Source organism: Tasmannia lanceolata, unplaced genomic scaffold (genome assembly GCF_043159265.1).
Source record: "Tasmannia lanceolata isolate RefF3 unplaced genomic scaffold, GAP_Taslan_0.1 ptg000020l, whole genome shotgun sequence".
In the NCBI taxonomy this organism is placed as follows: Eukaryota; Viridiplantae; Streptophyta; class Magnoliopsida; order Canellales; family Winteraceae; genus Tasmannia; species Tasmannia lanceolata.
Window position 1 is genome coordinate 15,889,799 of NW_027518697.1, and position 288,358 is coordinate 16,178,156.

A 288,358-nucleotide genomic window follows, 5' to 3' on the forward strand; every position below is an offset into this window, starting at 1 on the left:
CACTTCCAAGGAAAAGAAAAAGGAAGGTTGCAGAGAAATCAACATCAGCAGCAAAGGGAGGCTCTTCATTTATTTTGGGAGAACTGGCAGAGAGAGAGTGCTTTGAGTAGAAAGGAAAAATTGAGGGAGGCAGACCGCCATCAACTCCATCTTCTCCCACCCATCATCCCATCATTTCTCTCTACCCCGCTCTCCGGCCATGTATCTGGCAAACCTGATCCTATCTCTACTAAATGTTCTTCACTCAGGTAGCTCATTTGACATTTTCATCTTCTCTTTGTGATTGATGATTTTCTCCTTTTAAAATTTGAGTTCCCTATTCTTTTATTAGATTGGTTTATGGGCTTCTATATCTACTAGTGTTGCTTTAACAGCCTTGCGGATTTCTAATTCGAATGGTACTTTTATTGGGAAAATTTCAGTAGCTAATATTTCACTCAATTATCACTAGGCTGGAATTATAAGTGCTGAGCGAGGTTGAAGCTCATATGAATTTAGTTTTAATGATGTGTAGAGTGAAATCTGTGTGTCATGATATTGGTGTGGATGATGGACTAAAATAACAACCTTGTGCACTTCATTTGTAAATATCTGTACTGCCTTGCTTTAATGTTCTAAAAGCTGAACCTGTTTCTATTATTTTAGCTGAGCATTTGCGGTTGTTAGGAAGCCTATAGAACCATTTATTCAGGTAACTTAAGAAAGCCTTGTTCAAGGTTGAGTTGGGGCAGTTTTGGGAGAACTGTAGCATTAACAGTTTCTTGGATGAATCTAACCTGTGATATCAAACCAATTATATCTAGCTAATCGCGCAGCCCTGCCTTGTCTCCTTCCTTTCATTGGGCTTGTTGATCTTGGAAATTGCAATAATCTTTGGAAGCGGTCGTATGAGCACTAAAAGCCAAGGTGGGTTAGTGCAAGTATCTGAGCATCGTGGTGTTAATATCATTTCCCTCATAAATTCGACTATGTCTTGATGGTTGCGCGCCCCCAACTGGTCTCTCTCCCTAAGTTGTGCCTCAACTCGTACCCCCTTACTAGTTGGAGACCAACTTGGTCTGTTAGTTGCCTCGCTCCTAGTTATTCATTGTCCGGGCGATGAAGACGCTAGCCCAAGCCCATCCTTAGGGGACTTGCTCAGTCCAAGTAACATACCCCTCCTTTGTATATAGGAGACTTGCCCAGTCTCATCAGAACCTTTGTTTATGTCATTTGTGTCTCAGAGACAAGCCTTGTCTCATATAGAGAGTTTCCCCTTTAGGAGGCTTACCTAGCCTCATGTTAGAGTGGCCTCCTCTTTTAGAGCGAGTCTTAGACTTGGTAGTGTTATTAGAGAGTCTCTGACTCATTTGTACTCCTTCCTTAGTGTTATTAGTTTGGAGTTTTTCCATTAGAGACTAACTCAGTCATATAGAGCCTTCCCTGCTTGGGATCTTAGATTGTTTTCTCTGTTCTTGGGACACTATCTTTCTTGTTGTGGTCCGTCTCGTTGAGACGCTAATTGCTTGTTGTTTGTTCGGGGTTTCCTTTTTAGATTTAGGGCTTTGCCCTAGTTTGTGGTGTTGCTTGCGTGTTCCCTTTAAGAGTGAAAATATTTTAAGGTTCAAAAGTATTGGAATACTTCAAAAACATCAAAAACATTGAAATATCTTAAAAATAAATAAAACATTTGAAAACTAGAAAAATTCAAAACCATATAAAGTGTTGAGTGTTTCTTTTAGAAGAGTAGTTTAGGAAAGTTCGTTTCGAACTACGTTGGCTTGATCCTCTTCCACGAGGTACGTAGTGCAGCTTGGGATACATATCCCAAGTCCAGCCAAACTTTGTAAATAAATATCTTTTACCCCTTTCTCTTTAAAACCGTGTTTTCAAAAAGCTCTTCCTCTAGTGTTAGGAGTTTCTCCTAGATAGAGAGTTTTAGAGTTAGGAGTTTCTTTGATAGGTTGTTATGTGCTTGTTTTAGAGTTAGGGGTCTGTCCTAGAGTTATAGGAGCGCCTCCGTCTGGTCAGTTGGCGATTCACATCGCCGATTGATGACTAGGTCTAAAATGCGTTAGTGGTCCCATGGTTTTCCTTAGGACACACAGCCTAGTTACACATAGGTTGTAGGAACCACCTGCATTAGCTTAGGGCTAAACCTGCATTTAGTTAGGGTATATAGGGTGTCCTAAAATCTACAATTCACTGGATTTTAAATAATAATTCAAGAAGCTTTAATAATTAGTCCGGTCTTTTAGATCGAGTCTAAGATAGAGGTCTAGGTGTCTTAGGCATCATAGTTTAGAATAGGTGCGAAGAACTACGTTGCCTTGATTCTCGTGGAGGCGGGGATACGTAGGCTTCTTTGGATGAACATCAGACCATCCGAGGACTCGGGCTAAATCGTTTAGAGTCTTAGGATTTGTTGTGTTGTTATATTGTATATTTTGTTGTGTTTTCTTACTTTCTTGTGCAGACCCTATACCTGTAGCTGTAGCATGCATGTGTTTGTCCACCAGAACTTAGACACCAGTTAGGTATGTCACTCATAACCTAGCTATGATTAGGTGACACACTTCTTTCATTTATGTTGTGTATACTTATTATTTCATCCCCGAGTCATGCATGGTTAGTTAGACGTCCACTCGGGGATATTTGTTCCCATTTCACATGATTTTCGCCCAAAACTCTTCGAGGTTAATAATAAATGGCATAAGAGACCAAGTGTTCGCACTCGGGCGAATTGGTGGTGCTCTTCAGACCTTCTCCATTCGTCATCAGGCACGGACCTTTTGTATCTCTGGTTATCCATTGCAAACAGAGCATTTGTTTTGGTTCCATGGTGCGTCCATGGATGACGACTCTGAGTTATTTTTAGATATATCTTGGTTTCGAGCCCTGGCTCCGGATCAGGATGTATCTCTTTCTTTTTATATCGCCACTCATGCTATGCCGTGAGGGTGGCAGCAGTTTCGAGAGTTCCTTGGTAGAGCTCTCCTTCACGTTGTGGAGATCTTAGAGGGTGTTAGGGACTCGTTCCCTCACTCGTCCTCCGGTTCGGGGTCCACAGGGACCTATGATCCTTGCTAAAACTATCAGCAACTTGCAAGTAGTTTAATAATCATCCAATGTAAATTACCTCTAGTACTATAGGTATTCATACTATTCAATTCAGATGTTAATTAATATCTCCCAGGAGGGAAGAACAAGCATGGAAACATTAAAACATTCTCCTTCTTAATGAGAAGGAAGGTCTGGAATCTGCATCTATGGAAATGGGAACTCATGGTTTTGGTTTTGATATGTGGGCGTCTGGTCTCCGGTTGGGGAATTCGGCTCATCGTCTTCTTTATTGAGCGGAATTTCCTCTTACGGAAGAGTGTCTTGTATTTTATATACGGTTTGCGTAAGGCTGTTCAGAATTGCTTGTGGTTAGGCCTGGTTTTGATTTCCTGGCATTACATTTTGGACGAAAAGGTTGAAGAGCAGACAAAAAGCAAGACATTGCCTTATGTGAACAAAGTTCTGGTATGTCTCCTGGTAGGGACATTTATATGGCTTGTGAAGACGCTTCTCGTAAAGGTCTTGGCCTCATCTTTCCATGTCAGTACATATTTCGATCAGATTCAAGATGATTTGTTTAACCAGTATGTGATTGAGACACTTTCTGGCCCTCCCTTGATTGAAATTCAACACACCAAGGAAGAGGAAGATAAGGTAATGGCCGAGGTGCAAAAACTTCAGAATGCTGGTGCTAAAATTCCTCCCGATCTGAGAGCCACCGCACTTGCAAGCAAGAGTGTGAGGATAGGTGGGAATAGAGGATTCCTAAGGACCCCTGGGGTAGGAAAGAGCTTCAGGTTCTCTGGGCAGTTGTCTAGGCAGCTGGACAATGGAATATGGATCGACGATCTTCATAAGCTCAACCAGAAAAACATCTCAGCTTGGAACATGAAACGGCTGATGAATATGGCCAGGCACACTACCCTTTCTACTATGGACGAACAAGTAATGGATGCAACTCAGGGGGACGAGTCAGCGATGCAGATTCGGATTGAGGTTGAGGCAAAAGCCGCCGCCAGGAATATCTTCAGGAAAGTAGCTATGCCTGGATCTAGGTAAGTTGTTGTGCTTCTTCCTTTTGATTGATTATCTTGTCTGGAGCTGATTCATTTGTTCTGTGATCCATTGAAGAACTTTTCTCCACATTCGAGTGGTTGGATATAAGTGTGCTGCTTAGTGGATTGCTTGCAATTTGATTTCCTACTTCCATAGAGCTTCTTTAGATGAGTGGAAAGATAATGTGATTCAAAAAACATAAAATATACATGATTCGACGGTCAAAATTCAATTATATCAGGTATAAATAATAAAGAAGCAAACACACAAACATAAAATAAACATTATTTGACAACAATGCCTATGTCTACGGAGAAACTGATCTTTTACTATGAGAAAGAAATAATACAAGATTATATAACGGGTTTATATAACGGGATTAACCCAAAACCTACACATCGCAATCCTATGTGATGTAGATTGTAGAACCCATAAGTGGCATATGCGCCCATTAGGACTTTTACAGATTTATTTTCTTGTTATTTAGTTTTTAGGACATTTAATCCCATGTTATTTAGAGTTGGGGATTTTGTTTTCATGGAATTTTTTTTCCATTGCTTGTATATAGGCCCCATGTATTAGTGATTAGGAACTTTTGATGAATTAACGAGGAATACATAACCATTAAAAAAAAACAAGGAATACAGATTTATCCCCTCTTTCTCCCTCCCTTCCTATTTCTCCTTTCTTCCTTCCCTCTTTCTCCCTCCCTTCCTATTTCTCTTCTTCCTTCCCTCTTTCTCATTTCTTCCGCTATTTCTCCTCTACTCTTCTCCTTCTCTTTCTCTATTATTCTTCTCTTCCTCTTCTACCTCTCTTTTCCCCTCTTTCTTCTACTTCTCTCTCAACCAAGACCTCATACTTCTCTTCACAAGAGAAATAACAAAGAGAAAGCCCCTTCTTCTCACCACAAGAAAAACTAAAGAGATCAATTGGGATAAACAAGGGAACGGCCCACGCCCTACTCTCTTGGTTTCATAAAACAAGGAAACCTACAAGAGACTCCCACTCCTAGTGAAACTATAAGGGCCCACTCAAGTTGTGGAAAACGAGATACAATTCTAGCAATATCCACCTTTGCGCGTGTCACGGGTCTATTTTTTTCACTTTCCAAATGCCCAGTGATGGCACCAAGTCTTCACAACTTCGTCTCAGCCAATGTACTCAAGGCTCCCACAAGGGATAAAGAGACAAAGCAAACAGACATAGGAACACAAGGATTTAATGTGGTTCGGCCTTAACGCAATGTCTACATCCACGGATACAATATTATTGCTTCTTACTAGGATCTCCCACAATCCCACGCAGTACAATAACAAAGGAACTCTCACCCCAAAGGCCCAACTGCCTTAACTATTCGGGGCTAATGCCTATCTATAGGCCTATTTTAAAACTGCCTAAGGGGCATCTATAGGCCTATTTTAAAGGCCCATTGGGGAAGAGTAGAGGAGAAATAGGGGAAGAAATGAGAAAGAGGGATGGAAGAAGAGAAATAGGAAGGGAGGGAGAAAGAGGGAAGGAAGAAAGGAGAAATAGGAAGGGAGGGAGAAAGAGGGGATAAATCTGTATTCCTTGTTTTTTTTTAATGGTTATGTATTCCTCGTTAATTCATCAAAAGTTCCAAATCACTAATACATGGGGCCTATATACAAGCAATGGAAATAAAATTCCATGAAAAAATATCCCCAACTCTAAATAACATTTTCTCATAGTAGAAGATCAATTTCTCCGTAGATATAGCCATTGTTGTCAAATAATGTTTATTTTATGTTTGTGTGTTTGCTTCTTTATTTGCAGCTGATATAATTGAATTTTGCCCGTCGAATCATGTATATTTTATGTTTTTTGAAGCACATTATCTTTCCACTCAACTAAAGAAGCTCTATGGAAGTAGGAAATTAAATTGCAAGCTATCCACTAAGCAACACACTTATATACCAACCACTCGAATGTGGAGAAAAGTTCTTCAATGGATCACAGAACAAATGAATCAGCTCCACACAAGATAATCAATCAAAAGGAAGAAGTACAACAACTTACCTAGATCCAAGCATAGCTACCTTCCTGAAGATATTCCTGGCGGCGGCTTTTGCCTCAACCTCAATCCGAATCTGCATCGCTGACTCGTCCCCCTGAGTTGCATCCATTACTTGTTTGTCCAGAGTAGAAAGGGTAGTGCGCCTGACCATATTCATCAGCCGTTTCATGTTCCAAGTTGAGATGTTTTTCTGGTTGAGCTTTTGAAGATCGTCCATCCCATCGTCCAGCTGCTTAGACAATGGCCCAGAGAACCTGAAGCTCATTCCTACCCCAGAGCTCCTCAGGAATCCTCTATTCCCACCTATCCTTACACTCTTGCTTGCAAGTGTGGTGGCTCTCAGGTCGGCAGGAATTTTAGCACCAGCATTCTGAAGTTTTTGCACCTCGGCCATTACATTCTCTTCCTCTTCCTTGGTGTGTTGAATTTCAATCAATGGAGGGCCAGAGAGTGTCTCAATCACATACTGGTTAAACAAAGCATCCTGAATCCGATCGAAATATGTACTGACATGGAAAGAAGAGGCCAAGACCTTTACGAGAAGCGTCTTCACAAGCCATATAAATGTCCCTACCAGGAGACATACCAGAACTTTGTTCACATAAGGCAATGTCTTGATTTTTGTTTGCTCTTCAACCTTTTCGTCCAAAATATAGTGCCAGGAAATCAAAACCAGGCCTAACCACAAGCAATTCTGAAGAGCCTTACGTAAACCGTGTACAAAATACAAGACCTCCTTCCGTAAGAGGAAATTCCGCTCAATAAAGAAGACGATGAGCCGAATTCCCCAAACGGAGACCAGACGCCCACATATCAAAACCAAAACCATGAGTTCCCATTTCCGTAGATGCAGATTCCAGACCTTCATTCTCATTAAGAAGGGGAATGTTATATTGTTTCCATGCTTGTTCTTCCCTCCTGGGAGATATTAATAAACATCAGAATTGAATAGTATGAATACCTTTAGTACTAGAGGTAATCTACATTGGATGATTATGAAACTAGTTGCAAGTTGTTGATAGTTTTAGCAAGGATCATATGTCCCTTTAATAGAGAACCAACAATCATGAGGCTAATCACCAGTTGCAACATCTTTATTTTTATGTTTTTTTTTCCACGGAATTGCTAAATGCAGTGTTGGAGAAGAGAACCATGATCTCTGTTAGTTGACATGCTAAAGCTTTTCCATTTATTCATCAGCTACTTCCAAGAGGTCAGAGCTGGTTTAACTCATGAGGCAGAGTGAACCTTTTACTTTGTGGTTCTCTCCTTTATTGTGGAACCCCCGAGGACTTCATTTTACCCTGGCTGTGTTCTTGTCTGAGTACGTGATTTTCCCTACAAACTCAATCAAAACTTCTTTGACTTTCCCAAATAATGATCACATCAGCCGAGTACTCAGCTGTGTCAACCTAGTACTCGATTATATCATGCCGAGTTGACTAGGATTTGTGTTGGCCGTGTTTTGACCCGCATCCTTGTTTTGAAATAGTGGTTCTACTTGGATATAGTCATGTGGAAAATGTGGTAAAGTGGGGCACAATATTGGTTGTTGGAGCGGAAGAGAGAGGGTTCAAACTCATGGTTGCAGTAAAAGGGAAATCCTTCTTCACTCTAGTTTATGCAGTTATCCCAGTTGGTCCTGCAAGTTTTATTTCCATAGAAACTAAGTTGCGAAACTGAAGAGGACATGAAATAAGTTATATGTTATTAAATATGTCAAGTGTTTTGATGTTGGGTTAGTCACACTTTCACACAGACTGTTAAACAGTTGGTATTATTGGCTTAGGAGATTGAAGTAGAAACACCCAAGTTTTTTCATGAAAGAGAAATTTACAAAGTCTTTCCCTCTTGCCCTACCATTGCTTTTATTGAGGGATCTGATTACTTTCCTACCCTGTTTGGTTGCCAAATACTCGGCATTCATTGGAGTTTCAAAATGCCAATGAACTTCTAGACATCTTCCGATTCATGTTTGGTTGTCAAATTTCCATTGAAACTCCATTCGACTTCCAGACATGTTTGGGACATCATCGGTTCTTTTTTTCCTACGTGGCGCCTATGTGGTGCCAATGTTCCTTCACCCTCATCCTCGAACCAAATTCTACTAAAATGGAGAAATTTGGTTGGAAGAAGAGTGGAAAATGTCTCGTCTTATTCTCTTTGTCTCTCTTCCCTATCTTTGTCTACCAAACTCTATATTGGTAATGACCCCGCTACATTTTCCACTACTCTTCTAGAGGATTGCCGCACGACCAAACTCTACTCACCACCCTTCCACTACTCTTCTGGACATCTTTCATTCTTCTCTACTCCCTTTGGACTTCTTATTCCACTACTCTCCCAGCCACCTTTGAGCAACCAAACAAGGCCTATGGCATTGGACCAAATATTTTGGGAGGACATCAAGTTTGCCTTAATGAAGATCTTAAATGAATTTCATGAAAGAGGTCGATTGGGAAAAGAAACACCAGCACCACCTTTAATACCTTAATCCCTAAGAAGGAAGAAGCAATTGAGTTGAAAGATTTTAGACCAATTAACTTGGTGCATAGTGCTTGCGTTATTTTAGCTAAGGTTTTAGCTCGAAGGTTAAAAAAAAGTCATGCATGAAGTTATCTCTCCATAACAAAGAGCTTTCATAAATGGTAAACAAATTCTAGATGGTTTCCTCATTCACATGTTAAGCATCTTGGGGGCGGGGTCATGACAGAAAATCCCGCTCCTCAAATGGTTCTAAGTTCTAACCTATGCTACGTGATTCATTAGTTCACTCGGTTCGAGGTTTGCAGTTCTCAACTTTTATACGAACCTTTTTTTTTTACGGACCTGTTCGCTATGGGTTCACTTCGATTCGCTAGTTTGCACCATCTATGTTCGCCATGTCAATTATCATTTCATGTATTGTTGACTACTTATAGTTTTGTTTAATGTGGAAGAGCGAAGTTTCATTCATTCCTTCATGTAATAAAGTTATATGGGAATGAGTTGTGTTCTATAGAAGGGAGCTGACATTTCCATTCCTTCATTTGCTACGGTAGAAAGAGTGGTGTTGATAACAAAACATAGGGAGCTGCAAATATCAGCTCTCCTGTCTGCAAATAAGGGAAATGAATCAATTAAGGCCACGTTTGGATACCTTATGTTTTTGTATTTATATTTGGATTTGAGTTTTGGATACAAAATACATCAATCATCCTCATGCTCATGATGTACGAGGGAGGGAGGGAGGGGGCTCGCTGCAAATGAGGTCTCACTGGAGCCCTCTTTTGAGAAGTCTAACTGTGTACAACATATGTAGGACCTACAAGGACACTCCGATGGACGGTCCGATTTATAATGGATCGTTACCGTGACATGGGAAGTATGATCCGAAGAACACTCCGAATCCGATCCGACCAATAAGGGTTTTGAATGGATTGTGACTGAGACATAGGTGGATTAAATCCGAAGTGGATCCGTTGACCTCCCTAATGGAAGGTCTCAGTATGGTTAGTGCGAGGTAGAGTGCTATGGTAGCTTTGTCATTCATCTTCTGTATGGATGGAAAGGAATGAGAGAATCTTCAAAAGGAAGTCTTCTGGTTCAAATTCCTCTTTATTGGCATGATAGCCCCGATCGGGTTTTACATTTTTGTTGTTCTGTTTTGCGTTTGGAATTTAGTTGCATTTCAAAAACAAAATGTTATTAGAAGGAGAACATTTTATTTTGTTTTTTTCCATAAAATAATGATATTAGAAGGAGAACAAATGTTTTGTTTTGTTTTGCTTTTGAATGTTGTTTAATATATGAGTGAAGCGTTAAAAATCACAACAAGAGCACCAATTGTTTTCAAGATTTTTGATGAATAAATTTTACCTATCAATTGTATCATTTTGGCAAAATTAAGTCTCCCAATAAAAAAAATCAAGAAAATTCTTGCTCTCAATGTATCTGTAATAATGTATGGTAGTTAGTTTCCTTTTTCATTAGTTGTTTCAGGTTGTCATGGTTAGTATGCCAACCTTTGTTTTGTAGCCAAATGAATTAATACAAATGCCTTAGCCAAACTCAGTTACTGTTTATGCTATTCTGCCCTCCCAAAATGATGGTCTTTCAGGGACTTGCATATCATTCAATGTATCATCAAATCATTTTCATTTTCTTTCTTTGTGATTGGTAACTCACAAATTGCTCAAAAGATTATAATTTATTTCTTCAAAGCTTTGAGAATAAGAATCTAGATTCAGTTATTTGAAATGAATCCATGGATTTTTCAAATACAAATTGTGTAGATAACTCATACAGGGTGTTAGGAGCCCATAAATCATACAAATAGTGCAGTAGAAACCCATAAAGCATACAAAGGCGGGAAAATAAAATGAAAGCAAGAAAAAGAAGATAGAATAGAAGAAAGAAAAGAAATAATAAAATTAAAATTAATAAAAATCCCTTCAATTACCTCACATTCTTCCATTCATATTCTGAATTCCCATCATGCTAAACCAGTTTATAAATTCGGATTTGTTCACTCACAATACCAATTTAAAAATTCCTAAATGTTAGTCACTTTTTTTTATAAGAGTAATCCCAAGCCTATTCAGATTCTTGGGTCCTTTTTGTTTTGGATTTCGAGAAGCAATTGTGAGTCTGAAACTGATTGAAACACCTAAAATATGAAGTATCATGCATAGCTCAAACTCAAAATTGTCTGATCTATTAATTCTAGGAATCTATCAATGATTTTCAGCATTCCCGGTCGATGCTAAGTCTATTGTTGACTATGACAATCTCATTTAAGTCTTATCAATTGCAAAGCACCGTGTTCTTGTGCACATCATAACCGAAAATCAATTTCTTCATATTCACAATAGTAGGAAAAAGGAAAGCAAAAGCTGATTTTGAGAATTACCTCTTTATTCTTTCTTTTATGGTGGCAACCTTTTGTACTGGAGTTGAAACATGGATACAGAAATCAATTGCATCTCCCATATCTGGACTTGGATAGAAATTGCTGATTGGCTGGGTAGATAGCACACTATTTGGATATATGATCTTTAGGTTGTCATACCTCAGAAAGACTGTTGTTAGGATGTTCATCTCCTCAACTACCATATGAAGTTGCAGATGTAGAGATCAGGATCCCATTAGATTATGAAAAATATGTTTAATGTATGACAATTTAAGTTTCATTCATACCTGAACTCCATCCACTTTGCAACGATCACCCACATCATAAGGGTGCAACACAAATAAGAAGATAATTGCTTCAAAGATCAACTTGCAGGTATTTCCAAAGATGAAAACCACAAGCAAGAGCTGGGAACTAAGGAACACGAGAAGATGGGTGGTTGCAATGCCAAGAATAAGGAGCCAGATAACCACGACTATGATACACACAAAAATGTTCAGCATGTGGTGGAGCTTGTTTACTGCTGTTTTAGTATCGTTCAGTGTCAAGGAGAGGGCTCTCCTTTCTATGAATGCATTGACCTACAAATTCACAGGTTCAAGATTACTAGATGTAGAAGAATTCTTAGATAAATCATATGCCAAATCTTGCACATTTAGGCGTTCATCTGATATAATTCATAAAAACAAGAAATAAACAGAAATATTAAGAAGAAAGAAAAATAAAATATTACCACCCAGTTTTTTAGAGCAGTTTTGCTGACTTTTTTGTTTTCATTTTCTCCTTCAAAGATAGTCATTGTCTTCCGAGTTTCATCTTCTACCATGAAGCGCATCAGATCAACCAGGTAGATATGCTTGTGAATTTCATGAGTATTGTGTCACCTTTGTTACTGAAAAGATTATCATTCCAACATAACATGATGAATTACAATTTCAGCTACAGGATAAACAAAAGCGATTAACTTGCAAACAATGATCTCATAAAAATAAGGATTTTTAAAACTATTAGCATTGTATTCATAGAGACATTAAAACTTCTAGCAATGCATTCATCGAGTAAGTTATGCTTATATGTATCTGAGTTTCATAATCAACCTTTAATATGCCTATATCGTCTAATGTCAATTAAAACAAAACCAACTTCTTCCTGGGATTGTTTTTGTAGTACTATATAGTACATATCAAGATCTTGAATAGCTGATGCGTTGTGGTGATCCTATTTGCATTGCATTTGCACATTTCTTCACCTTGAAAACAGTGGGACAAAATATCTTTAAAAAAGAAATCAGTCAGCAATGTCCAGACTCTCCTAACCAAGAAGCAAATCGAATTTTCAAATGGCTCACTCAAATAGCAGCTGCTTCTATCTAATTGGATAGTGACAGGTATCAAAGAAACGTGGTTTTCTATCTAAGGAGAATATTGACTCCCCAAAAGCACTAAGTAACAGGTGATTTGGCACCTATGATTATAAAAATTCAGCTACTGAGATGTCCACTAAAGGAATGATGGGATTGTGTCCCATTTCCCATAACTTGGGTGGACCTAATCTAGTTTGACTAGGAGTGGAATCCTCTTGTAGGTTTTGCTGTTTTAGGAAACGAAGAGAGTAGGATGTGGCCTTTTTTCGCTTGTGCATCCTACTGAGAGAGAGAGAGAGAGAGAGAGAGTTTACTCTTATGATGCGGATTGGTTTTCTCATTTTTATTTCTCTTGTGAGGAGAAGTGTAACGTCTTGGTTGAGAGACAAGAGAAAGGGTTACAATTTATGGGCTCTGGGCTAATCCTATTGTAATCTTATATTATTTATTTCTCAAAGTCAAAGATCGAAAATTTTGTCCTGTAGACGTAGTGATTGTTGCCGAAGCGTGTATATCTTATGTTTGTGAGTGTTTGCATCTTTATTACGTTTCCATTACTTCCCACCTGATTAAATCAGACTATGCCCGTCAAAATTTTCTACGAAGTGATATTAGAGCTGTTGGATCGATCTAATTGAAAAAAGAAGAACACAAGGTAGAAAGTTTGTCCAGGAAATTCTCGTTAGAGGTGGAGTTCCACGATGAGATGTTTTTCTTCTAAATGTTTTTCTATAATTTTGCAAAGTTTTGAATCGATTGAAGGTTGTTGATATTGATTGATGTGTGGAAAGAGGATTTCCTACTCGTCTTTCGTGGGTTTTCTGCTTTGTGTGAGATGACCAAATTTATCGAGTATTATGTAGGCATGTGAGGTGAATTAAAATATTGGCAAAGGACTCAACCTCAAAATTTGTGATTGAGGAATTTGATGAAAGTGCAAGCTTCATTCTTTGACAAAGAAGTAGTCGGAGATGTAGGATGCTGGGTGGGAGGACATTGAATAGAGGAAGAATTAACGCTAAAATTACAGGAGAAGCTAGAGAAGCTTTAGATGTTGAAAATCTCGGCGAACCTATTGTATTTGAAGTGACATTTGTATGAACTAAAGAAACATGAAGGCGAAATGTTCTGAAACACACGGATGTGTTCAATGGGCTCGTGGATTAGCTCCACAAGGTAGCTCCATATAAGATTACAATTGGATTAGCCCAGAGCCCATAAATTGTAACCCTTTCTCTTGTCTCTCAACCAAGACGTTACACTTCTCCTCACAAGAGAAATAAAAATGAGCAAACCCGTCCTCATCATAAGAGTAAACTCTCTCTCTCTCTCTCTCTCTCTCTCTCAGTAGGATGCACAAGCGAAAAAAGGCCACATCCTACTCTCTTCGTTTCCTAAAACAGGAAAACCTATAAGAGGATTCCACTCCTAGTCAAACTAGATTAGGTCCACCCAAGTTATGGGAAATGGGACACAATCCCAGCATTCTTTTAGTGGACATCTCAGTAGCTGAATTTTTATAATCTTAGGTGCCAAATCACCTGTTACTTAGTGCTTTTGGGGAGTCAATATTCTCCTTAGATAGAAAACCACATTTCTTGGATACCTGCCACTATCCAATTAGATAGAAGCAGCTGCTATTTGAGTGAGCCATTTGAAAATTCGATTTACTTCTTGGTTAGGAGAGTCTGGAAATTGATGACTGATTTCTTTTTTAAAGATATTTTGTCCCAATGTTTTCAAGGTGAAGAAATGTGCAAATGCAATGCAAATAGGATCACCGCAACGCATCAGCTATTCAAGATCTTGATATATACTATATAGTACTACAAAACCAATCCCAGGAAGAAGTAGGTTTTGTTTTAATTGACATTAGATGATATAGGCATATTAAAGGTTGAGTATGAAACTCAGATACATATAAGCATAACTTACTTGATGAATGCATTGCTAGAAGTTTTAATGTCTCTATGAATGCAATGCTAGTAGTTTTAAAAATCCTTATTTTTATGAGATAATTATTTGCAAGTTAATCGCTTATGTTTATCCTGTAGCTGAAATTGTAATTCACCATGTTATGTTGGAATGATAATCTTTTCTGTAACAAAGGTGACACAATACTCATGAAATTCACAGGCATATCTACCTGGTTGATCTGATGCGCTTCATGATAGAAGATGAAGCTCGGAAGACAATGGCTCTCTTTGAAGGAGAAAATGAAAACAAAAAAGTCAGCAAAACTGCTCTCAAGAACTGGGTGGTAATATTTTATTTTTCTTTCTTCTTAATATTTCTGTTTCTTTATTGGTTTTATGAATTATATCAGATGAACGCCTAAATGTGCAAGATTTGACATGATTTATCTAAGAATACTTCTACATCTACTAATCTTACACCTGTGAATTTGTGGGTCAATGTATTCATAGAAAGTAGAGCCCTCTCCTTGACACTGAACGAAACTAAAACAGCAGTAAACAAGCTCCACCACATGCTGAACATTGTTGTGTGTATCATAGTAGTGGTTATCTGGCTCCTTATTCTTGGCATTGCAACCACCCATCTTCTCGTGTTCATTAGTTCCCAGCTCTTGCTTGTGGAATTTATCTTTGGAAATACCTGCAAGTTGATCTTTGAAGCAATTATATTCTTATTTGTGATGCACCCTTATGATGTGGGTGATCGTTGCGAAGTGGATGGAATTCAGGTATGAATGAAACTTAAATTGTCATACATTAAACATGTTTTTCATAATCTAATGGGACCCTGATCTCTACATCTGCAACTTCAGATGGTAGTTGAGGAGATGAACATCCTAACAACAGTCTTTCTGACGGATGACAACCCAAAGATCATATATCCAAATAGTGTGCTATCTACCCTGCCAATCGGCAATTTCTGTCGAAGTCCAAATATGGGATATGCAATTGATTTCTGTATCCATGTTTCAACTCCAGTATGTTTCAACTCCAGTAGAAAAGGTTGCCACCATAAAAGAAAGAATAAAGAGGTAATTCTCAAAATCAGCTTTTGCTTTCCTTTTTCCAAAAATAGTATTCCTCGGTGCCTTGATAGTAATTGGAAACAGAGTGACATGCACGCATAGGGCCCCTTTCACCATTAGTACACGTGGGTTTTCAATATGCAGGTGATTATGATGTGATCGTTTTTGCGGGTGGGAAGGATGGGTCGAGGTCCCTCTCCAAAGTTGACTAGGCAAGTTCACTCGGGGTGCTACACATGTGCATTGACTGTGTTGATCATGTTAGGTGGTGTCAAAACCAGGATGATTCGATGGTGTATAGTTGGCATTTCTTAAGGCAATTGTGGTTTGTGGCAAAATCGAACCAATGAAGAGCGAACAAAAAATCTTCAGGTGGCTAGGAAACACATTGTTAGCCCCTTAATTGGACGGTATAAAATATTGGCTTGTGGTGGCACCTTACACCCTTGACAATGTTAGGAGAAGGCATCAAGGTGGGAAAAGCTCATTGGCCTAAGGCCATGGCACGGAGAAGCATAGGTGTGGCTATGCGAAAACATGCTTACAAAGGCTTGCAGGCACAGCTGGAACCAACATCAAAGTGTGGGAAGAGGGCATTGGCGGGTAGCCACGGATTGGCACGTTCTGGCGGGAACCAACAACACAATGCATGCTGACATGTGGGAGGTAGGCACTGTACACCCTGGGGGCTGTTGGCTTGTGGCATGCACATGGGGGTAGCGGTTTGCATGTAGTAGGCATACACATGAACGCTCAGGCTTGCAGATATTGGCATATGGTTCATATTGGCAGACGGTTGTAAGTAGTTATGCCACATGTTCGCTTGTAGTTTGTAAAAACCATATGTACATGTAAAAGAAGCCCCTCAGGCAGTTTTAAAATAGGCCTATAGATAGGCATTAGCCCCGAATAGTTAAGGCAGTTGGGCCTTTGGGGTGAGAGTTCCTTTGTTATTTTACTGCTGTGGGATTGTGGGAGATCCTAGTAAGAAGCAATAATATTGTATCCGTGGATGTAGACATTGCGTTAAGGCCGAACCACATTAAATCCTTGTGTTCCTTTGTCTGTTTGCTTTGTCTCTTTATCCCTTGTGGGAGCCTTGAGTACATTGGCTGAGACTAAGTTGTGAAGACTTGGTGCCATCACTGGGGGGCATCTGGAAAGTGAAAAAAATAGACCCGTGACATGCGCTAAGGTGGATATTGCTAGAATTGTATCTCGTTTTCCACAACTTGAGTGGGCCCTTATAGTTTCACTAGGAGTGGGAGTCTCTTGTAGGTTTCCTTGTTTTAGGAAACCAAGAGAGTAGGGGTGGGCCTTTCTCTTGTTTATCCCAATTGATCTCTTTAGTTTTTCTTGTGGTGAGAAGAAGGGGCTTTCTCTTTGTTATTTCTCTTGTGAAGAGAAGTATGAGGTCTTGGTTGAGAGAGAAGTAGAAGAAAGAGGGGAAAAGAGAGGTAGAAGAGGAAGAGAAGAATAATAGAGAAAGAGAAGGAGAAGAGTAGAGGAGAGAAAGAGAAGGAGAAGAAATGAGAAAGAGGGAACAAAGAAGAGAAATAGGAAGGGAGGGAGAAAGAAGGGAGGAAGAAAGGAGAAATAGGAAGGGAGGGAGAAAGAGGGGATAAATCTGTATTCCTTGTTTTTTTAAAATGGTAATATGTATTCCTCGTTAATTCATCAAAAGTTCTAAATCTCTGATACATGGGGCCTATATACAAGCAATGGAAATAAAATTCCATGAAAACAAAATCCCCAACTCTAAATAACATGGGATTAAATGTCCTAAAAACTAAATAACAAGAAAATAAATCCGTAAAAGTCCTAATGGGCGCATATGCCACTTATGGGTTTTACAATCTACATCACACAGGATTGCGATGTGTAGGTTTTGGGTTAATCCCGTTATATAATCCTGTTATATAATCTTGTATTATTTCTTTCTCATAGTAAAAGATCAGTTTCTCCGTAGACATAGGCATTGTTGTCAAATAATGTTTATTTTATGTTGTGTGTTTGCTTCTTTATTATTTGCACCTGATATAATTGAATTTTGCCCGTCGAATCATGTATATTTCATGTTTTTTGAGTCACATTTTCTTTCCACTCATCTAAAGAAGCTCTATGGAAGTAGGAAATCAAATTGCAAGCAATCCACCAAGGGCTCCCTTGTAGCTATCATTCCTCTATTTTATGTTACCTACCAAAAAATAACATTTTATTTTAAGTGAACCTAAAATCTTTTTAATATAAGACAAACAAAAGAGGCAGTTAATCTACTTAATTTACAAATGGGAAATGATTCATAAGGTACTTTATAGTTAAGGAAACTATGGAGTTGTTATAAAGAAATTTACGTCTGTAAGGTATTAAATAGCTATAGAGAACTTTACATGTATACGAATTTTTCTAAGGAAAATCCAAATTTATAAGGTTCTTTTTTTTTGCTAACTTATAAGGTTCTTGAGGGTCACAAAAGTTTCCTCATGACATATAAGGTAATTAATAGTTAAATGAGACTTTTTATTTATAAGGTTTTAAATAATGGTCACCCAATTTTTCCTATTATATATATATAGTATAGTATAGAAATATGGGTGTCACTCATGCTATTTAAAACGTTAGATAAGCATTTATATACTTATACTAAAATTAAGAGGGGGGCTTCGCTATCATAATATTATTATTTGCTATTTAATATCTCAAACTATCTATACTATATTTTTTATCTTCCTATCTATACTTCGATACCTTATCTATCTATATATACAAATAGAGAAAAGTGCTGGTGCGCTTAAGTGGTTATAATGCCTCCCATTCGTTTAAATGTTTGGGTCCAACTTAAGCGAACGAATGGGAGGTGTTATAAGCACTTAAGCGCGCCAAAAAAATGGTGGGCCAACATATTCCTCATACAAATATATAATAATGGGAAAAATTGGGTGGTCTCTTTAACTATTAAATACCTTATATATGTAAATTTATTTATAGTTATTAAATATGTTATACATGTAAGAAAAAGGCCTGAATGGTGTTCCATTGGATCCATGCCACTCATTAATTGCAGGGATAAATTTTAAATATAGATGAGTGATACGGATACAATGGGGGCACCATTGCAGCTTGTTTTTTTTTCCCAAAAGTATCATTACATGCAGAAATATTTTTCTTTGATGAAAAATGATAAAAATATCTTTCTCTATTAAAAAATAGCCAAAATATGCTTCTTTAATGGTATTTTTATCAGATAAGGGTACCTGGGTTATTTTCTCGCGATATGGATATTTTAATATTTTCACTTTTTTTAAATCTTTTCCATTTTTTATGGTTCTCTAGGGCCACCCAAGTTTCTCATTGCATATGGTATAAATAGATAAAGAAATTGACATCTATAAGATATGATGATGACAAAATCCGTCCCTGTGATCTAGCGGTTGGTAGAGCGCTCTGTCGTCTATGGACCTGCGCTCACAGTGAAAGCATTAGGGGTCCTGGAATTTTGGCTCCGGATAGCCACTCCGACGCTCAAGTCAAAAATTTGCACCACAGGATAAAACCAGCAAAGATAAGATGACTAAAGCAAAGCTGTGTGAAATGTGTGTGCAGCTGTGTGAAGTGAGAAGAAGAATAAACATCACCCCATTTTTCCTCAGCACAACTCTTACGTCTTAAGTGGAATGACAGTGTTAACCAAGATCATAAAGAAGCAAGACGAGGGTAGGACATTAGCATCGCTTATTTTTATTCTAAACACCCTTCTCTTTGTCTTTAGCACCTTCCCCACCGCCTGCGCCCTCGAGATGCTCCACGTGGCATCCCTCATCCATGACGATCTCCCTTGCATGGATGATGACCAGAGCCGCCGCGGAAAACCCTCTAACCATGCTGTTTATGGTGTGGATATGGCAATTCTTGCAGGGGATGCACTATTCCCACTTGGGTTCAGGCAAGTAGATTAGAAGAGGTAACCTAGGGTTTATTTGGTTTCAAGTATTTAGCTAGTAGATTTGCTGTGTAAGTAGTCAACAGGGAGGAGACAAGCATTGGATTTACTTGGAACTTAACCTTGTGGAATAGTGGTAAGTAGTGTTTGGTCGTCGGCCTCTTAGAGTAGTGGCAGGGGGTGTCATTACCAATATAGAAAGAGAAGAGAGGTAAGAGAGAAGGAAAAAAAAGCATCATTTTCAAGAAATCCAAGCAAAATTCCACCTTTTTTGTGAATTTTAGCTTTGGGTTTTATAAGGGGGAGACAGGGGTGACACATCAACAGGACTATTCCCTACCACGCCCATCGAATAAGCCAGGGGAGAATTGAACTCACGTCAATGGGGAGCATACCCATGACTTATTGGTAACCAAACAAAGAGAGAGTGATTAGGAAAATAGGTTAAATTAGAAAGAATATTTTATCTTTGAGGAATGCTAAGGGATGCCCTTGCAAAATTGAGCTGAAAGGATGCCCCCCGTTGGCTAAGTGACCATTGTGCATTTATAATGGCTTAAAGTCAAGAGACTATTTATCTTTCAAAAAAAAAAAAAAATGGTGACTTGCAGCCAATGGGGGCACCCTTTCTGCCCAATTTTTTCTAGGGCACCCTTGAGTTTCTGACCTCTCTGTCTTTATTTTATTCCACAAATTGTCCTTATCTTTCTTATGTTTATCTCTCTTGAGGTTGTTTTATATAAACACTCATTAGGCTTTTTGTAATTCAATTAAGATTATTGATAATCTCCTAAATTCACCAGCCATATCGTCACCGAGACACCGTCGAATCTCGTGCCGGCGAACCGCATCCTCCAGGTTGTTGCCGAGATGGCCCGCGCTGTCGGATCGACCGGAATGGCCGCCGGACAGTTCATCGAGTTGAATGCCGGTAGCGGCAAGGAGATGGTAGAGTTAGTAGAGGAGAAGAAATTTGGGGAGATGGCGGAATGCTCAGCGGTTTGTGGAGGGATTTTGGGGGGAGCTAAGGAGGAGGAGGTGGAGAGGTTGAGAAGGTATGGGAGGGCAGTTGGGGTTTTGTATCAGGTGGTGGATGAGATATTGGAAGAGAAGGAGAAAGGGATGGGAAGAATTGAAGGAGAAGAAAACAGAAAGGGAAGGAATAGAGTGAGTTATGTTGGGGCTTTTGGATTGGAGAGGGCTATGGAAGTGGCAGAGGAGCTGAAAAAGAAGGCAAAGAGAGAGTTGGAGGGTTTTGAGATATACCAAGAAAGGGTTGCTCCTCTTTATAGTTTTGTGGATTATGCAGTGGAGAGAGGATTTGAGGTGGGTGTTGCTGGAAATGGTGGATTTGGTGATGTAAGGATAGAGGCTGCAAGTAATGGGGTGTGTTTGTAGGTCCTCCCATTTTCTGTCATGGATCTTTATGTTGCAATAAATTGAATAAGGCACTGTTTCTTACTTATTTGGCAGTTAGTGTTTGATGTAAAATTGTATGTGTATTACTGTTAGAAACTTACCGACTTCTCCAAAAGCTTAAGTTGTTGGAGAAGGGCATAATTTAATCTTTTATACTTTAACATTCCCCCTCTTGTGTGGCTCAACTTGGCAAACACGTGGCACATTTGGTCCCACCTTGGGCCGACCATAGCATGTGGATTTTTATTTGTTTTTGGACATCGGGGAGGTTTGAACTCGAGACCTTTGCCTCTGATACAATGTTAGAAACTTAACAACTTCTCCAAAAGCTTAAGCTGTTGGGGAAGGGGGGCAGTATATAATCTTTGAGTAATGCTAGGGAGACTGATGGTAGGACCTAAAAGGGGACCGAACAAATTGATTATTGCTACAACATGCCAAGTGACGTGAGAAATCCCTTAGATTTAGGAAAATCAAGAAAATTACTTTAATTTTTTTTGTACACATGGCATTTTCCCATTGTAGGTACCATGCTCGGAGTCCCATGCTCGGTGGTGCTCTTGGTCTCAATATCAATTTCCTTAATCTTTTATACCTTAACAATTACTGTTATATTTTGTTCTATGATCTAAATTCTAAACTTGAATTGTTGATCTATTTTTTGCAGAATATATTGTGCCCAAATTTACTAAATTTGGGTTTTTACATCGGATTATTTGTTTAAATTTGGTTTGATGAGAGACATTTGTTTTAGTTTTGTATCTGTTTAGGGTTCTTGACATGGGATTCTCTTTTTAATTGTTGACATGTTTTTAGCTCTGGTACCATGTGAAACAATCAATTACTCCAAAAGCTTAAGCTGTTAGAGTTGGTGTTATTTAATCATTTATACTTCAACACCCCTCGTGTCACCCGTCTTTTTTTTGTGGGGTTTGCCCTACACGTGGCTCATGTGGCCCTTCTTTTGAGTTGGCCGTGTAGGTGGATTTTTAACATCAAGTAGTTGTCGGGTTTGAAACCCAAAACTGCCGTGAGGCAATAGCTCTGATACCATGTGAAACAACCACATACTCCAAAAACTTAAGCTGTTAGAGTTGTTGGTGTTGTTTAATCATTTACACTTGAACACAGGTCTATTGCGCTCAATTATGGGAGGTCTGGGTTGTTCGAGGAAATGAGGAGGGTGGTTCGGCGGATGGAGGATTCGGGGATTGGTTTGGATACAGTGATCATGAATATTGTTCTTTCTTGTTATGGGGAGTATGGGGAGATGCCGGAAATGGTTTCATGGGTTCGGAAGATGAGGGATTTAGACATTGCATTCTCAGTTCGAACCTACAATTCGGTCTTGAATTCGTGCCCCACAATGATTTCCATAGTTGGGGAGCCTGATAAATTTCCACTTTCAATTGTAGGACTAGTTGAGAAGTTGGAGAAGGCTTCGTCGTCACCTAATGAGGTTTTGTTGATTAAGGAACTGGTTAGCTCGGTGGTTTTGGAAGAGACATTGCAATGGTCATCTTCAGAAGGGAAATTGGATTTGCATGGAATGCACACTTGTTCATCGTATTTAATTCTCTTGCAGTGGCTAGAAGAGTTGAGATTGAGGTTTAGTGAAGGAACTGTTCTTCCTTTGGAAATTTCGGTTGTTTGTGGGTCGGGTAAATATAGTAGCATTAGAGGGGAATCTCCAGTGAAGGCATTGGTTTCAGAAATGATGTTTCGGATGAGTAGTCCTCTAAAAATTGATAGGAAGAACACTGGTAGATTTGTTGCCCGAGGGAAAGCTGTGAAAGACTGGTTATGTTGATGAACACTACGTTGCTTTGGTTTTCTAGCTCGACAACTTGAGTTGTTTTAACCAAGCAGGTACTTGTCTTGCCCCATGACTTCTTAAGTTCACATGCATGCTTTGAATTTGGTTTCATGTTTATGTACAGAGACCCTTATAAATGATTTTGGGAGTGTAAACCCTTTGAAATTATTAAATGAATAATATTAACTATTGATGTTTCTATTCTATGATATTTGAAAGGTTGTGACAAACTAGAAATGAGTTAAACCACTCTGCCTCATGAGTTAAACGAGCTCTCTGATGAATAAATGGAAAAGCTTTAGCAAGTCAACTAACAGAGATGATGGTTCTCTTCTGCAACACTGCATTTAGCAATTCCGTGAAAGAAAAACATAAAAACAAAGATGCTGCAACTGGTGATTGGCCTCACGATTGTTGGTTCTCTATTAAAGGGACATATGATCCTTGCTAAAACTATCAACACCTTGCAAGTAGTTTCATAATCGTCCAATGTAGATTACCTCTAGTACTATAGGTATTCATACTATTCAATTCTGATGTTTATTAGTATCTCCCAGGAGGGAAGAACAAGCATGGAAACATTAAAACATTCCCGTTCTTAATGAGAAGGAAGGTCTGGAATCTGCATCTATGGAAATGAGAACTCATGGTTTTGGTTTGATATGTGGGAGTCTGGTCTCCGATTGGGGAATTCGGCTCATCGTCTTCTTTATTGAGCGGAATTTCCTCTTACGGAAGAGGGTCTTGTATTTTGTATACGGTTTACGTAAGGCTCTTCAGAATTGCTTGTGGTTAGGCCTGGTTTTGATTTTCTGGCATTACATTTTGGACGAAAAGGTTGAAGAGCAGACAAAAAGTAAGACATTGCCTTATGTGAACAAAGTTCTGGTATGTCTTTTGGTAGGGACATTTATATGGCATGTGAAGACGCTTCTCGTAATGGTTTTGGCCTTCTCTTTCCATGTCAGTACATATTTCGATTGGATTCAAGATGCTTTGTTTAACCAGTGTGTGATTGAGGACCTCTATGGCCCTCCATTGATTGAAATTCAACACACCAAGGAAGATGAAGATAAGGTAATGGCCGAGGTGCAAAAACTTCAGAATGCTGGTGCTAAAATTCCTCCCGATCTGAGAGCCACCGCTCTTTCAAGCAAGAGTGTGAGGATAGGTGGGAATAGAGGATTCCTGAGGAGCCCTGGGGTAAGAAAGAGCTTCAGGTTCTCTGGGCCATTTCTAGGCAGCTGGACGATGGAATATGGATCAACGATCTTCATAAGCTCAACCAGAAAAACATCTCAGCTTGGAACATGAAACGGCTGATGAATATGGCCAGGCACACTACCCTTTCTACTCTGGACGAACAAGTAATGGATGCAACTCAGGGGAACGAGTCAGCGATGCAGATTCGGATTGAGGTCGAGGCAAAAGCCGCCGCTAGGAATATCTTCAGGAAGGTAGCTATGCCTGGATCTAAGTAAGTTGTTGTGCTTCTTCCTTTTGATTGATTATCTTGTGTAGAGCTGATTCATTTGTTCTGTGATCCATTGAAGAACTTTTCTCCACATTCGAGTGGTTGGTATATAAGTGTGCTGCTTAGTGGATTGCTTGCAATTTGATTTCATACTTCCATAGAGCTTCTTTAGTTGAGTGGAAAGATAATGTGATTCAAAAAACGTAAAATATACATGATTCGACGGGCAAAATTCAATTATATCAGGTGCAAATAATAAAGAAGCAAACACCCAAACATAAAATAAACATTATTTGACAACAATGCCTATGTCTACGGAGAAACTGATCTTTTACTATGAGAAAGAAATAATACAAGATTATATAACAGGATTATATAACGGGATTAACCCAAAACCTACACATCGCAATCCTATGTGATGTAGATTGTAGAACCCATAAGTGGCATATGTGCCCATTAAGACTTTTACGGATTTATTTTCTTGTTATTTAGTTTTTAGGACATTTAATTCCATGTTATTTAGAGTTGGGGATTTTGTTTTCATGGAATTTTATTTCCATTGCTTGTATATAGGCCCTATGTATTAGTGATTTAGAACTTTTGATGAATTAACGAGGAATACATAACCATTAAAAAAAAACAAGGAATACAGATTTATCCCCTCTTTCTCCCTCCCTTCCTATTTCTCCTTTATCCCCGCTTCCTATTTCTCTTCTTCCTTCCCTCTTTCTCATTTCTTCCCCTATTTCTCCTCTACTCTTATCCTTCTCTTTCTCTATTATTCTTCTCTTCCTCTTCTACCTCTCTTTTCCCCTTTTTCTTCTACTTCTCTCTGAACCAAGACCTCATACTTCTCTTCACAAGAGAAATAACAAAGAGAAAGCCCCTTCTTCTCACCACAAGAAAAACTAAAGAGATCAATTGGGATAAACAAGGGAACGGCCCACGCCCTACTCTCTTGGTTTCATAAAATAGGGAAACCTACAAGAGACTCCCACTCCTAGTGAAACTATAAGGGCTCACTCAAGTTGTGGAAAACGAGATACAATTCTAGCAATATGCACCTTGGTGCGTGTCACGGGTCTATTTTTTTTCACTTTCCAAATGCCCAGTGATGGCACCAAGTCTTCACAACTTCGTCTCAGCCAATGTACTCAAGGCTCCCACAAGGGATAAAGAGACAAAGCAAACAGACAAAGGAACACAAGGATTTAATGTGGTTCGGCCTTAACGCAATGTCTACATCCACGGATACAATATTATTGCTTCTTACTAGGATCTCCCACAATCCCACTGCAGTACAATAACAAAGGAACTCTCACCTCAAAGGCCCAACTGCCTTAACTATTCAGGGCTAATGCCTATCTGTAGGCCTATTTTAAAACTGCCTAAGGGGCATCTATAGGCCTATTTTAAAGGCCCATTGGGGAAGAGTAGAGGGGAAATAGGGGAAGAAATGAGAAAGAGGGACGGAAGAAGAGAAATAGGAAGGGAGGGAGAAAGAGGGAAGGAAGAAAGGAGAAATAGGAAGGGAGGGAGAAAGAGAGGATAAATCTGTATTCCTTGTTTTTTTTAATGGTAATATGTATTCCTCGTTAATTCATCATAAGTTCTAAATCACTAATACATGGAGCCTATATCCAAGCAATGAAAATAAAATTCCATGAAAACAAAATCCCCAACTCTAAATAACATGGGATTAAATGTCCTTAAAACTAAATAACATGAAAATAAATTCGTAAAAGTCCTAATGGGCGCATATGCCACTTATGGGTTCTGCAATCTACATTGCATAGGATTGCGATGTGTAGGTTTTGGGTTAATCCCGTTTATAATCCTGTTATATAATCTTGTATTATTTCTTACTTATAGTAGTAGATCAATTTCTCCGTAGATATAGCCATTGTTGTCAAATAATGTTTATTTTATGTTTGTGTGTTTGCTTCTTTATTTGCTGCTGATATAATTGAATTTTGCCCGTCGAATCATGTATATTTTATGTTTTTTGAAGCACATTATCTTTCCACTCAACTAAAGAAGCTGTATGGAAGTAGGAAATTAAATTGCAAGCTATCCACTAAGCAGCACACTTATATACCAACCACTCGAATGTGGAGAAAAGTTCTTCAATGGATCGCAGAACAAATGAATCAGCTCCACACAAGATAATCAATCAAAAGGAAGAAGTACAACAACTTACCTAGATGCAGGCATAGCTACCTTCCTGAAGATATTCCTGGCGGCGGCTTTTGCCTCAACCTCAATCCGAATCTCCATCGCTGACTCGTCCCCCTGAGTTTCATCCATTACTTGTTCGTCCAGAGTAGAAAGGGTAGTGTGCCTGACCATATTCATCAGCCGTTTCATGTTCCAAGCTGAGATGTTTTTTTGGTTGAGCTTATGAAGATTGTCGATACCATCGTCCAGCTGCCTAGATAATGGCCCAGAGAAATTGAAGCTCTTTCCTACCCCAAGGCTCCTCAGGAATCCTCTATTCTCACCTATCCTCACACTCTTGCTTGCAAGTGGGGTGGCTCTCAGGTCGGCAGGAATTTTAGCACCAGCATTTTGAAGTTTTTGCACCTCGGCTATTACCTTCGCTTCCTCTTCCTTGGTGTGTTGAATTTCAACCAATGGAGGGCCAGAGAGTGTCTCAATCACATACTGGTTAAACAAAGCATCCTGAATCCGATCGAAATATGTACTGACATGGAAAGAGGAGGCCAAGACTTTTACGAGAAGCGTCTTCACAAGCCATATAAATGTCCCTACCAGGAGACATACCAGAACTTTGTTCACCTAACGCAATGTCTTGCTTTTTGTCTGCTCTTCAACCTTTTCGTCCAAAATATAGTGCGAGGAAATCAAAACCAGGCCTAATCACAAGCAATTCTGAAGAGCCTTACGTAAACCGTATATAAAATACAAGACCCCCTTCCGTAAGAGGAAATTCCGCTCAATAAAGAAGACGATGAGCCGAATTCCCCAAACGGAGACCAGACGCCCACATATCAAAACCAAAACCATGAGTTCCCATTTCCATAGATGCAGATTCCAGACCTTCCTTCTCATTAAGAAGGGGAATGTTATATTGTTTCCATGCTTGTTCTTCCCTCCTGGTAGATATTAATAAACATTAGAATTGAATACCTTTGGTACTAGATGTAATCTACATTGGATGATTATGAAACTAGTTGCAAGTTGTTGATAGTTTTAGCAAGTATCATTGGTCCCTGTAATAGAGAACCAACAATCATGAGGCTAATCACCAGTTGCAACATCTTTATTTTTATGTTTTTTTTTCCACGGAATTGCTAAATGCAGTGTTGGAGAAGAGAACCATGATCTCTGTTAGTTGACATGCTAAAGCTTTTCCATTTATTCATTAGCTACTTCCGAGAGGTCAGAGCTGGTTTAACTCATGAGGGAGAGTGAACCTTTTACTTTGTGGTTCTCTACTTTATTGTGGAACCCTCGAGGACTCCATTTTACCTTGGCTGTGTTCTTGTCTGAGTACGTGATTTGCCCTACAAACTCAATCAAAACTTCTTTGACTTTCCCAAATAATGTCCGCATCAGCCGAGTACTCAGCTGTGTCAACCTAGTACTCTATTATATCATGCCGAGTTGACTAGGATTTGCGTTGGCCGTGTTCTGACCCGCATCCCTGTTTTGAAATATTGGTTCTACTTGGATATAGTCATGTGGAAAATGTGGTAAAGTGGGGCACAATATTGGTTGTTGGAGTGGAAGAGAGAGGGTTCAAACTCATGGTTGCAGTAAAAGGGAAATCCTTCTTCACTCTAGTTTATGCAGTTATCCCAGTTGGTCCTGCAAGTTTTATTTCCATAGAAACTAAGTTGCGAAGCTGAAGAGGACTTGAAATAAGTTATATGTTATTAAATATGTCAAGTGTTTTGATGTTGGGTTAGTCACACTTTCACACAGACTGTTAAACAGTTGGTATTATTGGCTGATGAGATTGAAGTAGAAACACCCAAGTTTTATCATGAAAGAGAAATTTACAAAGTCTTTCCCTCTTGCCCTGCAATTGCTTTTATTGACGGATCTGATTACTTTCCTGCCCTGTTTGGTTGCCAAATACTCGGCATTCATTGGAGTTTCAAAATGCCAATGAACTTCTAGACATCTTTCGATTCATGTTTGGTTGTCAAATTTCCATTGAAACTCCATTCGACTTCCAGACATGTTTGGGACTTCATCGTTGCTTTTTTTCCTACGTGGCGCCTATGTGGTGCCAATGTTCCTTCCCCCTCATCATCGAACCAAATTCTACTAAAATGGAGAAATTTGGGTGGAAGAATAGTGGAAAATGGCTCGTCTTATTCTCTTTGTCTCTCTTCCCTATCTTTGTCTAGCAAACTCTATATTGGTAATGACCCTGCTACATTTTCCACTACTCTTCTAGACATCTTCCATTCTTCTCTACTCCCTTTGGACTTCTTATTCCACTACTCTCCCAGTCACCTTTGAGCAACCAAACAACGCCTATGGCATTGGACCAAATATTTTGGGAGGACATCAAGTTTGCCTTAATGAAGATCTGAAATGAATTTCATGAAAGAGGTCGATTGGGAAAAGAAACACCAGCACCACCTTTAATACCTTAATCCCTAAGAAGGAAGAAGCAATTGAGTTGAAAGATTTTAGACCAATTAACTTGGTGCATAGTGCTTGAGTTATTTTAGTTAAGGTTTTAGCTCGAAGGTTAAAAACAAGTCATGCATGAAGTTATCTCGGCATAACAAAGAGCTTTCATAAACGGTAAACAAATTCTAGATGGTATTCTCATTCACATGTTAAGCATCTTGGGGGCGGTGTCATGACAGAAAATCCCGCTCCTCAAATGGTTCCAAGTTCTAACCTATGCTACGTGATTCATTAGTTCAATCGGTTCGAGGTTTGCAGGTCTCAACTTTTATACAAACCTTTTTTTTTTTACGGACCTGTTCGCTATGGGTTCACTTCTATTCGCTAGTTTGATACACTCTTGCACCATCTATGTTCGCCTTGTCAATTATCATTTCATGTATTGTTGACTACTTATAGTTTTGTTTAATGTGGAAGAGCGAAGTTTCATTCATACCTTCATGTAATAGAGTTATATGGGAATGATTTGTGTTCTATAGAAGGGAGCTGACATTTCCATTCCTTCATTTGCTACGGTAGAAAGAGTGGTGTTGATAACAAAACATAGGGAGCTGCAAATATCAGCTCTCCTGTCTGCTAATAAGGGAAATGAATCAATTAAGGTCACGTTTGGATACCTTAAGTTTTTGTATTTATATTTGGATTTGAGTTTTGGATACAAAATACATCAATCATCCTCATGCTCATGTTATACGAAGGAGGGAGGGAGGGGGCTCGCTGCAAATGAGGTCTCACTGGAGCCCTCTTTTGAGAATTCTAACTGTGTACAACATAAGTAGGACCTACAAGGACACTCCGATGGACGGTCCGATTTATAATGGATCGTTACCGTGACATGGGAACTAGGATCCGAAGAACACTCTGAATCCGATCTCACCGATAAGGGTTTTGAATGGATTGTGACTGAGACATAGGTGGATTAAATCCGAAGTGGATCCGTTGACCCCCCTAATGGAAGGTCTCAGTATGGTTAGTGCGAGGTAGATTGCTATGGTAGCTTTGTCATTCATCTTCTGTATGGATGGAAAGGAATGAGAGAATCTTCAAAAGGAAGTCTTCTGGTTCAAATTCCTCTTTATTGGCATGATAGGCCCGATCGGGTTTTACATTTTTGTTGTTCTGTTTTGCGTTTGGAATTTAGTTGCATTTCAAAAACAAAATGCTATTAGTAGGAGAACATTTTATTTTGTTTTTTTCCATAAAATAATGATATTAGAAGGAGAACAATTGTTTTGTTTTGCTTTTGAATGTTGTTTAATATATCAGTGAAGCATTAAAAATCACAACAAGAGCACCAATTGTTTTCAAGGTTTTCGATGAATAAATTTTACCTATCAATTGTATCATTTTGGCAAAATAAAGTTTCCCAATAAAAAAAATCAAGAAAATTCTTGCTCTCAATGTATCTGTAATAATGTATGGTAGTTAGTTTCCTTTTTCATTACTTGTTTCAGGTTGTCATGGTTAGTATGCCAACCTTTGTTTTGTTGCCAAATGAATTATTATAAATGCCTTAGCCAAACTCAGTTACTGTTATGCTATTCTGCCCTCCCAAAATGATGGTCTTTCAGGGACTTGCATATCATTCAATGTGTCATCAAATCATTTTCATTTTCTTTCTTTGTGATTGGTAACTCACAAATTGCTCAAAAGATTATAATTTATTTCTTCAAAGCTTAGAGAATAAGAATCTAGATTCAGTTATTTGAAATGAATCCATGGATTTTTCAAATACAAATTGTGTAGATAACTCATACAGGGTGTTAGGAGCCCATAAATCATACAAATAGTGCAGTAGAAACCCATAAAGCATACAAAGGCGGGAAAATAAAATGAAAAGCAAGAAAAAGAAGATAGAATAGAAGAAAGAAAAGAAATAATAAAATTAAAATTAATAAAAATCCCTTCAATTACCTCACATTCTTCCATTCATATTCTGAATTCACATCATGCTAAACCAGTTTAGAAATTCCGATTTGTTCACTCACAATACCAATTTAAAAATTCCTAAATGTTAACTCACTTTTTTTTATAAGAGTAATCCCATGCCTATTCAGATTCTTGGGTCCTTTTTGTTTTGGATTTCGAGAAGCGATTGTGAGTCTGAAACTGATTGAAACACATAAAATATGAAGTATCATGCATAGCTCCAACTCAAAATTGTCTGTTCTATTAATTCTAGGAATCTATCAATGATTTTCAGCATTCCCGGTCGATGCTAAGCCTATTGTTGACTATGACAATCTCATTTAAGTCCTTATCAACTGCAAAGCACCGTGTTCTGGTGCACATCATAACCAAAAATCAATTTCTTCATATTCACAATAGTAGGAAAAAGGAAAGCAAAAGCTGATTTTGAGAATTACCTCTTTATTCTTTCTTTTATGGTGGCAACCTTTTCTACTGGAGTTGAAACATGGATACAGAAATCAATTGCGTATCCCATATCTGGACTTCGATAGAAATTGCCGATTGGCAGGGTAGATAGCACACTATTTGGATATATGATCTTTTGGTTGTCATCCGTCAGAAAGATTGTTGTTAGGATGTTCATCTCCTCAACTACCATCTGAAGTTGTAGATGTAGAGATCAGGGTCCTATTAGATTATGAGAAACATGTTTAATGTATGACAATTTAAGTTTCATTCATACCTGAATTCCATCCACTTCGTAACGATCACCCACATCATAAGGGTGCATCACAAATAAGAATATAATTGCATCAAAGATCAACTTGCAGGTATTTCCAAAGATGAATTCCCCAAGCAAGAGCTGGGAACTATGAACACGAGAAGATGGGTGGTTGCAATGCCAAGAATAAGGAGCCAGATAACCACTACTATGATACACACAACAATGTTCAGCATGTGGTGGAGCTTGTTTACTGCTGTTTTAGTATCGTTCAGTGTCAAGGAGAGGGCTCTCCTTTCTATGAATGCATTGACCCACAAATTAACAGGTGCAAGATTAGTAGATGTAGAAGTATTCTTAGATAAATCATGTCAAATCTTGCACATTTAGGCGTTCATCTGATATAATTCATAAAACCAATAAAGAAACAAAAATATTAAGAAGAAAGAAAAATAAAATATTACCACCCAGTTCTTGGGAGCAGTTTTGCTGACTTTTTTGTTTTCATTTTCTCCTTGAAAGAGAGCCATTGTCTCCCGAGCTTCATCTTCTACCATGAAGCCCATCAGATCAACCAGGTAGATATGCCTGTGAATTTCTTGAGTATTGTGTTACCTTTGTTACGGAAAAGATTATCATTCCAACATAACATGGTGAATTACAATTTCCGCTACAGGATAAACATAAGCGATTAACTTGCAAACAATGATCTCACAAAAATAAGGATTTTTAAAACTACTAGCATTGCATTCATAGAGACATTAAAACTTCTAGCAATGCATTCATCAAGTAAGTGATGCTTATATGTATCTGAGTTTCATAATCAATCTTTAATATGCCTATATCATCTAATGTCAATTAAAACAAAACCAACTTCTTCCTGGGATTGTTTTGTGTAGTACTATATAGTATATATCAAGATCTTGAATAGCTGATGCGTTGTGGTGATCCTATTTGCACTGCATTTGCACATTTCTTCACCTTGAAAACAATGGGACAAAATCTCTTTAAAAAAGAAATCAGTCATCAATGTCCAGACTCTCCTAACCAAGAAGCAAATCAAATTTTCAAATGGCTCACTCAAATAGCAGCTGCTTCTATCTAATTGGATAGTGGCAGGTATCCAAGAAACGTGGTTTTCTATCTAAGGAGAATATTGACTCCCCAAAAGCACTAAGTAACAGGTGATTTGGCACATATGATTATAAAAATTCAGCTACTGAGATGTCCACTAAAGGAATGCTGGGATTGTGTCCCATTTCCCATAACTTGGGTGGACCTAATCTAGTTTGACTAGGAGTGGAATCCTCTTGTAGGTTTTCGTGTTTTAGGAAACGAAGAGAGTAGGATGTGGCCTTTTTCGCTTGTGCATCCTATTGAGAGAGAGAGAGAGAGAGAGAGAGAGAGAGAGAGAGAGAGAGAGAGAGAGAGAGAGAGTTTACTCTTATGATGCGGACGGGTTTTCTCATTTTTATTTCTCTTGTGAGGAGAAGTGTAACGTCTTGGTTGAGAGACAAGAGAAAGGGTTACAATTTATGGGCTCTGGGCTAATCCTATTGCAATCTTATATTATTTATTTCTCAAAGTCAAAGATCATAAATTTTGTCCTGTAGACGTAGTGATTGTTGCCGAAGCATGTATATCTTATTTTTGTGAGTGTTTGCATCTTTATTATCTTTCCATTACTTCCCACCTGATTAAATCAGACTATGCCCGTCAAAATTTTCTACGAGGTGATATTAGAGCTGTTGGATCGATCTAATTGAAAAATGAAGAACACAAGGTAGAAAGTTTGTCCAGGAAATTCTCGTTAGAGGTGGAGTTCCACGATGAGATGTTTTTCTTCTAAATGTTTTTCTATAATTTGGCAAAGTTTTGAATCGATTGAAGGTTGTTGATATTGATTGATGTGTGGAAAGAGGATTTCCTACTCGTCTTTCCTGGGTTTTCTGCTTTGTGTGAGATGACCAAATTTATCGAGTATTATCTAGGCATGTGAGGTGAATTAAAATATTGGCAAAGGACTCAACCTCAAAATTTGAGATTGAGGAATTTGATGAAAATGCAAGCTTCATTCTTTGACAAAGAAGTAGTCGGAGATGTAGGATGCTGGGTGGGAGGACATTGAATAGAGGAAGAATTAACGCTAAAATTACAGGAGAAGCTAGAGAAGCTTTACATGTTGAGAATCTCGGCGAACCTATTGTATTTGAAGTGACATTTGTACGAACTGAAGAAACATGAAGGCGAAATGTTCTGAAACACATGGATCTGTTCAATGGGTTCGTGGATTAGCTCCACAAGGTTGGAAAATGAGGAAGAAGAAAAGGTCGTATTTCTTCTTCAATTCCAAATTTGCACTAAAATTTGGTGACTAAGCTACTATTAATTCATTAAGGATATAGTGAAGATTAAAATGTCACGACGGTGCTCTTGTCAAATAAGATTAGGAGGAAGCCTAATCCTCATGATGATCGAGGGAATGGATGGATTATTTGTGGAAAGAATCAAAGAGGAAAGTGGTCTGACAGTCTGACTAGGGATCAGGGAAAGGTATGTAGAGATTCAAGGTTAGAAGGGAAAGACGTGCAGTGTTATCATTACAAGGGTTATTGTCAATTAGGCAAGATTTTTGAAGCAAGTTGACTGCTAGACAATAATGTTGAAGATACGGTGCTAACAGTAACAGATGAACGGGTGAAGCGGCTGGAGATTTTCTCACAATCTCTATAGGTAAAATCACTTCGCATGATGAATGGATTCTATATTCAGGGTGTTTTGTTTATGTTTGCTCGAGTGGAAATATTTTGATATGTTTGATGAGAGAAGGGCAAGAATTGTATTCTTGGGTGATAGGTCTACTTTTGATGTCCCCAAAATTGAGATGGTAACGATCAAGATGTTCGACGGACTTGTTTGTACTTCAGCTAGTGGGATACATGTCCCAAAGATGCAGAAGAATATATGTTTCTAAACGGCCTGGACTCCATGGGTTGAAGGTATTCAACTGTAGGTGAAGCTATGAAAATCAAATGTTGCTCCATGGTTTTGATGACGGGAGAGAAGTGTGCAGTATTGTATCGTGTAGTGGGAAATACAATGACAAATAGTATTCCTCGGTACCTTGATAGTAATTGGAAACAGAGTGACATGTGCACGCATAGGGCCCCTTTCTACCATTAGTACACGTGGGTTTTCAATATGCAGTGATAGTTTTTGCGGGTGGGAAGGATGGGTCGAGGTCCCCCTCCAAAGTTGACTAGGCAAGTTCACTCGGGGTGCTACACATGTGCATGGACTGTGTTGATCATGTTAGGTGGTGTCAAAACCAGGATGATTCGATGGTGTATAGTTGGCATTTCATAAGGCAATTGTGGTTTGTGGCAAAATCGAACCAATGAAGAGCGAATAGAAAATCTTCAGGTGGCTAGGAAACACATTGTTAGCCCCTTAACTGGACGGTATAAAATATTGGCCTGTGGTGGCACCTTACACCCTTGACAATGTTAAGAGAAGGCATCAAGATGGGAAAAGCCCATTGGCCTAAGGCCATGGCACGGAGAAGCATAGGTGTGGCTATGCTAAAACATGCTTACAAAGGCTTGCAGGCACAGCTGGAACCAACATCAAAGTGTGGGAGGAGGGCATTGGCGGGTAGCCACGGATTGGCACATTCTGGCGGGAACCAACAGCACAATGCACGCTGACATGTGGTTGGTAGGCACTGTACACCCTGGTGGCAGTTGGCTTGTGGCATGCACATGGTGGTAGCGGTTTGCATGTAGCACACAGCAGCATGACATATGCTGCTGTGAAGTTTGGCATGGTTATGCACAATTGGCAGCAAGGCATTTGGCCAAGAAGGCATACACATGAACGCCCAGGCTTGCAGAAATTGGCATATAGTTCATATGGGCAGACGGTTGTAAGTAGTTATGCCACATGTTCGCTTGTAGTTTGTAAAAACTATATGTACATGTAAAAGATGCCCCTCAGGCAGTTTTAAAATAGGCCTATAGATAGGCATTAGCCCCGAATAGTTGAGGCAGTTGGGCCTTTGGGGTGAGAGTTCCTTTGTTATTGTACTGCTGTGGGATTGTGGGAGATCCTAGTAAGAAGCAATAATATTGTATCCGTGGATGTAGACATTGCGTTAAGGCCGAACCACATTAAATCCTTGTGTTCCTTTGTCTGTTTGCTTTGTCTCTTTATCCCTTGTGGGAGCCTTGAGTACATTGGCTGAGACCAAGTTGTGAAGACTTGGGGCCATCACTGGGGGGCATCTGGAAAGTGAAAAAAATAGACCCGTGACATGCGCCAAGGTGGATATTGCTAGAATTGTATCTCGTTTTCCACAACTTGAGTGGGCCCTTATAGTTTCACTAGGAGTGGGAGTCTCTTGTAGGTTTCCTTGTTTTAGGAAACCAAGAGAGTAGGGCGTGGGCCTTTCTCTTGTTTATCCCAATTGATCTCTTTAGTTTTTCTTGTAGTGAGAAGAAGGGGCTTTCTCTTTGTTATTTCTCTTGTGAAGAGAAGTATGAGGTCTTGGTTGAGAGAGAAGTAGAAGAAAGAGGGGCCCACAATGATTTCCATAGTTGGGGAGCCTGATAAATTTCCACTTTCAATTGTAGGACTAGTTGAGAAGTTGGAGAAGGCTTCGTCGTCACCTAATGAGGTTTTGTTGATTAAGGAACTGGTTAGCTCGGTGGTTTTGGAGGAGACATTGGAATGGTCATCTTCAGAAGATTTGCATGGAATGCACACTTGTTCCTCGTATTTAATTCTCTTGCAGTGGCTAGAAGAGTTGAGATTGAGGTTTAGTGAAGGAACTGTTCTTCCTTTGGAAATTTCGGTTGTTTGTGGGTGGGGTAAAAATAGTAGCATTAGAGGGGAATCTCAATTGAAGGCATTGGTTTCAGAAATGATGTTTCGGATGAGTAGTCCTCTAAAAATTGATAGGAAGAACACTGGTAGATTTGTTGCCCGAGGGAAAGCTGTGAAAGACTGGTTATGTTGATGAACACTGTCGCAAGTTTGAAGCACTACGTTGCTTTGGTTTTCTAGCTCGACAACTTGAGTTGTTTTAACCAAGCAGGTACTTGTCTTGCCCCATGACTTCTTAAGTTCACATGCATGCTTTGAATTTAGTTTCATGTTTATGTACAAAGACCCTTATAAATGATTTTGGGAATGTAAACCCTTCGGAATTATTAAATGAATAATATTAACCATTGATGTTTCTATTGTATGATATTTGAAGGGTTGTGACAAACTAGAGAATGTTTTAATGTTTCCATTCTTGTTCTTCCCTCCAGGGAGATATTAATAAACATCAGAATTGAATAGTATGAATACCTATAGTACTAGAGGTAATCTACATTGGATGATTATGAAACTACTTGCAAGTTGTTGATAGTTTTAGCAAGGATCATAGGTCCCTTTAATAGAGAACCAACAATCATGAGGCTAATCACCAGTTGCAGCATCTTTATTTTTATGTTTTTTTTTCATGGAATTGCTAAATGCAGTGTTGGAGACGAGAACCATCATCTGTGTTGGTTGACTTGCTAAAGCTTTTCCATTTATTCATCAGCTAATTCCAAGAGGTCAGAGCTGGTTTAACTCATGAGGCAGAGTGAACCTTTTACTTTGTGGTTCTCTACTTTTTTGTGGAACCCCCGAGGACTCCATTTTACCTTGGCTGTGTTCTTGTCTGAGTACGTGATTTGCCCTACAAACTCAATCAAAACTTCTTTGACTTTCCCAAATAATGACTGGATCAGCCGAGTACTCAGCTGTGTCAACCGAGTACTCGATTATATTATGCCGAGTTGACTAGGATTTGTGTTGGTCGTGTTTTGACCCGCATCCCTGTTTTGAAATAGTGGTTCTACTTGGATATAGTCATGTGGAAAATGTGGTAAAGTGGGGCACAATATTGGTTGTTGGAGTGGAAGAGAGAGGGGTCAAACTCATGGTTGCAGTAAAAGGGAAATCCTTCTTCACTCTAGTTTATGCAGTTATCCCAGTTGGTCCTGCAAGTTTTAATTCCATAGAAACTAAGTTGAGAAACTGATGAGGACATGGAATAAGTTATATGTTATTAAATATGTCAAGTGTTTTGATGTTGGGCTAGTAACACTTTCACACAGACTGTTAAACAGTTGGTATTATTGGCTTAGGAGATTGAAGTAGAAACACCCAAGTTTTATCATGAAAAGAAATTTACAAAGTCTTTCCCTCTTGCCCTGCAATTGCTTTTATTGAGGAATCTGATTACTTTCCTGCCCTGTTTCGTTGCCAAATACTCTGCATTCATTGGAGTTTCAAAATGCCAATGAACTTCTAGATATCTTCCGATTCATGTTTGGTTGTCAAATTTCCATTGAAACTTCATTCGACTTCCAGACATGTTTGGGACATCATCATTGCTTTTTTTAATTTTTTCCTACATGGTGCCTATGTGGTGCCAATGTTCCTTCCCCTCATCGTCGAATCAAATTCTACTAAAATGGAGAAATTTGGGTGGAAGAAGAGCGGAAAATGTTTCGTCTTATTCTCTGTCTCTCTTCCCTATCTTAGTCTGCCAAACTCTATATTGGTAATGACCCCGCTACATTTTCCACTACTCTTCTAGAGGATTGCCGCGCGACCAAATACTACTTACCACTCTTCCACTACTCTTCTAGACATTTTCCATTCTTCTCTACTCCCTTTGGACTTCTTATTCCACTACACTCCCAGCCACCTTTGAGCAACCAAACAGGGCCTATGGCATTGGACCAAATATTTTGGGAGGACATCAAGTTTGCCTTAATGAAGATCTTAAATGAATTTCATGCAAGAGGTCGATTGGGAGAAGAAACACCAGCACCACCACCTTTAATACCTTACTCCCCAAGAAGGAAGAAGCAATTGAGTTGAAAGATTTTAGACCAATTAACTTGGTGCATAGTGCTTGAGTTATTTTAGCTAAGGTTTTAGCTCGAAGGTTAAAAAAAAGTCAGGCATGAAGTTATCTCTCCATAACAAAGAGCTTTCATAAACGGTAAACAAATTCTAGATGGTATTCTAATTCACATGTTAAGCATCTTGGGGGCTGGGCCATGACAGAAAATCCCGCTCCTCAAATGGTTCTAAGTTCTAACCTATGCTACGTGATTCATTAGTTCACTCGGTTCAAGGTTTGCAGTTCTCAACTTTTATACGAACCTTTGTTTTTTACGAACCTGTTCGCTATTGGTTCACTTCTATTCGCTAGTTTGATACACTCTTGCACCATCTATGTTCGCCATGTCAATTATCATTTCATGTATTGTTGACTACTTATAGTTTTGTTTAATGTGGAGGAGCGAAGTTTCATTCATACCTTCATGTAATAAAGTTATATGGGAATGATTTGTGTTCTATGGAAGGGAGCTGACATTTACATTCCTTCATTTGCTACTGTAGAAAGAGTGGTGTTGATAACAAAACGTAGGGAGCTGCAAATATCAGCTCTCCTGTCCGCAAATAAGGAAATGAATCAATTAACGCCACGTTTGGATACCTTGTGTTTTTGTATTTATATTTGGATTTGAGTTTTGGATACAAAATACATCAATCATACTCATGCTCATGTTGTACGAGGGAGGGCGGGAGGGAGGGGTCTCGCTGCAAATGAGGTCTCACTGGAGCCCTCTTTTGAGAAGTCTAACTGTGTACAGCATAAGTAGGACCTACAAGGACACTCCGATGGACGGTCCGATTTGTAATGGATCGTTACCGTGACATGGGAAGTAGTATCCGAAGAACATTCCGAATCCTATCCGACCGATGAGGGTTTTGAATGGATTGTGACTGAGACATAGGCGGATTCAATCCGAAGTGGATCCGTTGACCCCCCTAATGGAAGGTCTCAGTATGGTTAGTGCGAGGTAGATTGCTATGGTAGCTTTGTCATTCCGCTTCTTTATGGATGGAAAGGAATGATAGAATCTTCAAAAGGAAGTCTTCTGGTTCAAATTCCTCTTTATTGGCATGATAGCCCCGATCGGGTTTTACATTTTTGTTGTTCTGTTTTGCGTTTGGAATTTAGTTGCATTTCAACAAAAAAAAAATGCTATTAGAAGGTGAACATTTTATTTTGTTTTTTTACATAAAATAATGATATTAGAAGGAGAACAATTGTTTTGTTTTGCTTTTGAATGTTGTTTAATATATCAGTGAAGCATTAAAAATCACAACAAGAGCACCAATTAAACGGTTGATATTGCTCAATTGGTGAAATTATTAGCACTCCAAATTGGATTCCAACAATTCACAGTGGGCACACTAGACAAGAGTCATTCCGACCACAGGAGGCAAGGTAGAGAGGGCTCTGTCTCCATCACAGCTTACCCATATGAAACTGATAGAAAATCCAGACATTCCAACATATAACATACATTAAACAGCCAAAAAAAAGTGCAAAATATTGTTCTCCATATGCATTCCAATCCCTTTTGTTGATATTATAATCTTAAATCACTAACAAAAAAAAAATCAGCAGGCCCAAATCAATCTGTACATAACAATTGCCATTGTTTGGAGTATCAAATCTTACAAAAAACTTGTCCACAAAAGAATAAAAATTTCTTTCTAGCAGCAAAAAATCACTCTTCTAATCATCCTCATAGTTACATGCTCTCCTGAATTTCTTTATCTGTTTATCTTATCAGTCTCAGGCAAAAAATTCACTCATCTTTAGAATTATAACTATGAGTTTGTACATTCAAGTCAAGCATTTCCAAGTTGATGGAAGCCGGGTGGAAGACAATGCCGGCATGTTTCGAAAATTGACGTCAACGGGCAACATTCTGTACTCAACGTCCAGTTCTCTGAAGACTTTGATGATCTCTTCCACGACGTGCTCTCTCCTCAACCATCCCTCCCCCATGTTCTGATGATTCATTCGGTGTTGTAACCAAACTGACATTTTCAATTGGTTCATATCTTCTACATCCCTGACCACAACGGAAGGATTCGGGTACCAGTGTTCCTTCTTGCTGTCAATGTATCTGTAATAATGTATGGTAGTTAGTTTCCTTTTTCATTACTTGTTTCAGGCTGTCATGGTTAGTATGCCAACCTTTGTTTTGTAGCCAAATCAATTAATATAAATGCCTTAGCCAAACTCAGTTACTGTTAATGCTATTCTGCATTCCCAAAATGATGGTCTTTCAGGGACTTGCATATCATTCAATGTATCATCAAATCATTTTCATTTTCTTTCTTTGTGATTGGTAACTCACAAATTGCTCAAAAGATTATAATTTATTTCTTCAAAGCTTAGAGAATAAGAATCTAGATTCAGTCATTTGAAATGAATCCATGGATTTTTCAAATACAAACTGTGTAGATAACTCATACAGGGTGGTAGGGGCCCATAAATCATACAAATAGTGCAGTAGAAACCCATAAAGCATACAAAGGCGGGAAAATAAAATGAAAAGCAAGAAAAAGAAGATAGAATAGAAGAAAGAAAAGAAATAATAAAATTAAAATTAATAAAAATCCCTTCAATTACCTCACATTCTTCCATTCATATTCTGAATTAACATCATGCTAAACCAGTTTAGAAATTCCAATTTGTTCACTCACCAATACCAATTTAAAAATTCCTAAATGTTAACTCACATTTTTTTATAAGAGTAATCCCAAGCCTATTCAGATTCTTGGGTCCTTTTTGTTTTGGATTTCAAGAAGCGATTGTAGTCTGAAACTGATCGAGACACCTAAAATATGAATTATCATGCATAGCTCAAACTCAAAATTGTATGATCTATTAATTCTAGGAATCTATCAATGATTTTCAGCATTCCGGGTCGATGCTAAGTCTATTGTTGACTATGACAATCTCATTTAAGTCTTATCAATTGCAAAGCACCGTGTTCTTGTGCACATCATAACCGAAAATCAATTTCTTCATATTCACAATAGTAGGAAAAATCAATTTGTTTATGTTTTGTATATGTTTTGTGTTCTTGACATGGGATTCTTTTTTTTAATTTTGGTTAGATAAGAAAAAGTTCTTGATATGAGAATCTCTTTTTAAATTTTGTTTTGATAAGAAACATTTGTTTTGGTTTTGTATCTAGATTGTTTAACATGGTCTAGTTTAGACATTGCTCTGAATCAATTTGTTTATGTTTTGTATATGTTTTGTGTTCTTGACATGGGATTCTTTTTTTTAATTTTGGTTAGATAAGAAAAAGTTCTTGATATGAGAATCTCTTTTTAAATTTTGTTTTGATAAGAAAGATTTGTTTTGGTTTTGTATCTAGATTGTTTAACATGGTCTAGTTTAGACATTGCTCTGTTTTTGTCCATTTTTAAAATTTTTGAATGGTGATAAATTTTATTAAGAAAAGAGGAAGCAGGAAACACCACTGAGGTGGTAAGTACAATTGAAAGTAGAAAAGGAATGGATAAACAAAGCATAAGACAAAACAAGATCAAGGGAGACGGGAGTAAAAAAATAAAATAAAAAAATCTAGCCTATCTTTGTCCACCCCCATATTGGCTAAATGGTGCAAGCAAACCTAGTGCCCCTGCAAGCAAACCTAGTGCCCCTCCAAACGATCCTAGATCTCCTCATTAAAGTCCGTAGATCTCCACAAGGTTCCCCTTCTTGTCACTTGATGATATTGAGGAAGTCCCTCTTATATGCTATTCATCCTCACTAGATTTTCGAAATTGAAAACTACATTTTCCATTATACAATTTTTTATTATTTTGGCTTCTACTTCTTCCCCTGACGATTCTAGCCATGGAGGCCAATTGTTTGATGATGTGCCTCACCTAGGTACTTGCTTATTTCCCATGTGCAATCTTCTTTGTTTTGTTTTCTACTCCTTCCCCTTACCAATCTCTAGCTACGTGGGCTACTTATTTGATGTTATGCCTTACCTAGCTTTTTCTTTTTTTTGAAAATTGACATATTTCATTAATATTAAGATAGCAATCGGGACCAGTAGTCCCATCTTACTTTACAAAATATTAAGGTGGGCGGGACCGACATGCCGGCACCAGTCCAAGAAATAAACAAAGCAGCACCCAAACATCTATTCAATATTCAACCACCATCCAGGTCTTCCCACCATTCACTTCTTTTACCTAAGAAATCAAAACTAAAGCTCCCCAAGAAGGCCTCACCTAGCTTCTTGCTTGAGACTTTAGCTGATAGCAACATAGTTGAGTGTATTGGTGGTTTTCATATAATAAGCTTTGCTCGTCTTCAAATATATGTTGAACCCACAAATGTTGAGAACTCTGTGACGTGCCAACGCCCTCATGGCCTAGGAATTTGTCAAGCATGGGCTCCAGAAGCCAAACCCAAAGAAAGAAAAGTGATTTGTGGAGGAACTGAAGAGCAATTTTGGTAACAAAACCCATAAAATGTAAGACCCAAATGCAAGATGATTTTCCTCCAAAATCGATCCTAATTTGTAAATCAAATTATTTTCATTTAATTTATATGCAAATATGATATTGAGGCCATGTTTGGTAATACAATCCCACCCTTTCTGAAAAAGGCAATGCTTGGTGACCATGAAAGTTTTTATATAAAATAATAGCTTATCAAGTGGTGAGACAAGCGTAGGGAGAGTGGGAAAATGGGAGAGGGGACGATGGAGGAGATGGAACGAAGTAGCTAAAAAAATAAGGAAAATAAAATAATGATTTTTTTGTACGTAAAAACATTTGTCTTAGCTTTTCTCATATTAAAAAGAGATTTGCTAAGCCAGATCACCTAAATAATGGTTTAGTAGGAAGCCCGAACGAGATTTGATAATGGTAGGTTTGGCTTTGCATTTCTGCAATTTCACCGACTTTGACCGGTTAATTTCATATTCTTTTGGACATGCACGACTAGGGCTGCAACTTGAGCCGGGTTTTACCCGACCCGCATCGACCCGACCAGAAAATAGCCTGGGTCGGGTTCAGGTTTCATGGGTTTCGGGTCGAGCCGGGTTCATCATTCAAAAGCCCGCATGAATCTCGGGTCGAGCCGGGTTTGAAGGGGCCCGACCCGACCCAACCCGAGTTACATAAGTTATAGTATGTACATTTTTATCTATTGTTAGTTAAAAGTTAAAGGGATAATTACATTTACACCCCCTCTAGTTTCTGACACATCCACTTCCACCCCTATAGTTTAAAACGTGACAAATACACCCTTGTAGTTTCAATTTGTTTAAGGTAGTCCCCCTCAGCTGAAGGTTCGTCCATAGATTGAAGGGTTAGGATGATCCGATAAAGCTGATTTTTTGGGCACACCATATCTATGTCAGGACCCATCAAATGAACGCTTTGGATCATCCAAATAATGTGGGCCCCTACCCGAATCCAAACACTACCAAAAAATCATCCAAATAAAGTGGGCCCACATTGTTTGGATGATCCAAAGCGTTCATTTGATGGGTCCTGACATAGATAGGGTGTGCCCAAAAAATCAGCTCCATCGGATCATCCTAACCCTTCAATCTATGGACGGACCTTCAGCTGAGGGGGCAAACCTTAAACAAATTGAAACTACAAGGGTATATTTGTCACGTTTTAAACTATAGGGGTGGAAGTGGATGTGTCAGAAACTAGAGGGGGTGTAAATGTAATTATCCCAAAGTTAAAAGTGAAAACCCACGCACCTATGTGAGTGTAATTTCTGCTTCTATGAGTTGAGTTGATTCAAGTGTTTGATTCAGCGTTGTTTGACTGTAATTACAACATTGTTTGATTACAGCATTGTTTGATTGAAGTGTGATGTGAGTGTAATTACATCATTGTTTGATTCAAGTGTAATGTGAGTGTAATTTCTGTTTCTATGAGTTGAGTTGCCTTGCCAAACAAGAATTTTCCTTAAAAATTTGCGTCAACGTGAAAAAACCCGACCCGACCCGAACCGACCTGAGATTTATCATGGGTAGGGCCGGGTTTGGGAACCGTGGGTTTTCCGAAAAAAAACCCGACCCGAGATATTTCTCGGGTAGGGTTGGGTTCTCCAAAACCCGACCCGCCCGACCCGAGTTGCAGCCCTATGCACGACATGTCATTAGATATTTCATCTTTTTTTTTAATGGGTGGATATTTGATCTTATTAAACCATTAGACACATGGGTAGTTGATTTAAGATATTTGGGAGTCGATTTATCACTGCCCTTTGAATAATTGTCTTTGTTATGTGATATTTTGTGTGCTTTGTATCATTATTCTAGTATTTTCTAAAGTCTAATATTTAAGTTTTCATCTTTTACATGTATTTTAATAAATTATTATGATTTATAAGAGTTTTATCAAATGAATTTGCTAGGGTCCATCGCAAAAGGCTTTTCGCAGCTGGTCTGTCGCACGTTAGACCAGAGCCACCTCATGAATGGAGACAAAAGCCATTGTCTTCATTCACGAGGCAGCTGGTCTGATGTGCAACAGACCCAGCTGCGAAAAGCCTTTTGCGATGGACGCTAGCAATTCCCTTTATCAACATATTATGACGAAAAGTGGCATGTTCCAGCAAGCCGAAACGCCTTTATGTGATGGTCCCTAGCAAATCCCTTATTTCTAACAGCAATTGACATGATCACCAAGTATACCAAAACTGACATTTCAAACCTTAGTTCAAACCCATTTTAATTACATCAGATCCATGGGATCATTCATGTTTGTTGACATTTTTTAGGGTCCACATCCAACGGTGGTTTGTTGAAATTTTCAGGATTCACATTCATCAGTATATGGTCATGATTGTTCGTTGAGAAAAAAAAGCTTGTTGTCATTTGTCAAATGCTCCAACCCATCGGATGATCATCATGGAGAGGACATACCTTATGATCATCGACTTTGATCATGCCGCATGCCATCCTACATATGGGCCCTAATTAGAGTAGCCCCACGTCACAAATACCTCCATGTTATGGACCTAGATCGGTTTGCAACGGTTTTGATCTTCTCAGAGGGAAGATCAACCTCTTGACCCACTTCGAGGGAACGATCGTCCTCCTTTGTGCTCCAGAAAACACAATTTCTCAAATTAAATTCTTCATTCTCTATAAGTCCACGTACATGGTATTTATAGAAAATCTCTAATCTAACTAATCCTTATTAATAACACTCCTACTTATCCTAAACAACTAGAAAGCAAATCCTAAAAGCACCTAAATCTAAACAAACTTATTTCATCCAAGTGGGCATGTAACACTCCCCCATCAAATGGCTCTAATTTCTACATGAAACTCACCTTCGCATATCGAATGTAAGTATGGAAAATTTGAGAATTTTAGATGGATGGTGAAGATTGCCATCATGGTGGGTCCCACAATTTGGACTCAAGAAAGACTACTTCCCATTCCCAACCCCCAGAAACATGAGCCGTTTATTAAACCATGGCCGCTGTTCTGTTGCTCTCATCGCCGGCGGCATCAAAACCACCGGAACTCCGGTGCGCCCTCAGCAAGCAAGGCCAGCGCCTCCTCTCTTCCCTTTCCGACGGTGGGCCCCAGCCCTCCTCCACCCATCTCACTCTAATCCGCAAATTCGTATCTTCCTCTTCAAAGACCCTTACTCTCAAAACCCTCTCCCATCTCTTCCTTTCTCATAATCTCTCCTCATTCGCTCTCCCCGTAAGTGAAAAATAAAATTCAACATATCTACATACTTTTTTTTACATTCCAATCAAAACCCTAATGTTTTTTATTTTTTTTATCTATATTCTATTTTGCATTTGTAGATGTATAGAAGAATCAGTGAAACTCAATGGTTCAAATGGAACCCAAAACTCGCCGCCCAAATGGCAGCATTGCTCGAGAAGCACGGTCGCTTCGTAGAATCAGAGACCCTAATCTTAGAATCTGTTCAGAAATTAGGGTTTCGAGAGCTTTCTATATTTTATTGCCTTCTCATTGAATCATACTCCAAGCATGGATTGAAGCAACGGGCTCTCGATTCTTATGCCCACCTGAGGGAAATTCCGTTACCTTCTGTGATTCGTCGAGGTTACGAATCGATGATCAATGGGTTTTGTTTGTTGGGTCTGCCGTGTGATGCTGAGGAAATGGTGGAAGAGATGGGAATTGCTGGTTTTAGGCCTTCTACATTTGAGTTCAGGTTGTGAAATAAACTAATTTCTCCAAAAGATTAAGTTTTTAGAGTTGATGTATTATCATTTATACATAACACTCCCTGTCAAATGTGGCCTCCTCTTTTAGGTTGGCCATACACGTGGATTTTTAATATCAAGGAGTTGTTGGGTTTGAACCCAGGAGTTACACGGCAATAGCTCTGGTACCATGTGAAACAATCAATTACTCCAAAAGCTTAAGCTGTTAGAGTTGGTGTTATTTAATCATTTATACTTCAACACTCCTCGTGTCACCCCTCTTTTTTTTGTGGGGTTTGCTCTACACGTGGCTCATGTGGCCCTTCTTTTGAGTTGGCCGTGTAGGTGGATTTTTAATATCAAGTAGTTGTTGGGTTTTAAACCCAGAACTGCCGTGAGGCAATAGCTCTGATGCCATGTGAAACAACCACATACTCCAAAAACTTAAGCTGTTAGAGTTGTTGGTGTTGTTTAATCATTTACACTTGAACACAGGTCTATTGCGCTCAGTTATGGGAGGTCTGGGTTGTTCGAGGAAATGAGGAGGGTGGTTCGGCGGATGGAGGATTCGGGGATTGGTTTGGATACAGTGATCATGAATATTGTTCTTTCTTGTTATGGGGAGTATGGGGAGATGCTGGAAATGGTTTCATGGGTTCGGAAGATGAGGGATTTAGACATTGCATTCTCAGTTCGAACCTACAATTCGGTCTTGAATTCGTGCCCCACAATGATTTCCATAGTTGGGGAGCCTGATAAATTTCCACTTTCAATTGTAGGACTAGTTGAGAAGTTGGAGAAGGCTTCGTCGTCACCTAATGAGGTTTTGTTGATTAAGGAACTGGTTAGCTCGGTGGTTTTGGAGGAGACATTGGAATGGTCATCTTCAGAAGGGAAATTGGATTTGCATGGAATGCACACTTGTTCATCGTATTTAATTCTCTTGCAGTGGCTAGAAGAGTTGAGATTGAGGTTTAGTGAAGGAACTGTTCTTCCTTTGGAAATTTCGGTTGTTTGTGGGTCGGGTAAAAATAGTAGCATTAGAGGGGAATCTCCAGTGAAGGCATTGGTTTCAGAAATGATGTTTCGGATGAGTAGTCCTCTAAAAGTTGATAGGAAGAACACTGGTAGATTTGTTGCCCGAGGGAAAGCTGTGAAAGACTGGTTATGTTGATGAACACTGTCACAAGTTTGAAGGACTACGTTGCTTTGGTTTTCTAGCTCGACAACTTGAGTTGTTTTAACCAAGCAGGTACTTGTCTTGCCCCATGACTTCTTAAGTTCACATGCATGCTTTGAATTTAGTTTCATGTTTATGTACAGAGACCCTTATAAATGATTTTGGGAGTGTAAACCCTTTGAAATTATTAAATGAATAATATTAACTATTGATGTTTCTATTCTATGATATTTGAAGGGTTGTGACAAACTAGAAATGACTTAAACCACTCTACCTCATGAGTTAAACCAGCTCTCTGATGAATAAATGGAAAAGCTTTAGCAAGTCAACTAACAGAGATGATGGTTCTTTTCTCCAACACTGCATTTAGCAATTCCGTGAAAGAAAAACATAAAAATAAAGATGCTGCAACTGATTAGCCTCATGATTGTTGGTTCTCTATTAAAGAGACCTATGATCCTTGCTAAAACTATCAACACCTTGCAAGTAGTTTCATAATCATCCAATGTAGATTACCTCTAGTACTATAGGTATTCATACTATTCAATTCTGATGTTTATTAGTATCTCCCAGGAAGGAAGAACAAGCATGGAAACATTAAAACATTCCCCTTCTTAATGAGAAGGAAGGTCTGGAATCTGCATCTATGAAAATGGGAACTCATGGTTTTGGTTTGATATGTGGGCGCCTGGTCTCCAGTTGGGGAATTCGGCTCATCGTCTTCTTTATTGAGCGGAATTTCCTCTTACGGAAGAGGGTCTTGTATTTTGTATACGGTTTGCGTAAGGCTGTTCAGAATTGCTTGTGGTTAGGCTTGGTTTTGATTTCCTGGCATTACATTTTGGACGAAAAGGTTGAAGAGCAGACAAAAAGCAAGACATTGCCTTATGTGAATAAAGTTCTGGTATGTCTCCTGGTAGGGACATTTATATGGCTTGTGAAGACGCTTCTCGTAAAGGTCTTGGCCTCCTCTTTCCATGTTAGTACATATTTCGATTGGATTCAGGATGCTTCGTTTAACCAGTATGTGATTGAAACACTCTTTGGCCCTCCATTGATTGAAATTCAACACACCAAGGAAGAGGAAGAGAAGGTAATGGCCGAGGTGCAAAAACTTCAGAATGCTGGTGCTAAAATTCCTACAGACCGGAGAGCCTCCACACTTGCAAGCAAGAGTGTAAGGATAGGTGGGAATAGAGGATTCCTGAGGAGCCCTGGGGTAGGAAAGAGCTTCAGGTTCTCTGGGCCATTGTCTAGGCAGCTGGACGATGGGATTGACGATCTTCATAAGCTGAACCAGAAAAACATCTCAGCTTGGAACATGAAACGGCTGATGAATATGGTCAGGCACACTACCCTTTCTACTCTGGACGAACAAGTAATGGATGCAACTCAGGGGGACGAGTCAGCGGTGCAGATACGGATTGAGGTTGAGGCAAAAGCCGCCGCCAGGAATATCTTCAGGAAGGTAGCTATGCCTGGATCTAGGTAAGTTGTTGTACTTCTTCCTTTTGTGTGGAGCTGAATCATTTGTTCTGTGATCCATTGAAGAACTTTTCTCCACATTCGAGTGGTTGGTATATAAGTGTGCTGCTTAGTGGATAGCTTGCAATTTGATTTCCTACTTCCATAGAGCTTCTTTAGTTGAGTGGAAAGATAATGTGATTCAAAAAACATAAAATATACATGATTTGACGGGCAAAATTCAATTATATCAGGTGCAAATAATAAAGAAGCAAACACACAAACATAAAATAAACATTATTTGACAACAATGCCTATGTCTACGGAGAAACTGATCTTCTACTATGAGAAAGAAATAATACAAGATTATATAACAGGATTATATAACGGAATTAACCCAAAACCTACACATCGCAATCCTATGCGATGTAGATTGTAGAACCCATAAGTGGCATATGCGCCCATTAGGACTTTTACGGATTTATTTTCTTGTTATTTAGTTTTTAGGACATTTAATTCCATGTTATTTAGAGTTGGGGATTTTGTTTTCATGGAATTTTATTTCCATTGCTTGTATATAGGCCCCGTGTATTAGTGATTTAGAACTTTTGATGAATTAACGAGGAATACATATTACCATTAAAAAAAACAAGGAATACAGATTTATCCCCTCTTTCTCCCTCCCTTCCTATTTCACCTTTTTTCCTTCCCTCTTTCTCCCTCCCTTCCTATTTATCTTCTTCCTTCCCTCATTTCTCATTTCTTCCCCAATTTCTCCTCTACAATCTACATCACATAGGATTGCGATGTGTAGGTTTTGGGTTAATCTCATTATATAATCCTGTTATATAATCTTGTATTATTTCTTTCTCATAGTAGAAGATTAGTTTCTTCGTAGACATAGGCATTGTTGTCAAATAATGTTTATTTTATGTTTGTGTGTTTGCTTCTTTATTATTTGCACCTGATATAATTGAATTTTGCCCGTCGAATCATGTATATTTTATGTTTTTTGAATCACATTATCTTTCCACTCAACTAAAGAAGCCCTATGGAAGTAGGAAATCAAATTGCAAGCTATCCACTAAGCAGCACACTTATATACCAACCACTCGAATGTGGAGAAAAGTTCTTCAATGGATCACAGAACAAATGAATCAGCTCCACACAAGATAATCAATCAAAAGGAAGAAGTACAACAACTTACTTAGATCCAGGCATAGCTACCTTCCTGAAGATATTCCTGGCGGAGGCTTTTGCCTCAACCTCAATCCAAATCTGCATCGCTGACTCGTCCCCCTGAGTTGCATCCATTACTTGTTCGTCCAGAGTAGAAAGGGTAGTGTGCCTGGCCATATTCATCAGCCGTTTCATGTTCCAAGCTGAGATGTTTTTCTGGTTGAGCTTATGAAGATCGTCGATCCCATCACTAGCTGCCTAGACAATGGCCCAGAGAACTTGAAGCTCTATCCTACCCCAGAGCTCCTCAGGAATCCTCTATTCCCACCTATCCTTACACTCTTGCTTGCAAGTGTGGTGGCTCTCAGGTCGGCAGGAATTTTAGCACCAGCATTCTGAAGTTTTTGCACCTCGGCCATTACCTTCTCTTCCTCTTCCTTGGTGTGTTGAATTTCAATCAATGGAGGGGCAGAGAGTGTCTTAATCACATACTGGTTAAACAAAGCATCCTGAATCTGATTGAAATATGTACTGACATGGAAAGAGGAGGCCAAGATCTTTACGAGAAACGTCTTCACAAGCCATATAAATGTTCCTACCAGGAGACATACCAGAACTTTGTTCACATAAGACAATGTCTTGCTTTTTGTCTGCTCTTCAACCTTTTCGTCCAAAATGTAATGCCAGGAAATCAAAACCAGACCTAACCACAAGCAATTCTACACAGCCTTAAGCAAACCGTATACAAAATACAAGACCCTCTTCCGTAAGAGGAAATTCCGCTCAATAAAGAAGACGATGAGCCGAATTCCCCAACCGGAGACCAGACGCCCACATATCAAAACCAAAACCATGAGTTCCCATTTCCATAGATGCAGATTCCAAACCTTCCTTCTCATTCAGAAGGGGAATGTTTTAATGTTTCCATACTTGTTCTTCCCTCCAGGGAGATATTAATAAACATTAGAATTGAATAGTATGAATACCTATAGTACTAGAGGTAATCTACATTGGATGATTATGAAACTACTTGCAAGTTGTTGATAGTTTTAGCAAGGATCATAGGTCCCTTTAATAGAGAACCAATAATCATGAGGCTAATCACCAGTTGCAGCATCTTTATTTTTATGTTTTTTTTTCCATGGAATTGCTAAATGCAGTGTTGAAGAAGAGAACCATCATCTCTGTTAGTTGACTTGCTAAAGCTTTTCCATTTATTCATCAGCTGGTCAGAGCTGGTTTAACTCATGAGGCAGAGTGAACCTTTTACTTTGTGGTTCTCTGCTTTATTGTGGAACCCCCGAGGACTCCATTTTACCTTGGCTGTGTTCTTGTCTGAGTACGCGATTTGCCCTACAAACTCAATCAAAACTTCTTTGACTTTCCCAAATAATGACCGCATCAGCCGAGTACTCAGCTGTGTCAACCGAGTACTCGATTATATCATGCCGGGTTGACTAGGATTTGTGTTGGCCATGTTTTGACCCGCATCCCTGTTTTGAAATAGTGGTTCTACTTGGATATAGTCATGTGGAAAATGTGGTAAAGTGGGGCACACTGTTGGTTGTTGGAGTGGAAGTGAGAGGGTTCAAACTCATGGTTGCAGTAAAAGGGAAATCCTTCTTCACTCTAGTTTATGCAGTTATTCCAGTTGGTCCTGCAAGTTTTATTTCGATAGAAACTAAGTTGAGAAATTGAAGAGGACATGAAATAAGTTAGATGTTATTAAATATGTCAAGTGTTTTGATGTTGGGGTAGTCACACTTTCACACAGACTGTTAAACAGTTGGTATAATTGGCTTAGGAGATTGAAGTAGAAACACCCAAGTTTTATCATGAAAGAGAAATTTACAAAGTCTTTCCCTCTTGCCCTGCAATTGCTTTTATTGAGGGATCTGATTACTTTCCTACCCTGTTTGGTTGCCAAATACTCGGCATTCATTGGAGTTTCAAAATGCCAATGAACTTCTAGACATCTTCCGATTCATGTTTGGTTGTCAAATTTCCATTGAAACTCCATTCGACTTCCAGACATGTTTGGGACATCATTGTTGCTTTTTTTCTTACGTGGCGTAGGTGCCAATGTTTCTTCCCCCTCATCCTCGAACCAAATTCTACTAAAATGGAGAAATTTGGGTGGAAGAAGAGTGGAAAATGTCTCGTCTTATTCTCTTTGTCTCTCTTCCCTATCTTTGTCTACCAAACTCTATATTGGTAATGACCCCGCTACATTTTCCACTACTCTTCTAGAGGATTGCCGCGCGACCAAACACTGCTTACCACTCTTCCACTACTCTTCTAGACATCTTCCATTCTTCTCTACTCCGTTTGGACTTCTTATTCCACTACTCTCCCAGCCACCTTTGAGCAACCAAACAAGTCCTATGGCATTGGACCAAATATTTTGGGAGGACATCAAGTTTGCCTTAATGAAGATCTTAAATGAATTTCATGAAAGAGGTCGATTGGGAAAAAAAACACCAGCACCACCACCTTTAATACCTTAATCCCTAAGAAGGAAGAAGCAATTGAGTTGAAAGATTTTAGACCAATTAACTTGGTGCATAGTGCTCGAGTTATTTTAGCTAAGGTTTTAGCTCGAAGGTTAAAAAAAAGGCTTGCATGAAGTTATCTCTCCGTAACAAAGAGCTTTCATAAACGGTAAACAAATTCTAGATGGTAATCTCATTCACATGTTAAGCATCTTGGGGGCGGGGCGATGACCGAAAATCCGGCTCCTCAAATGGTTCTTAGTTCTAACCTATGCTGCGTGATTCATTAGTTCACTAGGTTCAAGGTTTGCAGTTCTCAACTTTTATATGAACCTTTTTTTTTTACGGACCTGTTCGCTATGGGTTCACTTCTATTCGCTAGTTTGATACACTGTTGCACCATCTATGTTCGCCATGTCAATTATCATTTCATGTATTGTTGACGACTTATAGTTTTGTTTAATGTGGAAGAGCGAAGTTTCATTCTTACATTCATGTAATAAAGTTATATGGGAATGATTTGTGTTCTATAGAAGGGAGCTGACATTTCCATTCCTTCATTTGTTACTGTAGAAAGAATGGTGTTGATAACAAAACATAGGGAGCTGCAAATATCAGCTCTCCTGTCTGCAAATAAGGGAAATGAATCAATTAAGGCCACGTTTGGATACCTTATGTTTTTGTATTTATATTTGGATTTGAGTTTTGTATACAAAATACATCAATCATCCTCATGCTCATGTTATACGAGGGAGGGAGGGAGGGGGCTCGCTGCAAATGGGGTCTCACTGGAGCCCTCTTTTGAGAATTGTAACTGTGTACAACATAAGTAGGACCTACAAGGACACTCCGGTGGACGGTCCGATTTATAATGGATCGTTACAGTGACATGGGAAGTAGGATCCGAAGAACACTCCGAATCCGATCCGACCGATAAGGGTTTTGAATGGATTGTGACTGAGACATAGGTGGATTCAATCCGAAGTGGATCCGTAGACCCCCCTAATGGAAGGTCTCAGTATCGTTAGTGCGAGATAGATTGCTATGGTAGCTTTGTCATTCCGCTTCTGTGTGGATGGAATGGAATGAGAGAATCTTCAAAAGGAAGTCTTCTGGTTCAAATTCCTCTTTATTAGCATGATAGCCCCGATCGGGTTTTACATTTTTGTTGTTCTGTTTTGCGTTTGGAATTTAGTTGCATTTAAAAAACAAAATGCTATTAGAAGGAGAACATTTTATTTTGTTTTTTTCCATAAAATAATGATATTAGAAGGAGAACAATTGTTTTGTTTTGCTTTTGAATGTTGTTTAATATATCAGTGAAGCATTAAAAATCACAACAAGAGCACCAATTGTTTTCAAGGTTTGTGAAGAATAAATTTTACCTATCAATTGTATCATTTTTGCACAATAAAGTTTCCCAATAAAAAAAATCAAGAAAATTCTTGCAATGTTGCCAATTGTCCAATGAAGTGCATGCAAAAATGTCAGGTAACAAAAAAAACTAGGGGACATCCACATTCAATGTGCAAAAACTGTGGAAGTCCACCAATTAAACGGTTGATATTGCTCAATTGGTGAAATTATTAGCACTCCAAATAGGATTCCAACATTTCACAGTGGGCCCACTAGACAAGAGTCATTCCGACCACAGGAGGCAAGGTAGAGAGGGCTCTGTCTCTAACCCATATGAAACTGATAGAAAATTCAGACATTCCAATATATAACATACATTAAACAGCCAAAAAAAGTGCAAAATATTGTTCTCCATAGGCATTCCAATCCCTTTTGTTGATATTATAATCTTAAATCACTAACAAAAAAAATAAAAATCAGCAGGCCCAAATCAATCTGTACCCAACAATTCGCCGTTGTTTGGAGTATAAAATCTTACAAAAAATTTGTCCACAAAAGAATAAAAATTATTTTCTAGCAGCAAAAAATCACTCTTCTAATCATCCTCATGGTTACATGCTCTCCTGAATCTCTTTATCTGTTTATCTTATCAGTCTCAGGCAAAAAATTCACCCATCTTGAGAATTACAACGACGAGTATGTACAATCAAGTCTAGCATTTTCAAGTTGATGGAAGCCGGGTGGAAGACAATGCCGGTATGTTTCGAAAATTGACGTCAACGGGCAACATTCTGTACTCAACGTCCAGTTCTCTGAAGACTTTGATCATCTCTTCCACGACGTGCTCTCTCCTCAACCATCTCTCCCCCATGTTCTGATGATTCATTCGGTGTTGTAACCAAAGTTACATTTTCAATTTGTTCATATCTTCTACATCCCTGACCACGACGGAAGGATTCGGGTACCAGTGTTCCTTCTTGCTCTCAATGTATCTGTAATAATGTATGGTAGTTAGTTTCCTTTTTCATTACTTGTTTCAGGGTGTCATGGTTAGTATGCCAACCTTTGTTTTGTAGCCAAATGAATGAATATAAATGCCTTAGCCAAACTCAGTTACTGTTTATGCTATTCTGCCCTCCCAAAATGATGGTCTTTCAGGGACTTGCATATCATTCAATGTATCATCAAATCATTTTCATTTTCTTTCTTTGTGATTCGTAACTCACAAATTGCTCAAAGATTATAATTTATTTCTTCAAAGCTTTGAGAATAAGAATCTAGATTCAGTTATTTGAATGAATCCATGGATTTTTCAAATACAAATTGTGTAGATAACTCATACAGGGTGTTAGGAGCCCATAAATCATACAAATAGTTCAGTAGAAACCCATAAAGCATACAAAGGCGGGAAAATAAAATGAAAGGCAAGAAAAAGAAGATAGAATAGAAGAAAGAAAAGAAATAATAAAATTAAAATTAATAAAAATCCCTTCAATTACCTCACATTCTTCCATTCATATTCTGAATTCACATCATGCTAAACCAGTTTAGAAATTCCGATTTGTTCACTCACAATACCAATTTAAAAATTCCTAAATGTTAACTCACTTTTTTTTATAAGAGTTAATCCCAAGCCTATTCAGATTCTTGGGTCCTTTTTGTTTTGGATTTCGAGAAGCGATTGTGAGTCTGAAACTGATTGAAACACCTAAAATATGTAGTATCATGCATAACTCAAACTCAAAATTGTCTGATCTATTAATTCTAGGAATCTATCAATGATTTTCAGCATTCCCGGTCGATGCTATGTCTATTGTTGACTATGCCATCTCATTTAAGTCTTATCGATTGCAAAGCACCGTGTTCTTGTGCACATCATAACCAAAAATCAATTTCTTCATATTCACAATAGTAGGAAAAAGGAAAGCAAAAGCTGATTTTGAGAATTACCTCTTTTTTTTTTAGAATTACCTCTTTATTCTTTCTTTTATGGTGGCAAAAGCTGATACAGAAATCAATTGCATATCCCATATCTGGACTTCGATAGAAATTGCCGATTGGCAGGATAGATAGCACACTATTTGGATATATGATCTTTTGGTTGTCATCCGTCAGAAAGACTGTTGTTAGGATGTTCATCTCCTCAACTACCATCTGAAGTTGCAGATGTAGAGATCAGGGTCCCATTAGATTATGAAAAACATGTTTAATATATGACAATTTATGTTTCATTCATACCTGAATTCCATCCACTTTGCAACGATCACCCACATCATGAGGGTGCATCACAAATAAGAAGATAATTGCTTCAAATATCAACTTGCAGGTATTTCCAAAGATGAATTCCACAAGCAAGAGCTGGGAACTAATGAACACGAGAAGATGGGTGGTTGCAATGCCAAGAATAAGGAGCCAGATAACCACTACTATGATACACACAACAATGTTCAGCATGTGGTGGAGCTTGTTTACTGCTGTTTTAGTATCGTTCAGTGTCAAGGAGAGGGCTCTCCTTTCTATGAATGCATTGACCTACAAATTCACAGGTGCAAGATTACTAGATGTAGAAGAATTCTTAGATAAATCATATGTCAAATCTTGCACATTTAGGCGTTCATCTGATATAATTCATAAAACCAATAAAGAAATAGAAATATTAAGAAGAAAGAAAAATAAAATATTACCACCCAGTTCTTGAGAGCAGTTTTGCTGACTTTCTTGTTTTCATTTTCTCCTTCAAAGAGAGCCATTGTCTTCCGAGCTTTATCTTCTACCATGAAGCGCATCAGATCAACCAGGTAGATATGCTTGTGAATTTCATGAGTATTTTGTCACCTTTGTTACGGAAAAGATTATCATTCCAACATAACATGGTGAATTACAATTTCAGCAACAGGATAAACATAAGCGATTAACTTGCAAACAATGATCTCATAAAAATAAGGATTTTTAAAACTACTAGCATTGCATTCATAGAGACATTAAAACTTCTAGCAATGCATTCATCGAGTAAGTTATGCTTATTTATATCTGATTTTCATAATCAACCTTTAATATGCCTATATCATCTAATGTCAATTAAAACAAAACCAACTTCTTCCTGGGATTGTTTTCTGTAGTACTATATAGTATATATCAAGATCTTGAATAGCTGATGCGTTGTGGTGATCCTATTTGCATTGCATTTGCACATTTCTTCACCTTGAAAATAATGGGACAAAATATCTTTAAAAAAGAAATCAGTCATCAATGTCCAGACTCTCCTAATCAAGAAGCAAATCGAATTTTCATATGGCTCACTCAAATAGCAGCTGCTTCTATCTAATTGGATAGTGGCCAAGAAACATGGTTTTCTATCTAAGGAGAATATTGACTCCCCAAAAGCACTAAGAGATGATTCGGCACATATGATTATAAAAATTCAGCTACTGAGATGTCCACTAAAGGAATGCTGGGATTGTGTCCCATTTTCCATGACTTGGGTGGACCTAATCTAGTTTGACTAGGAGTGGAATCCTCTTGTAGGTTTTCCTGTTTTAGGAAACGAAGAGAGTAGGATGTGGCCTTTTTCGCTTGTGCATCCTACTGAGAGAGAGAGAGAGAGAGAGAGAGAGAGAGAGAGAGAGAGAGAGAGAGAGAGAGAGTTTACTCTTATGATGAGGATGGGTTTTCTCATTTTTATTTCTCTTGTGAGGAGAAGTGTAACGTCTTGGTTGAGAGACAAGAGAAAGGGTTACAATTTATGGGCTTTGGGCTAATCCTATTGTAATCTCATATTATTTATTTCTCGTAGTCAAAGATCGAAAATTTTGTCATGTAGACGTAGTGATTGTTGCTGAACCATGTATATCTTATGTTTGTGAGTGTTTGCATCTTTATTATCTTTCCATTACTTCCCACCTGATTAAATCAGACTATGCCCGTCAAAATTTTCTACAAAGTGATATTAGAGCTGTTGGATCGATCTAATTGAAAAAAGAAGAACAGAAGGTAGAAAGTTTGTCCAGGAAATTCTCGTTAGAGGTGGAGTTCCACGATGAGATGTTTTTCTTCTAAATGTTTTTCTATAATTTTGCAAAGTTCTGAATCGATTGAAGGTTGTTGATATTGATTGATGTGTGGAAAGAGAGTTTCCTACTCATCTTTCCTGGGTTTTCTGCTTTGCGTGAGACGACCAAATTTATCGAGTATTATTTAGGCATGTGAGGTGAATTAAAATATTGGCAAAGGACTCAACCTCAAAATTTGAGATTGAGGAATTTGATGAAAATGCGAGCTTCATTCTTTGACAAAGAAGTAGTCGGAGATGTAGGATGCTGGGTGGGAGGACATTGAATAGAGGAAGAATTAACGCTAAAATTACAGGAGAAGCTAGAGAAGCTTTACATGTTGAAAATCTCGGCGAACCTATTGTATTTGAAGTGACATTTGTACGAACTGAAGAAACATGAAGGCGAAATGTTCTGAAACACATGGATGTGTTCAATGGGCTCGTGGATTAGCTCCACAAGGTTGGAATATGAGGAAGAAGAAAAGGTCCTATTTCTTCTTTAATTCCTAATTTGCACTAAAATTTGGTGACTAAGCTACTATTAATTCATGAAGGATATAGTGAAGATTAAAATGTCACTACGGTGCTCTTGTCAAATAAGATTAGGAGGAAGCCTAATCCTCATGATGATCGAGGGAATGGATGGATTATTTGTGGAAAGAATCAAAGAGGAAAGTGGTCTGACAGTCTGACTAGGGATCAGGGAAAGGTATGTAGAGATTCAAGGTTAGAAGGGAAAGATGTGCAGTACTATCATTACAAGGGTTATTGTCTATTAGGCAAGATTTTTGAAGCAAGTTGACTGCTAGACAACAGTGTTGAAGATACAGTAACAGATGAACGGGTGAAGCGGCTGGAGATTTTCTCACAATCTCTATAGGTAAAATCACTTCGCATGATGAATGGATTCTATATTCAGGGTGTTTTGTTTATGTTTGCTCGAGTGGAAATATTTTGATATGTTTAATGAGAGAAGGGCAAGAATTGTATTCTTGGGTGATAGGTCTACTTTTGATGTCCCCAAAATTGAGATGGTAACGATCAAGATGTTCGACGGACTTGTTTGTACTTCAGCTAGTGGGATACATGTCCCAAAGTTGCAGAAGAATATAATGTTTCTAAACCGCTTGGACTCCATGGGTTGAAGGTATTCAACTGTAGGTGAAGCTATAAAAATCAAATGTAGCTCCATGGTTTTGATGACGGGAGAGAAGTGTGAAGTATTGTATCGTGTGGTGGGAAATACAATGACAGATAGTATTCCTCGGTACCTTGATAGTAATTGGAAACATAGTGACATGTGCATGCATAGGGCCCCTTTCACCATTAGTACACGTGGGTTTTCAATATGCAGGTGATTATGATGTGATAGTTTTTGCGGGTGGGAAGGATGGGTCGAGGTCCGTCTCCAAAGTTGACTAGGCAAGTTCACTCGGGGCGCTACACATGTGCATTGACTGTGTTGATCATGTTAGGTGGTGTCAAAACCAGGATGATTTGATGGTGTATAGTTGGCGTTTCATAAGGCAATTGTGGTTTGTGGCAAAATCGAACCAATGAAGAGCGAACAGAAAATCTTCAGGTGGCTAGGAAACACATTGTTAGCCCCTTAACTGGACGGTATAAAATATTGGCTTGTGGTGGCACCTTACACCCTTGACAATGTTAAGAGAAGGCATCAAGGTGGGAAAAGCCCATTGGCCTAAGGCCATGGCACGGAGAAGCATAGGTGTGGCTATGCTAAAACATGCTTACAAAGGCTTGCAGGCACAGCTGGAACCAACATCAAAGTGTGGGAGGAGGGCATTGGCAGGTAGCCACGGATTGGCACATTCTGGCGGGAACCAACAGCACAATGCACGGTGACATGTGGGTGGTAGGCACTGTACACCCTGGTGGCAGTTGGCTTGTGGCATGCACATGGTGGTAGCGGTTTGCATGTAGCACACAGCAGCATGACATATGCTGCTGTGAAGTTTGGCATGGTTATGCACAATTGGAAGCAAGGCATTTGGCCAAAAAGGCACACATGAACGCCCAGGCTTGCAGAAATTGGCATATGGTTCATATGGGCAGACGGTTGTAAGTAGTTGTGCCACATGTTCGCTTGTAGTTTGTAAAAACCATATGTACATGTAAAAGATGCCCCTCAGGCAGTTTTAAAATAGGCCTATAGATAGGCATTAGCCCCGAATAGTTAAGGCAGTTGGGCCTTTGGGGTGAGAGTTCCTTTGTTATTGTACTGCTCTGGGATTGTGGGAGATCCTAGTAGAAGCAATAATATTGTATCCGTGGATGTAGACATTGCGTTAAGGCCGAACCACATTAAATCCTTGTGTTCCTTTGTCTGTTTGCTTTGCCTCTTTATCCCTTGTGGGAGCCTTGAGTACATTGGCTGAGACTAAGTTGTGAAGACTTGGTGCCATCACTGGGCATTTGGAAAGTGAAAAAAATAGACCCGTGATACGCGCCAAGGTGGATATTGCTAAAATTGTATCTCGTTTTCCACAACTTGAGTGGGCCCTTATAGTTTCACTAGGAGTGGGAGTCTCTTGTAGGTTTCCTTGTTTTAGGAAACCAAGAGAGTAGGGCGTGGGCCTTTCTCTTGTTTATCCCAATTGATCTCTTTAGTTTTTCTTGTGGTGAGAAGAAGGGGCTTTCTCTTTGTTATTTCTCTTGTGAAGAGAAGTATGAGGTCTTGGTTGAGAGAGAAGTAGAAGAAAGAGGGGAAAAGAGAGGTAGAAGAGGAAGAGAAGAATAATAGAGAAAGAGAAGGAGAAGAGTAGAAGAGAGAAATAGGGGAAGAAATGAGAAAGAGGGAAGGAAGAAGAGAAATAGGAAGGGAGGGAGAAACAGGGAAGGAAGAAAGGAGAAATAGGAAGCGAGGGAGAAAGAGGGGATAAATCTGTATTCCTTGTTGTTTTTAATGGTAGTATGTATTCCTCTTTAATTCATCAAAAGTTCTAAATCACTAATACATGGGGCCTATATACAAGCAATGGAAATAAAATTCCATGGAAACAAAATCCCCAACTCTAAATAACATGGAATTAAATGTCCTAAAAACTAAATAACATGAAAATAAATCCGTAAAAGTCCTAATGGGCGCATATGCCACTTATGGGTTCTACAATCTACATCACATAGGATTGCGATGTTTAGGTTTTGGGTTAATCCCGTTATATAATCCTGTTATATAATCTTGTTATATAATCTTGTATTATTTCTTTCTCCTAGTAGAAGATCAGTTTCTCCGTAGACATAGGCATTGTTGTCAAATAATGTTTATTTTATGTTTGTGTGTTTGCTTCTTTATTATTTGCACCTGATATAATTGAATTTTGTCGGTCAAATCATGTATATTTTATGTTTTTTGAATCACATTATCTTTCCACTCAACTAAAGAAGCTCTATGAAAGTAGGAAATCAGATTGCAAGCTATCCACTAAGCAGCACACTTATATACCAACTACTCGAATGTGGAGAAAAGTTCTTCAATGGATCACAGAACAAATGAATCAGCTGCACAAAAAAGGAAGAAGTACAACAACTTACCTAGATCCAGGCATAGCTACCTTCCTGAAGATATTCCTAGCGGCGGCTTTTGCCTCAACCTCAATCCGTATCTGCATCGCTGACTCGTCCCCCTGAGTTGCATCCATTACTTGTTCGTCCAGAGTAGAAAGGGTAGTGTGCCTGACCATATTCATCAGCCGTTTCATGTTCCAAGCTGAGATGTTTTTCTGGTTGAGCTTATGAAGATCGTCGATCCATATTCCATCGTCCAGCTGCCTAGACAATGACCCAGAGAACGTGAAGCTCTTTCCTACCTCAGGGCTCCTCAGGAATCCTCTATTCCCACCTATCCTTACACTCTTGCTTGCAAGTGTGGTGGCTCTCAGGTCGGCAGGAATTTTAGCACCAGCATTCTGAAGTTTTTGCACCTCGGCCATTACCTTCTCTTTCTCTTCCTTGGTGTGTTGAATTTCAATCAATGGAGGGCCAGAGAGTGTCTCAATCACATGGTTAAACAAAGCATCCTGAATCCGATCGAAATATGTACTGACATGGAAAGAAGAGGCCAAGACCTTTACGAGAAGCGTCTTCACAAGCCATATAAATGTCCCTACCAGGAGACATACCAGAACTTTGTTCACATAAGGCAATGTCTTGCTTTTTGTCTGCTCTTCAACCTTTTCGTCCAAAATGTAATGCCAGGAAATCAAAACCAGGCCTAACCACAAGCAATTCTGAACAGCCTTACGCAAACCGTATACAAAATACAAGACCCTCTTCCGTAAGAGGAAATTTTGCTCAATAAAGAAGACGATGAGCCGAATTCCCCAACCGGAGACCAGACGCCCACATATCAAAACCAAAACCATGAGTTCCCATATCAAAGTTCGGTTCGTTAATTTGGTGGAGTTCCACTCGGAACCGACCGATGAACTTCCATAATGTTTCGTCCTTTCCTTGCCGTAAAGCCAGAAGAGCGTCGGCCGGTTTCTTTCGGGGCCGACTGTTAATGAAGTAAGCGACAAACTCCTTTCCCAGTTTGTGAAGTGACTCGATGGAGTTGGGCCTTAATCGGCTATACCAATTGCTAGCGTTTGTCTTTAGGTAGGCGGAAAAGGCTTTGCACATCGTGGCGTCTGAAGCATTCCTGATTACCATCGCACGGCGGTAGGTTCGGAGAAACTTAAGAGGGTCGATGACCCGTCATAGAGGTCCAACCGAGGCATATCCGAATTCGTAGCGACGATGGCATTGACGATTTTTGGGGTGAACGGGGAAGCGATCTCGCTATCCCATTCCGCCAGGAGGTCCGGATCACATGGTGCCTTCATTTGCTGTTGAGGTTCTCTTATCTGACGCTGAAGATCAGTCACGATGGTGGGGTTTTCTTCTGCTTGGATGTTTTTCGTCGGGCTTCTTATTTGCGGAAGTATCTGATTCTCGTTTCGATGGGCTAGATTCGCTGGTTCCATCATCGAGTTGTCACCCCTTTGATGCTGATCATCACGGTGATGGTCGGGTGGCGGGCTGGTGATTGAGGCAGACCCTTGTTGACGTTGGCGGGGTCTTTGACTCCGAGGATTTCGTCCTTCTGAGGATCCATGTTCCTCTGAAATCTCGACGGGATGAATTCCTTTGCCCAACAGGTTTACAGGCGGAGGTGGCGCTGCCGGTTGGGGAGGGATCCTTTGGAGTACTTGTTGGAGGGAGGCCGCGACGCTTCCTAGTTGCTGTGTGAGTTGGTTGAAGACGGTCATTGTTACCGGAGTGTCGCCGGAAGTAACCATCCCTCCCGTCTCTTCCGGTGGCTCTTGGTCTCGTTGACTTTCTTGGCTTCTCGTAACCATTCCACCGTTAGGTTGGGAGGTAGCTTTCGACTTTGGCGTAGTCGGTCCCACGGATGACGCCTAAAATCTGACTGCACGAACTAGCTTCGCAGAACCTATAATCCTTCGCTCACAGAGAAAGCGTCAGTGGGCCCGGAGTTGTGGCTCCGGACGACCACTTCGACACTCAAGTCAGAGATGGGCAATCACAGATGATGGACGGGGAATGGGAATGGGAATGGGAGAGAGTTTATGTCAAGTTACCAGACCAAAAAAGAGAGGGAGAATTGAATGCCTTTGCTTGAGTGCGTAGCCCCCTTTTTATAGGGGAGGAGATCCACGATCTCGGAGATATCAATCGTACCTTTGATTTAGCCCACGTGGAGCATGATGGCTGGAGAATAAGATCGTGGAGATATCAATCATACCTTTGATTTAGCCCATGTGGAGCGTGATGGTTGGAGAATAAAATCGTGGAGATATGACTTCCGATGATTCTCGGCGGAGATCGTGGATGGTGACTTAAGCGGGATGTTTTGAATTCAAAAACCACGCCTTACGTGTAACGGCCGTCCGGATTAGTCGTTTGGGGGCGAGATCCCCGCGATTGTGTTTGATTTCCCTGGTAGCTCGGTACCGGTCAAGGGAGAAGTGTCAAGGAGGCCCAATCAATGTTCATTACTAAGTGTTGCTGCGGGGATTGTATTGATTCAGTTGAGTAATGGAGAAGCGGTTTCAGGGTCGGTACCGTGAATGCCGATTTTTACCCCCAACAGTTAGAAAATTTGAGAAATTTGCCTTGATTTTCTCAAAATTTCGGATGAAATATTAAAAATGAAAATTCCTCCAAAAATTCGAAATTTCGGTCGAAATCCGGTACCATTTCAGGTATTGGCTATTTCGGTTTTGGTGCCGACCAAAATCCAAAATTTCGGAATTTCGGGTCGAAATTTAAAAACTTACAGATGGATGGTGACGATTGCCATCATGGTGGGTCCCACAATTTGGACTCTAGAAAGACTACTTCCCATTCCCAATCCCGAAAAAATGAGCCATTTATTAAACCATGGCCGCTGTTCTGTTGCTCTCATCGCCGGCGGCATCCAAACCACCGGAACTCCGGTGCGCCCTCAGCAAGCAAGGCCAGCGCCTCCTCTCTTCCCTTTCCGACGGTGGGCCCCACCCCTCCTCCACCCATCTCACTCTAATCCGCAAATTCGTATCTTCCTCTTCAAAGACCCTTACTCTCAAAACCCTCTCTCATCTCTTCCTCTCTCATCATCTCTCCTCATTCGCTCTCCCCGTAAGTCAAAAATAAAACTCAAAATATCTACATACTTTTTTTTACATTCCAATCAAAACCCTAATGTTTTTTTTTTATTTTTATCTCTCTTCTATTCTACATCTGTAGATGTCTAGAAGAATAAGTGAAACTCAATGGTTCAAATGGAACCCAAAACTCGCCGCCCAAATGGTAGCATTGCTCGAGAAGCACGGTCGCTTCGTAGAATAAGAAACCCTAATCTCAGAATCTGTTCAGAAATTAGGGTTTCAGGAGCTTTCTATATTTTACTGCCTTCTCATTGAATCATACTCCAAGCATGGATTGAAACAAAAGGCTCTCGATTCTTATGCCCGCCTGAGGGAAATTCCGTTACCTTATGTGATTCGTCGAGGTTACGAATCGATGATCAATGGGTTTTGTTTGTTGGGTCTGCCGTGTGATGCTGAGGAAATGGTGGAAGAGATGGGTATTGCGGGTTTTAGGCCTTCTGCGTTTGAGTTCAGGTTGTGAAATAACCAATTACTCCAAAAGCTTAAGTTTTTAGAGTTGTGTTATTTAATCATTTATGCTTTTACACTCCCCGTCAAATGTGGCCCTTCTTTTGAGTTAGCTACACACATGGGTTTTTAGTATCAAGGAGTTGTTTGGTTTTGAACCCAGGACCTGCCTTGAGGCAATACACGGCAATAGCTATGATACCATGTGAAACAATCAATTACTCCAAAAGCTTAAGCTGTTAGAGTTGGTGTTATCTAATCATTTATACTTCAACACTCCTCGTGTCACCCCTCTTTTTTTTGGTGGGGTTTGCCCTACATGTGGCTCATGTGGCCCTTCTTTTGAGTTGGCCGTGTAGGTGGATTTTTAATATCAAGTAGTTGTTGGGTTTTAAACCCAGAACTGCCGTGAGGCAATAGCTCTGATACCATGTGAAACAACCACATACTCCAAAAACTTAAGCTGTTAGAGTTGTTGGTGTTGTTTAATCATTTACACTTTAACACAGGTCTATTGCGCTCAGTTATGGGAGGTCTGGGTTGTTCGAGGAAATGAGGAGGGTGGTTCGGCGGATGGAGGATTCGGGAATTGGTTTGGATACAGTGATCATGAATATTGTTCTTTCTTGTTATGGGGAGTATGGAGAGATGCCGGAAATGGTTTCATGGGTTCGGAAGATGAGGGATTTAGACATTGCATTCTCAGTTCGAACCTACAATTCGGTCTTGAATTCGTGCCCCACAATGATTTCCATAGTTGGGGAGCCTGATAAATTTCCACTTTCAATTGTAGGACTAGTTGAGAAGTTGGAGAAGGCTTCGTCATCACCTAATTGTAGAACTGGTTAGCTCGGTGGTTTTGGAGGAGACATTGGAATGGTCATCTTTAGAAGGGAAATTGGATTTGCATGGAGTGCACACTTGTTCCTTGTATTTAATTCTCTTGCAGTGGCTAGAAGAGTTGAGATTGAGGTTAGTGAAGGAACTATTCTTCCTTTGGAAATTTCGATTGTTTGTGGGTCGGGTAAAAATAGTAGGATTAGAGGGGAATCTCCAGTGAAGGCATTGGTTTCAGAAATGATGTTTCGGATGAGTAGTCCTCTAAAAATTGATAGGAAGAACAGTGGTAGATTTGTTGCCCGAGGGAAAGCTGTGAAAGACTGGTTATGTTGATGAACACTGTCTCAAGTTTGAAGCACTACGTTGCTTTGGTTTTCTAGCTCGACAACTTGAGTTGTTTTAACCAAGCAGGTACTTGTCTTGCCCCATGACTTCTTAAGTTCACATGCATGCTTTGAATTTAGTTTCATGTTTATGTACACAGACCCTTATAAATGATTTTGGGAGTGTAAACCTTCGGAATTATTAAATGAATAATATTAACCATTGATGTTTCTATTGTATGATATTTGAAGGGTTGTGACAAACTAGAGAATGTTTTAATGTTTCCATGCTTGTTCTTCCCTCCAGGGAGATATTAATAAACATCATAATTGAATAGTATGAATACCTATAGTACTAGAGGTAATCTACATTGGATGATTATGAAACTACTTGCAAGTTGTTGATAGTTTTAGCAAGGATCATAGGCCCCTTTAATAGAGAACCAACAATCATGAGGCTAATCACCAGTTGCAGCATCTTTATTTTTATGTTTTTTTTTCATGGAATTGCTAAATGCAGTGTTGGAGAAGAGAACCATCATCTCTGTTAGTTGACTTGCTAAAGCTTTTCTATTTATTCATCAGCTACTTCCAAGAGGTCAGAGCTGGTTTAACTCATGAGGCAGAGTGAACCTTTTACTTTGTGGTTCTCTGCTTTATTGTGGAACCCCCGAGGACTCCATTTTACCTTGGCTGTGTTCTTGTCTGAGTACGTGATTTGCCCTACAAACTCAATCAAAACTTCTTTGACTTTCCCAAATAATGGCCGTATCAGCCGAGTACTCAGCTGTGTCAACCGAGTACTTGATTATATCATGCCGAGTTGACTAGGATTTGTGTTGGCCTTGTTTTGACCCGCATCCCTGTTTTGAAATAGTGGTTCTACTTGGATATAGTCATGTGGAAAATGTGGTAAAGTGGGGCACAATATTGGTTGTTGGAGTGGAAGAGAGAGGGTTCAAACTCATGGTTGCAGTAAAAGGGAAATCCTTCTTCTTGCAAGTTTTATTTCCATAGAAACTAAGTTGAGAAACTGAAGAGGACATGAAATAAGTTATATGTTATTAAATATGTCAAGTGTTTTGATGTTGGGCTAGTCACACTTTCTCACACTGTTAAACAGTTGGTATTATTGGCTTAGGAGATTGAAATAGAAACACCCAAGTTTTATCATGAAAGAGAAATTTACAAAGTCTTTCCCTCTTGCCCTGCAATTGCTTTTATTGGGGAATCTGATTACTTTCCTACCCTATTTGGTTGCCAAAATACTCGGCATTCATTGGAGTTTCAAAATGCCAATGAACTTCTAGACATCTTCTGATTCATGTTTGGTTGTCAAATTTCCATTGAAACTCCATTCGACTTCCAGACATGTTTGGGACATCATTGTTGCTTTTTTTCCCTATGTGGCGCCTATGTGGTGCCAATGTTCCTTCCCCTCATCCTTGAACCAAATTCTACTAAAATAGAGAAATTTGGGTGGAAGAAGAGTGAAAAATGTCTCGTCTTATTCTCTGTCTCTCTTCCCTATCTTTGTCTACCAAACTCTATATTGGTAATGATCCCGCTACATTTTCCACTACTTTTCTAGAGGATTGCCGTGCGACCAAATACTACTTACCACTCTTCCACTACTCTTCTAGACATCTTCAATTCTTCTCTACTCCCTTTGGACTTCTTATTACACTACTCTCCCAGCCACCTTTGAGCAACCAAACAGGGCCTATGGCATTGGACCAAATATTTTGGGAGGACATCAAGTTTGCCTTAATGAAGATCTTAAATGAATTTCATGAAAGAGGTCGATTGGGAAAAGAAACACCAGCACCACCACCTTTAATACCTTAATCCCTAAGAAGGAAGAAGCAATTGAGTTGAAAGATTTTAGACCAATTAACTTGGTGCATAGTGCTTGAGATATTTTAGCTCGAAGGTTAAAAAAGAAGTCATGCATGAAGTTATCTCTCCATAACAAAGAGCTTTCATAAACGGTAAACAAATTCTAGCTGGTATTCTGATTCACATGTTAAGTATCTTGGGGGCTGGGCCATGACAGAAAATCCCGCTCCTCAAATGGTTCTAAGTTCTAACCTATGCTACGTGATTCATTAGTTCACTCGGTTCGAGGTTTGCAATTCTCAACTTTTATACGAACCTTTTTTTTTTACGAACCTGTTCGCTATGGGTTCACTTCTATTCGCTAGTTTGATACACTCTTGCACCATCTATGTTCGCCATGTCAATTATCATTTCATGTATTGTTGACTACTTATAGTTTTGTTTAATGTGGAAGAGCGAAGTTTCATTCATACCTTCATGTAATAAAGTTATATGGGAATGATTTGTGTTCTATAGAAGGGAGCTGACATTTCCATTCCTTCATTTGCTACTGTAGAAAGAGTGGTGTTGATAACAAAACGTAGGGAGCTTCAAATATCAGCTCTCCTGTACGCAAATAAGGGAAATGAATCAATTAAGGCCACGTTTGGATACCTTATGTTTTTGTATTTATATTTGGATTTGAGTTTTGGATACAAAATACATCAATCATCCTCATGCTCATGTTGTACGAGGGAAGGAGGGAGGGAGGGGTCTCGCTGCAAATGAGGTCACTGGAGCCCTCTTTTGGGAATTCTAACTGTGTACAGCATAAGTAGGACCTACAAGGACACTCCGATGGACTGTCCGATTTATAATGGATCGTTACCGTGACATGGGAAGTAGGATCCGAAGAACACTCTGAATCCGATCTGACCGATAAGGGTTTTGAATAGATTGTGACTGAGACATAGGTGGATTCAATCCGAAGTGGATCCGTTGACCCCCCTAATGGAAGGTCTCAGTATGGTTAGTGCGAGGTAGATTGCTATGGTAGCTTTGTCATTCCGCTTCTGTATGGATGGAAAGGAATGAGAGAATCTTCAAAAGGAAGTCTTCTGGTTCAAATTCCTCTTTATTGGCATGATAGCCCCGATCGGGTTTTACATTTTTGTTGTTCTGTATTGCGTTTGGAATTTAGTTGCATTTCAACAAAAAAAAAATGCTATTAGAAGGTGAACATTTTATTTTGTTTTTTTACATAAAATAATGATATTAGAAGGAGAACAATTGTTTTGTTTTGCTTTTGAATGTTGTTTAATATATCAGTGAAGCATTAAAAATCACAACAAATAGGATTCCAACAATTCACAGTGGGCCCACTAGACAAGAATCATTCCGACCACAGGAGGCAAGGTAGAGAGGGCTCTGTTTCCATCACAGCTAACCCATATGAAACTGATAGAAAATCCAGACATCCAACATATAACATACATTAAACAGCCAACAAAAAGTGCAAAATATTGTTCTCCATATGAATTCCAATCCCTTTTGTTGATATTATAATCTTAAATCAGTAACAAAAAAAAATAAATCAGCAGGCCCAAATCTCCAGTGAAGGCATTGGTTTCAGAAATGATGTTTCGGATGAGTAGTCCTCTAAAAATTGATAGGAAGAACAGTGGTAGATTTGTTGCCCGAGGGAAAGCTGTGAAAGACTGGTTATGTTGATGAACACTGTCTCAAGTTTGAAGCACTACGTTGCTTTGGTTTTCTAGCTCGACAACTTGAGTTGTTTTAACCAAGCAGGTACTTGTCTTGCCCCATGACTTCTTAAGTTCACATGCATGCTTTGAATTTAGTTTCATGTTTATGTACACAGACCCTTATAAATGATTTTGGGAGTGTAAACCTTCGGAATTATTAAATGAATAATACTAACCATTGATGTTTCTATTGTATGATATTTGAAGGGTTGTGACAAACTAGAGAATGTTTTAATGTTTCCATGCTTGTTCTTCCCTCCAGGGAGATATTAATAAACATCATAATTGAATAGTATGAATACCTATAGTACTAGAGGTAATCTACATTGGATGATTATGAAACTACTTGCAAGTTGTTGATAGTTTTAGCAAGGATCATAGGCCCCTTTAATAGAGAACCAACAATCATGAGGCTAATCACCAGTTGCAGCATCTTTATTTTTATGTTTTTTTTTCATGGAATTGCTAAATGCAGTGTTGGAGAAGAGAACCATCATCTCTGTTAGTTGACTTGCTAAAGCTTTTCTATTTATTCATCAGCTACTTCCAAGAGGTCAGAGCTGGTTTAACTCATGAGGCAGAGTGAACCTTTTACTTTGTGGTTCTCTGCTTTATTGTGGAACCCCCGAGGACTCCATTTTACCTTGGCTGTGTTCTTGTCTGAGTACGTGATTTGCCCTACAAACTCAATCAAAACTTCTTTGACTTTCCCAAATAATGACCGTATCAGCCGAGTACTCAGCTGTGTCAACCGAGTACTTGATTATATCATGCCGAGTTGACTAGGATTTGTGTTGGCCTTGTTTTGACCCGCATCCCTGTTTTGAAATAGTGGTTCTACTTGGATATAGTCATGTGGAAAATGTGGTAAAGTGGGGCACAATATTGGTTGTTGGAGTGGAAGAGAGAGGGTTCAAACTCATGGTTGCAGTAAAAGGGAAATCCTTCTTCTTGCAAGTTTTATTTCCATAGAAACTAAGTTGAGAAACTGAAGAGGACATGAAATAAGTTATATGTTATTAAATATGTCAAGTGTTTTGATGTTGGGCTAGTCACACTTTCTCACACTGTTAAACAGTTGGTATTATTGGCTTAGGAGATTGAAATAGAAACACCCAAGTTTTATCATGAAAGAGAAATTTACAAAGTCTTTCCCTCTTGCCCTGCAATTGCTTTTATTGGGGAATCTGATTACTTTCCTACCCTATTTGGTTGCCAAAATACTCGGCATTCATTGGAGTTTCAAAATGCCAATGAACTTCTAGACATCTTCTGATTCATGTTTGGTTGTCAAATTTCCATTGAAACTCCATTCGACTTCCAGACATGTTTGGGACATCATTGTTGCTTTTTTTCCCTATGTGGCGCCTATGTGGTGCCAATGTTCCTTCCCCTCATCCTTGAACCAAATTCTACTAAAATAGAGAAATTTGGGTGGAAGAAGAGTGAAAAATGTCTCGTCTTATTCTCTGTCTCTCTTCCCTATCTTTGTCTACCAAACTCTATATTGGTAATGATCCCGCTACATTTTCCACTACTTTTCTAGAGGATTGCCGTGCGACCAAATACTACTTACCACTCTTCCACTACTCTTCTAGACATCTTCAATTCTTCTCTACTCCCTTTGGACTTCTTATTACACTACTCTCCCAGCCACCTTTGAGCAACCAAACAGGGCCTATGGCATTGGACCAAATATTTTGGGAGGACATCAAGTTTGCCTTAATGAAGATCTTAAATGAATTTCATGAAAGAGGTCGATTGGGAAAAGAAACACCAGCACCACCACCTTTAATACCTTAATCCCTAAGAAGGAAGAAGCAATTGAGTTGAAAGATTTTAGACCAATTAACTTGGTGCATAGTGCTTGAGATATTTTAGCTCGAAGGTTAAAAAAGAAGTCATGCATGAAGTTATCTCTCCATAACAAAGAGCTTTCATAAACGGTAAACAAATTCTAGCTGGTATTCTGATTCACATGTTAAGTATCTTGGGGGCTGGGCCATGACAGAAAATCCCGCTCCTCAAATGGTTCTAAGTTCTAACCTATGCTACGTGATTCATTAGTTCACTCGGTTCGAGGTTTGCAATTCTCAACTTTTATACGAACCTTTTTTTTTTACGAACCTGTTCGCTATGGGTTCACTTCTATTCGCTAGTTTGATACACTCTTGCACCATCTATGTTCGCCATGTCAATTATCATTTCATGTATTGTTGACTACTTATAGTTTTGTTTAATGTGGAAGAGCGAAGTTTCATTCATACCTTCATGTAATAAAGTTATATGGGAATGATTTGTGTTCTATAGAAGGGAGCTGACATTTCCATTCCTTCATTTGCTACTGTAGAAAGAGTGGTGTTGATAACAAAACGTAGGGAGCTTCAAATATCAGCTCTCCTGTACGCAAATAAGGGAAATGAATCAATTAAGGCCACGTTTGGATACCTTATGTTTTTGTATTTATATTTGGATTTGAGTTTTGGATACAAAATACATCAATCATCCTCATGCTCATGTTGTACGAGGGAAGGAGGGAGGGAGGGGTCTCGCTGCAAATGAGGTCACTGGAGCCCTCTTTTGGGAATTCTAACTGTGTACAGCATAAGTAGGACCTACAAGGACACTCCGATGGACTGTCCGATTTATAATGGATCGTTACCGTGACATGGGAAGTAGGATCCGAAGAACACTCTGAATCCGATCTGACCGATAAGGGTTTTGAATAGATTGTGACTGAGACATAGGTGGATTCAATCCGAAGTGGATCCGTTGACCCCCCTAATGGAAGGTCTCAGTATGGTTAGTGCGAGGTAGATTGCTATGGTAGCTTTGTCATTCCGCTTCTGTATGGATGGAAAGGAATGAGAGAATCTTCAAAAGGAAGTCTTCTGGTTCAAATTCCTCTTTATTGGCATGATAGCCCCGATCGGGTTTTACATTTTTGTTGTTCTGTCTTGCGTTTGGAATTTAGTTGCATTTCAACAAAAAAAAAATGCTATTAGAAGGTGAACATTTTATTTTGTTTTTTTACATAAAATAATGATATTAGAAGGAGAACAATTGTTTTGTTTTGCTTTTGAATGTTGTTTAATATATCAGTGAAGCATTAAAAATCACAACAAATAGGATTCCAACAATTCACAGTGGGCCCACTAGACAAGAGTCATTCCGACCACAGGAGGCAAGGTAGAGAGGGCTCTGTTTCCATCACAGCTAACCCATATGAAACTGATAGAAAATCCAGACATCCAACATATAACATACATTAAACAGCCAACAAAAAGTGCAAAATATTGTTCTCCATATGAATTCCAATCCCTTTTGTTGATATTATAATCTTAAATCACTAACAAAAAAAAATAAATCAGCAGGCCCAAATCAATCTGTACCCAACAATTCGCCATTGTTTGGAGTATAAAATCTTACAAAAAATTTGTCCACAAAAGAATAAAAATTACTTTCTAGCAGCAAAAAGTCACTCTTCGAATCATCCTCATGGTTACATGCTCTCCTGAATCTCTTTATCTGTTTATCTTATCAGTCTCAGGCTAAAAATTCACTCATCTTGAGAATTATAACTATGAGTTTGTACAATCAAGTCAAGCATTTCCAAGTTGATGGAAGCCGGGTGGAAGACAATGCCGGCATGTTTCGAAAATTGACGTCAACGGGCAACATTCTGTACTCAACGTCCAGTTCTCTGAAGACTTTGATCATCTCTTCCACGACGTGCTCTCTCCTCAACCATCTCTCCCCCATGTTCTGATGATTCATTCGGTGTTGTAACCAAACTGACATTTTCACTTTGTTCATATCTTCTACATCCCTGACCACGACGGAAGGATTCGGGTACCAGTGTTCCTTCTTGCTGTCAATGTATCTGCAATAATGTATGGTAGTTAATTTCCTTTTTCATTACTTGTTTCAGGCTGTCATGGTTAGTATGCCAACCTTTGTTTTGTAGCCAAATCAATCAATATAAATGCCTTAGCCAAACTTAGTTACTGTTAATGCTATTCTGCATTCCCAAAATGATGGTCTTTCAGGGACTTGCATATCATTCAATGTATCATCAAGTCATTTTCATTTTCTTTCTTTTTGATTGGTAACTCACAAATTGCTCAAAAGATTATAATTTATTTCTTCAAAGCTTAGAGAATAAGAATCTAGATTCAGTTATTTGAAATGAATCCATGGATTTTTCAAATACAAATTGTGTAGATAACTCATACAGGGTGTTAGGAGCCCATAAATCATACAAATAGTGCAGTTGAAACCCATAAAGCATACAAAGGCGGGAAAATAAAATGAAAGCAAGAAAAAGAAGATAGAATAGTAGAAAGAAAAGAAATATTAAAATTAAAATTAATAGAAATCCCTTCAATTACCTCACATTCTTCCATTCAGATTCTGAATTCACATCATGCTAAACCAGTTTAGAAATTCCAATTTGTTCACTCGCCAATACCAATTTAAAAATTCCTAAATGTTAACTCACTTTTTTTATAAGAGTAATCCCAAGCCTATTCAGATTCTGGGGTCCTTTTTGTTCTGGATTTCGAGAAGCGATTGTGAGTCTGAAACTGATCGAGACACCTAAAATATGAATTATCATGCATAGCTCAAACTCAAAATTGTCTGATCTATTAATTCTAGGAATCTATCAATGATTTTCCGCATTCCCGGTCAATGCTAAGTCTATTGTTGACTATGACAATCTCATTTAAGTCTTATCAATTGCAAAGCACCGTGTTCTTGTGCACATCATAACCGAAAATCAATTTCTTCATATTCACAATAGTAAGGAAAAAGGAAAGCAAAAGCTGATTTTGAGAATTACCTCTTTATTCTTTCTTTTATGGTGGCAACCTTTTGTATTGGAGTTGAAACATGGATACAGAAATCAATTGCATCTCCCATATCTGGACTTCGATAGAAATTGCTGATTGGCTGGGTAGATAGCACACTATTTGGATATATCATTTTTAGGTTGTCATACCTCAGAAAGACTGTTGTTAGGATGTTCATCTCCTCAACTACCATCTGAAGTTGCAAATGTAGAGATCAGGATCCCATTAGATTATGAAAAACATGTTTAATGTATGACAATTTAAGTTTCATTCATACCTGAACTCCATCCACTTCGCAACGATCACCCACATCATAAGGGTGCATCACAAATAAGAAGATAATTGCTTCAAAGATCAACTTGCAGGTATTTCCAAAGATGAAAACCACAAGCAAGAGCTGGGAACTAAGGAACACGAGAAGATGGGTGGTTGCAATGCCAAGAATAAGGAGCCAGATAACCACTACTATGATACACACAAAAATGTTCAGCATGTGGTGGAGCTTGTTTACTGCTGTTTTAGTATCGTTCAGTGTCAAGGAGAGGGCTCTCCTTTCTATGAATGCATTGACCTACAAATTCACATGTTCAAGATTACTAGATGTAGAAGAATTCTTAGATAAATCATATGCCAAATCTTGCACATTTAGGCGTTCATCTGATATAATTCATAAAAACAAGAAAGAAACAGAAATATTAAGAAGAAAGAAAAATAAAATATTACCACCCAGTTCTTGAGAGCAGTTTTGCTGACTTTTTGGTTTTCATTTTCTCCTTCAAAGATAGTCATTGTCTTCCGAGCTTCATCTTCTACCATGAAGCGCATCAGATCAACCAGGTAGATATGCCTGTGAATTTCATGAGTATGGTGTCACCTTTGTTACGGAAAAGATTATCATTCCAATATAACATGGTGAATTACAATTTCAACTACAGGATAAACATAAGCGATTAACTTGCAAACAATGATCTCATAAAAATAAGGATTTTTAAAACTACTAGCATTGCATTCATAGAGACATTAAAACTTCTAGCAATGCATTCATCAAGTAAGTTATGCCTATATGTATCTGAGTTTCATAATCAACCTTTAATATGCCTAATCATCTAATGTCAATTAAAACAAAACCAACTTCTTCCTGGGATTGTTTTGTGTAGTACTATATAGTATATATCAAGATCTTGAATAGCTGATGCGTTGTGGTGATCCTATTTGCATTGCATTTGCACATTTCTTCACCTTGAAAACATTGGGACAAAATATCTTTAAAAAAGAAATCAGTCAGTTAATGTCCAGACTCTCCTAACCAAGAAGCAAATCGAATTTTCAAATGGCTCACTCAAATAACAGCTGCTTCTATCTAATTGGATAGTGGCCGGTATCCAAGAAACATGGTTTTTTATCTAAGGAGAATATTGACTCCCCAAAAGCACTAAGTAAGAGAGGATTCGGCACATATGATTATAAAAATTCAGCTACAGAGATGTCCACTAAAGGAATGCTGGGATTGTGTCCCATTTCCCATCACTTGGGTGGACCTAATCTAGTTTGACTAGGAGTGGAATCCTCTTGTAGGTTTTCGTGTTTTAGGAAACGAAGAGAGTAGGATGTGGCCTTTTTTGCTTGTGCACCCTACAGAGAGAGAGAGAGAGAGAGAGAGAGAGAGAGGGTGATGTGTGCATAGGGCACCTTTCACCATTAGTACACGTGGGTTTTCAATATGCAGGTGATTATGATGTGATAGTTTTTGCGGGTGGGAAGGATAGGTCTAGGTCCCTCTCCAAAGTTGACTAGGCAAGTTCACTCGGGGCGCTACACATGTGCATTGACTGTGTTGATCATGTTAGGTGGTGTCAAAACCAGGATGATTCGATGGTGTATAGTTGGCGTTTCATAAGGCAATTGTGGTTTGTGGCAAAATCGAACCAATGAAGAGCGAACAGAAAATCTTCAGGTGGTAGGAAACATATTGTTAGCCCCTTAACCGGACGGTATAAAATATTGGCTTGTGGTGGCACCTTACACCCTTGACAATGTTAAGAGAAGGCATCAAGGTGGGAAAAGCCCATTGGCCTAAGGCCATGGCACGGAGGAGCATAGGTGTGGCTATGCTAAAACATGCTTTCAAAGGCTTGCAGGCACAGCTGGAACCAACATCAAAGTGTAGGAGGAGGGCATTGGCGGGTAGCCACGGATTGGCACATTCTGGCGGGAACCAACAGCACAATGCACGCTGACATGTGGGTGGTTGGCACTGTACATCCTGGTGGCAGTTGGCTTGTGGCATGCACATGGTGGTAGCGGTTGGCATGTAGCACGCAGCAGCATGACATATGCTGCTGTGAAGTTTGGCACGGTTATGTACAATTGGCAGCAAGGCATTTGGCCAAGAAGGCATACACACGAACGCCCAGGTTTGCAGAAATTGGCATATGGTTCATATGGGCAGACGGTTGTAAGTAGTTATGCCACATGTTCGCTTGTAGTTTGTAAAAACCATATGTACATGTAAAAGATGCCCCTCAGGCAGTTTTAAAATAGGACTATAGATAGGCATTAGCCCCGAATAGTTAAGGCAGTTGGGCCTTTGGGGTGAGAGTTCCTTTGTTATTGTACTGCTGTGGCATTGTGGGAGATCCTAGTAAGAAGCAATAATATTGTATCCGTGGATGTAGACATTGCGTTAAGGCCGAACCACATTAAATCCTTGTGTTCCTTTGTCTGTTTGCTTTGTCTCTTTATCCCTTGTGGGAGCCTTGAGTACATTGGCTGAGGCTAAGTTGTGAAGACTTGGTGCCATCATTGGGCATTTGGAAAGTGAAAAAATAGACCCGTGACACGTGCCAAGGTGGATATTGCTAGAATTTTTCTTGGAAAGATTTGCTTTTACAAAAGGATGTAGAAGTGTAGTTGAAAAGATAGTCCCGTACCGGATGAGAGAAAAGAAAGAGAAGGGCTTATAAAGCACTACACTTTTTTATTACTTGTTTGATTGCACATTGGGTTGGACCCGCGGGACGGTGCAACACACCGTTCGCACAAGCGCGCGCGCGGCGTGGGCAATGGGCTATAGGGCGCATAGTGGCACTTTTTTAGGCGCACTTTGCACGTCGTGAGGAGCGATTGGAGCCTTTAATTTTTCCAGATTTGATCTGCACCGTTGGATCAAGATGAAGGTGGACCGGTCGGATGGATGGGTTGAATGGTTCGTAGGCCCATCAAGCCGAATGGTTCGGTTGGGTTGGGCTTCAGTTCGGGCCTAATGGTCGGCCCAACGGGCCCATAACTCCAACGGTCAAAGAATGTCATCAAATGGGTTGTGTCCCTTCCCCCAACGGTCAAGTGCCAAGGGGGTGCGATCCACACCATAGATGGTTGATCTAACGATGACTGGGTTGGAGAGAGGTTTTACTCAAACCAACAGTCACCTCTAGGATCGATCAGGACCGTTCAATATCAATGGGTGCGATCTAACCGTCAGATTTCAAACATTCTGGAAAGGTGCCCTGTAGAGGTGTTTTTCACACTGAAAAGACACCAGGTGGTCTACAAAATGTGCAGAATTCGGTCATTTCAGATATGAAAACGAATCGGCAATTCTAACAGACTTTACACTCTTCTACACTCCTACAAAATCCCCAAGTATTTCTACATACTGTTTTTCTTTTGTTTACTGTTCTAGATACTGTTTTTCTGCAGAAACATTATCTAGAAATTTCTCTAAGGCTTGAAATTTCGGAAGGGCATTTCGGGTTTGATTCCGCTAGTGCTACGCGTCATCAAACATTAGTAGGGCTTCCCTACTAGGCTTCATTGTATCTTGGAGGCAATTCGCGGATCCCCTTTGCACACTACTAGTGGGGGCGAATCTTGTCTTAAGGAAAGTGATATCACGCCTTGAAGCAACAAGTTTCTGTTTTCTATCAACAACAGTACCCTCAACATTTTATCCAACAATTGTATCTCGTTTTCCACAACTTGAGTGGGCCCTTATAGTTTCACTAGGAGTGGGAGTCTCTTTTAGGTTTCCTTGTTTTAGGAAACCAAGAGAGTAGGACGTGCGCCTTTCTCTTGTTTATCCCAATTGATCTCTTTAGTTTTTCTTGTGGTGAGAAGAAGGGGCTTTCCCTTTGTTATTTCTCTTGTGAAGAGAAGTATAAGGTCTTGGTTGAGAGAGAAGTAGAAGAAAGAGGGGAAAAGGGAGGAAGTAGAGGAAGAGAAGAGGAATAGAGAAAGAGAAGGAGAAGAGTAGAGTAGAAATAGGGGAAGAAATGAGAAACAGGGAAGGAAGAAGAGAAATAGGAAGGGAGGGAGAAAGAGGGAAGGAAGAAAGGAGAAATGGAAGGAGAAGAGAAATAGGGGTTAAATTTGTATTCCTTGTTTTTTTAATGGTAATATGTATTCCTCGTTAGTTCATCAAAAGTTCTAAATCACTAATACATGGGGCCTATATACAAGCAATGGAAATAAAATTCCATGAAAACAACGTCCCCAACTCTAAATAACATGGAATTAAATGTCCTAAAAACTAAATAACATGAATAAATCCGTAAAAGTCCTAATGGACGCATATTGCACTTATGGGTTTTACAATCTGCATCACAAAGGATTGCGATGTGTAGGTTTTGGGTTAATCCCGTTATATAATCCTGTTATATAGTCTTGTATTATTTCTTTCTCATAGTAGAAGATCAGTTTCTCCGTAGACATAGGCATTGTTGTCAAATAATGTTTATTTTATGTTTGTGTGTTTGCTTCTTTATTATTTACACCTGATATAATTGAATTTTGCCCGTCAAATCATGAATATTTTATGTTTGTTGAATCACATTATCTTTCCACTCAACTAAAGAAGCTCTATGGAAGTAGGAAATCAAATTGCAAGCTATCCACTAAGCAGCCCAATTATATACCAACCACTCGAATGTGGAGAAAAAGTTCTTTAACGGATCACAGAACAAATGAATCAGCTCCACACAAGATAATCAATCAAAAGGAAGAAGTACAACAACTTACCTAGATCCAGGCTTAGCTACCTTCCTGAAGATATTCCTGGCGGCGGCTTTTGCCTCAACCTCACTCCGAATCTGCAACGCTGACTCGTCCCCCTGCGTTGCGTCCATTACTTGTTCGTCCAGAGTAGAAAGGGTAGTGTGCCTGACCATATTCATCAGCCGTTTCATGTTCCAAGCTGAGATATTTTTCTGGTTGAGCTTATGAAGATCGTCGATCCATATTCCATCGTCCAACTGCCTAGACAATGGCCCAGAGAACCTGAAGCTCTTTCCTACCCCAGGGCTCCTCAGGAATCCTCTATTCCCACCTATCCTCACACTCTTGCTTGCAAGTGCGGTGGCTCTCAGGTCGGCAGGAATTTTAGCACCAGCATTCTGAAGTTTTTGCACCTCGGCCATTACCTTATCTTCCTCTTCCTTGGTGTGTTGAATTTCAATCAATGGAGGGCCAGAGAGTGTCTCAATCACATACTGGTTAAACAAAGCATCCTGAATCCGATCGAAATATGTACTGACATGGAAAGAGGAGGCCAAGACCTTTACGAGAAGCGTCTTCACAAGCCATATAAATGTCCCTACCAGGAGACATACCAGAACTTTGTTCACATAAGGCAATGTCTTGCTTTTTGTCTGCTCTTCAACCTTTTCGTCCAAAATGTAATGCCAGGAAATCAAAACCAGGCCTAACCACAAGCAATTCTGAACAGCCTTACGCAAACCGTATACAAAATACAAGACCCTTTTCCGTAAGAGGAAATTCCGCTCAATAAGGAAGACGATGAGCCGAATTCCCCAACCGGAGACCAGACGCCCACATATCAAAACCAAAACCATGAGTTCCCATTTCCATAGATGCAGATTCCAGACATTCTGTCTCCTTAAGAAGGGGATTGTAAGGCTGCATATAAAGATGACCAAGATAACAATGAGGCTAACCCATTGAAGAATTGTTAACGCGCTGAGCACCCCTTTCTTGAAATCATCCGGAAGATCCTCATCGAAGAATGGGTCATCCTCATCATCTTCATGTGTCTTCCCTAACGCCCCCGATTTCAATTGCCCAGATTTCATTTTCCCCGACCTCCGATCATCTTCTACCGGAGTCGGATCCATCAGCCTCGACCTTGTCCTGGTTCTCAAAAGGCTTGAATTTCGACGGAACGACGAATTCGAAGTGCATCTCAGGATCTGCTCTGAATTTGGGGGCACCCCATTTTGCTTACCACTATACTTATTATTCTCTTCCTCGTCCGACGAGCCCTTATAATGTCTCTTCATGGGCTGCGGTGGCTTATCCGCACTGTGGATTGGACTTTCCTGGAATGACACTCTGAGATCCTTAGAGGAGGTTGTCTGATGTTGTTCATGCTTCGGAATTGGATCGTCCCGGACAATCGGAAAACGTTGATTATGATGCATTTCTTCCATATCCAAATCCATGTCCAATGCTATTTCCCCAGCTTCCGTCTGCTGTTTCAAGAAATTCCCAATTAGCTTCGACGGGGGGTCATCATTTCCTCTCCCAATTTCTTCCTCATCTTTCCAGAAATCGTAGCTCGATTCCCTCCACATGTTTTTGATGGGTTCTTTCCCAAGCTCTATATCTTTGCTTCCTCCATCAACCTTCACAATGACCTCTTTGCGATCAACGGATTTCGTAGCGCCCCCTTCGTGATCGAAGAGGATGGGAAGCTCTTCCTGCCAATCTTCTTCGCTACCACCCGACTTGCTAGCCTTGCAAGAGCCGTGAGATTTGAATGATTTTCTCAGAGAATCCATGGTTTAAGACCTCCGTTTATGAATAAGAGATTGCTCAAAATCAAAGAATAAGAAATACCCATTTGGGGTTCTGTTGAATAGACATTGGTTTCTCTTTTCTTTAGTTGTTCTTCTAGATTCTAACATCATACATGTCCTTCTACTGCCATTAAAAGAGCTTCAAACCTTCAAAACAGGGGAACAGTTCAAGAAAACGATTCTCCGCGTGGCGCGGTTTTAAACTTGAATGGGAAAGAAGTTCAATGCCCTTTATTTGTTCCTTAATTACGTTTGGGCCATTGATGGGTCTCTTCTACGATTTAAACTTGGCTGCAATTCTTACACATCTCCCTACAGTTTTGGAATGATGAGTGGCGTTTCTGTAATTTGATGTTGTTTTTACAAAGTCTGGGTATTTTAGGTATAAGAGATTTTGTATTGGCGCGGGAGACTCGGTCTCCAGGAGAAAAGAAAGGCTTTCTTTTTTGAATTTTGTTATTGACCCTTATTTTCGATACTGACACCCCTGTATTGTTGCGGATACCTGCAGTGGGCCTTAATACACAAGGCGATTAATTAGGGGTGTTAATGGACCCAGGCAGTCCTATGGACCATCCGAGTACGAAATTTAACGAATCGGATCCAGACACATTACCTGATCCACGGACACATTCTGAGATCTTTTATATGATCCGAAATTATTACTGATCGGATCCATACAACTAGGGGTAGCAACGGTTCGGTTTCGGTTCGGTTTGACCTCCAAACCGAACCAAACCAAAATTTGAATTGATTTGTTTCTACCGAACCGAAACCAAACCGAAATTTGAATTTTCGGTTCGGTTGCAGTTCGGTTCGGCCAATTTCGCCACCCCTTACTCATAATCATTGGAAATCTGGGGCAACGGTTCAGTTTCGGTTCGGTTTAAAATTTGAATCGGTTTGGTTTTACCAAACCGATACCGAATTTTCGGTTCGGTTTCGGTTGGATTGCCACCCCTACATACATCTAACAAAAGCCCGTCGAAGAGTCTTAAATCCAATATTATTATACTATTCTACGAAAATACCCTATCATTTTTTATAACTTTAGGTCTTATTTCAATTCTTTTTTTGTAAAAAAAGTCATGCATTTTCTTAATGATTCCTATTTTTATAGGGAGATGATATTTTCAACCCCCTCTTCAGAACTTACGGTTTCCATCCCGATCAAAGAATCCAATCACCTAAACAAGGCCCCTCGATGGATGAGATCAGCAGTGTATGGAGTTCCATGACATCCCCACCGTACACATGCCACAGATAATGTGATCAGGGCCATTGATCTGGTGGGTCCCCATGTAGATGTGCCACAGCAAAAGTAGAGAATATATTTTTGACTGTCGTGGCCCACCAGATGAAGTGATCCGATCAACACACAGTGCTCTGGTGGTTGCGAAAGGGAGAGCAATGCATTGCTCTGCAACCATGGAAGCTGAGCACTGTTGCTGCTAATTGTACTTTTATCTTCAGTATGCTGCAGTAGTTGCTGGTGGGTAATGAACACTTCCAAATCAAATTTCAGTTAAACCACAAACAATCAACAGAATAAGCTGTTTCAAGCTAAAATTCTCCACAGGATATTCAGATTATAGATGAATGCCAGAAGTTTGGTCCAAGCACTCCCCTGTTCGTTTCAGATTGTGACAACCGATGGTGAGGCACCCAACCGATTATTGGCTCAAAATAAAACATGATTTTGGGCCAATAATCGGTTGGGACCCTCACCATCGTTGTCACAATTTGAAACGAACAGGACCTTAGAATAGGTACATCGAGCCGTGGTACATTGACAAACCTCAGTACATTGACAGCCCATTGAATTCAAATATCAGAATTACGTAGCCCAGATGCTTTCGAACCTGTTTTTTCTTGGATTTTACTCAATAAAATTCACTAAAAATAAAAGAATAAAAAATTATCGGAGAGAGCACCCAAATATATAGATAGAAGTCAGATCAATCTGGTAGTTGAAAAGGTGGTTTGGGATAAAAAAAAAGTGCAAGTTGAGTTGCACTGGGCCAAGCATTGGTAAAAAGGAAAAAGGATTCGACGTGAACCAGAAGCTTGGTTGCAAGGTAAGCTCCAATAAAAACCTGCAAACCAAACTTAAAACACATACAGAAGTAAGATCACTCCAGTCATTGACAAAGAATGTAGTTTGGGATAGGAAAGTACAAGTTGGGTTACCACGTAAGCTCAACCCAAAACCTGAAAACCCGAGCAACTTGTTACGGTACTGAGTGGGGGTCTAGCTAAAGAAAAATTCATCTACCATCAACAGTCTTGAACCTAATTCTGAATCGACTAGTGATAAGGAATTGCACTTACCCCTCCTTGATCTCCCCATGTTCAGTAAAGTACTAGAAAAGGAAAGACGTACCCGGTGGTGCCTCTGGGAGGAGGAAAGAAAAACTGTTATCAGAAACCTGGAGAACAATCGATCCAACTGAATCATGACGTAGCTGGTGCCTTGGCCAACTCAGGACGGATTGAAGATCTGCGAGCTGAGGGGACCCAAACTTCTGAGGACCCTAAAGGTAAGGCAAAGCAGGTTGATGATAGCTCAGAAGATTCAAAGAGTAGGGGATCGTTCTCGGAAGAATTCAAAGATTTGTTGGCGATGAAGGGTGTATTTGGGATTACATATAAGGAAGATTTGGGGGCAACCAAAAATATGTTTCTCGCAATGAAGGCAAGAGATAAGGAAGAAACGAAGGCAAGGGAAAAAGAGATTGAAGAGTAGATTGGAGAAGATACCTAAACAATTTAGCTTCAGAGATGAGTATTGATTTTCCCCTCAGTAAAGTGTCTGAGGGGGTAATGCAGTTTTGTTCTAGACTGGTGGCTCTGGTTGAAACTATAAGATTTGGATTGTAGGATGGTAGTGAGTAAGTTCTCTCCAGAATCCTTCAAGATATATATATATATATATATATTGTTTAATAGCAATGTGATTGCTGGTCGTTATCCAGAAGTTTTCGATTTCCAACAGCCATAGCCTGACAGATTCGTTCTTTCGCTTAGGTTTTCTAGTCTGGATTCTCTAGCTCTGCTATTTTTCTTGGAAGTCTATTAGATTTAGAGTCTTAGAAGCTCAGGGTGCAAGTCTGGTAGTTTTAGAAGCTTGAAGCATTGGTAGACCTCAGAAATTTTGGTTTATCTATAATCTCAAGTAGTACTTATTTAGGAAAATTAGAATTATGTACAATTCAAAAAGATACAGGTGAAAGGTTGGAGGAAAGGAATATATACGAAGGAATAGAGGAAAGGATTATGTGCAGATTAGAATTATGTGTAGTTCAAGAACTATGTGCAGTATAATAGAGGAAAGGAATAGTTGGTTTGTAATTTATTCTGGCTACTTTTAAATTGGCTTCGAGTATGCCCGTGCCAATTCATCTTAATATTTTGTATTGTAGGATGGGACTCCTGGTCCCGAATGCTTTTTGAATATTAATGAATTTTGTCATCTTTCAAAAAAAAAAAAAAAAACGTAACACAACTGCACCTCGAAAAGAAGTATCAAGAAATAAAAGAGAATGGTATGAGTGCAAATGGGTAGAAATACAGAGGAAGCTTGTGAAGAGAGGTTCTAATTTAAGGATTATGAACTAATTAGGCCCTGTTCATTTGAGATCGTGACAACCGATTGTGACCCCTAAACCAATTATTGGTCTCAAAATTAATGACATTTTGAGTCGAACAATCGGCCTGGGGGCGATAATCGGTTGTCATAATCTCAAACGAACATGGATTTACTGTTGAGTGGGCAACAATCATAGTGGGCAATCAAAATCTACAACAAATCAGCTGCTGATATTTTTACTAAACTTCTTAACAATGCAGAATACAAATTTCACCCCGTAATTATTACCAAGTTCATCCCAAAATTTCAAGGAACACCACATTGAGCTAAAATGATTAGCTAACTTTTTTAAAAAAATTCATCAGCACTTTTAGCACCAAATTCACTATGTTACATTACTTGTCCACCACATACACCAAAGCATTGGTGGATAGACAAGGTCAAAGAAAAGAAGAAAAAACAATTAAACCTAAAAAGAAAAAAAATAATAATCAAGACTAGCTTATCAGAACCAGACACTGTACAGTGCAAATAAAAAGTATACCTATGACGGGAAAATGGCCCATGATGAGAGTAAGGTAAATACATTATGAAAAGAATCCTTCACATTTCAGTGGTTGCGTCTGAGGACTGAAAGGAACCCGCCCGATGACTTTTCCTTTCGCTTGTCATCTCCCTCCTCCGCAACCTGTTAGATGAAAATATCAGAAAATGAATACCCAGTTTATAGAGACAATGAGGAGGCAAATTATAGTGTCCACATGCCATACCTCCTTGGTGATAAGCTTCAGGATCTCTATAATTTCCGAGAAGTCAGGTCTTAGAGTTGGATCCTGTTGCCAGCATTTTTCAAGCAGTTCTGCAAGTTTTGGATGAGTATGCTTGGGAATTGTAGGCCTTAGACCCTGAAAAACACAAGAAGTAATTTGCTAAGCCAAAATGCGTGGAATTATCTTGACATTTAACATGAATCAATAGAAAAAGGCGGGAAGATGAAAGAACTCAAATCATGCATGACCTAAGCTTTGCTTGCAGAAATAGGCAGGAAGAGAAACTCATTCATATCGATGAGCAAATGCATCAAATCAATAATTGTTTGATGCATTTGCGCCATAATTGAAAAAAAAGCAAAAAAAACACTTACCAAGTAAAAATGTGAAAAATCCAAGCTTCTACACACTTGGAACAATATATAGGCAAGTCGACCTAAGTTTTGTAATTTACATACTAGAGTGATAGAATTCCGGTCGACATGACCGAAAAGTTACCAAATTCGAAGGATTTTGTTTCAATAGGGATGAAACAGAAACATGTTAGCTGTTTCGTGTTGGTGTCAGTCGACATTTAGAACCATGTATTCGGGTCCATTGGGAAAGAGTATCATTGGATACTAGATTCATGTCCGTTGGGCAAGAGTATCCTTGGAGACTAGCAGATGCAATTAAGAAGTCAATTGATTTGGCTGCAAATGTTAAAGTCATTCTCAGCATGTGGGTAGAGATGCCAACACGGATGTAGGTTTGTTTTCAAAGGGGGTGCAAGCAGAAAAGGAATCCTAATCAGTACTAGAATTTTGCTACTGATATTGCCATATAGGAAATGTTAATCACATTTATCATTTGAGGCTTCATATATATATATATATATATATATATATATATATATATATATATATATATATATATATATATATATATATATATATATATATATATATATATATATATATATATATATATATATTTTGTAGTCCTTGGCTGCTTTCCCTTGTGATCATCTTGATCTTCTACTAGTATTTTTTTTTCTTGTTTCTCATTTTTAATAAGGTTTTCCTCTTACTGTTCCATAAGAAGGAAAACGCCTCCAAATAGAGAGAATATCAAGCGGCATCCACAGGAACATAAGGGTGAAAGGGTAGAGGTAGTTTCCGCTCCACAATAATTTTCATAAAATACAACAATAATATGCTAGAATGCTTTGGAAGACAGATTAGAAGATGGAGAATAAGGAAGCTCATAAGTCTTCATTTTATCTTTTCTACTTTGATTTGGATGCCATCACTCCATGGTTGAATAAGAGTTTCATCCAAGGAAGCAGGATTCTTCCCTAGGAGCCTTCGATTCCCGCTTTCGATTCCCGCTCTGGGAACCTTCGGTAGGATTCTTAGTAGGATTCTTCCCTGGGAGCCTTCGATTCCCGCTTTCGATTCCCGTTTCGATTCCCTCTTTCGATTCCCGCTCTGGCAACCTTGGTTTCATCCATTTATCCCTAGGTTAATTGCGTTAGTAACCTGACTTGGACATTTTCTACCGCTTCCAACGATATTTTTCATATCACGTAGGTAAGAAAAAAGGGCGGCCCAGTGCACGAGGCTCCCGCCATTTCGGGGTCTGGGAAGATGTAATGGATCCGAAGGTAATGATCCAAATTTTTGCTCAAGGATAATGCTCTAGTAAAAGCAGAATTGTGGTGCTGGATTTATATACTTGGAAGTCATTATCGATGCATTTCATATAAAGCCGAAAATTTATCGATATATTTCATATAAATCCAAAACAAAAACCCCAAACTCACTGATTATCAACAGAGGCAGTTCGAACAATGTAGAAAACAATTAGGAAATTGATGCATACCTTCTGAACCACACCTACAGCCGCTTGTAATGGGGTCAAGTACTCATAAGGAAGCTGAGAAAGTAACAAACAAATCATAACAGAAATCTGGTCAGACTTAAACAAAAATTATGCCATCGCAATCTAAAAAAAATGAAAAGTGACTGTCAAGCACCACAAAAAGCTTAAGTTCCAAGTCAATGGTAGAAGTTGTCACCTTCCCTGTGAGCAGCTCCCATAACATGATTCCAAAACTGAAAACATCTGCCTTATGATCATAGGGCTTGTGTTCGATAACCTTCAGTGATAAACATTATTATAAGATAAAAAGCAAAACCTCAGAACATAGTTCACAACAGTTACCAGGAAAATTGTGCACATATGTCCAGCCATTCAATTGAAACTGTAAAATATGCATGGTCAAATGAAATTATGATGAAAAATTATAAATATATAAAATGGCTTCAGAGCCCACAAGGTATCAAGCATTCAGTTTCTATACAAACCGAAGTGCAAAGCAAACACAGTCTAAGTCATGCTTAGCTATTTCATGAAATACTTAATGAGACTGATTTTAGAATAGATTCTTATGGATAAGAACTATTCTAGAATACAAGTTACAATTGTGTGTTGGATGCCATACAAGAAAATGTTCATCCCCCGAAAACATTTTCTTTATTTCCATGTTATTTAGTTTTAGGGATTTTATTTTCTATGTTATTTTATCGCGCGCGCGCACACATATATTTATGAGGGCCTCATGTATTAAACAGATAGCTTTGGAATAATATGGGATAACAGATCCTCCCCTCCCCCCCCCTCTTCTAATTTTCTTTCTTCTTCTTTCCCTCTCTCCCCTGCTTCCTGTTCTTCGTCTCTTTCTCCCTCTCTTCTTCTTCTTCTTCTTCTTCTTCTTCTTCTCCTCTTTCTTCTCTAAGCCTGCATCACAAGGCCATCTGAGGAAGGTCCATAGAACAGGTATGGTTCTACAACCTGGTTTTGAGGATAATTTGTGCAGTTGATGGAATGTGGCAGTTTCATATCGCTAGAGGCTAGAGAGTAATGCGAGGGCATTCTTTAGAGCACTTTTCAGTTGAAGGGACCCTTCAATATGCTTGTTTCAACGGTGTTTTGCTCCTCGTAAACATCATGATAGGTGGTCCCTCCATGCGATTTGTTCAGGCTCAGTCTGAAGGCACAAGTAACAAAGTATTGGTCCAAGGCACCTTTCATGTCCGGGCTTGGGGTATAGTGGCTAACAAAGAGGGAACAATCATCCCTACATATGCCATCCTAGGCTTAAGCTTTTAGGGCATGCCATTGAGGCAAAGGTGCCAACCTTATGGCAATGAATCAAGGCTCTTTACTAAGGTTTCTCCCTTGAAGATCTGTACTGGAGAACCCCTCCCAGCTTCTTCTCTCAATTTTAGAACATTCATCAGTTACAACCCTGCAGTCAAGTTGGATCACCCATATTCACATGGAAACTCCTTGACTGATAGACTGGGAATCATACAAGCCCGTGCCTAATATATAACTTGGCCTTTTGAAGTGGACTTCTCTGTACCATTTCTGCTTCTAAAAAGATTTACTTGTAAAAAGGAAGAAAAGAATCATAATTTTGATCAACCACAGTTGGCTTCAAAGTCACACAGTTGTGGAAAATTTATGGTGTACTTGATGTGTAAATGTGAACATACGTATATATGGGATTTGTTGTTAATTATGTCGATAAATAGTCCAATTGGGCCCAACTGATGATCAAGCTTAGCATTCATTAAATTGTTTCACAACTGTATTTGGTAAATAACAAGGATCTAATCTAGGTCTTTGTGAGATTGCAGGGTTGTTACTGTATTTGGTACAATTACTGGTTTGATTTCCTGATTATCATGTAACAATTTTACTTTATGTTTTGAGATTGCAGGTTTGTAACTCTATTTGGTACAATTACAGGGTCTGATTTCCTGATTACAATGTAACTGACCTTGCAGTGGGAGTCTGAAAAAAATCCAAATCATGGAACAACTTGCGGGAATTCTTCTAAGTCATCTAACACCAACAATTGATAAATAACCCTAGATGTAGAGAGATTAGAGTATATTATTTACGAAATCAACGACATGGCTTTAATCAATAATTCTACATTGCTGAAATATAGCCCATCATTGGTGCTAAGCATTTCTATGTGTGATGGTGCATTAGGCCATGGGATCCACAGCATTGGATTGTGCACCATTCACAGGTCATAAGTCCACTTCACATAAGGATGGTTTTATCATACATGATCCTGAATATGATGATTTTCTCATGTAATTGTGGGGGACAACTTCTATTGGGAGATTCATATGGATATTTTCTAAAGTTCCAAAGATTGAAATTACAGGACTTTCTTTGGTTTAGACCCTTCGGTCATCATTTTGTCATTCTAAATCAGCCTCAGTTTCTGGAAAAATATCCTTTGGCAACTTTATCCCTATCTTGTTGCTGATATTGCAAGTTATCCTATTGCTCGTCTCATCTACAAATTAAAATCTCCCCAATCCATTGCAGTTAAAGCTCAATATGATACTATCCACCATCATAAACATCGTATTGAACACATAAGACATTACAGAAAATTTAGGGGAGTGATAAATCGACCCTCATATATCTAAAATCGTCCCTTTTAGCGTAAAATGTAGGGCGTGTGAGTTGTCCACCTGTACGGCGTTTAACGGCACGTGGCAACTTTATTCAACGCCCTAACGTTTTACGTTAAGAAGGGGTCGATTTAAGATATATGGGGTCGATTTATCACTCCCCAAAATTTATTGCACTCTTTATTATCCTCTTAATCAATTTCTAATCCACATACACATTTAATCAGACAGCCTCCGCATTAAAATATTTTTCTCAACTGCTGAACTGTTGCGGATCCTACTCCACCCCTATTATTTCCTCCCTGCATTATTGGGAAATGTTGTTTCCTCTCCACAATGTGCACCTCCATAGTCCATGATCCATTATCCTTTGCTAAATATCTGTTAATTTTTGCATTTTAAACCCTCCTTTTACAAACTAAGAACCTGTTGCATTTGTGACATTGCTAATCCCACAAAGGGGCAACAATAGAGAGTGAGAAATTTTGGTGACATCAAGTGAAGAGAGTCAGCTTTGAAGATTTGGGGAGTTAATCATCTCCATGTGGAAGTAGATTTAGAATGATAAAAAGATCATTAGTGAAACTGTGATTATCGAACATGCATATTTTGCGAATTAAAAAATTATTACAATCATAAAGAAAACACTTGATCGAAAAGGAGAGAAGAAAAAGAGATGCCACTTCAAATAAACAAGGCTAGGGTGAGAAAAGACTAGAATTGAGAATAGTGAAATAAAACAGTACTCCAAACAAGAAACACGTATATGAATACTATGTTAATAATGGACAAGAGGAACACATAGCCTTCTAAAGAACCATAAAGAAAACGTCATTGAGACAAAATATGTATATGTGCTGATAACAGCAAATGGAAAGATATTTAAAGTATTGAACAATCATATTTGCATAAGCATGTGGGAACATTGGAACAAATTTAAATGTTTTACAAGTAAACTTTCAAGTTCAGTAATGCAATGCACATGTCAAAAGAAAAAAAAAAGAAAGAAAAAAAAGAATGCGACAGAAGTTCCACCTCAGGAGCCATCCAACGATATGTTCCAGTTTCGGCAGTCATAACTCCAGATTGAGCTTGCACCCTGGCAACTCCAAAATCGGCAACCTTGACAACCTGCAGTCAGTGCTAAGAGTATTTCAACCAAATAAAACAAGAAGCATGATAAAATGTTACAAATTAATACAACAGAACTTGATATATTTTACGAAAGCAATAGAAAAACATAAGAGGAAAGGAGACATAAAACAAGTAGGCAAGTACATTGAGGGATACTGATGAATTCTGAAAAAGAGGAAAAAAAGGGACAAGGAGGTTGGGTCAGCCACATCCAAATCATGAAACCAGTTTGAACCTACGCATTACGTTTTCATAGCTAGTTTCAGGCATTTGTAGTTAGCAGTGAACCGTGTCAAAATTGCCAAGTTAAAACCGATCATGTTGTAATCTGTGTTGCATGGATTTGGATTCCCATGTCAGGATCTGAAAAGGATTCAAGGTGTCGGATTCGGCAAATCCAAAAAAGTAGGATTCGTGGATTCGGTAATTTTTATCAAATAAAATAAATATAAAAATTAAAAAAAATAAAAAAAAATAAAAATAAAATAAAATATATATATATATGAGGAAAGTGAAGCTACACTGCCGGTGTAGCTAACTTAGCTACACCGCCGGCTTAAAATACAATGGGCCCACATTGTTTTGGTGATCCAAAGAATTCATTTGATTGACCCTCACATAGATAGGGTGTCCACCAAAAATCAGCTCCATAGGATCATCCCAACCCTATGATTTGTGGAGGCAAAAATGAACGTGTAAAAACCTTTACAAATTTGTCCATTTTTGCCTCCACAGTTTGAAGGGTTGGGATGATCCTATGGAGCTGATTTTTGTGGACACCCTATCTATGTGAGGGCCAATCAAATGAATTCTTTGGATCACCAAAACAATGTGGGCCCATTGTATTTTAAGCCGGCGGTGTAGCTAAGTTAGCTACACCGGCGGCTTCACTTTCCTCTATATATATATATATATATATATATATATATATATATATATATATATATATATATATATATATATATATATATATATATGAGAAAACTGTTGGTGAGCTTAAGCGCACCAAACCTATGGTGCGCTTAAGCTCCCCAATCGCATGGGGGCCCACTTTGTTAGGTGATCCAAAGCATTCATTTTAAAGGCCTTATGATAGATAGGGGGTGTACCAAAAATCAGCTCCATAGGATCATCCTAACCCCTTCATTTGTGGAGGACAAAAATGGGCAGATTTGTGTCTGTCCATTTTTGTCCTCCACAAATGGAGGGGTTAGGATGATCCTATGGAGCTGATTTTTGGTACACCCCCTATCCATGTTAGGGACTTTAAAATGAATGCTGTGGATCACCTAACAAAGTGGGCCCCCATGTGATTGGGGCGCTTAAGCTCACCAAAAGTTTGGTGAGCTTAAGCGCACCAACAGTTTCCTCTATATATATATATATATATATATATATATATATATATATATATATATATACGTGTGTGTGTGTGTGCATGGATTTGCTAGGGACCATCGTAGAAGGCATTTCGCGGAGTGTATGTTGCATGTGAGAGCAGCCACATGGGCTCAGATTTTGTCTTATTCATATGAGGTGGCTGCTCCCTCATCCAACAGACGCTCCGCGAAATGCCTTCTGAGATGGTCCCTAGCAAATCCCATATATATATATATATATATATATATATATATATATATATATATATATATTTACTATTTTTAATTTTAAAATTTTATTTTATTTATAAACTACCGAATCCGAATCCTACTTTTTGGGGTTTGTCGAATCCAACACCTCGAATTTGTGTCGGATCCCGACACATGAATCCAAATCCATGTAACACAGGTTACCACACTTCCCAACGTACATGTGCAACATGGACACTAAACTGCTGGGTAACCGTTGGGGTATACAGTTGGGCTTGGTCCCAAATAAAACCCTGTCAGCTCAATCAACACATTCAAAAAATCAATTTTTTTATTCTAATTCAAAAGTTGTAAAATCATGCAAGTTAGAATAAGGCCTTATGATGGGGACATCAACAATGGGCGTGAATTCAAGATTTACAAGCGTAGACGTGGACGAGACTGATGGTGGAGACTCTAGCATGGGCCATGGACATGGGCGTCTTTTTTTTTATCTTCTATTTTCGTCATTTTATTTGTAGCCTGCTTTTTAGGGATCAAATCTCATCCATTTTGTGTGTTTTTGGTATTATTAGAAAGGTTTTTCAATTACCATCTAATGAGCCCAAAATCACATGGTTTGGATGTGACTTGAGCAAGTTATGAGTGTTTTTATGAAGTGGTATAGGTCTACCATGGGATTACTATTTTAGGTAAGTTTTTAACTTTATTTAGTTTACTTTGGATTAGATGAATGGTTGAGATTAATTGATTAGGTTTTAAGTTATCTTCTAGGGCTTTTTTTCTTATAAATACATCTTATGAAAGCAATGTAAATGACTTTTGAATATTGAATAAAATTGATATTTTTTGTGAGCCATTGAAGCTTGGAACTTCATCTCTTCTCTCTCCTTGGTGGCTTGGAGCCTTTCTTCCCAATCCCCTCTCATTTTCTCTCTTCTATTCTCCTCTCAAATCAGCCATAAACAAGTAAGTCATTAATTCTTCAATTTTTTGTTTTTATGTGTTCTTGAACCCTAAAATACAAAAACCCAAAATCCAAATATCTCCTACATCGTTTACGATCTCATCTTGAAACTTTAAAGGACTTTATTTGGGACTAAACCTCAGCTAAAGCATCCAAGATCCATATCTTTAAACTCCTTTTGCAGCCAATTGAAGATTCACACCCTTTTCAACCCTAGAACGCGTTTTCTTAGAAATTGATGGTGCAACGGCCATCAAAACTGAACCCTAGGACTGAAATTGGTTTTCTTTTCATCTTTTAGATCATACCCTACGAACCACCAGCCCTAAATCCCGAAATTACAGATCTTTCCAAATTACCAAAATACCCGTTTGGCCTAAATTGGACTGATTTGACCCTGTTTTGTTGCTGCATAAATTTATTAGTGTTTTTCATTGGATTATTTCTGATTTCCCATCAAAATAAGGTTTAATTCATAGGTTTTTGGAACTGTTCTAATTATTTTACTTGGTCCCACGCTTAAAAACCCCATTTTAGCCTAATTTAACCCTTAACTAGTTACCCGAAAGGTCTTCTAACTGCTGAGTACTTTGTGCAAGGTTTATTTCATTGCTAATTGTTATTTTTCCATCTCTTATTGCTGTTTTAAGCCTTGATATTGCTGCTGTCCGCAATATGAATTCGCAATAAATCAGCCTTAGTGGTTCTCGTTGGTGCCTCTAGCCTTTAGATTCAGCCTAAGAGTTCCTATAGTCTTTATTCCAATTAGGAGTGTAGGACTTTTTCCCCTTATTTAGGTATTGTCCTGCATAACCCAAGAGATAAATCATCATCATCTTGCTACATCTAAGGTAGTCCTTGCTACAGAGCAGTCATAAATAATTGAATCGCAATTTTTCGAGGAATTGTGTAACTTGGTATATTAGATTTTTTAGTTTCGAGTTTATTTAGGGAAAGAATTCGAAAATAAGATATTTAAGAGATATAAAATTATAAAATTTAAGAAAAAATAGAAAATAGCGAATTGTGAGTTTATTAAAACATTTTTGTGATAATTTTGTAAAAAAAATAAGATATGAAAATATAATGATATTTTCGAAAGGGAAATGATAAATGCGCTCTTTTCATCACTAGGGCCACCTAGCAGCAGTGTATCAATGACTGCAGAGGGGTTGATGTACATCAGGTCAGAAGGATTCAACGGATCTTATTGCCACGCACACTTCAGTTGGGTGTCTCAAGTGATGAAAGGGGCGCATTTATCATTTCCCTTTTCAAAATCATGGGATAATTATGGGGTTTTTGACTTTTTATCAAAAATTGCAATATTTAAAAAAAATCAAGGATTGTGACAATGAACTAGAGGACCACTATGACCCCATATAACATATCTTAAGATGCAAATACTAAATTTAAGAGAATCCTCAAGTGTCTAGCATAGCTAACTTTTAAAATTCAGGACCCGTGGACACTTCCATATAGTAACGGTAACGGATAAATCAATTAGTAATATAAATTCTAAAAGAATAATCATTTAAAAAAAATTCAAAAAGAATATCAATCATGGTCCGTTAAAAAACTAAACTAAGAAATAATCATTTCATTTTATTGTGATTATTCAAAAAAAATTCTAAAAGAATATCAATCATGGTCCATTAAAAAAACTAAACTAAGAAATAATCATTTCATTTTATTGTGTTGACACATATTTTTCTAACATGTATGTTACCGAGATACTTCACATATTCATGTCTAAGAGAGCCAATATCGATATAAATGATCTTTCCATTGTGTTTGGCTATAGCTAAGCTCCGGAACCTAGAGCCGCTTGGCATCCAACCCAGTTCCAACCATTATTTTGAAAATCTTACGATTTACGATTCAAATAAAATCTTATGGATTAGGATTTGAATCCCATGATTGAATATTAATTGTATAAATCTTAAGGTTTTCAATTAAATCTTATGATTTTCGATCATAAATCGTACGCTTCATACGATTTATGCGATTAATCCTAATTAAGTATTGCACAAAAGAAAATTAGTTTTTCTTTCAAAGGACCTCCTTTTCCAGATAAAAAAGCCTTTGAAAACCCTCTCGCAAGAAGGAAGAACCGAAGAAGACAAAGGTGGAGAAGACCTTCGAACGAATTGAACCAGTTTGAACAAGTAAAGAAAATGCATGTGCTTAAGGACATTACATGAATCGAGAGGGGAGATGACTATAATAAGGACAACATTGATGACATACTAGTTTTTTATATTTGATATTTTTCATTTGATGTTTGAGACTGAGAATTTTTATGATCTTGTGCCTTTTATTGTTTTTAAGATTATTATCCAATATTGCATTGGTTTGGATGGGAAATAGACGATTAGTATGTGACAAGTTTGTTAGCAAATAATTCGTATTATCATATTGAATAACTAATAATGATAGTTTCTATTTAAATTAATAAATTTGAATTAAAAATGAATAACTGGCTTTTTTATTTTTTTTATTCTTTGATTTTTTTTAACTTTTGGATACACACACATACGAATGAATCTTATGATTTACGATAATTTACGATCCGATACGATTCAACTCCAATTACATGATTAGATTCCGATTTTCAAAAATTTGGTTCCTACAATACACTTCTCGGATCGAGGAAGAGAAACAGCTTGACGTCATAGTCACAAAAAATTGTTTTGGGAATTTCTTGAGAAGGGTGTATCTTGGGATATTTTAAATTTTTTATTAGTTTTAGGTGTATATCACGAAAAAAAAAAACTGGAAAAAATTTGAAATATTAAATTTAAGAACCAAATTAGGAAAGCAAATCATAATGTGAAATTAGCATAATATCCTTAAAAATTTAATATGAATATATCTCGATGACTTTTCAGAATATCAGCAAATTCAGGATTCTTGTCATTTTATCCAGAAATCACAAAATATCATGATATTTTGGAAAATATTGGAGATATTTGTGACCATAATTGATGCTGGATATTTGAAATAATGCTCGATTCGTATTATGTTTGATAAAAAGAATGAGGGAAGCTCCAATAGAAAAATATAGAAAACAAAAATTGATTCGAAGATGAATCTGTTCCCATGCAATAGTCAGGAATTCTTCGTATTACGTTCGATAAAAGAATGAGGAAAGCTGCAAGAGAAAAATATTGGAAAGGAAAATTGCTTCGAAGATGAATCTGTTCCCATGCAATAGTCAGGAATTCTGGTTCAGACACCAAGCAGTTATCTATCTAAACGCACCGTTGCTCCATACATTCTCCTTCCAAGATCACTCATAGTCTTCATTGTATATTCTTTTCATACATAAGAATACCCCCACCATATCCATATGGAGATCTTAGTTCAAACGCTTCGTTGGTCAATACAAGATGCTCCCTTTTTTGCATTTATTGAGATTCTTTCTCTACGAGACTCTAATCCAAGGTTGCCAGGGCGGGATTCGAAAATGGGATTCGATTCGGGATTCGAAAGCGGGATTCGAAGGTTCCAGGGATGGTTGGGAGCGGGATTCGATTTTTCGCCGGGGAGTCGCCGGAGATTCGCCGGGGAGTCGTCGGGGATTCGATGGGGATTCGTCAGGGAGTCGTTGGAGAGCGATAAAAAATTAATAAAAGATAAAATTTAAGGAAAAATACCTGAAAATCAAAATCTAAGCATTCAGTTGGTAACATAAATGAAGATAAATACAATTACATTATGAAAATTCACAATATGAGAAGCAATTACATACCTGGGGTGACTCGTTTACCACCGCCTGGTGCTGGAATATTGAGATATGCAGGGTCATAATATTTTGGAGTGAGTACATGAGCCAAGGCATGCATTCGAATATTCATCTTCCCCCATCGTCCCACCACAATACCATCAATATGCTTGTACATGTCAGGCACATCTTTCAAGTTATCTTTTATTTGTCCTAACATATTGTCCATGCCTTCGTACACTTCTGATATCAGACAACCTTCCTGGTCAGTGAACTTAATCATTTTATAGAAGGGCTTCGTAATTAATAATGCTAATTTTATGTTCGTCCAAAATTCATCAGAGACTACACAAGTAGTTGTCATCTCGCCCCTCTCTATCATCACTTTGTCGGTGCAAGCATTCAACCAATCTTTCCAAGAATCTGTTAATACTGTCATCTGCAACGCCTCCCTTACATCGAGAAGTCTCTTAAGTGTAGTATAATGAGTTGCAAATCTAGTCTTCGCAACTTTCAGCAACTCAAACTTCGAATTGCTTCTAAATATAGCAAGAGCCTGCGAATGATTGGTAATATATTTGACGACATCCTTGTAGGAACGGTAAGTCTCTCCAATCCAACCTAGGTGGTTATGCTTGGTCAAGTCTTTGAATATCAAATTTAATGTGTGTACCACACAAGGAGACCAAAATATGTGGGGAAAAACTTTATTAACTTCTGTCCCAGCAAGCTTGCAATTGGTTGCATTATCTGTCAGCACTTGCACAACATTAAACATCGAACCAAACATATTTGATGCCAGTACATTAAGCAGGGCTTTGTTCTTCACGTTTGTCCATCCATCAGAGACAATAGAAAGCCCATGTTCAGGCCATTTTTCACTCAGAACACCTAGATCTCTTGTTACATTCTCTTTCTCATGGTCCAATAAAGTTGTTCTTGCTTTCTCATAAGAAGGCAACTTGTATCCAGGCACAAAATTGGCGGCAGTTATCATCTCTTGAAAATATGGAGATCGGAGGACGTTAAAGGGAATCCCATTGGCGGCAAAAAATCGCAGCACTTTATGATCAACATCGTCTCTATCCTTTGCTCTAAAAGACTTGCCAATTGGTGAAACCTTACTTGAAGAAGTCGCAGCAGAGCTGGAAGACTTGGCAAGCATGTCTAACCGTGATTTCTTCAGTGGCAGTCTCCCAGGTAAATTCTCTGCTCTTTGGACTTGGCTTCTGATGTGCTCTTGTAATTGTCTGTCTTTTGCAACTGCACTGCAATATGCTATTCCTTGACCTTGACCTCTTGGTGCTTTCATAAGGTGTGCGTGCACCCTTGTATAAGTCCCAGTGTAAACCTTCTTACAGTGCTTACATTTCCACTTTTTGGTTCCTCCATGTCCTTCGCCAGCTTTCTTTCCTTTGACTACGTGTGACCATAAAACTGTCGCTGACCTTGCGTTCGGACCCAACACTATGTCCTCGTCATAATCTTCTTCCATATATTCTTCATCATAGTTGTATTCTAGGTCCCCTTCAAAAACTATGTCATCATCATCTACACCTTGGCCTTGAAATTCTTGGTCGACAGTCTCGTCCATCTTTCCTCCATTGCCTCTAACAAAATGAAATTGTAAAATATTTGAATACTATGATAGATATTTTCTACTATGAGTGTCTTACATGCATGCATGCAAGGGTATGCAGCGGTAGGCTCAGGGTTGGGTTTCCATAGGAATTCCCGAGGGTATTCACTATTTTGCAGGGGTAGGGTCAGGGTTGGGTTTCCCGTGGCGCAGTGTCGAATCCATTGGATTTATATCCAACAGACCGTCTTACGTGGGAATTCCCGAGGGTATTCACTATTTTGCAGGGGTAGGGTCAGGGTTGGGTTCCCCGTGGCGCAGTGTCGAATCTATTGGATTTATATCCAACAGACCATCTTACGTGAGAATTCCCGAGGGTATTCACTATTTTCAAGGGGTAGGGTCAGGGTTGGGTTTCCCATGGCGCAGTGTCGAATCCATTGGATTTATATCCAACAGACCGTCTTACGTGGGAATTCCCGAGGGTATTCACTATTTTGCAAGGGTAGGGTCAGGGTTGGGTTTCCCGTGGCGCAGTGTCGAATCCATTGGATTTATATCCAACAGACCGTCTTACATGGGAATTCTCGAGGGTATTCACTATTTTGCAGGGGTAGGGTCAGGGTTGGGTTTCCCGTGACACAGTGTCGAATCCATTGGATTTATATCCAATAAAGTTAACTACCATTACATAAGCCCTATTTGAGAATACAAAATAGTAATAAACTAATTAACTATTACATAGATATGTTACCCGTTCAGCAAAATACAAATAAATCACCCTCTTGCACCTCTCCTAGAAGCAGCATTTGACTCAGGATCACCACTTGCCTCACCACTTGCCTCACCAGTCCCATACCATTCCCAAAAATAGTTGTTCACCTCTCCAGAGGTGGGGTTGTTCTGAACGACAACGATGGTTCGCCAATTCTAGTCTCTATCAATCGCATTCACTGTCCTCATCTTCAAGGATTGAGGGCGAATGGAGTCCGGTACCGAAACATCTATCATCGCTATGTGATGTTGGGCTCCAAAGTACTGTCGGAGGATCCGCAGAGGCAAGTAAAAGGAAGTGCTCTGGAACCCCATTATCCGAACGCACTTCTGACCAGAAGTCTCGAGGACTGCAGAGGAAATGGGAGCCAATGGGAGAGTCCACTCAATGTCCTTACTTTCGCGACCCTCAAGCCATATAGCCCAACTGTCGCGATCATCGAATGAAACCAACACCTCCTGAGTATTAAAACTCCTCGTCCAGGCTCGTCTTGGCAAAGGTGGTGGAGCCAAAATTCGTAATCTCTCCACTAGCCAAACCTAAATAAAAAAAAGTTAGAAATAATAATTATCCATAACTAAGTACATCATTCAAGCATTTTTAATAAATCATCCAATACTTATATAAAGAATGACGGAACTTCCCGAGAAGTCAGACTCAGATCCAGTAGATCGGCGAGCACTATCTAGGCTATCAAAAAGTTCCGCTAAGACAGTAGGAGCTAGATTTGCACCTTGGCGAACTTGATCAACCAAGTCTACAAAATATAATGGAATCAATTCTAATGACTCTAATCGGCCCGGAAAGAGAAACATTGGATAAGCACATAATGCTAATGCATTTTCACGGCAACGACGATACTCCATATCCAGTTCTCTACCCGGTGAAAAGACTTGTACTAGCTTATGCACGAAGATACTACTTGCCTGACGGTAGTGACCTAGGGACTTCTGTGGCACGCCAATCAGACGGCTCAATGCCTTATCAACATGGGACCATCAGGAGAAATGCGGAGCATCATGCAAATATCTTCATGAGTCGGACAAAGCTCTTGCATTCCAAAATGAAACACATGCAAATCTAGATCCCAACAACTGATTGCGGCACGAATCAAACCCCAATCAACACAGATAGTGGCAATATTGCGTAAGCTGCATAGGCCCACCGTGCTAAGATTAACTCCTTCCACTTGATGCAACCCATGGATCCATGCCAGTAAACCATTGTTGGAGACTTCGGCCATTCCGCTCGCCATCACTCGTAAAGGCCCCACGTAGGCTCGTATGTAGTCTCGTACAGTCGTACTATTATCAAATGACAAATGATAAACAATATATCTTATTAGCTCAAAAGATAAGCTAATAAGATAGGCCCACCGTAAGTCAGAGACAAATTGAGTTTGTACTTTGTACAACTACAATGCTACAATCAGCAATTCAGCACATTCAATTTGAGTCGGAGACAAAAAATCAGCAATTCAGCACATTCAATCATAAACAATATTTGATAAAAATATTTTTGCACAATGCTACAATCAGCTCATTCAATCTAAATAATATTCAATTTTGAACTCAAACTCAATTCTCAAATTCTAAAATTCCTAAATGTAATTTTGAATCAGTAAACACTTTTGGAATCAAAATTCACATCTCATCTAAGGAATATCAATTTGCAACACCTTTAGTGCCACTAACAAGATCATCCATCAGCCCCCTATTTAGCCAAGTATAGTTTTTTTCAAAAAGGACAGTGGGGCAACTTCTTAGGATGAGCCAAGTATAGTTCCAAAGTCCAAAGTCCAAACCAAATGAATGGTTTGGATCATCCTATCAAGTGGGCTCCACTGTACTTTTGAAAAATCACTCAGTCAGTCAGTTGTGCAATATTAAAACATGGTAGTGCTAGTAGCCAAAAGCCACTGCCAAACCCAAATGTATTTTGATGGGCCACGGCCAAAAGGACTACTGTATTTTGATGGGCCACGGCCAAAACCCAAACATGGTAGCCAACCCAAAAGCACTACTGTATTTTGATGCGTGCACTCCTCACTTTATTAAAAATTTAAAAGTATGGTATGGCCTGCACTAGAGGATGATCCAAACCGTCCATTAGATGGGCCACGGCCTAAATAGGTTGGGCCCCAAAAATCATTTCCATAAAATTGATCCTAACCCTCCGATCTGAATGTTTGAGGGTTGATCCTAACCCTCTATAGATCGGAGGGTTAGGATCAACCTATGGAAATGATTTTTGGGGCAAAAACCTTTTTAGGCCGTGGCCCATCGAACGGTTTGGATCTATAGAGGGTTGATCCTAACCCTCTATAGATCGGACGGTTTAGATTATCCTATGGTGCGGGCCATGCCATACTTTTTAATAAAGTGAGGAGTGCCATTAAAAAAAACCGACAATTTCACAGAAACTGTGTGAGAATGGTTTCTCACAGAAAACATTTCCCACACAGAAATGAGAAAACCCATCCCGTTTTTAGTGTTTTCAAAAAAATTAGAAAAAAATATCAAATACATACCTTTTCGGCTTTTCTTCTTCTTCTTCTTCTTTCTTCTTCTTCTTCTTCTTTGCCGGCGGGAATCACGGGGCGGCAGTGAGAGAGGAGAAGGGGAGTGAGAGAGGGGCGGCAGTGAGGAGAAGAGAAGAAGAAAAGTTGGTTTTTTCCTTTTTTTTAGGGTTTTGACTTTTATTAGCTTTTAAAATGAAATTACAAAAAAAACCCCACTCAAAATACCCCCCTTACTGTAAAAAAATGGCCATAAATGTAATTTCCCGTCAAAAGTTGGGATTCGCGTTTCCCATTACTAAAAAAACGGATTTAATGTAATGGGAATCGCGGTTTTAACTTATGTGATTCCCGAATCCATACGAATAAAAACTGCGGATTTTATTTTCATAAAACGCGGATTTACAATTCCAGAATCGCGATTCCGGTGGAAACAGAATCGCGATTCCCAATTTAGGATTCGCGAGTCCGATGGAATCGATTCGGGATTCCTCAGAATCGGGCAATCGAATCGAACCACGATTCGGATTCGCGATTCGGGGAATCGCGAATCCCCACCTTCAGGTGTGAATTCTGCTTCCTTGCTCTAATCTAAGAGGAAATGTCCCAACAGGCTACTGGCTACCTTTTCCCTTAGATTAGAGCAAGCCCAACCGATGAGGAGCAAGTGGAAACAATCTACTGTCTATTAGGTTAATTATGTCTGTTGAAGTATAAATGATTAAATAACACCAACTCTAACACCTTAAGCTTTTGGAGTAACTGGTTGTCTCTCAATGTCTTTCTTTGGTTATGAGTATACTCTTTCATAAAACAAATTGTGCATTCCTTATTTGGAAGGTATTGACTGGAGAACTGGACCAGGTAGCCAGGACCGAAAAAACCAGTTGTTGTGGATGAAGAAGTGTGTGCTTAGCAAAGGCAAGGCAAGAAAACCAAGTCCCTGGATTGCAAGCCTCAACGGAGAGCCATGAGGCTTCACCAATTGAGAACACAGGCCTCGTTGCTTGACTTGCTCAAAAATCTTTTGGCAAGTGAGTGTAGTATTTGATGATTGGACAAGCTTTGTCCATGTTGAAATTGTTCCCGTTTTATCATTTTCTTTTAATAATGTTTTGTTAATTATAAAAAAAAGGGAAGAGTGTAGGCAAACTAATATGAAAAGGTTGTTCATGAATATTTGATCAAATCACTTCAGAACAAAAGTATAGAGATATATCTTGTGATGATGATTTTCTTTGCTTATGACTACTTCTTTCTTCGTGGGGCCAAATTTTAATCTCCATTAGAAGCAGATTATCCAATTGTGATTCACATTGGTACTGATCCAACTTCCTCCTTTCTATCATTGCAATTTTTATTGGTCTTGATACAGTTTTTCCCAAAAGAATCAAGCATGTCAAGGTTGAATACATTTTTCATGGGACAACTCAATTGACAGAGAGTGGTGGGGCAGGGCTGCTAACATGCACAGCACCCCTATTACTACCATCACCACCACCATGCGCCCCGCCCCCCCCCCCCCCCCCCCCCCCCCCCGCCTACGCCTGAAAGAGATGATGGGGATGCCAAGACCGGCCTATCTCTCATTGTGGTCTGTTCTAATTGGGGAACTTTTATCCCAATTGTGGTCTGTTCTAATTGCCAATGTTCTCTCATAAATAGCTTTCAGGAGGGGTTGGGGTCAGTCGCTTTCTCCCCCTCTCTAAGGTTCTGTCTTTTCACTACGTATTTTATCACTATCTTACCACGGCTCTCAGTTCTATGTGCATCAGTCACCTAGGGTATTTCATAATAGGATACATGTAAAAATAATGCTTTCACTAGACAAACAAAGTTAAAAGTGTAGTAATGCAGCTTTATCAAATACATTTCATGTTATCACAAAAGAAAGTGATTAGATATCAAAGAAGATTAATAGCCTAACAGAATAGGGATTAATAATCTAACAGTATACTTGATATTCCTTACCTCATTTTCATCCATTAGAAGATTGGCAGCCTTCAGGTCCCTGTGAATTATATTATTTTGGTGCAAGTAGTTCATTCCCTTGGAAACATCAATTGCTACTTTGAGTAGGGATGGGGGTTTAAAGACACCTTTCTGTTTACGCAGGAAATCATACACACTTCCACCAGACATGTATTCTGAAGAGGAAAAAGAACATAATAAGGGGAAATAACCACCACCAAAAAGATCATCCACGTTAAAAACATGAACTCACATTTAAATAAATTGATAAAGCTTCTGATGAAAATTGAACCACGGGCAAAAAGGTCATTCTGTAATATACCTGTTACAATGCACAAGCTTGGAGGCATGGTGCATGCACCAATGAATTGCACGACATTCTTGTGCCGAACTTTCCTGTAACAGCAAAATAGGGAGTTGAAATAGGTAAAGAAGAAATTCCTTGAAGGAAGCAAGTTAAGGAGAATCATTTAATATATATAGAAGATTTTTGTTTAAATTTAGAGGGAAGTCCTATTGGAACTTCTAATAAGGGCTAGTTTACATGTATTAATTTAGTTCTTTTTGTCCATTTTAGTTTAATTTTGCAGATGTTTGTCAAAGATTAGAACTACAAGAACGAGCACATTATCATATTGGAACTTCTAATAGGGGCTACTCCTAATCAAACCAAGTCGTACTGGGACTTCTAATATGAGCTATTCTTATTGGAATGTGTGCATAATATACCATTTCGCTCTTCAAGTAATAACAAGAAAGTAATGTGAGGTTTCTTCCATCAAACAGGTACTTGTAAGTGGTAACCAGACCAAGTTAAATTCCATAATGCTGGCTTCCCTTCACATGCAAAATAAATTGAGTTGTTTTCAGTTTATTACCTACTCCACAAGCTTGAAGCAACAAAAACTTCAGTAACCATCATCCATCATTCCTAAGAAAATATGTGAAGTTTTTGGTTTTTAGCGCTTAAGCCACGAAAATAGATGTACAGAATATCTAAAAGTCCCAGGAATCTTATTCCAAAGGTGACTGTTGTCAAATGAAGAGAAAGTAATAGTTTCATGAGCAGAAAAAACATCTTAACAAGGCGTAACAATTGCATCCAGGGGTACCAACTTCATCTTTTCCTAGCATGCCTACAGCTAGGGGTGTAAATGGATATTCGAAAATTCGATTACCGTCCGCATCCGAATCCGTTTAAAGTGAATATTATCCAAATCCGTTTCAAGCGGATATTATCCGAATCCGTTTATGAGATATCCGGCTCTTAGCGGATGCAAATCAGGTAAATGGTATATCCGATCCGTTTAACATCCGAATCCGAGAAATACATCCTTTTTATTTATTATTAATAATATTAATAATATTTATTTTTAGTAATGACACACTATCTTTTGTTTCTAAACGAAAAGCGAATTTTCTTTGCAGGTAGAGGTTTGGTTTTAGGGTTTGGAAAATTCATTCGAGTAAGAAGGAGAAGAAAGATAAAGTGTTGCAATAAAATGTTCAAATTTGCCGAATAAACGGATACGGATAATATCCGAATTCGAACAATATCCGCTGGAATCGAATTCGGTAATAGATATTAAATATCCGCCAAATTCTAATCCGAATTCCGATAGATAGTCGAATTCAGATATAGCCATATCGGCTTCGAATCCGATCCGTTTACACCCCTACCTATAGCCCAGTGTTTAAAAACTCGTCGACTCGACTCAGAACTCACCCAAATCGACTCCCTCTACCTTGGCCACATTCTGCATTGCATCGAATCTGCATTCTGTGTTTTGCCCTCCAGAGCCTATGAAAACTCCTTTGACCCTCCCAAGTTATGACCATGTTCGCGTTGAGTCGACAAGAATTTTTCTTGGCCGTGTTCCATGTCACATCAACGTTTTTAAACACTGCAACAGCCCCCCCCTCCACACACACACACACACAAAGCATTGTGCTTGGCATACCAGGCACATGACAACACACCTATATATGGATGCATCATTTCTACTTTATAGTTTATATTCGTAAGAACTAGTTTTTCCTGTAATAATATATCTTATAAATTATGATCCCAGACATAGTCACAAATAAATGCTTTTTGGAATTTCTCCAGAAGTGTATCGGGGGATTTTAAATATTTTTGTTACTTTCGGGTTTATATCGGCAAAATGTTGGAAAACAACACACTTATATATGGATGCATCATTTCTACTTTATAGTTTATATTCGTAAGAACTAGTTTTTCCTGTAATAATATATCTTATAAATTATGATCCCAGACATAGTCACAAATAAATGCTTTTTGGAATTTCTCTAGAAGTGTATCGGGGGATTTTAAATTTTTTTGTTACTTCCGGGTTTATATCGGCAAAATGTTGGAAAACAACACACTTATATATGGATGCATTATTTATACTTTATAGTTTATATTCATAAGAAATAGTTTTTCCTGGAATAATATATCTTCTAAATTATGTCCCAGACATAGACACAAATATAAGCTTTTGGAATTTCTCGGGAAGTGTATCGGGAGATTTTAAATTTTTTTGTTACTTTCGGGTTTATACCGGGAAAATATTTTAAAATATTTTAAAAATACAATATAAGAAGGGTAAATCAACCCCCTATGTGTCCATCTCTCTCCTCTTTCTCTCTTTAACCCAGAGGAGAGAGAAAGACACATGGGTTGATTTAAGATATTTGGGGGTCGATTTATCACTGTCCTATAAGAAATAAAACATTAAATAGAAGATATTGTAAAAATATTGTAATATTATTGCAACATTTTTCATGGTAAATGATAAAAATTACATCCTCATATTTTTTAAACTCTTAGGATTATTTCGGGGCTTTGTCATTTTATCAAAATTTCGCGATAAAATCACGATATTTTGAAAAAGTTGGAGATATTTGGGACCATGATCCCAGATACTTACTTAGGCCCAAGATGTTGTGTCTGAAGTAATATGATATTGATCTTGGTAGTGGATACTACATGCATACTTATGCATGTAAAATTAACTATCATGCTTCTTATTTGTTAGTGTTGTGTATTTGTAATTGAAATTAGTACATATTTTATAGGGGATTTGCTCGAGACCATTGCAGAAGGCATTTCACTAATGGGCTGTTGCTTGTGAGAGCAGCCACGTTAGATGAATCAAATGAATAAGACAAAATCTAAGCCTGTATGGCTGCCCTCACATGCAACAGCCCATCCGTGAAATGCGTTCTGCGATGGTCCCTAGCAAGTCCCATTTTATAGATGTATGATTAATGTACTATTAAATCTTTTTTCTAAGTGAAATCTCATTAAGTTTCCGAATTTTCCACTTATATATGGGTCACCAATTGCACGGGATTCTCTATAAATTCAGTGTCCTAGTTTTAAAATAATTGTCAATTTGTATCTCTTCTACTAGTATCCATCTCCATATTTAGGCATCGTAGCTTATGAAATTATCAATTAATATAGTATGTTCCAAGTTTGTCACCATCATTGTGTTTGCCACCTATCTCCATGCAGACGTGTATGTGACTATGATACATGGAAGAAAACTATAGCTGCTTTTGGATTGATCAGTCAAACAATATTAAAAGAAAATTTGAGCAATAGAAGACAAAAAAGGAACCTGGTATCATTGACAAAATAATATTCATACGATTCAACAAACCTCATAATATAGACTTCCTGGGCAAACTCTCGCTGCATATCCACATTGACACGCTCAGGCTTGAGGACTTTAATTGCTACATCCTGACTACGATAACTCCCTCTGTATCTGAATCAGTGAAAAGAACGAGTAAGCAAGAGCCCATAATATTACTCTCAGAAAATGAAAGTGCAGATATATACGAAAAACATACAGATCACCATAGGAACCAGATGCCACTTTATTTTCGAATTTCAACAGCCTGACGTCTATTTCCCAGACATCAGTCCCGTCAGTTGGTATTTTTACGTGTCCGGAAACAGATTCCATGCCTGTTTGCACCTGCTCAGTGATAGAAGACAGTGAACGAGGCTTCGACCATGCTTGTTTCTGCAGGGCATTTCAAAAACTTCTTCACTTGTGTGCCAAGGTTTAAAATTTCGGTTTCGGTTTCGGTTCCAGACATAGCCGAAACCGAAATCTCAGCCGAAATACCGAAATTTGGTAAAAAAAACAAATTTCATTATTGTGCGAAATTTCGGATTTATGTACTTTCGGTGTCGGTCCCAACCGAAATATGAAATTTCAGTATTTCAGCCAAAATTTAAAACCATGTTGTGTGCTCATGCTTGACTAAAAGAATCAGAGCCACAAGACCAAAGACTAAAATAACATCCAAAAGACCAAGGGTCCTTGCACTCTATTGGACCGGGGGGGAGGAAGCTAGTCCAAGAGAGTAGGATTTGTTAAGCCAGTTGGAACATAGGTTCACTAATAGGTAAGTTGAGGGAATTATCTGATACGCTGAGTAGAAGGAGAGTTAATATAGCTTGTCTTCAGGAGACTAAATGGGTAGGAGAGAAAGCTAGAGAAATAGAAAATACGGGTTTCAAGTTATGGTATACAGGAAAGGAGAGGAATAGAAATGGTGTAGGGATCATAATAGATAAGAGCCTAAGAAATGAGGTTGTCGATGTTAAAAGGAAGGGTGATAGAATTATTATAATTAAATTAGTATTAGGTGAAGAGACAATTAACATTATTAGTACGTATGCCCCTCAAATAGGATTAAACGATTCTGTCAGGAGGCAATTTTGGGACGATATGGATGAAGTAGTTCAAGGAATACCACATGGAGAAAAGTTATTTAGAGGAGGAGATTTAAATGGACATGTGGGAAGAACTAGTGGAGGTTTTGAGGGGGTTAATGGAGGATTGGGTTTTGGAAATAGGAATGAGGGAGTAGAAGATATTTTAGGGTTTGCAATGGCATATGATTTGATGTTAACAAATACTTTTAAAAAAAAGAGAGATTCACACTTGATAACCTTTAGCAGTGGCACCAACTGTAGCCAGATAGATTTTTTTCCCTCACTAGGAGAGAGGACAGAGTTGTGTGTAAAGATTATAAAGTCATACCGGGGAGTGTTTAGTCACACAACATAGGCTGGTGGTGTTGGATATATGCATCAAATGTTGTAAGAGAAAAGATAGAGATGTTAGACATCCGAGGACTAGGTTGTGGGATCTCAAAGGGGAAAAACTAAAGATGTTTAAGGATAGACTACTTAAGGAAGGACCTTGGAGTCTTGACGAGGGGACTAATATTATGTGGAATGGGATGTCTAGTTATATCAGGAAAGTGGCTAGAGAGGTACTTGGAGAATCTAGTGGAAGTGGGCTACCGTCTAAAGACACATACGTGGTGGTGGAATGATGAGGTCCAAAAGGCGATTAGGTCTAAAAGATAATGTTATTGATGCAGTGCCAACATGGCAGTCACGTCATGCTTAGGTGGCTTTGGTGGAGTTCCAAGGTGCATTCCCGCATTAAAGCTTCTGATCGATTTTCAACCAAGCTTTTGGGCTATTAAATGGCAGAATCATGGAAAATGGTAAACTACAAAGTTGTAGGTCTCTTTGAGATCTTTCGAACAAGTACTAGTGCTCAAAAATTGGCCCAGTAGTTAGAATGTTATGGCAGTTTTAGTGGACTGTGTCTGTGGGTTCCCAAAACAGTCAAAGTTAGTGAGTTCCAATGCAATTAATGTTATGTAAGTCCCTAAGTTAGCTAGTGGAGAAGGTTGAACGAATTTTCTTTGGTTTTCTTTTATTTAAAGGGTTAGAAACGATCTTTTGAGGGGATTTTTGAGGTTGATAAACTTATGTAATTGATGGAATATCAATTGGGTTGAGCATTGTTCCCATTTTGGTTCTTCTCTCCTTTTCAAGGTTTTAAATCTCGGTTTCGGTTTCGGTTTCGGTTTCGGAACAAAATTTCGGACGAAATCTTGTAAAAATTTCACCGAAATTTCGGTGAAATTTTGGAAATTTCCGAAACGTTTCACCGAAATTTCCGAAATTTCACCGAAATTTTGTACTTCACCAAAACGTTTCACCAAAATTTCCGAAACTTCGCTGAAATTTTCGAAATTTCACCGAAATTTTCGAAATTTCACCGAAATTTTACCGAAACGAAACGTTTCGGCCGAAATTTCCGAAACGTTTCGGCGAAGTTTGGTACTTTTCCGACTCACAGTGAATTTCGTTTCGGTTTCCACCGAAACCGAAATATTTCGGCCGAAACGAAATATTTCGGCCGAAACGAAACGTTTCGGCCGAAATTTAAAACCATGCTCCTTTTGCTCTTGATTTCTAATTTCTCTTCTTCTCTCTTAAGCACCCGCATTAGTTATAAATGTTTGCATAAGTATAGAAATGAGGAGAACATTGAGAAGTATAAATTGGCTAGAAAAGAAGCTAAGAAGGCAATAAGGGAAGCTAGAGGTAAGGCATATGAGGATTTGTACCACAAGTTAGGGACGAAAGAGAGCGAAAAAGGTGTCTACAAGCTTGCTAAGATAAGAGAAAGGAAGAGCAGGGACTTGAATCATATAAAATGCATCAAAGATGAGAATCAAAGATTGTTAGTAAAAGAAAACGAAGTTAAAGAGAGGTGGAGAAGTTATTTTGATAAATTGTTTAATGGAGAACCTGTAGCAAATTTGGGAGAACTTGATAACGCTTTTGATGATACAAACCGGAGGTTTGTTCGTAGAATCCGAACATCAGAGATAAGAGTAGCTATGAAAAATATGAAATTAGGTAAGGCTAGGGGGCTTGGCGATATTCTTATTGAGACTTGGAGATGCTTGGGTGATGTGGGTTTGGTTTGGTTAACTAGATTATTTATCAATATTTTGAAGACTAAGAAGATGCCTGATGAGTGGAGGAAGAGTACATTAGTACCTATTTATAAGAATAAAGGGGATATTCAGAGTTGCACCAATTATTGGGGAATTAAGCTAATGAGTCATACCGTGAAGCTTTGGGAGAGGGTAATTGAGCATAGACTAAGGAAAGAGACTAAGGTGTCTGAGAATCAGTTTGGCTTCATGCCCGGACGATCGACTATGGAAGCTATCTTCTTGATTAGGCGGTTAATGGAGAGATTCAGAGAAAATAAAAAAGACCCTCATATGGTTTTCATTGATTTGGAAAAGCGCATGATTGGGTTCCCAGGAGTGTTATGTGGTGGGTCCTTGAAAGGGAAAAAGTGCCTACTAAATATGTTAATGTGATTAAGGATATGTATGATGGAGCAGTAACTAGTGTCAGAATCATGGATGGCACGTCTAGTGAGTTTCCAATTACAATAGGACTGCACCAAGGATCAGCTCTAAGCCCTTATCTTTTTACGCTAGTTATGGATGAGCTTACGGAGGGTATCCAGGATGAGGTACCGTGGTGTATGTTATTTGCAGATGGCATAGTATTAATCGACGAAACCAAAGCAGGAGTAAATGCTAAGTTATAGTTATGGAGAGCTACTTTGGATTCCAAAGGTTTTAGACTGAGTAGGACTAAGACAGAGTATATGGAGTGCAACTTTAGTAATATAAGGAGGCGGGACGAGATTTTAGTAAATATGACTGGACAGGAGGTACCTAAGAGGGATATCTTTCGCTACCTTAGTTCAATTCTACATAAGGAAGGAGAGATTGAAGAGGATGTTAACCATAGAATAAGAGCAGGTTGATTGAAGTGGAAGCTTGCCTCAGGAGTTCTGTGCGACCGTAAAATCCCTACCAAGTTGAAGGGAAAGTTTTGTAAGACAGCTGTGAGGCCAACCATGATGTACGGCTCAGAATGTTGGACCACCAAGAAGCAGCATGTGCATAAGATGAGTGTAGCGGAGATGCGAATACTAAGATGGATGTGTGGCCTCACAAGGTTAGATAGAATTAAAAATAAAGACATCCGTAAAAAGGTGGGGGTGGCACCAATTGAGGAGAAGATGAGAGAGCACCGCTTAAGATGGTTTGGACATATCCCACGTAGGCCTTTGGATGCTCCGGTGAGAAGAGGCGACTCGTGCCAAATTGATGAGGTAGGGGCAGACTGAAAACAACTTGGGTAGAAACAGTGAGGAAAGACTTGATAGCTAGGAACATAACAAAGAACATGACCTTGGATAGGATAGAATGGAAGAAAATGATCCAAGTAGAAGAACCCAACTAGAGCCGGGTACATTCCTTTCACCTTCTTCATGAAATTTTTCTAAAGGATTCATTTTAGCTGACCCCAACTAGTTTGGGACAAAGGCTTTGTTGAGTTGAGTTGAGTTGAGTTGACTACAGCAAATAAAAAATGTGTGAAAATAAATGGCACTGTGAAGCAGATCCTGCACGATGTCTCAAAATGATGATTGAATTCTTCTCTAATATATCGGCATACTAGCACATAGAGTAGAGAATAATTCTAAGAAATAGAAAATATATACGAAAAGGTCTTGCATGAAACTACTCAAACATGCTGTCAGGATATCATGATTATGCTTTAGAATATTAGTGTCAATTGTTGAAAGATGGAAAAATGCCAAACAGAGCTTCAATTTTACTTACTCTACTCTCTCCTTAACTACATTCATCTCTCCTTAACTACATTCACCACTGCTTCCTCTTCCCCTGATCCCGTCTTGCTACTCAAGCTACAGAAATCTTTAGCATATTGGTATTTTCAGTTAGGATAATTATAACAATGATAGAGAGTAACACTGATAATATCCAAGAACAATGAGTAGAACTGATATTGTTTTTTCTCACCCACAAAAGCTCATTCTCTGCACATCCCAGCCTACCAGATAAAATGCATATAAAAGATTTCAACCCCATATCAAACAAAAATATCTCAATGAAAAAAAAATCAAGATTTTACCCAAAAGTGTGTATTTGACTTCACTGTCTTGACGATTTCCATCTCAACTTCAATCAATATTGCTTCGTCAAAGAAGGGAACATGGGGCCAATGACGCTAAAGTCAGTTTAAACATGGGTTAATACATAACTAGGATCAAGAAGTTGTATTTGTTTGTTTTAAGACAAAATAAGTCATAGGGTTCAATTATATCTACACAACAAAAGACCAATGTGATGCCGATGGTCTTAAGTTTTAGATGCTACTGCACAAGGCCATAACTCTTCTATACAATTTCAATATATTCCACTAATTTTCACAGTGAAAGTTTCAAGTTCAGAGTCCAAACAAGATGGGATTATGATGAGAATTAGCATACCTGCATCCATTGTCTTCCTTATATACCTAATTTCGATCATTTTCTACCAAGAGCTTAAGTAGAGCTGAAAGGAGTCAATGGTAAACTAAAAGTAGAAACTAAGGCTCTAACCCTGATAGACCAAGATGAATTCCCTTCCATCTTTTTTTTTTGGAAGACAACGAATTTTATTTCATAGAAGAAAAAGAGGGACAAGCTGTCCCCAGTATATAGAATCAAACAACTCATAAGCTTCGCAGTAAGAAAGCAAAAGTTCCTACTGTGTTCCCAAAATATCAGAGCAAATTACATTCGTCAACGTTAGGGAAACATCTTCTCTTGCTAACCCGTCCGCCATGGAATTAACAGACCTTCGCCTATGTACGATTTGTGGATGTAAGTAGCGCGCCAATTCACGGATTTCATGGAGAATGTGGTAAAGTCTCCACAGCCCACCGCACTAGTTAGCTGCCCATGGGATAACGTTAGATGAACCCCCCTCCACAATCAAGGTCCAACATTGTGCGCTTCAAACCACTTTAGCCCAAAGAGTAACCCCCTCGCCTCAGCTTCATTGGCATCACAGATACAGGCGGGGCCCGAATAAGACATGATTGTGCGGCCAGTGGAATTGCGAATCACACCTCCAAAACCTGCCCTGCCAGGGTTACAAAACAAGCTAGCATCGAAATTTAGTTTGAATCAGCCCTCATTGGGAGCAATCCACTGCAGTGTGATGTGATCCCATGCTCTCCTCTCCGACACCACAGTCCTCCAATTCCTAAGGGTAGTCCCAGTAGAGTACGGTAGCATTCCCTTTGCTCTAGCCCAAGCGATCAAAGATAGTTTTATATCCAGGACGACATGATTCCAGTGCTGTTCCTTATTAGAGAATGATCTGTTGTTTCGCTCTGTCCAGACACGCCAAATGATGGCGTATGGTAAGGTCATCCGTAATGATTGCCCCAAACAGCCTTGGTAGGCGCTCCACCAATTTAGAATAACTTTGGTGATCTTCCTTTGAGTAACCCATAGCATACCAAGGAAATGGGACATAGACATCCAGATTCTATGAGAGTAAATGCAGAGTAGGAATATGTGGTCCAAGGTCTCCTTCGTCTCGCGGCATAGGACACACCAACTAGCAAGTCTGAAACAGCACTTCTTAAAACGTTCACAGGTATTAATGCAGCGATGCATGACAGTCCATGCAAAGGCCAATATGCGCAGCGGTCTGGGTTAGCGCCATATGTGGCAACGGCGTGACGAGGTCCTATCATCGTTATTCAGTTTGAGAAAGAAGGATCGCACAGAGAAGCCTCCTTGTGGCTCCGGAATCCACGGGCAGCGATCGACCTCATGAACCAACAGTTATAACGATACGAGGGATTGAAGTAAGTCCGCAAAGTTCTTGATTTTCTCATCCTTGAGATTGCGCCGCATCCTGATATCCCACACCATACACCCAACATCCTCACCCCGAACCAGGTTATCAGCCACACATGCATCCGGGTTGGATGCCAAACGGAATAGGTACGGAAATTTCTCACATAGAGGATGATCCCCCAACTATAAATCCATCTAGAAACGTATGTTGTCCCCCCGACCAACCCTGAATCTGACCAACGACAAAATATGGGCACGCACAGAACTTATGGACTTCCATGCCCCCGAGCCCTTGTCGCATGGCGGGTCCCGACACATCCAATCTCCCCATCCACTACCATACTTTCCACCGATGATGTTATGCCATAGTGCATCCTTCTCAAATCCGAATCTCCAAAGCCACTTGCCCAGGTGGGATTTGTTACGTAGTCTTAGTGTCCCGATACCGAGCCCACCATGTTTTTTGGATTTGCACACCTTGCTCCACTTTAACAGCTGTTTGAGTTTTTTGCCTTCCTCCAAGTCTTCCCATAGAAAGTCCCTTTGCAACCGCTCAATACGCTTCGCAACGGTTACCAGAACTTTGTAAAGTGACATAAAAATAAAATAGATGGGCATTTTAAACAGTGCTCCCTTAATCAAAGTGATTCTTCCCCCAAAAGGATAAGTATTTCTTCTTCCCTGATGCCAACTTCCTTTCTACACGTTGAATTCCCTTTCATTTAGATCTTCCCTTAGAGCCAATGTTTAACACTCCCTGGGTTAATTCATTTTCTCACGAGTTATCTCGTCTCGGACAACTCAAATAAAAAACTCCTTCAACTTACCCAAGTCCACCCAGTTTTGCCTTGGAGCAAATAAATTGGCATGCTTAGAGCAAAGAATTTTTGGCAGTACAGACACTTTGGTGTTCCATAAGACATCAAAACATTCTGTGCCAATAATGGCATAAAATGGTTGCCAAAAGTATCACTCCAACAATGAAAAACAAAGATCGTCAAATGATTAATCTACATGTCTAGAAGGAATAACAAGAAAAAACAACTTTCAACAAGACATTCAAGGATATTTTGAAATACTATTCCAGTAAAAGTGCTGTTCAAAGAAGGGACACACAATTCCAACACATATATAACCAGTTCAAAAGGTCCCCAATCAACCTTCTTACATGTTTTTAGTGAAAGTTATTTTAGCATGTAATGCTTCAATCCAATAGGGCAATATGACAATAATAAATGAAAGTTTATACCAAACAGTATATTAATAGAATAACGCATAATACTGAATCATACTTAATGCATGAACAGCTAATTTGACAAATACTTCAATTTACACAAACATGAGACTTAACCAATAACTTACCTCAATCTTAAAAATTTCCTTCTCCAGTGCATGTCTAAGCTGCTCGGTCTCCTAAAAATTCAAAAAGGATGTTCCTTGAGCAATATGAATCAAAATGGGAGTATAGACAAAGGTCCACAATGTCAATTAAACTGATTTCTTTGATGATATTAACATTTGCAAAATTCACAAGAAATTTACCACATTGTTGAACTTTTTCAAAACAAAAACACTGATATTTTAATAAGATTAATTTTGAGTATTATATTCACCCTATAACATTGCATTGTCAGTTTCAACTATCACTGTTCTCCATGCACCAAGCAGTAGGAGAAACTGCAAAATGAATTTTAAAAAGAAAAATGTGAACATATATAGACGAGGAATGCTAAAAAGGGCCATGTGGCTATCATTAGCATCATGTGCGCCGCGTGCTTGAGGTCTTCAGCAACAGTAAAAGGCATTCCGATGCATAGAAAGGATTTTTTTTATTTGAAAGGATGAAATGCCAATTTCCTTAAGATCAAGAGGGTAAAAAATCAATCATTTTTGTTGAAATGTGAATCCAGGGTGATAATAAACCAACAACAGGAATGATGACCATAATCATCATGAGAAATACATAACAAACTCACTGAATAACCTTATACCCTATATCCTGAATGCAGATAGAATTTTCCCAACATGCTGAAACACATTTGCCATATCAAGACCTACGTATATCAAATATTATCATCCACTTCTCATCAGAGTTTGAATCACAGTTGTAAATTTCGTTTCGTTTCGTCCAAAATGGACGAAACATTTCGGTTTCGGCCGAAAACCGGAACGAAATGACGAAAATTTTGTTTCGTTCCGGATTTCGGCCGAAATTGATTGAAATCGACCGAAATTGAAAGGAATTGACCAGAATTGACTGAAATTTACAGAAATTTGACGAAATTTACCGAAAAGTTTCGAACGAAATTGTCCGAAATTTTCCGAAATTTCGTTTCGGTGGCCAAAACGAAATGGCCACCGAAACGAAATTTACAACTATGGTTTGAATAGACTCAAAAGGGCTACCTTGCATACTGGAAAGAAGCTCGATTCTACCTCTGACAGATGGCAGCTAGCCAAAGAATGATGCCAAAGAAAGAATTCCAGGGTTGAACAACCAATAGATGACATGTAAAAAGGCTGGTCACTAAAATCAGCCACCTCATTTAAAGATGAAGGAGAATATTTACCTATACAACTCTCACTAGCCTTTCCTTTGACTTATTTCTTCTTTTAAAGCATCATTGGCTCAAAATATGGAAATATTATCCATGGCCCTAGATTCGACCTTAGTAAACAGAATCCCCAAGAAGCAAAGTGTAGGAGCATTAGCAGGAGACCAATAAAAAACATATCTACTTAACATCCAGAGAACCTACGAATCACATGATAGCGAAGAATGCTACCCGCTTTAAGTAGAAGATCATAATAAACTAAGCAGAAAATATTGATTAAGTCCCTAGAGTGATGGACAAAGGGAAAAAGTGAGATGAAAGAGAAGAAGCGAAAGGTGAAGAGAGAAATTGTGGGAAGTGAGATTGGACATGTCTATCGAACACACTCTCTCCATTATATTAATGGCATGCAATATTTGCAATAATGCCACTAATAAGTGAGAAAAAAGGGAGAAATACAATTTACCCTTTAGACATGAATAAATCTTGTAAGCCCTATATCTCAACACTCCCCCTTAGCTTGGTGCAAAGATATCATCCATAACTAACTTGCCACTGATCTTAGATAGTATATCTATAGTAACGGCTTCTGTAAGGAAATATGCTAACTGTCCTTGATTAAGAATATGCAGGACACAAATCAATCAATGCTTAAGCTCACTTGGATGAAGTTATGATTAACTACAAAATCTTTCGTTCGATCGTGTTGAACCGAATTGTGTGCTATACTGATGGAAACTTTGTTATCACAATACAAGTTAATAGGACCAAATGTAGAGAGTCCAAAGTTAGATAGCAATCTCTGAAGCCACATTAGTTCACAAACACCATGAGCCATGGATCTTAATTCTGCTTTTGCACTGGATTTGGAAACCACTTATTGTTTCTTACTACAACAGGTAACAAGGTTATCTTCCACAAATGAATAGTAACCCAATGTCAACCGTTTATCACTAACAGATCCAGACTAGTAGGAATCCTTTTATGCCTCAACTTTCAAATGGCCATGCTTTCCAAATAAAATTTCCTTTTCTGGTGAGAATTTTAGATATCTCAAAATGCAATAAACAACATCAAAGTGTGAGGCCCTTGGGCCATGAATGAACTGACTGATGACACAACATATGCAATGCCAGGTCGAGTAAGAGATATGCAAATCAATCTTCCCACTAATCATTGGAAACAAGTAGAGCATCGATCAACCTTTCACCTTCCACATCACTCAAATTGTGATTTTGTAACGACCCGATTTCCGTGACCGGATTGCTACGAGCAAGAACCTGTTCTTATTCCAATCTCAATAGAGTTTCCTTACAAGAACTTCCACTTAAAAACAATTATTCAGCCATTCAAAGTCTCAACCGGACAATCTAAACTAAATGAAAGTGACGACCAAGTTGTGTCGTCTCCCTCATTTAATTGCTCCCATCCCCTACGCTTCTAAATGTCTTCGTGCGCAAACGCACTCTCGTTAACAGTCTCTAGTCCTGTGGGGGAGAAAACAACGTCAGAGCAGATTGATAGTAACCAGGCAGGTATAAAAGTTCAATTTAACAGCAATTCAAGATCCGTATACTGCTAATAAAACGGTTGAATTCCAAAATAAAGATTTACGGGAAATTTCTAAACCATGAATAGAGAAACCAATTTAAAACAATGAATTGTACTGATAACTGGAATGAGCAGAGTCAATTACAATAGAAATACATATAAATCCATTTCATACTTATTTGACATTTTTTTTAAACCCAGGGCACTCCAGCTCCCATTAGCCTGTTGCCCTTGCCGACACGGCCGATTCCGCGTGGACTTATTACGGTAGATTATACCGCCTAAGGACTCTTGGCCTCCGTAGGATTCCGACATCAACTAGGGGTTTCGCGGTTCTCCCAAGTTGTATACCTTTAATTACGGGGATAACTCAATGGTTTCCCATCACCCTACCCCATTTCCTTTTTCTTGGAGAATTTATAATATTCAATACGCCTTCCAAATTATTTCAGGTAAATGGGAAACTACGGTTAAATTAATAGTTCTCCAATGGAAAAGCATATATAATGCCAAACATGTGATATAAGAACTGCATTTCACAAAATAAATTTAGAAACAATAGAATTTTAGAATACTTCACCCTCCTTGTTGTATAAAAAATCCATACAAGCAGAGTTAGCTATCACCTGCCTTTCAGATTTTCTAACGTAAAAGAATACACTGGTCTCTACTAGGGAGTAGAGGGGAGTAACCCTGAGGTCAAATAATAAAGGGTAACAGTGTGAGTTTAATTGAATCTAATTTTTCATACACCCACACTCCTACACTACTATCTGATGCCCTGTTTTGGGGCGCCAATACACAGAACACCAGGAGTTATTTCTCAAATTTTTTGGATACGAAATCACCCCCATTTTAACACTATATTGCTGCCCGTGTTTGGGCACCAATACACTCGTATTATACACTACTGCTGCTGCCCGGTTTTGGGCAGGAAAAATGCACACACACAAAAACAATATTGCTGCCCTGTTTTTGGGCAGGAAAATACACTCAAAAGCACTAGTGCTGCCATGTTTTTGGGCAGGAAAAATACCCGAAACAGCCTCCATACAGCTGTCCCGTTTTTGAGACGCAGTCCCTCATAAAACTATAGGGTACCACTGTCCCGTTTTGGTGTGAAAACATACAAAAAAATCTATTGGGAAACTCACACCTAATGAACTGTTGAACCATGAAACATATGTAGTACTTTGTTCCTTGATTAGTAAGAAAACAAATCACCTTTATTTAATTTACTTAATCAAGTATACTTTAGTAACAAAATATATATATATATATATATATATATATATATATATCACTAATGGAGTACGAAATACACCAAAAACCTTTTATTGGCTTATATATATATATGAGGAAAGTGAAGCTACACCGCCGGCTTAAAATACAATGGGCCCACATTGTTTTGGTGATCCAAACCATTCATTTGATTGGCCCTCACATAGATAGGGTGTCCACCAAAAATCAGCTCCATAGGATCATCCCAACCCTTCAAACTGTGGAGGCAAAAATGGACAAATTTGTGAAGGTTTTTATACGTTCATTTTTGCCTCCACAAATCGTAGGGTTGGGATGATCCTATGGAGCTGATTTTTGGTGGACACCTTATCTATGTGAGGGCCAATCAAATGAATGGTTTGGATCACCAAAACAATGTGGGCCCATTGTATTTTAAGCCGGCGGTGTAGCTAACTTAGCTACACCGGCGGTGTAGCTTCACTTTCCTCTATATATATATATATATATATCACTAATGGAGTACGAAATACACCAAAAACCTTTTAGTGGCTTATATATATATATATATATATATATCACTGGTGGAATAAAAAACCATTGGCTTAACCCTATGTGCATGTTTCATATTGAGGTAAAAATAAAGTTATTTACAAAAAGTGTTGATGTAATCTTAGAGGGCATACAACTGAAAAAATATAAAATACATTACAATTCATTTCTTAACCTTATGCACTGATTAAATCGAAAGCTATATAATAATTTCATTCATTCTTTTATAAATCCTAATACGCAACTACTGTTGGAAATAGAATTACTCCTAAAAATTTTATTTGCAAGCCTGCATACATTCAACTGTTAGAATTCAATATATGTATAAAGGTTTTATGGATAAAAATATGCTCACTCAACTATTTGAAAGCAACCATATAAAAATTTCATTTGAATATAAATTATTGAACTTAGGACTCTACATGCCATCCTAAATTTTATGCGATGAATACACTAACAATTGAATCTAATATCTCTTGAAAGATTAGTACTACATAATATTTCATTGTTTTAAAACCCCAATAATTGGATAAAAATCAACTGTTGGTTTAGAGTGTTTAAAACTCCGATGAAATCCAAAAGTTTCATTAAGAAATTAAATTTATAAAATATAAGTAAACTAAAAAAATTTCTGAACCGTTAAAAATTGCGATGACAATCAATTTCATTATGGTTTTATTATGTAAACTTAATCAAGGGAATTAACACCCAACTTGTATACAACACAAACAGGTATGTCATACTTACTTGAGGTGTATTTTTGAGACAGGAGATTAAGGGTCCAATTTTATCTTCGCTTTTTCCCTTCTTTCTTCCTACTGTGAATATGTGCAAGGGAACTAAGGAGAAGACAAGTATAGGCAAAATATATAAGAAACAGAGTGGGGCGTGGGTTTTTAGGGGGCATGGGTTGGGCGTTGTAGACACCCCATTTTGACCGGACCGTTTTGCCCAAAATCAAATAAATCCCTGAAATCAAAAAAAAATTCTCGAATGAAATTCCGAAGCCGAATCCCAGAATTCCTGAAGGAGGTGGGCCCTAAGTACAGAGAAAACTCAAAATGGTACCCACCCACTGCAGTGCAAAATCCCTAAGAGGCTGCTAATATCCCTAGGAGTGCATTTATCAAAGCGTGCGTGTGTTAAATCACTTTCCCATGTTAAGCAGGAGGGGAGTGAATTAGCCAGTTTGGGATTGCTTGGAGAAGAGAGAGGGAATAATATACCATTCCCTTTAAGAGAAGAAAAGCCAAATAGGGTATAGTGGCAAGAGGGTAAAATTGCCTTCTCCTTGGGGTATTTAGTAAAATGGGCATTTCTTCCTTTGCAAGCAACAGGCATGGGCCATTAGATTAAGGAGATGAGGTGTAGGGCTTAGATCAACTAGACACTCTAGGTTTCTAGGGTTTATAGGATAGAATTAGGGCAAGAGGGATAAGGAATCAAAAGCCATAGGATCAAGAAAGGAAGAAAATGGATGGCTGAGATTAGAGGAGGGTGGCAACCCTAACTATAAAAATGGCAAATCTCGTAGGAACAGGGAGGGGGATTTTTCTAAAAAAAGAGAGAAAAGGGGTAGCAGAGGGGATTTGGAGGAGAGCCGCAAGAAACAAGCAGAGAGAGGAAGGAGAAGGAGAAGGAGACCGGATCCGCCGGCCAATCTCCACCGTCATCCTCAACTCCAAACCACCCAATCACCACCACCCTCCACCATACCCATCTCCGGCACAAGCCCATCTCCAACCATCTCTGTCACCGCCACCGACCACCATCCTCCACCATTTTCCTACCCCAAATCCCATCAAACCCTTCTTCCAACCTCGTCCACCGGAATCCAGCCACCGGATTCCGGTACCAACCCTCAACAGACCCCTTTTTTTTTTTTTTTTTTACCTCCTAACCCACCTCTGCGAATCTCTACCTCCGACCGGATCCGTCAGCCAATCTCCACCATCAAAACCCACCTCACCTTCAAACCCATTTGTTTTATTTTTTTCCATTTGCAGCAACCACCATCCCCATTGATTCCGGCGAGCTTGCCGGAATCCCACCACCCAAACCTCCGTTGGAATCTCCTCCACCTCACCTCCAACTTCTTCTCCTTCATCTATTTTTTAAAAAGAAAAAAAAAACAGAGCAACAGAGAGAGTAGGAGAGAGCAGAAGGAGAAGGAGAAAGAGATCCCCATCGATTTCAGCCATCTCCTCATCCACCACCCCTTAAAACCCACATCAAAGTTCAATCTCGACCTCCATTGATTCCGGCGATTTTTGCCGGAATCCGACCATCCTCTACCTTCACCCTTGATATCCAAACCCATTGTGTCACCCTTAATCTCAGCCATTCACTTCCCTCACCTCCATCTCCATCGAATTCCCCTTTATCACCATTCTTCATCTTCCCAAGCCACCACCACCACCATCCTCGCCACCACCGACCACCATCCTCCATCATCACCATCACTCCCTCCATCTCCTTTACTGCCCTAGCCCTCCTCCACCGAGCCACCATCTCCACAGAGCCCATTTTCTTTTCTATCACCATCATCACCACCACCATATACCATCAGACCTTGTTGCTTCAACCAAAACCCACTTCATTTCGACCATTGGATCCTCTGTAGAAACCCACTTTACTTTCTTTTGAAGGGAGCTTTTGATGAATCTTCTTTGAAACTTAGGGTTTTACCCCTTTCTTCTGTTGAGGTCGACTGAGCAAGAGAGGTATCAAGCTTGGGATTCAAGCTTTCTTCCTTGTTGCATATTCTCCCTTGTAGCTTGCAAGGTATATATTTTTTAGATCTGTTCTTATGGTTGGAGGTGCACTCGTCCAACACCATAGACTATTCAAGAGTAAAGCTGCAGAAAATTAGAATTTCTGGGCACAGGAGGATTATTGTGAAGCAGGCATAGCAGGATTTTGGAAGGGCATTATTCCAACTCTTATCATGGGTCTTACATCCAAGCACCAAAGATCTGATTATAACGAGAAGAGCTTTAAGCACCAATCTCTTGACAACTCAGGTAACCTTCTCTCTCTCTTTATGCCATTCATGTTTTAAATGAGAATTCTGTTTATCATGATAGTGCTAGGCCTGCAATTCATTTTAATATTCTCAATTTGGGTTTCTACATGTAAAACCGGAGGTTTAGATTTGCTCTATGTTTGCTGTCCTTAAACTCTAGTTTCGGTTTTGTGTTTGCTTTTGAGAGTGATTTTCAGGTTGTGTGGGTATACATGGATAAAGGTTTCATAATGTTTTAGAAGGGCAAACTCTATCTTCTACCTCTTGTTCTTTATTCAGCGTACTTCTTAGTAATGTTAGGTATATGAGTTTCTTCTTGGTCTATTCAACCTATGCTCTGTGATTTATCTTCATTCTAATAATATAGCGAGTCTCTTGCCTTGGTTACATTGATTTCGCTTCGCATGGGGACAAGTTGGTTAGGACGATTGTATTTCTTCGGTTGACCTTGCTTCGTTCCTTAAGGAATGGGTCACTTGAGATATCTGATTCATTACTGTGACAGATTGACTTTGTTTCTTGCGAAACAAGTTGATCGAAATGTTTGACCCATCTTAGTCAGGTCGACTTTGGTTCATATGCAGCAAGTCAGTCTAGCCGACAACCCCCTTTGCCCTTAGCATCTTCTTGCCTTCCTTGGGATTCTTACAGGGCGTAAAGGTGTCCTTTCTGAGGTCGTCATCTTTCACAGGGTTAGGGGTTCCCTTTTCTTCGAGATTACTACTTCTTGTAGGATTTAGGAGTTCTTTCCTTTTTGGGATTATTCTTTGCACGTTCCGTGGGATACTCTTTGCATTTCGGGATCCCATCGATTTTGGGAACATCTTGTCGGGTTTTAGGCGATGACGGACGGCAACCTCTTGAGCCAAAATCCCCTTTCGATCAAAAGGGATAAAAACAACAAAAACAACAAAAATTCAAAAGCAACAAAAGCGTATTTCGAAAAGCTGTTTCGAACTAAGTTGGCTTGATCCCTTTTCACAGGGTACGTAGGCAGCTTGGGATTTTCGTCCCAAGTTCAGTCAAACTTTTCAATAAAATCATTTAAACCCTTCAAAAAATCTTTCAAACCTTTCACAACAAAAATCAAAATGGGCAAGGATGATGATTATCAGGTCACTCGGAGCCTTCCTTTCATTTCATTTCCGATTTTGATCGTGGTTTTCCGGTTTTATCGGTTTTCCGACGTTTTATCATGTTTTGGGACGGGCGACGACATAGCGTGGCCCCTTCACAAGGATTGTCCTCGTTGAGCCCAAGGATAGGCTATGACGATCGTGAGACTTATTCGATCTTTAGCGGATCAGGATCGCTGAGCTTGATTCATTAGAATCGCTCCCTGAGCCTATCGTACGCTCCCTTTTCTTTTCCCTGGCATTCTTGGTCCTCATGTACCGTTGATTTTCCGATTCATTTCTTTCCCTGTATCTTTTAGCTCATTGTGTGTTTATCTTTGACTTCTAATGTGCTACTGTTAGCTTGCTTACTTTCTTAGCATGAGATTGATTATTATTTTCTTAGCATTATCTCTTACATAGGCTCGCATGATAGTGTGTTTATTCTATTGCTTTGGTAGTTTACTGTTGTGCTTATCTGTCATCTCACCTGCTTAGTTGTAGCATTTATTCATCTTATCTTGATTGTCTGCTTAGCTGTAGCTGTGCGTGTGTATGTTACTGCTTTTCTAGATGTGATGAGTTAGGATTAGATGCGGTGAGTTAGGATTTGGATGTTTATTTTCTTTTGCCCATCCCCGGGTCATGCATGCTTAGATAGACATTTTCTCGGGAATGCTCGTTCCCATTTCACATGATTTTAGCCCAAAACTCTTCAAAATTAATTAAAAATGGCATAAGAGACCAGGTGCTTGCACTTGGGCGAATTGAGGGCGCTTAACACCTTCCCCATTCGTCATCAGGCACGGACTTTTGTATCTTTGGTTATCCGTTGCAACAGAGTATTTCATGGGATCCAAGGCCTACTTCCTTGGATGGCGACTCTTCTTTGTTATAGGTACACCTTGGTTCCGGGCTAGTCCTTGAATCGAGAGGTATCTCATTTATATCGCCACCCATGCTTTGAGTGGCACAATTTCGAGAGTTCCTTGGTAGAGCTCTCCTTCACATTGTGGAGATCTTAGAGGACAGACAGGGGATCTCGCGTCCCTCGCTCCGCCGTCCTCGGGATCGGGGTCCACAGGCGTCTTACTATTGTTGGGCGTGAAAGGGGGAATCACATATATTCCCTTCCTTTTTGTTAAGATTCCTCTCCTTATGTGTAGCAATTAGGGTGAGTCATAGGATATGGTGAGTTGTCTAATCTACAAGATCTTATCTTCTATTTTTAAGGGTTTTTAAAATTTGAAAAAAGTAAAGGAAATAACAATCAAAAGAGGGAAGGATGTGCACAATGAGAATCGTGCATAGCCCATAAAATTTGGAATTTCTTTCTATTTTATCTCACGTCCATCCCTTTTTCATTAGTTACTAGTTATTCTTAATAATATCTCACTATTCATATATTTCTAGATAATAATCCAAAAAAGATTTAAGGGATATAGTTTGCTTTTAATATTAAACAAATTAGGAGGTGGGCACACTTCTTATTAAAGAGTAGGCACGTTTTCCCATGCATGGGAAACGTAGCTTTTTCCCAAAAGTTTTAAAATCTCAAATTTTCAAATTTTAAGTGAAATATTCCATGGAATAAAATTTTGAGGAAGCTTTCTAACTACACTAATAAGCTTTGATTCAAAGATCAAGAATCTAAATTAGTTTAATACTAACATATGGTAAACTCCCTTTAATTGAGGGTTAATCTAGATGATCCCAACCCTCGATCAAATGATCAGATGATCTAATGGTCCAAAATGAATTTATTTATGTATATATATATATATATATATATATATATATATATATATTCCTTATAATTAACACTTAAAAATGTCGGGTGTTACATTCTACCCCCCTTAATTGAATTTCGTCCCCGAAATTCCTATGCCCATAACCTATGTGTTATAGTAAGCAACATTCATAAAAATACAATGACGTATACCTACCTCTCAGTTACTATCACTGTCGTAGTCGTCGTCCTCGTATACATCAAGTACATTACCGAAAACCGATAATCTACGACGCTTGCGGTAGTGTACTTCATGTATACGAGGACGACGACTACAGTGACAGTAACTGAGAGGTAGGTATACGTCATTGTATTTTTATGAATGTTACTATAATACATAGGTTATGGGCATAGAAATTTCGGGGACGAAATTCAATTAAGAGGGGTAGAATGTAACACCCGACATTTTTAAGTGTTAATTATAAAGAATATATATATACACACATAAATAAATTCATTTTGGACCATTGGATCATCTGATCATTTGATCGGGGGTTGAGATCATCTAGATTAACCCTCAATTAAAGGGAGTTTACCATATGTTAGTATTAAACTAATTTAGATTCTTGATCTTTGAATCAAGGGTTATTAGTGTAGTTAGAAAGCTTCCTCGAAATTTTATTCCACCTTTCATGCCCAACAATAGTAGGACGCCCAACCCATGCCCCCTAAAAACCCACGCCCCACTCTGTTTCTTATATATTTTGCCTATACTTGTCTTCTCCTTAGTTCCCTTGCACATATTCATAGTAGGAAGAAAGAAGAAGGGAAAAAGTCAAGATAAAATTGGAGCCTTAATCTCCTGTCTCAAAAATACACCTCAAGTAAGTATGATATACCTGTTTGTGTTGTATACAAGTTGGGTGTTAATTCACTTGATTAAGTTTGCATAATAAAACCAGAAAGAAATTGATTGTCATCGCAATTTTTAACGGTTCAGAAAAATTTTTGGTTTACCTATATTTTATAAATTTAATTAGTTAATGAAACTTTTGGATTTCATAGGAGTTATAAATACTCTAAACCAACAGTTCGTTTTTATCCAATTATTGAGGTTTTAAAACAATGAAATATTATGTAGAACTAATCATTCAAGAGATATTAGATTCAACTGTTAGTGTATTCATCGCATCAAATTTAGGATGGCATGTAGAGTCTTAAGTTCAATAATTTATATTCAAATGAAATTTTTATATGGTTGCTTTCAAATAATTGAGTGAGCATATTTTTATCCATAAAACCTTTATACATATATTGAATTCTAACAGTTGAATGTACGCAAGATTGCAAATAAAATTTTTAGGAGTAATTCTATTTTCAACAGTAGTTGCGGATTAGGATTTATAAAAGAATGAATGAAATTTTTATATAGCTTTCGATTTCATCAGTGCATAAGGTTAAGAAATGAATTGTAATTTATTTTATATTTTTCCAGTTGTATGCCTGTAAGATTACATCAACACTTTTTGTTAATAACTTTATTTTTACCTCAGTAAGAAACATGCACATAGGGTTAAGCCAATGGTTTTTTATTCCACCAGTGATATAGACATAAGCCAATAAACGGTTTTTGGTATATTTCGTACTCCATCAGTAATATATATATATATATATATATATATATATATATATATAAATACACACATGTATATCAGTGTGTATACATATATGTATAAAAAAAAATTTGTTACTAAAGTATACTTGATTAAGTGAATTAAATAAAGGTGATTTGTTTTCTTACTAATCAAGGAACAAAGTACTACATATGTTTCATGGTTCAACAGTTCATTAGGTGTGAGTTTCCCAATAGATATTTTTGTATGTTTTCACACCAAAACGGGACAGTGGTACCCTATGTTTTTATGAGGGACTGCGTCTCAAAAACGAGACAGCAGTATGGAGGTTGTTTCGGGAATTTAAACTGCCCAAAAACAGGGCAGCAATAGTGTTTTTGAGTGTGTATTTTCCTGCCCAAAAACAGGGCAGCAATAGAATTTTTGTGTGTGTGCATTTTCTGCCCAAAACCGGGTAGCAGCAGTAGTGTATAATACGAGTGTATTGGTGCCCAAACACGGGCAGCAATATAGTATTAAAATGGGGGTGATTTCGTATCTAAAAAGTTTTGAAAAATAGCTCCTAGTGTTCTGTGTACTGGCGCCCCAAAACAGGGCATCAGATAGTAGTGTAGGAGTGTGGGTGTATGAAAAATTAGATTCAATTAAACACACATTGTTACCCTTTATTATTTGAGCTCAGGGTTACTCGCCTCTACTCCCTAGCGGAGACTAGTGTATTCTTTCACGTTCGAAAATCTGAAAGGCAGGTGATAGCTAACTCTGCTTGTATGGATTGTAAATTTATACAACAAGGAGGGTGAAGTATTCTAAAATTCTATTGTTTCTAAATTTATTTTATGAAATTCAGTTCTTATATCGCATGTTTGGCATTATATCTACTTTTCCATTGGAGAACTATTAATTTAACCGTAGTTTCCCATTTACCTGAAATAATTTGGAAGGCGTATTGAACTATATAAATTATCGAAGAAAAAGGAAATGGGGAAGGGTGATGGGAAACCATTGAGTTATCTCTGTAATTAAAGGTATACAACTTGGGAGAACCACGCAACCCCTAGTTGATGTCGGAATCCTACGGAAGCCAAGAGTCCCTAGGCGGTATGATCTACCGTAATAAGTCCACGCGGATCGGCCGTGTCGGCAAGGGCAACAGGCTGAGGGGAGCTGGAGTTCCCTAGGTTTAAAAAAAAATGTCATAATAAGTATGAAATGGATTTATATGTATTTCTATTGTAATTGACTCTGCTCATTCCAGTTATCAGTATAATTCATTGTTTTAAATTGGTTTCTCTATTCTGTCGTAGAAATTTCTCATAAATCTTTATTTTGGAATTCAACCGTTTTATTAGCATTATACAGATCTTGAATTGCTATTAAATTGAACTTTTATACCTGCCTGGTTACTATCAATCTGCTCTGACGTTATTTTCTCCACCACAGGACTAGAGACCGTTAACGAGAATGTGTTTGCTCACGAAGGCATTTAGAAGCGTAGGGGATGGGAGCAATTAAATAAGGGAGACGACACAGCTTAGTCGTCACTTTCATTTAGTTTAGATTGTCCGGTTGAGACTTTGAATGGCTGAATAATTGTTTTTAAGTGGAAGTTCTTGTAAGGAAACTCTATTGAGATTGGAATAAGAACTATGAATGTTTAGTGTTCATGTATGGTTTTAAAAAAAAAAAAAAAAAAATTTAAGTGGTTTTGACAGGTTCTTGCTCGTAGCAATCCGGTCACGAAAATCGGGTCCTTACAGTTGTGGTATCAAAGCCGTACCTCCTCTTGTACGATGTGCCAACGAGGACATTGGGCCCTTTAAGAGGGTGGATTGTAATAGTCCCACATTAGAAGTGGAGAGATTCCTGGGTTATATGTTGTAGACCCCCATTCCCTGTGTAGACGCGTTTTCGGCGGGAAAAACAAAACCGGGGAGGGCTGTGGCCTAGAACCGGACAATATCTACACGGTCGTGTTGGGGCGTTACAGATTTTGCTCGATGAGTGTCGTTGTTAGCTTCACTCCTGGGTTGTTTGTTTCCTTTAAAAGATCTAGAATGTATTTTCCTAATCTCAAATTCAGATCATAGTCGATTGTTTAACCTATGAATCTCCTCACATTCAACACCAGTAACCACAATATCATCAACATACACAATTCGTGCAACTGTACCTCGATTTGTTCATTTAGCAAACTATCACTATTAACCTTGCATTGTGAATATCTAGCCTTTTTTACCACATTACTAAACCTCTCACACTATGCCTGGGGGAATTGTTTGAGACAATAATGTTCTTTCTTTAACCTGCATAACTTTCATTGTGCACCTGGAAACTGAAAACCTGGAGGAGAAGACATATAGACCTTTTCCTCTAGATCCCCGCGAAGAAAGAACAATCAAGGTTGATGAATAGAACAATCAAGTTTTGCTGCTATAGAAAATAATACTAGGATAAAATTCATTTTTGTAGATTCATTTTTGTAGCTGGTGCAAATGTCTCCTAGTAATCAATGTCATGGGTCGTGTGTATACTTTGGTAACAAGACAAGCCTTGAAACTGTCGACCAATCGATCCTACTTATATTTTACAGTATACACCCAATCATATCCCATTGGTTTCTACCTTCTATCCTCTAAGAAGGTCCACTAATTCCAAAGTGTCATTTTTCTAGAGTTCCCATCTCCTTGTACATAGCATCCCTCCATTTAGGATGAGATAAAGCATCTACAACTCTAGAAGGCACATATACAGAAGACAATACAACTAGAAAGGAGTGATAAGGAGACAATGACTGACATAAAACAAAATTAGATATAGGATACGAACATTCTTTTTGACCAATACTTAAGAATCATCCATCTCCAATCTTCAGAACATGGGAGAACCTTCTTTTTTACCCCAAATAAAATTGGTTCGACACGGCCAATGGATTTAAGGGGCTCCTAATTCTTAGGGAAGACTTGCACAATAGTATAAACATGAAAATACTTCGCAACACACCATGAGCTAAATTAGTTTAGTTCACTTCCAAATTCTCAAAATGAAATAGAATTTTCATAATATCAGTGATAGTATTCAACCACCTCAATGATGCATATAGTTCCTGTGAAACAACCACTCCAATAGCTTAAGCTGTTGGAGAATCTTTTATACTTTGACACTCCCCCTCACGTGTGGCCCCTCTTTTTTAGGGTTGGCCTACATGTGGCCCCTCTTTTGGGTTTGGTCATTGCATGTGGATTTTACTATCAAGGAGGTTTGAACTTAGGACATTTGGCTCTGATACCATGTGAAACAACCAGTTACTCCAACAGCTTAAGCTATTGGAGAATCTTGGAAATTGATATTTCCGCTCCCCTTTTAGACCAATCCACTCCAACTTGGAGTGGATTGGTCTAAAATCCACTCCAACTTGGAGTGGATTGGTCTAAAAGGGGAGCGGAAATATCAACTCCCCTATGCTTTGGATATTTCCACTCCACTTTTAGACCAATCCACTCCAAGTTGGAGTGGATTAGTCTAAAAGTGGAGCGGAAATATCAGCTCCCATCTTTTATACTTTAACAGTTCCTAATTCTTTACCACGAGGAAAAGTAAACTTTTTTTTCGCAAACAAAATATATTTGACACATCCAGTAGATTAAGGGTCTGCTATTCTTAGGGAAGACTTGCATAATAGTGTACATATGAAAGCACTCTGCACCACACATTAGTTCAGTTGGTTTCCAAATTCTCAAAATGAAATTGCAGCTTCATAATGTGTGATATTCTTCAACCACCTCAATGATGAGTATGGTTCCCCCAAGACTGCTCTTCCTTAGTGATAATCAATAGTAAGAAATAGTACAACATCTAGGTTTGTCATGAAGTCATAGCAATAATTCTCCCAAGACTATTAGGCCCATAAAATTAGAAAAAATTCAATGATAAGCATGTAAAAGATACCTCATATGGCCAACCATCGACAACGAAGACATCTAATGAGTAGCCATCCACCGTAGAAAAAGCATGTGCCTCTTGAATGTTTAGACCAATCTCAGAGAGCAAGGAAGTCAACTACAATTATATTAAAGATGAAACCCACGAATTAATTCAAAGAAAGGGATAATGGGATATGAGGGGAAATACAATCTTATTGTAGCTTAGATGCATAAGAAAAGAGAAATGACTTACTAGAATAAAAACAGTCAATTACCTGACTAAGAAGCTTAGGCTTGTCCTCTGTTGAAAATGTGATTTCATGCATGGGCCTATATGATTATCAGAATACAAAAACATGAATCCAGTTCAAAAATCCTGCCCATGTCAAGAAGTTACATATTTGCTTAACAAAGTGAACCTTCGAAGGAAACATAAAAAGAATAACTATGACTGACATTATTGAAGTCAATTAGTGGTGAATCTACAATAGCATAATGAAACTAATTTCAAATCCCAGTATCTAGAGGAAATATTTTATGAAATCAATGCAGTAAAGCATCATATAAGCACATGCTTAATAATGCTTACTTAAACTAATACAAAAGTGGATATCCACTCTCATTCATTACAAATCCATAAGGAAAAGAGAACAGAATAGAACAAAGAGATGATAAATGATATATAGTATATGAAAACCATTAACAATACCAGCATCATGGTGCCACAAGTGTAGTACAACACTACGGTCAAGGGATCAAATTTCACACAAATTTATAAAAACAAAAAAAAAATATAGGTCACAAGAAATCAGAAGACAGCTGTGAAATAAGAGAGGAGTAAAACAATCAGTTGAGAATATATAATTAATAAAAACATTAGCATCCCATGTCATGGATTAAAACAATATTGGCATAGGTATTCTTTTTCAGTTTACGGAAAAGCAGGCTATCTCAATCACTAGTTCATTGTTTGGAAAGGTTATTTTTGCATCTATAACACTCACATCAAGTGCCGTAGGCCATTACCGGTTACTCAAGATTATTGGTCAATCCAACACTAGGAAATCCTTTCCACCACTCTTGATCAGATGTCACCTACTCAGGTACTCTCTGGCATTGAACCTGATTATTCCTTTATAAGATTGAGGGGCTATATGCATTATGTACATGGCCATCTTCCACTCAAAAGAAACTCACCCCAATACTGTTAGTTGTACTTTTGTGGGATATAGTGATAATAACAGAGGTTGTCGCTGCTATTCATTTTCAACTAGCAAAATTTTAATCTCACTCCATGTAACATCCGATGAGTTCCAATTTTATGACCCACCAACTATCCGTCATGAGATTAAGGGGGAAATATCTTGTGAAGTGCTATCTATGGATGAGCCTATCCCTTCAGAGACAGTCGTTCCAACATTATCTGCTCCCACGGATGCCCCCACCAATGTTTTCAAAATCGGAATCAAATCATAAATCATAATAGGGATCGAATCGCATCAGATCGTGAATATTGTAAATCGTAAGATTCATTCATAAATATATATATATATATATATATATATATATATATATATATATATGTATAATAAACAAATTAAAGAATAAAAAATAGCCAATTATTCATTTTTCATCAAATGTCATTAATTCAAAGAGAAACTACCATGATTAGCCATTCAATATCATAATTTGCCATACAAAAAAAAATATCGTAATACGAATTGTTTGCCAACAAACTTGACGCATACTAATCATCTATTTCTCATCTAAACCCATGCATATTGGATAATTATCTTAAATAAAAAAAGACACAAGATCATATCAATTCTCAAAGTCACAAACATCAAATGACAAATATCAATCATAAAAGACCCGAATCGTTTGTGTTGTTCTCATTATAGTCGCCTCCCACCTCGATGTAAGTAATGTCCTGAGGCATATGCACTGTGCTTAACCCATCGGGATGGTGAAGGGAGGGCCCCAATTGGTAGAAAAAAAATCCACAACCCCTTGGGGAGTACCTTCACGAATGAATGTGGAACAGTGCTTCGTAATGATTTTCAGAAGACCCTATGGTTGTTCAAGGATCCTTTCATGCATCATGTCAAATATCAAGGAAAAGCGATTCTAGCTTCAAAACAGACTCATTTTCTGATGAAGAAATGGAAATATCACCTTGTCAATTTATGCCAATGTCATTTTTATGACTGGTTCGATTCGTTCGAACTTTTACTCCTCTGTTTTCTTCCTTCTAATGAGAGGAATTTTGAAGGCTTCTTGTAATGTAGAAAGGAAATGAGGTCTTTCGAAAGAAAATCCTTTTTTTTTTTATACAAAGGGAAATGATTTCGGCGCTACCATGTTTTGATAATGACGCGCAAAGCATCTTAACTTTTAGTATTTAAAGTGTTGTCAGAAGAATATTTCAGTTATCAAAAAGCTCTTACAAGCCTTTAAATACTAAACGACAAGATGCTTCGTGCATCTTTATCAAAACATGGTAGCGCTGAAATCATTTCCCGATACAAAACTTAATGTGGATAAATCGTATGAATCGAAAGATTCAATCAAAAATCATAAGATTCATACAAATTAAGATTCAATCATGGGATTCAAATCGTTATGCATAAGATTTGATTTGAATTGTAAATCGTAAGATTTTCAAAACAACGGCCCCCACTATTGCTACTCACTCTGTAACACCATATAAGAAATAATATATTCTTGAGAAGCATAGGGAAGTTCAGAAAACCTTAATTGCTCTGAATATAGCAGCAACAACAAAGCCCGGGACGTTTAGTGAAGCAGTAAACAATGACAGGTGTTGAGAAGCAATGGTAGAGGGAATAAGATTTAAACCCTGTTCAGAATATAGGAACAACAGCAAATCCTAGGCATTGTATCATAACAACGCATGGGACATTGTTTATAGACTATGATTTATCCGACACTTCGAATTTATTGCTGACACGTGTCCTACCGAACAACAGCAAATCTTGGGCATTGTGTCATAACGACACATGGGACATTGTTTATAGACTAGGATTTAGCCGACACTTCGAATTTATTGCTGACAAACGTGTCCTGCGCTTGTAGACCCGTGTCGGCACTCCTTTGGACACTTTTAAATGTAATGTTGTAAGTGTTAGAATTAATGTGGGTGTGTGGACACGTTTTTGTGCCGTGTCAAGTGTGACATTCTGTTTTATTATTGCATATTGTGTTTACCTCTTTTATTATTAACTATTCTTTTATTATAAACTCTTTTTAGCTCTTTTTAACTAATATTTGTTGTTGTATCATATATACATTCTATTTTAGTTGTGTCCCAGTTTATAAATTTTGGAGGTTTGCCGTGTCCGCGTCGACATGCGACACTTGTGTCCGTGTCCACAAATCATAGTTTATAGACCAGCATGCAAGAATGTGGTAGGCTACAAGTGGGTATTCATGGTGAAACAAAAGGTTGATGGGATCATAGATAGGTACAGATCAAGGCTAACCTAAGAAAATGACCTGACTATGATGAGATGTTCAACTCGATAGTAAAGAATACAACAACAAGGCTTGATATTAGTCAAGACATTTGGGTGGGCTGTTAGATAGATGGCCATGAAGAATGCTTTTAGTCATGTGTTGCTAAAAGAAGAGGTATATATAGAGCATCCAAAAGGCTTTGAAGATGCAGACAAAGCTGGTTTGTCTTTAGACTCAAGAAGGCAATTTATAGGCAAGGTTTTAAATTTCGATTTCGATACCGATCAGCATGGAAAGGGAAACATTTCAGTTTTGGTTGAAAATTTCGGTGGAAATCTTGCAAAATTATAAAAACATATGCAAATGACGGAAATTTCTGATTAAATTTCAGGAAGTTCTAGAATAAGCATAAATACATACTAAAAATCATCACAAAAGCAAAAAACCACCTATAATGGTTTAACAACATAAAAAACATTAGCTGTCGTGCATGTTTGATAATTCAGTGCATGCCATATTTTACATGGGAGTTGCTAGCCACTTTCGCGAAAAGCCATTTCGCGCCCGAGTTTTGCATGTGATGACAGCCACACATGTTGACTTTTGCATATTCAATGAAAGGTTGAATCACGATGATTCTCTATAGGAATATACCTGACTAGGTAAGGTCTCTGTGTAACAATTTTTACCCTAGGGTTTACATATACACATAATTGTTGTTATAATTGCATAATTGAAATTGAAAAGGATTCATTATTGAAAAGAATTGGTAATTGATACTGATTAGTATTAGTCGTGTATCAATTTTATTTTCTTATGCCATTACATTATGGAAACAAGATTGGAGATCCAAACCAAAGAACCGTTCATGAATTCAAAATAGTTAATTGTCCAATTGGCCCTGAATTTTTGATTTCGTGACTGGAAATCTATTTTTTCTCTTTCATTTCAATAAAAAAGAGAAGGGAAATTTTTAGGTGCTGTGTGCTTTGTATCAATGGAATGTCATCATCCAGATACAACGAATTGGTATGGTATATTCATACCATAACATATGAAGAGTAAGAACTAGAATTCTTATCAATACTAGAGCTCATAAGGAAGAAAATGGATTTATGGATGGAATCGAATATGCAGTCTTTACAGGAAAAAGTATTCGGTTATTGGGGAACAATCAATATACTTCTAATGTCAAATCAGGATCTTTTGTCTCATGGTAGCCTGCTCCAGTCCCCTTATGAAACTTTCGTGATTGGTTTAGATGGATGTGCGGCCACACAAGGTTCAATAAGCTTCGCAAGGCAGTGAAGGGAAAGTTTTATAAGACAGTCATAAGATGAGTGTAGCGGAGATGCGAATGCTTAGATGGATGTGCGGCCACACAAGGTTAGAAAGAATTAAAAATGAAGACATTTGTAAAAAGGTGGGGGTGGCACCAATTGAGGAGAAGATGAGAGAGCACTGCTTAAGATGGTTTGGACATATCCAACATAGGCCTTTGGATGCTCTCGTGAGAAGAGGCGACTCGTGCCAAATTGATGGAGTAAAAAGAGGTAGGGACAAACCAAAAACAACTTGGGTAGAAACAGTGAGGAAAGACTTGATAGCTAGGACCATAACAGAGAACATGACCTTGGATAGGATAGACTGGAAGAAAATGATCCACGTAGAAGAACCCAACAAGAGCCAGGATTAGAGCCGGATAGATTCCTTTCACATTCTTCATGAAATTTTTCTAAAGGATTCATTTAGCTGACCCCAACTAGTTTGGGACAAAGGCTTTGTTGAGTTGAGTTGAGTTGAGATTCCTCTTATTCTTATGACATCTGTAGAGTACAAAAACTTCGAAATCTGATAAGAAACGAGAGAGATATGAATTTTACAAACTGACTGCACATAATAGGAAAAACTAGTTTCTATGCAGACCAGGCGACCGGACCCCCCAACAGACTGGACCTGACTGACTGGCCATTACGTTCTATTTCGAAAATACACTGAGAAGTGATTTAGGGCAGCCGACTGGACCCCCACCAGTCTACTGGACCCCTTTTAAACTGTTTTTAAAAATAAAACAAAATTGCCTTCGGGAAGTCGACTGGACCCGATTGAAAAATATACCGTTGGGGCTATAACGGCTAGTTTCCAAATGACCCAGTATTTACCAAAATGCCCTTCAACGGCTAGTTTGAGTTGGATCTCTGTATATATGCATCATATTGACTTCAAATTTGAGACTAATGATTTTCCAACTCTAATAAACCCTTGTATAAACTTGTTTATCCAATTTAGGTCAAATATCTCTCTCCAATCCTCACTTGTGCCTTGATCTTGAATAAACCCAATTGAGATTGGATTAGGCTATACTTGTAATCTTCTTTGAGTGAATCTTTGTATGAGCTACAACTTGTAATCAAGCCTATCAAGAGGCTAAAACTTATCTTTCTTCTTGTGAGCTTCATTGTAACGGTGAATAGGGCGCCATTCTTAAATCCTTTGGACGTTTATAAGGGCTCAAATCTTGGCCACTAAGGAGGGATTGTTGGCGAATGCCCGGAGACGTGGAGCCTTCTTTGTGGGCAAGTGTGGAGAACGCGGAGCCATCCTCATTGTACCAATCTTCATATAGTGGAATACCTCAGGGAGCCAAACTTGGTAACAGTGGAATAGATCTTATGTTAAAGACCGAACCACTTAAAAACCCTTGTGTGTTCTCTTCTCTCTTGGTGTATATCTCTCTTTCTCTGTCTTTTGAGTGGTTTCATGATCATATCATCATTATCTTAATTACTTAGCGTTGGTTCGAGACATGGAAACAGCCTCTCTTCAAAGCAGGGGTAAGGCTGCGTACATCTAGCCCTCCCCAGGCTCCGCAATGGAGGGAGTTCGTGCACTCGGCCGCCTTTTTTTTGTTTCACTTGGATATTTATACCTTGCTAATTGGGCCAATTACCTCCTAATCAAGCTTGTAAATCTAATAGGTTGTTGAGCATATACCTTGCTATTAGTTTTAATCAAAATCAACTAATCAAACTTGATTAAGAAAGGATAAAACTAGGGTGAAATTGGAAAAGTCTCGAAAAAGGCAAAATCTTTATAAAGACAACCAATTCACCCCCCCACCCCAGTTGCCAAACCGGGAATTCAAATTACAAGCCAGTCAGTACACCTACAATATACAACAAGAAAATTAGTGGAAGAATGATGCAGATATTATGATTTATTTCCATATTGATTAGTTTCTAGGATTTATATTTCCATGTTTTAGTTTTAGGATTTTATTTTCCATGGAATTTTATTTCAATTGCCTATAAATAGGCCTCATTGTATTAGGAATTTGAACTTTTGGATGATTAATTGAATTGAGAGCTTCTCCCCTCTACAGGTTTCTTCTTCTCCTCTCCTATTCTTCTTCTCCCCCCTTATTCTTCTCTTCTTTTCTTCCCCTATTCTTCGTCTATTCTTCTCTTTCTCTTCTACTTCTCCCTAAATTCGTCTCTTCTACATCTAAACTTCTCTTCTTCTACTCCTCTTTCTTCTATTTCCCTTCCTTATCCTACATCAAATTGGTACAGAGCTTTTCTTTGTGAGATCCTGCATTTTTAGGCAATTAATCCCCCCTCTTTTATCTTTAGGCACCCCTCTCCCCAAAAAAAAATCAGAACCATTTTAAAAAAAAAAACAGACATAACCTTTTTAGAGCCGCCATCAATCCCTAGCCTAACTTCACCATCCACCTTTATGCCTTTATGCCTCTTAACATATAAGATAAGTTACTCTCTTATACCACGCCCTTGTTTTCCATTTTGGCCACCCTCTTATACTAATATATAACAGATTTCGACCCCCTATTCTTTCCCTCATTTCACATCCCCCTCACATTAAGTGAGTTACTTTATTTTACTCCCCCTCCCCCTAATTTTCCGTTGGACAGCCCCATTATTTATTTTCACCTAATATCACCCCACCGCTTATTCCCCTTGGACACCCCCCTTTATTCATTGAATCTAGCCTTCCTTGTTGTCAAAAAAAAAAGGCACAAAAAAAAACACAGAAATTGAATTTTCATTTTCTTTTTCTCACTTTCTCTCACTATTTTCTCTCTCCTCACCCGAGCCATTTTCGCTCACAATTGGGTTTCGCCATAAACACGAAAGTTGTTCGTAGCAACTTTTCGAGTATATCCAGCCTACTTTCAGCAGTCAGCAGTTAGTGCAAGCACTACAACGATCAACTTTGGCCGTCCAACCGTTTTGGTCCGACCATTGATCCGAGCTATCCAAGAGTCCGATCTGAGATCCGCGAAAGTAGTGTCTTCCTTTCGACATGACAGACAGATCAGACAGTTGATTTCAGTTTTCGACACCGATCCTTATGGCTCCACCATTTGTTCCATATTTTGATGGGTACGACGATAGTTATTTGAAAGGCCAGACTCACTATAGCTATTATGAGGACGCATGTCTACAGTGGATCTATGCTTTAGATGCTTATTATGTGTACTACCACTATGATGACCGCGCACCCATCTACGGACTCAGGAAAACTATAAGAGGACAAGCTCAGTCATTTTGGACACACATGGTAACACAGAGCCGTAACTTAGGCGAACCTCCATACAGTCAATGGGTGGATGTCCGTCATAATTTTCTGAGAGCTTATGCGTCAGTGCCTCTTTATCACTACGAGGTGAGGTTGGTACGTGAGGAGGCAGCCCGTCGTGCACGAGAGACCACAATTGAAGCAGAAAACAGATATTTGGAGCGTCGCGTGCGTGAGTCAGATTTGCAGAGCCACTTCACTACTTCCCCCGCACCACTTGTTGATGGTATTATTGAAGAACCGGATGCTAGTGTTGATGAGATCATTATAGTTGAGTCCTTGATTATGTCAGATATTGAGTCTATGATGGCAGATACTGAGTCAGAGATGTCAAATATAGAACAGGAGAGTCCAATGATTGTTGAGGCTAACGTCGACGAGCATGACGATTCAGAGATTTCCCCAGCATCAGTTGCCAAGCATTTAGAGAGACAGCTTGTCACTTCCACAGTCGAGACAGCTATTGTGGCAGAGCCATGTGAAGCTGATTCTTTGACATAGTTGACCGAGCACCGCCATGAGTCAGAGGCGAGTGCCTTGCTTGATGAGTCATTACTTGAGGCGGATGTTCGAGAGCATACTGTTGAGGATTGCACTATCTTTGAGCCGATTAAGCATATTGTCGAGCTTTGTGCTGACACAGAGGAGCTTGTTACGCAAATTGATCTGGATGTTTGCCCGCCTCATATCACTATGCCAGATACGATTCTAGCAGATGACTTTCTTGTTGATTCTGTTGAGCCAGATTTGATACCAGCATGTGATATCGTTATTGAGGCCAGTCATGGATTGGTACTACCCATAGTTGTTTTGCCGATCCCACCGATCCAGGAGGAGTACGTTGCCATTTTCCCAGCTTTATTGATTCTCAGGAAAGGTTCGCGTATTTATGATTTTACATGGGCGATTTCTTCCATATTGCTCCGCCAGCATATCAGGCTACTCTCACGATTATCGCAAGTTCTTCCCACGGATTAGGACTACTACTACTTGAGTGGGTCGTCTACGTATTTGATCCAAGCGGATCAGAACTCGAGGGCGAGTTCTTTTCAAGCAGGGGAGAATGATGCAGATATTAGGATTTTTTTCCGTATTATTTAGTTTCTAAGATTTATATTTCCATGTTTTAGTTTTAGGATTTTATTTTCAAAGGAATTTTATTTCAATTGCCTATAAATAGGCCTCATTATATTAGGAGTTTGAACTTTTGGATGATTAATTGAATTGAGAGCTTCTCCCCTCTACAGGTTTCTTCTTCTCCTCTCCTATTCTTCTTCTCTCCCCTTATTCTTCTATTCTTTTCTTCCCCTATTCTTCGTCTATTCTTCTCTTTCTCTTCTACTTCTCCTTAAATTCGTCTCTTCTACATCTAACCTTCTCTTCTTCTACTTATTTCTCCTCTTTCTTCTATTTCCCTTCCCTATCCTACATCAAAGAGGACAAAAGGTTCAGGATTCTCGCACCTATAGGTGAAAGGGACCATCCTTCACAAAAAAAAAGGGGGGGGGGGTTAAAGCTGATGGTAGGGCCCATTAGGAGTGCATTAGGTTTTTTTGTTGGGGTATACTTATCATATTGGAGTTTTTAACTTTAATGTAATTAAGATGGGCTAGTAGTTTGTTTTAGTTAGGGCTTACTATTCACGTCACTATTCACACACATGTTAATTTTTGTTATTAGCATAGTTCCCAGAGTGGTAAGCGATGCGAGAAGCGGAAGCAGGAAGTGAACGGGTTTAGAAAAGAGAGAATGTGGAAGTGAGAAGCTCAAAGAGAGTAAAGAGAAAATGTGTGAAGCGTCATTGTGCAAAATTCAACATGAAGCACGTAAGGAGCTTCATTGGAAGTGAACAAGAAGTACATATAAAGAGTAGGATTGTAGTAGGTCAGGGAGGAATGGTTAACATAGGTAAGGATTACAGGTAGAAAAGATGATTCCGTGACAAATTAGAATTACAAGTTTTATGATTTTACAGCTTCACAAGTTTTATTGATGTATGTTTAGTGTTATGTTTTTGGAAAAAGATCCGCATAATTTTCATTTGAAACTTAAGATCAGTTTTCAAGTTGTAAATATAATTTTTTAATACGATTCTTCAGCATTATCAAAAGGAAAAAATATCATTTAGGAACAAATAATCACCTAAATAGGAAGTGTACTCTTAATTAAGAGGCATGTGGGAAGCGCGCTTCCCCTAAATTTGAGAAGCAAGAAGAACTTAGCTTCTGAAGGGAGTTTCCAGGGGAAGCTCTCAAGACAAACTTCCTACTGGGAAGTTTTTGGTAACTATGGTTATTAGTTTTTATTTTCGTGAGTTTTAAGTGAGAAGTCACTAGAAATTATGGTTTTACACTTTTACTTGTTTAAGTTAAAGAGGGCCTACATGTTAGGATTTTATGTAGTTTATGAGTCTTCAAGAAGTTGTGGGCACACATTGTAAGCCTTATGGCTATCCCAGACACATGATTTGCATTTTGAAGACCAAAAAAAAATCTTGAGAGTTTGCAGCCCTCCTCCAATGTACCTAGGGCAAGAACTACATGTGGCAAATGTAAATCTTATACACTTGCAATAAGTTACGATGTAGGTCTTTCTTCTAGATTAAATGCTTTTGCATAAAGTTCTCTACGATGTGACATGCAGGCATAATATTGAAGGATGCTATCATGATGTTAATATGTGTGTATATACATATTGATGTTAATGTGTGCGTGTGTGTACACATATAAACATATATAATTATGTATATACATATAGGTATAAATATATGCACTATGTATATAATTATATGAGAAAAGTGTTTCTAGTCGGCCGACTAGAAAAGTTATCTAGTCCGTCGGCCATAAAAACAGTGGGGGCCCACATTGTTTGGGTGTTCCTAAGAAGTCATTTGATAGGCCCTGACATGGATAGGGTGCGCCCAAAAAATCAGCTCCATAGGATCATCCCAACCCTACAATTTGTAGAGGTTAATATGGACAGGTATAAAATTCTACAATCTGTCCATTTTTTAGCTCCACAAATCAAAGGGTTAGGATGATCCAATACAGCTGATTTTTTGGGCACACCCTATCTATGTTAGGGCCTATCAAATGAGTGCTTTGGATCATCCAAACAATGTGGGCCCACTGTGTTTTTGGGCGGCGGACTAGACAAGGTTCTCAATATATATATATATATATATTGAATGATAGCCAATTTTATTACTGAAACAGACCGAGATGGTCAAGATATGAGAGAATAAAACCTAAGGAAAACAACTAAAAGAACATACATATATTTGTATAAAGACAAATAAGAAGAAAAAACTGTAATTGCATAAAGCATGTGGTAGAGTAGATCAATAACATTTGATCAAGGATCTGCATGTTCCACTCGATCTCCTACATTACAAAAGCATTTGACCTAAACAATCATTCCATGGAAAACATTTGCAACCATCAGGTCAATTTCTAGACAGAAATTACCTAGCAAAGAATGTATTTCCATTTACACGACTATCTCCATCCTGAACATGTGTTTTGTTGGCTTCCAGAGCAAGGGCTTCCAAATTAGTTGATGAACCGAAGGCAGGAGGAGGATGAATGCTGAAGAACAAATGAGGACATATATGGAACAGCATAATTAATGATGTTTAGGGGAAAGCTAAAGCAAGATCACAAGTCAGAGAAAGGGTAGTTGTCAATAAACTGCATTGACAAAGGCCATTATAAAAATAGAAGTCAAATAAAACTAGCTACCTCTTTTTGCTAAGGTAACTTGAAGAACCTTGACCATCTTCATTTCTTGGGGAGTCTGGTGGAGAAGAATCAACTGCATTTCCAATACTGACTGGAAAAACCTGCATAAAAGAATTTGCCAGTTCCTTTCCATTAGCAAAAAAACAAAGAAAATAATTTGGCAGAATGAATAGGCTATTCATCTAAATTACTAGCCTACAATACTCCACAGTATAAAGAAAGTGTGAAAATGATATTATCTAAACGGTAATATTTACAAAGGAAAACACAGAATAAAAAAATGACGAAATAAAATTTTAATATATTCTCAAAGAACAGGTTCGGGCTCAAATATGTATCCAAATTTAGTCTCAGTGGATTTTATAATGCTGAAGCAAATACATCTCGCCACAACATTTTGAAGTGTACGAAATAGAATGTTCAGGAAGGAACATTTGCCAAATGAATTTCTGGAGCAATCCACACAATGATTTGTAGAATTGAACAGGATGCATATTTTATTGATTTAGAATTAAATCCCTACATACATCCGCAATTTCATTAATATATTCTTGCTGGACCCATACTTAGCAAGATAATCAGCCACATCTTCAGCCTCCCAAAGAATGTGAACAAAAGAATCTTTAAATCCCGATACATCCACAATTTCATAAATAATAAATATGCTAACGTACAAGGCCCCATGTTTTCGCTCGCGCGTGCGGGCGCACACACACACACACACACACACACACACACACACACACAAATCTTCTAAAACACAACTGAATGCTGGTGAGAGGAGCCCTCTCCTCGGCTTCATTTGAGTCGTTCATATCAATGGGTCAAGAGTAAGCTAACATGACCCCTCCAGACAGTCTCTTAAAAACCCTCCCACTCCACTCGGTCCTGGATTCCCCAAAGAACAACCATCAAAGTTTAACTCGATAGTGTACGAATGAAGGGGGAACCCACCAAGCCATTCTCTTTTTCTTGACCTTCTTCCCTCCCAATTTGACCACTTCCAAATGGCCAGTATGATAGTAAAGCAACTTGAACTGTGTTCAGTGAATCCTTTGGGGAACTCGTGACTGCGATTTAAACATAACTTTCCAAAATAAAGAGTAAGAAATCTATTTCACCGCATGCACAGCAAAAGTCATACAATCACAAATCACCAAGCTTGCACTGACCAATAAACAAAAAGCCCATTAATAATACGGCAGCTCAGATACACTACATTATCCAAAATAAATCAAGATAAGCAAAACAAAAACACAGTTCCTCAGTAACAGCAAACCAATGAAACCTTAAATCATCAAAGGTCGCAATAATTCATTACAAAATCCACACAAATTTGCCATCCATAAATCACCTGAACTACACGAACAAAAAATGCCGGTCTATTTGCAGGGTCATGTGCCAGCTGCACTAATCTCTTGTGCGTGAGAACATCTTCAGCACTCTCCACATTCACATCCAATGCATACCTACAGACACCACCAACCCAAGACTTCAACTAACCACTAAATAAATGAATAACTAAAGAGGATCTTTCCACACAAACAGAAGCTCCACTAAATAAGACTAAATTAAACAAGCAGAGACTCAAATGGAAGATTTTTGCCTAAGTACAAGAACACATTAAATAGCATCCAAAAGCAAAATTCTCAACAATTTATCCATTCTACCATCTACTTTCAGTCTAGAAACTAAATAGAGAGAGAAAGAGAGAGAGAATTTTTTAATAAAAAGAAAACAAAGTAGAATTGAAATACTCCAAATGCCCTAGGTCTTTTTTATTTGTAAGTATTATACAAGGATATTTTTGTCATTTAACTTTAAGTTAAATTTTATAAACCAGAGCCTTCTTGTTTCTTCGATAGAAACAAAGAAAGAGGGTTTGATGGAGAAAGCAAAAGGGAAAAGGAAATTTTTACCGGAGAAGGGTGCCCCGGACATCGGATTTTTGCGTTGGAGGTAAGTTGGGTTGAAATCTTTGGTTATTAACATCTAGAATAGGATTTCTTGTTTCCTAGGGTTGTGAAAATGAGAATTTTGTCTATCTTCGCCACCGAGTCTTTTCCGGCAGATTCCTGGTGGCTTGGTTGGACCCGTTGGAATAGTGTAAGCTCAATGGTTCCCACCCTTGGAATCTCATTCTTGTTTTGATGACTCCAATCTCAAGTGATTTTGTATTTCTAATGAGTTTGATTGTCTAAGTTGTAGATCTCATTAGTGTGCAATCAAGGAAGCTTGGATCAAGGCATTGAAGCTAAATTTGAATGCATTTGGAGTGCCAAAGCTAGGATGATCCAAGAAGCATGGTGGACTTGAAGCCTTGAAGATAAAGAGAAGATTGTAGTGCTTTTCAAGTCAAATAGAGTTTGTACTCCTCTCCTTGTTTTTAGAGATGTCAAAGGCACTAAACATAGGTTAAAATGTATTTGAAAATAGATTTGAAAATCTAGGAATAAATTCCAGAGACCATGGCCCAAAAGTCCCTAAAGTTTTTTAAGTAAAAAAGAAATTTCATACAGGGCCGGTCGACCAGGGTAGTCCCGGACTAGGGCTGCACAAAAAACCGTTCAAACCGATAAACCGAACCGAACCGGACCTTTCGGTTCGGTTTGGTTCGGTTTTTTTGCCCCTCGGTTCGGTTACGTTTTCTAAAATCAGAAAACCGATCCCATCGGTTCGGTTTACGGTTCAAAGAAATTTTATCCGAAAAATCCGAACCGAACCGGCAATTGTTAGAAACGTATAAAAAAGTAAAAAACCATGAAAGATTACAGATTACAGAAGGGAGTTGATATTTTCACCCCCCATGAAGTACGCATCCGCCCCCTTTAATCCTTTATAACGTGAACAGAAGTACAGAACATTGGGCAAAAAAACCATGCTGGGCAAACCTTTACAAGAATTTGCTAGCCACCTTCGCCGATTCCACTTGCTCGGCTTGTGGCCCGTCCGGATGCAAAGATTGGAAGAAGTAAATGGGTGCAAACGTTACTAGCAAACGTAGAAAAAAAATAGTAATCATTACGGTTTATTAGATTTGTGATAGAAATGGTAAGTTTTAAATGAAAAATTACCAAAAAAGGGTAACAAAGTATGACAATTACAAACAAAATACAAAATAGGTGTACTGACATATGACAATTACAAAAAAAAGGGGAAAGAAAAATAAGAAAAGTAAAGTTGAAAGTTGAAACCCTAGCTCTCTCTCTTTCAAATTTTATTTTTCAATGCAAATCTCCCTTCTCTGTTTGTCTCCGCCAACAGCCGACCCTTCAGACTTCAGTCCTTCACCACTTACCACTTAGCACAATAGTGATCTCGTCATTCTCTCTTCTCTTGTCTCCTTAAAAAAAACCCAATCTTGAAAAGGAGAAAAGACTGAGGTGGGTTTTGAAAAAGGTAAGAAACCCTAGCTCTCTCTCTCTTTCAAATTTTATTTTTCAATGCAAATCTCCCTTCTCTGTTTGTCTCCGCTGACAGCCGACCCTTCAGTCCTTCACCACTTAGCACAATAGTGATCTCGTCATTCTCTCTTGTCTCTTTAAAAAAAAACCCAATCTTGAAAAGGAGAAAAGACTGAGGTGGGTTTTGAAAAAGGTAAAGACTCACCCCATTTCCATCTTTGGGCCGACCCTTCACCCTAGCTCTCTGCCTCTCTTTGTTTCCATTTCCATTTTTATAAGATGATTTGCAAATTAATTCCCACAACATTCATGTTAGTTTTGAAGATTAGTAGGAGAGGACCTGACTATTGAATTTTAATTGTTGTATCCCTTGGTGATTTTTTCACCGCTCAAATACAGATAAACCATGAACCGAACCAAACCGGACCGGTCAATAACGGTTCGGTTCGGTTCGGTTAGACTGCCTATCGGTTCGGTTACGGTTTGGGAAAAAACCAAACCGATGGGATCGGTTCGGTTCAAGAAACACCCTTAAATCGAACCGGACCGAACCATGTGCAGCCCTATCCCGGACGACCGCGGATAGGTTTCTGTTTCGACAGAAACAAATCCAGCATGATGTGGGCGGACGACCGCCAAGGGTCGGTCGACCGCGTAAAGGTTTAAAGCCGAATTTTTTGAGCGAACAGGTAGTCCTCGCCAGACGACCCCCATTGGGTCGGTCGACCGTGACGGCAGAGATTTTGAAAATAAAAAAGGCGCCCGATAAAGGGCGGGCGACCGTTGTAGCCCGGTCGACCGCCGCGGCCTGACAAAAGAGCCATTGGGGCTTTTTCTCGTTGACTTTTTCAACTCCGTTTTTTACAGTTTTACCCCCAAACGGTCATATTTTCAAATGGGCTATATATACACTATCTAAACCTTTCTTAAACATCTTTTTGCATTATCTTGAACATCTAAAAGATCAAACCAAAGTGTTTTTAATGTCTCTCTCATCTCTAACCAAGGAAGTGGATTAGGCTTATATTTGTACATCTTCATCCATCCTTTGTAACCCTTGTAAAGGGATTTTTAGTTTACTTTCTTTGAAGAACATTGTATTTTGGCGAGTGCGAAGAGACGCGTAGCCATCTCAAGAGCGAGTGTTGGAGACGCGGAGCTTTCTCCGGTTCGTAGCGAGTCTTGCGAGGCGGAGCCGAACCTTTGTAATTGGGTTGATTCCCCGCCATTAAGGGAATCCGTATTGAAATCACCAAGAGGTCTTGGTGGAGTGGAGTAGATCCTTGAGTGACAGAACCACTATAAATCTCGGGTGCACTCTCTCTATTTCTCTCTCTCTTTATTTTGTGATTGGGCATTTGTGGTTTATTTTCATTTGTGTTTAAAGTTTTAATTTGCCATTTAGTTTTTCATTTCTGCAATATTTTTGGCAAAGTTTTTAAAACCCAATTCACCCCCCCTCTTGGGTTGCCATCTACCCTGGGATTTCACTTGGTATCAGAGCCCAAGGTTCTTATATAGATTTTTGAAAATTTTCAAAAATAGAAGAGAAAAAGATAATGGCAACCCCATCAGGATATGTTGAAGGACAATCCGTTTCTAGACCCCCATACTTTAATGGTTCAAATTATGGGTATTGGAAAACCCGGATGGATTTCTTTTTACAATCCTTAGACTTTGAAATGTGGGAGTTAATTGAAGATGGATACATTCCTCCCACAAGTGATAGAAGTGAGTGGTTGGCCGTTCAAAAGAAGAGAGCCGCATTGAATGCTAAAGGAGTTAACACAATCTTTTGTGCTCTATCTCCCAACGAATTCAATCTGGTGTAGACTTGTAAAACGGCTAAGGATATATGGACAATCCTTGAAACCACTCATGAGGGGGCTTCACAAGTCAAAAAGTCTAAAGTTAGTCTTCTTGTTAGTGATCTAGAAGCTTTTAAAATGAACGAAAATGAATCCATTTCCGAAATGTGTTCTCGTTTTACTAATATTGTTAATGAGCTTGAAGGTTTAGGTAAAACCTATGCAAATTTGAATTGGTGACGAGGCTTCTCCGGTGTCTTCCATTTAGTTGGGACCCCAAGGTCACAGCGATCGAAGAATCTAAAGATCTTGACAATGTGAAGTTAGATGAGTTAGTTGGATCCCTCATTACACATGAAATGAAGATGAAGAGAAGGGAAAACCAACAAGCCGAGGCTTTAAAACTCAAAGAGAAAGACAAAGGAAAATCCATTGCCTTCACCGCCAAATCATCATCTTCTTCCTCAAGTTCCGATAGCGATGAATTGGAAGCCTTTAAGAAGTTTAAGAAAATGTGGAAGAAGAAAGGAATAAAAGATAAGAAGAAAAATGAATAAAAGAAAAATGAAGAAAAGAAAAAGGAGGACCCAATAAGATGCTATGAATGTGGCAAACCCAAACACTTAAAGCCGGAATGCCCTCTCCCCAAGAACAAGAAGAAGAAATATGGGAAGAAGAAGTTTAAAGCACACGTGGCAAATTGGGATGGGCTTAGTGATAGCACTAGTTCATCTTCAAGTAAGAGCTCCAAGGAAGAAAAATCAAACTTCTGTATCTCGGCCCATGTTGAACCTACCATATGTCTTATGGCCAACATCGAAGATGATAGAAATGAGGTATGCTCCCATCCATCTTCTAGTTCAAGTTCTAATGATAATGAAATGTCTTATAATGAAGTTTGTGAAACCTTGGATTTGCAAATGTCAAAAAATAAAGCTTTAAAGAAAAACATTTCTCATATTCAAAAAGAACTTGAATCTTTAAATCAAAACTTTTCTTCTAAATTTCAAGCCCAAGCCAAAATGGAAAAAGATTTAAAGCTTGAAAATGAGACCCTTAAGGGTCGCTTGAGTAAACTTGAGACTCATGTATTGAGCTTTCAAAACATGGCAAGTTCATCCAAGTCTTTTGAAGATAAAAGATTTGAGTTTTCAAACCATTTAAATCATCTTCAAAATGAAAATGAGAGGCTAATGATGTGTCTCTATGGCTTTATGAATGGAGATAAGATCATAGATATAATCCTTAAAAAGGCTAGTGTAAGATCTAGAAGTGCATATCATAATTTAACTAGCCTAGCTAACCCCTCAATTCGATGCCATTATTGCGGCCTTCATGGGCATTATTAATTCCAATGTGCATCAAAATTGAGTAGGGATAGCATTGGGACCAAGAGATCTTCGGTTCCCAAAGCCCCAACTTGATTTCATTTTGAAATTGGTTTAGTTTAGGGGCTTGTGCTTAAATCTTGAATATCCATTGCATTTGATGAATTAAAGCCCAAGGTTCAAATGTATTCTTGGCTACTTGCTTTCCTTGGCATGTTTTGTCTTTAAAATAATTTTAAAAAAAAATCCCTCTTGTTTTGAGTTTTTACCTTTGATAGGGGGAATTATTTTTATAAAAGGGGAGAGCTTTAACTTATATTGTATATTTTTTTTATATTCCTCATCTATCATATTTGTCAATAAAATAGGGGAGTTATATGTGTGCATGTATTTCTTGATTTAGGGGGAGTTTATATATTGCATATTCTTTCCCTTGATTCTTGTCTCTTGCCCCATCTTTTTATTGATGCCATAGGGGGAGAGAAATGTATATGCTTATTGGCAAATCCCTTGGGGTTGTCATCATAAAAAAGGGGGAGAATGTAAGCCCAATGGTTCCCACCCTTGGCATCTCATTCTTGTTTTGATGATGCCAATCTCAAGTGATTTTGTATTTCTAATGAGTTTGATTGTCTAAGTTGTAGATCTCATTAGTGTGTAATCAAGGAAGCTTGGATTAAGGCATTGAAGCTAAATTGGTATGCATTTGGAGTGCCAAAGCTAGGATGATCCAAGAAGCATGGTGGACTTGAAGCCTTGAAGATAAAGCGAAGATTGTAGTGCTTTTCAAGTCAAATAGAGTGTGTACTCCTCTCCTTATTTTTAGAGATGTCAAAGGCACTATACATAGGTTAAAATGTATTTGAAAATAGACTTGAAAATGTAGAATAAATCCCAAAGATCATGGCCCAAAAGTCCCTAAAGTTTTTAAAGTAAAAAAGGAATTTCGTACAAGGCCGGTCGACCGGGCTATGCCGAGCGACCGCGAGATGGAACCTGGAATTCCAGGCATCTCAAAATTTATCGGGCTGGTTGACCAGGGCAGTCCTGGACGACCGCGGATAGGTTTCTGTTTCGACAGAAACAAATCCAGCATGGTGTGGGCGAACGACCGCGTAAAGGTTTTAAGCCAAATTTTTTGAGCGAATAGGTAGTCCTCGCTGGACGACCGCCATTGGGTCGGTCGACCGCGACGGCAGAGTTCGAAAATAAAAAAAGGCGTCATTAAGGGAATCCGTAGTGAAATCACCAAGAGGTCTTGGTGGAGTGGAGTAGGTCCTTGAGTGACCGAACCACTATAAATCTCGGGTGCACTCTCTTTATTTCTCTCACTCTATTTATTTTGTGATTGTGCATTTGTGGTTTATTTTCATTTGTGTTTAAAGTTTTAATTTGCCATTTAGTTTTTCATTTCCGCAATATTTTTCACAAAGTTTTTAAAACCCAATTCACCCCCCCCCCCTCTCGGGTTGCCATCTACCCTGGGATTTCAAATAGTCTCCTCACGAGATTTCCAACGAGTCCGGCCTTGGGCAATTCCATCGGACGGTTGGAAAATTATATTCTTTGAGGGTTTTTAAGGAGAAATTGTAAATTAGGTTTTGTTTTGTGAAATTTGCCCTAGGATACGATTTGCATTCATTTTCTTCATCTAAGCATGTTTCTAAGTTTTGGGCAAACCTGTTTGTAGGTGAATAAGTTTCGTTCTTCTGAGAAATTGGGAAAGTGTATCAATGTAAGTAATTTAGACTAACTTTAGTGGCCTTTGCATGAAAATTTTGAAATGATATTGTTCATTTGAAAAATATGACTCAACATGTATTTGAAATAAGATTTTGCAACTCTGGGTATATCTTGAAATTTCATGAGGTCGGCGTTTTGGTAATGTCCCTCGTGCCTGGCTCCTGATGGTTGGTGTGTCCCGTGCTCCCGCCAATGGGAAGTGGTTCGTTGGCCCTCTTATGTCAAAGGAGGCAAAATAATTAAACCCTATCGACTTGTGTCTGATATCTACTGGAAGCAAAAGTAGTCTTGTTACCCCCGCCTAAAACATGGGCATTATTTCGTTATCCTGCATTTTCTGATACGCACGAGTAGTGCCCTTATACGTTTTGATTCTGATTTTATATTGCAACTCTGTTAAAAATTCTGAATTTTCCTAATATGATTTTCTGTTCTACATGTGTTTTCAACATACCTAGACTTAGGTTTAGTTGAGTTATATTACTTGCTGGATTTCGAGTTTATTGTGGTTTCATATTTATTTCTTAGATCCCGGGTTTGATTTCGTGTAAAATCAGAGAGAGAGAGAGAGAGAGAGATTAGCACGTCGAGGAATTTTAGCTGTAAGCTTTTGTCATTTATGATGTTAGTATGTTGTAGAAAAAAATTAATATGGTATGAAGAGTTTCGAGGGTTGTAAATAAGAATTTATCCATTCTACCATCTACTTTCACTCTAGAAACTACATAGAGATAAAGAGAGAGTAAGAGAATTTTTCTTATAAAAAAAAAAAAAAAGAGTAGAATACTATACGTTCAACAATTTATACATTCTAGTATTCTACCATCTACTTCCAATTGAGAGAGAGAGAGAGAGAGAGAGAGAGAGAGAGAGAGAAAGAGAGATTTATAAACAGAAAAAAAAAAAAGTAGAATAAATCGAGTTCAATAGATTACTAATCATTCAGCCTAAAATTAAATAATATTGATCGAGAGACAAAACAAATGATCTAAAGAACAAAAAGAGTAGAAACAGAATGCGAAAAATTAGAAGTAAAGAAAGAGAAAAAGGAGAGGATTTGGAAACCTAGTAGGGAGGCGATTGAAATGTATCCAAAGCTCTTCATCAAATCCAGGAAGATTAGCCTCTTCGTTATCAGATTCTTTAAGGCGACTAAGAACCTCATTATAAACCTCAAGCTTCTGCCTCTGCTTTCGAGAATTCTTCAAAGACGAATCCACTGCCCTACTACTACAGCTCTCGTTGTCCTCTAACGCCATTAACACTAAAAAAGCCACAAAAATGAAAAACCAGAAGGACAAAAAAAAAAAAAAGTTATCTTTCTCGATCTTTTAAGATCCGAATCTTAAAAGACAAGAAGAAAGGATAGAGATCACTCGTGAAAAGAAAGATTTGGAAAAGACGGAGAAAAAGGAGATTCAGGTTCGGGATTTCTCTTTCTTCTTCTTTCGATTTCTATTTTTGCTTGGTTTGTTTTGCATGAGAAATGGGAGGAAAAAGGTTAATAAAAATAGAAATATAAACCAGGGGTGTCGTTATCATAATCGATAGAGGTGGTTAAAGTACTGTGTGTTGTTTTTGGATTAACATGTCGACGTGGATTCTTTCAGAGTATGATTGTTTCTGTTTAATAGTCTTTTGGAATCCGGGATGCAATTTCCGAACCTCGCTTCTCCTCCAATCAGAGTCCTTCAGTCTCTCCAATCATACACAATTCTAACGTGTATGTCCCCTACTATAAGTAGTGGGCCCCACTTTGTAAGACTTTCCGTCTTGCGGGATCGGGTTTCACGCTCTGCTGGAGACCACCTAACTTCATTAAAATTTCAAAGGATAACTCATTTGGATTTTATTTTAATTAGCTCATAAAAAACTATATTTTATATCTTTCTGTTGCTCTTTGCTATATTAGTTTGTATGTTATGCTTTATTTTCTTATCACACAATACTACAAACTTAATCTAAGAAAATCTGAAGGCATCATAGATTACAAGAACCTATTGCACACACTTGCATCCAAACACATGCATCTCAGTTATACACACATCCTATTTAGGAACCCGGAGTGTTATCTAACATGGTTGACTGGGATTTCATCACTCTAATGAGAAATGGAAGTGTTAGATCTTAGTGGGCCCCACTTGCCATCACCGTCCGATTAGATCTAATATGTTATGTACTATACAGGGTCCCTTGCTTCACCTTGTAGGAAGAAGGGAAGCGATATATTCGCTCATTTTTTTCTTTTTCTTTTTGCCGTGGCAACCGCTCTAGTGTATCTAAGACTACTCTTTTTGCACTACAAGAGAATGTGTCTGGGAAGAAAAGGGGATGAATATATCACTTCCCTATGGAAAATGTGGAACCTGAGGGGGTTCCGCTAATTGTTCGATTTGATCTTATTTATGTAAGTGGGACTTGCTTTAAGGTCTGAAAAATCAAGTGGGTCCCACTTATTGTCAAGATAATTAGGGGAAGTGATATGCTCGCCCTCTTTTCTTCCTGGGCAACCCCATCCAAATTATTTATGACTGCTCTTTTTAGTTTTACACTACATGTGGGTGGTGCAGAGAAGAAAAGGGGGCGAATACATCATTTCATGGTAATTAATGGGCCCCATTTGCATCAACCTTTTAGGGAGGAGGTCGGCTCAAGTGGGTCTCACTTGTTATTGTTCGTTTGATCGATATTAGATGCTAATATTGGCGATGACAAATGTAGGGCAGCGATCAATAAATATAAGGTGCCGGCGAAGATAATGTACGGCGGGGATGATGTTTTCAGTTTTGAATGATCTATAACTGATATTTCTATCCCTCTTTTGAGCGGAAATGGAGATGTTAGTTACTTCTCATGATATAAACACAGAGAGGGGTGGTGGTTGGGGCACGTTGAGTTCATGAGAAAAATGTGTGTTTTGTGGGTCTTATGATGGAGACTCCTTTAACCTTTTCTCCTTCCCGTGGATTATTGTTATTGATGCAACCCCTTGTGGTTGATAATAGATGGAAACAAAGTGATAAAAAACAAGAGAATATTTGTCCAATAGCAAAAATGTGTTTTTCTTGTCTTATGATTAGTCTTTTTTTTCTTTTTTTTTTCCATTTTCACCGTATATCCAAACGCCCAGGAAAAAAAAAAGGTTAAGGGAAATTTTTTTAGGACAAGTAGGTCTGTAAATTTGCATGAAAATAGGGAAAATTTTCAATTTTGGAAAAAAAATCAATGGAAATGAGTTAATCTAGTAAGTTTATTTTCCATTTCCAATAAAAAAAATTTCTACATCCAAATAGATTACATATTTGTCGTTGATTTTGCTTTTTCTTTCATGGGTAAGGGTCTGAATTTTTGGGAAATAGGAGGAAAATAAAAGTATCATTTTCCCGCTAATTTTCATATGTATAAAAAATGGCTACTTAGGAGTAGGTCTACAACTTGCGTCGGGTTTTATCCGACCCGCATCGACCCGACCTGAAAATAACATGGGTCAAGTTTAGAAACCGTGGGTCTTGGGTAGGGTCGGGTTTTCAATTGGAAAACCTGACTTAACCTTAGGTAGGGCCAGGTTTAAAGATTAAAAAAAAAACCCGAAATACGAAACCCAGCTCATATGGGTGTGCCGGGACTTTCTTAGACATCAATAACATAGCAAATTATTTTCCAATATATTGATACAATTGTTTTCATTGAGGTTCTCGTGTCAGTTATGTGAAAATTTATATAATGTCTTTCTTAAATTTATACACTTGATGTAGAGATTTTTGGTGTGAAGATTTGTTTTTTGTTTTTTTCCTACAAAGGGCTTTGCTAGCGTCCATCCCATAAGGCATTTCGCGGATGGACTGTTGCATGTGAGAGGAGCCACACAGGCTCACTTTTCAGCGGATTTTGTCTTCATTCACGAGGTGACTGCTCTCACATGCAACAGCCCATCTGCGAAATGCCTTATGAGATGGATGCTAGCAAATCTCATTTTTGTAATGTTCTTAATTTTTTTTTAGTGACAACTGTTCAACCTCGGTTCAACATGGTTGGATACTGATTTGGACCGAACCAAGACATTTTCCGGTGACCCGAACCGGTTTTTACAACATTGATTGAAATTGAAGAAAGGAGTGCCAATATCAAAATAAAAAGGATGCAAGTTTCATTAATCAAAAGGGCCTGTGGAATGTGGATAAGCTTTTTTACTTAGATTTTTCAAATGTTGTTTGTGAGGCGATTATTCCTATTCCAGAGGCGACTGTTCGCCACTTACAGCACTCCCTAGCTGGCAATCGCATCTCTCGATGACAACCCTACCTCTTCGACCTCTCCAAAAGCCGTTTTTTCCACGTGGACTCCTCGAAACACGTGTCAATCAAAACAATCTCCACATCAGCATTTGCCTTAAATGAAAACATCTAGATTAGTTCAAGGATTAACACAAACTGGGATATATCTGATTACAATCCGAAGCTCGGAACTCATTGCCTTACTCATAACTAGAGGTGCAACTAGGGTCGGCTTGGGTCGGGGGTCTGATTGTTTTCATGAAAACCTGACCCTTCATAGGGATTTGCTAGGGCCCATCGCAAAAGGCATTTCGCAACTGATCTGTCGCATTTAAGGCCACCCACCTCGTGAGTGGAGACAAAAGCTTGTCTTCATTCAAGAGGTGGGTGGACTGACTGCGAAATGCCTTTTGCGATGGACGCTAGCAATTCCCTTTTATTTATACATATATAGAGAGAGACATTAGGATAAACATAGCAGGTGAGAATGATAGAAATCTTGTTCTAATATAACTAGAATATTGAGCTGAGTTGCCTAATCTATTACCTAGATGATACAACGCTGCGAAAACTTACACTAAGAAACCGAATTCAGAAACTAAGTTTAGTATATAAATAACCTGTCCTTTGCACCGAACCGACTGGCTCGTCTAACTAAGCAACTAGGTGGTTCATCGACCAACTTGATCAAAGCAAGATCGAAAAATCGCATGTTCCTATCGAACAGGGACGAATCAAATGGTTAGAATGGTTAATCATATGTTTAACAAGTTGGTTTCAAGTTTAAACTATAGACTAGTCTTATTATTAGTTGACTCGATGCACGGATCAAAACTGGCCGTCCTAAAGGCAAATATCACCCCACAGTCGACGAATTGACTGTGCAGATAGATGTGTTCTCCAAGTATATGCCTTCAAGATGCAACGACTCCCCTCCAAGGATTGTCTACCCAAACACCTCAACAGCCTCACGAACACGACTCATGTTACCTTGTCTGATAAGATGGAAATTTGGATGAATATGAGCATTTGTACGAATATTTATAGGAATTGAAGAGGAATATTGAAGAGATACTTCTCTTGAATCGTAACTTTAAAAATATTTGCGACTTTTCACACAAAATAAATAAACAAAATTTGAATTTCTAAATGACTTATTATTATTATTATTATTATTATTTTGAAATGATAGATATTTATTAAAATGAAATGGCCATGACCAGCTAGGATTACATTACAAGGAAAGAAAGTAAAATAACAAGACAAAAATCTCCTCAAGAGGGAAGAAAGTCGAAAAACTCTAACTCTGCTCTAGCCACTCCTGCACGAGCAAGATGATCTGCCTCTCTGTTTGCCGACCACCTAACATGTTGAAAAGCGCACCAAACGACCCGCAACCCGATCCAAAATCTCATCAATGAACTCTGAAGATCTCCAAGGGCATGTTGATCGGCCATCCAAGCATCGGATGACATTTAGGGAGTCCCCTTCTACGATTAAGCTATCCATACTTCTCTCCAATATCGATCTTATTCCTTGGAGAATTGCCCTTTCTTCTGATTGAATGACTTATTATTAAGTTACGGAAAAAAATCACCGATTATTCATCTCAAAAATATCATTGCCAAAGATTGTAAACCTTTCAGTTGAGTTGTTTTAAAGAAATTTAGTCTCAAAAACATCATTGTCAATGACATTGTCCATGCACTTAGGTTAAGACGCCTGTAGACATGGCCTATGTAGCTACCATTCCCCTTGTCAGCCACTGTTTAAATACTCTAAAACGCGATTTACCAACTCAACCTAGTCTTTCAAGACTTGATGAGAACTTGGGTCCATTTTTCTATTGAAATAAGTAAAGGGAAATGATTTCAGCACAAACATGTTTTTATACATGCGCTCATGTATCTTGTCCTTTAGTATTTAAAGAGCTGTAAAAGGGTTGTTACAGTTCCCAAAAACCACTTATGAGACCATTAAATACTAGAAGACAAGATACATGAGCGCATGTATCAAAATCTGGTTGTGCTGAAATCATTTCCCTAAGAAAATTTCAGGCCTATTTGATGTTTCTTTCGTATTTTCATTAGAAAATTATACAGTGAATCGGGGTCAACGAGTTGATAGTTATTTCTTGGAATTGAGTTGGCTTAGCCAAGTTTCAAGTTGACTTGTCAGATTTTAATATTATGGTTAAAATGTGAACAACTTGTAAACAATTAATCAAACAAGATTAGGTGCCAATATCAACCTAAGAGGAGTATGCTAAAAACTAAAACAATGCACGTTTTTAAGAGAAATCATATGATGCGCAACTGTCAAGTCATGTGATGGTAGTACTTAAAAAGTGGGTAGCTGTTGAATCAAATATCAAGGGGGGTACCATTTTGACGGTAGTTGACGGTCGGCCACCATATAAAAACTCCGTTTTTAATATCTCCGGCTGAATTAAACACGTTCTCATTTCGGACAGCGACGTATAAAGTCAGCTTCTGTTGGATCAAATATCAATGGCCGCTCCCTGATTATGTGCAGCTAGGATTGGGAACCAGATAAAAACTTGGAGAGATGTTTGTTATTTAATGGTGTCTATTTTTTTTATTTCTTTTTGTGGGTAAGCTGGGGTTTGGCGGACCCCTACCAGAGCATTGAGTAAGGAAATTTTTACAAGAGAAAACGGTTCCTACACACATGTGTAGATAAGTTATCTACACACTAGCTTAAAATACAGTGGGGGCCACATTATTTGGGTGATCCAAACCATTCATTTTTAAGGCCCTCACATAGATAGGGTGTCCACAAAAAATCAGATCCATAGGATCATCCTAACCATTCGAACTGTGGAGGCAAAAATTGGACTAATTTGTGAAGGTTTAAAGACATCCATTTTACCTCCACAAATCGTAGGGTTGGGATGATCCTATGGATCTGATTTTTTGTAAACACCCTATCTATGTGATGGCCTTTAAAATGGATGGCTTGGATCACCCAAACAATGTGGGCCCCCACTGTATTTTAAGCTAGTGTGTAGAGAACTCTCTACACATATGTGTAGGAACCGTTTTCTCATTTTACAAACGTTGATACATTGTATTTGAAGCATCTTTGCTAACAATATCCAAACGTGATTTAATGTCTTACGAGGGAGGGTTGTCATGGTGGCTAACTTTCTCTATAGTTATAAAAAAGACATGATATGGTGACTTTGGCCAAGAATAATGACTCATGGTGCTATCCACAATACATTGAACATTAGTTATCCAGCAGTTTGAAGGTGCTTTATGGAGAGGTGGAGGTTCACTACCAGCCCACCGATATTTTAGGAAGAAGAAGGAGAAAGGATATTTTGGTATTTTTATTGTACTACACCACTCTTCTGTGCAAATAATATACACGACCTGCCCACCGGTATTTTAGAAATACCATACATTTTCTTCGTAAATTTCAATGTAATATGAAAAACCGGAAGTGATGTATCATTAATTCATTACCCAAGGAAGTGATATATTCACCCCCTTTTTTTTTTGCTTGGGACAGCCTCCTCTGGTGTATTTGTGACCATGGTTTTAAATTTCGACCGAAATCCAAAATTTCGGTCCAAAATTTTGGATTTTGGTCGAGACCAAAATTGAAATCAAATATACACCAAACATTTGCGCTGAAATTTTAGTAATTTCGCCTGAAATGAGCGAAATTTCAGATTTTTTAACCCAAAAAATCTAATTTTTTAATAATTTGATAATTTCAGCCGAAATTTCATAATAAATAAAATATTTTTTTTTAATGTTGTACTGGATTTTGTCCGAAATTTTAATAAATTCAGCCGAAACAAATACCAAAACCGAAATTTGTGACTACCACTTATATTGGGGACTGTCCCCAGTAATAAAAGGGCGCAAATATATCATTTCCCGAAGCTTTTTTATAAACATAGGATGCCGCTCCACTGTTTTGGGGATACTTCTTTTTATCTGAAATATCAGAGGGGACACTGCTCGTATCTGACTGTAATCCCGCATAAGACTAAACTTCTGATCGGGCCTACAAAAACATGGTGGTGACAACCCTTTAGCTTTCAATAATGTTTGAGGGAAACGACGAAATTGTCACGGGTGTCTTTGATGAATTTTGAACTATAGGGATAGAGCCTACTTCGTGGACGGTGAAAAGTCTGGAGGTGTTATTGATGACTTTGAAAAGTCAGGGTTATTGTTGAAAATGTTAGAAAGTTAAGGGGTGTATCTGTTATTTTTTCCTAAATTTTTTTATTCTTGATTAAAAAAGGGCGAATATTTCATTTCCTGATTTTTATAGGTATCTTTTAAGAATGATATTCACACTTTCTTGTGTTAATAGTAGCACTCCTTATAGTATTACATTTTTTCCCGTATTTAACTTTTTTTTTTCTTTTTTTTTAATCTCTGTTTCCTTGGACGTAATACTGGCATAGAACAAATTTTATTCGTAATCTTAAGTGTAAAACTGGGTGTAAATTTTACGCCCATTTTATGCCGAAGGAAATGGAATGCATGACTCCACTTTGCTTTCCTTCTCAACAACTTCCAGTTAAAGAGGGTTCTTATATGTTGGATGCACATGCTTCCTAAGTGGGCAAAAGCATGGTTTCAAATTTCGACCCAAATCTGAAATTTCGGTCAACCCCGAAACCGAAATGACTAATACCTGAAATGTTACATTTTTTCGGCCGAAATTTCGTTTTTCCGAAATTTAATCAGCCCAAAAATGTTGATTTTTTAATTAAATAATATTTTCCCAAAATTTCAGCCTAAATTAATTTTGGCCAAAATGTTGTATTGAATAAAATATTACTTTTTTAGGCTTTGTCAGGTTTTGTCAGATTTCGGCTGAAATTTCGGTTTTGGTGAGGGCCGAAACGCATACCGAAACCGAAATTTAAAACCATGGGCAAAAGTACCAATATGGGCAGTTGTTCAATGATCCAAACCTGATAAGGAGGGGCATAGAACAAAATTCACCTCAATTATTCTAACTCTCAAGAGTACCAGGAAGAGTGAGGATGAAAAATATGAAAACTCCTTTAATATCTCAACAAAGGTTTCCACAGAAGATTGAAGGAAGAAGGTATCATGGGCGGACAAGCATCATCTAGTCAATTTGAACCCAGTTGAGGTTCCAAAACTGACGTAATCAAATGAATCATGGCAGATGATCCCAAAGAAAAATGGCCTACGACGATCCCAAAAATCCCAACATACTCCCATAAAGTTAGCTGATCATGTAACTTCGAACTCTTAGGTTCAGTATTCGTCTATCCCGAGTTTTAGATCTCCCTCCCTCAGATATTCCAAGTTAGGGATGGCCTATTGTGCCCCATGAATGTAACGTCTTTCTTCTAGTTAGTCATAGAAGTGTGGCTTTTTCATCACCCTTGAATATAGGCTAAAATGTAGCAGGCTTGTTTATCACTACATGACTAAATGTACATAGAAGCATCAACGTTAATGTTTAATAGTACAAGCATACACATAGTTAATAGCTATGAATATATATACAAACCCAACAATTCCCTGATGATAGAAATCACTCTACCCTTCTTCTTCCTCACTCTCACCACCCTCATACTCTCCTTCAAGCAGCCACTGTTCAAGTTCATCTATTTCTTCATGTTCACGCCAACAAAAATCGTCCGACAAATCCCAATATCCAGTCCAAAGCTCCTCACCACCACAAGCCACGTGCAAGAACGGCCTGTTCCTTGCCAAAGCATCAACTAAATCTCTGTTTAGACATCCCGTCACTCCCAACCATCTCAATCTCGGGAAGTAAGGCTTCTTAAACCATCTGAATGAAAGCTTTGTAATTCCACCACTGTCGTAAAGATCCAACACCCGCAAACTACTCCCACACCACGGACCCTCCACCTGCATCGAGGCTAAAGCCATGACTGAAGTGTCCCCAATGTGGGGACACTCTCTCATACGGAGTTCAACGATCTGTACCCCACTTTTTGCTAATAATAGAATTCCATTGTCAGTGAGATTAGGAAGATTGGAGAGGTCTAGAACTTGCAAGCTCCGCCCGAAGGTTCCACCAAATATAGATGAAATGCACCTGTCAGTAAGTCTCTTGCAGTTTCTAATAGATAAAGAGATTAATGAATATAGGTTGTGACCCAAGTATGAGAATCCCAAATCACTGATATCAGAGCTATCCAACAGTAAAATCTTCAGCTTAGAAAGACCAACAATGACTCTCAGGACCTCATCTCCTAAATTTCGGCAATTCCTCAAGTCCAAAACCCTAAGATCCTTGTTAGATGTCAGCCGCATAATGGCGACGTTGGTCAGGAGATGACACCATCTGAGACTGGCATGTGTTAGGGAAAGAGAGGTGGCGGAGATGTCATGAAAGACCAAATCCGTTAGCTGGGTTCCGTGAGACACGCTAAGCTTATGTAGGTTAGAGCAGGAATGTAAGATTGCCCTGAAACCTGCATCTGTAAGACGGGAAAAACCTCCAAGACGGATACTTTCCAGGTTTGAGCATGTAGTTGCCATATAGAGGACACCCAGATCATTAACTTGTCTGAAATAGCACCGTGTATATTCTTGGCTTCGGACGAGGGAAAGGTGTTTCAGTTTCCCCTGTGGATTGATTTGTTGAAGGCCAGAGTTGGTGAGGTCATCTGTCAAAGCTGGTTCTATAAGTGGGGCATCTTGGAGATCTAAATGGGTCAAGGATATGAGACCCCTAGATATTGCACAAACTAAAGAGTCTGTGATATGATCTAGAGAGAGAGAGAGTTTCTGGAGAGTTGATAATGTAGATGGTTGCATGTGATAAGGTGGCTGGTGTGACGCGACTTTTACACTGAGCAGTTCAGTCATCATTGCTGAAAGGATGTAACCAATTTCGAGAGCTCTGAGATTTCTCGAAGCCCTGGCCCAGATGTGAGCAAAACTATGATGACTTAACATTGAGACATCGAACAAGAGGTTCAGCGACTACATAAAATACAACGTGTATCAGTTCAAATATTGAATATCATTCAGGAATGGCATAGACAAAGTACTAGAGCAAACTATATTGTGATTAACAAATATAGTCGATATGCAGCTATAAAAGCTTTAAGAGAGGTAAACAAAAAGCGGATAGCAACGGACGCTAACAAGGACCAAAACAGTGTTTAACAATCACAAAAATATCTCCAAATCCCCGACCAACCAAGAAAGAAATCAAACATCGATCAAACATTTAAGTTTTACGTAATACAAAAGTTTCTAACAACCACCCTGGGCGTAACAGCTTAATATAAGAAATGAAAGTTAGCTATAAAATAGATGAACTTGTAGATCCACCAAGAAGTTTTCTCATTGAAAAATAGACAGAAAAGTAAAGCCGGCTGCACACACCTTGATATCACTTAGATTAAAATGATGATGAGCATAACAATAAATAATTTCAATGCTGATATATGGAGGTGGTGCCACAGAGGCCAGGAGCATCCTTGTTTCTAAGGGGCCATTTGGAAACGCGGAGTTTAGAATCTGGGATTTCCTCAAAATCCTGGATGGGAGACAAGGGAAGAAGGAGACCGTCCGTTTCACTTCTCTTTAGAATCTTGGATTTTTAATAAAGAAATCCAGGTTTTAGAAATCTCTCCCCCATCAAGAGATTTCTAAAACCTGGAAACATGGGATGATCTCCTACTCTCTTGCTGACAGAAAGATGGGTGAGAAATCAGAAAACGACGGCTAGTTTCCTTCTTCTTTCGTCTCCCATCTACGATTATGAGGAAATCCAAGATTCTAAAATCCTCGTATCCAAACGGCCCCTAAGAGCCTCTATCACATATGGAATTCCAGAGTGCAGACACCTAACAACCAAGTAGTTTACAGTGCTTTTCTGTTCTTTTGAAAAGGTAACTAATTTCATTAACAAAAGAATACAAAAGATACAAAAGGTAAGAGTATGCCTAGCAGGACAGTGAATTTACAGACGAGCAGAGATTGCCTCTCCTTAATAGCCTCATGACTGACCCCAATATTAGCTGGCGAATCCCTGGTCTCGTTAGCCTTCCATGACAGTATGCTGAAATATACAATTACTCCCTCTAAATTAAACTAGCTATCTTCTTGATGAAGAGGCCCAAGTGCTATGGACCCCTGCTATTTTCTGCTCCCCAACCTTCGATGTAAATTTTGTTTTGTTTCACCCGAAATGGGAGAAACTTTTCATCATTTAAGTAAATGTCTTTACAATTTTTATTGTCCATTTACTTAAGATTTACATGTAAATAAGGGCCCGTTTAGATGCCGAGAAGATTTTGATTTGGATTTCTCACATTTGCAGCCCTTTTTGCATTGTAATTTAGATCGGATCAAATTCTTGGGCTGACAGTGAAAAAAATCAGATTTCTAAATTAGCTGTGGAGATAAGAAATTGGAAATCCACAGATTTGGCAGTTTCCTTCACCCTCTTTCCTCCTCAACCTCTCCCCTCCACTAGGAAGTACCCCCTCCCTCTCTCTCTTCCTCAACATGAGCTGCCAGATCTATTCAATTTGTATTCAAAACTCAATTCCAAATCCAAATACAAAAAGGATATCCAAACGGGCCCTAAGGGAATACCCCTCATTTGAATCTATTAAAAATAGTTTCAATATCCAAATCTAAAAGGATAAAAAGTCAATTTTCAAGTTCTAGTATAAAATTCGAAAAAATGAGTTGGGTCAAAATCTTAAATTCCAAACGAGGGGTTTTTTTTCCAATTTTAAAAATTCATAAATTCTATCATGTCCAAACATTGTTAAATCCCAAAAGTCCAGTAAAAAAATCTCATAATTTGGTCTCTAAAATTTTTTCATCTTCTCAGGCACCGGTCGACACATACATGTTTTTCCTTTAAGTAAATCTTGGATCTTTTACATATTTGCTTCACTTAATTATTTCTTATATATATATATATATATATATATATATATATATATATATATATAGAGAGAGAGAGAGAGAGAGAGAGAGAGAGAGAGGAAACTGTTGGTGAGCTTAAGCTCACCAAACTTATGGTGAGCTAGCTTGCCCAATCACATGGGTCCCACATTTTGGGGAGTGATCCAAACCATTCATTTGCAAGGCCTTATCATAAATAGGGGGTGTACCAAAAATCAGCTCCATAGGATCATCCTAACCCCTCCATTTGTGGAGGACAAAAATGGGGCAGATTTGTGTCTGTCCATTTTTGTCCTCCACAAATGGAGGGGTTGGGATGATCCTATGGAGCTGATTTTTGGTACACCCCCCATCTATGTAAGGGACTTTCAAATGAATGCTTTGGATCATCCTAACAAAGTGGGCCCCCATGTGATTGGGCAAGCTAGCTCACCATAAGTTTGGTGAGCTTAAGCTTACCAACAGTTTCCTCATATATATATATATATATATATATATATATATATATATATATATATATATATATATATTTTAATTTATTTATTTATTTATTTTTATTTTCATATTTTTAACTATTAAAAAAATTTCCTATGTCGTAACGGAATGGACCGTAACATTCCATTCCGGTCACCAAAATGAAACGGCGAACGAAACAAAATTTACAACAAGTCTCCAACTAACAGCATTTTGAGAATTACCTTTGACCATCAAATCCTGAGCAGAAAATGCTTAACCCTGTAAGTAGCTCCTTCATTTCAGATTCGTTGGAGGTCGGGATGCTAATTGACCTGAGAAATCCCACAGGGTATTACCGGTGTTGCCTCTAAAACACTCCACTGGTTCCTGAGGGCTTTTTTTTGGGGGCGGGGGGGGAGGGGGGGCGACCATATCTTGCATCTTTTCCTGTCTGCTAAAACACCTTTCCACTTTCTGAAGAGATCAGAGACAGACACACCTCCAAACTCCTTTCCAATGGCCCAAATAACAATTACAAACTAAATATCCCACAGAAGCCTCAAAAATTTTCTGAGCTCCCTAAAAATTCTGCTGATTTCTTTCATTCCAAACGGTCCAAAGAACTGCTTTTGGAACAGCATTCCACAGAAACACTGTCCTCGCTGAAAGCTTAGGCATCCCCAAACTCGTATATAATAAACCACAATTACTGAACAGGTGAATGCAGGCCCTGGATAGATTTTGCAATCAGCTTAGTTTGATATCTATTCTATACTTCTAATATTATTTGAGGTGGCACCACAGTAGTCACAAGCCGCCTCGTTTCTAAGAAACCTTAAGAGCCTCTCTAGCATCTGGAATTCTGGAGACTTCAGAAGTCACAATGAAGTAGAACTGGGTTATATTCTTCGGGTCTACGTGCATTTTCAACAGCATACAATAAAGCACAAATTACTCAACAGGTCAATGTAAACCCTGGATAGCTTTTGCTACCAGGTTAGGTTGACATTGGTTCTAAACTTCTAATATTAATTGCTCCTGTTGAGCAGTACAAATGTTGTTTATGCTAGAATTTTCCCCAATTGGAGAGGTAAAGGTCATGTAGTTTGCAAAGTTCTCCTTTGGGTGACAATGACTAGTGGCACCTGCTCCAGGACATGGAAGGTTGAAACACCTGCTTTCCTCACTTGAATAGAGAATGAAAGGAATATATACCCATCTTTTGCTTTATGTGTATACCTTTCTCATTCTTTCGGTAAGGTATATAATTTCAGACATCATATCACAATTGAAGGCAGAGTTTCAGTCAAGTGTAATCCTTTGGAAAAACCACCAAGGATTGTCCATGCCACTTACTGACACACTTGAATAACACACCCCATCAGAAACACCACAAAATAAAATTGAAAAACAAAATTAAGGCACTCAAGGCATATTTCATTGTGACAATCATTTGGTATCACAACTTCCGGGTCCAAAATTCAATTATTATGTCCAAAACTGCAATCATCCTCTACTTGGGCATCATCTTTAGCTCCATCATGAGTGGGTTGACCAATGGACCACCAGCACCACAGTTTCCACCACCATCACATATTACATAATATTTGCGGGGAATCAATAGAATCATATTCAATCAACATTCATTATTTTGTGGATATTTCTTTCCTGCGTTTCATGCTGAAAGTATCAGCAGTGGGAAATGAAGACCGGCCATTCAATGTACCAGGACGGACAGAATGATATCATTGTTGCCTCCTGATTGCTGTGACTATCTGTTTACTCTTCCAAAATCTTAAGGGCATCTCTAATTCTTCATCATCTTCATCCTCAGTTGCATTTCTTGCAGATAGATTGCAAGCTTTCATCGTTTGTTCCATTTTCAGCATCGCAATCTAACGTATCTAGAGAAAAAAAATGGCACTAAGTTGTGTCCACATTTGTTATGCACCAAAATGTCCTGTTCACACCCAAGAGTGGTTTCATGTAGTATATTGCGTAACACACACCCAACTGACATTCATAGTGGAAACACTCCACACAACCCAATCTCATCGAGTATGACAAGTGCCCCCAGGCAAGGTTGCTACTCTCAACCAATCCCTAATCAGAAAAACATGACAGCAGTGACTTTCTTTCCATTTCAAAAAAAAAAATGACATCAGCGAAATAACATCTTACACAAAACCGTTGCCCTTACTGTTACACTCAAGTGTAGGATCCATATGCACTGGCCCATTGAGAACAATATCTTGGAGCTTGCAGGTTCATTATTGAGGATTTCAGGAGTCTGAGCTCCACAAAAGTGTGATGTCAAAATGACCCGAAAAAACCTTCTAAAGAGGCACTGCCACAGGAAACTAAACAAGCAGATGACAAAATAAATGGCAAGTGCCTATTCATCAGTTAAAGGTGTATGCCCTGAGAGAAATAAGTCTTGGTATATTTTGTGTGTATCTCAAACAAGCTACACCATGAGGAATCAAGAGATCTAAAACACTAGCTTTGACCACTATCTCACACTTGAGAGAAGAGAAGTAACACTCTACTCAGCTTCTCATTACTCATTGTCAAAACCCTCATCTCCACATAAGAAAATATTGTTCTAGAAACTACCATTGCTTCAACAACATTTTTTTGAATGGCAGCCAAGGATTTTATTGCAAAGAAAAGAGGACCGAGATGGTCGAAGTACAAAAGATGACAAGAAAAACAAAGGAGCTACTATGCTCTCCTAAAGACAAACATCAAAGATCAAGGTGGAAGCGCATCAAATAACGCTAAAGCTTCTTTAGAGACTCCATCCCTCGCTAATCTATCCGCCGCTGAATTAGTGGAGTGGCGAACATGCTGAAAAACTATATGAGATGATCCAATCCGATCAAGCATCTCATCGAAAAATCTATCGAATCTCCAAAGGTGTCTTTGAAAGCCTTTTAGCCATCGAATGACATTTAAGGAGTCCCCTTCAACCACTATATTGGTCAATAGCTTCAACAACATAAAATTTCTTCTAAACAAAATATTGGGCATCCTTTTTTCTAGTAGAATTAAAAGATACAACATTTACAAGATATACTCTACCACAGAAAGTTCACAGGGGAGAATATTTTCTTGTAACAACAGTAAATTGCCAAAGATGCTTGTACTAGAATTCAAGATTGTTCTCATATGAAAACAATTCTATGAAATTTAAGATTGCAAGAGGCAGTTTTTGTTTAAACATCCAGTACTTAATATTTTACTTTAGTGTATACACAAAACAGGTGTACTTCTTACCATTAAAAAAAAAAACAGTTGTACTTCTCATGAAAAGTTAGTTAAGCTCCACATAATTACAAATGGCCTGGTATAGATTATATTGGGTTGTATGCAAAACAAATTCCAAAACACAGAACAAGAAGTGAGGTTTAGTGACTTGTAACTGCAAAATGTCTAGCAGGGATTATATGTGGTATCCAAGCAAGAGAGATTTGAGCTGATTTCTGAAAAAAAATGTATCTGCTTTTATCACCAACGAAATACTCAAATACATTTAATCTTACTTCTAACTGAGTGCAACCACAAAGCAACTCTTCTAGATCTGATGTAAGGATTTCAAGCCCCCTTTGTTCAGCTAGTGAGCCCACGGAGAGTGATCTGGTAAGGTGACAAGTAGAAATTAGAGAAGTCATAGTTATGGTGCCCCAGTGTCGAGATCATGATTATGAAAGTGATCTCTTACATAGCATATGCATGGAAGCTAATTTGCATGAAAAGGAAAAGGAATACAACTAGAAGAGAATGCCATAACTTGGTGCTCACGACAAATGCAACTCATTCCAAGTGAATCATACATGCTTAACTTACAACTTGACTCAAAAGATTGCGTGGATCGCAGTAGTTACGTATGTGTGAACAGACATGTCTCGGTGTAACCTCAATTTCCCTTTATTTATTTATCAAAAAAAAAAAAACTGTGAACAGAAATAAATGCTACGTTTCTTTAAATTGTATTACACCTATAAAACCATATAAGTATTTATTTTCAAGAAGAGTAGTTTATAATAGACTTCTTGCATACATTTATTACCCTTCACATTACTCAATTGTGTGATCATAACATGCAAATCGTTTCAAATAGCAAGGGTGATTTATAGTTTAATCGTTTTAGAAGTTAGAAGAATGTGTCAGAATTAGAATTCTCATAGTTAAAATAATAACAGCTCACTTGCCCTAAAAAAATAGAAATTCTCAATAGAAAGTCTAAATTGAGTAGGATGTATCTTTTTGGGATTCGAAGGAACCATGGAGAGTAGTAAAAGATTCCTAGTGCTATGGAGATGGGAGGTTGAGACAAAAGAAAGGAAGTCGATTGCGTTGAAGAGAATGAAGATGATGGGTTTCCTACTTCCACAATGGACTCACCAGATTTTTACCGTTTTGGCTAGGAAAGTGGGGAGACTTGCCCGTGTTCTTCTAGTGACTATGACCCTGCGACCTAGTATTGTTGGGATATGTAAATCAAAATTAATGTGTATTGGAAAGTGAAGTATCATTGTAATCTTCTAGGTTACTTATGATGTATTGGAAAAAAAGTCTTTGTATGTACCCTAGAGTTCATTTTACTAGGTTAGTTCATACTAGAGTCTTATGAGGAGTTCTATGTTGTTGGTTATGTTATCTAAAAGCCTCATAGGAACTACAACCAAAGTGATTAATATGTGGTTAGGAATCTTAGGAGTTGTTTATCTCTATATAATGTAGTCCATTTGTGTGGGAAAAAAATAAGGTAGAGAACAAGACAAGATAAGAAGAAATTAGAGAAGAAGAGAAAATAAAATTTCTTGTATGTCATTTGATATATAAAAGTTCTATATGGAATTCAATAGCAACGACAATGTACCAACTACCTGAAACCTTCGACTATCTTTTTCAGAAGCATCAAACAGATAGCTAGACCCATATTAAGGCATTTAAAGCATGGACTAGCAATTATAGCCATGGGGAAAGAGGTATCCTGTATTCCATACTACTCATATGAATTAATCACGTTCAGCACGCTACTTTGCCAGTTGATACATAAAAGTTCTATCTTGGTATCTCTTCTTGTTAGTAGAGCTCAATACGGCCCTTAGTTGTCAATTTCGTTTTGTTTCGACCGAAATGGCAGAAACGTACCGGTTACATTCGAAAACCGGAACGAATCAACAGAAATTTCATTTCGTTATAGATTTCATCCGATTTCGAACGAAATTCACCGAAATTCGGGATTTCTTACGAAATTGTCCCAATTAGTTTTTTCTGTTCTACTCTCCATGTCTTTTCTTGGTTCTCTTTTGTTCTCCTTTTCTCTTCTTAGTATTTACATGTAAAGTCATTTTTATTATCCATTTACTTAAGATTTACATGTAAATGTAAATAACAAAATACCCCCGATTTGGATCTATTCAAAATAGTTTCAAGATCAAAATATAAAAGGATAAAAAGTCAACTCTCCAGTTCTAGTACAAAAGTTGAAAAAAGGGTCGGGTCAAAATCTTAACTTTCAAACGGTGGGGTATTTTTTCCAATTTTAAAAATTCATAAAGTCTATCATGTCCAAACCAAGGTTTAAAATTTCGGTTTCGATACCTATTTCAGACCCCACAGAAATACGAAATTTCGGCGAAATCTGAAATTTTGGTCCGAAATTTGGTATTAAGCTTCGAAATTTGGGTTTGAAATTCCGAAATTTCGGCCAAAATTTGGTAATTGGCGAAATTTGGAATTTCGGCAAATTTCGGTTTCGGTCTGAAATTCCAAATTTCGGTCGAAATTTAAAACCATGGTCCAAACATTATAAATCTCAAAAGTCCTGTAAAAACATCTCATAATTTGGTCTCCAAAATTTTTCATCTTGTCAGGCACTGGTCAACAGTCAACACAGGTATTTCAGCTGACTGATAGTGATTTTCCTTTAAGTAAAAGTTGGATCTTTTACATATTTGGTTCATTAAGTTGTTTCTTATATTTTCTAATAATTTATGCTTTTTTGGGATTTTTTTCATGTTTTTAACTATTAAAAAAAATTCCATCAGCGTAGCAGAATGAAAATTTTCGAACAAAATCGGAACGAAATGACCTAGATGACCAAAACATACCGTCCTGGTGACCAAAACGAAATGGCCACCAGAACAAAATTGACAACTTAGATACGGCCCTATTGGTTGTGCATCTCTGTAGCTCCTTCATATAGTTGTATGCATTACAAATTCGCATATTTTATACAAATATCCATTCTAATGGGTCCAACAAGTGGTATCAGAGCGCCTACATTTGATATTAAAAACATCACAATTTGGTATCAAATGTAATGTCTAAAAAATTTAAGCACGTGTTATTTTGTTTTTATAAGCGTTATCATAGTCAAAACATAGCATATGATATACTGACGAAAATATCTTCAAGTCTAGTTTCTAACAAAAAAATTGTTCGTCAATCGGAGTTTTCTAAAAAAAAAGATATCATCAAACGAGTGAAGGTATGCATGGTTTTAAATTTCGTTTTGGCTGAAATATTTTGGTTTCGGCCGCGACTGAAACGAAATTTAAATGAAGTCATTTCTTTACAAGATTTCGGCGAAATTTCACCGAAATTCCAAAATTTTGTTTTTACCCTTTTTTACAAAATTTTCACCGAAATTTTAAATAGATCCACCGAAATGTTATAATTCCCACCGAAATTTATGAAATGTTCACCAAAATAGCCAAAATTTCAACTGAAATCGCCGACATTTCGGTCAAAATTAAGAAACAAAAAACGAAATCATAATCATATTTTTACATGAATTTCGGCCCGAAACCGAAACGTTTCGGTTTCGGTGGTGACCGAAACCGACACCGAAACCGAAATTTAAAACCTTGAAGGCATGTTAGAGTATACTATATTTTTGAATTCAAGATTCAAGTCAATCTTCTACTTCACATGTTTGGTTTGTAAAAGCCGTGTTTTGAAGGATGAAGCATTGTTAAGAAATTCTTAGAATGTTTATGGTTGTTAAAGTATAAAAGATAAATAACGCTGTACTCCAACAACTTAAGCTTTTGGAGAAGTTGGTAAGTTAACATGGTATCAGAGTCAAAGGTCTCGAGTTTTCCCAGATAGCAAAAATCCACATGCGATGGTCGGCCCAAAGTGGGACCACATGTGCCACGTGTTTGCCAAGTGGGCCACACGTGCGGGGGAGTGTTAAAGTATAAAAGATAAATAACGCCTTTCTCCAACAGCTTAAGCTTGTGGAGAAGTTCGTAAGTTAACAATCGTAAAAAAAATTACAGGTTCAAGGGAGAGAATTTACCTAGTATTTTTGCTAGAATCGAAAACAATCTTCTTTTTTATATCAATATTTGTGTTTCCATGCGATACGTGAGCCATTTTAATCAAGAAAGAGGACAATATTCTTCTCTTATTTCTTAAGATTGGATTTTAGGACAAAGTGTCCTCTTTGTGAGTTGAGAAAGAGAATAAGTTTCTTCTCTTATAACCCTAATGTTGTTTCAATAAGGCAACAAACAAGATTTTTTTGTTTATGCAAAACACAATGATGATGGAAACCAATTTTTGTCAAAGCTCCATTCAAAATATTTCTTAAAGAAGCTACTGAAAAGCTAAATTTAAAGGCTCTTGTATACGATGTTTGGAAAGAAGGGTAAGAGAGCATATATTTATTTTTAAAGCTAAGGTAGACGTTGGAAACAAGGGGTTTATAATGAGTATTTCGAAAATGCCACCAACATTAAGAAAGATGCTGAAAAAAGAGTAACATAAGTTACTTATGTTACCATTCACGTCCTACCGGAATGCTGCCCTATCATTTTCGTCAATGCAAATTATCGAAATCTTACGGAAGAAAAAGAACAAGTCAAAGCTTTAACGAATCACATTGTTCTTTTCAAAGGCAAAATCATCGAGGTGAAGCTGAAGATTCCACCTTGTGCGAATGATGAGACAGATGATGATTAAAATTTTCTGATTTTGTCTTGGAAATTTTGATTTAAGGGTGTTGGAATGTGTAAATCAAAATTAATGTGAATCGGAAAGTGAAGTTTTACTGTAGTCTAAAAGGTTACTCGTGATGTATTGGAGAAAAGAAAAAGTCCTTGTAAGTTACCTAGAGTTTTTTATGTTATATTAGTTTATCCAAGAGTCTTTGCATGTTCGCTAGAGTTCTATGTTGTTGGTTGTGTTATCTAAAAGCCTTATGAGAACTAAACCGAAGTGATTAATATATGGTTGGTAATCTTAAGAGTTGTTTATGTCTACATAGATCTATTCCATTTGCGCAGGGGAAAAAACAAGGTAGATAACAAGACAAGACAAGAAGAATAGTACAGAACAAGAAGAAGAGAAGAAGTTTTCTTGTCCGCCATTTGAGATATAAAATCTCTATTTTGCTATCTATTCTTGTTTTTAGTGGAGCTCTACATGGGCCTTCTTGTTTTTAGTACAGCTCTACACACCCTCACCATGTATCTCTGTAGCTCCTCTTTTTTTTTTTTCAATTGTATCTCTGTAGCTCCTTCATATTACAAAGTTCCATATTTGACACAATGACCCATTCTATTGAGGCCAACTAGTATGGCATACCTAGATCATAAACATTCATGCAATTATCCCCTTATCAACAATGCCAATTATTAAATGGCATTGCCCACAAATGCCCTTGGTGTTTGAGGATGTAAACAGCATCTATCCAGTATGGGGAGAACTAAATGGTATGTATGGCCTAAAACAAACAGCCTCACATAAACAATTCCCTTTTTTTTGTAGGCAAGCCAGGGTTGAACCTGTGACCTCAAGGTTGAGATAAACAGCCTCAACCATTGAGCTACATGCCCAACCCCACATAAACCAATGTGCTCACAACATTTAGTGCTCTCTCTCTCTCTCTCTCTCTCTCTCTCTCTCTCTCTCTCTCTCTGTGTTTTGAATTCACCTCATAACGTTAGTTGTTAAAAAAACAAATTTGTCCTCACATAAACCAAACTTTTTTCCTTCTACTTTTTTTATTTTATGTGTTGTTCTTGCCCCATTGTGATACACCATAAACTATCAACATAAACAAGATCTAGAACAACCATATTTAAAAAAATAAATTCTACCAATTAAGCAAAAAAACACTACGAACCTTAAATCCCTACACTTCCTTCCGACCTCCAAAAGAAGCTTACCACTAAAACCCTTACAGTTCTGAAGAAAAATCTCGTGCAAAGAAGGCCTAACCAAATGCCCAATCGACGAATCATTGAGACGAAGGCAATCGATCTTCAGACTCTGAAGGTGAGGATTCTCCGGCAACAGCGGCAGAAGCAGATCGGCCGTCGGAGCGATATCCTGAAATGAAATCCGGCGAAAATCTTCAGACTAGGGTTTTGAATTTTAGTAATTTTTTTTTTTGGGAGAGCGGGGGGGGGGGGGAGGATTTGGAGACTTACGGGGAGATGGAAATTGGGAAGGAAGGAGAGGATTTGGGAGACGGAGGATTTGAAGGATTTCGAGGTGGATGCGATTGAACAGAGGGCTGGGATGTCCAGTTTTGATAAAATTGTTGCCAGAATGGTTGATGGTAGATGCTCTAGGTTTGAGGATTCCTCTCCCATCTCTCTCTCTCTCTCTCTCTCTCTCTCTCTCAATGGTACAGATTTGAAATTTCTGGTGCAGAGGATTTCTCAGACATCTCTCTTCCTCAGAGATGGGTGTATGAGTTTTTTAGAACTAGGCAGAAAGAGAATTTTACCATCAATGGTGAAAGTCAATTCATGGTCGGGATGCCTATGCCTTATTCGGTTATAACCGAACCGAATAAACCGAAATTTGATAACGGAAATAATTACGGTTATCAAATTTTGGTAACCGAAACCGAACCAAAATTCCTAAAAACCGAACCGATTAACAATTTGGTTATTCGGTTATAACCAAATAACCGAATTGTGGGAAAAAAAGAGGGAAAAAAGGAAAATCTCGGTTTGGATAAGAGGACTAGGATCATCCGATCGAAATGATTTTTTGAGCACAACCTAATTAAGCTGTAATCAATCAAATGGACGGTTTCGATCATCCTACGGAGTGCACATATAGCACATTTTTTTGGAAAAAATATGATTTTCAGCCATAATTTCGGTTATTCGGTTAACCGATTTTTTTTTAGATAATCGAAAACCAAAACCGAATAACCGAATTTCCAAAAACCAAAAACCGAAAAGAAAAAACCGAACCAATTTGGTTCAGTTTTTCGGTTATAACTCAATAATAAACACCCCTACCTATGTGGTCTAGACCATGGTTTTAAATTTCAACCGAAGAATTTGGTAGAGACCAACACCGAAATCACGAAAACCCGAAACGGTATTTTATTTCAGCCAAAATTTCAGAATTTCGGTTGAAATTTCATCAAAAAACCTGTTTTTTAATTAATATAATATTTCATTGAAATTTCAACCGAAATTTCAGTAATTTTGGCCGAAATTTAATATTGAATAAAATATACTTTTCTTTGTTTCGCAGGATTTCGGCAGAAACTTCGAAATTTCCGAAACTGATTTCCAGACCAAGGTTTTAAATTTCAGTCTCGGTACCGATTTCGATGGAAATTTCGAGCTGAAATTAGGTATTTCATTTCAAAATTTCGGACTAAAATTTTGTAACATTTTTTTTTAAATGACATTTTCTCGAAATTTCTGGAGATTTTGGTTTCGGTCCCCACCGAAATCCGAAATTTAAAACCATGGTCTAGACCAAGGTTTTAAATTTCGGTTTCTTCGGTTCTTCCCGAAACCGAAATTTCGGCCGAAATTTGGTAATAGATCTCGAAATATCATTTTTTTAAGCCGAAATTTCGGTAACTTCTGTCGAAATTGGATAAAGGATTAAAATAATATTAATTTATCAATTATTTCACCGAAATTTCGACCGAAATTTGGTACATTTCAGAAATCTCGGTTTCGGTGCAATTTCGTTTCGGTCAAAATTTAGAACCATGGTCCAGGCCAGATAGTCTTAGCCTTTTAGGCAAGGTTTTGAATTTCGGTTTCGGTAACCGTTTTGGCCCAAAACCGAAATTTCGGCCGAAAAGGGGTACACGATTGAAAAATAATATCTTATTTCATAACAAATTTCGGCCGAAATTTCAGTAATTTTGGTCGAAGTTTCGGAAAAATATGTATAATTAAAAGTTGAGGAATGATAGATGCAAGGGCCCTCTTTATGCAAGGGCTAAAGAAGGGCCCTTGAATAGATCCACATCATTAAGTGCAACCGAATTTAGTTTCTCAACCAACTTTAAAATGACGTGGATCTATTCAAGGGCCCTTGCATAAAGAGGGCCCTTGCGTCTATCATTCCTCCTAAAAAATTTGAGATTTTTCGGTTTGAATTTCTTGAAATTTCGGAAGACATTACAACAAACCGAAATTTCAGACAAAATCTAGTATTGTTTCGGGTTTAGGCAATTTCGGTTTTGGTGACCGAAATTCCATCGAAATTTAAAACCTTGGTTTTAGGGAGTTGACTCCCCTGAGTTATGATCGCATCAACCGAGTACTTAGTTATATCCTGCTGAATTGACTAGTATTTTGACATGAATCCGCATTTTGAAAAAATGGTCCAGACCATAGGGTACAAGGTATAATAGTAAATGGTAGATTCTCATCTATTTTGAAATAATGGTCCAGACCACAGGGTACTTCAAGGTATAATAGTAAATGGTAGATTCTCATATATTTTGAAAAAATGGTTCAGACCATAGGGTACTTCAAGGTATAATAGTAAATGTTAGATTCTCATCTACCGGGGATAAGTTGAAATCTTGCAACTTAAAGATGTAATTACAAATGTTCTAGATCATTTACATGTTAATGAAACTTGTCACATGTTGACATAAAAGTGAACGATACTATCAAAGAAGAAAGGTTGTAGATGTTTTCTCACGAAACTACTAAACATCTCTACTCTAGAAACATAATCAAAGTGAGAGAATTTTGTACCAAGAAACACAATCAAAGTGAGAGAACTTTGTATGCAAGAAATTCAATGCAACGAATCAACAAATAAATTGAACTCAAAGAACTGAAAGACATGTAAATTCTTCCAGATTAAATTGTATGAGTTATCAAAATTGAACAAAGTCGACAGTTTTTCTTTTTACTAAATCGTCCAAAACTATCTAGATTGATCATCCAAAAAATTTCTGCAAAATGCTTGTATATATAAGATACAAAATATCCATTCCACAACACGGTTCTTTCAAGTACTCCCATGTAAGCACCACAAAGAAAATGAGAAAAAAGAAAACAAAAAGGCCTTCAATGGTGTGTGCTTTATGTAATCGCAAGAATCTGGAGGTTCCTCATTGTCCAGCAGTGGAGGCAAAGCAGATTAAATAAAGAAAAAAGACTCTTCAATAACCATCGTAGGAAATAGAATAATTTGATCACCATCGAAGAGGGTGATATGTACTTTGATCCCATCGAAATCGAGTTTCTCATATAGCGAAACAAGAAAATACTCCTGCACGGGCTAATCCTAGCAACTTAAAAGTTCTTGAAGAACTTAAAAGCCAAAGGCCTATTTTTATTCAGTAATTCAAGTTCATTGCTTTGACAACATCAAATTATAAGAAAAAGAAAGTCGAAAAGCTAACTTGCGACCTAAATAGTTAATCTCATCCGTCCATCTAAATTAACTTAAATAAAAGTTAAAAACTAGATAAAAATAACCCTAAAATAGAAATCCCACAATAGACATGTATCATGCTTGCCTTAACTACCTCAAATCATGTTCAAATCCCGTGATCTTGGTCTTGTTAGATAGGTAATTGAAAATATTTCTAATGATACCAAAATCAAGCCAAACGGACAAGATTTGATGCCTGAAAAGCATGCTACAAATAAGATAATGAAAATAAAAGTTGAAGAATAAGGGGCTCACTCCACGCCGCATTTTCTTGGTGATTTTCGCATGCATTAGTACCTCCCATAACTTAACATAACATGAAATCCAGTCGTGCATTATGATATCCTAATCACTTGTAATTTCATTTTCTACTTGGGGTGTATTTGTATTCCGAGGGCATTAATGTAATTGAGAGATGCAGTGAGGACATTCTTATAATGTAAGTAGTCTAGGCTTGGGTCCCATTTAAATAACCCTTTATTTGAATTTTAGAGGGACTTTTGCTGATATTTGAAATCAAGAGCTTGTACTCTTGCGTTGGGAGAGAGAAAACACTTGTAAGAGGAGCTTAGGATGATGTTAGAAGAGAATTCTTGGTTAAGAAGGCATTCATCTTCTTCATCATCTCATTTTTGAGCTTTAAACTGAGCTAAATGTACCTCTTGCTAGAAATTCAATAAAATTTCAGTTGATTTGCCCTCAATTCTACTCTAGTTCAATTTCCACTGTTTTTTTCTTTCTTTCTCATTTTCTTTGTTTTTGGGGAGGGAGAAGTTGAAGCTTATAAATAGATCTTAGTGTGAAGTTAGAGAGGAGTTCTTGGTTATTGAAGGCCTTCCATCACTTCTTCTTGGCATGAGTTCATCGTCAGGCTAAGTACTTGTTGTATTTCTATAAAAAATTTCAATAAAATCGATTTTCAATTATTATTGATCATCTGTCTTGCTGTTTTCATCAATTATCAATCAATTCTTTCACAAATCTGCTCATAATCTCAGTTTTTGCACTGTATATATCAATTTTGGGATTGTTCTTCTTGTTCTTGGCTGTTTCTTTGCATTTCTTGATTAGATCATATCAGTTAGTTAATGGAATTAGCCTTCTCTTGGATCTTGCAAAAGGCATTATTCCTAATCTGGCTCTTTGGCCAAGTCTTAAGTGATTTGGATCTTGCATACTAATTTTTGAACCTTCGATCTATGATTGTGTCCGAAGTGCTTTCATATTTGGGTCACATAGCTTGGACAACATTTTATCTTGAACCTTAAATATTTGGATCCGAAGACCTTGAACAATGGTTTTAGAAATGCATATCTCAGTCTTGTTATAACTTGGATTTTTGCCAAATAGTCATTCTAAAGTCCATAATGATCTTATTGACGACTGCAATACATTATGTCTGAGTTAGGGACGGAGCTAGGAATTTGGTCCAAGGGGGAATAGAATGGTTGTCATAGCATGTTGAGGCCCACACTTTTATACTTCATGTTCTTCTAGGTGGGGCCCACCATCTCCCCGTAACCTATGCATTAAGTGGAGCCCACAATTTACACCTCATATTTTGTGGTAATGGGCCCTCTAATTACACCTATTGTTCTGATGGGTGGTGCCCACTATTTTACACCCATGCATAGCATAGCCAAGAGTGCCAGTGATCTAATAAATACCAAACCCCCATAGGATGATCCTGACCCTCCGATCTATAGAGGTTTCTATAATGGGGCAATCCCATTGTAGATAGATCGGAGGGTTTGGATCATCCTATGAAGTGGGTCCTCATTACTTTTTGAAAAATACTAGATTTCATGTGTTCATTCCCTTAGCCCCTTAATTATCAAAAAACTTTAGTCAAAGACAAAGAGAGGGGGCAGAAACTTAAGAGAGAGGGGAAGGGAAGGAAGAGAGAGGGGTAATTAATTACCAAGAGAGAAAGAAGGGGCAGAAACTTAAGAGAGAGGGGAAGGGAAGGAAGAGAGAGGGGGCATTAATTACCAAGAGAGAAAGAGGGGGTAGAAACTTTAATCAGACCCAGTCAGAGAGGGGGGCATTAATTTAGGTTGCTTGTCGGAGATAGAGAGAGATTGAGGAGGGGGCATTAATTACCAAGAGAGAGATGGGGCATTACGTTGCCTGGAAAAAACACTCCAATATGGAGCTTTACGGAAAGAATGCTAGCCACATGAATCGAGATACATTTCCTCTGGCTCTATCCCTGAACTGATATCTAATAGATAGAAGTCAAAACTACCTTCTTAAATGGAAACATTCGTACAGATATTTATATGGTCTAGTTTTAGGGGTTTTGCTCTATCAATAGTGCTAAACTTTAGTCAAAGACAAAGAGAGGGGGCAGAAACTTAAGAGAGAGGGGAAGGGATGGAAGAGAAAGGGGGCATTAATTACCAAGAGAGAAAGAGGGGGTAGAAACTTTAATAGACCCAATTAGAGAAGGGGGCATTAATTTAGGTTGCTTGTCGGAGATAGAGAGAGATTGAGGAGGGGGCATTTATTACCAAGAGAGAGATGGGGCATTACGTTGCTTGAAAAAAACACTCCAATATGGAGCTTTACGGAAAGAATGCTAGCCACATGAATCGAGATACATTTCCTCTGGCTCTATCCCTGAACTGATATCTAATAGATAGAAGTCAAAACTACCTTCTTAAATGAAAACATTCGTACAGATATTTATATGGTCTAGTTTTAGGCGTTTGCTCTATCAATAGTGCTAAACTTTAGTCAAAGACAAAGAGAGGGTGCAGAAACTTAAGAGAGAGGGGAAGGGATGGAAGAGAAAGGGGGCATTAATTACCAAGAGAGAAAGAGGGGGTAGAAACTTTAATCAGACCCGGTCAGAGAGGGGGCATTAATTTAGGTTGTTTGTTGGAGATAGAGAGACATTGAGGAGGGGGCATTAATTACCAAGAGAGAGATGGCGCATTACGTTGCTTGAAAATAAACACTCCAATATGGAGCTTTACGGAAAGAATTCTAGCCACATGAATCGAGATACATTTCCTCTGGCACTATCCCTGAACTGATATCTAATAGATAGAAATCAAAACTACCTTCTTAAATGAAAACATTCGTACAGATATTTATATGATCAAGTTTTAGAGGTTTGCTCTATCAATAGTGCTAAACTTTAGTCAAAGACAAAGAGAGGGGGCAATAACTTAAGAGAGAGGGGAAGGGAAGGAAGAGAGAGGGGGGATTAATTACAAAGAGAGAAAGAGGGGGCATAAACTTTAATCAGACCCAGTCAGAGATGGGGGCATTAATTTAGGTTGCTTGTCGGAGATAGAGAGAGATTGAGGAGGGGGCATTAATTAACAAGAGAGAGATGGGGCATTACGTTGCTTGAAAAAAGCATTCAAATATGGAGCTTTACAGAAAGAATGCTAGCCACATGAATCGAGATACATTTCCTCCGGCTCTATCCCTGAACTGATATCTAATAGAGAGAAGTCAAAACTACATTCTTAAATGGAAACATTCGTACAAATATTTATATGGTCTAGGTTTAGGGGTTTGCTCTATCAATAGTGCTAAACTTTAGTCAAAGACAAAGAGAGGGGGCAGAAACTTAAGAGAGAGGGAAAGGTATGGAAGAGAGAGGGGGCATTAATCACCAAGAGAGAAAGAGGGGGCAGAAACTTTAATCAGACCCAGTCAGAGAGGGAGGCATTAATTTAGGTTGCTTGTTGGAGATAGAGAGAGATTGAGGAGGGGGCATTAATTACCAAGAGAGAGATGGGGCATTACGTTGCTTGAAAAAAACATTCCAATATGGAGCCTTACGGAAAGAATGCTAGCCACATGAATCGAGATACATTTCCTCCGGCTCTATCCCTGATCTGATATCTAATAGAGAGAAGTCAAAACTACATTCTTAAATGGAAACATTCGTACAAATATTTATATGGTCTAGGTTTAGGGGTTTGCTCTATCAATAGTGCTAAACTGTAGTCAAAGACATAGAGAGGGGGCAGAAACTTAAGAGAGAGGGGAAGGTATGGAAGAGAGAGGGGGCATTAATCACCAAGAGAGAAAGAGGGGGCAGAAACTTTAATCAGACCCAGTCAGAGAGGGAGGCATTAATTTAGGTTGCTTGTTGGAGATAGAGAGAGATTGAGGAGGGGGCATTAATTACCAAGAGAGAGATGGGGCATTACGTTGCTTGAAAAAAACATTCCAATATGGAGCCTTACGGAAACAATGCTAGCCACATGAATCGAGATACATTTCCTCTGGCTCTATTCCTGAATTGATATCTAATAGATAGAAGTCAAAACTACCTTCTTAAATGAAAACATTCGTATAGATATTTATATGGTCTAGTTTTAGGGGTTTGCTCTATCAATAGTGCTAAAGTGTGTAAACTGATAAGATTAATCTAGGGCTTAAAAAAAGCTCCTTGTAGTTGAAACATCCGTTTTTTTTTGGGCAGCAATAGTGTGGATGAAGGATGTATCTACAAAAAAGCTATCATTGGTGTGGTGGCATTGCTAGCTACTTTTATGTATAGAAGACATATCACTCATTTGAGAATGATACAATCATGTTATTAGTAGTCAAGATCTCAAATACCTTTGTTACAAGAGACTTGGGAGAAATATCAAATATACATAGTCTCAAGATTTGGGCGAAATATCATATATTCTTAGTCTCAAGCTCTTCATCATTATAATATTTTTCCAAAAAAGAAAAATTTCCTTATTTTATAGGAAATGTCTTTCCCGCTTACTCGGCCCTAAAATATTTCTTCCCATGAGAAAAAATTTATTTATCAAGGAATTTTTTCCAAAAAATATTTTTCGCTATGTCCAAACAGACCCTAACGCCATGTTTGGCAATCATGAGATTGGTTTTTAGCCATATTAGTTTGCCAAGTGGTGAGAGAGGCAGAAAGGGTGCAAAGGGACTGAAAATATAGGAAAAATAAAAAAGAGTAGGGTTTTTCTTTTCCCTGTTTTCAGCCACTTCTCAACCTCTGCTTACTCATACCCTCTCCCACTTTAACTCTCAGATTTTTATTTTCGCGGGTGGTCCAGAGGCTCACTTTTCATCAGATTTTGTCTTCATTCACGAGGTGGCTGCTCTCACCTGCAACAGACCATCTGCGAAATGCCTTTTATGATGGACACTAGCAAATCCCAACTAATAAACTACTATTCTAAGGGAAAATCTTTCATGGATGCAGTATATGTCCTACAAGACCAAACAAATTCAGATATCATAAGACTAGTTCAGCACATGATATAACAAATATATAACAAATATCGGTTAATAGATATGAGACCACGAGATAGACCACAATAATAAGGGAAAAGGACATATACTAGTAGTCTAGAACGCATATAAAGCTTGTTGAATGGTTCATATCTAAAAATGCAAACATGAAACTCATTTGATAATACCACGACAACTAGTTAGCAGATCCTTTCTCTTTATTTTTTAGCTGGCTGGCCGTCTATAGCTGTCAGGGGCGCACTTTGCCTTGTCAATATCTCAACGATGGGTGTATAAGCTACGACTGGAACCCAGGACTCGAAATATTCAGTATATGTTATTTTAGAAAAGGGTAGTGATATATTCGCCTCTTTTTCTTCCCCCAGCCACTCCTTTTAGTAGGGGTGCAACTCTGGGTTGGGTTCAACCCGGAAAAAAAAAAAGGCCAGGTCGGGTCCGGGTTGAGTTTTCCTAAACCGGTTTGAGTTTGGATCGGGTTAGGGTTGAGGGTTTGGGCAACCCGACCCAAGTGAAACCTGGCATTTTTTTTTTATCATTTAATTTTTAGTAAGCTTAAAAAATCAGGTTTGGTGGTCGGGTTGGGTCAGGGTTGGGTTGGAAAAAAGGGTTCCTCGGGTCGGGATGGGTTGAACCTCATCGGGTTGGAACTCGGGTTCAGGTTGAGTAAATGGTTCCTCGAGTAGCCTCCAGGTTGAGGCCAACCCGACCCGAGTTGCACCCCTTGGCTTTTTGTGAATTTATGACTACTCTTTTTCAACTAGAAGAGGTGTCCAAGGAAGAAATGGGAGCGATTATATCATTTCTGGCCCCTTAGAAAAATGCTACAACGACGGTGATGGTTAGGCTCATTCCTAACAGGCCTTTTTGGTTCCTACATATGCTACATTTATGCAATCTGAACTGTTGATCCCACCGGTGATCATCTCAAGTCCAGCCAAATCCCATTGAGAAAAACTTGATCTCATGATTCTAAGCACTCGATCCATCAAGCCAAGTTTAATCTTCCGCGGATAAAAGCTAATCCCGTTGATTACACACGGGATTCTCATACGGCTAGATATGGCAAAAAGTGACCCGGACCTGCGGATCCACCCGGCCCGCCCGTAATTTACGGGGTCTGGGTCACTAGTTAGTGACCCATTTGAAATTTGACCCAACCCGTACGGGTCTCGTCAAAACTGGACCGGGCCGCTGGTGCCCATAAAAACCAAATAATTTAGATTTTATATGGTGTAATCCCGTATTTTTCAGATTGTACGATATGGACTACATCTTAGGATGATCTAAACCGTTCAATTGATGGAACATAACTTAAATAGGTTGTGCCCCAAAAATCATTTCCTTAGGATGAACCTAGCCCTCCGATCTATAGAAGTTTCCATAAATAATAATATGCTACTCCTACATAGATCAGAGGGCTAGGATCATCCCATTGAAATGATATTTGGGCTCAACCTATTTACGTTATTGCCCATCACATGGACGGTTTGGATCATCTTATTATAGTGTGGGAAAAAAACAGCAAAGAACAAAGAAAAAAAAACAGGTGACCAGCAGGTCAACCTGGCCCGTACGGGTGGGGTCCGGGTCCATGATTAGTGACCAGTAAATTCTACCGGTCATTTTTGACCCAGCCCGTTTGACCTGGACCTGTACGGGTCCGGTCAAACCCAGCCCGGCCCACGCGTTTGCCAGGTCTACATACGGCTGCAGGAAGACAAAGATCAGGTGGGCTGTCTCATGATGTTCTACAATTCAATGGTCCCGATTGCCGATACTTGTGCCAATTTGGGCCTCAAAAATTGATCATTTACATTTTAATTATAATTAAAGAGAAATGATTTTAACGCTCCAATGTTTAGATAAAGATGCGCGCAGCATCTTGTCGTGTAGCATTTAAAGGGCTATGAGAGGAATATTACGGTTCTCAAAAAGCTTTTACAAGCCCTTTAAACACTACATGACTACATGCTTCGCGCATCTTTATCAAACATTCGAGTGTTGAAATCATTTCCCTTATTAAATTCTAATTATAATTAAATTATAAGGGAACGAGCTTCCTGACCACAATTTCCATGGTCACTAAGAGGGACCCACATGTTTTTTCCACTCTTGTCATGTGTTCTTATAAGTAGAGCTTGGTTCCATGTTTGTGAAGAGAGCATAGCAACATACATCCCCCTCTTCTTGGTGTATCAGCTCAGAGAATGAGAGAGAGGGAGAGAGGGAGAGAGAGGTGAAGTGTGAGCCATGTCTACTACTCCCACCATGTTCTTCACAGAAAATGAGTCGTCCATGGTGTTGCCTATTAGAAAGATCAACGGCAAAGATCATTGTCCCGGTGGGAGGAACCGGCCGAGGTCTCCTTCTTCCCCATACTCAGTGGGTTTGATGGATGGGAATGAAGAAGATAAGGTGTCATCGAGCGAAGACTTCGATTTTAGGACAGTGTCCTTTCGGCTGCCGGACGATGGCCTTGCCGATGATACCGAAACCATAGAAGAGAAGTGTGCGTGGCTTCGATCTCAACTTGTCGGCCACGATGTCGAATTTGATACCTCATTCGGCAAACGCCACTTGTTGTATGCTGATCACACAGCCTCCGGAAGGTGTTTGCACCATATAGAAAATTACATAATCGAAAATGTCCTACCTTTCTATGGTAACACGCACACCGACGATAGCTTCGTAGGGCATAGGACCACAAAAATGGCCCACGAAGCGTCTAGGTACATTAAACGTTGCATGGGTGGGGGCCCAGAGGATGCCCTTATGTTCTGTGGGTCCGGTACAACTGCGGCCATCAAGAGGCTCCAAGAGGTAATGTGAAACAACCAATCACTCCTAAAGGAGATGGCGTTATTTAATCTTTTATACTTTACCACTCCCCCTCATGAGTGGCCCCGCTTTTTTAGGGTTGCCCTATACATGTAGATTTTTAATATCAAGTAGCTTTGAACACGGGACCTTTGCTCTGATACCATGTGAAACAACAAATTACTCTAAAAGCTTAAGCTGTTAGAGATGACGTTATTTAATCTTTTATCTACTAACAGGTAATGGGGATCGCAATTCCCTCCACCATGAGGTCGAGGTTGGTGAAGAACCTCAGGCCCGAGGAGAGATGGGTGGTTTTCGTTGGCCCTTATGAGCACCATTCTAATCTCTTGTCATGGCGCCAGAGCCTGGCTGACGTGGTGGAGATTGGGGTCAATGAGGAGGGGCTCATCGACCTTGACATGCTTCGAAGAGAGTTAAAGTCTTCGAAATACACCGATCGCCCTATGTTGGGCTCCTTCTCCGCTTGTAGTAATGTGACCGGGATTTATACGGATACCAGAGCTCTAGCATGTGTTTTACACGAGCATGGCGCATTTGCTTGCTTCGACTTTGCGGCGAGGTAAGGAGAATTGCTTAGGGACTCTTTGGATGCCACCAAAATTGGTCCTTATTTGAAATAAAGTTAATTTAAATTAATCTTATTTGAGATTGATCCACTTTGAAACCATTAACTACATTGTTTCTAAAATTAGGGAAGTGATATTTACACCCCTTTTGATCACCATGGACACCCAGTGCCAGTCCAAAAGGGGCTGATATTTCCATCCCTTATCCGCATTTGCACCCTTTATGTTTGTCTTTTCTTGAACATGACCTACTTCCAAAAAAAATTCTTGAAAATGACTAATTTTTTTAAGAAAAGACAAACAAGAAGTGTTGGAAATGCTTGAAAAAAAAAGGAGAGAAAATATCATTTCCCCTTCTAAAATAATTATAACCATTTATTTCTTCCCCTTGATTTTGCCATTTTTGCATGTTTTTTTTTTGGTAGTGGGCCATACGTGCAGATCGACCTGAGATCGGGAGAATTGAAGGGCTACGATGCTGTCTTCCTTAGCCCCCACAAGTTCATCGGAGGGCCAGGAACTCCAGGGATCTTGCTCATGAGCAAGACTCTATACTACTTGGGATCAGCACCTCCTTCTACCTGTGGAGGAGGAACGGTTGCCTTTGTCAACGGTTTCAATGAAAAGGTCTCCTATGGCTTTTTAAATCACCAACCCTTATAATATTTGAAAAGGCTACTGATACGGCACTACCATGTTTTGATAATTGCACTAGCTCATCTTGTCTTTTTCTTATTTAATTGGCGCATGAGTTGGTGCAGTTATCAAAACATAGTAGTGCCAATATCATGGACTTTGAAATAAAGAAACGAGAAGACAATCATGTACCGAAGCTGCAACCATATTCAAAACCATCCAAGCCTCATAAAGCAGATGCTACGTGGGGACTACCGATGGTGATGATTCATCCAACACCGAAATTCAATGTTATTTATTCATACTAGATCATTTCTCTAAAATCATATACTCAAGTCATTTATTAAAAATTCAGAACCAACAAGGCTTAGTACAAGAATATTCACATGTTCTCTCGCAACTACGCCTTTCGGCCCGATCTTAGGACCTAACTCACCCTAACGGAAACCCTTATGTTCTTTGGGCATTGGATTCTCACCAATGTTTGTGTTATTCAAGCCCCATATATGCTATGTTAGTGATGCATAAAAGCAGTATAACATGACTAACATGAGCTTCACAGGACACCCTTTACTATGACGAGATCGAAGAGCGAGAGGACGCCGGAACACCCGCGATCATTCAAAAGATCCGAGCGGCACTAGCATTCTGGGTGAAGGAATACATGGGCTACCACCTCATTGACACACAGGAGACCCTTTGGATTGATAGGGCACTCCAAAGACTCTTGCCTAATGCGAATGTTCATGTTCTTGGGAACACTTCGGCCAAGCGGCAGGCAATTATCTCCTTCCTCATCAACACCACAGCAGTAGATCGAGCGGCGCCGGAGTCTGGAGACAAAGGAGCGTTCATGTGGAGAGAGATTGCTATGAAGAAGGACAAGCCTCTTCATGGCCGCTTTGTAACGAAGCTCCTCAACGATCTCTTCGGCATCCAAGCACGTGGAGGTTGTGCCTGCGCCGGTCCTTATGGCCATCATCTTCTTGGCGTCGAAGTGGAACAATCCTTGGCATTCCGCTCTGCAATTCACAAGGTAAAATGGATACTTTGTTGGATTGCAGGAATTTTCTGGAAAAGTTTGGAAACGAAAAATATTTCTAAAATATTCTTCTATTTTTACGCATGAAAAAAAGATGAATTGAAACCCCCTATTATTTTTAACTTAGAGGGACCTTCAATTTATGATAATATCTCTCTAAATTAACCATATTCTTATCATTTCCAACTAAATTGTAGAAAGAAAAAAATTTCTCAAGAAATATTATGCATCAGGAATGTTTTTCTTGCAATCCAAACAGGGCCTTAGTGTTCCTAAGCCTGTAATTGCTCATGTTCTTTCATTACACTTGCACATTCGTGTTCACAGCATATGTACATGTGTTCGTGTATATACATGTGTATATAGGGGAAGAGTTTTTATATGATGCCCGACCGTGAGATTTACAAGGGCTAAGTGGTTTGCCACCTAGCCCTTGTTACTTTGACGGTCGGGCATCATAGAAAATCTCATAGGGGAATGATATGTCCACCCCCTTTAATTTGTTTTTTTTTTCCTAAAAATAAGAATGTGTGCACCTCCTTTTTATTGTCTTTTCTTGAAAATCAAGAAAAGATAACATAAGGGTGCGTAAATGTCATTTCCCACATAAATATAGGAATATGAAATTTAAACTCCCTTTTTTTAAATAATGGTACTCCTTTCTGCATTTTACATTTTCTATATTCATTGTTGAAGGTTATGATTATGAAAAAAGCTCTCGAAAACCCAGATTAATAGGGTCACAAAATAGAGAAATTATATGGTGTCCGAGCTGTGAAGTCCGGCACAGGCAGTACGACAAAAGTACCACTCTTGATATTTGATCCAACAGCAGCCACTTATATCAAGGGCATGAAGTCCTGCAATGGCCCAGGCACCATATAAAAACTCCCATATAAAATCTCCACAAAATAAAGAGTATCATTATATGTGTGTGTGTGAGAGAGAGAGAGAGATTTTATATCCACATTCCCCTTCTAATTAACAAAAGCACCATTCTCTTTAATAAACACTTGGAAAACACTTCTAAAACGGGATCCCCTGCTGAAATTGACTGATTTGGGCAATTTCCAATTGATTTTTGGTGTTTGTGGGGATTTATGCCCCTTCTTTGTCTTCTTGGGCACGTGTCACGGAAGAGGCTCTCGTCTATTTTTCCAAAACTGGATTCCCATTTTGCTAGCAACCCTCTAAACACTTTTTTGATTGGCTGTTGATAGATTTTAGTGCATTAATTGTAAATACCTTCAATTCTTGAAATAGCTGTTTTTCATGGAGAAAATGATTTCAAATGAAAAAATTTCTTGAAAAAAAGCAAATGACAATGGAAAGAAACATGCTTATAATATATCATAGGAGGAATGCTACATGGAGGGGCGCCCTTGCAAAAATGGGGTGAAAGGGCATCCCCATTGTATCCACATCACCATAATACATTTATAGTAACGTAAAAGTCAAAAGGATGTTAAATGCTCTATGGCAACATGGATCCAATTGTGGCGCCCTTTCACCCTATTTTTGCAAGGGCGCCCCTCAGTTTAGCATTCCTCATACTTTAGATAGATTATAGATATATAGATAGTTAACACTTAATTACGTACACACACAAACGTGGCTTTTTCTATAGCTTAATCCCGGTTAACACATCAACAATTTGCAGGGATACAATGGGCTTAAACCCGGATGGACAAGGATAAGCTTCTCTTACTACATGTCCCTCACCGAATTCGAGTTCATCCTCGCCACCATCGAGTTTATAGCGCTCTACGGCCAACGTTTCCTCCCTCTCTACCATTTCAACTGGAAGACGGGTGATTGGACATTCCGTAAGAACACACTCAAGAAGACAGTCGGGGAAGCACGATCAGTGGCACCCGATAGCTTGAAACTAGGCGGCATCCACTCACTCGGCGGAGGCTATCATAACCACCAAAACCCACGCACAATGCCCATGAGTAAGATCGATAATCGGGCGCATGGTGGAGGTTACCACACTCACTATGACTCACCATCTTCGCCTTTCGGCCAGATCCATAATAGAGGTGGGGGCATGGAACACAAGTACACAACATACCTTGAGAGTGCGCGCTATGTTGCTAGGTCACTCCCTAAGTTCCCGGCACAACGTCGGGTGCCAGAAGGAATTGATCACGACCTTGTTCTTTTTAGATTGTGATTGGCTGTTTCATGAACTAGAACTATTACCTTATTATACCTCAAGTGTAATGTTGTAGTTTTTCTTCAAATATTGTAAATAGAAAATAAAAAATTGTAAATATGGCTCACCTGATTTCTATTAAGAAACAAAATGTAACAATGATAGTAAAAACCTTTTCTTCGGTGTGGCGAGATGAAGCACGGACTAGGTCGCTATCTTTAAGGTGAATATGCACCTCTGCAGAAACTAATTCTGGTACAGCAGATCCAAGCACAATCACCCTTAGGATACAAAATCTTGGCACACTGTTGATCTCTATCAGACTGGACGTTTGAAGAGATTCAAACCACGGGCGGGAACACTTTGATTGCCTAGAAAAATCAAGAACGAAAAGGAGTTAAAAGTAACCTTAACCAAAAGAAAACTTACAGCTTTTCTTACGTATTTTCCTATTTGAAAAACCTGGCTAGATTATGAACTTTCTAAGAGAAAAAAATCCATTCAGAAACACCGCTTCGATCAGTAAAGACACCACTTCGAAACGCCATTTAAGAGAAAATCTGTTTTTTTTTTATCTTACCAAAAATTTCCAGCAGAAACTTTTTCTTTATAAATGTGGAAAATATCAAGGCGAATGGTTGGAACTTGAACGGTCACGACTTTACCGTGGAAACCTCTTTCGCTAGAAAACATTTTGGCGTGGAAATTTTCTCTTGAAGGTGAAAACTTTCTTTACGACATAAATCTTCTTTAAAATGCACAAGCATAAACCTGCTTGATGAAGGAAAATCTTTACAACGAAAATGGTGAACTTTGACGGACTTTGACATAAAAGAAAATAAATTAAATAAACGGAAGAGAAAAAGCTTCGGGCCACACGCACGGCAGGTCATGCCGAGCTAGCAATCCAGCTAAAAGCCCATCGGGTCCACTCAGTGGCTCATGCGTGTAGGCCCCTTTTTTCTCTTCTCATTCACAAGGCAAGAAAAATGAGATGCTATATATACCCATGAACCTTTTCTCCATTGAGATTAAAATCTTTTAAAGGCAATAATGAAAACTTGCATTTTTAACAACTGGGTGGCAGAACTACAAGTAAAGCAAACTTTTTGAAATAACAACAATTTGTACTTTTGTATTAAATACCAAAAAAGATCATTTTTGTACTAAAATACCAACATGTAATTCATCAAATTGGTAAGATTTAAAATTTGGGAAAATAACATTTACACCCCCTCTAGTTTCTGACACATCCACTTCTACCCCTATAGTTTAAAACGTGACAACTACACCCGCTGTAGTTTCAATTTGTATAAGGTAGGCCCCTCAGTTGACGGTTCGTCCACATATTGAAGGGCTAGGATGATCCGATGGAGCTGATTTTTTAGGCACACCCTATGAATGTGGACGAACCGTGGACTGAGGGGGTCTGTGGACGAACCGTGGACATCGGATCATCCTAACCCTTCAATCTGTGGACGAACCGTCAACTTAGGGGGTCTACCTTACACAAATTGAAACCACATGGGGTGTAGTTGTCATGTTTTAAACTATAGGGGTAGAAGTGGATGTGTCAGAAACTAGAGGGGGTGTAAATGTAATTTTCCCTTAAAATTTTTAACATGGCCGTAAATAGATGTCATCACAAAGTGAGTAGTGTCATTATCAAAATATACGCAGTGTCGATATCGGCCTATATTCACAACCCAACCCAAAGTGAGTAGGATCCATGGGCATATTTCGGATCAGCCTACAAAGTGAGTAGGATCCATGGGCATATTTCGGATCATCAAATTTGGGATCCGAAAAATTTTGGATTGTGTATGGGCCGCCACAGATGCCCATTGGATAGTCACTATCCGAAATGATTTACAAAAATACCCTCCAAATTTTGTTAATGCTAACCGTTCTATGAAGGGTATTTTGGTCAAAACCTCTCTTATCACTTAATGAATTGGATGGGAATGCGATTTCACTTATTTCAGTCGTTTCATTTCATACTTTCACAAAGGAAGAGAGAGGGGTTTTGTTCTTTATGCATCATATTCTTTGATAATAGTTCTACAATATATTTGTGTATGTAATTTTGATTAGTTTTATTGTGTACAAGCATTATTATACACATAGATTAAGGGAAATGATATATCCGTGCGCGCCCCTTTTGATCATAAGGAACACCCCCTGTCGGTGTATCAATGACTAAGGAGGGGCTTTTGTACTTATGTGAGAAGAATTCAATGCCCCTGGCTGCCTAAAACACTGACAGGGGGTGTTCCTGTTGATCAAAAGGGGCGGATATATCACTTCCCTAAATTAAACATAGATAAATTTTTAATTTAGTTGAAGAAAATGCATAGAGACACACTAATAGTGGACTGCCATTCTATCTCTTTTTTTAAAAATTAGTTGTTTACTTAGCTTAGTGGGACATAATAGGACACTCCGATGGACGGTCCGAATTAAAATGGATCGTTATCATGACATGGAAAGTAGGATCCGAAGAACAATCCGACTTCGACCCGACCGATAAGGAATTTGAATGGATCGTGACTGTGACATAGGTGGATCCGGCCCGAAGTAGATCCGTTGACATCCCTACAAGTAGCCTCCAAAACATGTAACCAACACACCACCAAATCGCCGTTACAAATCCGTAAGGGCCCATTTGGATGCTGAGAAATTTTGATTTGGATTTCTCACATTTCCAGCCCTTTTTGCATTGTGAATTGGATCCGGATCAAATTCTTGGATTTCCAATTTAGCGACTGACAGTGGAAAAAATTAAATTTCCAAATATGCTGTGCAAATAAGTAACTGGAAATCCACAGATCTGGTAGTTTCCTCCACCCTCTTTGCTCTTCAACCTCTCCCCTCTAGTAGGAAGTGCCCCCTTCCCTCTCTGTCTCCCTCAACCCTCTTTGCTCTTCAACCTCTCCCCTCAAGTCCATATCCAAATACAAAATATGAGGTATCCAAGGAGGCCCTAAAGTAATTTTGTTGTGATTCGATGTTACAAGAAGAAAGATAATCCATTAGAATTAGGTTTCTAATAACGCCTCTAACGTCACTAGAGTTTGGATCTCAAAGTTTTCAGAGAATCAAGTAAGAATTCTTGAAGAACTGGAATTTCATATGAATTTCCAATCCATTTTTGTATGAAAATATTCGTACAAAAATGCAAAGAAATACGTATGAAAAGTCAGTACTCCAGGGAAATTCTTAACATTCAAATTTAATTGGAATTTCATACGAAATTAATGTTCATTCTGTACGAAATTACAGAAGAACTATAATTTTATACGAAATTTCATAACAAAGACCAAACTGGTGAAATCTTTGAATTCTATTGCAAGATTTGATTCTTAAGACCAGGAATTCTTGGGTAGGAGTAGTGCCTAACACCTTCCACTCGCATAACCTAGTACGACCGAGAATCTTGATGAAGCTAAAGCTTTATACAGAGTTAATAAAAGGGACCTAGGCCCAATCCTAAGTGGCGACTCTACGGTCTTCATCAGATTAATTTCTAATGAAGATCTTGATTTTATTTTTAAACTAAAAGAATTTCAAATCATTTCAAAAACACCAATAAATGAGATTAAATCATAAAATCTATAGGGAGGAGACGTTGCAGCCCCGCATTATTTTATTTTATTTTTTTAACTTGGGCCCTCTAATGTAAAAGAGTTGTAATAAATAACTGGATGGGGTTGTCTGAAGTGAAAAAGAAGAAGTGGGTCAATATATCACCTCCCTATTCTATTGCTATATCTATATAGCAAGATTGAAGCTTGCTGGAGCTCCAATCTATATAGCAAGATCGTAGGTTCGATCCCAACTTGCATACCAAAATAAAATAAAATTGAAGCTTGCGTGGACACGCTCTTCATTCTCTACCTTGCCCTTTTAAAATTGACCCCGTCACAAATTTGTAAATCCCTTACTGGGGAGTCATGAGTAGAGAGAGAGAGAGAGAGAGAGAGGGAAATGAGAAGAGAGCTAAATCTCAAGACTATACTAGAAGAAAACCCATTCTCATTTGGTGGATGACGAAAGTCATGAAAGTCATGAGTAGAGACAGAGAGAGAGAGAGGGAAATGAGAAAAGAGCTAAATCTCAAGACTACACTAGAAGAAAATCCATTCTTATTTGGTGGATGACGAAAGTCATGTCATGCCGCGTGGGCAGACAAAGGGAGAGAGACAAGGCAACTAGCCTTGTAGTAATTTGAATCAAAACATGTAACCAACACACCACCAGATTGTAGTTCCAAATCCGTAAACTTATTTTATTGTGATTCGATGTTACAAGAAGAAAGGTATGGAGATGCAGCTCAAATGGAGGGACATTAGTTTTACATTGATCTACTTTTACAGCGCAATAGATCAACATAAAAGAAAACGTTTACAGTGAAAAAGTTTACGAGACAAAGGATTAACTCAAGATATTGTTCTACGAATGTTTTACAACGATTGGAACGGACCCTGAATGAAAGAATAATAGAGTATGTGTGTTGCTAAGGCCCTGTTTGTTAAAGATTTTTACTACCGATTGCGAGCGCCGAACCAATTATTGGACTCATATTTAAACATAATTTTGAGTCCAATAATCGGTTTGGCAATTTCAATATGAAAATCCCTTGATTATGGGATTGTTTATATCTTAATTTGTACAACATTAAAGTGGAGATCTGCTTGGGACCATGGCAGAAAGGCACTTCGTGGCTGGCTATATTGCATGTGAGAGTACATGCTCAATTTTCAGCAGATTTTATCTTATTCATTTGAGGCAGCTGCTCTCACATGCAACAGCCACGAGTGACCATTCTGCGATGGTCCCCAGAAAATCTCCATTAAAGTAATGCAGAAGCATTAGAAAGTAGCAAATCCCCATTAAAGTAATGCAAAAACATTAGAAAGATATCTCTTAAGGTCAAAATTCATCCATCATAGAGTGGAACCGACCAAATAGGAAAGTGCCTAAGATGGGACTCCGAGCCCTACATGGGATCTTCGCTAAAAAGCGCAGATATACTTAGAAGCCGAGTTCCACAAGGAAACTCAAGGATCTTCTAGATAAACATGGAAATTGCTACATGGGAAAGCCATCCAATTGAAAAAACTCCAAGAAAGGCAAGCTTCCTAAGCTACCTAGGACTCCAACTCTATAAAGGGAACCAAAATTCCAAGATACACATCTTCTACTCTATAACCAGGCTCAAGCTCTCATCCTCCATAAGTTCGTAGTGCTCAGATACTGTTTGGTGCTATTATCTGACTTGAGCGATGGAGGGTCCCTCGGAGTCTAAACTCCGAGGCCCTATAACGAAGTTCTCTTTGGACACAGGTCATCCCAAGTAGCCAAGTTCATGTACAGTGCTCGCCCAAGGCCCAATTACAGATTTTGGCATCAACAATATCTTTCAAATAAAGGAATGAGGCTCAAGCTACATAATAAAGGAATGAGGCTTTCATCCTCTGTCATTTTTCTGAAAAAAAAATTTCCTTACCGTCTCCTCAATCATGCGATCTCAAGCCTCTTCATCTCCTACGCTCCCTGGCCTTCTCTCACCACTTGATAAGCTAAAATTTCAGCGTGGGAGGGGGGGGGGGGGATCGTAGTTGCCGAACATTGCCTAGTGTGAACCTTATTCGACAAGACGAGAGTATATCATCAAATAACATAAAGATGAGAGGCTTTTGTTTTTTTTTTCTTGGAATTCTATTTGTTTGGTGAGTTTTAATAAATGAAGGAAATGTCACAAAGATGACAGGCTTGTTTTTTTCTTGGAATTCTATTTCTTTGGTTGGTGGGTTTTAATAAATGTGAGAAATGGCGTGGTGGGTTTTTTTTATGGGAGGAATGAATGTTGGGGCCTGTAAAAAAAAAAGAGTAGAAACTGCAGCCATTGATTTACTTAGTGGCAGCATTTAAATTTGCAGTCAGAAGAAGATTCCTTCATTAAAATGATTCTCTCTCGGACGCCCATCTGACTCACTGACACAGTTGGGGTGAGGTCGGTAGCCCATTTTTCTTCTATCTAACCCATGCCTGTAATTAATTTTTCCTCTCTTTGAGCTTTGATCGAATCAAGTGGAGAAAGCAAGGAAAAGAAGAAAAACTCCCTATTTATTTTGGCTACTGATACTGGCACTACCATGTTTTGATAATTACAGTAACTCTACGTTGTCTTTTATTATTTAACTAGCTATCAAAGGTTATTACAATTCCCAAAAAACTCTCAAAAGCCAATCAAGAAAGATAAGACAAGGTGAGTTAGTGCAATTATAAACACATGGTAGTGCCAATATCAGTGGCCTTTATTTTTTCACCGTATAAAAATAATAATGTGTGGAAAAGCTGGGAATGAAATCTATTAAATAAAGAGAAAAGGTAAGGAAGAAGATGACAAGTTAGAAAGTTAAATGGAGAGAAGATGTAGAAGTAGATGTAATTTAGTATCATTCTACATTTCAATAGGGCACATACCTGTATTCTTTTGTGGGAGTGCAACACAACCTGTTATCTGTGCATGGGAACGAGAGACAGAGGAGGTATGAAAGAGTACTAAGATATTGGCACGGCTCAATCAAACGACACTCTCTTTTTTTTCTTGTTGTTGGAAGTGTGATCTGAGTGAACCAGGCCAACATCACAGTAACTATTTCAATGTAAGGATGATCTTTTCTTTCTTCTTCCCAACATTCATGGAAATAGTTCCAAAAAGATACAAGAAGGAAATGTTGTGATTTATCAGAAGATGAAGCCCTAGACAAGAGGCAAGACCCATCTGGGTTACTAGAGAAAAATGAGATGATACAAAACAAATAAGGAGAGGAGAGAGGGAGCTCAAGGAGAGGAGAGGAGAAGATGGGTACAAGTTGTCAAACACTAATGCTACGGTAGAGAGAGAGAGAGAGAGAGAGAGAGAGAGAGAGAGAGAGAGCTGATGTTGGCAATGGAGGAATGTCTTGCTTGAATTTATGGAGGTTGAGGTCTTCAGCCACATTTATTACTCTCGACTACCAAACCGGGATGAAAGGCCACTGCATTAAATAGGAAACCACCCCATAATATTCTCTCCATATCTCTCTCTCTCTCTCTCTCTCTCTCTCTGTGAAATATATTTCACCCTATGGAAATATCATCCAATTAATGGGATAACTGATTTAATCGTGAGGACTGAGGAGACAAATCTCCAGCTAAAGAAAGCTTATTTTGGTAAAGCCCTCATGGCATGGTGACTATTCATTTTCAAACTTAATTGGACAGGACTTGGGCACATGGGTCGGACCCAATTCGGATCCATATCCCATGGTCCAAAATCGAGCCTATGACATAACTACAAAATCCTCACCTAGAGTGTCTTAGATCTGATTGGAAGCTGATTAAGTAGGAAAGTATAAATGATAGTGTATTTATGAAGAGTATTTTATTCATATAAAATCTCTAATCAAAATCATTTTTCTTTATTTCAAATGAACAGACTTTGAGATCTCATGCTACCGATTAAGATTTCCATTAATCCTCTGTGATTGCAATGACATCTAAGGAATGCTTATATAAAGCACTTAAAAGAGATAAACAAAAAGAGATAAGATAAGCATGGATAAAACTAACCTTAACCTATCTTAACTACCTAATCTAACTACAAGCCTAACTTAACCAAACTATTGTCTAAACAAAGCTTAAGCTGTCAGAGTAGGTGTTGTTTAATCATTTATATTTCAACACTCCCCTCAAGTGTGGCCCCTCTTTCGGGTTGGGCATACACACGCTCATTTTTAATATTAAGGAGTTGTTGGGTTTTGAACCAAGGACCTGCCTAAGGGTGATAGCTTTGATAACTTGAGAAATAAAAGAAATTTTCACTAACCTTCGATGATTTCTATTAAAAATAGCACGTGCTTATAAAGAGAACATAGAGTTAAACATGGTATGAAATCAGGATAACTATGGAGAGAAAATACGAATCCAGCCTAGTTTCCTAATCTATCTCAGTTACCTTTACGAAACAACTTGCCTAATATAATAAGATGATCCAACGGTGTGAGATCTTGGCACAATTCAATGATGAGATCTTATGAGATCTCATAAATTCTAACAGTCTCAACTCAACTCTCCATTTCTCTCTCTCATAATTTTTTTTCTTCCTACTCAGCTCGTTCATAACCCTAAGCCCTAACCAATTAGGCATTATCTTAAGCCTCAAATTTAGATGCTTGTATGCATTTCATATTAATTTCTTTATTTGTGTGCGTTATTGTACTTAAAAGTTTAGATTAGTCGCAAATAACGGAATGATTTGACTGAATAAAATGCATAGACACAAACTAATACTGGACAAAACATTCTAACTTTTTTGTTGTTGTGAAATGATATATCCGCCCCTTTTGATCACCAGGAACACCCCCTGTCAGTGTTTGTGGCAATCAGGGGCATTGAATTCTTCTAACGTAAGTATAACAACCCCTCTTTAGTCATTGATACACTGACAGGGGGTGTTCCTGGTGATCAAAAGGGACGGATATATCACTTCCCTTTTCTTTTCTTTTTGTTCCCAACTTCCAAGTGACTACAACATGGGTACAACCTAGGACACTCTCCCAAGACCAATCCGAGTTTGAAATGAATTGTTACACTAAAATTGAATGTGGGTTCGTAAGAACACTCTGAATAGGATTCGACCCTGTCCAAATGAACTGTGACCCGGACATGGGTGGATTCGGATTCAATCCGAATTGAATCAGTGAAGGATTAAGTTCAATTGGAATTCCAAACTTGTCATTCCCCTCATATCTCCCTTACATTTAGCAGACTCCAATTATGGTTCAAAGTTCCAAACCATCAATCACTCCCACAAGACTGCATACTAAAAGGGAAAACCTTATCAAACAGGACGGTTAGGATCATCCGATCCGTGGTTATGGTCCACATAATAGGACCCACATAACGAACGGTCTCTATTACTCATGTAGCCAATTTAATACTCAAATTAGAAGGCAATATCATACACGTCTCTTTCAGAACAAAACCCCTTGTTCTCATTCCCATCCTTATCCCGTACACGGTGGAATCTTTATGACCGCCGATATCTCAAACGTGTCATCCAAAGACACGCTCATTCCCTCCCGATCAAATCAGAACCGTTCATCTAACACTAACAGTTACAACAAGAAAGATTTCATATTTGGAAAGCCAAGTAAGACAAAACAAAAAGGGTCTCTTCCAGAGAAATTCGCTGTACCTTGTAAATTAGAATCATTTTTGGAAGCCCAAAAACACAGAGAGAAAACGCATCTCTCTCTCTCTCTCTCTCTCTCTCTCTAAAATGGAGATCTTTTCTCTATGGACAAAAGCTTGGAAAATAGGAACTGGGTTTTTTTGATCTTTGATTTTTCTTTCTGGGTTTTTTTTTTCTTGTGATTTTGTGATGGGTCAATGTGTCTCTCGTCGATCGAAAGTGGGAGAAGAATGGAAGGAGGCTGCGACGGATGAAAGTGCGACGGAGAGAAGTGGGTGTTTGGCAATGGCAAAGGAGCAGAGATCGAGATTATACATATTAAGACGGTGTATTGTCATGCTCTTATGTTGGCATAAATATGGAAAGTATTAGGTCTGAAATGGGTGAATCTGAATTTTTATTTGGGGTTGTATTTTGCATGCATGGATGAATGTAAAATTTATCAATAGATTATTTTCTTCTTTTCTTCCATCTCTGTTTTTTTTTTCTTTTTCTTTTTGGTTTTTTTTTTTTTTTGGGAAATGTTGAGATTATATTGGATAGGCAAACCACGATCAAGATGGACATGGCACAAGGAGGTCCAAAAGAGAAGAATACAACTAGGAAAATACATCTCAAGGAGGTAAAGAAAAAAAAAAATCTCTAATTCCGATCTAGACATTCCCAAGCGAGTTTCCATTTGCGAACCTCCTAACATGATTGAAGCACAGGATAGAAAAAATCACAATCTCCATGGGTATGGATCCTGTCCAGCTATCGAATTACATTGAGGGAGTACCCTCTAGAATAAGATTGTCCAAGTCTCTAACCGCCATCAATCTAATAACCTAACGGTTCGGTCTCACTTCCGCCTCATTGGAATCCTTAGTACATGTTACAATCTTGAGTGGGGCCTGCCTAGGTATGGGACTAGGTACCTAGTCCCAGCTTGGTATATGAAAGGTTTAAAAGGCCTTGCCTAACACTTCCATCCGCTCTGAAGCTTTTGGCGTATTGGTAAGTATTGGTAAGATTCCTAACATTTGGTATCAGAGTAGCCATTTGAGTCTGAGTGAGGGCCTGCCTAGGTATAAGACTAGGTAGGACTTAGCCTAGTATGTGACAGGTTTAAAAGGCCTTTCTTAACACTTCCATCAGCTCTTTGGAGCTTTTGGTGTATTGGTAAGGTTCCTAACATTTAGTACCAGAGTAGCCATTTGAGTTCGAGTGGGGGCCTGCATAGGTAAGGAACTAGGGAAGACCCAGCATGGTATGTGACAGGTTTAAAAGGCCTTGCCTAACACTTCCATCAGCTCTGAAGCTTTTGGGGTATTGGTATGTAAAGGCTCCTAGCATTTGGTATCAGAATAGCCATTTGAGTCACGGAAGGGGCGACTAAAAAGGGCTACCTGGTAAAACAAGGCTAGAGTGAAAGCTGCCAAAATGAAGTTGCCACATAATAGCCAAAGTGAAAGTTGTCACAGAGTGGGCCACCAAGGATGGTGGATGTGGAAGCGTGGTGGAATGTTGGGCTTTCTGTAAGGACACGGGTAGAAATCATCCTTAAAAGCTAGCTGTTAAGGAGAGGGCGCCCAATCCCTTATATGCCTATCCACATCTCTTCGCTTTTCTGCTATGGGATCTTTTGCTTTTGTGTGGAATCCCCAACAATCTCCTCCTCCCCGCGGAAGCAATGTGGATAATCTCACTCCTTCATTCGGCGGCAACATGTAAACTACGAGATCTTATTCCATGAAATTTCACCATCCTTGAAGGTACACCGGGGTTACCGAGATTTTCCCCGAGTGATTATTTCCATCCTCGAGGGTACATCGGGGTTACCACGCCCCGGCTCTGATACCACTTGTAGGGAACTGAGTAGTACTCACCCTTAAAATCTAGCCATTAAGGGGAGGGTGCCCAATTCCTTATATGCCCATCCACATCTCTTCACTTTTCCAATGTGGGATCTTTTACTTTTGCGGGGAACCCCCAACACTGCCTGGGTATGGACTAGATGGGACCAAGCCTAGTATGGGATGGAATAGCTAGGTTCAAAGGGCCTTGCCTAACGCGTTCCATCAGCTCTAGAGCTTTTGGCGTACAGCTAAGGTACCTAACAATAGCAATCAATTCATTTTTTTTCATTTTTATTCTTTATCTAAAAAAATCCAATAAAAATTTCATTTTGATGAGAGTGGAATTATATTACCACCTATTGCTGTTGGAAACGGATTCCAGCATTTTCTCAATTTCTCCCTTTTTGTCTCCAATCGTTGTCATTGCCTCTTATGATTCCACGCCTAATTCCGGCAATCCAAACCCCAGGAGGAAGCTTCACCAGGGTAAAGTGGGTCCCACATTTGATTCATCTGAACTGTTCATTCAAAACATTAATTTATGTGTAACTCATGAGGAGTATTTTTGTAACATTCAAAACCCATACTCAAAACCACAAATAACATTTTGGGGCCACTTGGATTCGTGGATTTTAGAATCTTGGGTTTCCTCAAGATCCTGGATGGAGATGTGAGAAGGAGACCGCCCATCATTCTCTAATTTCTCACCCTTCTTTCCTTCAAGCAAGAGAGTAGGAGATCGTCCCGTGTCTCCAGGTTTTAGAAATCTTAGGATGGGAGAAAGATTTAAAAACTTGGATTTCTTACTTAAAATCCAGGATAATGGATTGTAAAATTAAGAATTTTACACCGCTTTCAAACTAAAACTTGGATTCTAAAATCCACTATCCAAACAGCCCCTTTATTTTCTCTCTCTCTCTCTCTCTCTCTCTCTCTCTCTCTCTCTCCAAAATCCTAATTGTGTACAACATAAGGAGGACCTACTACTTTGATGGCCGGTCCGATTCAAAATGTATCGTGACCCTGACTCAGAAAGTAAAATCCAAAAAAACACTTAAAAAGGATATGATCGATAAGGGAATGGATCGTGCAAAATACCTAGGTAGCTCCGGATCCATTGACAAACTTTGTAATACTTGACAGATAGGGATCTTCTAGATAAAAATAGAGAGAAAGAACTAAAAAAGATTCTTAGTCCAAACCAACCCTTTCCAAACCGATGGGGCCAACCGGGTCTGCCAGCAACAGCGGATTCCATTTGATTCCAAAAAGAACAAGCACAGCTGTTATATACAGCCAAGAATGTAAGAAAATCTTCCTTTCAATTCCTCTCAATCAAGACAAAACTAGAACCCGATTTATCCAATGCTCCTCCTCTTAGAATCCAACCCTTCTTCCCCAAACACCCATCTCTCTCTCCTCCCCTCTCTTTCTCTCTCTCTCTCTCAACTCTCAAGATGTTGATCCATGCCCTGAAACAGCAACTACAATATTTACCAGATACACAGCCCCTCCCATCAAACCTTGTACCTTCCGAGGTATCGCCCAAATGGCTGAACAAAGCCGACACAGCGTGGCAACTCACCGCAGCCACCATGGTTGGCCTACAAAGCGTACCGGGCCTCATCATCCTCTATGGTAGCATGGTCAAGAAGAAATGGGCTGTTAATTCAGCCTTCATGGCCCTCTATGCCTATGCGTCGGTCCTTGTATGTTGGGTCCTTTGGGGCCACGCCATGTCATTTGGATCCCACCTGAGCCCTCTCTCAGGCATACCCGATCCCTCGTTTGTGAAGAATCATGTTCTCCATCGGCAGGGTACTACTTACTTGCCCGCGGCCGCTTACGTCTTCTTTGAATTCGCTTTCGCGGCCATTACTGTTATTTTGCTTGCGGGGTCTCTTCTTGGGAGGATGAATTTCTATGCTTGGATGATCTTTGTACCTCTTTGGGTCACTTTCTCTTACACCATCGGAGCTTACTCTATCTGGAGTGAAAAAGGGTTTCTTCAAAAGATGGGCATGATTGATTTTTCTGGAGGTTATGTGATTCATCTCTCATCTGGGGTTGCTGGATTCACCGCTGCTTATTGGGTAAGTGACACGTGTGATGTGATCCCTCCTTTGGGTTGGCCAGGACGCTTTGATACCATGTGAAACAATCAATTACTCCAAAAGCTTAAGTTGTTAGAGTTCGTGTTATTTAATCATTTGTACTGTAACATGCGACACGTGTGATCCTTCTTCTGGGTTGACATTAAGAAGTTGTTGGGTTTTAAACCCACGACTTGCAAGAAGGCAGTAGCTCTGATACCAAAAGCTGTTAGAGTAGGTGTTATTTAATCATTTATACTTCAACACTCCCGTAGGTGTAGCCCCTTTTTTAGATTGGCCGTGCACGTGACACATGTGACCCCTCTTTTGGATTGACTATGGAAATTGCAATAGCTTTGACAACATGCAAAACAACCAATTACTCCAAAAGCTTAATGCCCTATTCGTTTAAGATTATGAAAACTGATTGAGAGTGCCAAACTGATTATTGGACCCAAAATTACATTTAAAGTTGAGTCCAATACTCTGTTTAGGAGTCACAATACTTTGGCATAATCTTAAACAAACAAGACCTAAGTTGTTAGAGTTCGTGTTACTAGATCATTTATACTTTTAACAATTTCCTCCTGGGTTCCTTCTAGATTATAATTTCTCTGGATTTTCTACCGATTACGGATCATTGACTAATTAATCAGGTTGGGCCAAGGCTTGCGCACGACCGGCATCATTTCCTACCTAACAACATGATTCACATGTTGGGAGGCGCGGGACTTCTTTGGCTGGGGTGGACTGGTTTTAATGGCGGATCTCCATGTGAGGCAAATGTGATTGCGTCTCTAGCCATTCTCAACACGCACGTGTGCACCGCGACTAGCCTTTTGGTGTGGTTGTCATTGGACATGGTTGTTTATAAGAAGACTTCCGTCATCGGCGCAGTGCAAGGGATGATCACTGGCCTGGTTTGCATCACCCCCGGTGCAGGTTAGCTTTAAAATCTCCATAAATTGTTATTTCCACCCTATTTTACACCACCCCACCTCATTTTGTTTGTTTGTTTTTTTTTTTTAGAAAAAATGAAGTCATAAGGAGTACATTGAATATACACCAAACTATTGGTGTATATACCATTCACTACCACATGACCATGATCAAATACTGTAGATGAATAGGGTCCCCTCATCTTCTAAGACAGTCTGCTTTCTTTGGTTTTTTAACAATCCCTGTTTGGATTGCAAGAAAAAAAATTATGATGGAAATTTTTTTCTCTTTCCATAATTTAGAGGAAAACGATATGATTAAGGTTAATTTAGAGTGATGTCATCATAAATCGAAGGTCCCTCTAAATAAAGGGAAATGATAAATGCACCCCTTTTCATTACTTGGGACACCCAGCTGTAGTGTACGATGGCAATCAGGTCCCTTAAATCCATAGCATGTGATGTACACCAGCCTTTTGCAGTCATAGATAAAGTGCAGCTGGTGTCCCAAGTAATGAAAAGGGGCGCATTTATCATTTCCCATAAATAAAAATTGAATAGGGTTGGCTTAAGTTGTCTTTTCTTTTCGCGTGTAAACTAAGTAGGAATTTTTACAAATATTTTTCATTTCTAAACTTTTCCAAAACAATTCCTGCAATCCAAACAAGGCCAAGGCCATTGCATGTTGATGTTTCCATCCCTTTCTCCTGTAGAAATTTATTTTATACGTTTTTCTTTGGTAGTCACGATTCCTAAGAATCTCCAATAGCCAATGAGAAGAGCTAAGAAAGAAAAGAGAGCTGTATCTTTTCAATAATTTAATATTTAGGACAAAAGTACTCTCATCTTTTAATAAATTAATAAATATATCCCAACTCTTCTAACATTGCCAATAGGTATCTAATCAACTTATATCTTGGTCACGATCCATTTGGGTCCCTTATGGGATCTTACTTTTTGGGCTGAGTCATGAACCAATTCTAAATCGGGCAGTCCATTTGAAAATACTTGGTCCTATTTTCTTTGTACACAGGTAGGGCTTAGGGTTAGGGAAGGAAAGAGAAACTAAAGTTTGGAGAGAAAAAGAGTAGAAATATTAATGAAACAAAAAAAGGAAAAATGAATGCTACTGAAATTCACACCATTATGTTTTAATAATCTCACAAACTCAATTTGTCTTTTCTTTTTGAATTGGCTTCTAAGTAGGGGTGCAACTTGGGTCGGGCTCAACCCAAACCTGACAGGTTCGACCCAATTTTGGCTCGGGTTGAATTGGCATTTCCTCGGGATGGGTTAGGTTAGGTTAGGGTTGGGAAAAGCCAACCTTATTTAATTTCGGGTTGTGTTAGGGTTGAGGTCCAGGCAACCCAACAGGCCCGGAATAAACCCAACGTTCATCCTCTAATTTTATAATGACTTTCTTTGGGTCATGTTTTTCTTCTGGTATTTTTATATTTGTCCCTTGGTGGAACCTGGACTCAACCCGACTCAACCCGACATGATTTTGGGTTAGATGATTTTAATACTTAAATGATGAATGCACAAAAAATAAAATATTCCAAGATACAACTTTCGAGATAAATTCTTTAAGCATTGTGACTGTTTCTAAGGAATCACATAAATATATGATTCAACGGTTTGATAATCCACACCAGTTATCAGCTAGGCCCTGCAATAAATGGGTAATAGACAAAAATAATCTCATGCATTTGGCAATCCTAACCTTCTAATTTCTCAAGAATTTTTTTATAGTTTAGTTACTTATTTATAGCTACGTACATTTGCACTCCCATGTCTTGATAATAAGACAAACTCACCTTGTCTTTTCCTTTCTAATTGGCTGGTGAGAGCGTTTTGGGAATTGTAATAGCTTTTGACAGCTGATGAGATAATTAAAGACAAGGCCAATTTGTCTCATTATCAAAACATGGTCGTGGGAATGTCAGTAGCCACATTTATTTATTTATTTATTCTTAAGCTATATCTGCGAAAGGGGAGGAGCCAATTAAAAGAGTTAATAACACAAGTGTGTCTCTACTAAAAGAGTGGGGGCCATCATATTACAATTCCCAAAGTACTATTAGTAGCCAATTAAAGTATCAGTGCAAGTGAGTTTTTTTATTATTAAAGTATCAGTGCAAGTGATTATTTCAACTTTAATATTGTGTACTAAATATTCACACTACAATGCTGTGATAATGAGACAAACTCAACTTGACTTTATTATTTAACCAGCTGTCAAAAGCTATTACAATTCCCAAAAAGCTCACAACAGCCAATTAAAAAGAAAAAGACAAGGGAAATTTGTCTCATCGAAACACGCAGTAGTGCAAATTTCAGTGGCCGTCGTATATTTTCTGAAGTATCAGTGCAAGTGATTATTTCAACTTTAATATAGGCTACTGATAATCACACTATCATGTTTCGATAATGGAACAACCTCATCTTGTCTTTGTTATCTAACCAGCTGTCACAAGCTAATACCATTCCCAAAAGTCCTCATTAATAGGGTTGCAAATTGGGTCGGGTTCAACCCTATTTTGGCTCAGGTTGGGTTGGTATTTTCTTAGGTTGGGTTGGGAAAAGCCAAGCAGATTTAATTTCGGGTTGTGTTAGGATTGAGGCCTTTGGCAAACTCACCCAAAGCAACCCCGACCTATGTCCTCTAATTTTATTGTGATTTCTTAAAGTTATGTTTTTTTTAAAAAAAAAAAATTCTATTTTGCCCTTGGCCAACCCAAATCAATCAGATTTGTAAAAAATAAAATAGGTTATACGGGTTGAGTTAGGGTTGAGAGATTTAAAGGTGGGTTGGGTTAAGGTTGATCATCCTTGACCAAGGCTCGGATTTAACTCAGATTAGGGTTGAGGTAATTCTATCTCAGGTTGAGGTAGGGTAGGCCTCACAAGCCTACCCAACCTGACCCGAGTTGCGCCCTCACTCAGCAGCCAATTAAAAAGGGAAAGACAAGGGGACTTTGTCTCATTATCAAAACATGGTAGTGCAAATATCAGCACCCTTCATAGATGGTAAGTAAGAAAATGGGTGCATCATATATTCATAATGGATCAAAGGTAAGAAAATTATGAAATGGGTGTGCATAGTAATGCTTGTTATTTGCAGGGATCGTGGACGGATGGGCTGCTGTATGTATGGGCTTTATGTCTGGTTCGGTCCCATGGTTCACAATGATGGTCCTGCACAAGCGATCCGCATTCTTCCAAAGTGTCGACGACACATTGGGAGTGTTCCACACCCACGCCGTGGCTGGCCTATTAGGCGGCCTACTCTCTGGCCTTTTCGCCAAACCCAACCTTCTCGAATTATTCTACCACAGCCTAGACCGTAGACCCGGTCTGGTCTACAGTTTCCATGATGGAGAGTTTGGGAGAGGCCTAACTCAGATGGCTGTTCATCTCATTGGCGCCGCATTTATCGCAGGATGGAATGTTGTTGTTACTAGTGTTATATGTATTGGGATAAGTAAATTTGTGCCTTTGAGAATGGACGATGAAGATCTTAAGGTAGGTGATGATGCAGTTCATGGAGAAGAGGCTTATGCTCTTTGGGGTGATGGTGAGAAGACACAGACTCATATTGTTCGCCGTCTTAGGAAGCCCAGGATTCCTACTATTTGTCGTGTTTAGTGTTTGTGGTTCTGAATGTATGCAACCATGGTTGTCCTCTAGACACACCCACTTATGTGTATGTACTTTGGCCGACTAGTACACAAGGCGTGTACAATCAATTTGGCTGATTTCTATTCAAAGTCTAATAACCCATATTTCTGTTAGGCGTTTTGTCGAACACCTACTGCACATTGACTGTTAAACAGTTGGGATTTGCTAGGGACCATCCCAGAACGGGAGCAGCTACCTCAGATGAATTAAATGAATAAGACAAAATCTGTTCAAAAGTGAGACTGTGTGACTGCTCTCTCATGCAATAACCAGCCGCGAAATGCCTTTCTGCTATGGTCCCTAACAAATCCCTTACAACCACCCTTAGACGATAGTACATCATTGAACGTATCAATGACAATGCTTATCACCTTAAGTTATCCAGATACATAAATGGAAAATACATAACTAACACAGTTTTGTGGAGAGAGATATTTTCGGCGATTCTACATTCCTACATATGCAATTCCCATGATACCTTATTTTCCATTTGTCTATCTTGCCATAACATTCGCCCTTATTGAAACAGGTTGGTTTCTGTATTTTCCATTTGTGTATCTTGCAATAATATTCACCCTCAATCTCCGGCTAACTTTTGGATTGCATCATGTTGATGCCAAAATCTGGTTGAATGCTGAGAAGGATCTGAAGGAGAAGAAGTGTTGCTTGCGCACATTAACAAATGGTTAAAAGACCATCCGGAGTTTGTTCTACAAGAAAACCCTCCGATGCTTAAGTCAGCGACCAACAACAAATACGTAAGAGAAAAGAGATAATAGTTGTAAGACCCACACCTTTGAGTTGTTTATATAGGATGAGAATCCTGGAGTGAAGAGGAAAGTTGCCTCTTGAGGGCTCTTTCTAGATTGGGCGAAAATCTTTCCCGGATTTGGTAAGTCCACAAATTTCCCTCTTGAGTAGAGTCAGTTGCCTTCTTGGATTAGCAGCCATTCCTGGAATTTGGGATTCCATAGATATCTCCTAGCTGTTGAGTTTCCCGGAATAGCAGGTATCCAGGATTGCCCCAGACAAGTGGCTTTGGAGCTACACCTTGGGTTTCTAGGGCTTCTACATATGAGGTGTGGAATTACCCTTTGGACTTTGGTGCGCTGAGCCGTGTGCGCCATGCGTCTAGGGGTGCAACTTGGGTCGGGCTCAACCCGATTTTGGCTTGGGTTGGGTTGGCATTTTCTCAGGTTTGGTTGGGTTGGGTTGGGTTAGGGTTAGGAAAAGCCAACCCGATTTAATTTCGAGTTGGGTTAAGGTTGAGGCCTTGGCAACCCGACCCGACCTCTGTTCTCTAGTTTTCTCATGTTTTTCTAGGATTATGCTTTTTCCCCTTGTATTTTTCTATTTGGCCCGTGATAAACCCGACTCAACCCAAACCCATCCCGACCCGATTTGGAGGCGGGTTGGGTTAGGGTTGACCATCCTCAGCCTGAGGCTTGGGTTGGGTTCGGTTATGGTTGACTGGTTGAGAGAATGCAATCTCAGGTTGGGTTAGGGTTGGCCTCAACCCGACCCGAGTGGCACCCCTACATGTGTCCATCTCCTATTTGATGGTGGTTTTTACCCCCATCACATCACTTTTTGAAAATGATCATTGGCCTTTCTAACATTAGGGCCGAATGCATCCCACCAGTTACATACATCCGGAAAACCCCAAAATAAAACATCTATAGGGAAATATATATTAGCTCTTTTTATTACTTGGAAAAGGAGGTGAATATATTACTTCCCCATCTATATATCTACTCCCCACAATTGTCCTCCTGTGGACCTGTAGTGAGCCAATTATCACTGCTTCGTCACTCTTCACGCCCTCTTTGCCTACTCATCCACTTGCTCGTTGGCCTCATATGATCAAATTCTAGGTTAATAGTCAAGCAAAGGTCACTAATCTCCAATATGATGCTCCCAAGGGGGCAAACAATCAGTTACTCCAAAAGCTTAAGCTGTTGGAGATGGCGTTAATTAATCTTTTATACTTAATACTACCCCTCACTTGTGGCCACTCATTTTTAGGGTTGGCCTACACGTGGCACATGTGGCCCATCTTTGTGTTTGGCCATTGTATGTGGATTTTTCCTATAAAGGAGGTTTGAACTCAGGACCTTTGGCTCTTATACCATCTTAGATTGGATAAGGTAAGAGAAGAAGAATAAGAGTGGGAAGAATAGTGGGGACTCACATCTTCTTCTCACTCTTCTTCTTCTTCTCTTACCTTATACATTCTAACACAATATCTAATATCTCAAGCTTTTGGAGTAACTGGTTGTTTGACATGGTATCAGAGCATCAATTGGCTCAAACCAGTACAGCATGTAGGAGATTGGTGTTAATTAATCTTTGATACTTTAACACAAGTTTCAACAGCCCCGATGAGATATTTCTTGCCCAAGTGAATGTGTTTGTAGAGTTGCTTCCATTATTAAACGGCCTAAACCAGAGTAGACATATATATTGCCTCAAACTCCTACCAAGAATTTTTTGGAAAGTTTGAAAAAGAAAAAGTTTTTCAAAATTTCATCTTTTTCCCTTGTTTGCTTCCATGGGAAAAAAAAGTGACTTGAACCACCGAGTTTCATTAGGAGGGACCTTCTGGGCAAGTTTGGCTTTCATGAATTTTTTTTCATGATAAACTAGTAAGGGTACATGGGTCAGGTCTAACCCGAAGAACCGAACCGATCCGGCCTATTTAGTTCGATTCGGTTCGGGTCTAAAGTTTGGTGGTTCGGTTCCGGTTCCAATTTTTGGGAACCGACATTAGCCAGTTCGGTTCTGAGTTTGGGGTCTTGAGACCCAGAACCAATTCAAACCGAACCGAACCAGTTCACTCTTCTTTACATTATAAATTTTTTTAGCATTTAACAAAAATGGTAAAAATGGCAGTGACGTGCCCTCCCTGATGGATAAAATCACCCCCTTGCAATAACACGTTTTGACTCTTTTCACTTTTGTCATTTTATGGAAGAAAATTTGATTAAGGCACCCATTTTAAGTTTTAACTTTTAACTTACGTAACGAAGCCGTAAAGTGCAGAAAAAGTCGAATTTCTCTTGAACTGTTGCTAAAAGGGTAAAAAAAACGTTAGGTTTCATCTATCTCTTTGTCTCCCTTTCCAACTCTTCAAGAGATTTAAGGAAAAGAAGAACAAGAGCCCCACTGTTTCGAATCTTTCATTGCAAGGTATTGATATTTTCTCTTTCTTTTATTTCTTTTTTCTCACTAAAAACGTGAACAAGAGCCCCCACTGATTCGAATCTTTCATTGCCCTGTTATTTTTGGATTTCGGTAATTGAATGTGAGTACTGAGTATTTAGCAATCTTGAGGCTCTGTTCTTTTTAGATTTTGAGAATCGGATGTGAGCAACTAAGCATGTTCTTTCATTAAGGCCCTGATCTTTTTGGATTTTGAGAATCGGATGTGAGCATGTTCTTTCATTAAGGCCCTGTTTTTTTTGGATCTTGAGAATCGAATGTGAATACTCAGTAATTTTAAGGCCTTGTTCTTTTTGGATTTTGAGAATCATGAGTGAGCATGTTCTCTCATTAAGGCCCTGTTATTTTTGGATATTTTGGATTTTGAGAATCGAATAATCTTAAGGCCGTGTTATTTTTGGGTAACCCAGAACCGAACCGATTGAATTTGGTTCGGTTCCGTGGAACCATGGTTTGGTTCCGGTTCCAAAATTTGGGAACCGACGACAGGGAACAGAACCGAACCGACCCATGTCCACCACTATAAACTAGTGCCTCCAATTGGTGAGAGACCACTAGCTAGGGCTATTGAAGTGGCTAAAGGAAATTATTGTCTTGGAAATGGTGAGAAGTGGCTAAAGATCAGGAAACAAAAAACTCTACTCAAAATAGCATCAACTTTTTCCTAATTTTTAGCCACTTTCCACCCTCATCTAAAAAGCTCTCAAATCTCTCTCATTCTCCTACCCGCCCTGTCCGTCTCATCATTTGGATACACTAATTTATCATGAAAAAATATTCTAGTCAGGAGATGGCCTTAGTATATAATGATATCCCTAAAATTTATCATTTCCCTCTAAATTGTGGAAATTAAAAAATATCCTAGGATGAAGACTTCCTTTCGGCTTCATTAGAATCAGACACACCTACTGACCCAAAAAACAGATAGTAAGGTACGAATTGAACACTACAATCTAGAAATACATTGCCACTATCAGCTCTCCCTAGATGGAATCTAGAGCTGCCGTCCAAGACCTTCCCACACTTGCTCAAGTCATTGCTAACGATATTCGGTGTTGCATTATTAAAATCTTTGGACTTCAACGGACACACCAGTTGCAAAGGTGGATCTTTCTTCTTTTCACCCGCTCACGTATTGAATTTTTTTCTTGCCACGGTTCAATCATGGTTTTAATTTCGGTCAAGACTGAAATCAAAACATACGGAACCCAAAATTGCCGAAATGTACCAAATTTCGGTCTAAATTTTGGAAATTTCAGCCAAAATTTCGAGAAAATTTTAATTTTTTTATTTTTTTTACAGAATTTCGGTAATTTCGGCTGAAATTTCGACCCAAAAAAACCGACATTTCAGGGCTTTCTACCAAATTTCGGGATGTTGGCCGAAATTTTGGTTTCGGAAAACCATTGGTCCAATTAAGCAAAGGCCACTTGAGAAATGATTGATCATGTGCAACCTCAGAGTGAACACAATGAGATACACCCATTATTACATTGTGGCTACACACATCATTGATGTGGACCATCCATCCAATGGACTTATTTGGGATCTCCAATGGGCATGCCCCTTGAAATGCATATGGCCAAACACTTTGTATCCAAAACGAGAGACAGACATTAGGATTGCGTGATTGACACGACTTTTGGGCCTTTGAAGATCCAACGTAGCGCTTGTATGATGGTGGGATAATGAAGTCTGACTTTGTGGAATAAAAATCCAATGAAAAGAAAAAGATGTATTAGTGCCTTAGGGGACCATGCGGCCTAACCCTGGGCACTATAAGATCACTTTTTAAAATTGCTCCTCCTTTGAGTGAAGAGATAGATAAATAGACGTACATCTGATTGGATTGATTTGGAGGGTTGTAGCAAACTAAGGAGGTCCAAGACCAAGAACTGAGTTATTTATAGAAAACACCCTCTCGAAACATTCTTGATTTACCTATATTTTAGAAATGATTTTCATCAATGACCCTACTTTATAAGCAAGGTCTCATGCAGTAAAGTTAAATCATGTTATATAGGTTTAGTGATTGTGATTTTGCTTTGCACGATCTGAAAAACAATTGGATGGCCAAGTTGATAAAGATCTAGTACTTCATGCAAAATAGAAGGATTGTTTATGAGAACAATTGAGCAGTTAGCATGATTTTTGGGCTGCTAGAGATCCAACATAATGCGTATAAGATGGATTGTCCATATCCAAAGAGAAAGTTGGACACACTATATAACGGTGGGATATTGAACTTGTGAAATAACTCCAATGAGAAGAAAAATAAGGCGTTAAGAAGCCCTCTTGGCCTATTCCTAGACATTATGAGATCCTTTTTCAAATATTTTCTCATTTCAAGTCAAGCCATCGATAAACATACACTCCGTTGCATTTATGAGAGGCATTCGTAGTGACTGAAGGAGTAAAGACCAAGGAGTGAGTTATTTATACCAAACATTCTTCTTATGGCTACATCCAATGCACCCTACAGGAAGTATTCTTGATTTATATATACCCATGTGAGCAATGATTTCTAATAATGATCTTACTTTATAGATCGAGCAAGGTCTCGCACAGTGAAGCTAAACATGTTATATTTGCTCCGTGTTTGTGTTTTTTTTTTGTCTTTGTTTTGCATGCTTAGAAGAACATGGGGTGGGAGGTGATAAAGATACTTTTGCATGCAATAAGGACGAATTGACAATGCATCACACATGATATGAGAAAGGAGTGATAGATCTTATCCATGCGTTGGAATAAGCTTTTTGGGTAAAGGGTGGTGGTCTTTCTCATGGACGGTTTCCACTCTTCCTCTCGTACATCTTTGCGGTTCAACCACAAGTTCTCGCAGCTGTTCTGATTTCATGTAGCTGAAAAGAATATAGTATTCTTGTATTCTTTTGTTTGTGCTAATTTTTTTCAATTGCTCCAAAAGGAATGTAGTAAAGGATCATGTCTTTAATATACTAGCATTCTTGGCCCATGCTACGCATGAGTATAAAATAATGGGCCCAAAACATTAGGTGTTAATAGTGGCCCCACTTTATGCATGGGCTTGGGAGGAGATCATGGGACCCATCGCCCATCAAAACATGAGGTAAATGGTGGTCCCCACCTAATGCATGGGTTTGAGTGGATTTTGTGGGACCCTCCCTATCAAAATATGCTGTAAAATGGTTTGGCCAGCCTCTGCAAGGATATAGATGTAGATGTTGGGTCCACTCATGGGTGTAAAATGGTGGGATCCACCTTAGGTGTGGGTTAGGTAGAGAGGGTGGGCCTTACCATATCAAAACATGAGGCGTAAAATGGTGGGCCCTACCCAAGCTATGCATGAGGTGTTCCAATAAAAGTTTTTGATGGAAAAAGAAAACGATTGACAAAGGCAAGAAACATGTTTAGTATATGAGGAATTGTCAACTCAGGGGCGCCCTTGCGAAAAAGGGCTGAAAGGGCGCCCCCATTGGTTGAACTGCGTTTATAATGGCTGCAAGTCAAAGAGTTTTAAATGCACTTCAGCCAGTGGTGGTGGCGGCGTGGGTGCGTGGGGGGGTTTGGGGGAGGCCGGGAGGGGGAGGGGGGTAAGTCATTATCCATTTCAAAAAAAAAAGATAGACAAGTCATTAGGGAAATGATGTTATGGCACTCAATTGTGGCTATCTGTCTCCAGTCTCCACGATACCTGTGGCACATGTGTATAGTGATAGGCTTTATTGATGGGATGAGCTATATCTATGTATATTGGCCATTGCCCAAAAATGCAATGTGCATAATCGGTGTATAGTGATAGTTTTATACTTCTCAGATTAGGTTCTGAGAGCTTCTAGGGAGTTGTCATAGTCTTTGACAGCTGATTAAAATATGTACTAATGTATAACAAGATGAGTTTGTCCCATTATCAAAATATGGCCGTGCTGATATCATACAACATTCTACATAAGATATCTTTCGTATAATTAAAACGAACTAATTTGATGTCAACCTTAGGCCTATATGACATGGCCGATCAAAGGTGAGGAGGTTCAAACAGGGAAAGGTCAATTATTTGATACTAATGTGGCATCATCCTCTTCTACTTTCATGTCTCCAAAGGTAAAATCACCAACAACACTATCCTTTTTTTTTGGGTTTTCCAATATGGACCCCCCCCCCCCCCCCAACGGTCAACCGGATACAAATAATATGAACTTTTTATAGAAAGGATTTAGGGGCAGCTACCATATCCATTGGATCCATATCGTAAGGTTCACAATTACTTTGGATAGTGGCTCATAAGTCATTAAGTATAGTTGGGGCTCTCTCATAATTAATGCTCCATAAATTTGTAATCTCTTATATCCTATTGTTAGACTAGGAACCTACATTGTTCTTACGTTGGTAATATATAATCTCTTATTTCTAATACTTAATAAAGAAAAAATAGGAAAATCTATTGATATAAGATATAAGAGAGTACCTTCTTAGGAGAAATTATATGATGGCTGACCGTCAAAATAAAGGGCGGAGAGAGACAAACCCCCCGCCCTTGATTTCCGATCGAGCAAAAAGTAAAAAAGGCGGCTTTTGCTAGATCAGAAATCAAGGGTGGAGAGATTCTCTCTCTCTCCGCCCTTGTTATTTTGACGGTCGGGCACCATATAAGTTGTTCCTTCTTAGAAAATGTTGTTCAAAATACGTGTACTTTACAATACTATATGTATTTTCAACAGAAGAGAAGGAAGAGAAAAAGGAAAATAGAAAAGAGCACAGGGGTCAAAATTCACTGATATTAATCGCATTTTATACAACTAGTATTCTGACAGGATTGGAAGGTGTGTGTATATAGAGTATGTTTCTAACCAGAATACTGTGAGACTGTCAACTCATCTCTCTCAAATGAAAAGAAGTGTAAGACCGTTCATCTCTCTCTTCCTCTCTCTCTTTCTCTCTTAATATTAGATGCTAAAAAAGAAATGAAATTTAAGGGGCAACGAGATTGCAAGAAAAATTGGGTGATAGACTTGTGTTTCTGATACTTAATAAGCTCTAATATTTTATATAAAAGGATGCCAGCGGGAGTATAAAATATAAGAGCCCCAACTGTATCCACAAAAACCAACTGAGGATCCTAGATCTGAATGTTGGGAGCCCCAATGTAAAAAAATACCATTCATATTTCTATTCATGTATGAAGTGTATTTTTGTAACATTAAAAATCTCATTGTTCCTAGAACTTAGGATACTCCGATGGATGGTCTGATTTGAAATGGATTGTGACCCAAACTCAGAAAGTACGTACAATATCCAAAGCAGTCCAAAAACAATTTGACCGAAGGGATCCGAACAGATGTTGACCAAGACATGGGTGGATCCGACCCGAAGCGGATCCATTGATACCCCTTTCTTTCTTTCAGTATGAGGTTGACACAAGTTCACAAGTTGGTCTCCTTAAAATTAGGTCTTAGTCACCATTGCCCATAACGGTAGAAAAATCTAATTAATATTGGATAACCATTAAAATGGAGAAGATCCATTTCACTTTGGTCTAAACAAAAGAAAAGAACAGAAAAACAACTGTTTTCATAAAAGTATCCCATGTTTCTCATGAGAATCCAAAGAAAGAGATTGGAGAGACAGATCTGCAAGCATCTCCATTAATTGAACCATGAATGTCTGACCTGGCCCACCATGAACCAAGTAGAAATGTGGGGAGGGTAATGGGACCCTCCACTACCGATTCATGCCACGTGTCCGGTGATAATCGCATCGGATATCTTTTGCGAAAAAAAGATACGATATTCGCACGATGATTGTACGAGATTCACATTCAAGAAATCATAGCGGGCCCACCATTGTGATGTCAGCATGATTTTGATCGTTCATACGGGCCCATAGCGGTACCAATGCCTAAGAATCTCACTGATTGGGTGATCCTAACTCCAAAAAAAAAAAATATTGATCGAGCGATCGTATATGTCCAATTATGGATTCTTTAGTTGATCATTGCCCGTAAATTTGGCTGATCATCCAAAGAAGGCTACCCATCAGATGGTCACGATCATCCAATCTGTGTGTCATTCAAGATTGATGGACACAAATCAAATTGCCGAAGCTTATACATAATACATTGATCCCCAGTATATAGCGCTTGTAACTTAGTACATTAAAAAACTACCAATTGGGTGGGTTATGGTAATTTCATTCAAACACTAATTAATAGAAAAGGGTTACGCTCCAAATTCTGTAGGAAGGTATTGGGAAGCATTGGGAGTTGAATTCCATTCACAAGTATCTCAACAACATCACTATCTTTTGAAACCGCGTGGGTATGAGTGGCATTATCATTTTTTACACCACTTTGCAGATTGGCCCAATTGGGAGATAATGAATCTTCAACGCCCACAATTTTGTACTTTGTTGAAAAACAGAGGACACCTTCCTTAGTTCAAAACTCCCCTTCTCTCCCTTTGAAAGTGTGGTTTGATTCTAGATTGTAATGCTTTGAGAATGGGTAGCTGGTTTAAAATATAGACTACTGTAAAGGGAGTTGTTGATTAGGAGAACAAGTAAAAGAGAGGAAAAAGGGAGCCATGGGACAGGTGATGAAAGGGTAAGGGCTATCTAGAGAGAATAAAGATCAGCATTATTACCCTTGTCCACATGCAGCTTCTTCTCACCCCACAGATAATAATGCACCAAAAGGAAGATAAAAATCTAAAGAAAAGCAGAAGAGTCTTATTACAATCCTTCCACATGGCTTGTGAAAAGAATCATTGAATTTCCTCATATGGGTGATCCTAGTTTTTTAATTTTCAATCCACCAATCACTCAATCCGATTTCAATTCATAAACCCTTTTTAAGATTTTGCTAATCTGGGTTTTGTAGATTTTTTTCTTATTTAATATGAACTCTCTCTCTCTCCCCCTTTCTCTCTCTAAACTTACCATGCATGGCTAGCTTTGTGCTGATTCTTTGAACCCAAAAGGTACTCAATTATAGGATCCTCTTTTCCCTTCCTCCACTAATTATACGCGGTTCCCCCTATCCTGTGAGATTTTCTCTCCCCTATATATAGAGCTGAGAGAAGCAAAACAAGTTCCACAGCTCTCTTCTATCTCTCTATTTTTTAGCTCTTGTTTGCTGCCTTGCTTGCTCTCTCTCCATGGGCTCAGAGCAAGTGAGAGCTGTTGGGTCAGGCAACAAGAGCCTCCAGGCCGTGTTGAGCTCACCCGGGGTTAAGGGAAAGAAGGTTTCTAGCCTTGGAAAGGGCTCCAAACAAGGGGTCTTTGATCTAATTCAGTCCATCGTCAATAAGAAACAAGAGGTGAAAGACCCCTTCTATGTATTGGATTTAGGAGTGGTGGTGGGGCTCATGGAGAAATGGAACCTTGCCCTACCCAATGTCCGACCCTTCTATGCAGTCAAGTGCAACCCCGAGCCCGCTTTCCTCGGCGCACTCGCGGCGCTCGGCTCGGGTTTCGACTGCGCTAGCCGTGCAGAAATCGAAGCCGTCCTCTCCCTCGGAGTCTCCCCGGACCGCATTGTGTACGCCAATCCATGCAAAGCCGAAACCCACATAAAGTACGCAGCCGGTGTGGGGGTCAACCTCACCACTTTCGACTCGAGGGACGAGATCGAGAAAATTCGCAGGTGGCACCCTAAGTGTGCCCTCTTGCTCCGACTCAAGGCCCCCAGTGACAGCGGGGCCCGCTGTCCACTGGGCCCCAAGTACGGAGCATTACCTGAGGAAGTCGCCCCGCTACTCCAAGCCGCTCAGGCGGCTCGGATTTCAGTAGCCGGCGTGTCATTCCACGTCGGCAGCGGGGCGACCCACTCCTCGGCCTACCTCGGAGCCATCGCGGCCGCAAAGTCAGTCTTCGAGACAGCCGCAAAGCTTGGCATGCCTCGGATGCGAGTACTCAACATCGGCGGGGGCTTCACAATGGGCCCACAATTTGACGAGGCGTCCACAACTATCAAGTCGGCACTCCGCGGGTACTTTCCAGACGAACCGAGGTTCACCCTTATGGCTGAACCGGGCCGGTTCTTCGCCGAGACCGCATTTACTCTGGCAACTAACATCATAGGAAAACGAGTCCGTGGCGAGCTGAGGGAATATTGGATCAATGACGGGATTTACGGGTCGATGAATTGCATTTTATATGACCATGCAACCATTACAGCGCTCCCGTTGGCGTGTTCTTCAAACGCCGGAAATCCGACATGCCGCGGCATGAGGACGTTCGGGTCTACTGTGTTCGGGCCGACTTGTGATGCTCTGGACACCGTTCTGACCGGTCACCAACTACCGGAGCTTCAGGTGAATGACTGGCTGGTGTTTCCTAACATGGGGGCATACACAGCCTCGGCAGGTTCTAATTTCAATGGCTTTGCTACCTCGGCCATATGCACTCGCCTTTGTTACTCTAACCCGTGCTAGCAAAAGCACATAGAAAAAAAGTGTTTACCCAAGTAGACATCCTTTGCTTTTTGTCAGTTGCAAGGAAGGAAGAACAGGGGAAATTTACTCCTATCTTTTGTTTCCGAATATATCCTAATAATATAGTTTTTTCTCCTTAGATGCTAGTCTACCTTTTTTTTCTTTGATTGGTTATGCACTTATGCTAGTCTACTTGCCATTGCTCACTGAACAAAAAACACCCTTCTAATAAAAAACTGGTCTTCTATCTTTTGCTTGGAATATATCCCAATAATACTTTTTTTTTTTCTTAAATGTTATTCAATCTGGCATGATTCAAAGAGCAAAAACATTCCTTTCTAATAATAAGTGCCAAATGGGATTGTGGGCTTACACCATAAATACTTCATCAAACAGTAAAGAAATTCATTGAGCAAAAACCATATTTTTTCATTTTTTGTTTCACCTTTTCCAAGTGTTGGGTCTACGGCGATTAGGACGTATGGATTGCAACGTCCAGATCATGGGTTAGATTGAAGTTTTATGAGCTTTAAAAAGGACACAGGAGAAGAGGATTAAGGGATTAAGTTGGTTTAATTGGTTAAACTTCATTGACAGTTGGAATCTATTATGTCCAGCTTTCTGGAAGAGTGGGGCATGTATTTTGGAGAATATTATAAGAATTTGGAGACACAATACTATTTTCCACATCCCATCCAACTAAAATAACTAACTGCAGGGAAAGTTAATCTTCTTTTAAGATTCCCCAATATCAGTGAGATTGTTGGATTTTTATCATTTAGCGATACAGAAGGTTCATAAGATATTGATGGGGATTTTTATCAATTAGCAATACAGAAGGTTCATCCCAGATTTTCCATAATTTGTTGCAATTTCCATAGAATTGGTGGGAATTTTTCATGAAAATTGATTCCATTATTTGGGTGGGTGGGAGCCTGGGAGGTGTGTTGAATTTTTTATTCATCATAAGATGTTTTAATTATTAGTATCTATTGAGATTTCATTGACATTAGACAGAGTAACACAGTCTATCTCTTTGTATATTCTAACCAGCTTTTCCTTGTAAAACAGCACTATCAAAGGTGAAGTTTCAAATGCCTTGCCTGCCACTATCTTTTCCCATGAGATTCCCAGATGACTGTTATTCTGCTCATCTGTTTGTTCATGAATGGAATTGATGACATTTTTTAGGAGCAAATCCAGTTGCTTTAAGTGTCTTTTGGGCAAAGTCAATGTGGCAAATGCTATTGTAATGTCATGGGAAGCTACCTTTTATGAGAATAAAATCAGCTCATCATTTAATATTCAGATACTAATGATGTCATCTAGTCAAGGCTGTTAGACATTAGTGCTACATTTGCTTGCCATTTTCTCTCTGAATTTTTCCTTCTCATTGAGTGAATAAATGCAGTGAGGAAAAAACATCCAAGGGTTAGTGTTGGGTTCTGCCTGGGAGTTTTATAACATTCTAATGTAGGGTGTCCAACCAGCTTTAATTTTGGTTTAGTCATTTGAAAAATTGAATTCATATTTTAGAAACTAAAATAAAATTTCCCAGTCAGTTAATAACATGGAGTAACTAGCTGAGTTAATCCTTTGGTTTTTTAGGGTTTCATGTTCTCTTTTAAATTAAGCTTGGTCAATCAATAGGGTCTCCATATTAGAAACTTCCACACCCTTGGATATTAATTGAAAAGAAGAAAATGTGAATTAATTTGTTGAAGGATCTTTCCGTTGTTTCTAGTGAGTATCCTTTTACAGGCATTCAACTTTCTTTTAGTTGATAGTTTTTGTACTAGATTGTAATGGTTGCCGCCTATTTTAGTTTAACTTAAATCATCGAAAGTCTAGTGCAGAGATAATTTGATAATTGTGTGGAAATTTTTTATTATATTCTCCTGAACTCTGTGTTTGGTGCTTGATCTTGAGACTGTAAGTGAATTTTCGGATAGCTACAATTTTAAGATTTGGGAGTGCTAGAGGACCAATCTATTGGATATCTTCACCTCCCTTGACAGCAAGGAGCATGTTAAGCTATACCTATGGAATGACCCAAGAAGGTTGTTGGAATTTCAAGAACAAGAGACCGAAGAGATGATTAAACAGGAAACAATTCATGGGTGTCTAAAAGAGTTATGTCCAAACTGGAAACAATTCATGGGGATCTAAAAGAAGTTGAGTCAACTTTGGGTTTATTGCCCCGTTGTTTAGAAACTAGAATTCTGGCAAAATTTTCAAAAAGACTTGCATCTTAGTCAATGCCACAAAGTTCGCATTAGCATTATATAGAAAGAAAGGAACATATATATTAAGAATGAGAATGAGCAACACAGAGAACAGGGACGAGTTGTCCCGCAGCCACCCAAGGCCTTGCAAACCACTAAAACACCTGCTGAGCCTAAGGAAAAATGACAGAGCCATACATCACAAACCACTCTCACTAGTAGAAAAAAAGAACACTTTAGAGACAAGCAATACTTTGATACAAAAACCATAACTTAATTATGGGCAAGAATTTGATATTAGATTCCCCTAAAGTTGCGTTAGCTCATAGAACTAAAGAGAACTGCAGATATAGATCCCACAAAAATGATAACAACTTTTATGAGTTTCAACCTCACCGAGCACGATCGTGTAAATAGATCTTTTATGAAAGCCAAAGGAAAGGGATCCATACCATTCTGAGGTCATCAAAGGATATCTATTCTCATCACCTATTGGCTTGTTTTCAATGGCATGCTCCCCTAAGGCCCCGTTCAGTTGCCTCCTCTTGGGGGAAAGGAAAGTGAAAAAGGACAGATTGATCGACTATGCAAAGCCACTTTTCTGATAAATGGTAAAAGATAATATGTACCTCCAAAAACACAGCTCTTGCTGATGAACAGGGCAGGAGCCAAGAGATGCAATCCTAAGCCTGCAGAAGACTTTGCAGGTAGGAAGAAGAGCTGATGTACAAGAATAGCCTCAACGGCAGAGTTAGAATTGACCTTTTCTCTGCAATGCCACATTGTCATACAGCGGCAAAATAAAATTTTAGCTCTGTTGAGTAAAGTTCAATTGGGAAAGATCTGCCACCAAAAGAGATACAAACAATATAAGAAACATCACTTGAGCAGAATGAGGAATGCAATTGAGTGCGCGTGCATTCATGTTGGTTCATGTTCCCAAGTATTTTAAATGTTTCAGCACAGAATGCAAAGTACAAACATGTCATGTATACTTCTCAACCAGTGTTTTAGAAGGCGTGGTACGTGCAACAAGCAAAACTCAAGCAAGGTTTCAAATTTCGGTTTTGGTCATCAACGAAAAAGAAACATTTCGGTTTCAGTACAAAATTTCAGCCAAAATCATGTAAAATCACATAAACATTTCGGTATGAAATAATGGCTGAAATCCAAGTAAGATTCTTCATCAATGGTTTTTCTTTTATTTTTTGTCATTTTTTTAGAAATAACTTAAAGGAATCTCATTGTTCTTCTCTTTTCTGCGAGTAGGGTTGATTTTTGTCAGAATTCTATCAAAATGTTGACATTTCGACAAAAATTTTAGTTTCTTTTTATCTAAAAAGTTATACGTTTTGCGTATTTCAGCTAAAACATCAAAGAAATCTTGAAATTTAGGGAGAAATTCTGAAATTTCAGTAATCTTCCGAATCCAAGTAGATTTTCTTTCAGTCAACTCAACTCAACTCAACAAAGCCTTTGTCCCAAACTAGTTGGGGTCGGCTAAATGAATCCTTTAGAAAAGATTCATGAAGAAGGTAGAAGGAATCTACGAGGCTCTAAGCCTGATTCTAGTTGGGTTCTTCTACGGGGATCATTTTCTTCCATTCTATCCTATCCAAGGTCAAGTTCTCTGTTATGTTCCTAGCTATCAAGTCTTTCCTCAATGTTTCTAGCCAAGTTGTTTTCGGTCTGCCCCTACCTCTTTTTACTCCATCAATTTGGCACGAGTCACCTCTTCTCACCAGAGCATCCAAAGGCCTACGTTGGATATGTCCAAACCATCTTAAGCGGCGCTCTCTCATCTTCTCCTCAATTGTTGCCACCCCCACCTTTTTGCGAATGTCTTCATTTTTAATTCTATCTAGCCTTGTGTGGCCGCACATCCATCTAAGCATTCGCATCTCCGCTACACTCATCTTATGCACATGCTGCTTCTTGGTGGTCCAACATTCTGAGCCGTACAGCATGGCTGGCCACTCACAGCTGCTTATAAAACTTTCCCTTCAACTTGGTAGGGATTTTACGGTCGCACAGAACTACTGAGGCAAGCTTCCACTTCAACCAACCTGCTCTTACTCTATGCTTAACATCCTCTTCAATCTCTCCTTTCTTATGTAGAATTGAACCAAGATAGCGATAGATATCCCTCTTCGTTTCGGTAGCAACCGAAATTTAAAACCAGCCTCAAGCTACACCCAAAAGGCCAACTCAGTAACACCCATGTCGGATCTATGAGCATAGAGAACATCTTCCATGAACCAGAATGTGTTGAAATGCTAAAGTCAAATCCATATCTCTACAGACTGCTCATTATGCCGTAGAGTATAGACTTGTCAAATCCATTTATTAGAGTTAATTTAGAGCATAAGCAGCAAAATTACCAGCTAACAAAAACAAATACAAATAACATTAAAATATCAAATGGATTAAAGGATGATGTACAACCAAGAATTTACAGTGTAGAAGGATATGGAAGAAATATACAAGATGTCATTTCCAGCTAAAATGGCTACCATAAAATTTGTGAACTTGTCCTCAAAGCAGTTGCCGTGACTTAGGCAGCTCCTTCAATAACTTAATAAGCTCATAAGTCCTCATGTCTCGGCCGGAATAGAGACAAAGATCAAGAGGGGTCAATCCATCCTGCAAAAAAATGATGGCAGCTTGGAATTCACATAATTTTGTCGAACAAATCATGAATTTGAAGTCAAACAAGTCAAGTTCAAGTCACTAATTTTAGAACACCAGGTCAGTTTATGAGCCTTAAATGGTTCAGATTTTGAATTGACCTTGTCAGGACTGTTACAGCCGACAGAAACTCAATAAAAGTGATTAAATGGGCCTGTTATAAAGAAACTGGGGACTTGGAGATAATCCCCCATATGATGGGATTTAAACTTGGAGACACTTTTAGATGCTTCATTTTTTCCATGAGCTTAGACAGGAACTCATCATCGCCAACTCCTTTGCTGAGGAAATTTGAGGATGCCAACCAGCTTGGATTTTGGAGTTACTTGACTTCCCAATGATGTGAATTCCTCATCTTTCTTTTTCATTGATAAAATTTTCATCTGCTGAGAAAAAACATATAGGTCATTTACCCGATTCGTCAATGTCTTATCAGCTCCTTTAATTAACAAAAGCCGAACCATGTCTGTTCTTTGGGTTTGCACAGCAAGATGTAAAGGTGTCCATCCATCCTGCACAGAACCGAAACAAGCATAGTTCAATCAGAAATGTTTACTATTAAAAGGAAAGACTAGAATTAGCCCCATTGAACTTGAAAACATACATGATCCGAAAGGTTAATGTCAACATTATATAATAGAAGAATCTTTATTGCCTGACTTGATGCAGCTTGGACTGCATAATGCATCAGGGTAGCACCCTCCTGTTTACCGTTCAAAAATAAATAAATAAATCTCCTGTTATTAGCAGAAAATAGAAGATGAATGAGATTAACAGATCAATCAGCATATTAAGTATAAAAGCCATATTTCTTCTTATTAGTAAGGCAATAGCCCTTTTATAAACTTCCAAAGCCATGTCTAAACTCAACCATTGACTTGGCAGTGTGCACTGGATTTTGGCTGTAATAAGTCAACCAAAAACTCATCTGATTCACCTGAGTCAATAAAAAACTGGTCCAAGACAATCATTCACTTGCCTGATTGGACCCAATTTTTTCCTTGGCTAGTTGTTGACTGAGTACAAAGTTTTTAAACACAGATGAAATCTATCAGAGTATTAAATTGATAAGATGGACATCTTGGAAGAATAAATCAAGTTTCCACCACAACAGAAAATTCGCATTACAAAACATCAAGTCCACCCTACAGCTAAAGAGAACTGAAAGATGAATTCTAGTAAATGCTAAAAATCTATAGTTTAAGGCTTTAAGCTATGCCTTGTTTATCCAGTACATTGAGCCTTATTTTCTTTTCCTAGTTGAGGATGGTTAGAATGTCAGAAAAGAGAATAGAAAAAATTACAGCAAAGGGAAGGAGTTTAATTTAACAACACACAAAGGGCTACCCTCTAGGGCTGTGAACTATGAAATCCCTCTTTAAGCCAAGGTCCATCACACAGAACCGGCAAAGAATACTAGATGGGAAGCTAAAATCTGAGAGAAGCAAAAAGCTCCCAAAAAGCGCCTCAGTGGATACACTTTCGTTACAATAACTCCCAATAGCAGAACCTTCCAAGAAGGGTGCAACAAAGACATGAGTAATCAAGATGGTTTATCACAATTCACAATGTTGTATAGAATAATCGGAGTAGAGAGAGAAACAAAGCGGAGATAAACAGCATAGAGTGCTAAACTCAGTTCATTTATCAATAATGATAAATCTATAAAAGTCATATACATATAAGTGGGGTCTTGCTCGTGGGCCACGGAAAAAGCTACAGGGCCTTGGCGGTTGCAAAATTACATTGCAGAAATCCGAGATTTGGTTAGAAAATTCAGCCCCAAAATCGAGCACAGAAGGAGATCTGCAAATCAAATGGCGGACCAGCTAGCGAAACAGGGAGTTACAGAGGTCTCGATGATCATTGTCAATGGTGACTGCCGTTGAGGGTATGGTACTGGGTCTGCTGTGTTGTCACTGTATTATATTTTGACCTCTTATTTGTAGAGATTTTTTCTATGATTTCGGGACATCTTGTGCCCCCCCCACCCACAAAGTCATATCTTTTGAGTCAATTAATAATCGTCAACTTCCACACAAAAAAAAAGTGGGGTCGTGCTAAAATACCCCTATCACTAAATGGCTCCTTTTAACAGCCTCTCTCTCTCTCTCTCTCTCTCTCTCTCTCTCTCTCTCTCTCTCTCTCTCTCTCGGACTGGATAACATGGACTGAGAGACATGTTAAGCTTGTCGATTAAGTAATGATGGAGATCATCAATGGTGGAATTTCTGCAACCTACCATGACTTGTAATATAGTACGGAAAATTTTCTCCATTTTCCAGTATCTATGATGAAACTATGAAAGTTGATCTCAGTGTGTTTTGTCTTGGCATGGAAAAATGGATTTTGTGACATTTTGATGGCACTTCGATTATCATAATATAATGCATAAGTGCTTGATCTCATTTGATCTCAATGATTTAAATGTCGGTTTCGGTGTTGGGGCCGAAACCGGAATATTTTGGTTTCAGTGGAAATTTCGGCCGAAATCAAGTAAAACTATAAAAAAAAAAAAAATCGGCTTTTTTTTTAATTTCCACCGAAATGTATAAAATTTCAATGGAAATTTCGGCGATTTTGGTGGAAATTTCGGTAATTTCGGTGGAAATCTTTAACATTTCAATGGAAATTTTGTAAATAAGGGTGAAAAACAAAATTTCAGTTGAAATTCCCGAAATTTCGACTAAATCCTGTATTTTTCCGATTCAATGCACTTTAAGTTTCGGTCCAAACCGACACCGAAATATTTCGGCCAAAATTTAAAACTATTCCCCTATAGATGTCTGAGCTACGTGAGTTCAGCAACAATCGAGGACATGGCTATATACAACTTCAACTAGATGTGGCCGTTGTCTTGTGTTTCTTATAACATGAGATCAAACAAGTATTCTTCATTATGCAATATCCTGTTTCGGCAGATGTCTTGTATTCTGGCATTATACAGAACCCTGATGGACTGATATGCGTGAGACACGCCCCGGATGGAAAATTTAATTTTCAGTTTTCTAGTATTTCGGTAATTTTCTCAATGTAGTGCCATTGATATATAAGCCACATTTTAGGGTTTCGAGATGTAAAGGTTTTCTTTGTGTTTTCTTGGCCAAGGAGGGTCAGCAACCCTAACCGAAATATTGAAAACTCTCCCCCGTGGACGTAGGTACACTGCCGAACCACGTAAACCTTGTGTTTTCTTGTGTGATTGTGTTTCTTTGCATCGTTTCTTGATGTTTTGCTGCACATCATGGTCGATCCTTGTTGAGAAGGTACTTCTCAGTTTTCTAGAATCCTATACATTATGCAATATCCTGTTTCTGCAGATGTCTTGTATTCTGGCATTATACAGAACCCTGATGGACTGATATGCGTTAGACACGCCCCGGATGGAAAATTTAATTCTCAGTTTTCTAGTATTTCGGTAATTTTCTCAATGTAGTGCCATTGATATATATAAGCCACATTTTAGGGTTTCGAGATGTAAAGGTTTTCTTTGTGTTTTCATGGCCAAGGAGGGTCAGCAACCCTAACCGAAATATTGAAAACTCTCCCCCGTGGACGTAGGTACACTGCCGAACCACGTAAACCTTGTGTTTTCTTGTGTGATTGTGTTTCTTTGCATCGTTTCTTGATGTTTTGCTGCACATCATGGTCGATCCTTGTTGAGAAGGTACTTCTCAGTTTTCTAGAATCCTATACGTTATGCAATATCCTGTTTCTGCAGATGTCTTGTATTCTGGCATTATACAGAACCCTGATGGACTGATATGCGTGAGACACGCCCCGGATGGAAAATTTAATTTTCAGTTTTCTAGTATTTCGGTAATTTTCTCAATGTAGTGCCATTGATATATAAGCCACATTTTAGGGTTTCGAGATGTAAAGGTTTTCTTTGTGTTTTCTTGGCCAAGGAGGGCCAGCAACCCTAACCGAAATATTGAAAACTCTCCCCCGTGGACGTAGGTACACTGCCGAACCACGTAAACCTTGTGTTTTCTTGTGTGATTGTGTTTCTTTGCATCGTTTCTTGATGTTTTGCTGCACATCATGGTTGATCCTTGTTGAGAAGGTACATCTCAGTTTTCTAGAATCGTATAACTGATATGCGTTAGACACGCCCCGGATGGAAAATTTAATTCTCAGTTTTCTAGTATTTCGGTAATTTTCTCAATGTAGTGCCATTGATATATATAAGCCACATTTTAGGGTTTCGAGATGTAAAGGTTTTCTTTGTGTTTTCTTGGCCAAGGAGGGTCAGCAACCCTAACCGAAATATTGAAAACTCTCCCCCGTGGACGTAGGTACACTGCCGAACCACGTAAACCTTGTGTGTTCTTGTGTGATTGTGTTTCTTTGCATCGTTTCTTGATGTTTTGCTGCACATCATGGTCGATCCTTGTTGAGAAGGTACTTCTCAGTTTTCTAGAATCCTATACGTTATGCAATATCCTGTTTCTGCAGATGTCTTGTATTCTGGCATTATACAGAACCCTGATGGACTGATATGCGTGAGACACGCCCCGGATGGAAAATTTAATTTTCAGTTTTCTAGTATTTCGGTAATTTTCTCAATGTAGTGCCATTGATATATAAGCCACATTTTAGGGTTTCGAGATGTAAAGGTTTTCTTTGTGTTTTCTTGGCCAAGGAGGGTCAGCAACCCTAACCGAAATATTGAAAACTCTCCCCCGTGGACGTAGGTACACTGCCGAACCACGTAAACCTTGTGTTTTCTTGTGTGATTGTGTTTCTTTGCATCGTTTCTTGATGTTTTGCTGCACATCATGGTTGATCCTTGTTGAGAAGGTACATCTCAGTTTTCTAGAATCGTATAACTGATCTCCAAGGGTCAGGACTGCCACTCCAATATACGCCAGAGTACCCATATACCTCAGCTGATTTTCATGAGAAGCTCTGGAAAATAGTCTGTGGTCTGCCGTTCCTCCGAGGTATCTCAAGATGCATTTTGAAGCATGTAGATGGTCCCCTCTACGGTCATGTACGTATTGGCAGACTAGGTTCACAGTATATATTATATTCAGATTGGTAGGAGAGGTATGGCAGACCTCCTACCATGCTTCTATATATGTGGGGATCCTTGATTTTACTGCCCTCCCTTGCACTAAGTTTATTGTAAATTGCAGGAGTATCAACAATTTGCAGTTCAAAATGTTGAACATGTTGAGTTAATATCTAAGGCATACTTTATTTGAGATAGTCACATTCCATTCTTTATCTTCAACTCCAAGAAAGTAACTATTCTTCAAGTCCTTCATATCAAAAGCTTCTTTCAGGCTATTTTTTAGTCTTTGAATATCTTAGTTTTTGAAATGATTTTTTTTTTTTTTTTTTTTTTTTGAAATGCTTTGAATATCTTAGTTATCAGTTCCATTCCGTGGAATTTCTGAAACATTCCATTCTGAGATGGTAACTAGAACAAAAGTCTCAACATAACTTTCCTAACAGAATTACAGAAATTTTGGGTTGTTTTGGCTGGATATTGTGTTCCAAACATCCTGGTTGAAACACCCCACTCCAACCAGAATCGCATGAATATTATTGAAAAATCAGAAACCCCTATTTACAACATTGTTTATTATTTCTAATTTTGCACCCAAAATATCATTTTTATTTTGTTTGAGGGATATTTGATGTCAGTTATCCTTTCCAGACGAATGAGAGGGTTTAAGCAAATAAAAAAACCCTATTTTACACGCATGCATGCACGGATATTTTGCATGTTATGAGAGACGATGATTGTGTCATTTCTTTTACTCTTCAACCTACTCATCTTATTAATGGAATGGGCATTAATATTTCCTAGGTATATGGAGATTTTTTTTTATGTGGGTGCATACAAGGAATAAAACAATAAAACTTTAGACTTTGGTTCGTACTTGGGAATTCGATCTAGATGGAAGTCGACACAAATGATGAAATCGACACGTGTCAATGGAAGCTTAAAACCACTGTCCTTGAGGACAATAGGGGTGATTGCTTCTGGTTTTGGTAGTATGGATATCTATGGCCCCGAGCATTACCTCGGCCTCAGCCTCAACCGCGTTCATGTGATGGATGAAGCCACAGATGCAACAATTGTACGCAATGCACCCTCATGCTGAAACAAAACTCGGACCTCGATGAAGGCAGGCATGGAAGGCTGATGTAGCGAGAATCAAAGTTCTAAACATAACATAAGGGGCACCAAGACCCTAAAGGATGTATAAAAACTTTTGAAGATCATATCCACGAGCTGACGAATAGCAAAAAATTGGTCAAAAAGAGTTCATCTTGGTCAAAAAATCAAGTATGGTAGATTTGCCTTTCATGATCTGCATTTTAACCCGCAAATGCATGGTCCGAAATTCAGATTGTTCAGAATAAAAGTGTGGATGTGGAATGCCTGTCTTGGGAACTTCAGATTGTTAAGAGAAAACACTGTTTGATCCTCTGATGGACGAATCGAAGAATCAAACCATCCACTTTGCAGCTTATGACTGTATTTTTATAAATAATATACATTATATTTTGTGCATACTTTGCAGTTTGTAGGGTGTACCTTACATTTTAATGAATATTGGTTCCATGTTGCCTTGATTTCTGCCACACAAATCGGCATCAAAACTTTATGGTTTCATAAATTTATTGAGTTATTGATGTTTCAACATGCTCATAGCAATAGAACTCTAGATGTGTCTTGATTATTGACTCTAATTATTAATACTTAATACAAAAAAATAAACTCTACTAAATGAACCATTAATAGAATTTGACATGTTATCAAGTAATCAAGACTCAATTATATGTAACAAAATGAAACATGTGCTAATAAAAACTTATAAAACAGCCTTGTTATTAACCACCCACCCACACAAGCACGCCCACATAGAAAGAATCTACAAATTAGAATAAATAATCCCCCATAATGCAGTGAATAAGATGGATTCAATAAGTTGTAAGAGATATAGGAAATGCATAATGCTAAGCGGCGGTTACTTGGTATGACTCAAACTTCTAAAAATACTTGTGACAACTCACTTTATCTCGAACAAAAGGATTTGCTGATTCTCTCAAAAGATAGTTAGTAATGGCCTGTTTTCTGCAAAGTATCGCTTTGTGAAGAGCTGTCAAACCATCCTGCATGTCAATGATATGGCTCAAAGTAAGAAGTGGAAAACTAGATTAAGTGGAAGCAAAATTTTGAACTCCTAAACATGAATGCCCCTGTTTGGTTGCTTATTTTGGGGAGATCATCGGAAGATGATCTTTCCAAAGCATGTTTGGTTGCCATTTTGCACTTTGACCTCCAGACAAGTTCTAGACATCATTATTGCCTTCTTGCTTACGTGGCGCCTACGAGGCGGCAATGTTTCCCCTTCTAATCTTCTCCCCATTTTTCACCAAAATGGTGGAATTTGTGTGGGAGATTAGGAGAAGATTCTTGTCTTATTCTCTTTTCTCTCTTCCTCTCTCTTCCCTTTCTCTCTCTTCCACCCTCTATTTTGGTAACAACACCCTACATCTTCCGCTAATCTTCTCGCGCAACCAAACAGAACTACCACTCTTCCTCCTAATCTTCTCCCCATCTTCCATGCTTGTCTAATTTCCTTCGACTTCTTCTTCTCCTAATCTCCCAGCCAACTTCATGCAACCAAACAGAGCTGAAAGCTTCTCTTAGATAACAGGGACATTATAAAACAAAGCCTTGTCAGTAAATAATAAACATATAATGGCAAATTGAGATTGTTAACTTGTGATCAAAACATCTACCTTATCTGTAGCATTGATATCAACATTGTGTTTTAGCAACATATCCAAAAGGTAAAACTCCCCAGATGCAGCAAAAGTATGTAGAGGCAGCCATTTGCTCTGAAACAAAATAATGTCAAACCAGTAGTCGATGCATCAAAGTTCTTAAAATGCATTCATCCGAAGTAAAATCCATATGAAAATACCTAAAATCAAAGAACCACAACCTGACTCTAAAATATATTAGTTGATATAAAAGGTATGCAGACTACAATAGAGCTAGAAGTCGCACATATCAAAACACATTAATTCAGGAATAGGTAGGGGGGTATTATTGTCCGGTTAGCATAGTGGGATGTGTTGAAAATTGAGAGATCTCTAATCTTTTGAAATATGATCAAACGCGATGTACAACAAGCGTCAAGATGAGATGAGATGAGAAAAACCACAAACACACAAACAAGAAACACAAGATTTAAGTGGTTCGGTGGTATGCCTACATCCACGGAAGAGGAGAGTTTTCACTCCCAATTAGGGTTACAAAACACTCTTTTTTCTAAGATAAGAATACATCCCCAAAAAGATCATCACCCTGTAACCTTAACACACACACACACACACACACAGAGTTTCACCTATGTTTTCTTCTCTCATATGTTTTCTTCTCATTCCATGTCTTCGCGCAAATCATCTTCCTTCTACTTCTCTTTTTCTTCTTCCCTTTTTTCGTTTCATTATTATTCACACAAAATATGACAAAAAATTTGCTAAGGCCATTGTTCTCCAACAAACTTTAAGCATCCATGCAGTGTTTACTTCAGAAAGGCGGTGAATGCCAAGACCTCCTCATCCAAACAGGGACAAAAATAGCTTACAGGGCACCAACGGACAAGAAGCGTCATTTAGGTAATCGAATGAGTTGTTACATACCTTTTTCAATGCCTTAAATGATAGATTTAGGAATACGAAAGATAGATGCCAAATAGTTGGTAAATACGGCAGCATCACTTTAGTAAGGACCACCCTACCACCATAAGAGAACAAACTACCAGAAAATCCAGCCAAACAAGCTTGGATGGTGCCAAAAAGCATTTAGGATGAATTTTTTGGTTTCCCTAGGCAAAGCAAGCCTCATAAATATTTGAGAAGCAATTGTCCAGGGCGAACTGCAAAATATCTTTGATTTTTATTTTCTTATCAGCATAATTTTCACAAAATATTACTTTGCTCTTTTCCCTATTGATGGGTGGGCCAGCAACACTTTGATAGGTTTGGAAGATGGTATTGAGAGCACAATTACTCATTACTTCTCCTTTTAAAAATATTAGAATTTTGTTATCATATAAGAGGTGACAGATTGGGCTCCTATTGTTAGGATAGAATAAGGGTTGAATAGCACTTGAAATAACCAACTTATCGATGTATTGGTTGAGCACTTCCTGTTAGAGTATATGCTCTGAAAAGCCAGTAGAATGACATTTATTAATTAATAAAGGTTTATTTCATGACATGAATGGGTAATTATATTAATGAATGTGTGTGATGCGCTTGATTATTGACACATGTTCGTCCTTAGGTAGTATTGTAGAAATGCCATGCTCAAAGGATTCACATATACAAGGGAGCAAGGAGATATGGCATCTCGGTTCTATGCAAGCCTTAACAGTTCCTAGTTGGGAAAGAGACTGGACATCTCTTCCTGTATATAACTAGCACCAGTCTTGCCTACATGCACATGTCGTGAGGTGACTGATCTCGGTCATCTGGGTAGAGGACCCTAAGCAAGGAGAGTGGGTGCGACGACTGGATCGCGCAACGAAACCGGATCAAATAAAGAACAACTTGTGGACAAGAAAATATAAAGTTGTTCTTCCAGACAGGACCCTTCACATGTCCTTAGACCTAAGGGATCTTATTGGTCTGTCGGACCATTCTAGGGTCTTAGTCTATCTTATAGTGATTCTACTTTAGAGTCACATTCGGATAGAGCTATATCCTAAAGCAAACCCTCGAGACCAATAGTGATACTCGGCAAGGGATTCATCGCCCTAAAATTTAGGGATTGACATCTACAATTTTGTCAGAGCGGTAGGCCTATTAAATAACCTGGCCAGGCGGATTTGATAAAATGTTTGTCGGAAAGTTTTATGAAACATTGAATTGTTTTCAAAGGATTTTACAAATGCATTTGAGGACCGAACACCGCTTGACCAAAATGGTATACCAAGAGTGGGCGAAGGGGGTAAATGGTGTCCACCTCCCGTATGACTCAACTCGGTAGATGTAGTTACGAAGAAAGGACTTGCACATACAAGATGTGATTAGGGGTATGATGATCTGACAGTCATCTTCAGGGTTACGTCTCGATGGAGGCCACTTACCTAATGCGAGTGTAGTTTAACCACAAAGCGAGATCACAGTGGGGCCCACCATACGGTTCTGCAGGATCGGCAGTCGGATCCCTACGACGATCCCACTCATAACTCGAATGACCCGGTAAAATCCAAATGGATCAGGGTTCCGCATTTTATGTAATTGCACGGACGGATATGATCTGTTAGATTAATGTGGATATTAATTAAATATATATATATATATATATATATATTGATATATGTATATATACATGTCTTTGTTAAGTAAGTAACAAGATACAGTAAGAGAATTTTTCGAAGACAAATTGGAGCCGAAATAACTCTCATTGGATGTAAGTTATTAATTAATTAAATTATTAATTAATTTATTAATAAGTTATTTAATTATTATACATTATTATGTATTATTAATTTGATTAATAATAAGCATAATAATGTGTAATCCAAATGAGGATAGTTATTCCCAAACCGGTTTTGCAAAAGTTGCAGAATTTGAATGAAATTATGAAATGGGATAGGACTACACATTTGGAAAAGGTTTGTGGGGCCTACAACACTCCTAAATCAGTTGGAGAGCTGGGGAAAAGAGTCCCAATTTCTCAAGGACTTTGAGTTGCACTCAAACTCCTTGTTGGATAAGAATTGCTAAATTGTAGGATTTACAAAGCAAGCAATTTGTTTCCAAAGACCAACTCTTATGAGATAAGGCCACAAGGACTGGAGAGAGGCATCCATACACGTTCTCCCATGTATCTTAAGTGTCCCCACACAGCCTTGGAGGTTTAGGAGTCTCCCATTCACTCGGGGAGTCTCAATTCAAGTTGGTTTCTCAATTGGATAGAAATTGGGAGAGAGAAACAAGGATTTATCAAACCAAAACTCTACTTCATATAAAGGAGAGAGGATTGAACGAAATTTGAAGTGTGGAATACTCCAAATTCGTTCTCCCTTGCTTCTCCCTTTGGAAAAATCGTTTTCCATCTCTCTCTCTCTATCTCTCTTCGAATTGAAATAGTTTCAAAGAGAAAGGCTTCCAATCAATTTCTCTATTCTCTACAACAAAGGTACTAATTAGATAAGACTTTAAAGAGGTGAATAAGAGTTATTCACATCCACAATAGTCCGAGCAAAGAAAAAGAATCCATCAGTTCAACTTGCGAGGTTCGCGGCGTTTAAAATGATTGCAACCGTTCGATGAGTAGATCAAGTAGCGTGATTCCTTGATTTCTTCTTCAAAGAGGTATTTATTTACGTTTGATTAACATAATTAACTAATCTAGACTCTAGGATCTTGGGCAATTCTCTCAACTCAACTCAACTCAACAAAGCCTTTGTCCCAAACTAGTTGGGGTCGGCTTAAATGAATCCTTTAGAAAAAATTCTTGAAGAAGGTAAAAGGAATCTACCCGGCTCTAATCATGGTTCTAGTTGGGTTTTTCTACGTGGATCATTTTCTCCCATTCTATCATATCCAAGGTTATGTTCCTAGCTATCAAGTCTTTCCTCACTGTTTCTACCCAAGTTATTTTCGGTCTACCTCTGCCTCTTCTTACTCCCTCAATTTGGCACGAGTCGCCTCTTCTCACCTGAGCATCCAAAGGCCTACGTTGGATATATCCAAACCATCTTAAGCGGTGCTCTCTCATCTTCTAATCAATTGGTGCCACCCCCACCTTTTTACGAATGTCTACATTTTTAATTTTGTCTAATCTTGTGTGGCTGCACATCCATCTAAGCATTCGCATCCCTAAGCATTCGCAATTGCGGAAGGATCTTGGGCAATTGCAAGATCAAAAAGAAAAATTTAAAGTTCTATGCGATTTTTATTCCGCTGCGCATAGCGATCTTACCGGAAAGGGATAACCTTCCTTCACTTCCCCTCAACAAGAATGAATAGGAAAAGAGATAGCAGATCACCTTGCTGGATGCCATTAGATGCTCCAAGGAAACCACAAGGAACAGATCAGAACGAGAAACTAGGAGATGACATACAATTATATATCGGATTTATCCTTTGAAGTTGAATTGAAATTTCTCAAGAGCAAGAAAATTCCAATATTTCAATAATATAGATATACTTATCTCGAATAAATAGAATGGCATGAAACTAAAAAAATCAGCACTTTCAATAGGATAAAAAGGTAAGGACAAGCATATTTTACAATAAAGCAACAATCTTCTCGAGAGCCAAGGAGAAAAAAATATATGCAATAGCAACAGATAAGTTCACTATGTGCACTACTACTTTCATCAATGAGAACGGAAGTAACAAAGTTTGCATATTCCAGTGTGTAAATCCGTAATAAGTTCCATGTTTGTGCTTTCTAAGCAATTGATGCAATAAAAATCTCAAAGTGACAAGCAGCATTTTGGAGGGATGTGGGCATTAATATGAACAAGGACAAAAGGTAAATACCAAATAGAAGTAATTTCTTGCTACAAAGCACCAGAATGGACAAATTTTCTTCGGGGGTTATTCAACGAGGCATAATAAACAACCAAGTTAAGTATGGTAAGCTAATATCGCAAACACATGAACCCCTGTCTCAACTCAACTCAACTAAGCCTTTGTCCCAAACACATGAACCCCTATAATTGGGGAAATTATCTTATTATCATCCAACCAACATATCTTAGAAACAATCATCACATGAAACACAGGACATGGAAATTAAAATTGAACCCACTATGAACAATTATACAAGTCAAAACATATAAAGAACTCACTGAGGTAGCGTCCTCCAAAGAAGGTGTGCGCTTATTCAAAAGAACTTTTTCCTCCTTTGCAAACAATTTCTGAGGGCCTATCAATTTAAGCGTATAAGAATAACTTGTCAGTGACCCATGTTTCATAAATATCCAATAAAGTGACAAAATAAAAGATCAACTCAGTCCTTGAAATCAGTATAGATGGGTATGCACTAATTCAATATAACTTTTTCCTCCTTTGTAAACAAATTATGAGGGCATGTCAATTTAAGCGTATAAGAATAACTTGTCAGGGACCCATGTTTCGTAGATATCCAACAGAATGACAAAATAAAAGATCAACTCAGTCCTTGTTTTTTAAATGAGTATGGACATATATATATATATATATATAGGGAAAACTGTTTCTGAGCTCGAGCTCCAAAACAGTGTGAGCCCACATTTTTTGGGTGATCCAAAGCATTCATTTGAAAGGCCCTTTGATGCAGATTGTCCCCGGTCCTACATCACCCTTACATAGATAAGGTGTCCACAAAAAATCAGGTGGTTAGGAACTTAGGATCATCCTAACCCTTCCATTTGTGGAGGGGGAAATGGGCAGATTTGTGAAGAAACAGTATCTGTCCATTTTGCCCAGCATTTTTGGATGGGTTAGGATGATCCTATGGACCTGATTTTTGGTACACACCCTATCTATGTAAGGACCTTTCAAATGAATGCTTTGGATCACCCAAAAAATGTGGGCCCACCCTTGTTTTTTGCACTCGAGCGTAGATAAGCTATCTGAGGACGAACGCAAGAATTGTTCTCATATATATATATATATATATATATATATATATATATATTCTCTACATTGCCCATATATGGATGCTGAAAAGAAAGATCCTTTCAAGAAATAGGTAGCTGAATGCTTTCTGTACCTTTTTTTTCTTTTCCGTGATAGAAAGCTTCTGACCCTTTTAGGGAACTTCCACTAACTATGGTATCTCCTAGAGTCCTAGACTCCTAGTGTAGGGAGAAAAACTAACAAAAAGGAACATCCCCACCCCCCAAAAAAAAAAAAAAAATCAATCTTCAATCTAATAGTGTCATGACAATCACCTTTGATGGAGGGCATGAAGTAGGGCACCAACTAAAAATAATTAAACTTGTACCACTATGCCAAGACCTTAGCTTCAATCACATTCATCCATGGCAAGAAGGTTAACAACAGCATTCCACCCTGACCAATACATAGCATAACTTCTAAGGAAGGATGTGAGAACCGCATCAACTCAAATCGGAAGGGTAACAACTTGACAGATGGCTCTCCGACTCCAACAATAAAGGTGACTGATCCAAGCATGTGTCCTGGTAAGAAGCCTCTAACAGGATTCCATGTAGTCCAGTTCCCACTCTCACAAATCATCACCCATAAATTGTGACTACTAGACCAAGTGTAAGGCAGCCAGGCAGCGAGATCATAGCTGCACGAAGAGGAATGGCGCTTCTCAAAAGATTTAGGAAGCTAGAGTGCATATGAAGTGTCAATATAAAATTATATTAAAATTTTGGTCCGTGGATGGTAAAACTATATCCTGATCGCAAAATTACTTAAGGTAGCCTTGACAGAATAGATTGAGTTAAAAAGGTAGCCTTGACAGAAGTGTTAAGTTAGTGGTAAGAGTAAATGAGGTTCAAAGGCAGAAGCAAAAGCAAAATGAAAAAAACCAGAGCAGCACCATGTCAATATTTTTCTACAATCAAGAGCTAGATTAAGTATTTATCTTTGGGAGCTCCTTACCACTGCTGCAACTTTTGTGGTTGAGCTTCTAATTGTACTCTATGTACAAACTTTCTAGTCCGCCTCTTTATATTCTGTATGCTTACTAATGGGTGGCGCAGAAGGCTATCCCTCAACGGAGAATCAGAATAGTTACTCTTTGATGATGAGATACATTATATGTTGGAGATTGTGGGAGACAACATCCCAACTTTGAAATGTGGTTGAAAATTTTGTGGAAAATAGAGGTGTTGAGCTTCTTGTCTGCACTTGGGAATTAATTCCACCACATCAGATACAGATTCATGGCTTCAAGGTTTTCACTGACTTAAAGAGTCATTTCTTGACAAAAGAAAACTCAATATATTCATCTCCTATCCTCATTGTAATCTAGGTCTGACGATCTCGATCTTTCTTTTGGTTTCAATGAACTTCACAACCCTTCAAATATATATATATATATATATATATAGAGAGAGAGAGAGAGAGAGAGAAGGGTTCCTGAGGTTAACCTCATATAGCTTATATGAGGTGGCGCTCACAAAACATAAGGGGCCCACATTGTCAGGATGATCCAAAGCATTCATTTGAAAGGCCCCATCATAGATAGGGTGTGTACAAAAAATCAGCTCCATTGGATCATCCTAGCCCATCCAAAAGTGGAGGGCAAAATGGATAGACACTTTTTGCCCACAAATCTGCCCATTTTTGCCTCCACTTTTGGAGGAGTTAGGATGATCCAATGGAGCTGATTTTTGGTACACACCCTATCTATGATGGGGCCTTGCAAATGAATGGTTTGGATCATCCAAACAAAGTGTGCGCCTTATGTTTTGTGAACGCCACTCATATAACGTAACCTCAGGAACTCTATTCTCATATATATATATATATATATATATATATATATATATATATATATATATATATATATATATATATATATATATATATATATATATATTGATCTCTCATCTAATGAAATTGTTCAATGTGCATGCTGGGCATTACACCCTTCCGAAAAAGATCAATCTTCGCTCAGCAATTTATATTTTCCAACAACTCTCAAACGAATATATATACACACGGCAAATCTAAAGACATTGATCTAAGATTGTAACTACATAATATGAAAAAACTCCTAAAATCTGAAAGCCATAAGATCCTGTTTGGATTGCAAGAATTTTCTGGAAAAGTTTGGAAAGGAAAAATAATTCAATAATCACCTACTTTTACGCCCCCTTTTGGATTCCACGAATTTATTTTTTTGGAGAAGTTTGAAAAGGAAAAATATTTTAAAAAGTCCCTACTTTTTTTTTGCACACGGGAAAGAAAACACAAACCAATCCTATTCATTTTTTACAGAGGAGAAAATTCAATTTATGATATTATCTATCTAGATTAACCATAATCATATCATTTCCCTCTGAATTGTGGAAAGAAAAAAAAATCTTGTAATCCAAACAGTGGAATAAATTACCTTGGGATTTCTTGCTCCCATCCTCTTCCAATTCATAATCCCTACTATTAAACAACTCTGCTACATCCTCCAAAGTCCTATCAGCAACTCCCAATCTAGGGTTCCTAGGCATCACCCTCCCACTTGAAGAAAACCCCAATTCACCTCCTCCATCCCCAAAATCCCCAATCAAACCCTTCCCTTCTTCCTCAGCCGGATATTCCGGCTCGTCTAAAACCACTGGATTCAACTGAGAAAGCTTCAACTTTCTATAAGATAAGTACTCTTCCTGATCTGGCAATGGAATCACCTTCTTCTTCTCAACTCTAGTCCCAAATTGCATTTCTCGTGCGATTATCCTCTTTTCTTTCTTTGTCATATTGATTTCTGCTTGGGCTTCTTTCCATTCTTCTGGGACTAGGGTTTCTGTATAAACTGGAATGGGTTTATTGGGTTTTTTTGTCCTAGGGTTTTGGGGCTTTTCGGGTTTTTGCTTAAAGGTATCTTCGAGAAAAGGGTCTTCAAAAATGCCTTCCTCGAAGACTAAACAGTCGCCAATAACATGTTCTTCATCTTCGTTTTCTTGTTCTGAATTTTGGAGGGAATAGGAGTAGGGAGAGGGTGAAGCAAAGAGGGGAAGAGAGGAGAGTTTTTTTGAGAATTTGAGAGGTGGGAATTGGTGGGGTTTGGATGGGATTTGAATAAGGGGTAAGAGAGGGAGTGGGAGAGAGGGGATGAGAGGGAAGATTGGGGTGGGAGATTTTAAGAGTGAAGGTGGCATTCTTGCTTCACATGAGCAAGAGGATCCAACTTGGAAAGAGGTTCATGATATCTTATAGTAAGGACAAGCCGTATACATGCCACGTGTATGATGATCGGGACGTTGATCTAGTAGACCAAGTATAGATGGTACGGGATTGCCATGGCAAATGTTTCAATGAGATGGAGATTTTGATAAGATTTTGAAGACAATTTTGAAGTTTGAGATTCTTTCTATGCCCTTAATCAAGTGGTTAGGATGTCCTATTGAATGTTATATTGAATTGTCCAATGTTGCATTACAGTAGTATTCAGGGCCCATGCTATGCATGCAAGGGTGTAAAATGGTGGGCTCACACTAGGCGTGGACATGGTTCCGGTTTTAACCGAATAACCGAAGCAGCTGGTTCGGTTCGGCTCGGTTCTGGAACTTCACGGTTCGGTTCGGTTCTGGGTCCCGAATCAGGGAACCGATGGCACTCGGTTCGGTTCTGGTTTTGGTGACTAGGAACCGAGAACCGAACCGAACCAACAATTCTTTTTTTGAAATGGAACCAACAATTCTATTAAGTATTAACTAATAACTATTAGTATTACTATTAAGTGGGGGTGTTGATATCATTTTTAATTCTATAACAAATTTGTATAACAAAAAAAGGGGCTGCTGATATCATTTTTAAGACAAAAGAAATTATAAGAAATAAGAAAAGATAAGAAACCCTAGATCTGTTTTGCCTCCGGGCCCTCCACTGTTCTTTTTTGCCTCTAGGCCCTCCATCATTTCTGCCTCCACTCCGTTTCCGCCTCTCTTTCGCATCTACTATGAGAAGAAGAAGAAGGTATGTAACTATGGATTAATCCCTCTTTGAATTTCTGTTTTCCTCTTTCTTCTTCAAGAACTTTTTGGAAGGGTTTTGGGTTTTTTGTTTTCTTGTTCTAATTAGGAAAAAATATTCATGGTTGCCAAATATGCCCTTGGTTTAAAAACCAAACTTTTTTTTTTTGCTGTTACAAACCCAAAACCGAACCGAACCGATTAAATTCGGTTATGGTTATGGTTTGGTTCGGTTCCAGATTCAGTTGGTTTGGTTCTGGTTCCAAAACCTGGGAACCGATTGTAGGTGGTTCGGTTCTGGGTTTACCCCATAACCAAACCGAACCGAACCATGTCCACCATCTAAACATGAGGTGTAAAATGGAGGCCGGCCCTAATTCATAGGTTTGAGTAGGAAATGGTGGACCCCAATTCAGCGCACTTAGGACAAAACAAGAGACAATGAAGATAAAGATGTTAGGACTCATGTGGAGGCACTACAAATACTTGAACCTAAGATTGGTTTGCCAAACATATCATGTAGTGTAACTCTTCAAATCATCATCATTATCTTCCTCATCCAAGTATCTTGTTCTCCCTCGTTATTTAGGACGCTTCTGTTGCCTTTGGGGGTTGCTTGCATTCTTCGAACATTGATCGCGTGTCGATGTGTTCACATTCTACTTGTGTTGACACCCCTACATTTAGCGTCGCTTCTGTAATTAAGAAGTCCTTTCTATCTGTGCAATGGTAGAGGTGACCAAGGAAGAGGTATTGTTCCCCTCTTCTTCTCAATCTTCTGCAATCTCAAGGGACATAAACGCTTTAGTCGCCGAACCCCTTAAATTGAATTTCCGATTTCTTGTCTCAAGAGAAGTTGGCACGCTCATGCACACATCCACATACACGCACACACATGGTCGCACTAACTGCCCAAGCCGGAGTAGTTTTTAGACCGAACAGGTTTTTTTTTTTTTTTTTTTTTCCATTTCTGTAATCCGGTTCACATTCATTAATTTTCTTAGCAACATGTCACTCTCTCTCTCTCTCTTATAATTCTTTTTCATGCAAAATGAATTTTCTAGCATGTGCTCATGAAATTGAAGGTTTTCCCTGTGTTCATGAAAAATTACGAACCTATGAGATATTATACGGTCTGTGAAGGACAGTGTTTTTCGGAAAGTACGGTGGGCCCCACATTTAAATGATGATCCAAATCGTTCATTTGGCCCAACGTAAATAGTATGTATCCTGCAAATCATGATCCTAACCCTCATATATGTACAGGGACTGCACACTATAGAAACCAACGGAGGGTTAGGATCATCCTATGGAGATGACCGGTGGGGTACAACGTAATTAGGCCGTGGGCCACAAAATGAACGGTTTGGATCCTTAGAAGTGCGACCGCTGTACGTTTTAAAAAACGCGCCGCCTATAAAATCTCCAGCGATAACCTATTTACGTGGTGGCCCAACAAATGAACGGCTTGGATCATCCTATGAAGGGATCCTTTGAGTAAAATACTGGACTATACGGTCACACTGCATAAAATCAATGATAAATTCGCACCCACCGTTGGATAATTCGCACCACTCCAAGTTAAAAAGCATTAAAGTCTCCTCCTCTGGTCTAGTACTTTTGGGTGCGAAGAGAGAGAGAGAGAGAGATAGAGATGTCGTATCTTCTACCCCATCTACACTCTGGGTGGGCAGTGGATCAGGCGATTCTTGCCGAGGAAGAACGCCTTGTAGTCATCCGATTCGGACACGATTGGGACGAGACTTGCATGCAGGTTTCTCTCTCTCTCTTCGTTTCTTTAATTTTCAGTTCTCATCAAAATCTATGTTAGGGTTTTTTGAAGGATCTTTCTTAAATCCCTCCGAAGTCTGTCGCAAAATCTGGAATATAGGTTGTAAGTTGTTTAATTATGTTGAAATCCTATGAAATTAATGCTCCCGAATTTATTATATAAAAGCGTGTTATTATGCAGAATGCTTATATATATTTTTTCTTTAATGGAAATGAAAGTCGTAGAAGAATTTGTGGATCTGTATCTCAGTCGTAACTGTTTGAAGAATTCACGACCCAGATTAAATCTTTTGCAATTAAACCATTCGGCATTAGATTTGTCTCGTGCTCCAGTATTTCCTCCTTGATTTCCATCACTTGATTTTTCTTTATCAGTGGGATAAATATTTCCACCTCGACCGTGCCAACGAATTCGGGAGCACTGATAGCCTCCGCAATTTGATTGAACAATCATGTTTTGCAAAGCTTGCTCTAGTGTTGAGATCGTAGATGGTTGAGATGGTAGCGTTCTGGTTCATTCTATGCTCATGTGAGCACAACGAACCCATCAATCTCTCCATTGACATAGATCCTGCGATTCTTCGATTGCCGTGACAACATACTTAAATTCTACGGTTAAAGGTCGCATGATCTTTTCCACAATTCTTGTGTCTTTGAGTTCTTCACTGTTAACCCTTAATTGATTAACAATAGATTGAAATTGATCAAAGAATGTCGAGATGGTCTCTCAGTCGTTCATGCGTAAAGACTCGAAATATGCCATCATCAGTTTGCTGTACTTCACTGCCCAAAAAGTAGGACATTAATCTCATGTATGTCATTTCAAACTAGGAAGTCATAGCCTCCCTGAATTCAGTAAACATTTCCTTGCAATTTCCTGTAAATATCAAGTCATCAACATAAAGACAAACAATAATGAGATCACCATCAAAGTTTGACTTGATATATAGGGTATGCTTGTAAGGACGCTTCTGGAAGCCATGCCGTAGAAAATATTTATCTATCCGTGTGTACGAGGCTCCAGGTGACTGTTTCAACCCATACAACGCCCTCTTCAATTTATAAACTTTCTTCTCTTGCTCTTTTTTCACATAACCATGCGGTTGCTTGACATAGACTTCTTCTTTAAGAACACCATTCAAAAATGCAAACTTCACATCCATCTGGTGAAGTTCCACCTTTTCTGAACTGAAGTGCTACGATCATCTGAATGGTGTCCATTCTGGCAACAGGTGCGAACATCTCTAAGTAGTCAATATTTTGAATATGGCTCCAATTCGATTCGGTTACAACTTCCAAAGCTCAACGGAAAAAATTTCGAAAATTGGTTTGTCCAATTGAAAGTATTTTCCATATCCTTGGATTTATGGAATTTGGTGGAGAGTGGCTACACCGAAGTGGCCGATTCAAAAGCATTTGAAGCACTAGATAAGGAGGAGAAATTTTATTGGAAGAGACCCGGAAGGAGGATCAAAAAGCCTTGTATGCAATTTTTCAAGCCTTAAAAGACTCGATATTTAAAAAAAATATCAAGTGCAGAGACAGCGAAGGCTGCGTGGGATACTTTGACCGAGTTTCTACCAATAAAAATCCTACAAAAGGGCTGATCGAGTCAAACGGGTGCGGTTACAGATGCTTAGAGGTGATTTCGAGTCTTTACGCATGAACGACTCGGAAACCATCTCGACATACTTTGACCGAGTTTAATCTGTTGTTAACCAATTGAGGGTTAATGGTGAAGAACTCAAAGACACAAGAATTGTGGAAAAGATCATGCGATCTTTAACTGCAAGATTTAAGTATGTTGTCGCGGCAATCGAAGAATCACATGATTTATTAACCATGTCAATTGAGAGATTGATGGGTTCGTTGTGCTCACATGAGCGTAGAATGAATCAGAAAGCTACCATCTCAACACCGGACCAAGCTTTGCAAAGCAGGATTGTTCAATCAAATCACGGATGCTATAAAGGTGGCCGAGGTCGTTGGCGCGGTCGAGGCAGAGGTGAAATTTTTTATCCCACCAATAAAAAAAATATGAAAACCTAGGAGGAAATACTGGAGCACGACACAAATCTAATGTCAAATGCTTTAATTGCAAAAGATTTGGACATGAAAGAACTAACTGTCGAACCAAGATGCCGAATGAGCAAGCAGAGCATGCAAATACCGTCGATGATGAAGAGAATATGGTGCTTGCATGTGAAGCAAATGAACCAGACTGACAGTCTAAGATATTTAACTTCCACTAGGCTAGATATTTCATATGAAGTGGGAATTATTAGTCGATTCATAGAGAAGCTCTACCAATCAGACTTGCATGCGGCGAAGCGCATTTTGCAGTACATCAGTGGTACCTATGATCATAGAATTTTTCATTCCTATTCTAAGAATTTCAGTTTGGTAGGATATGCAGACAGTGATTGGGCAGGTAATATGGAAACTCGAAAAAGTACTTCCGAGTATGCTTTCTTTCTCGGAGCAGGAGCATTCTCCTTATCTTCGAAAAAACAAGTGGTTGCATTGTCGATAACAGAAGTAGAGTATATGACTGCAGCCGCTGTGGCGTGTCAATCAGTGTGGCTTCGTAGGATGCTCGGTGAATTAATACATGAGCCGGGAGGCCATACTAAAATTATGTGTGATAATAAGTCGGCTATCGCATTAGCCAAGAACCCATTTTTCCACAGGAGAAGCAAATACATCGCTATCAAATATCATTATATACGAGAGCTAGTCAGAGGAGGAGAAATTGAGCTTGAGTTTTGTAGATCTGAGATCAGATCTCTGATATTTTGAGAAAACCATTAAAGCGGACTCATTTGAAAAATTGAAGTAAATGCTCGGTGTTGTTGATTTCATTTGAAAAATTGAAGTAAATGATCGGTGTTGTTGATTTTAAAAATTGATTTAAGGGAGGCTGTTGAAAATTAAATCAATATTTTAATTAATGAAAGTGATGGTTGCCGACAAATCTTGAAATCGGCAGATCTTTGGTGGCTGGTAAATTCGGCGCGTGCAATTTGAAGATTTCAAGATGTGTGAATCAGATCCGTGGAAGTCCTTATGTATTTGTTTTATTTGTTTAGCATTAATGAGCATTGAATGTGCTAGGTGGTGTGATATATGTTGAAAGTGGCATGCATTCTATATAAAGAGGTGCATGGTGTGTGGAATAAAAAAACACGAATTCAATGCACTTGAATCCATAACTCTGAAATATCGTAGCACTTCGAACCAAAACTCTGAAGTATATACTCAAATAATTCTTTGGAAGTTGCAGGAAGTAGGGGTGTCAACGGATCCACTTCGGGTCGGATCCACCTATGTCACAGTCACGATCCATTCAAATTCCTTATCGGTCGGGTCGGAGTCGGATTGTTCTTCGGATCCTACTTTCCACGTCATGATCACGATCCATTTTAATCCGGACCGTCCATCGGAGTGTCCTATTATGTCCCACTAAGCAAAGTAAACAATTAATTTTTTTAAAAAAGAGATAGAATGGCAGTCCACTATTAGTGTGTCTGTATGCATTTTCTTCAACTAAATTAAAATTTTATCTATGTTTAATCTATGTGTATAATAATGCTTGTAAACAATAAAACTAATCAAAATTACGTACACAAATATAATGTATAATTATTATCAAAGAATATGATGCATAAAGAACAAAACCCCTCTCTCTTTTCCTTCGTGAAAGTATGAAATGAAACTACTGATATGAGTGAAATCGCATTCCCATCTGATTCATTAAGTGATAAGAGAGGTTTTGACCAAAATACCCTTTATAGAAGGGTTAGGAACAACACCGAGCATTTACTTCAATTTTTCAAATGAGTCCACATTTAATGGTTTTGTTAAAATATCAGAGATCCGATCTTCAGATCTGCAAAACTCAAGCTCAATTTCTCCTCCTCTGGCTAGCTCTCGTAAAAATGGGTTCTTAGCTAATGCGATAGCCGACTTATTATCACACATAGTTTTGGTATAGCGTCTCGGCTCACGTATTAATTCACCGAGCATTCTACGAAGCCAAACTGACTGACACATCGCAGTGGCTGCAGCCATATACTCTGCTTCTGTTATCGACAATGCAACCACTTGTTGTTTTTTCGAAGACCAAGAGAATGCTCTTGCTCCGAGAAAGAAAGCATACCCGGAAGTATGTTTCTGAGTTTCCATATCAGTGGCCCAATCACTGTCTGTATATCCTACCGAACTGAAATTGTTCGAGTAAAAAATTCCATGATCACGAGTACCACTGATGTATCGCAAAATGCGCTTCGCCGCCTGCAAGTGTGATTGGTAGGGCTTCTCAATGAATCGACTAATAATTCCCACTCCATATGAAATATTTGGTATAGTGGAAGTTAAGATATCTTACCATTAAAAAAAAATTGGAAGTTAAATATCTTAGACTGCCAACTATGTTTTTAAAATGAGTGAGATTTATTAGTTCTTTGCTTCCTTCCTTTTTCAACTCCAATCGTTCTCCAACTGGAGATTGAAGTGGATGACTCAATCTTGAAATGCTTCAAAATATCATTGGCATACTTCTTTTGTGAAATGAATATGCCATCATCAGTTTGCTATACTTCAATGCCCAAAAAGTAGGACATTAACCCTATGTCTGTCATTTCAAATTGGGAAGTCGTAGGCTCCCTGAATTCAGCAAACATATCCTCGCAATTTCATGTAAATATCAACTCATCATCATAAAGACAAACAATAATGAGATCACCATTAGAGTTTGACTTGATATATAGTGTATGCTCATAAGGACATTTCTGGAAGCCATGCTGCAACAAATATGTATCTATCTGCATGTACCAGGCTCGAGGTGCCTGTTTCAACCCGTACAACGCCCTCTTCAATTTGTAAACTTTCTTCTCATGCCCTTTTTTCACATAACCATGCGGCTGCTCAACATAGACTTCTTCTTCAAGAACACAATTCAAAAAAATGCAGACTTCACATCCATCTGGTGAATTTTCCATCTGTTCTGAGCTGCAAGTGCTACGATCATCCGAATGGTGTCCATTCTGGCAACTTGTGTGAACACCTTAAAGTAGTCAAATCCTGGCTTTCGCTTGTAGCCTTTCACTACCAGTCTCGCCTTGAATCGGTTTTCCTGACCGTCGGGTTTGTACTTCGTCTTGTACACTCACTTGACACCAATTGGCTTCTTCCCAGATGGTAAAGAAGTCAACTCCCACGTGCCATTTTTTTTCGATAGTGTGGATCTCCTCATCCATCGTTTGGATCCATCATTCTTCATTTGCCACATCCTCATATGTGACTGGTTCACAATCCGCCAATAAACAAAAATTTACCAGAGTCTCATTAGTTATGTCATCATTAATGTCGTTGCCAGTTGTGATAACATAATCCTGTAAGTGGGCCGGGAGCACCTGCGTTCACTTTGGACGTGCCGAAGACTCCAGAACTTCTGTTTGTGACGGGGAACTTTGTACAGGAGATGAATTCCTGGGTAAAGATCTGTCCATCTCTTCCTTGTTTGGTTCATTGTAGATGATGACACCTTTCTGCTTTTCATCTTTTTGGTTCCATGACCAAGCTTGATTTTCGACAAATTTGACAACTTTGCTCACTATCACTTCCCCCGTCACCGGGTTATATATTTTATAACTGATAAAGTATAAAACATAAATAACGCCTTTCTCCAACAGCTTAAGCTTTAGGAGAAGTTGGTCAGATATCATGGTATCAAAGCCAAAGGTCTCGAGTTCAAACCTCCTGGATAGCAAAAATTCACCTGCGATGGTTGGCCCAAAGTGGAACCACATGTGCCACGTGTTTGCCAAGTGGGCCACACGTGCAGGGGAGTGTTAAAGCATAAAAGATAAATAATGCCTTTCTCCAACAGCTTAAGCTTTTGGAGAAGTCTGTTAGTTAACAATAACCCTTGGTGACGTCGTTGTCGCCAATGAAGATGCATTTCTTGGTCTTATCATCCAACTTCGACCTTCGTTCGTCTGGTATATGTGGATATGCAATACTACCAAATATTCATATGAAAGAAACGTCCGGCTTATTGCCACTCCAAGCTTCTTCTGTGGTTCTATCGAAAACACTCTTGGTTGGACTTGGACATATGTTCAAAAAAAATGCAGCACAGGCAACAGCTTCTGCCAAAAAGACTAGCAAAGATTTAGCTTTTAACACGCTTCTAGCCATTTCAAAAATTGTCCTATTTTTCCTTTCAGCTATACCATTCTGCTGAGGTGTATAGCTAGTTGTAAGTTGACGCTGGATCCCTTGAATTTTGCAATAATTGTTAAATTCAGTTGAGATGAATTCTCCTCCTTGGTCTGATTTCAAAGTTTTTATGTTAAAGCCGCTATGTTTTTCAGCAAGGGCTTTAAATTCTTTAAAATTTCCAAAAGCTTCAGATTTTGCTTTAAATTCTTTAAAATTTCCAAAAGCTTCAGATTTTTCTTTCAGAAAATATATCCATGTTTTCTTGGGAAAATCATCCACAAAATTTAACATGTACATTTTATGTCCGAGTGATTCTACCTCAATTGGGCCACGGTTGTCTGTGTGTACCAACTCCAAAGGTTTTTGGGCTCTTCTGGATTCTCCAACTGGAAAAGAATCTTTGTGCTGCTTTCCAAGAATACATCATTCACACGGGTGATCAAGTGCTTCAATCATGGTAACCCTGTTACCATCCTTTCTGCACCAGTAGCTTTGGTCCTCGAAAATTCAGATGACCGAACCGTAAGTGCCATAACCAATCACTATCTTTCACAATTGTTGAAAGATTCATCACGGCCTTTGTTTGAAGCGTCAGAGGGAACGTCCGGCTTTTCGTCATCTACACTTTTGCAACCATTCTATTGTTCCTGCCCTTAACAGTGCAAACTCCATTTTGGATGTCAATTTTGTGCCAATTTTCGGAAAGTTGTCCATCACTCAATAAATTTCAAAAAAGTCCCGTCACAAAATAAGCATATATGATAGTGAGGTTAGTGCCATCTTTGGACTGAATGCTGATGTTACCTTTGCCCATTATGGGAACTTTAGATTTAATTCCAACATTGATTTCTCCACACTCTGACTCGTCCAAATGTGTAAAAAGCTTCTTATTCCTACACATGTGATTAGTGCACCCTGTATCAAGGTACCATAAGTTTGTGTGCTCCACGTCTGGTTCATTTGCTTCGTGTGAATGTGTGTGTAATGACTGTGTAATTCAAGTGGGTCCCTCCCATTTGGAGGTGCCGATGTCTTTTTGTGGTAATGAGTTTGTGATAAATGAGTGTCTGTGTAATAAATGATAGTGTGAATGTGTGTGTGGTCTTAGTTGATTGCAACACACCCTGGTATAACTTAGCCTTGAAGCCTTGACTATTTGGGTGTCTAGGTGAAGAGTGTTTCCAATTACACTCATTAATTTTCTCAAGCCTTAGAGAGTCCAGAATTTATGGTGAAGGCATGGGAAAAAGCTCGATACGGGTACCGGTGATAGTCTTAGTCCATTTTCTGAGGATGAGGGTTCTGCTACCGTAGTTGTAATCATTGTTTTCTACGACATGATTGCAATCTTCTAAGTTGGTGAACTTGAAAAGGAAAAAAAGTCCCTCCAGGGCATGGAGTTGGAATTCACTTCTTAGTTTTAGTCTCCATTTTCTGGTGAGGTTTTCTATTAAAGCGACAAAGTAGGGTCTCCTAAGGAAATACCTTATAAGACTGTTAGCCCATTTGTCTTCTGCTTCCTCGATTTCTTCCTCGAATATTACTAGCTTGTACCCATTTTCATCTTCAGTAGGGGCAATGTACTCCAGTCGGTCTTGAGTTGTCCGGGCTGTAGGCTTTGCGAATAAGAAACTCCAGTTTTTCAGTTTTTCGCTTTCCTCTTAGTGTGAGCTTCCATCTCCTTCATGCTGAAGGTATGAATTTTCGCCTATGAAAGCTTCTTTTGACCTTCCCAGTTTTTCAGGTGGGCTACTGATTATAGGAAGAGGGTCTTCTTTGTTCAATCCAGTACTGTTGCTGGTTTCCAAGGAGGTTTTTCCTGACGACATCAGCAGTGTCTCATCTCCAGCGCTCCCTGTTTTCTTTGTTTCAAAAAGTTAAGCAATTCTTTCATCCACCTGGCTTTCCTTTACCGTGAAAAGCTCATTTCTTGGACGAATGGTTTCAGGATTCTTTCCCCTTGGGATGCTGAAATCTGCACACCATCCTCCCTTAAAATCTCATCTGCTTTGCCTCTGACTTTTGCCATCTACTCTGCCTGTGACTCTCTCCATCCAAAGCTGCTAGGATTACCATTTTCGTGTTAATTTCGCTGTCTCCGTAGGCTCCATTTTTTTTTTTTTTTTTTGACCAGTTGTAGTCTGGTTTACCAAACCGGAAAGCGGCTTTCAGCTAGGTTTGCGTCCTTCATACGGACTGTAAGCTTGGGCTGATTTCTGCAGAGATTTTTGGGGCTGGAGATGTTAGGATGAATTCAAGATCAACATCCTTGATTTCCTGCAATCTATGTTCGTTTGTCTTTTTTCTTCTCGAGGACTGATTTCTGTGTCCTAGGCTTGGGTCAGGTGGTTTGGGTGAGAGCATTGCAACCAGTCAACTCCGAATTTCTAGCAAGCTCCATTCTGTTCAACATCATATACAGCCTTTGATTGAATGTTTCAGACGCGGAGAGTTCCCAAACCCTAGTTTGTTCGAGACTATAAGGTTTCTCTCTGGTACACCCACGAAATTCCGCCCAAATGCATGACAAGACGATCGAATTCAGGAAGAAAACCATTCTAGAATCAGTGAACGTACCGGCATTCAAACGAAAACTCGATTCAGGTTCTGCTCCATTGCCCCGTTTTCCTCTTTCTACATTCGCCGAGCGTCGTCAAGCTCTTGGTCTAGCGATCTGGGCCACAGTCGATGAAGATTTCTCTTTGAGGAGGAGAATTGGATGTTCCTCGCTGCAGTTTTCGATCGATTTCTGGCGACGTGATACGATGTCGTAAGAGGGCAAAGAATCCCTAGGAAGCGTCTCATGGTGAGTTTTCTTTTTCTTCTCTCTCGCGACCCTTCCCTTCTCCCCGACGTCCTCCTCGGTAATCCTCCCCTTCTCTACGACAAGAAGTTGTTTAAGAGAGTTAGAATTAAGGGAGAGAAGTTAAGAGAGTTGGATTTACTTAAATGGAAATCCAAAACCTCCAATCCTTTGCTGGGATTTTTGTTGTGCAAATCGTTCGTTCATTAATTCATGCTAAGAATATACAAGAAGATACAACGGTTAAAATAATCAAACCATGACTCCACTACTAGAACCATAACTCCACTACTCAACAGCACTAAGGACTCTGAACTGATGCAAAGACTAAACTGATAGCAACTCCCAACAACTCCTTAAAACTCTCAAACTCCATTACCTGGTAGCCCACAACACACAACAGTTACACCGCACTCACATGAGACTATGCACAAATACATGCAATACACAAGTGCATGTATCAATCCTCCTCACTTACAACAACCTTGTCCTCGATGTTGACATTCGGGAATCGCTCCATGATAGAATGGTACGGCTCCCATGTTGCATCCTCCGGTGGAGCACCTTACCATTGGATCAAGACTTCCGTCACGGCTGCGGCTGGATTACACCGTCATCGGTGAGAGGTGGCAAGTCTTCTTGAACTTGAACATTAAGTCCAAGCTTCTTTTAGAGACATGACACGTGTAAGACATGACGGATTTTGGAGCTTGGTGTTAATTCTAACTTATTGGCATCCAGTCCAATATGTTGTATGACTTTGTAAGGCTCAAAGTAATGTGGGGCTAGCTTCATAGATCTGTGAAATGCGACTGTAGTTTGTCGATAAAGTTGCAATCGAAGACTGACCTAAAAAAAAAAGAAGTTGCAATCGAAGATATACCCAATCGCCAATTTCAAACTCTTGATTCGATTGATGTTGGTTAGCCAGTCGTTTCTCATCCTCTCGCGCCAATTGTCAAATTTTCCCTTAAAAGTGATAATATGTAATCACGGTTTCTTAGCTCTGCTTCCATAGCTTTGCACCCTAGTATTGCCAGGAACATAAACGAGTAACTGAAGTGGTCGTACCCCATTGACAGCTTCATACGGTGTAAGTTGAGTGACAGAATGGAAAGCGGTGTTATACCACCATTCAGCCCATGGTAGTCACTTGCTCCATTCCTTTGGCATCCCACCGATAAAGCAACGTAGATAGTTCTCCAAGCATATGTTGACGACCTTGACCTTGGTTTGCCGTCGAATTGAGGATGATAAGCCAAACTCATCTTTAATTTGGTTCCTTGAAGGTGAAATAACTCTCGCCAAAAGAGTCCTGTAAATGTTGAATCACAGTCACTTACTATTGCTTGCGGCATTCCATGAAGCTTAAAGATATGCTCCACGAACAATTGAGCTACTGATGTGGCTGTATAAGAATGCTGCATGGCAAAGTGAGCATACTTCGATAGCCGATCCACTACGACTAAGAAGACCCCCTTTCCTTTTGATATTGTTAGCCCCTTGATGAAGTCAAGAGTGATATCCATCCAAATCTTTTCCGTATGGCCAGAGGTTGGAGAAGAACTGGCGAATTCACATTCTCTGTTTTATGCCGTTGGCAGGAATCACACTCCCGCACGTAATCTAGTACATATCTCCAATAAAAATTTGTTGGCAGCTACCTGCTTGAGTGTTTTATGGAACCCCGAATGCCCACCAGTAGGACCGTCATGGAACTCCCTTAAGATCTTAGGTCTCATTGTTGACATGGCGCTAAGGACAAGCTTTACGATAAAGAATCCCATCAAGCATAGAATATTGAGAAGAGTCCAACCACCCTTCTCTCCAACACTTAACCTTATCTTGCAATTCTGAATTGGTCTCGTACTCCTTTATAACTTCATCAAGCCAATAGGGATTAGGAGATGATATAGCCTGAGCTAATCCTTCATTTGCAACCCTCAAAAGAGCATCCTTAGCCTTGTTTTCCCATCCCTTCTTATTCTCAATTCCGTAATCATAACCGAGTAATTTTTTCAGCCACTTCTGTTAAGTTGGGTACCAATTCGCTTCTCCAAAAGGTACTTTAGACTTCTTTGGTCAGTCTTGATCTTGAATCGACGGCCCAAAAGATACAATCTCCACTTTTATACTGTAATTTTTTTTTTGAATGGTAGTAGATTTCATTAATAGCAGGTAAAAACCGAGGTGGTCGATACAAGCGAGAGAAAAAATGGAAATACAAGATAAGTCCCCCAAATGGACGAACAATTAAAAAAATATTCAAGGAGGTAGGAAGTCAAACAGCTCCGAGCCTTCCCTTGAGATGCCACCTCTAGCGATCTTGTCAGCATCATTATTAACTGGTTAGCATCACTATTAGCTGATCTCTTGACATGCTGAAATGTGATGTTCGATCCGCCTACCCTATCTTGAATCCCATCGAAAAATGAAGCAAATCTCCATGGTTAAGGGAGGGAACCTCCGAGCTATCTTATCACATTAATCGAATCCCCTTCCACCACCACTTTGTCCAAATCTTCATGCTCACAAGTAGCTTGCTTCCTTGATGGACGGCGCTCACTTCAGCTTCACTTGAATCTGCTTCCCCTCTGTGTCCCGAGAATGCCCATCTAACTGATCCATTCTCATCTCTTAGCACTCCCCTAATTCCAGGTGGTCGAGGATTCTTATCCCTTTTTTGTACTGCAATTTTGAGAGCCAACAATTCCTTCTCGCAGGTGGACAAATTCAAATATCTACCTTTGCTTGGCTTAGGAAGGCGATGGGCCTACCTTTTTGCATCAGCATGCCTCCAACTCCCGCTCCTGACACATCGCACTCTGCTTCAAATTGTTTTGTGAAGTCGGGTAGAGCTAAGACAGGGGCCCGCGTCATTGACTCTTTGAGAGACTTGAAGGCTTTTTCATCTAAGTTTGACCAACCAAACGAATTCTTCTTGAGTAAGGCGGTTAGAGACAGACACCTTCCTGCTCTTCTTGAGTAAGGCGGTTAGGGACAGACACCTTCCTGCGGTCCTTCACGAATTTACGATAATATCCTGTGATACCAAGAAACCCATGTAGAGCCTAGGGTGAGTCCGGTCTTGGCCACCCCATATTGAGAAATAATGTGACCAAGGTAGTCAATCTCATCTCTGAACTTCACTTTGACATCTTTGCATGCAATTTATGGGTCTGCAAAATATTTAAAATTTTTTGTGAGTAAATGATATTTTTTTTTGGAATGGTTGTAAGGTAATGATTGTCCCATGAAACACTTCAAATCAGTATATCATCAAATAATACCAATATAAACTTTTGTAAATATGGCTTGAAGATATTGTTTATGAGACTTCGAAATGTAGACGATGCGTTGGTGAGGCCGAAAGGCATTACCAAGAACTCATAATTCGCCATCATGTGTTCTAAAAGCCATTTTTGAAATATCTTCTTCATGGGTCCGAATATGATGATAACTCAATCTATCATCCAAATTAGAAATATATTTGGACCTTTGAAGTTCATCAATCAATTCAATATAATGGGTATGGGAAACTTATCTTTGACCGTCTCCTTGTTGAGTGCTCTATAGTCGTCACAAAGATGCCAATTGCTGCTGTGCTTACGAACTAATAGTACCGGAGAAGAGTTAGGATTTTCACTTGGTCTGTTGATGCATGTCTGCATCATTTCGCGAATGATCCTTTCTATTTCATTTTTCTGAAAGTAAGGGTAGCCATAGGGTCGAATGCTGACACTGGATGGCTCCCTTTTAGCACTATGATTCGATGATCATGAGTTCTTGGAGGTGGTGACCCACATGGTTCGGCAAAAACCATCATCGCAATCTTTTAATGAAGTCTCGAGAACCTGCTCTCTTGAGGTGGATTGGTGGGTTGGCGGTTGGCCATTAATGTTGAATAGTTGCAATATCATTCCCTTCCCATGTTTTCTCGTTCCTTTCACCATTTGTTGACTATCTACTGCAGACTTGGGTTGTCCTTTGACAGTATATTCCTTTCCATCTAATGTAAAGCACATTCAACGTTGCGTGAAGTCCCATTAAATAGGACCTAAGGTCCAGAGACTATGGGCCCCTAGGACAATGTCACAACCACCTAAATGACGGGCTTGATGGTAAGACCTTGGATCGTGACTTCAACTCCTTGGCACTTCCCTTCGCTAGTGGGCCCCTAGGACAAAGGTGCAAATCAATTAACAAAATAATATCAATTTTTTTGGGAATAGATTCGAATATATATAACACGAGGTATGCTAGACTCAAGGGCGCCCTTGCATAGATGGGCTGAAATGGTGCCCCCATTGGCTGCAAGTCAACAGCCAATTGGGGGGGGGGGGGGGGGGGGGGGGCGGCATTTCAGCCCATTTTTGCAAGGGCGCGCTGAGTTTAGCAATCCTCATATAACAAATAACCAAAATAAATGGAAAATTATAGATCAGAGTCCCGCTTAGGTGCAACTGGCTTCTTTTCTTTTTTAAAAAAATGACTAAAACAGAACTAAACATATATCACCGCTGAAATACGGGACTTGGTTCGTATCATTTGCCAATACTCATTTTGGGGGCGTCGGATAGTCCCTTGATTTTTGCATGATAACAACTTGGGATATTTAGGCTCAATGTATCCTAGGCTTTTGGTATTTTTCTTACTTGTAATCTGATCGCTGGCGATCATGTTTTATTTTCTTTTGGGGACGGCTTGTCCCCTCCAACTTATAACTTGATTTTTTCTGGTGAATGGAATGTTTACTGTTACCTTTAAAAAAAAAAAAAAAAACATCTGATACCTCGTGATACGGAAATTGGGTGGGGGTGGGCATTGCGTTGAGGGGGGAGGGGCGCTTTGAACTGATTCTTAAGTTCATTCGTCCTTTGGCAGGCGTCGGTGATCTGCAGCGATGGAGTGCTTGGATAAGGTGTGCAAACCATACAGTTGAAACATATCTTCTGTTCTCAGTAATAACAATGTGTTGGTAGTGATTCCCAATTTTAGCAATGGTGGTATTGATAAAGAATACTGTGTGTGATAACTTCTATGCAATTCCTTCTGTTGAATTCCACCCTTTATGCTGTTGCGGAGGTGTTCTGCTGTACGACTTCTACTTCGGAATCTGCACTTTGCTGTTGAGGATGCCTTGTTCCCAGGGCTTTTCTGTTTCTGTTTTGCTTCCTATTAATAAAATCCTTACCTTTTAAAAAAAATCCGCCCTTTATGCATAATTCGGGCCGTCCAATGGAATTTGTAATCATTGTCAAGACAAATTTAACAATTTTGCTTTCGGTTACAGATGGATGAAGTGCTGGCCTCAGTTGCGGAGACAATAAAGAACTTTGCTGTCATTTATCTGGTGGATATCACCGAGGTGCCAGACTTCAACACCATGTATGAGCTCTATGACCCCTCAACTGTTATGTTCTTCTTCAGAAACAAACATATCATGATTGATCTGGGCACTGGAAACAACAATAAAATCAACTGGGCTCTCAAGGACAAGCAAGAGTTCATTGATATCATCGAAACCATCTACAGGGGAGCAAGGAAAGGCCGTGGTCTGGTCATTGCACCCAAAGATTATTCAACTAAGTACCGTTACTGAGTTATTAGAACTACTCTGTCTTGTGCTTTGTATGAAAAAAATTCAGGTTTATGTAAGATTGTAAGGCAACAATTCACATTCGAAGGCAAATAATACACAATGCTGGTTGTTAGAATTGGATGATTGTTGTGATTCTTTGGCTGCAGGAGACCTTTTGGATTTCCTGATAGGTATTCATCTTGCCCTGAAACCATATCAGATTTTTCCAGTCATAGGTTTTCTCATTTGCAAATAATAGTTATTATAGCTAATGAATTGTTTCAAAATCATTTTATTTGCAAGTAAGGACCAAAGCCACACTCTCAAAATATTAAACTCTTACATTCCTCTTTTTTTAATGGTGGAATTTTATTAGAAAGAAAAGGAGGTCGAAAGGACAAAGAAAACAAAAAGAACAACCAAAGACTACAAAATCATGGACCTCTTACATTCCTCTTCTCTCTGCATTTCTCTCTAAACTTCTTAGGTTCCCCTTCTCCCTCCATAAAACCAGTCAAACCAGCATTCTTCTGAACTATCTCTATGATTAAGGGGATACAAATTATGCTGAAATCAGAGGCAGCCAAACAGCTAACAATTAGAATTACGGAAGGTTTGGATCATCTAATCGATGCAATTCTATGCTTCCTTTCCACTGTACCCCACTGAATGGACGCTCAGGATCACCTAATTATTCAGCCATTAAGTAAAATATTTTTTAATAAAAAAAAGTACGATAGAAACAAATTTAATTTGCATGTTATGATAGAAAATCAGTTCTCTTACATTGTATTGTACTTTTCAGTGCGTGGGATTTGCTAGAAGGCTCTCACATCAACAGGCCATCCGCGAAATGCCTTATGCGATGGACGCTAGCAAGTACCTTGATTCATGCTATCTTAAAATGTTGAGATACAATTCGATTTTCACAACAGTGCTGCCCAACTTGCTCAAATGAGGCTGTTGAACACTTGGACCTTATTATACCTATGACCTATGTTGCATCAGTATGGGCATGGGTGTTCCAAAAGAAAGATTTGTGGAGTCACCAAAATATTTTAATAATTTTTAAATTTTGACCTTTTCATGTAATAGTATGGTTATAACGAGTAATATATTGAAAATTTTAGTAGGTTAACTAGATATAATGTCGTATTTCTATTTAAGAAATTTACTATTAGGATGGGTAAAACTCAAATGATGTAATACTTGTAAATTTGCTCTTGTAGTAATTAAAAAAAAACAGTTAAAAGAGATCTAGAAAGGAAAAGTAGAATTCTCTGAAGTGTTGGAATCTGAGACGTGTCTGACCCGATTACTTTTCCCATTTAGAAGAATCTGTTGAATGTTTTCAAAATAAAAAGGATTTTGGAAAATAGTTTTTAAAAATAAAAGGCCTTTTGAAAAAGGTGAAGAGGAGTTGTGGAAGAGAGGACTTTTAGTCCCACATTGGAAACTCAAAAAGGCGGAGAGGGGTTAATATACTCCATTCCACTTTTCTCTCTTGCTTTGTTTCACATGTAGGCTTTGGCAAAAGGTGAAATCGCGACCGTGACCGTCCGTGCAGCGTGGGCAGTGGGTTGTAGGCTGCAGCGTGGGCAGTGGGTTGTAGGCTGCTAGTGGCGCACTTTGCATCGCAAGGAGTGATAAGTGATTGAAACGATTAAATTTTTTCAGATTCGATATGGGCCGTAGAATCGCGATCTGGCACTATCTGACGGTCAAATAAGTAGCCCATTATGATAAAGTACTACAAAGGGGTGCTTTTCAAACAGAAAAGCCACCGAATGGTCTATAAATAGACTAGAAAGTTGCCATTTGTTTATTATGACTGGATTTACCATTTCCTCGTGAAATCTAAGAGATCAAAAGCTTCCCTAGGCTTTGCCTACTGGGCTTAATTGTATCTTGGAGGCAAACTCGCGGATCCCCGTTGCACATCACTCGATTGGTGGGGGCAAATATCATCTTAAGGAAAGCGACGAATTGTTACGTGCCTTGAAGCAATCATCATCACTCCATCAGATTTTTCAGCCCCAAATTCCCACCAACAGAATCCATGCAACATGGTCTATGACCTATCTTTGGTGTGCAACCAAGACCCCCACAATTCCCACCAACAGAATCCATGTGACATGGTCTATGACCTATCTTTTGTGTGCAACCAAGACCTTATGAAATCATACCCCATGTCTGAAATTAGAATATCTAGATGTTTGCGGGTGCCTTGAAGTCTGCATGAACCAAGATCTATGGTTGGTATGTTCTGGATTGTGTTTTCTTGTCTAATCTCTTTCTTTGTTTGCATTTCCATTGAACTAGATCAGACTGTTTCCACAACAGGAGCTTATGAAGGTTCAAATAATAGCTTCTCTAGTAGTTTCAATCAAAGTAGAAAACAACAATATGTAGAATGTGAGCAGGGATATCACATGTACATATACTGAAAATCTAGGCTTTCCATAACCAGATCTCATAAAATGTTAGAATGATGAACGCATATTGTTAGAAGCCATGGTGCACCACTTCTCCCCCCAAATGGGTCTGACCTTGGGTATGCATGAGATCAGTCCCAACACTATCTAATTAACATTAGATTGTGATCTATCTTTGCATAGTTCTTACCCCATTTAATCAGCGTGTACAGTTGAGGTCAGTCCCTACCTTCTATCGCAAAGTGAACCTCACCAATTACAAGGACATTTTCATGTTTCCAGAAGGATCACTTCAGTAACTTCAGTGACACCCAAAATTCCATCGAAAATTGTAGTTTGCTGTACAAATTGGTACAATTGATGGAAAAATACCAATCGATGGGTTCCCATCACTCTATCCAATGAAGGTGGGTTAATTTTCATGAACTAGAAATATTGGTCTTTTTTCTGGTTAAAAATTCTCTTTTCGCAAAGGGCATGGTGTGTTATTCATAGTTATCAGAAACTTTCTACTTGGATGGGAAGCTTGCTTCCTTGGCAACACTCGCTTCCCCAATTTAGGGAAGCATGCTTCCTACGCGTTTCCTCTTAATAAATATTACGTTTTCTATTAGGTGATTATTTGTTCCTAAAAGAATATTTTCTCCTTTAGTTGAGATTGGGTTGGTGTTCAGTGTACCTGTAAAGGCCAAGAAAAAAGGAATGTGGTTTTCAGAACTTATTTTTAAAAAGGCGCATTTAAAACTTGAAAACTCATCCCAAGTTCCAAATTAAAATTATGTGGATGCTTTCCCAAAAATTTAACATTAAATATACATATGAATAAATCATGTGAAACTGTAAGTTTTAGGAACTTATAATTCTAATTAGTCGGGAAGTCTTCTCTTCTGTCTGTCATCTTTACCTAATTCAACCCTTCCTCCCCAACGTACTACAATCCTACTCTTTCTATGGACTTTCTTGTTTGTTTCCATCAAAGCTTATTATATGCTTCATGTTGACTTTCAATGACGCTTCCCACACCTATTTACTGTCTTTATAGCCTTTCGCTTCCCGCATCTTCTTCTTTCTAAACCCTTCATTTCCCACTTCGCTTCTCGCACTCGCTTCCCACTCTAGTAACTATGGTATTATTCAATTTTTCCTACAATTTATTAACATTCACTTCAAGATTCTTCTCTTTTTCACACAAGTACTAGAAGGAGAAGAACAAAATCATGCCCTATCCATATCATAAAAAAACCTGTCAATGGTTACTGTTTTATAGTTGACGATGTTTTCTTCTGACTCTACAATGTTCTTGGCTTGTGGTATTGTGCATAATTCAAGGAACCATGTAACATATGAAAGATTACTTTGGGAGAAATTGTTCAGAATCCATCATGAGGCAAAACAACCAAGTAGAGACAAAGCAAAAATTGAAACAAGTCAAGCTTTATTGTGATGCGAATCTTGAAATCATATTGACAATAAATTTACAAGATTTGTTCAGGTTACAAATAGAAACACAGCCTTTTCATTTTCCTTCCCCAGAACAGCACTCAATCAGAAAACATTTGGGAGCTAGCAATCAGTTTCAATGCTCCAAAAAGCTTATTGAGGTGGGCTGTACCTTAAGGAAACAAATAGGGTGAGTTTTTTTTTTTTTTTTGGGGGGGGGGGTGGGGGGGGGGTGGGGGGTGGGGGAGGGGGAAGGAGGGGTGAGAGGTTACATAGTTAAGACATCAGGAAGAGAAGAATGTGCTCCTAGTACTTTACCACCAACATTTGGGAAATTCTCGTGCCCATCCAAAGGACCCACCTTCCCATCAGCTCCCACCTTGATTGGGTACCTAAGAAGGTGGCCACACAACTTTGTTGGCTCCTCTGCTGTGTACCTCTTCCAGTTATCTTCAGCTATTTTGTTCACTTCTTCAACACAATTCAAACTATGTGGCTCCTTGAAGAGATCATCTAACCGACCTAGATGCTCTGCCCACAGTGACATCCTGTATCCATATACCTGCATTAAAAACCAGCCATCAATTTTATTAATTGGTTTTTGTAGGCATCCTCTAACAGCTAGCACCTTACAATTCAATTACTAGCATGCTCAAAAGAGCCAATCTAACGTAAGATGAAGGGATTGTTCTTTGCTGAGTTGGGTGTCTTGAATTCAACCCGGTTTGGGTCCGATATATTGTGTGCGACCCGGAAGCGGCCCCCTTACCCGGCCCGTTATACTGACAGCATCCCATTAAAAGCTCCAACAAAGTCCAAGGCATCCACAAACAGATTGAAGCATGTGACTGAATAATATAATTTTCAGCCAAATAATGTCATATATGCAGATTTTTGGCGGTTTCTGATAATAATAGAACAGATACCTAAAAACTACATAAAAGAAGAAAAAAGAAGAAGATCAGAATATGTTAGTTGTCTATTTGGTAGCTTCCTCATCTACTGCAGACCTCGCCGTTGCTGTCATGACACACCGAGACTTCTGAACTGCTAGATAGATCTTAAAAAGCTTATGGGAAAAGATGTGAAAGAACTTTGTACACAAGACAAAATTGGAAGGCATGTTTGGGTTACCTTTCACCCCATGGAACAAGAGTACCAATTTCACATCAAAGTATAAGTCAAAGCAAAGGAGATATACAACATCTATGAGTGAGACCTAATAGTGAAGGCGGGTTATTGATGTGTTCTAGAATTATTCGGAAAATCTTACATGTATGATTGAAATATTAAAGAAAAAAATAAACATGAATAAATACCGACCTAATGTTTCAAAAAAAAAAAAACCAACCTGGCCAAGTGGATGTCTTTTCTTCCGATCCCATGTATGATGGGGTTGATAAGCACCCATAGCTATCTCAGTGTCTCTTGAACCATCCAAGGATCTTTGGTTAATGTTGGCGGATCCCAAGATCACATACTCATCATCTACTATCATCCCTTTGGCATGAACATAAATCATAAACTGCCAGAATTTGTTCACTATTAAACTCTGTCATATATTTCCATGGAACTTATAAATAAAACTATGCATATAACAAATATCATTATTTGTGATGCAAACTCAAAACTAACTTTGGTAATTCAATAAGAAATAATAAATTACATATTACTAGGATCAACAACTTAGAGAAACATGTGAAAACCTTGGGGCTCAAGGTTAGGAGGTGCTGTTAATGGTGTCTTGAGTGTGAATAAAGAAAATAGGTTGGCCTTCTAATTAGATTTCAACTTGCATTATTAATATACATTGTGTTAATGGCATCATAACTTCAGAAACGAAGAATGGGATGGCGATGGATTTTACTTAAGAATACTAAAAGAGGGCCCAAACCCAAGAAAATTCTTAATAGAAATGCCTATTTTTAAAGGAACTTGTCTGGCATAAGACATTAAAAATATCAATTTAGCAGCAAGGGGATCCATAGTTAGAACAAACTAGAGCCTTGGACCATAGTATTTTCACACTTTTATTCATGGAACCACCGATCTCAATGTTGGACATAACTGAAGACACAATCAACTAAATACCAGTGGGGTAAAATCAATTTGGTACTGGACAGTACCGAATCACAGTTTTGAGAAGGTTGATTTGTTGACTGTATCTTTTCCTTGGGCGGTTCTTCCCGATTACCGAGACAGTAGAAATTCAGGTAATCTTGTGGATGCGAGTTCACAAAACCGCTGGAATTTAGCTCCTTTCCAACGATATCATACATCATCCGCATTGTCTGGCCCTGCAAAATGGGGACATGTGAATCGTAAATCAATTCTGCAATGGAAATGACAATTGCAGTGATTTGAAGGGAACCCAATAGAAAGCTGATAATCATTGGATGTTATAAAGATCCAATCAGGAAAGAGAATGGGAACCATTGCAATTAACGAATTCTGTCAATTACACATGAACATAGCTTATGGGATAAGAGAAATCCTTTGTTTCTAGCCATGTAAATTGGGCACAATCACATTCTGTAAACACATAAAGGCTACAGTGCTACACAAAGGTTTGATCACATAATCGAAATGGTGTCTACATTAATTCCAAGAGAAATGATGGAAAATTAGTAATCATGCCACATTATAAAGATCTGGTTCTAAAAGAAAAAGAAACTTTTTAAATTAATAAAAAATTTCCATCTGTTGAACTTATTGCCAACAGAAATTCTGTGTTTTTGAGCTAACTTAAAGAGAAGTGCAAATGTCAAAATACAAAATAGAGGTGCCTAAGATGACAACAGCTAAAAGTGGATATGATAACATGTCTGAATACATACATATCTGTATAATAAATACACATATATAACCTTCGAAAGTCAGCAAAAAGTGGTTCTTCTATGTAGGGCGTTCCCCCTTAACTCTCCTAAGTTGAACTAAGTGACTTCATAACCTTTGCGAAGTGTATCCTTTGAGCTTGGCTTTCCACTCCTTGTATGCTCTGAAAAGAGTTCCTTTAAGCCAGTCTTCTCAGAGCCTTGACACTTAAAATCTCACCCTTGTGAACTTATCAATTATTGAGGAATTGAACCCCTTCAAGTTTTAGTATAACTATATACCAATCATTGGCTCTCCATCTGTCATTCGTAAAAGTCATTGTTACAGAGACAGCATCATTAAAAACAAAATGAAATGGATTCATACGAAACCCAGTTAGTCAGATTAGTAAGAAGCATGATAGCCCCAATTATGGTAGCTATAGATACCATCTCATGGAGAAGATCTTCAAAGGATTGAATGGGAAAGACGACTCTCCGGGTAGCCGTGCTATGCAATTCCAACTGCAAGTCTCTGATCGGTTCAACAGATAAACATATACCATGGCCAAACTACCGAGATGGAGCAGTAAGCAATGGATGGCATTCCCCCAATACCAACATAAAAACATTAACACAAGCAGCATGTAGAACTGATAGAATCTGATGTCCTTGACATCAGAATAGTCAATTGCATATGGAAACAAGGATTAAATGCAAGAAGTCTCTCGAAGAGCATACCCTAGCCTCAAGATTCCTATTGTGGTGATCCAAAAGGATTTCACTAAACCCAAGAGGACGCCAAATTTCTGTTTCAAAAATAGATTTCAGTAAGTAAAGCCACCTAGAAAACACAAAAGCCGTGCAGTTAAAGCCAATCTAGCCTCTTTTACGGTATGTGAAACAAAAACAGGACCTCCTCCACTATTAAGTAGTTCTGAGGAGCTGTCTAAATGTGGAAAACATTTGTTCTTTCTCTTTTCCTAATCCTAAAAAGGAGAGTAGGAGGCTTCTGTAAAGAAACTTTTTTTAATTAATAATTTGTTCTATCACTTGAACATGAACTTAGTTTAGTACGATAGAAATTCTCTATTTTTTGAGCTAACTTGGAGAGAAGTGCAAATGTCAAAATAGAAATCAGAGGTGCCTAAAATGACAACACCTAAAAGTGGATATGATATGATAGCATATCTGGACAGACATATTTATAATAAGGGATTTGCAAGGGACTTCCGCAGAAGGCGTTTCACGGCTGGCTGTTGCATGAGAGGGCAGCCACCTCAGATCAATTAAATGAATAAGATAAAATCTGCAAGTCCCTAGCAAATCCGTTATAATAAATACACACACATATATGTATGTATATTATTTCTATATGTATCTAAATTATTTCTTCTAGAACTAATTTAAATACATAAGAAGAAGTCATAAATCCATGCTATACATAGAAGTTATATTTGTGTATAGATTATATGTTCGAGAATGCATATGGATGCAAGACTCAGTAGTTTCCAAAGTGGGATGCATTGCCCCATTTTGATTAAGGGATCACTCATGGGGCAGACCCACCTTTTTTTTTTGTTCTTATGTAATTTTCCCTTTGGGAATTGCTAGCGTCCATCGCATAAGGCTTTTCACGGCTGGTCAGTCGCAATTCAGACCAGCCATCTCGTGAATGGAGACAACAGCTTTTGTTTCCATTCACGAGGTGGCTGGTCTGAATTGCAACAGACCAGCCACAAAAAGCCTTTTGCGATGGATCTTAGCAAATTCCTTTCCCTTTTTATTTTAGTTGTCATAGTATGTGGGCCCCAATATCATTTTCTCCAATATATAGTATGGGAAATGGTGGTGGAGGAGGAGGATGTTGGGGGGGTTTACATTTTCACTTGTTTTGGATGTGCTCTGGGAGGCAGGGTGAACCTTGCTCTTGTTGAGTACCCTTCAAGGGTTGGCCCTTGTTTATGCTGTCAAGCTTGTCTAGATTTGATGTTATATTTGTGGTCATCTCAAGCATATTAGACTGGTCATTTTTGGGCCTTTTTTGGGAATTTCTGTAGCACTTTGAATCTGTAGTTTTGCTGTTTCTTCTGTACTTATTTAATATATTTGGGTTCCATCTATGCTGCAATTTGTTTCTGTTCATTTTGCTTGAGTTTCGAAAACAAGACACCTTGTGCATCCAATCTGAATTTTCATTAGCAAGGTTATTACATGGGAAGTGAGTGCAAAAAGCTATCCCGGAAGCAGAAACAGGAAGGGATTTATAGAAGAGAAAATTCGGGAAGCGAAAAAGTTTGTATAGTTATAGGAAGCATCGTTGAAAGTCGCGAAAAAGTTCGTATAGGAAGAATCGTTGAAAGTCGGCCTAAAACATGTAATAAGCCTCATTGGAAGCGAACAAGACACATATAGAAGTAGTAGGATTATAGAAGGTTGTGGAGTAATGGCTAATGTAGGTAAGGATTACAAGTAGTAAAGAAGACTTCACGACTGATTAAAATTAAAAAATTTAGGGATTTATAGTTTTTGGGAAAAAAAATACATATATCTTTCATTTAAAACTTAAGATGAGTTTTAAAGTTGTGAATACACTGTTTTCTTAAATATGTGCCTTTGACATTATCAAAAGGAGAAAATACTCTATTATGAAAAAATAATCATCTAAATTGGAAGTGTACTCTTAATTAAGAGAAAACTTGTTGGAATTGTGTGGAAATAATGCTTCCCTGGCTCCCTTTCTTTCGACGTAAAATAGGTGTAAAAACAAATTTTATGCCCATTTTTACACTTAAAAATGAGTAAAAATAATGTTTTACGTCCATTTTACGTCAAAATGGAGCTTAAATTTGAGAAGGGAGAAAAACTTGGCTTCTAAAGTGAGCTTCCCATCTAACTAGGAAGTTTCCGATAACTATTCCCAGCCCCTTCCCACAAACAACTTGCAAGATTAAACCAACAATACAGTAGCATAACATAGAAATCATAATCAGTAGATGAACCTAGCAAGCAACACTAGAAAAATACACCTATAAAAGAAACATAAACAAATATTTGAGTTTGGATTGCCAATAATATGCTCCACATTGCGAAACAACTTCCACTAATGAGGCTCTAATTGCTTTCACGAGCCAAACCTTGATAGTATGATAATAACATTATTAAAAAAATGACAAAATGAGTCTGTAATTGCTTCTCCCTTCCTCCCTTTTGAGTGATAAGAGTTCCAAAATATCTTCATAATGTCAGAATTTTTTCAGTGATGCTATATTGAGCTTTGCAAAAGCGATTGGAAGAAAATGCACTAGCCTTACCGGGATCACCAACAAGGAACAAAAATATTAACTAATAAATATCATTGCCATATGATTTCTAATTAAGTAAAATAGCAGCTGAGAAGCTCAACGAATGAGCACAATATAAGTCTAAACTTTTTATTAATAACAACACTGGGATCAAACATCAACTCAAACGAATTCTTAAAAGCATCTATAATATGTAAGTCAAAACAGTAAATTTGTAACACATTACCTGCCAAAAAAGAATTTCTTGAATCGGGGCACTAGAAGGAACACCTTCAGGCCACATTGGTATAACTATGTAAACTGCAAATCTTTCCTTTGCTCTAATTTTACTGGCAATCTTTAAGGCCAATTCCATTGGAATCAGATTATCAGCACCTGTTCATACCAACAATGCTGACCTTATGAAAAAAAATCTAACACCAAACAAGAAATACCAAATGTTAGTCTGTGATACATATCATGAACATATAGCAATATCAATGGAAGGAAAAGTAGGACTGGAAAACATAGGAAATTGCATGTCAGCCTCAAAGTTGATTTCTTGATGCCCCTGCAACTGACCTAGTCCTATACTATTTATGTAAGAAGTGAGCCAAGGTACTTGGCGAGTTGATTCCAACTGTAACGTTTCCAGGTCATTTCCCCATAGTAATTTAGTCCTGTTGAAGTATAAATGATTAAATAACACGAACTCCAACAGCTTAAGCTTTTGGCGTAGTTGGTTTTTTCACATGGTGTCAGAGGAAAGGTTCTAGGTTCAAAACTCACAACTCAACTCAACTAAGCCATTGTCCCAAACTAGTTGGGGTCGGCTAATGAATCCTTTAGAAAATTTTCATGAAGAAGGTGAAAGAATCTACCCAGCTAAAATTGACTAAGTCTAATCCTGACACTAGTTGGGTTCAAAACTCACAACTCCTCGATATTAAAAGTCCACATGTAAGGCCAACCCAGAAAAAAAAAGAAAAAAAGAGGCAACACAGGTGAGGGGGAGTGTTGAAGTATAAATGATTAAATAACACCAAGTCCAATAGCTTAAGCTTTTGGATAGTTGGTTGTTTCACAAGTCCTATAGTATTATTACGTAGCGGCAGTTTGATAACCTGCACACCGCCATTTAGGTGGTTTACCAAATCTCTACCTTACAGAGGACCCTTGAATGGTGATTATTGCCACACAGTCACAAATATTTGCATCGGGAATTTCTTCAGAAAGGTGTATCTGGGGATATTTTAATGTTTTTTTTTTTTTTTTTTTTTAATTTAGGGTTTATATCAGAAAAACACTGAAAATTTTAAATATATAAAAATATAAATTTAAGAACAAAATTAGGACAAATAATATCGTGAATTTACCGCGTTGTTTTGTGGTAAAAAATAAAATATGAAGATATCTAGATGATTTTTCAAAATCTCGGGAAAATTTTGAGATTTTGCCATCGCAATATTTTGAAAATATAGGAGAAATTCGTGACTATGGATTACAACAGTTTATCTGGTGGGTAAAACAATGTTGTGGGCTACACCAGAATATCATATTGATTGGATGATCCTATTGCCTAACCATCCAATGAGTAGATGTTTGACCGTTGAACGTGAAGTGGCAATTTTTTAACTGTCTGTTTGCAGGACACCATCAGACAATTTGAATAGTTAACTAAATGCATTTTTTTGGACTCTAGGCCATCCATGTTGAGCCTATCAGGACAATCAACAATTACCTAATTGTTTGGACTCTAGACCAACAATGACCTAATCAATTATTTTCCAAGTGATTTCGATTTCTGGAAAAACAAAAACAATACCTAACCAATTAACCAAGCACGAAACCTTGATAAGTCAGTGACTAAAGATCATAGTTATGGGTTACTAGTCACAGAATTAGATGGTAAATTGATAGGCTCAAGCAAAGGAAAATCTTTATCCCAACCAAAAGGAATAATTTCCTCTAAGTAAAGAAAATCTACGAAATATATCGATAAAGAAATCATCATTTACCTGCATTGTTGTAAGAAGGCCATCCATAAGAAGATCCAAGAAAATACTGATTTTCAATATATATGAAGTGTTGGGCAGATCTGATTGCCTTTACATATGCTGTGTGTATGCTCCTATCTGTTACCAGATTCTTTCCGCAGGCAAGGTTCTGCAATATAAAATTGTTAAAAAATTATCCACTATGATCTCAAGAACACCAAGACCCAACAACTATTGATACAATTGTGTCTCAAAAATAAAACACAGTTTCAATGTATATGTACTCATTGATGATCCTATATGCATGACATATCCTTATTCCTTAACAAATGAATACATTCTATCGAGATAATCCATAGAAAGAGCCATTTTATTAAACCTGTTTATCAGCTTCATAAACAGTTTTAGGGAATCCTTTTACTGATCCGGAGTCGATAGATCGAAAAACCTGATCAAATAGAGAAGTTCAACTTAAATTCAATAATAGTAACCGATAAAATCAAGTAAAAAAAGTTAATTTTCCCAAGACTTATATCCAACCTGAACGTGCCAGTTTTCAGGGTCTTTCTCCTCAGAAACCCATAGGCTAGGATCATCATTTGGAATAGATGGTGTAGGACTGAGTATCCAGGAGATACGTTCTAGCTTTATCAAGGCATCGTCATTCCAGTGAGATACTTTTTTGAACCTTGCTCCAAATTCCCACCATTTTGTCGCTTTTCTCCATCTCTGCTCAAAGTTTTGAAGTATATCATATGCAGCAGGTCCTTCAATCTTGCAATGTAAATCATGCCATGGTTGTCTCGGGCCACTGGTTTTTGTCTATATAATTGAAAAAGAAGAAGAAGAAATGAACATAAGAAGAATAGTTGGCAATTTGGCATCACTTAACCAGCATCAGAATATTAAACCATGAAGGTTACTGAATATGGAAGGAAAACACCACGGACAGAACTTTTGAGTGTAACACATAATGGGCCCCCCTCAGCTGAATTCGATAAAACTTAATTTTGATGGGATTTCCAGCTATGTCAGAAATATCTCCGATATTTTCAAAATATAGCGATTTTATCGCAATATTTTAATAAAACGACAAAATCCCGAAATAATCCTAAGAATTTAAAAATATAGTGAGATTTTCATTTACCGTGAAAATATCACGATATTTTTACAACATATTTTATTTTATAATTTTTTCTTAATTTATTTATTTCCAAATTATTTTATTTTATCATTTTCCCATATAAACCAGGAAAAATAAAAAAATTTAATATATCCCGAGATTTTCCCTTGCCGAGAAATTCCCGAGAACGATATTTGTGACATTGATTTCTAGAGGAACTCCTAGCCTGGATGGGATAGGTGTGGTGAGAGATGGCCAAGGCATTGTCATCAGATCATTCTCCAGACCCATTGACATTGCTTACTCAAATGACACAAAAATTAGAGCTCTCCTTGAAGGCCTCGAGCTTATTGTTGATTACCCAGGCAGAAAGGGTTGGGCTGAAGGTGATTTTCCGAGCGTAATTTTGTGGGCATCTACCAAATCCCCAGGCCCATGGAGATCTGCCAAACTCATCTTGCAAACTCGAGATTTCAGTTTAAAGATGGAAATTCATCTCAATCAGAGAACTGTTAATTATATGAAGTAGCATCAGGACATATACTTTATCTTTTGTTAAGGAGATCAGGACAAATACTCAATGGATTCAAACAGATTATCTGCCTATACAACTTTGTTGTTGAAGTTCAAAATAAATGAATGCTTCCACAAGTTAAATTCAACTTGTATGACAGTGCTTGTATCTTCCAAAGCCAAGGACTAGTAAAGTTTTCATGATTCAATGCATAAAAGAAGGGGGAAATCGAAGAATAAAATAAAAACAAAATAACTCACGGGGAGAGTAGGATTGTGAAAATCATTCTGAAAAACAGTGTCAAGATCACGAAATAGTCTATGCTCAGGCGTGTCATAGCGTCCTTTACATAGATCAAGGCCCCCTATAAAAGCTGTAATCTTTCTGTTATTTCCATAAGCTAGTGTATCAACGAGCAAACATTTCTGATGGTGGGTAAAGAGTGTTCCCACAACCTGGAGGCAGATATCACCAAAAGCAACATAAGACAACTTTATAATATATTATGGGAAGTGATATTTATGCCCCTTTTGATCACCAGGGACACCCAGCGCCAGTGTACGTGGCAATCAAATCCACTGGATTTTTCCGGCATCAAGTACATTCGCGCCCCTTAAGTCATTGATACAATAGCACCGGGTGTGCCTGGTGATCAAAAGGGGCGTAAATATCACTTCCCTATTTATAATATACATTTTATTATAATGTTTATATATTATAATTTGAAGCTACATAATGGCCAAAGAAACAGGTGTCCTAGATTGGTTAATTGAAGACATAGAAGGATGTGTACCCACACAACCACATATAATAACCCCAATAAGGTAAAAATGACCAGAATACCCCTGAGTAATAGAAAATGACCTAATTACACCCATGATTTAAAAATGATGATAATACACCAGATAGGGTAAAAATGTCCACAATACCCTGAGTCATGGAAAATAATCAAAATACCTATATAACGGGTAAAACTGCCCAAAATACCCCTTAGTCAAGGAAAATGACTAAAATACACTGTGACATAAAAGTGATCAAATCACACCCATATAAGGTAAAATGACAAAAATACCCCCAAGCCATGGAAAATGATCGAAATAGCCCTACATTGGTCTAAAATGACCAATACATGGTCGTGCAGATATCAGTCCCATATAATGAATGAAATATCTAATGATTGGAATAACTAATGCAGGAACTATGCCCCCACATGTGACCCCATAATACATGGAAAAAACTCTTCTATTATCAAGCTCAATTTTGACTAGCAATAAAGTGGTCAAACCAAATGGTATGGCAAGATGTGCCAGCTTTAATGAAGTTGTGATGAATGGTATCAGCACGGTTATTTCTGTCATTTTGAAGTGGAAATGGTTGTATTTCAAAGTACTAAATCACATTTTGCTTGTCAGTCAGTCTGATATGTATGTAAGGAGTCACGCTACTGCCTCTTCGTTGGCTAAGGATGAAATTCCATCAAGATATTTTTTAGCTAAATACAGGGGGAAGGGATTGCCATCTATCAGTGAGATTTCCATATTTATAGAGAAGGGAGCATGCAAATTAATAGCCTGCCTAACTTTGATATGAGTAGTAACAACTTAGTTATTTTGATTTCGACTGTTGGGATTCCTTATGCATTTTTGGTTTCTTTTAATAAACTTTATTTTGCTTGTTTAGAATTAGTATTCTAACATAGCTTGCAAATATATTATATTCACATGCTTCTCATTCAAGTTTTTCATATGAGAAGGCAAATGGGGTTTTAAATGGGTGAGGAAAACAACAGTAGTTTTTTATTGCATCTATCAGCTGGTTATTTTCCGAAGTCTAACAGAACTTGAGAAACTGAACCATTTTATAATCAAGATCACAATTCAAACTCAAACAATTTTAATATGCACTAAAGTGCACACATACTGTAATCAACTATCAGATAAATATACACTAACAAAGATGACAGTCGAACAAAATGAATCCATGGAATAAAGCGTGCCTGTTGCTTGAAAATGCTAAGCTTACTGCTGCCATAACGGGGTGATAACACACAAATAACAGATGAATGCTTGAAAAACTTCCGGGTTTCTTCATCATGAGTTTGCATCACACCTCCCTGCATCAAACATCAAAACACATTAAACCTATATATATATATATATATATATATATATATATATATATATAGAGAGAGAGAGAGAGAGAGAGAGAGAGAGAGAGAGAGAGAGAGAGAAAACGGTTCCTACACATATGTGTAGAGAGTTCTCTACACACTAGCTTAAAATACAGTGGGGGCCCACATTGTTTGGGTGATCCAAGCCATCCATTTTAAAGGCCCTCACATAGATAGGGTGTCTACAAAAAATCAGATCCATAGGATCATCCCAACCCTACGATTTGTGGAGGTAAAATGGATGTCTTTAAACCTTCACAAATTAGTCCATTTTTTGCCTCCACAGTTCGAATGGTTAGGATGATCCTATGGATCTGATTTTTTTATGGACACCCTATCTATGTGAGGGCCTTAAATATGAATGGTTTGGATCACCCAAATAATGTGTCCCCCACTGTATTTTAAGCTAGTGTGTAGATAACTTATCTACACATATGTGTATGAACCGTTTTCTCATATATATATATATATATATATATATATATATATATATATATATATATATATATATGAGGAAAGTGTTGGTGAGCTTAAGCTCACCAAACTTATGGTGAGCTTAAGCGCCCAATCACATTGGGGCCTACTTTGTTAGGATGATCCAAAGCATTCATTTGAAAGGCCCTTACATAGATGGGGTGTGTACCAAAAATCAGCTCCATAGGATCATCCTAACCCATCCATTTGTGGAGGTCAAAATGGACAGACATTATTTGTCCACAAATCTGCCCATTTTTGTCCTCCACAAATGGAGGGGTTAGGATGATCCTATGGAGCTGATTTTTGGTACACACCCTATCTATGATAGGGCCTTGCAAATGAATGGTTTGGATCACCACAAAAAATGTGGGACCCATGTGATTGGGGCGCTTAAGCTCACCAACACTTTCCTCTCTCTCTCTATATATATATATATGTGTGTGTGTGTGTGTGTGTGTTTGTGTGTGAGAGGAATGATAGAATGAAGGGCGCCCTTGCAAAAATCAGTTACAAGAGCGTTCCTATTGATTGGTTTTAGCAAAGTGCCTTCATGGCAAACCGTTTCCGTATTTTCTGCACCATCATAGACGTGCTTTGCTGAAACTGACCAATAGGAGTGCGCCCTTGCAGCTGATTTTTGCAAGGGCATCCTTCATTCTATCATCCACCCCCCGCCCCCGCCCCCCCCCCCCCCCACCCCCCGTGTATGTGTGTGTGTGTATAAATATATATATATATATATATATATATAACCTCAATTGATGCCAACAAAACACCTGCTAGCAGAAACACAATTGCCAGAGTTAGCTCACAAATTTATTACCAAATTGTTGTGATCCTTAATTAGCAGGATTATCACAAGGACCAGTGACAAAATAGTGGCTATACCTACATTTTATATATTTTTATCATCTACATTGTGAAATTCCAATGAAAATAAATGTAAAAAAAATTAAAATATACATGTAGATAAGCTACTTTTCAGTTCAGAGAAGCTGCTGAAGACAAATGCTAATTAAAACTGTTACATGTGGGAACAATCCACTGAATACAGTGAAGAATTAACCCTAAAAAACACGACATAGGAAATTTTCACCCACTTTGCTTACACAGTAAAAATTCAAGTAACACTTCTATGAAGTTAATGAAATATTCATCACTGCCCCAGAGGTGGAGATCTTCATTGATGCGGATTGGGTTGGATCTTCAGATCATAGGAGATCTACCTCAATCTATTGTGCCTTTGTGGGTGAAAATTTGGTTTCCCAAAAGAGAAAGAGGCATAATGTGGTTGCTAAATCTGGTGCTGAAGTTGGGTATAGAGCTATGGCTGATGGAAAGTTCGCGGTGCTATGGATTCACTCTTCTTTAGCAAAGTTCGGGATCAAAGTCAAATCTTCCAATGGAGATAAACAGACTGCCATTCAAATTCTGGCCACCATTGCTTACTATGAAAGAACCAAGCACGTAGAAGATGTTTATCATTTTATTCATGAGTAGGTGGTTTCTAAAGCTATTGCTACTCAATTGAAGACTCAAGAAAAAATGGCAGATCTCCTAACAAAGCTTCTTGGTAAAGTTATTTGGATATGATAGATACATGATGCAAACCTATGGTTCGCAAATCAGATCCGTGAAATTTTTGGTTCAATAATAAGGTTACTAATTCAGTCAAGGCAGCAACCATACACTATCAATCAGTTTAACATTACATGGTAGTCATTCACAACTAAATCATTCATAGAATTTATAACTGTTGGGTTCAATAATCAATAAAGAATGCAATCTATCCAAACAAAGTTCCATTCTACAGATTCATGATAATTAGTCAAACCAACTATTTTCTTTTTGAATGGCTGAATATTGGTTTAAAAATAGGACCGAGATGGTCAAATACAAAGAAAAGAAGAAGAGAGTAAAAAATACAGATAAACCAAAAATAGAAACTCGAGGGGGCAAGAAATCAAAGAGCTCCAAAGTAGTTCTATGAACTCCATCTCTTGCTAGCCTGTCAGCCGCCTCATTTGTAGATCGCCACACATGCCGAAAAACAATAGAAGATGATGCCACCGGTCTTGAATATCTTCGAAGAAACAAGCAAATCTCCAAGGATGAGGGTGGACGCCTTTAAGCTGTCGGATTACATTTGGGGAACCTCCCTCCACAATAATTTTATCAAGGATGTTTTTATCTAACAACTTGAAACCTTGATGCACTGTTCTTACCTCCGCTTCATTTGAATCTGCCACACCAATAGGGCCCGTAAAAGCCCAAACCACATCTCCCAAACCATTTCTTAGAATCCCTCCCCCCATACTCCTGTTGGACCCGGGTTTCCTAAACTTGACCCATCAAAGTTGAACTTCAAGAATCCATTAGCCGGAGGTTCCCATCCCTGAATCACCTTCTGCCTTAGTTCCATACTGTGACACACCTCCCTCCACCCATTCCAAAGGTCATAATCGGACACAAATCTGAAGCTAGGGAGCTAACCCAAGAAGTAGTTAGAGCCACCACTATCCAATACATGAAAAGAGCACTCTTGGAGTGACTTTTAAAAACTCTGGCATTACGCTCTTTCCATAAAACCCATGTAGTCGCTAAGAAAGATATATTCCATAGTATTATTCCCTTCTTCCAAGGAGCGAAGGACCAACAAAGGAGAGGGTCGAGGAAATTGTCTGGGAAGACCCCGGCAATAACAAACCTAGAAAAGATTTTGCTCCTTCCTAGCTGATCAACGTATTCCCCAGCCTCGATGCATAAAGAACAGTGATCAATGATCAAAATATTCCGCTTTCTCAAGAAGTCAACCGTTTGAATTCTATCCAAAAGGGCCACTCACGCAAGGTACACACTCTAAGCGATACCTGGATAGTCCAAACTCCAAACTCTATCTATACTGGAGGATACTAGGAAAGATACCATGTGATCATAATATGATTTTATCGAGAAGTCTCCGGATTTGTCCTCACCAGCCTGTTTAATATAGGTCCCATTCAGCGTCTCTAGCAATCTCGCAATACTGCAATAGTAGGCATCTCTCTTTCGAAGAAGTTTCTTCTGAACCTCGGCCGCCATTCTATATTGCTACCACTTTTATCCATGTAGTGTCTAACCAAAACCTCCTTGGAAACAACCATTGAGAACAAGTCTGGATAAAGGTTCTTCAATGGTTCTTGAGCATAGTTGCCAGTTTGGGAAACGGAAACGGGAAACGGTACGAGAAACGCGTGAAAAAAAGGGGAAACGAGAAACGGGAAACATTAGAGAATCGCATGTGAAACGCATTGGGAAATGTCTTGGGAAACGCCAGGGAAACGTTTGGGAAATGTACGTGAAACCTAAAGGAAACGCTAGTGAAACACATAAATGTGATGGTAACACATATATTGATAAGGACAGCCATCTTTAGTGTATTTATCTTTAACCTAGATGTTCACAGAAAACTAAAGGGGGTTTAAATATACCCTTTAAAAGTATTAAAATTCCAAGAAACGCGTTTTCCATGGAAGTGAAACGCGTTTCCAAGAAATGGGAAACGCGTTTCACAAACGTTTCACAGGCGTTTCACAGACGTTTCACCATTTTCCAAAAAATGTTTCGTACCTGTTTTGGAAACGCGTTTCCCACCTACCCTAGGCGTTTCCTGCTTCTATGTTCTTGAGTGCACCACTCATCAAGCCACAATGTGATATGATCTCCAGAATAAACCTTGAATCTGACCCCTTTCTGAAAAGTGCTGAAATCTCATAATGTCTCTCCAAATCGTTAATCCCTGATGTCTAAAGCAATCAGACAGCTTTCATTGTCCTGGAGTCAAACCATATTTTCTGTTGATTACTTTAGCCCAAAGTGGATTACTTTCACTTCCGAACCTCCACAACCGCTTCCCCATCAAAGAAATATTCAACAAAAATAATAGATCTATAATAAGTCTAAAAAATAGTTAAGATCAAGCACTACATGGTGACCAAAGAGTGAAAGTAACAAAAATAACAGATCTATAATAAGTCTAAAATATAGTTAAGATCAATCCCTAAATGGTGGCCAAAGAGTGGAAGTACTGATCTTGATTATCAAAAGAAAGCACATGTATGACCAAGAAAATAAAACAAGAGCAAAACCCACAGCAAGCCAATAATAGGGCTAGAGACACCCAAGACATAACTTGGGTGGAGGCCAAAGTTAGATGGTGTGCCTTTCAAAAAATTAAGGAACAGCTAGATTGGCTGGAGAGGAGCTTTGAGGAAGAAGAAGTGAGAGAAGCTGTTTTTAGTATGAGGAAGGATAAAGCCTCTCGACCCGACGGCTTCCCCATGGCATTCTATCAGAAATATTGGGAGGTGATAAAGATGGACGTCCTCAACTTCCTGTCCGAGTTTCATATCAGAGGCAGACTAAGCAAGGGAATGAATACAACTTTTATCATACTTATCCCCAAGAAAGAGGACGACATTGAAGTTAAGGATTATAGGCCCATTAGCCTAGTACATGGTGTCTACAAAATCCTTAATAAAATCCTAGCCCAAAGAGTGAAGGATGTCATGGTCACCATCATCTCTCAATTTCAAGGGACTTTTGTGAAAGGCCGGCAAATCTTAGATGGGCTTCTCATTGCTAACTAAGTGATTGACACTTGGAAAAGAGGAGGGGAGAAGGGAGTGGTTTGCCAAATTGACATAGAGAAGGCTTATGACAATGTTGATTGGAAATTCCTAGACTTTATTCAAGAAAGGATGGGGTTTGGAGTGAAATGGAGATCATGGATATCAATGTGTTTATCATCGGCCGCCTTCTCGATCCTGATTAACTTTTCTCCTACTGGCTTCTTTAGTAGCTCTAACGGAGTCAAGACAAGGTGATCCAATCTCTCCCTATTTTGTTCATCATGGTGGCGAAGCTCTTAGTCTACTTATGTCCAAGGTAGAAGAGAAGGGATTCTTAGAAACTCTCAATCGATGTCTCACTTTTGCAGTTCGCAGGCGACACATTGATTTTCTTGAAGGAAGACATGCTCTACAAACGAAACCTCAAAAGAATATTCAGGTGGTTCGAATCGGTCTCTGGCCTGAAGATTAATTTTTCCAAAAGTTTACTTGTCGGTATCAATATGCAGACGGAAGAGGTGGCCCAACACGTTTCATGCCTTGGGATGCAAGAATGAGGAATTACCATTTATCTATCTTGGTCTCCACCTGGGATATGGAATTCCAGAAGCATCTCTTTGGGACTCGGTTGTCGAGTGGATTGAAAGGACGTTGGCTTCGAGGAAGAACTACCTATCTTTGGGAGGTAGAATAGTGCTCATCAAGGTGGCTTTGGCCAATATGTCGGTCTACTACATACCCCTCTACAAAATCCTCGAGAAAGTGGCAAAAAGAACAGAAAAGTTGCAAAGGGATTTTTGTGGGAAGGAAAGAGAAAGTGGGCAAGGTGGAGCATCTCATATGTTTGAGGAAAGTTTGTAGATCAAAGAGATATGGCGGTATTGGTCTTGGAAAAATCGATTCTGGGTAGATCGCTGGCTTAGGAGTCTTTTTTTATTCCATGCTTTCCTATACATGTTTCTCCTTGATTTAGATGGAGGGGCGAGAGACGGTGACTATATGGAGTGAAGTGGGGAGGGAGGGGTTGTGTGGGGCATTAGACTTAGAAGGGACTTAAAGGATAGTGAGATTATTAGCCTGACATCTCAGCTTCAGCTTCAGCTTCCAGAGTCTCTTATGTTTCCCCCTTTGTCGTGGACCATAGGGTGTGGTGCCCCGACACTAACGGTTTTTTCTCTGTTTGCTCTTTATTCTATTCACAAGTCGAGATAGATTGGGATCCTTATACCACAAAATTTGGACAATGGCTGTCCCCCCACTCCTGTAGCGGCATTCTCTTGGATGGTAGAAAATAGAAGAATCAACATACGTGATCTCCTCAAGAAAAAGAATTTCCAGTTACTGAGTTGGTGCGGGCTTTGCAGACAAGAGGAAGAGCCCCTTGATCATCTTCCAATGCACCACCCCTTTGCATCAAGAGTATGATCCACCTTCTTTAAGTGCTTTGGAGTGCATTGGGTCCTACAAAGTTCAATTAATCACACCATCCTTAATTGGAGTTGTGGTCCATTTGGGGAGGCCGGGCATGCTTTATGGAGGCTTCTTCCTGTTGCTATTGCTTGGCACATATGGAAAATGTGAAATGAGCGAATTTTGGAAGATAAAGCAAATCCTCTAGGTAGAGTTATATTAGAAATCAAGGTGTATCTCATACTGTGGGTATGACAACAAAACTTACTCATCTCCTATAACACTCGAGACATCCTTCGGAAATGGCAATTGATCATCTTTGAGAAGCGAATGAAGTAGAGGCTCCCATTTGGCATCCCCCGCCTCTGGGTTCGACATAATTCAACTTTGATGGTAGCTCGAAAGGTAAACCCGGAAATGACGGTATTGGTGGTGTTTCTCGGGATGACAAAGGAACCATTATCTAATCCTTCTCGGGTCCGGTCAGGGATTTGTGATTCAAATGAGGAGGAGGCCAAGTCTCAAATAGTTAGTTAAAGCAGCTTCTGGCCCCTTAATTATTGAAGGGGACTCGACAAATGCACTTGTTGGGGCAGCTTGTAAGGTTTTTGGACCTTGGATTATGGCTGGCATTATCTCGAAGATTCTTGATATTTGCTGAATTGTGCGCCCAAGTTTAATCATATGAAGTGGACAGCAAGTTCTATGGCGAAAGGTGTAGAAAGGGAAGAAATATGGTTTTTGAGGTGGCAGTGGTGTATCTAGGGATTTTTTGGTTTTGGATTTTCTATGTTTTATGGTGGGGAACACCTTGTCCCCGTCGTTGTAAGAGATTCTGGATGTTTTTGAATAAAATTTTCTTGTAACCTTCTAAAAAACAAAACAAAACAAAAGTAATGTCTCATGCAACTAAGTTAAGTTCATGCAACACATTTTAGCGATGGAAATGCTCCCATAACTACACCATGTCAAGATTCCTGTCTGCTAATAGGAAATTGGGATCCATGGAGGGATATAATGTAAAGCTAACATAATAGTATGACAATGTATCATAACATATGGCTTAGCCGACACTCTGAATTTATCGCTAACACACGTGTCGTGTTGTGTCCGACACGAAACCCCAGTTCACTCGTGTTGACACTCCTTTAGACACTTTTAATTGTATTGCTAGAATTGTCAGTAACTTTATATGTATGTGTGTGCATGTGTGTGACACTATTTCTAGATTTTTAGGGGTTGCCGTGTCATATACCTCTTATCCATGTCGAAACTTGGCACATGAATCCATGTCCACAAATTATAATTATATGTACTCTCTATTATCGTTGTATCTCCGTTTTTTAATTTTGGAAGTTTGTCGTGTCCGACCCTCCGTGTTCATGTTGACACGCGACACCTATGTCCACAAGTAATAGATCATAACTCTACAATGTGAAGCATGATATAGAAATTCGGCAACTCGTGTTCACCAGAATTATCACAAGCAAAACGCCATATCATAGTTTAATTTCTTACCGTATTGATGAATAATTTATTGTGGGAAGTCTTATCATCCCAAACCAACAAGCACACCCGAACTCCTTCCTGCGACTTGTACTTGAGAAGGTCCCCAAGAGTCAACTCCCCTCCAGGTGGCAATGGCCTGGTTGACTCTCTAACCAGCTTCACCTTGTCGTAAATCGACCAACCAACTATGTAAATCAAGTGATGCGCCTCCAATATTGCATGACAGATATCTTCCCAGCACTTCCCATGCAAATACGTTTTCCCATTCTCCAATTGGATCTCCGGAAGCAACCCATCCGGATTGTGTGCATCCTGATAGAGAGTCACCAACCCTCCTCTTCGGACAGGGAAATACGTGCCCCTAACACCCAAATGATCTGGGTCCGCCGCAATGCTGCGCCGATACCACGGGCTATTCTCAAATGGTCTGAATTGCAATTTCAAATGGAGAGCTGAACCGGGCTTGGGTGGGTTTCCGGTCGACGCAATGACCGGAAACCAATCCTCAATGAGCTCGCCAGACAAAATCCGGTGAGCAGAAATTCCAACAATTCCAATCAATTGTGCACCGAAAATGTCGTTGTCCTTCACCTGTGTAGAAAAGACAGAGAAATACCGTCTAGAATAAGGATCAAACGCGATTTGCAGCAAATTCAAGAAACAATGCAAAGAAACACAATCACAAACACAAAATTTTGGTTCGGCAGTTTGCCTACGTCCACGTGAGAAGAGTTTTCACTATTTTGGTCATAGTTTTAAATTTCGGCCGAAATCCGAAATTTTAGCCGAAATATCTAGGCCGAAACAAGATTCGTGGCGAATTGGATTTTTACAGGGTTTCACAAAGAAATTTCAACCGAAAATTTTAAAATTACCACCGAAATTTAAAGATATCCACCAGAATCGCCGAAATTTCCACCGAAATTTTGTACATTTCGGTGGAAATAAAATAAAAAAATTCAAGGTTTTACATGATTTCGGTTGAAATTTCCACTGAGTATTTCAGTTCCGGTGGTGGCCGAAACTGACATATAAATCCTTGATTTCAGTTCTAGGGTTACAAATTCTTCTTCTTTACCCAGAAAACACAAAGGAAATTTATCTCCCCATAACCAAGGTTTTAAATTTCGGTTTCGGAATGCGTCTCGGTACTCACCGAAACCAAATTTTTTGCCGAAATTTCGTTGAAATCTCACGAAATAAAAAAAAAGTATTATTTTAAACCGCCTGAAATTTCGGCCGAAATTACCGAAAGATATTAAGTAACAACTAAATTCCAGATTTTGAAAACGAAATTTCGACCGATCGAAATAATTTAACCTTTCGATGTTAATCAATTTCGATTTCGCTATTGACCGAAATTATCCAAAATTTCGGATTTCGGTCGAAATTTAAAACCTTGCCCATAACAACCAACCTGGAACTCGACGCGGGAAACAGGGTGTGCCACCGGGACATCGAAATGCTCGTTCCAAACCGGGTTTTGGGAATTGGGGATAACGGCGGTTCGAGCCACGCTAGCACCCGCGAGGCAGACCTTGACATAGGGATCACTGGTGATGATTTTCCGGCGAGGCTGATGTGGATTCCTCCGGCCGGGATATCTGACGCAACCCGAAAGTGTAACACACCGGCGAAAGCGTTCTGTGAGCAAATCCATGTTGGGCAAGAATTTGGCTTCAAGAATCCATATATTGAGATCTCCATGTAAGAAAATCACCTTCTCTGAAACAGAACCATAGCTCCCACCTTCCCAATAGATTTCTTCCATGTTGGTAATAGAAGAAAAAGAAGGGTATGAATGAGATTATGGAGGGAGCATCATATTCTTTTTCTTTATGAGCACGGATTCTGAGAATTTCTTTGCTTTCAAAACTGTTTTGCCTCAGATTCTATAGGAGAATTTGTTCTTTTTTTTTCTTTAAAAAAATAAAAAAATAAAATTCGAAGTGTGAGTGTTGGAATGAAGGATTTGAATACTGGATTCCAACGGTCACGGGACAGGTTGAAATGCTGTGCCTTTTCATGTCTTAAATCAACGTTTGTACTTCTTTTGGAATAGAGAAAAGTACGGAACGGAGGCTAATGTTTCGAGAAAATACGGATTTTGGGCACCTTTTAAAATAAGAATGAAACATGGGCTAATTTTCAAAATCGGGTGGTCAAAAGACCCTGATACCCTTCTGACATGGACAGAGTCTTCCTTTTTCATTACTGCCTCTAAAATTGGCGCGCTTAACGAGGCTTCTTTTGGTTCGTTTGAATGCGTTTTTGAACCGACAGAACCTTGGGTTCGTTTCTATCTTGGTTGTCGGAAATAACTAGAGACATGGATGCTTGACATTTGTTGGAAAACTTTTTGGAACGCTGACAACCCAAAGTCAATCATTATCTTTTCTCACTTCTCTCTTGGCTTAGAACGGTAACATTATTGAATACGTTTCTTTTGGTTTAGAGTCTTTTCACTTTTCGTTTGGTCCTTACTTCTCTTTTGGCTTATAATGGTAATGTTATTGAATACATCTCTTTTGGCTTAGAACGGCGACATTATTGAATATTTTATTATTTCTCACGTCTCTTTTGGCAGAGAACGCCGCCGGATTCTAGAGTACGCCGGCGGAAATAATGGGGACCTAAAGAGAAGGGAAAAGATACTAAGCCAAAAGAGATATATTAAAAAACGTTACCGTTCTAAGCCAAAAGAGAAGTGAGAAAAGATAACCTCAGCATTCCAAAATGTATTCAATAACGTCAGCATCCCAATAAGTTTTCCAACATATGTCAAGCATCCATCGTCTCTAGTTATTTCCGACGGCCAAGATAGAAATGAACCTAAGGTTTCGTCGGTTCAAATACACATTCAAAAGAACCAAAAGAAGCCTCGTGAAACGCACCAATTTAATAGGCAGTAATGAAAAAGGACTCTGTCGATGTCAGAAGGGTATCAGGGTCTTTTGACCACCTGATTTTGAAGATTAGCCCGTGTTTCATTCTTGTTTTAAAAGGTGCCCGTAATCCGTAATTTCTCAAAACATCAGCTTTTCTCTTTGGAATATCACTGCCAAAAGAGTCGCTCCAAATCTAGCAGTAGCAATTCTATTGTTGCGGCTTTTGGTTGTTCATGCAAAACTTTCCTAACACTCTGAGTAGCCCAATGGACAAGGCCTATTTATGAGTTCTTGTCTTGCTCTCGCCATCCCCTGGTCGGGAGAATGATGGAGATTAGGAAATTAACGGGAGATGATTTTTTCGCCCCAATTTAGGATAATACACCCCCCTTTTAACGTCGTCAAAAGGGGTTAAAGTCTGCCGCTAGTTCACGTTAAGAAGGGGTGCATTATCCTAAGGGGGCTGAAAAAATTATCTTCCAAATCAACTTGTGGACTTCTTTTCTTCTCTTTTTTGTAGTGCTCCAAATTAGGGGTGCAAAACCCGACCCGACCCGAAAATAACATGGGTCGGGTTTAGAAATCATGGGTCTTGGGTAGGGCTGGGTTTAAAGAAAAAAAACCCTGAAATCCGACCCGACTCATATGGGTGTACTGTGACTTTCTTAACTATATCTTGGATAACATAGAAAATTATTTTCCAATATATTGAGGCAATTGTTTTGTCTGTTATGTGAAAATATAGTGTCCATCTTATATTTATATACTTGATGACATAAATTTAGAGATTTTTGGTGTGAAGATTTGTTTTTTTTTTTTGGGAGTGATAAATCGACTCCCTAATATCTTAAATCAACTCCCCATGTGTCTTTCTCTCTCTAACCCAAAGGAGAGAGAAAGACACATGGGGAGTCGATTTATCACTGCCCTTTTTTTCTACAATCTTTAAAATTAATCACTATCCCACGCTAAAAAATGATAACCCGACCCCGACCTGAGAAACTACTTGGGTAGGGTCGGGTTTACGAATCTCGGGTTTTGGGGTAAAAAATTAGAGCCGACCCGACCCGAGATAATTCTCGGGTAGGGTAGGGTTTTGGAAAACCCAACCTGCCCAACCCGAGTTGCACCCCTACTCCAAATGCAGCGGGAAGATGATGGGGAATTGGAAATCAACGAGTGGGCTTCTTTTGCCTGTGATATTCTCCCAAATGATGGAGATTTGGAAATCAACATGTGGGCTTCTTCAGCAGTGATATTCCCCTAACCCCCCCACCCTCCCAGAAATCATTAACTTTAAGGCCCAGTTCGTTTGGGATTATGACAATCGATGGTGAGCCTTAATGGACTCAAATTACATTTATTTTGAGTCCAATAATTAGTTTGAGGGCTCACTATCGGTTATCATAATCCCAAACGAACAGGGCCTCAATGCACTTGGAGTTAACGGTAGCTCCTCCGGCCCTTAAAATATCCTAACGATATCCGTTAGAGGGATCCATTTAGGGAGGGAATATCACTGCCCACTTCTTTTTTTCTCTCTTGGTGTTTGGATAGGTTGTTGATGGCATTGATAGCATGGTTTTAAATTTCAGTTTCGGTATCGATTTCGGACCTCACAAAA

General features: G+C 38.8%; 13 protein-coding genes and 4 pseudogenes across 24 annotated transcripts; 10 read left to right on the top strand and 7 right to left on the bottom strand.

Moving 5' to 3' along the window:
* Positions 1-233: 233 nt before the first annotated feature.
* On the top strand, positions 234-16,047 carry LOC143853816 (mechanosensitive ion channel protein 8-like). The gene is made up of 7 exons (XM_077363535.1): positions 234-248; positions 332-398; positions 3,176-4,097; positions 14,527-14,649; positions 14,800-15,094; positions 15,179-15,343; positions 15,949-16,047. Exons 1-7 carry the CDS (start codon positions 234-236, stop codon positions 16,045-16,047), a joined length of 1,686 nt encoding a protein of 561 aa, XP_077219650.1.
* A 3,121-nt stretch (positions 16,048-19,168) lies between these two features.
* On the top strand, positions 19,169-20,796 carry LOC143854192 (heterodimeric geranylgeranyl pyrophosphate synthase small subunit, chloroplastic-like). Its single transcript, XM_077364035.1, has 2 exons — positions 19,169-19,334; positions 20,135-20,796. Exons 1-2 carry the CDS (start codon positions 19,189-19,191, stop codon positions 20,727-20,729), a joined length of 741 nt encoding a protein of 246 aa, XP_077220150.1. The 5' UTR covers positions 19,169-19,188; the 3' UTR covers positions 20,730-20,796.
* Positions 20,797-21,870: 1,074 nt separating this feature from the next.
* On the top strand, positions 21,871-22,560 carry LOC143853817 (pentatricopeptide repeat-containing protein At2g17033-like; the record flags this gene model as incomplete). Its single annotated transcript, XM_077363537.1, has 1 exon — positions 21,871-22,560. A coding segment is annotated over one exon (690 nt), but the record flags the coding sequence as incomplete, so codon positions are not given.
* A 636-nt stretch (positions 22,561-23,196) lies between these two features.
* Positions 23,197-24,047, top strand: LOC143853818 (mechanosensitive ion channel protein 8 pseudogene; annotated as a pseudogene).
* A 2,189-nt stretch (positions 24,048-26,236) lies between these two features.
* Positions 26,237-51,177, bottom strand: LOC143853819 (mechanosensitive ion channel protein 8-like; annotated as a pseudogene).
* LOC143855216 (pentatricopeptide repeat-containing protein At2g17033-like) lies at positions 45,608-83,225 on the top strand. 7 transcript variants are annotated; one of them, XR_013237736.1, is made up of 5 exons: positions 45,611-45,979; positions 46,087-46,463; positions 46,951-47,707; positions 54,780-55,087; positions 73,593-74,053. XR_013237736.1 is itself a non-coding variant. In XM_077365444.1 (3 exons), the coding sequence occupies exons 1-3, from the start codon at positions 45,743-45,745 to the stop codon at positions 47,627-47,629; spliced, it is 1,293 nt and encodes a 430-aa protein (XP_077221559.1). In that variant the 5' UTR covers positions 45,611-45,742; the 3' UTR covers positions 47,630-47,855. The 7 variants fall into 7 exon arrangements, 1 of the variants encoding a protein (XP_077221559.1); XR_013237737.1 differs by lacking the exon at positions 73,593-74,053 and adding an exon at positions 56,453-56,641; XR_013237740.1 differs by lacking the exon at positions 73,593-74,053 and having other exon boundaries at positions 45,608-45,979; positions 46,966-47,707; positions 54,780-55,247.
* LOC143853820 (mechanosensitive ion channel protein 8-like) lies at positions 54,762-63,540 on the bottom strand (annotated as a pseudogene).
* Positions 64,183-66,654, top strand: LOC143855217 (pentatricopeptide repeat-containing protein At2g17033-like; annotated as a pseudogene). Its single transcript, XR_013237741.1, has 2 exons — positions 64,183-65,307; positions 65,811-66,654. The product of XR_013237741.1 is annotated as a pentatricopeptide repeat-containing protein At2g17033-like (transcript).
* Positions 73,336-81,851, bottom strand: LOC143855215 (mechanosensitive ion channel protein 6-like). Its single transcript, XM_077365442.1, has 5 exons — positions 79,918-81,851; positions 75,625-75,748; positions 75,179-75,472; positions 74,892-75,094; positions 73,336-73,931 (listed from the first exon to the last, which is right to left on the bottom strand). Exons 1-5 carry the CDS (start codon positions 81,693-81,695, stop codon positions 73,646-73,648), a joined length of 2,685 nt encoding a protein of 894 aa, XP_077221557.1. The 5' UTR covers positions 81,696-81,851; the 3' UTR covers positions 73,336-73,645.
* Positions 83,226-85,623: 2,398 nt separating the features above from the next.
* LOC143854706 (serine/threonine-protein kinase STY46-like) lies at positions 85,624-154,327 on the bottom strand. 2 transcript variants are annotated; one of them, XM_077364803.1, is made up of 16 exons: positions 153,893-154,327; positions 145,899-146,013; positions 144,545-144,645; positions 144,272-144,391; positions 133,004-133,058; positions 132,754-132,864; positions 116,768-116,818; positions 108,681-108,808; positions 108,488-108,595; positions 105,139-105,212; positions 104,817-104,992; positions 91,592-91,687; positions 88,132-88,212; positions 87,936-87,989; positions 86,073-86,207; positions 85,624-85,990 (listed from the first exon to the last, which is right to left on the bottom strand). In XM_077364803.1, the coding sequence occupies exons 1-16, from the start codon at positions 154,084-154,086 to the stop codon at positions 85,913-85,915; spliced, it is 1,677 nt and encodes a 558-aa protein (XP_077220918.1). In that variant the 5' UTR covers positions 154,087-154,327; the 3' UTR covers positions 85,624-85,912. The 2 variants fall into 2 exon arrangements, with proteins under 2 accessions (XP_077220918.1, XP_077220917.1); XM_077364802.1 differs by having other exon boundaries at positions 108,681-108,856; positions 153,893-154,326.
* Positions 154,328-162,553: 8,226 nt separating this feature from the next.
* LOC143854502 (F-box/RNI-like superfamily protein) lies at positions 162,554-176,234 on the bottom strand. Its single transcript, XM_077364502.1, has 4 exons — positions 175,946-176,234; positions 175,639-175,844; positions 170,036-170,129; positions 162,554-164,087 (listed from the first exon to the last, which is right to left on the bottom strand). The coding sequence occupies exons 1-4, from the start codon at positions 176,108-176,110 to the stop codon at positions 162,669-162,671; spliced, it is 1,884 nt and encodes a 627-aa protein (XP_077220617.1). The 5' UTR covers positions 176,111-176,234; the 3' UTR covers positions 162,554-162,668.
* A 10,344-nt stretch (positions 176,235-186,578) lies between these two features.
* On the top strand, positions 186,579-191,857 carry LOC143854410 (uncharacterized). Its single transcript, XM_077364379.1, has 5 exons — positions 186,579-187,253; positions 187,490-187,833; positions 188,266-188,467; positions 189,039-189,512; positions 191,179-191,857. The coding sequence occupies exons 1-5, from the start codon at positions 186,684-186,686 to the stop codon at positions 191,692-191,694; spliced, it is 2,106 nt and encodes a 701-aa protein (XP_077220494.1). The 5' UTR covers positions 186,579-186,683; the 3' UTR covers positions 191,695-191,857.
* Positions 191,858-204,106: 12,249 nt separating this feature from the next.
* On the top strand, positions 204,107-209,573 carry LOC143854946 (ammonium transporter 2 member 3-like). The gene is made up of 3 exons (XM_077365088.1): positions 204,107-204,851; positions 205,508-205,793; positions 208,914-209,573. Exons 1-3 carry the CDS (start codon positions 204,216-204,218, stop codon positions 209,435-209,437), a joined length of 1,446 nt encoding a protein of 481 aa, XP_077221203.1. The 5' UTR covers positions 204,107-204,215; the 3' UTR covers positions 209,438-209,573.
* Positions 209,574-219,272: 9,699 nt separating this feature from the next.
* On the top strand, positions 219,273-221,242 carry LOC143853726 (ornithine decarboxylase-like). The gene has a single exon (XM_077363465.1). It carries the CDS (start codon positions 219,826-219,828, stop codon positions 221,101-221,103), a length of 1,278 nt encoding a protein of 425 aa, XP_077219580.1. The 5' UTR covers positions 219,273-219,825; the 3' UTR covers positions 221,104-221,242.
* A 2,283-nt stretch (positions 221,243-223,525) lies between these two features.
* AKRP (ankyrin repeat protein) lies at positions 223,526-242,886 on the bottom strand. 3 transcript variants are annotated; one of them, XM_077363461.1, is made up of 8 exons: positions 242,092-242,886; positions 238,865-238,941; positions 233,784-233,882; positions 233,052-233,150; positions 226,621-226,719; positions 226,430-226,528; positions 225,842-225,971; positions 223,526-224,171 (listed from the first exon to the last, which is right to left on the bottom strand). In XM_077363461.1, the coding sequence occupies exons 1-7, from the start codon at positions 242,849-242,851 to the stop codon at positions 225,864-225,866; spliced, it is 1,341 nt and encodes a 446-aa protein (XP_077219576.1). In that variant the 5' UTR covers positions 242,852-242,886; the 3' UTR covers positions 223,526-224,171; positions 225,842-225,863. The 3 variants fall into 3 exon arrangements, with proteins under 3 accessions (XP_077219576.1, XP_077219575.1, XP_077219577.1); XM_077363460.1 differs by lacking the exon at positions 223,526-224,171 and having other exon boundaries at positions 225,733-225,971; XM_077363462.1 differs by lacking the exons at positions 223,526-224,171; positions 226,621-226,719 and having other exon boundaries at positions 225,733-225,971.
* A 2,364-nt stretch (positions 242,887-245,250) lies between these two features.
* LOC143854434 (thioredoxin-like protein YLS8) lies at positions 245,251-260,200 on the top strand. The gene is made up of 2 exons (XM_077364413.1): positions 245,251-245,438; positions 259,777-260,200. Exons 1-2 carry the CDS (start codon positions 245,319-245,321, stop codon positions 260,083-260,085), a joined length of 429 nt encoding a protein of 142 aa, XP_077220528.1. The 5' UTR covers positions 245,251-245,318; the 3' UTR covers positions 260,086-260,200.
* A 3,993-nt stretch (positions 260,201-264,193) lies between these two features.
* On the bottom strand, positions 264,194-285,632 carry LOC143854116 (phospholipase D delta-like). Of its 2 annotated transcripts, XM_077363903.1 has the most exons (11): positions 285,264-285,632; positions 283,856-284,437; positions 275,667-275,783; positions 273,931-274,125; positions 272,574-272,855; positions 272,413-272,481; positions 272,055-272,202; positions 270,284-270,432; positions 266,066-266,236; positions 265,291-265,464; positions 264,194-264,501 (listed from the first exon to the last, which is right to left on the bottom strand). In XM_077363903.1, exons 1-11 carry the CDS (start codon positions 285,615-285,617, stop codon positions 264,208-264,210), a joined length of 2,535 nt encoding a protein of 844 aa, XP_077220018.1. In that variant the 5' UTR covers positions 285,618-285,632; the 3' UTR covers positions 264,194-264,207. The 2 variants fall into 2 exon arrangements, with proteins under 2 accessions (XP_077220018.1, XP_077220019.1); XM_077363904.1 differs by lacking the exon at positions 273,931-274,125.
* Between the last annotated feature and the right edge of the window lie 2,726 nt (positions 285,633-288,358).

Coding starts and splice junctions, on each gene's coding strand:
- LOC143854502 (XM_077364502.1), bottom strand. CDS start 176,110: ATGGGAGAGGAATCCTCAAACCTAGAGCATCTACCATCAACCATTCTG. Junction 175,845..175,945: donor TTCCCAATTTCCATCTCCCC/GTAAGTCTCCAA, acceptor ATTTCATTTCAG/GATATCGCTCCGACGGCCGA. Junction 164,088..170,035: donor GTGGTTGCACTCAGTTAGAA/GTAAGATTAAAT, acceptor TATTTTATGTAG/TCGCTGAACCTCTTGTTCGA.
- LOC143855215 (XM_077365442.1), bottom strand. CDS start 81,695: ATGGATTCTCTGAGAAAATCATTCAAATCTCACGGCTCTTGCAAGGCT. Junction 75,095..75,178: donor GCGAAGTGGATGGAGTTCAG/GTATGAATGAAA, acceptor TTGCAACTTCAG/ATGGTAGTTGAGGAGATGAA. Junction 73,932..74,891: donor ATAAAAGAAAGAATAAAGAG/GTAATTCTCAAA, acceptor ACATTATTGCAG/ATACATTGACAGCAAGAAGG.
- AKRP (XM_077363461.1), bottom strand. CDS start 242,851: ATGCCACCTTCACTCTTAAAATCTCCCACCCCAATCTTCCCTCTCATC. Junction 233,151..233,783: donor ATATCAATGCTACAGATAAG/GTAGATGTTTTG, acceptor ATTGACATGCAG/GATGGTTTGACAGCTCTTCA. Junction 225,972..226,429: donor ATAAGACATTGACGAATCGG/GTAAATGACCTA, acceptor ATTTTTTTGCAG/GATGGATTGACCCCTCTTGA.
- LOC143854116 (XM_077363903.1), bottom strand. CDS start 285,617: ATGGAAGAAATCTATTGGGAAGGTGGGAGCTATGGTTCTGTTTCAGAG. Junction 272,856..273,930: donor TTCACAATCCTACTCTCCCC/GTGAGTTATTTT, acceptor TCAATTATATAG/ACAAAAACCAGTGGCCCGAG. Junction 270,433..272,054: donor GCCTTCTTACAACAATGCAG/GTAAATGATGAT, acceptor TGGTATGAACAG/GTGCTGATAATCTGATTCCA.
- LOC143854946 (XM_077365088.1), top strand. CDS start 204,216: ATGTTGATCCATGCCCTGAAACAGCAACTACAATATTTACCAGATACA. Junction 204,852..205,507: donor GATTCACCGCTGCTTATTGG/GTAAGTGACACG, acceptor CTAATTAATCAG/GTTGGGCCAAGGCTTGCGCA. Junction 205,794..208,913: donor TTGCATCACCCCCGGTGCAG/GTTAGCTTTAAA, acceptor TGTTATTTGCAG/GGATCGTGGACGGATGGGCT.
- LOC143855216 (XM_077365444.1), top strand. CDS start 45,743: ATGGCCGCTGTTCTGTTGCTCTCATCGCCGGCGGCATCAAAACCACCG. Junction 45,980..46,086: donor TCTCCTCATTCGCTCTCCCC/GTAAGTGAAAAA, acceptor TTGCATTTGTAG/ATGTATAGAAGAATCAGTGA. Junction 46,464..46,950: donor CCTTCTACATTTGAGTTCAG/GTTGTGAAATAA, acceptor ACTTGAACACAG/GTCTATTGCGCTCAGTTATG.
- LOC143854434 (XM_077364413.1), top strand. CDS start 245,319: ATGTCGTATCTTCTACCCCATCTACACTCTGGGTGGGCAGTGGATCAG. Junction 245,439..259,776: donor GGGACGAGACTTGCATGCAG/GTTTCTCTCTCT, acceptor TTTCGGTTACAG/ATGGATGAAGTGCTGGCCTC.
- LOC143853726 (XM_077363465.1), top strand. CDS start 219,826: ATGGGCTCAGAGCAAGTGAGAGCTGTTGGGTCAGGCAACAAGAGCCTC.
- LOC143854706 (XM_077364802.1), bottom strand. CDS start 154,086: ATGGCGTTAGAGGACAACGAGAGCTGTAGTAGTAGGGCAGTGGATTCG. Junction 88,213..91,591: donor ATCGTTGGATGGCTCCTGAG/GTGGAACTTCTG, acceptor TTATCACTGAAG/GTTATCGAACACAAGCCCTA. Junction 85,991..86,072: donor TGAAGCTTATCACCAAGGAG/GTATGGCATGTG, acceptor TTCATCTAACAG/GTTGCGGAGGAGGGAGATGA.
- LOC143853816 (XM_077363535.1), top strand. Junction 399..3,175: donor GCGGATTTCTAATTCGAATG/GTACTTTTATTG, acceptor AATATCTCCCAG/GAGGGAAGAACAAGCATGGA. Junction 15,095..15,178: donor GCGAAGTGGATGGAATTCAG/GTATGAATGAAA, acceptor CTGCAACTTCAG/ATGGTAGTTGAGGAGATGAA.
- LOC143854410 (XM_077364379.1), top strand. CDS start 186,684: ATGTCTACTACTCCCACCATGTTCTTCACAGAAAATGAGTCGTCCATG. Junction 187,254..187,489: donor CCATCAAGAGGCTCCAAGAG/GTAATGTGAAAC, acceptor ATCTACTAACAG/GTAATGGGGATCGCAATTCC. Junction 187,834..188,265: donor TGCTTCGACTTTGCGGCGAG/GTAAGGAGAATT, acceptor TTTTTTTGGTAG/TGGGCCATACGTGCAGATCG.
- LOC143854192 (XM_077364035.1), top strand. CDS start 19,189: ATGCTCCACGTGGCATCCCTCATCCATGACGATCTCCCTTGCATGGAT. Junction 19,335..20,134: donor CTATTCCCACTTGGGTTCAG/GCAAGTAGATTA, acceptor TAAATTCACCAG/CCATATCGTCACCGAGACAC.